General features: G+C 40.0%; 3 protein-coding genes across 5 annotated transcripts; all 3 read right to left on the reverse strand.

The window, feature by feature from the left end:
• Window positions 1-855: 855 nt before the first annotated feature.
• On the reverse strand, window positions 856-24,177 carry FEM1C (fem-1 homolog C). The gene is made up of 3 exons (XM_081233272.1): window positions 24,016-24,177; window positions 22,424-23,141; window positions 856-5,741 (listed from the first exon to the last, which is right to left on the reverse strand). The coding sequence occupies exons 2-3, from the start codon at window positions 22,965-22,967 to the stop codon at window positions 4,435-4,437; spliced, it is 1,851 nt and encodes a 616-aa protein (XP_081089398.1). The 5' UTR covers window positions 22,968-23,141; window positions 24,016-24,177; the 3' UTR covers window positions 856-4,434.
• A 40,717-nt stretch (window positions 24,178-64,894) lies between these two features.
• TICAM2 (TIR domain containing adaptor molecule 2) lies at window positions 64,895-79,590 on the reverse strand. Of its 2 annotated transcripts, XM_081231107.1 has the most exons (3): window positions 79,466-79,590; window positions 76,497-76,579; window positions 64,895-65,934 (listed from the first exon to the last, which is right to left on the reverse strand). In XM_081231107.1, the coding sequence occupies exon 3, from the start codon at window positions 65,877-65,879 to the stop codon at window positions 65,172-65,174; it is 708 nt and encodes a 235-aa protein (XP_081087233.1). In that variant the 5' UTR covers window positions 65,880-65,934; window positions 76,497-76,579; window positions 79,466-79,590; the 3' UTR covers window positions 64,895-65,171. The 2 variants fall into 2 exon arrangements, with proteins under 2 accessions (XP_081087233.1, XP_081087234.1); XM_081231108.1 differs by lacking the exon at window positions 76,497-76,579 and having other exon boundaries at window positions 79,470-79,590.
• Window positions 79,591-90,529: 10,939 nt separating this feature from the next.
• Window positions 90,530-233,934, reverse strand: TMED7 (transmembrane p24 trafficking protein 7). Of its 2 annotated transcripts, XM_081231109.1 has the most exons (4): window positions 112,464-112,683; window positions 112,157-112,381; window positions 106,865-107,110; window positions 90,530-97,251 (listed from the first exon to the last, which is right to left on the reverse strand). In XM_081231109.1, exons 2-4 carry the CDS (start codon window positions 112,349-112,351, stop codon window positions 97,015-97,017), a joined length of 678 nt encoding a protein of 225 aa, XP_081087235.1. In that variant the 5' UTR covers window positions 112,352-112,381; window positions 112,464-112,683; the 3' UTR covers window positions 90,530-97,014. The 2 variants fall into 2 exon arrangements, with proteins under 2 accessions (XP_081087235.1, XP_081087236.1); XM_081231110.1 differs by lacking the exons at window positions 112,157-112,381; window positions 112,464-112,683 and adding an exon at window positions 233,838-233,934.
• Between the last annotated feature and the right edge of the window lie 46,340 nt (window positions 233,935-280,274).

Below are 280,274 nucleotides of genomic sequence, written 5' to 3' on the forward strand. Positions count from 1 at the left end.
GAAAATCTTATTTAAAAGAGCCTTATAATAAACAAAACATAAGGTAACATGGCACACAGGAACCAATTCACAATTCCCACAACCCCATATTAGTCAAGAAAGAACATTTTAAATGTGCAGAAATGGAGGGGAAAAAAGGATATAATAACTTTTATTTTGGTTCAAATTCTTAAAAATATTCTTAGCCTTATACATTTGCTAAGATTTCCTTTTAAATATTGGCGGTGGTAGTTGGGAACAACCATAGCACCAAGGGTAAAGAAGACTAACACTTAAAAGGGTCCTGTGAAAACTATGACAAAGCCTGTATTTGTTATGGATAAGTTAATGATTCAAAAGGGGAAAGCTCATACAATTGAATATTTCAATTTATGCCTGGAGCTTAGAAATTATGCATTTTCTGGATCTATTAAAACTTCTTGTATTAGGAAACTTACATATAAGGAAAAGACAAGGACTACTTACATTTTGCAATTTAAAAGTGATGAAAATAAATTTATAAAATTTACCTTCATAGTAATATATTTATGATATACTTCTGATACTTAATATCAAACTCAGTTAAAAAACTGAGTTAAACCAGTTAGAAAACAAGAGTTAAAAGCAGTCCCTCTCCCATGCATCCCACAACAAAAATCTTCCTGTATCTTTAGTTTCTGTGCTCTTTACTGGAAAAAAAATATTAGAATAAACTACATAAATCATCTTTGTTTTTTACATACTAGTATAATAATAAATGCTAACTCGTGAGTTCTGACTATAAATTACCAGTAGGTGTTTTTGAGAAAGGAGTCCACTATCATATGCCTTAAGATAATCAAGTATTGAGTTAATAAGAATACACTAGTATTTGGCGCAAATTTAATTTTATTAAACCTTACAATGAATGTTGTGGCATATCATTTTCCATTGTGTGACAGTTTATTGGCTGGCATCTGAATACAGTACTTTTTGGAAAAATACACAATGGGAATTGACAAAAGGGAGAGAAACTAGTTGCTTAGTGATGTATGAGGGCAAAAAGAAAATGACAACCAATTAATTTTAGTTTCCTTAGTACCTAACTCTAAAATGGTTAAAGTTCCAAGCAATAATGCTGCTGTTACAGTGCACAAGAATATGGTTATTATCTCATCCAGCCCCCACAATTCTGGGGAAATTAAAAGGATTATTATACCTGTAAAATTCAACCTAAGGCTTCTGCTGGGTAATATTATTTTAAAGAGCTACTTTTTCAAATATAACCTCAACAGTTTTCCCAAGTCACAGCAGATGGGGGTCTCGAAAACATTATACATTAAGTCACTTTACAAATGAGCAATCACTTAACAGCAAAATCATAATGGGCACCAAATTACCTTTGGTTGATTTGGGCTAATGTCCCTGTCAGATTTATGGATAAGAAAATGACTATTTTTAAAATCTGTAATCCACTTGTCTTTATAATATAGACTGGCATCTAATCTGAGTAAAATGACCATTTCTTTTACAGAAATGATCAAGAGTGGAACATCGGGCTTCCCTGGTGGTGCAGTGGTTGAGAGTCCGCCTGCTGATGCAGGGGACACGGGTTCGTGCCCCGGTCCGGGAGGATCCCACATGCCACGGAGCAGCTGGGCCCGTGGGCCATGGCCGCTGAGCCTGAGCGTCCGGAGCCTGTGCTCCGCAACAGGAGAGGCCACAACAGTGAGAGGCCCGCGTATCACAAAAAAAAAAAAGAGTGGAACATCTAAAATTCAGCAGGCCTTAACAGGGGATTTTTATGGAAATGTAACCAAAACTTATACATTAGCTCCAGCCAACATTACCATACTACAGTGTACAGCTGAGAGTACAATTAGCTCATTATTAAATTACTCATCTGTTGGTTAAAAAAAATAACACAAACTTAAGTATTTTTTTAAATTCAGTCTCACAATTTTGTGAATACTTTCTGACAAAGGCCTTAAACAGTGTCTGTGGGCACATTTATGAAACAACCTCCTCTAAAATAAAATGGACAATTTTGAGCTTTTAAACTAACTGATTTTTCAAGAGCTCCTAACATCATTTGGGGAGATGGCAAACAGATAACTGTATCTTAATTAAAATAAGGCATTTCAGTTATCAAGACTGAGGAATAGTTCTAAGTTACCTATATTCAGTGGTGGGAAAATGCTATGTAAAGAAATCCTTATTTTATACTAGAGTTGCACAATTCAAATTCACCTATAAAATAGTGTGAGATGTGCCTTACTATAAGAGCATGTAAGCGCTCCTACCCCCTCCCAAAAAAAGGAATATTAAATCACTTAAAATCCAATTGCTCACTGTTCACCCCACGATTATTGAGATCAACTAATGGAGATTTACTGTACTTGCAAAGTTTTCCTTTCTTTAAAAAAAAAGGTTGTTCACGCATATAATTCTTATTCCAGAAGGTTAGAGGCAAATGATTTCAAAAATTGATGTCTGATATTTCTAGAATAATTATCTAAATTACAAACTATTCTTAATTTATGTGGCAGTTCAAATATTTCAAATTTTCCTATAGTAAACAAGATATTAAAATCTCTTCATCAAATGGTTGCAGAGCAACCATTTATATCCAAATCACCTTTTCAATGGTGAAATTAAATATACAACCTAGTAAAATGAGTAAGGATATCTTTAAAAAAATTAAACTTCAATTATTTAACCAGAAAGTAAGTCTAATGCTTTTTTGTTTATTTACTATTCTTCATTACAAGTTTTTTACTGAGTAAAGATGAATAAACCTAATGTGACTGTTTGCAATGATGACTCCTTAAATACCCCTACATCAACCCTCAGAATAAAATGTCAACACAAAAATCCAAGTGATCAGGCTCATTAAACTCACAGGTAAACTGAGTTTTTCCTCAAACCAATAAGGAGCTTTTTATTCAGAACAATTTCATTAAGACATTTGCAGGGCAAATATGCCATCATAAATTTTATTCTGAATAACAATAAAGTGCTGAATGATAATTACCTGAATCTTTTTTAGTACTTTTCACTTATTTTTTTAAGTTAAAAGAGCCCTTTCTGTGGCATTAGCAAAGCTGTGAAAAAAAAAATCCAAAAAAAAAAAAAAACAAACAAAGAAGGGAGGGAGAGAGTAAAGAAAGAAAAGAAAGGAAGAGAGAAAGAGAAAGAAAAAGAGAAAAGAAAAGCTAATTTTCAGTAAGGGAAGAGGAAGCACTGCAACCTTTTGTGTTTAATTAGGGTGACAAATAATTGAGACCAAAGTAATTCATGCAAGTTATCTTCAAAGGTATACTTAAGCTTGAAGAAAGAAGGAACACTGTTACTGACCTTTTGATACTATGGCAGTAAATTGCATACTAAAAATACCTTAATTATCCTAGATGCCTAGATCTGGCTTGGCAAGCATCATGCCACTGACATGCTTCAGCTCTTTTTTGTAAATAAAAGTGATTTGCAGTTCAATTACTGCATATTTCCGTGTGACTCATTAAGCTGTGTGATAAACTTTGAGGTTAAATTTAAGCAAATTCTCTACACCTAATCACATCATCAGCACAAGCAGGACAATGCTGGCACAGCATGAAAGGTGGGTCACTTTATAAGGATTCTTCCTTTTACTGCATGATATATTAAGACGACAGACCTAAATTTCAACTGGGTTAATGAGTTGGAATAGCTTTGTTTCCCAAATTTAGCACACAATAATTTCAGTGGATTAGAGAAAGAAACCTCAGATGTAAAGAAAAAAACAACAAAAAAGCTTGAGCTCTGGTAGCTAACCTTTAGCTCTAAAAATTGTCATGCTACAAGAGTACTTTCGTAAAATGAACTTTGTAACATACTTAACAGTGTTTCAGAGTTGAAGTTGACCAACTGCTGCATAGAAAATATGCTAACATACAACAGTCAAGTTGAAGCCAGTGCATAGAGAAGATAAAGCACTTATGGTAACTGCAAATGGTAACAAGTCCATAAAGTTTGTACAACCTAACATGGATCCATAAGGGGAAAGAAATTGATAAGTAGAAATGGTTAAGTTAAAAGTGAGGTGGAAAAAGGGGAGAGGCTCGGAGAAGAGAAGGAAGAAGCACAAAAAAGACGTTCAATTGTATAAAATTCACAAACCAGAGAAGTATAAAGACACCACTGAAAAATGGTTAACTCTGTCCCAAACACCCAACAGCAAACAAAACCAGAATGGATAAGCCTTTGGCAGACAATTTTAGAAATCTGAATATGAGATTACATTTCTCAATAATTCACAAACAATATATTATATGGTATATTTATATTAAATACTGGGAAACCAATCCTGTAAATTTGATGCTTACAATGCTTTAGCCAATGAGAGCACGATGAAATCAAGCTAAATGAATGCTGGTGTTACCACAACAGTGCTCATTTATGAAACAACTGTTACCAAGTCGTGCTTCAACAGTCAAATTATCATCTATGAAGTGAAACGAAGGTCTCTAGCTTTTCTGGGATATGCCCTTTATAGTATATTCTATGATTCACTATGACACGAGCAGCTAGACACTGCAATGTGGTATGATTTATAGGCTGGATCAAATTTTTAGCTATTTCCTTCTCGTCCAGCAAGTCACTAGCAGTTTGTTTGTGCAAGTTTGTGGCATCAAAATGTGCACCTGATTTAATAAGGAGATTCATGATGTCTGGATGGTTGTTCAGAGCAGCGATATGGAGGGGACTGTTGTCATCTGAGTCTCTGACGTTCACATCAGCACCACATTCTATCAGTATCGCAGTAACTTGCAGAGATGGAAATTTACAAACAGGGTACTGCCCTACACAGGTAGTATTCTTGTCCACAGCCAGATGAAGAGGGCTGAAGTTATTCTTTCCCCTTGGATGCAGCTTAAGAAACCTGTATATAGTTTGCTTTTTGAAATGATCCTGTTCTAGAGTACAAGGAACTTTTTCTAATATGCAAATCAAGTGCAAAATAATGGAAAGAGCCTTATTTAACTGTAATGGGTCTGCTGGACACTGAGTTTGTTTGATCGCTCGCTCTATTTCAAGGACACTTTTGCACAGTATGCCCATAAGATCATCAAATGTAACAGTGGTGCCCAGACCTTTAGCCCTATACTGTAGCATAAAAGAGAACAGTTCTGCAAAAGATAATAAGCTGCTGGCGGTCATCGGGCTTAGAGGGTCCAAATTGTTCTGCTGCATATCCAAAGCATACTTCCATAGGTTGATGCATCGTTTGAAATTTCCAGAGTCTGCATAGACAGCGCCTCTATATCTAATATAGTAAGAGGTGTCAGGATGAGAAGGACCGAGAATACGTTCTCTAATTAATAGTGCCTGCATTCTCATCTCATCAGGATCAGCGATAAGACCTTCTAGCTCTTCTGTACTGTTTACCTCCTTGGCATAATCATAAGCCATTATTAGTGTCTGCGGTACTGGTTTGCTAATTATATTAGTCCTATCACTGTACCTCATGTTCATTGCCTTTTTCCAGTATTTCAAAGCCCCAAGCAGATCTCTTTTTTTGTCTACAAATGTAGCTCCCAGAAGCTCTAGAGCATTGATCCTTTCTGTCTTGCTGGTCTGTGCATGGTGAGTCAGGAAATCCACAATATTTGTGTGACCAGTCACACTTGCTGAGAGAAGGGGAGTCATTCCATAACCATCCTTTTCCATCTTGGCACAATACATAAGAAGCATCTTCATGATGTCCAAACTTCCAGATTCTGCGCAATCATGCAATGCAGTATTACCTTGAGGAGGAGGAAAAAAGGAGATAACATATTTGAGGGACCAGGATATAATGTAATACATATGTATACTTTAGAATCTAAAGAAAAGCAGGCAGCTCCAAGCTGCCCTCAATGGGACATACTTTAATTTGATTACAAATAAGAAAAAATGATCCCCAGCACCTAAAACTAATGTCTGACACACAGCAGGGGGAAAAATATTGGTTAAATTATTTGAATAAACGAAATGACAAAATAAGGCATTAAAAGATATTCAAAGTCACTAAATGAAATTCAAAATTAATCCACGGCCTCTTGATATTTTTCAACAATGTTTTCAAGTGTATATTCTACAACTAAAAACTGACAAAATGAAATTAACCAGCTATTTATAGTTTTGCTGACAGTCACTTAACTTTCTGGGTCAGACTCCACATTTATAAATAAGAAATCTAGTCTGCAATACCTAAGAGTCTCCAATTTGATTCTAAGAGTCAGAAATTATTTTTTCAGTATTTCTGATTGCCAAGTGAACCTCAGCTGTTTTAGTCAAAAATCTTGATAACAAAGTACAATACCTTCTTCAAAAAACTCACATAAGAAAAACAAGTTCACTGAAACCTAAAAAATATGTGGGTGGTTCAACATGAACTTTAAAAGGAGACATCTGAAGTGTCCTTTCATAATGGATATTTCCCACTGTAATTTAATTTTCTTAAACATTCTTTTTAGATGTACTAAATGTTCTAACACCGTCCGATTCTTCCCACACATGGATTAAAACTGACAATAGACACTGGCACATTAGTAAAAGGCTGTATGGATGGAACATACTAAGACATAACCACTCATTTTAGCTACCTAAATTTAATATAAACATTCTACTAATGATCAAAACAGAAATTATCATGCAGACCTTTGATATTTACATACAATGTTTACAGAAAATTTCAACAGTCTTTTTAGGCAAGTGTGTGAAAAATAACTAATATAGCTTGGCTGAGACAGCTATGTTTAGAAAGACCTGCATGCAAGGATGGCCCTGGGCTGGCATCTTGAATGTTGTCTGGTAAACAGTTCCAAGATATAAAACTTTCCCTAAATGATAAGGGTGGCTTTTATGCTGACTACCTGCCTTCCTTCTGGGACTCTGGAATTTTGCATATGTGCTCAGCAGAGGGTGCCTTTGTGACCAGTGCCCAATAAAAACCTGGACATTTGAGTCTCTAACCATTCTCTAATCAACCAAAATGGGTTTCCCTGGGCAGGAATATTGCACACATGCATTTATGTTGCTAGGGGAAGACTGCTCTTTGTGACCTCACAGGAAGGAGAGAGCATAAAAAAGCCTGCACAAAGATTCCTCTAGACCCCAACTGTGCCTTTCCTCTTATGATCCAGGTACATGTCCTTATTATATCACTGTAATAAATCTTAGCCATGAGTACAACTGTATGCTAAGTTACCTGCAAACATGGGGGTGGCCTTGAGGACCCCTGACACAGGATGTGTACTAGAAAGTTATTTAAACCTGAATACTTCATGTAACAGATCTACAGATAAAATTCAAAAAAGCACAAGTTGTAATACATTAGGACTTTAAATCTCTTCACAAGTTTATCCTGTTTATTAGTCTTCCATGATATCTATAGGGATTATATTTAAAAATCTGGATATGTTAATTGTGACCCAGGATTCCAATGGTCTACAATGGAAGGGTGTCTGATAGAATGTTTTAGCAATGTGTATGGTAACCAACCACTAAGAGAGCCCAGAACTTCTGACTACTAATGTTGATTTGCTCAATTAAACATGACTACTACTAAGTATATTTTTAAAACTCTTTCGAATTATGGATCCCTAATATTCCCATTTTCTCTAAGAAATAGACAATATAATAGAAATATAAAGAGAAGGCTTAGATGGCATTCTTCTCTATTCAGAATAATAAAATCAAGAAAAAGAATGCAGCAAAAGCCAGTCTTTTAAGTAACTGAATTGACGTATTGGAAAAATGAAGAATATATATATTTTGAATACACCATATACTGAAAAAATGTTCTGTTTTATTTTTTGTTTTAAAGGAATAAGAGACTCTCACATCTAGTACTGGCAGAGGTAACATGATCACCCTCCCAATAAGAACCAGAAAAGCTGAAAACTGCATTTTTAAAAAATCTGTATGACTGCCTGTAAGAGCTCACAGGGAGACAACATCCAGGAGAATAAAGAAAATTAGTTAAGTAAAGTCCAGAATTTGGGGGAGCTTTCCCCAACGACCTTTACTGATTCTGGAATAGGCAGCTAAAAAACTGGGCAGAGCTTTTGACCTTTCAGGGCTAGAGGAGAAAACGAGTCCAAAGCCCATTAAGAAATCCCTATACACTTTAGGTTATAGCTCTGAAGGGCTGCTCTCTAGGAGTTAAGGTGAAGTGCAAAGAAACCAGCGTTCACAGGCACTGAAATGCAAGTTAAAATCATCTTGATATTGAATTAAAGTAACCCAGAACTGCTAGTATATATATAATCAAAGCCAGAAGCAAATACAAATACTATTTAGATGAAGATATTATCATACTAGAGCTCAAATTATTTTTATATATTCTTCATATATAATGTTTGGTATCCAATCAAAAATAATGGACAGAAGAGAAAGCAAGGAACCACAACACAAAAACCAAGGATAAGAGCTAAGAGAAAAGCCCAACAGAAGATCTAGATAATACAGTTATCAGACACAGACTTTAATAATTATGCTTAAGATATTTTTAAAAATTTTTGAGAATTAGACAGAAAACTGTAAACTACAAAAAGAACCAAAAGGACATTCTAGAACTGAAAAACTCAATGGGTGGCTTTAAAAGCAGACTACACACAGCTGAATAGAGAATTAGTGAACTAGAAAATTAAGTCAGATGAAAATACATAGAAAGAAGCATGAAAGTGAAAGGATGGAAAAACAGGAGACTATAAGAGACAGAGGAAACGATGTCAAAAGGGATAACATGCTTAACACCAGAATTATAGACTAAGAAAATAGGCCCAAAGCAATATTTAAAGAGATAAAGTTTGAAAATTTTCTGAAGCTGATGAAAGATTAACCATAAATTTAGTAAGTTTTATAAACAAGGATAGACAAAAAGAAAGCCACACTGAGGCACTCTACAGCAGAACCGTTAAAAACTAAGGACAAAGAGAAAAATCTTAAAACCAAAGAATAGGTGGAAATGACCTGCAAAAGAACAACAATTAGACTGACAGCAAAGTTCTAATCAGAAACAAGAGAAGCCTTAAAGCACTAAAGGAAAATAAATGCCAACTTAGAATTCTGTGAAGTAAAGGACCGTTTCAGGTGAGAAAGAAAAGATGAGCCACATGGAAGCCTGGAGAGGAGAGTATCAACATTGACAGAAAGGGTAAACTTGTGAGATATCTAAATAAATATTGACGTTAAAAATAATACCTGTAACAGGGTTTGAAACACATATAGAAGAAAAATGCTTGACAGCAATAGCATAAAAGTAAGGAGGGGGCCTCCCTGGTGGCGCAGTGGTTGAGAGTCCGCCTGCCGATGCAGGGGATACGGGTTCGTGCCCCGGTCTGGGAGGATCCCATATGCCGCGGAGCGGCTGGGCCCGTGAGCCATGGCCGCTGGGCCTGCGCGTCCGGAGCCTGTGCTCCGCAACGGGAGAGGCCACAACAGTGAGAGGCCCGCATACCGCAAAAAGAAAAAAAAAAAAAAAAAAAAAAAAAGTAAGGAGGGTAACTTGAGTTAAGTATTCTAAGATTTCTGCCTTGCTTGGAAAGAGGTAAAATTAGAAATTTATGTTAGCCTTTGATAAGTCAGAGTAGTACTATCTAGAGTAACCACTAAAATAATAGAGGGTATGCATGCAGAGAATTACTATATATCCTCTAATATAGAGAAAAAATGAAAAATAATCCAAACAAAGACAGAAACAAAGCAAAACAGGTAGACAAATAAAAATCAGTAAGTAGCTAGGAGATTAAAGCCCAAATATATAAGTAGTTACATTAAATACAAGCAAACTAAATGTTCCATTAAAAGACAAAAACTGTCAGACTGAAAATACAAACACATAGAACTCAACTACATGCTGCTTACAAGAGAAATACCTTAAATGTAAGGACAGAAAAAGGTTGAAGTGAAAAGATGAAAAAATATATATACTTTATGCAAAAATTAACCGTAAGAAAGCTGTCTGATATTAAAATATCAGATTAAGTAGACTTTAAAACAAAATGCATAATTACAGATAAACATTTTATAATGACATAAAATTCAAAACAACAGAAAGATATAATTCTAAATTTGTTTTCACCTAAAAACAGCAAAATAAATAAAGCAAAAATCAACAGAACTACAAGGAAAATCAGATAAATCCACTCATAATACATTTGAACACACCTTTTTCAGTTTAGGAGACCAAAACCAATAAGGATATTGAAAATTAAATGAACACTATAGAATTTAATTTTTTTCTAAGGACACACGGAGCATATACAAATGCTGACTACATTCTGGGCCATAAAATGAGACTCACACAAATGTCAAGGGACTGAAATCACTGAATATGTTCTAAGTCCACAATACAAGTTAGATTAAAAACAAACAAGCGGAAAAAAAAGAAAACCCTAGAAAAATCTCCACATATTTGAAATTTAAAAATATACTTTCAAATAGCCCACGGGTCAAAGAAGGAATCCCAATGGAAAGCAGAAAATATTTTTATCTGGATGATAATTAAAATGTTAAATAAAAAATCTTGTGGGATATGGCTAAAACTATGCTTAAATGTACATTAGAAAAGAATGGCTTTTTGAAAAAACAGCTAAGTTTCCATCTCAAGAACTTATAGGGGAAAAACAATATATTAAACCTAGAGAGACTAGAAGCAAATAATAAAAAACAGAAATAAATGAAGAGAAAAGGTACCAGTATGCTAGCACGGCATTTTTTCCCCTAAATTGTATTAACTAATGCGAACTTATATTAATAACTATGCAAAGTAGAGAAGATAAACTTGTTCTACAAACAGAAACCAGAGAAATTGGTAGTAAAATTAAAACCCATGTCTCCTAATTGCCATTTCAGTGTATTGCTCATTACTAAGGTCATATTTTAAATGCTAGTCATACTACACTCCAGTGAATAAGTTATTTCTAATATAAACCAAGCCTCATAATAAAACTTTCACCAATCATATTACTTTCCAGCTCAAAAGCTTTCATGCTTCCTCTAAAGAAATAGCTGAAAATCTTCAAGATTTCAAAATTCTACGGCATTGATTCTCAAAGCACTATCTGTGTGAGGATGAGAAAGCAACAAGGCAGAAATCTATAGTTTTAGAAGGCATGTCATGTGAAGTAAAGCTTAATCTTGGTAGTGGGAATACACATAAGAAGATATACTCTGGGAAATAGATTTTTAAAAAGAGAAATATTTCCCTAACCTACCTCTCTAGCCTCATTTGTTGTCATCTCCAGTATGAATGCTGCTCTGTGAATCTAGGCCAGGAGCCAGCAAACTTCTTCTGTAAAGGGTTAGACAGTATTCCAGCTTTTGCAGTCCATAAGGTCTCTGTTGTAATCACTCAACTCTACCATATAACAAAAAGTATCCATAGGCAATTGGTTAAATTAATGGACATGGCTGTTTTCCAACAAAACTTTACTTATGGACAGTGAAATGTGGCTTTTGTGTAATTTTCACGTCATGATATATTATTCTTCATCTGATTTTTTTTTTCAACCATTAACAAATATAAAAAATATATCTTAGTTCTCAGGCAGTACAAAAACAGGGGGTGGGCAGGATTTGACCTCTGGGCCAGAGTTTGCCAACACCTTCTCTAACCCAAAAGACATCAATACCAGCCACATACAAGGCAAAGAAACTGCTTAGGCTTCCCATCACTGTATTCTAAGTTACCTCTCCCAGCCTCTAGAGTAGTCTTGCTTACTTCCACCTCCATGCCTCTTCTCTTAATTTTCCTGTCAATATACTCTTTCTGGGCTTCCCTGGTGGTGCAGTGGTTGAGAGTCCGCCTGCCGATGCAGGGGACACGGGTTCATGCCCCGGTCCGGGAAGATCCCACATGCCGCGGAGCGGCTGGGCCCCTGAGCCATGGCCGCTGAGCCTGCGCGTCTGGAGCCTGTGCTCCGCAATGGGAGAAGCCACGACAGTGAGTGGCCCTCATACCGCAAAAAAAAAAAAAAAAAAGTATATATATATATTTATACTCTTTCTTCTTTGCCTTTTTAAGTTCTTTTCCTCCAAGTTGCACCAGAAATTTCAGCTGCTTAAAGAGGCCTTCTTGGTTATCCTATGTCAATTTATCATTTTGAGAATGCCTGGTGAATAAATGTTTCATTCATCCTGGTAAGTACTCATGTTATACCTACTATTATAATCTTATGTAATACCTTACATAATATGTTAGTGCTTCACAAATAGGTTTTCTTACCTAAACTGTCTATTCCTAAACTACACAGAGCCTATGTTATATTTCCTTTATATCCCAGATAGCAGTTAGCACAATATCAAAGCTAAGGTAGATTCTTAAATTTTTAATACTTGATATCACAAAAAATGATTCAAATAAGGACAAAATAACTTTAAAAAGTAAAATCTTAGGGCTTCCCCGGTGGCACAGTGGTTAAGAATCCGCCTGCCAATGCAGGGGACAAGGGTTCGAGCCCTGGTCCAGGAAGATCCCACATGCTGCAGAGCAACTAAGCCCCGTGCACCACAACTACTGAGCCTGCTCTAGAGCCCGTGAGCCACAACTACTGAAGCCCGCATGCCTAGAGCCCATGCTCCGCAACAAGAAAAGCCACCGCAATGAGAAGGCTGTGTACCACAACGAAGAGTAGCCCCCTGCTCGCCGCAACTAGAGAAAGCCCGCACACAGCAACGAAGACCCAACGCAGCCAAAAATAAATAAATAAAATAAATACATTTTTTTAAAAAAGTTAAATCTTAGCAGGAGGGGATCACCTTTATTATTCTAACAGGTTAAATATATAACCGCCACACTTTCATGCCCTGGAAGCCCTAAAAAATTTCTGAATTATAACCTAGACCATTACTTAAAAGTTAAGAAAACAGAGGTCAAAAAAAAAAAAAACCCAATACAAAAGCATAATTTTACAGCAACTATGTCATGTCTCCAAGTGTCTCTACATAGTATATTTTGATAAAGTTGTAATCAGAAAATACACAACTGTTTCCTGCTTTTCACCTACATCTTAGTCATTTTGTCATGTTCCATGTATATAGTCTACATGAACTATTTACATAGATACTACATAATCACTCTTAATGGCTTTATGGTTAAAGTTCAAGTAAGGAGGCATGTCATAATTTACATAAACACTTCTCTGTTGATGGACATCTGCATTCCTTCAGAATTTTCACTATTAAAATTAATGCCTAGGGCTTCCCTGGTGGCGCAGAGGTTGAGAGTCCGCCTGCCGATGCAGGGGACATGGGTTCGTGCCCCGGTCTGGGAAGATCCCACATGCCGCGGAGCGGCTAGGCCTGTGAGCCATGGCCACTGAGCCTGCGCGTCCAGAGCCTGTACTCCGCAACGGGAGAGGCCACAACGGTGAGAGGCCCGCGTATCGCAAAAAAAAAAAAAAAAAATTAATGCCTAAAAAACTATAAGGACAGATAACAGACCAGTGATTGCCAGAGGGTGGGTGCTGAGAGAATGGTTAACTGCAAAGGGGCATACAGGAAGTTTTCATTCCACCTCTATTGTAGTGGTGGTTAAATTACAGTTTATGTTTTTCAAAACTTAGAGAACTGGGCTTCCCTGATGGGGCAGTGGTTGAGAATCCGCCTGCCAATGCAGGGGACACGGGTTCAAGCCCTGGTCCAAGAAGATCCCACATGCCACAGAGCAGCTAAGCCCACGCGCCACAACTACTGAGCCTTCGCTCTAGAGCCTGCGAGCCACAACTACTGAACACGTGTGCCACAATTACTGAAGCCCGCACGCCTAGACCCCATGCTCTGCAACGAGAAGCCACTGCAATAAGCCTGCACACCTTAATAAAGAGTAGTTTCTACTCGCCGCAACTACAGAAAGCCCACACGTAGCAACGAAGACCCAACACAGCCAAAAAAAAAAAAAAAAAAAAAATGTGGTGATGGCTGCACAAATCTGTGACCATACTAAAAACTAATGATGGGTGGTTTTTAAATGCATGAATGGTATGTGAATTATGTCTCAAAGCTGTTTTAAAATCAAAGTATTTGTTTTTAGTAAAGTATAAGTTGTGACTGATAGAAACAGCAATTAAAAGGTTTTTTTTTATCATAACAAATCTGTCTGGAAATGCACAGAAACAGTTCTTATTGTAACAGGGAAGAGCCAATTTTGACTCCATGTTGGATCTGTTTCTTTGACTTTAGCCTTTGCTTTTCGTTGCTTTTGTTATTATAATCATACATAATTGCCTGCCTCCGGGAACCCTACCCACCTGTGAATGGCCGCAAGAAAAAAGAAATTAACACATCCCCTCCCGGAGGCTGGCCATTCCTGGAGATGTTCTCCATGACTGATGGCCCTTTCCACTTTACTTCCTCCCCACCTCTCCCTCTCTATTCTGACTTTTTACTTTACTTCCCTCTGATTCTGTAAAAAAAAAACCTGGCATCCAGACCCCATAAGGTGGGTTTTTTGGGGGACCCTAGTCTGCCACCTTCTCGGTCTGCCAGCTTTCCAAATAAAGTGGTACTCCTTGCCTCAACACCTCGTCTCCGATTTACTGGCCTGTCGTGCAGCGAGCAGAGCTAGCTTACACGACAGCTCCAGCTCGCTCATCATCTCTCCTCTTTAACCTGCTGTGCTTGGCATCCATTCTTCTGCCTTGCAGCTGGGGCTAAGCCGAGTCTTTAAGAGAGGTCCACCTATAAACATGGGGGCGGGAGGGAGGGGTGCAGTTCAACTGCATAACAAGGCTGATTCCAAGCATTTTACTCCTGGAATAGCTAATTGGTATGTGTTAAGGGAGCAGGCGGGAAGGGGTAAAGAGGAAAACTTTAGAATATCAAAGGAGCACTAGAAGGTTCCTCTGCTCAGAATATTTCCCTTCCCCATGTATGCTGTAACACCAGAGACACTCAAGGACAAGAGTTTGAAAAAAAAAAAAAAGAATCAAAACTAGGATGGGGGCTTCCCTGGTGGTGCAGGTTGAGAGTCAGCCTGCCGATATAGGGGACATGGGTTCGTGCCCCGGTCTGGGAAGATCCCACATGCCACGGAGCAGCTGGGCCCGTGAGCCATTGCCGCTGAGCATGCGCGTCCGGAGCCTGTGCTCCGCAACGGGAGAGGCCACAGCAGTGAGAGGCCCGCGAACCACAAAAAAAAAAAAAAAAAAAAAAAGATTAAAAAAAAACTACCGGTATCAAGATTACCACGTGCCTTCCCTTCATTCTTTATATAAGGCAGTGAGCTAGGAACACAGAGAAATTTAACAATACAGGTCCTTGAGCTCACTACAAAGTTAAATGCTAAAAACTGCTCAAGATGCATTCATGTGACTCGAGGAGGACAAGGACTTGCCTTTGAAATGGGTCTTGATAGCAAGCAGTAATAGCTGAGCTAAGGGATCAGGACTAAATTCAATAATAGTACAATTTGATGAAAATTATACAACTTAAGTTGATGAAAACATCAACATTACAATTCAGACTTACATTCTAGTTCAGACTCTCTATTCAACTACAGCTCTACCCAAAGGTAGGGAAAAAAGAGGAAAAGAGATATTTTAATCAAATTTGCATCCATGTGACTTCTTTACCTGGGCCTCTCCCCCACTCTTCCACCTCTATCTTCCAACACATACACTCCCCATGTCTCAGTAGCATACATCTTTAGAATGCCATGGGCTTCCTAAATTTTCTTTTAAACAAATTTAATTAATCAAGGTGATTAAAATCTCATAAAGATGAACTCAGTGAGGGAACTATATGTAGCTAAAAGATCAGTAAGTAAAACTTAACCTCTGCCTTAAGTTTGTGTTGCTGGGGATGACTCTGAAATAGCAGTAGTGTTCAGGATCTACTCATTTTCACCATCTTCAGTTCAATTTTGTGAGGAAACAGTTTACAGTCCAATCTTCAGGGATAAAGGAACACAATAGATATTTCCCTACTGCACTCAATAGACAGACACATCATCTACAGCTTAGCTTCCCCAACTAGGATGCCAAGTTTCCCTGAAGACACAGAGAAAGTGTGCCAGGAGATACAGGAGGGAAAAGGATGAACAAGAAACAACTTGCAGGAGCAACTTGATCTAGGATTAAAATGTTAACAAATTCAACTAGTTAAACATTATTATTATAACAAAATAAGTATGGAATGTTACAGAGTAGAAAGAAATTTCAAAGCCCTCTCTTTCACTCTTCTCTGCTAGTAGGTGTGTTCTGAGGTAACCAAGAGCTGAGCTAGAGTTCTCAAAGAAGAAAAACAGAATTTCAGCTTCCAACACTCTCAGTCCTGAAGTATACAAATAAACTACCTACATGACAATAGTCATTATCTTTGTCCATTCTCTTAATACCAACCATTCTTAATTTACAGTGGAGATTTTCTTACATGAAATTCCTTTGGATTTACAGTGGATAAAAGAAAAAAAGGATTTTTTTTTTTAACATTCTCTTGCTTGAAATACATCTATACCCTAAACTGCCTATACTATAGGAGAGAAAGAATGCCTGCGTTTGCTTCGAGCTACTGCAGAGAACAAAAGGAGGGACAAATATACTTTTTAACATATATTGGCAAATGTGGATAAATGTTGAAGCAAGGTGATAAATACATAGTGGTTCAAAGTATTCTTCTCTCTACTTTCTCCACTTACATATAAGTTAGAAAATTTCCATAATAAGGAGGCAAATAGGGGCTTCCCTGGTGGCACAGTAGTTAAGAATCCGCCTGGTGGGCTTCCCTGGTGGCACGGTGGTTAAGAATCCACCTGCCAATGCAGGGGACAGGGGTTCGAGCCCTGGTCTGGGAAGATCCCACATGACGCGGAGCAACTAAGCCCTGTGTGCCACAACTACTAAGACCGCGTGCCTAGAGCCCATGTTCTGCTACAAGAGAAGCCACCGAAAGGAGAAGCCCGCACACCACAACGAAGAGTAGCCCCTGCTTGCCGCAACTAGAGAAAGCCCACACACAGCAATGAAGACCCAATGCAGCCAAAAATAAATATTTAAACTAAATTAATATAAATAAATAAATAAAACCAAGGTTTAAAAAAAAAATCCGCCTGCCAATGCAGGAGACACGGGTTCGAGTCCTGGTCCAGGAAGATCCCACATACCATGGAGCAACTAAGTCCATGTGCCACAACTACTGAGCCTGCACTCTAGGGCGCGCGAGCCACAACTACTGAGCCCACGTGCCACAACTACTGAAGCCCGCACGCCTAGAGCCCGTGCTCGCAACAAGAGAAGCCACTGCACTACAACGAAGAGTAGCCCCCGTTCGCCACAACTAGAGAAGGCCTGTGTGCAGCAACGAAGACCCAGTGCAGCCATAAATAAATAAATAATTTTTTTTTTTTTTTTTTTTTTTTTTTTTTTGCGGTACGTGGGCCTCTCACTGTTGTGGCCTCTCCCGTTGCGGAGCACAGGCTCTGGACGCGCAGGCTCAGCGGCCATGGCTCACGGGCCCAGCCGCTCCGCGGCATGTGGGATCTTCCCAGACCGGGGCATGAACCAGTGTCCCCTGCATCGGCAGGCGGGACTCTCAACCACTGCGCCACCAGGGAAGCCCAATAAATTTATTTTTAAAAAAGAGGCAAAAAACTGCCTGATCTAGCTCTCTCAAACCCTTTTAAAGCTAAGCATACTTACGAGCCTACATGGTTTTCTCCCTTTTCTAAGCTCCTATAGAGTTCTACCTGTACCACTCACTTTTCACAATCACTGTCTTAATGTCTTCATGTACGTATTTCTGTACTACAAGGACCAGAAAACACAGTCCTTGCCATCAAAGAGCTTATAATCTTTCCTCTCTTAAATGCAACACATTCATTCAACAAACTCATTTACCAATTGCCCACTGTGGGCCAGATAACTCTTTCTAACACATGGATACAAACACCAGGTCTCTAGCCTCAAAGAGCTCACAATGTAACAGAATTAGAATGTACTAATATGGGTTTCTCTAAAAAAAAAAAAAAAAAAAACACCTCAGTCATTCCTCTGCTGAAAACATTCACTGACTTACCTACCACTGCATAAAGAATAAAGTCAAACTCCTTTACCTGGAAGTCAATGCCCTTTTATACTCTAGCCCTGACTGCCCTTTGGTCCAAATATGCTACTTTCCAATTTCTGTACCCTCCAAGCATATTTCTCAATGTGCCTTTCCTTATGCCATTTCCTAAGCCTTAAAAACTGGATCAAATTCCTTCTGCAGATCTCAACTCCAACAATCCTTTCAAAGCCCAGTTAACTCCATGAGGCCTTTCCAGTCAGTACACTCTTCCAAAATCCTATATAATGAATTTATACCATTCCTTTAGCAGTGAACAAATGTGATGTGCTGTATCTTTTCATAGCCTCCACAATGTCCAACACAATATCTGGCCTACAGAAAACGCACAGGAATTATCCTATTACTAATTTACTTAGTTACCTTGGGTATCTAAAATAATTGACCCATGCGTGAGGATAGCCTGTCCTCTGGGGCCAGTCTCCCCAATCCCAACTCAAAGAGCTGTTCTATATAGGTCTGTAGTACTCAACCAATCACTTTCAGGTGCTCAATTTCCAGTCGAATTTGGGTGTAAAAGCAGAATTGAGGGTTTAAGTAACTTTTCCATAGATCTGCAAAGTCCTATTATGAGTCAAAACATAAACAAACAAAAAAAACTCAACTGAAAAAGAACCAGGGCTTCCCTGGTGGCGCAGTGGTTGAGAGTCCGCCTGCCGATGCAGGGGACGCGGGTTCGTGCCCCGGTCCGGGAGGATCCCGTGTGCCGCGGAGCGGCTGGGCCCGTGCGCCGTGGCCGCTGGGCCTGCGCGTCCAGAGCCTGTGCTCCGCAACGGGAGAGGCCACAACAGTTAGAGGCCCGCATACCACACACACACAAAAAAAGAACCAAAGAAAGCCAAAGATGACTATAACCGTGAAGTACTGAGATCAGTGTTATGGCCCTAAGATGGGCTTGTCTAATCACTCCTGATTTGGGGTCTATATTTAAATAGGAACCAACTTTCCTGTCTCAAAAATGAACTGTTGTGTTAAACTGGAGAAGCATTTCTAAATATCTCAGTTTTTCTCCCCCTTTTGAATGGCATGGGAAAAAAAGGAACCCACTGTCCCCTCAGGTAATGAGTTAGTTGGGGATAAAGTATTTCCAAAAATCTAAGACAAGAAAGCACTACTGCTGCATTTACCCCAGTGTGGTTTAAGTACCTGCTTACGAACCTGTCTCTCTAAACAAGCCATGAGCTCCTGAAGAGCAGGGAATCAAGGACTGGATATCTTGTCTTACTCATCTTTGTATATCCTAAGTCAAACAGTCTGGCACACTCAAGGGACTCAATAAATGCTCTCTCAATTAATGAATGAATTCCACCTTAGGTTAAAACATGTTCAAAATGCCAACAGCCTGTTAAAAAGTAATGGAAAGAAGTTAGATAATATATTCAAATGCCAACTGCCTGTTAAAAAGTAATGGAAGGTAGAAGTCACATGCATTTTATATTTAAGTAAACCAAGCATAATCTACTGATATTTTCCTTCTTCAGAACCATTTCCAACAGTTTACATATAAAATTTCCTCAGAAATTATTCCATTTTATCCCTCATCTTATCAGTCTTTTCCATTTTTTACATGGGGATAAAAATGTGGGGAAAAAAAATCCTTTCTTGACACTCTACCAGATCCTTCTCCAGTGTTCCTGCCTCAGTTTCAAACAGTTCCTGTTTTTTTATTACCCCCCAAACCCATAAAAAAAAAAAAAAAAAAAAAAAACTGAAAAGTCAATGAGGGAGTAATTATCAAAGAATGGAAGCTTCAGGACCAGAGTGGGGGACGTGCATACGTACTTGAATCTGCCCCCAATATTCTTTAAGACTCACTGTCAAATTTAAAAGGCACTATGCAAAAGTTAAAGTACTGCACACAAAGTGATATATTATATATACATACAATACACACGTATGTATTATGTGTATATATGTATGTATATAAAACTGAAGCTATATGAAAACAATTTTTGGTATAAAATTGTTTTCTCTTATGTGTACTTCTTTAAACAGCATAAATACTAGATATTGATACTGAGGTAAAAAAAAGAAAAAGACTCTAGAATTAGCCAGAAGAGGGAGTATACACATCCTCAAGCACAAAACTATATGATGATGGTGTTAAAAGGTTTTATTACCTCTGAAATAGCAAAGGTAATCAAGTTAAATATTGTTCACAGTTTACTAAGGGAAAATGCTCACTAAAATATGGGCTATTTACAGTATAGTTCTCCCATACATTATATCTCTAGAAGTATAAAGAACTTTGAAAAAGAGAAGGGAAAATAGTACCAGTACTAATCTCTCCAATGACTTAAGTTTAAAACATGCCCCAATTTGATTTAAATACGGGAGTTTATCAACAATCTCTACATCATTAGGCTGATGAATAAAAAGCCCAAAACAAACTAAAAATTCAACAAGCCTAAACATGCAGCCATAACTTTTAACCCTTTCTCTTCTAGGTATGATTTCAAAGCATTCCCAATACTAACATGGTCAATTAAGCAGTAATTTGTTCTTTTAAAACAAACATTCTTTAAAAGAATGGTGATTGTTTAAAAAAAAAAAAGTCATGCTGTCCTTTTACCCAACACCTACATCAAAGATAATCAGAAACAATAAAACATTCATAAGAAAGAATGTTTACAGAAACATTTCTTATAGTGAGAAGGCAGAAGCAATGTAAAACTCCATTAGTAGAAGAGTATGCAGCTACTGAAATTAAAGAGCTATAATTAATGACACATTTATTAAGCTAAAAAACAAGTACAGAAGAGCATATAAAATAAAATTTCATACATATATCTAAATGCAAAATTCAGTATCTTTGGGAGGATTATCTCTAAGTGCTGGAATTTTGTGAGATTTTTATATTTCCTCAGGAAAAAAATTTACAAAAAAATCACAATGAGGCTGTATCATTTTTACGACAAACCTTTTTAAAAAAGATTATACTAACTTCAGTAAATATGTCCAGTAACTATGTGGTGCCCCATAATTGTGTGGTTTAGCCACTCTGAGAGGCAATCAGTCATTATCACAATGATAAATGCACATTCACTTTGATTTAGCAATTACACTTACAGGTATTTATAATACAGCTATTTTCACATAAGTGTGCAAAGCCACAGATTTGTTCAAGAATTGTTTATTTTGGATGTGACCTAACTGTCTGTCAACAGGGACTAGATAAATTATGCACACTCATACAATGAAATACTGTGTAGCCATGAAACAGAATGAGGTAGCCACGTGTGTTGGAGTTGAATGACATTCAAGATAAAGTGAAAAAAAGAAAGAACAGTATGTATCAATTAACAAAGAAGAAAGAGGGAGAGATATACAGACAAGTATACTTGTATTTGCATAGACTATCTTGAGGACACACAAAACACTGTAAACAATGGTAGCTGGTGGGCTGGAGGTCTAGAAATGAAGAGTGTTAAGACTTATTTTTCATACTAAACACTGTAAACCAATTTGTATTGTGTGACTTTTTTTTTTACCATGTATGTATGCTCCTTTAAGTCTTATAGTTTTTTAATATTACGCAGTGAATTACTTTGCTGTTGTATAAACAAATATGTTTAAGGAAAATAATGCTAAGTATTAATATTATTCTATCAAAACACTTGTTTTTAAGGGTTAAAAAATTCCTAAACTATCATCTGAACAGTATACACGACCATAAAGCTGAACTCTTCTTCTGGACAAAGATGTTTACATTGTTGCTAGTCAGCAAATCCACATCTGCTTAACCTAGTCCATGTTTTGCTCTGGGCATTGTAGCAGTTTAAAAAAATCTGTTCTCTCTCTTGCTATATTTAATGAAAGGATTTTCTATTGGCCACACAGTAAGTATGGAATAAGGGAACAGATTTTCTCCTTTTCATTGATATTAATCCTTCCAGGTCAGTATGGCCTAGCCGTCCCTGACAGAATAACAAATGAAATGCCTACCTAAGACAAACATGACAATGACTCACTAAATATAGTAGTTGCTACTCCAAGGGTATTCTAAGAAAATAAAACTAAGAGAAATATATTAAATCAAAGTATATTCTTAAGTAAACACAAGTCTAATTGCTCAGATCAACTGCCACTAACATGCTCTCAACTTTGGGGAACCCACGTCCCATGAATTGGAAGTTACTCCAAATAAAGAGAGAAAATGCTGCTTAACACAGTGATAGAGGTCTTTTTTTTTTTTATCACATTTGCCCCATGTACTATCAAATACCAAAGAAACAATCAACAAGGTTATACTGGAAGGGATACCTAATCAAAATAGGTCTGTCAGTGTTGGTTTACTCAACACCACTGCTTATAATTATGTATCAAACTTCCTGAAAATAAGTGGTAAACACTTAAAAAATTAAAATGAATATGAACTCACCTTTAACACTTTTTCTATTAACATCTGCCCCTTTTTCAAGTAAATACTGAGCAATCTCTTTGTGTCCTTTGTAACATGAGATCATCAAGCATGTATGCCCATGTCGGTTTGACACTTCCAAATCAGCTTTGTGTTCTACCAGGTACTTGACTATGTCCAAATGGCCATCGAAACAGGCAGCTCGAAGAGGAGTTGAATTGGTTAAAGTCGTGTTGTTGACAGACGCTCCATGATTTAACAAAGACTGAACCACCTTCAGATGTCCTGCTGCAGAAGCGGCCCACAAAGGGGGAGCCCCCTCAATGGTTTCGCCATCAAAATTGACCGAGCCCCCGACTTCTATGGAGGCACTGCACTGCTCTAGGAGAAATTCCACCATGTCAAGGTGCCCATACCTGGCGGCCATCAAGAGCGGGGTGGCCCCATTTGTTTTTTCAGAGATCAAGGAGGAAACCTCCTCTTTAGATTTGCTTGCCAACAATTTGGTGAGAAGCCGGAGTTTGCCATCTCGAGCTGCGTTAAATACTGCTGTCTTTAGATCCATTTATGTCCAGTTGAGAGGCTGTGCTTTATTTATCCTTCAAAGCAAAGCTCCAGCTTAACTCTATTGACACAGGCAAGGGTTACAGGAACCAAAGTTCAACGTTAATCACGGCGCCCCAGAACGGATGTATGTTCTGTCTACTGCCGTCCAATATATGACAACCAGAGCACCAAACTAGAGAAAGAAAAAAAAAAAAAAGTAGCGGTTTTGAAATTTCCATAGGTAAAGGTGAAAACACTAGGTTTTCTTAATTTTTACTCCTGGGGGCGGGGGGAGCCACACTTTAGGGACTACTCCGCCTCCCCAAAAAAGGTGGGAAAGAAGAATACAAAAAAGATACACACAGAGACCCAAATGTTGTGGTGGGAGGCAGTCTCTTCTCTGTATACGGTAAATTTAAACACTACAGGCAACCGGTTTTCTCGCCTCCTAACCAGCCAAGCTTTGGGCTAGTTTTGCATTGCACACGCCCAGAGAGAGTACAACCCAAAGAGGCAGGAGACGCGGGTGCAGAAATGTTTCCCTTTTCTCACATCTGCAGAGGAGAGCGGACCAAGGGCGCGAGGCTGCAAGGCCTCGCTGTGGCCAGGATGGCTTTCGAGAAGGAACAAAAAAGGTCGTACCCAACAAACCGCGGCCAGCTAACGCCAAAACCGTCGCCCGAAAGGTTCTCTCTCCTTTAAAACTACTCGAGGCTCTCAGGAAATCCGGCTGCCTTTTAGCTAACTTCGCCCGCCCCATTCTGATACCCGCCCCCCCGCCCCGCAAAGGGGTCCGTAGGTTCCCCAAACCACAGCCGCCCCTACACAACCTTCACCTCTACCTTTTCCCGATAGGGGCAGCCCCCTTCCCAAGCTCCTCCATCGACCACGACCCCCTCCCGCAGGCCGACCAGCCGGTGGCCTCCAGCCCGCTACCCTCCTTCCGCTCCTGCGAGCGCCCTCCTTCCCCTTCCCGCCCAGGCCTCCCCGCAGGAGCCTGAGGCCGCGGCCCTGGCTCGGCCGACCACCACCACCGCCGCCGCCGCCGCCGCCGCCGCCTCCACTACCTGCCAGGGGGCTAGTCCTCCCCGCCGCCACCAGCCGCTCGGGCTCGGGCTGCCCCCTCAAAATGAGACCGCTGTCCGCGCCGCCGTCCGGACTGCCCAGCTCCGCCTGCGGCCGCACAGCTTCTCCATACCTCGCGCCCCACAGGAATGAATCCGGCCGCGCCGCTCGCCCCGCCCCACCCCGCCCCGCCGAACTGCCTCCCGCCCTCCCAGTCTGCGCGGGCTGCAACGGCTGCAGCAGCCGCGGCGGATGGTGTAATGGACTGCGGGCCGGGGGCCGGACGTGCCAGAGCACTGCTTCACATCACCGACGCGGCAGCCTCGCCATTGGGTCGGGGGAGGGCGGCGGCTGCCGCGAGCAGACGCCTAGGGGCGGGGCGGGGCCACGCCGGAGGCGGCCGCCGAAGGTTGGGGGAGAGGCTGCCGAGACGTTGGGAGCTGCTCCACGCTCCACCTTTTGGGGCGCTCGTTTCGGGTACCTTTGGGTCCCAAGGCCATAACCCCCAGACGGGTGGTAGCCATTATTTCTTTCTCGCAGACATCAACTCTCTCAAACTAGTCTCTTCTAAGGCTCCTTCCTTTGGTGGGCCCTGGAATATACCGAGCTCGTTGTGAGGCCTCAAAAAAGCAGAAGACAAACGCAACAAACTTGAGAAAAAGATTAGTTTTGGAGGTTGCCAAACATGGCTTAGTTTATAAAAATATGAACTCAAAAAATATAAAGCTACAAGGAATGATAAAGCTTAACAGCAGTGTAAGTCAAGAAGGTCGAGTTCTTCACTCTGAACAGTAAAACCAGGAAATGAGAGGAAGCTAAAAAGTTAATATAAATGAAAAGAATTACTGCTTCGTACATCAGGAAATAAACTTGTGGAATTCATGACGTTAACACATGGGATGTTTTAAACTAGGTTGAGGAAGAGTTTAAATATGTTTGGAGACTTAACACCCATAGTGAATCATGATGAGAAAATAGTTTTGAAAAACGTAGTTTTCAATCTCTTGAACACTTTATTTTGGGGAACTTAAACTCACAGTTTTTTGGTACCGTTAAGAGAAAGAGAATGTTAGATTAGACATTATCTGACCCCCAGCATCATAAGTGTAATTAGCATTATTACTTAAAAAGTAATGCAACATTAAAGACATTTTATTTAAAAAATCCCTTCATTTTTGCATATTTACTTATAGTATTGTCCAGAATTTTATGTAGTTTTGTATAATTGAAATAATTATTTTCATACAACTACATATTTTGCTTTTTTACCTTAGTATAAAGATTTCTCATTTTTTATGGTCTTAATAATCATTTTTAAGTGGGGCATTATATTTGCCTCAGGCAGTTAGTATATAAATAAGCTCCACATCAGTACTCCAAAATTGAAGTTAAGGTTACTACCACTGAGAGGAAAATACAGAAGGGCAGAATAGAAAGGATGAGGGCAGCAATCTATAAAAATCAAACAACCAAGAGGAATTGGCTTTTTTATCCCTAGTGTTAAAGGTCACAGTTCTACACTCCCAAGGTGTAAACACCAGAGTAGTTTCCCAACCAAGGCCTAATGTGAGCTGACCTATCTCTCTTATCAAATTCAATAAGATGATGTAAAAATTTACATCAGTGGTCTTCAAACTGACATGAGCACCCCCCAGGGGATTTCCAAGGGGTAGGCGCACACTTAGTTTTAAGGCCACCAGTTTCTGAATCTTCAGCTTGCATCTGTATCATTTCCTAAAACTGATCTGCTGGTAAAGGAATGCAGTATGGCATCTCCCTGTTTCATTTCCCAACTCTTTTACAATAGCCATATATTTCCCAAATTGCAAAAAGAAAGGACATAACTTTCACTCACTGAGAATCTTAAAATGGTGCATTGTTCCAGGGTATAAAACCTCAGGCAACCTTTGTCAGTTCTCTATCCATTTAAAATATTGGACTGTACAGAGAAAATATACTCCTAATGACTGGATAACAAATTCTTTTGCACGCCAGGTGATTTCCAAGTAATAATAATAATACTTATTAATGTAAAAAACATTTTCTTAGAATTTGTAAAGATGAAAAAATTGAGAAAAACATTGACGCTTAACTCTGTCTCCTTCTTGTAAGATGTAGTATTTAACAACAAATGCACGCACTGATTGTAAAAAATTACATGTTTAGTAATTATAAACATTTGTAATATATTTTGCATTGTTTTGAATACCTGATCATTACTAATAAATATAATAATATCTTAATTGAGAAGAAAATGTTTTAGCACATAGTCTTTCAGTCATAGGAAATTTTAAAATTAAATATATTTATATTTTCATCACAGATAGATATAATAGGATGATCAATAAAATACATTCAGGGCTTCCCTGGTGGCGCAGTGGTTGAGAGTCCGCCTGCCGATGCAGGGGACGCGGGTTCGTGCCCCGGTCTGGGAAGATCCCACATGCCGCGGAGCGGCTGGGCCCGTGAGCCATGGCCGTTGGGCCTGCGCGTCCGGAGCCTGTGCTCCGCAACGGGAGAGGCCACAACAGTGAGAGGCCCGCATACAGCAAAAAAAAAAAAAATAATAAAATAAAATAAAATAAAATACATTCAAACATAAAAATACATTAAACTAGGATATGATCCTGAGGGATGGGGAAGTGGAATGGAGCTATAAGTGTGAAAAGAAAAAGAAATTACATAAAATATACTGAAGGTAAAGAAGAGTTGGTTCATATATTTTGTAAATAGCTGATAATAGGCATAATTGCTATGGTATTTAGATTTCATTGGATTCCTTTAAAAGAGTGACCATTCTAGTTTAAAATGTCGTTTTTACAGTATGCAGGAAATTGTATCCTTTGCAACTGCTTAAACTTATGACGAAAAAATTTGAGATGTTAACCTAGAAATATGCAAGAGGGTAAATAATATTTCATGTATGTGAACAAAAATATTTGAAGACTACTGATTTACTCATTAACCTGCTATTGGAGGTTGTCTCTATTTCTAAAGATTTTGGCAGTATTTGTTCTTCCAATCTTTGTTTTTAGTTTTTTTATTTTCTTAAATAGAAACTCAACTAAATTTTGTTTTCTGTTTTGCTGAAAGATCTTACATTGTGTTTCTAAACACCCATCTCCTAGGGCACCTTTTATGATTGGGAAGGAAAAGTTTTTTGTTTCGCTTGCTTGGTTCGATTTGGATTGGTTTGGTTGCTAAGACTTTGGACTCTGGCTTAATTGGCAATTACTGTGGTCCTGAAAGCCTCAGAATATTTTGGGGGATATAACAAGGAGAACCATGGACTCAAGGTCAAGGAGTCTGCAGGTGGTACAGGTGGGAACTAGAGAGGTAGAAAAGGGGGAAAGGACCAGAGGGAGCCTCTGAATAACCCATTCTGGTAAGTGCCCAGGGGCTGGCAGGCAAAAGACAAGCCACTTTCAGGAGCCAAGGCAAACACCCAGTCTACCTCTGAGGGGAAGCTCGTGTCACTGCATCCACAGCTCTGACTCATTGGCCTTCCCTGAGACCCAAGGCACTACAAGTCCCTAAGAAGGCACCTCTCTGCAAGGCCCCCAAGACACTGTAAGCCCAGAGGGGACACTACCCCATACCTGAAAGGGTGGTGGGAAGGAAATGGACTAGCAGAGACGGGGCACCCTTATTAGTAGAACAACAAACATTTTCAAGTTGTCTAAGTTGTTTTCTTCTTTTCATGTATTGCTTTGGGATAAATTTCCAGGAGTTGGATTATGGAACACCTTTCTGGCTTCTCATACATATTGTATCACTTTCCCAAAGAGTTAGGCCAATCTGCTATACTAGTGGCAAGAGAGTGTGTTGAATTCGCTGAAACTTGTACCCACTAGATATTATATTTTTAAAATTCTTGCTACTTTGGTATGTGTCAAATAGTACATCAAAATTTCCCAAATTTGCCTGACCACCTTGTGATTTTTTGGCGTCCATATAATCTCCTATAATTAGTAAACTATTCTTTCTTAAGTTTTCCTTCCGGGGATTTTTCAAATGTTTCCTTCTTGCTGGTCTCTGCTTAAACCAGAAACCTCAATGAAAGATTCTGCTTGCACAGTTTTGGTAAACTTTGTTAACTTCATCTAATTTCACAAAAGGATAGGATGAATGAAAAAATATTTCTTGTTTTCAGTAACTAACTGAGCACTGGTTTAATTTTAAAAAGTGTGAAAGGAACCTACTTTAATGACTATAACACAAAAATAGTATAGCAATGTGTATGCTTCCCAAGCTATTTAGAAATGCCTTTCTTATAAAAGAAATCTATTTTATTAACACTGATAATTTGTTTTACCAAAATAGTTTTTCATAAATTCATTCATCATGTCAATAGTTACTGAATCCTATTGTATACTATGTTAGATGCTAAACGGATATGATCCCTGCTTTCAAGGAATTCATGGTCTGTGGGAGAAATGTAGCAATAAACAGATCAAAGTGAAATATATATATAAACAACTGTGAGAGCTCAAACGATAGAGCCACTAACTCTCCTTGGGCAAGCCTGGAAAGGAGGTGATGTTTAAACTGGATCTTCAAGGATTACTGGAAGGACACCCAGCCAAAAGGCAGAGGGAGAGAGCAGAAGCCCCATCAAGAAACAGGGAGCTGAAAAAACACAAGAGGTGGCCCTTTCTTTCTTTCTTCCCCACTTCCCATCCAGGTACAGAGTGGAAAACTAGGCGACCTTCTGAATGTACAAAGATTTCACCCAATCCCCATAAGATGAAAAATCCATCTCCACTTGCTGCAGCAGAATGAGCCTCTACATTATTGTTTCTTATAATGTGGCCCACAAACCTCAGGAATAAGAATCACCTAGGAAACTTGTTTAAAATGAGGATTTCTGGGACACACTCTCAGAAATTCAGATTCACTAAGTTTTAATGTGAAGCACAAGAGTCTGAATTTTAAACAAATCCTAGAAATCATTCTTATGCCCATAAAGCTTGAGAACCAGTCTTATAAGTCCTTGTCATCCAACTTTCTAAAGAGAAGGTGACGGAGATTGGTTCAACATGGCAGAGTAGACGGACGTGAGCTCACTCCCTCTTGTGACAGCACTGGAATCACAACTACCTGCTGAACAATCATAGACAGGAAGACACTGGAACTCACCAAAAAAGATACCCCATATCCAAAGACAAAGGAAAAGCCACAGTGAGATGGTAGGAGGGGTGCAATCACAATAAAATCAAATCCCAAAAGCGCTGGGTGGGTGACTCACAAACTGGAGAACAATTATACTACAGAAGTCCAGCCACTGGAGTGAAGGTTATGAGCCTTGCGTCAGGCTCCTCAAACTGGGGGTCCGGCAACTGGAAGAGGAATTCCCAGAGAATTAGACTTTGAAGGCTGGTGGGATTTGATTGCAGGACTTAGACAGGACTGAGGGTAACAAACACTCCACTCTTGGAGGGCACACACAAAGTAGTGTGTGCATCAGGACCCAGGGGAAAGGTGCAGTGACCCCACAGGAGACTGAACCAGACGTACCTGGTAGTGTTGGAGGGTCTCCTGCAGAGGTGGGGGGCAGCTGTGGCTCACCTCAGGGACAAGGACACTGGCAGCAGAAGTTCTGGGAAGTACTCCTTGGCATGAGCCCTCCTGGAGTCCAACCATTAGCCCCACCAAAGAGCCTGTAGCCTCCAGTGCTGGGTCGCCTCAGGCCAAAAAAACAACAGGGAGGGAACTCAGCCCCACCCATCAGCAGAAAAGCAGATTAAAGTTTTACTGAGGTCTGCGCACCAGAGCAACACCCAGCTCTACCCACCACCACTCCCTCCTATCAGGAAGCTTGCACAGACTCTTAGATAGCCTCATCCACTAGAAGGCAAAGAGCAGAAGCAAGAAGAACTACAATCCTGCAGCCTGTGGAACGAAAACAACATTCACAGAAAAATAGACAAAATAAAAAAGGCAGAGGACTATGTACCAGATGAAGGAACAAGATAAAACCCTAGAAAATCAACTAAATGAAGTGGAGATAGGCAACCTTCCAGAAAAAGAATTCAGAATGATAGTGAAGATGATCCAGGACCTCAGGAAAAACATGGAGGCAAAGATCGAGAAGATGCAAGAAATGTTTAACAAAGACCTAGAAGAATTAAAGAACAAACAGAGATGAGCAATACAATAAATGAAATGAAAAATACATTATAAGGAATCAATAGCAGAATAACTGAGGCAGAAGAACGGATAAGTGACCTGGAAGACAGAATGGTGGAATTCACTACCATGGAACAGAATAAAGAAAAAAGAATGAAAAGAAATGAAGACAGTCTAAGAGACCTCTGGGACAACATTAAATGCAACAACATTCGCATTATAGGGGTCTCAGAAGGAGAAGAGAGAGAGAAAGGACCTGAGAAAATATTTGAAGAGATTATAGTCTAAAACTTCCCTAACATGTGAAAGGAAATAGCCACCCAAGTCCAGGAAGTGCAGAGACTCCCAGGCAGGATAAACCCAAGAAGAAACATGCCGAGGCACATAGTAATCAAATTGCCAAAAATTAAAGACAAAGAAAAACTATTAAAAGCAACAAGGAATGAATGACAAATAACATACAAGGGAACTCCCATAAGGTTAACAGCTGATTTCTCAACAGAAACTCTACAAGCCAGAAGAGAGTGGCACGATATATTTAAAGTGATGACAGGGTAGAACCTACAATCAAGATAACTCTACCAGGCCAAGTATCTCATTTAGATTCGACAGAGAAATCAAAAGCTTTACAAACAAATAATAACTAAGAGAATTCAGCACCACCAAACCAGCTCTAAGACAAATGCTAATGGAGCTTCTTTAAGTCAGAAACAGAAGACAAGAAAAGGACCTACAAAAACAAATGCAAAACAATTAAGAAAATGGTAATAGGAACATACATATCAATAATTACCTTAAATGTGAATGGATTAAATGCTCCATCCAAAAGACACAGGCTGGCCGAATGGATACAAAAACAAAACCCGTATATATGCTGTCTACAAGAGACGCACTTCAGACCTAGGGACACACAGAGACTGAAAGTGAGGGGATGGAAAAAGATATTCCATGCAAATGGAAATTAAAAGAAAGCTAGAGTAGCAATACTCATATCAGATAAAATAGACTTTAAAATAAGGAATGTTATAAGAGACAAGGAAGGACACTACATAATGATCAAGGAATCAATCCAAGAAGAAGATATAACAATTATAAATATATATGCACCCAACATAGGAGCACCTTAATACATAAGGCAAATGCTAACAGCTATAAAAGAGGAAATCGATAGTAACACAATAATAGGGAGGGACTTTAACACCTCACTTACACCAATGGACAGATCATCCAGACAGAAAATTAATAAGGAAACACAAGCTTTAAATGACACCATAGACCAGAGAGATTTAATTGATATTTATAGGACATTCCATCTGAAAACAGCAGATTACACTTTCTTCTCAAGTGCACACGAAACATTCTCCAGGATAGATCACATCCTGGGTCACAAATCAAGCCTTGGTAAATTTAAGAAAATTGAAATCATATCAAGCATCTCTTCTGACCACAACACTAGGAGATTAGAAATAAATTACAGGGAAAAAAATGAAACACAAACACATGAAGGCTAAACAATACGTTACTAAATAACTCAGATCACTGAAGAAGTTAAAGAGGAAATCAAAAAATACCTAAAGACAAATGACAAAGAAAACATGACAATTTAAAGCCCATGGGAGGCAGCAAAAGCAGTTCTAAGAGGGAAGTTTATAGCAATACAATCCTACCTCAAGAAACAAGAAAAATCTCAAATAAACAATCTAACCTTACACCTAAATGAACTAGAGAAAGAAGAAAAAACAAAGCCCAAAGTTAGTAAAAGGAAAGAAATCATAAAGATCAGAGCAGAAATAAATGAAATAGAAACAAAGAAAACAACAGCGAAGATCAATGAAACTACAAGCTGGTTCTTTGAGAAGATAAACAAAACTGATAAACCATTAGCCAGACTCATCAAGAAAAAGAGGGAGAGGACTCAAATCAATAAAATTAGAAATGAAAAGGGAGAAGTTACAACGGACACTTCAGAAATACAAAGCATCATAAAAGACTACTACAAGCAACTCTCTGCCAATAAAATGGACAACCTGGAAGAAATGGACAAATTCTTAGAAAGGTATCGCCTTCCAAGACTGAACCAGGAAGAAATAGAAATATGAACAGGCCAATCACAAGTAATGGAATTGAAACTGTGATTAAAAATCTTCCAACAAAAATCCAGGACCAGATGGCTTCACAGGTGAATTCTATCAAACATTTAGAGAAGAGATAACACCCGTCCTTCTCAAACTCTTCCAAAAAATTGCAGAGGAAGGAACACTCCCAAACTCATTCTATGAGGCCACCATCACCCTGACACCAAAACCAGACAAAGATACTACAAAAAAAGAAAATTACAGGCCAATATCACTGATGAATATAGATGCAAAAATCCTCAACAAAATACTAGCAAACAGAATCCAACAACACATTAAAAGGATCATACACCATGATCAAGTGGGATTTATCCCAGGGATGCAAGGATTCTTCAACATACACAAATCAATCAATGTGATACACCATATTAACAAATTGAAGAATAAAAACAATATGATCATCTCAATAGATGCAGAAAAAGCTTCTGACAAAATTCAACACCAATTTAGGATAAAAACTCTCCAGAAAGTGGGCAAAGAGGGAACCTACCTCAACATAATAAAGGCCATATATGACAAACCCACAGCAAACATCATTCTCAATGGTGAAAAACTGAAAGCATTTCCTCTAAGATCAGGAACAGACAAGGATGTCCACTCTCACCACTATTATTCAACATAGTTTTGGAAGTCCTAACCACAGCATCAGAGAAGAAAAAGAAGTGAAAAGAATACAAATTGGAAAAGAAGAAGTAAAACTGTCACTGTTTGCAGATGACATGATACTATATGTAGAGAATCCTAAAGATGCCACCAGAAAACTACTAGAGCCAATCAATGAATTTGGTAAAGTTGCAGGATACAAAATTAATGCACAGAAATCTCTTGCATTCCTATACACTAAGAACAAAATATCAGAAAGAGAAATTAAGGAAACAATCTCATTCACCACTGCAAAAAAAAGAATAAAATACCTAGGAATAAACCTACCTAAGGAGGTAAAAGACCTGTACTCAGAAAACTATAAGACACTGATGAAAGAAATCAAAGATGACACAAACAGATGGAGAGATATACCATGTTCTTGGATTGGAAGAATAAATGTTGTGAAAATGGCTATACTACCCAAAGCAATCCACAGATTCAATGCAATCCCTATCAAATTACCAATGGCATTTTTTACAGAACTAGAACAAAAAGTCTTAAAATTTGTAAGGAAACAGGAAAGACCTGGAACAGCCAAAGCAATCTTGAGGGAAAAAAACAGAACTGAAGGAATCAGGCTCCCTTACTTCAGATTATACTACAAAGTTACAGTAATCAAGACATTATGGTACTGGCACAAAAACAGAAATATAGATCAATGGAACAGGGTAGAAAGCCCAGAGATAAACCCACACACCTAAGGTCAACTAATCTATGACAAAGGAGGCAAGGATATACAATGGAGAAAAGACAGTCTCTTCAATAAATGGTGCTGGGAAAACTGGACAGCTACATGTAAAAGAATGAAATTAGAACACTCCCTAACACCATACACAAAAATAAACTCAAAATGGATTAAAGACCCAAATGTAAGACCAGACGCTATAAAACTCTTAGAGGAAAACATAGGAAGAACACTCTTTGATGTAAGTCACAGCACGATCTTTTTTGACCGACCTCCTAGAGTAATGGAAATAAAAACAAAAATAAACAAATGGGACCTAATGAAACTTCAAAGCTTTTGCACAACAAAGGAAACTATAAACAGGATGAAATGCCAACCCTCAGAATGGGAGAAAATATTTGCAAACGAATCAATGGAGAAAGTATTAATCTCCAAAATATATAAACAGCTCATGCAGCTCAATATTAAAAAAACAAACAACCCAATGAAAAAATGGGCAGAAGACCTAAATAGACATTTCTCCAAAGAAGACACACAGATGGCCAAGAGGCACATGAAAAGCTGCTGAACATCCCTAATTATTAGAGAAATGCAAATCAAAACTACGAGGTATCACCTCACACCAGTTAGAATGGGCATCATCAGAAAGTTTACAAATGCTGGAGAGGGTGTGGAGAAAAGGGAACCCTCTTGCACTGTTGGTGGGAATGTAAACTGATACAGCCCCTATGGAGAACAGTATGGAGGTTCCTTAAAAAACTAAAAAATAGAATTACCATATGACCCAGCAATCCCACTACTGGGCATATACCCAGATAAAACCATAATTCAAAAAGACACTTGCACCCCAATGTTCATTGCAGCACTATTTACAATAGTCAGGTCAGGGAAGCAACCTAAATGCCTATTGACAGATGAATGGATAAAATAGATGTGATATATATATACAATGGAATATTACTCAGCCATAAAAAGGAATGCAATTGGCTCATTTGTAGAGACATTGATGAACCAAGAGACTGTCATGCAGAGTGAAGTAAGTCAGAAAGAGAAAAACAAATATCGTATATTAACGCATATATGTGGAATCTAGAAAAATGGTACAGATGAATCGGTTTGCAAGGCAGAAACACAGACACGGATGTAGAGAACAAATGTATGGACACCAAGGGGGGAAAGTGTGTGTGGTGGGTGGTGGTGGTGGGATGAACTGGGAGATTGGAATTGACATGTATACACTAATATATATAAAACAGATAACTAATAAGAAAAATAAAAATAAAAAGGAATCTTTTCTTAACCAGAAAATTCAGAAAAAATAAAAAATGAATAAAAAAATAAAATAAAGAGAAGGTGACATCACAGGTGTGGGTCCCAGCCATGTTTCCTCCAATTACAGCAGTGTCTTCTCAGTAGGACCCATTGGGCAGAAAACCCAAAACTGCCATAGAATTCTTTAGCCCAGGCCTAAGGATATGGCTTTATGGCTGATGGATTACCCCAGCAGTGTTTCGAGAATGGCTTATTGAGGAATTTTCCAACCTGGTTTACAGCCCGATGAGCCCCACCCTAAGTGAAGAACCCCATTGTTGAGTTCTCTGTCACCACCCAGACTGATATGAGACAGGCCAGGTTCTTGTCAGTTTCAAGCATATGAGACCCCACCCAGGTCTTAGGACCCACACTTTATTGCAGAGGGAGGAATCAGATGGCTTCTAACCCAGTAGTCCACCTAGGTCCCCTGTTGCCACACAACTTGAGTCTAGGGCACTCCTGCCCTCTCTCCCAGCCCTGGGAACAGTGCCTCAGATACCACTCCAAAGTCCCTGTTGGCCAGGCCCTAAATACCCAAATGATCTTCTGGTGCCTTACTTCTCACAGAGCCCAGGAAATGAATTTTGCTTTCACAACCCTCACTCCTTTGGTGTTTTCACAACCTGCATCAGTTCCAGACTCTTACTTCAAAGCTGCCTTCTTTCATGCCCACCTTCCCCACTCAGGAGCTCCCAGCCACCTCCTTGGATGCTCAGCTTAAAGGACCTTTTTGCTCCATCGGTTGGGATAAATCATTACTGATGATTCTACCTCTGCCAAGGTGATGACCCCAAATTCCAGAGCTCCTTCAACACCTCCCTGGTAATTACAGTCCTAGGAACTTCATGCCATCAGCCCTCCCAGTGGAATCCACTATGTCCTAGTGTAGAATTCTGTAAGGTGATTCTGCTCTAGGTTCAGCTCCACCTCATTTACTTTCCTTCTGACTTCCTGTGCAGCTAGTGACTGTCTGCTGATTCTGTGTCTCCCACTCCACCTTTAGGTCCTTTCTACGTGGGCCCAGTGTGTTCTACTGCCAACCCTCTCTGAAGAGGCCAGTGCCACAGCAGAGTCACTTTCCCTGTCCCCAATCCTACCTGTTTCTGTCTTTTTTCCTGCCACCAACTGGCAGGCCCACCATGTTTGGGGCCTGCCCCAGCCCTGAACTCAACCCTGATGGTGAGGACCCTGTCACTTTGACTCTTTCTTGTTAAAGCCACTCAACACACCTTCAACCTTTCAATACTTCTGATTGGAAACCCCCTTGCAAGTTGCTGCCCCAGTTGTGACTGAGGCCGAGATATTTCTTGGTAATAGTGGCTCCTGTCTGGTTCCTCTACTGGCATTATTCTCCACAGCTAAATTGGTTCTTCAAAGCCAGTCCCACGCTAGTCGGTAGGTCTCATGCTAAGTCTCAGCCTCTCTTCCTGCCCCGTAAGGCCAGAGTAGCCCACCATACTTACAATCCAATCTTGAGTTATGACTCCTAGTCAGAAGGGGATAAGGCCTTTAGCATCAGTTTTGTAAGTTCAGTACTCTTGTGGAGCAGCCCTGAGAAACCGTCTGAATACCCACATTGGTGGTAGATCTGTGTAACAGACATAAGGTTCTCCCCTTGAGAAATACAGATGCAATCCTCAGGAGCAGGCTGGCAGATGTGTCCTTGAAGCTGAGTACTGCTGTGCATCCATCCTATTGAGGCTCAGTACAATCATTATTTTATTTTGGCTAAGTCAATTCACTATTTTATTTATCATTTTACTTAAGTGTTTTCCCATGCCTTGGGACAGGTTTCAATTCCTTATTCTACTGTACCCAATCCAAGAACACCAAAAGCATCCCTCGCCTTCTAGGTCCCTATTCGAAACAGCCCTCTGTTGGTCATTTGCGGAGGACAGGCATATTTTGTCCATCCATTCATTCACTGATTCACTCAGTCACTCATTCTTTTTTTTTTAATTTATTTATTTTAATTTATTTATTTTTGGCTGCGTTGGGTCTTCGTTGTTGCACGCAGGCTTTCTCTAGTTGCGGCGAGCAGGGGCTACTCTTTGTTGTGGTGTGCGGGCTTCTCATTGCAGTGGCTTCTCTTGTTGCAGAGCATGGGCTCTAGGCGTGCGGGCTTCAGTAGTTGTGGCACTCGGGCTTCAGTAGTTGTGGATCACAGGCTCTAGAGCGCAGGCTCAGTAGTTGTGGCGCATGGGCTTAATTGCTCTGCGGCATGTGGGATCTTCCCGGACCTGGGATTGTACCAGTGTCCCCCACATTGGCAGGCAGATTCTTAACCACTGTGCCACCAGGGAAGCCCCAGTCACTCATTCTTTCAACACCTATTTTTTGGTGACTCTGTGCTATGCCCAGTAATGAGCCTGGGAGCACAGTGTATGTGAGCAAGGTCATGTCTCATGTGTCCTCCTGGAGCATTGGAAGCACCTAATTTGGGCTGGGGGGACAGGCTGCAGTGGAAGGGGGCCTACCAGAGGTAGTGATGATTAAGCAGAAGTCTGCAGGGTGAGTTGGAGTTTTCACAGATGAAGTGGTAACGAAGAAAATTTCAGGCAGAGCGGAAACACTCAGAGGCAAGAGAGAGCCTGGCTGCTGAAGAGCTGAAAGAAGTTCCATATGGCTGGGAACCAACCTGCAACAGGGACTGGTGAGAGATGAAGGCAAGGAGTTATGGAGGAGTCAGGTCATGGAGCATCTTAGGAAGCCACATAAAATAATTTGAACTTGATGGTGTGGCCATATAACTTTCCTCAGGTAGAATGCGAATCTAAACAAATGGGGCAGAGCCAGGTCCAGCTTCTGCTAGCCTAAAGGGTGCCGAGTAAAAATCAACTTCTTACTGAGAGCAAGCTGGACACGATGCTGAAAACGGTCTGGTTAAGTCACTGGCTTCATAGCCAAGAAGCTATCCTGAGAACAAACCTTTTGCTTAGATTTCAAGGTCTGCCTTCTGGATCAGTGAGTAAAAAAACAGCAATTTGTCCATGTTCTACCTCCCTCTCAAAAACAACAAGCACACATCCAAACTCTAGTCCAGTGCATCTATTCAGTAGGTTTCAGTGCTAGAACCCCATATTTTTCCTGCTCAGAAGGGCCCTACCTGTTAGAGTTCTGCCTCAGCTGAACTCACAACAATAACATCCACAGTGTGTTTTTTCATAAAATCACTAGCCTCGGTCCCTTAGTTACAATAATGTAATTTATCTCTGAGTCTAAGTCTATGCCAGTAAGTTGGACCTTGGGCAGGAAGACTCTGCCCTAGTTCCCAGACCAAACCAGAAACAGAGCAGACAAATCCAAATGTTCTTAGTCTACTCATCAGAAAAGCAGGAGCCTCTGACCTGGGGGTAGGTATATGTGAGCTGAGACCTGAAGGCAATGGAAGCTGTAGCCAGTTGTAGAGGAGGCAGAAGTGGTTCCAGGCATCTGGAGCATCTTATGCAAAGCACGGCCCTTGAAAGCTAGCACTGAGGGTTCAAGTGCTGACCATGGGTTTCCAAGTTGTTCCTCAGTTTCCTCTGTTGATCATTAGTACTATAATTTGCTGCTACTGACAATACACTGAGCATTTATTTAGTGTGTCTGTGTGTAAGGGGCTGTGCAAAAAAGCTTTAGGATTGTTGCTTTATTGAATTTTTATAACAAACACAGTGAGTACTATTACACAGATGGAGAAACAGAGGGATTGAGAGGTTGAGTAACTCGAGCAAAATCACATGGTCAGTCAGCAGCAGGTGGGATTGGTATCCAGACAATCTGACTCCAGAACTCAAGTTCTGAACAATGGTGCTACATGCCTCTGCCATGTACTTCCTCAGTAATGGGTGTTTGCTTTCCAAGTTGCCGCCCTCCTGGCCCCCTGGGTCTCTGGGTCCTGGAGCTGAGCTTCTGCTTATAGTTGGCTCCCATAAGGACTCTGCCTCTCTGGGACCTGTCGCACAGCCTTTAGCTAGCAGGCCTGTCCCTCCATCACCGGGGAAACACCCATGAGAGCAGGCCTCCACCCAGGTCCTGCTCATGGTTTGCACCCCTTAATTGCTTCCCATTCACCTTCTCACCACTCCTGGCTCCTCCAGGACTCCTGCTTCTGGATTTACAGCACACTTGCAGACTGATTTGCCCTGCAGATCTGACATGTGACCATGTCCCACTGGAACACGTGTGGCTGGCTCATATGGATTATGGTTTGCACTTACCCCTTTCCTTTTGCTGTTTCTGGCTTCTTTGAGTAAATACCACACCCAGGAAATTCCACTCTCTGAAACTTGCCCCTTTTGATAGGCCTCCATGGAGTGTCCATGCTAGCGTAGGGCCTAGATGTCAGGCCTTGGTTGGTGGTCAGTGTACATCCGGAACATTTTTTGTCCAGGTCACTTCACCCACAAGGTAAAAAGGGCCTAGGGGCCAGATGGCAGACATCATGGTAGAGGTACTCGACCTTTTCGGTGCTTTGTTACCTATTCACCAAATCTGTGCAGAGCAGCAGTGACAGGAACACAGAAAACATGGAAAAAACTATTTGTCCAATTTCTGTTGTTATTCTTTGTGCTCTGGGAGGGGGCACGGGGGAGGAAATTAGTGGAAGAGAATTTCTACAACAGTTTTCTATGTGGTACCCATGGAGTTAGTTTCTTATCAAAAAGAATTTGCATGAATGAAGAATTTTGAGAATGAATTCTTCTGAAGAGGACATAGGTCCTTTCTAGAAGGTCTTCTAATGCTAAAATTCTGCACTCTCTCTGTCTCCAGGCCCTAATAATGTCCCTGCCCCATTTTTATAATGTTTCATGGCTACTAAGCTTAGGAAGTTAGCACATCATGCCAGATATAAGCACAGGTTTTAGAGGCCAGTGATTCAGTTCAACATACATGTATTGCCTGCACTAGGTTCGAAATAAGATAGAATGCCTCTCCTTGTGACTTTACAGTCTGGTGTGGGCAACAGACACTCAAACAGGTAATTTCAATTTAATGGGCATGCTGTGAGAAAAGTATGCAGAGTGCTACAGAAGCAACCATCACTGACTAATTGTGTGTCCTTGGGCAAAGAGCAACCTCTCTCAGAGCCCCAGTTTCTACAACTATAAAATGGGGTCAAAGTTCCTACTGCCTAAGGATTGCTTTGAGAACTAAATGAGACAACATTTATAAAACACATAACACGGTGTTTTACACACAGGAGGCACTCAATAAATGGCGTCCATTAGATTATCTAGTAGGCCAGAACCCAGAGTTCTTGTTCTATCTTTGCTTGCTAAGTGTGTCTGATTCTCCCACTACAAACTGAGTTTTCACACAACCCTCTCACTGTAGTAATTATAACAATAACCCACTGTAATACTTGCCCTTGTTCACAGGAGAGACTAGACAAGAAATGATGACTGTATTGGCCCGAATCTACAACTGCAACTTGAAAAACGCCTCAAAGAACATTCTGTGCTCACAGTGGGCTTGGAGCATTGTTTTAACATGTGAAGAATGAAACTGTCTACATTATCACCATAACTTCTTCCTCACCTTGCCTCTGTCTGCTACAAATCATTAGACTAAAGATCTTTTCTCTCTTTTGCCCATATCAGCCTTCTCATGACTTTGTCTAAGGGTCACACTCAGGACAGCCTTGTGTGGAAGAGGTCTCTGAGTTTGTATGATTTAAATGCCACTGCCAAAATAACCCCAAAGAGTCATCCATGTGCTGGACACTGGGCCTATATTAGGTCTTAGGGAGCGCTTATTTTATATTAACAATTTGACTACCCAAATACATGACATTTGGTTGGCTTTTTCTTATTGATGACATTTGACTATTTTAGAGAAAACTTGGCTTAAGGAAATGCTAGTACGCTTTGTTTAAAGCATTTATTGTAAACTTTTTTTTCTCAGTTCTTTGATTTCCTCATATTTCATCACTGAGATAATCGTCTATCAGATGACCATTGCTAATAGATGCTCCTTACTCCTAGAAGTCATCATCTTATGAGTATGAGCTCACTGCTTGGGAAATGACTCATAATCTAACATAGGGTGGTTAATATCATTGTCCTTAAAAATTGGGGTGCCATTTTATTCTCTTCATAAACATTTGGGGACTTACCTGGTGGCGCAGTGGTTAAGAATCCACCTGCCAATGCAGGGGACATGGGGTCGAGCCCTGGTCTGGGAAGATCCCACCTGCCGCAGAGCAACTAAGCCCATGAGGCACAACTACTGAGCCTGCGCTCTAGAGCCTGCGAGCCACAACTACTGAGCCCACGTGCCACATCTACCAAAGCCCGCACACCTAGAGCCTATGCTTCGCAATAAAAGAAGCCACCACAGTGAGAAGCCCACACGCTGCAACGAAGAGTAGCCCCTGCTTGCCACAACTAGAGGAAGCCTGCATGCAGCAACGAAGACCCAGTACAGCCAAAAATAAATAAATAAAATAAAATAAAATAAAATAAATAAACATTTGGTTTATGCTTACTAATACATCATGCATCCTCGTGTATCAGCCATGAATTCCTCAAGATACTTGAAATGAAGTCTACGCAAAAAATCAAACCATTATTACAGTAGCATTAGTCTAAGAATGATACTCAATGACCCTCAGTCAGAGGCCAGAAACAAGAGCCAAGAGAGTAAAGCAAAGAGTCAAGCAGAATTATTCTCAGGCTTTCAAACCTAATGAGTTGGTCCAGCTGGATGTCAAAACTGCTTTGAACTGATAACTCCTTTGTGCCTTCCATTTACACACTTTTTGAGTGAAATGCCTAAAACAGTTATCATGCCTGTCCCACCATTGTTTGTTGGGAGTGTGGGGACAAACAACTTGTCTCTGTAGTTCTACAGGCCCACAGATAGAGAGGAGCTGTGCTCCAAATGAATTACACCCAGGAGCCTCATCAGCACCTGATTTAGATGATGGTATTTTGGGCTTTTGAGCTGATGATATTTACATGAGATTTTGGACTCTGAACTGATGCTGAAAAGGGATAAGGAAGGCCCTTAGGAACCTTTGGAGGAGGTTCATGTATCTTGCATGTGGAACACATGTGGACCACTGAGGGTGACAAGGTAGATTGCAGTAGTCAGAATTCTACCTCAATGTCTTTCAATCTTACATATATAAAATCAAATTCTCTCCCCTTTCAGTGTGGATGTGATGAGATATCATTCCCATGATTATGTTATGTTAAATGTCAAAAGGGAGTTTACTCAGCTGGGCCTAATCGTATAATTACATGAGCTGCGCAAAAGCAGGGAGTTTCCTCTGGCTGATAGAATACAGAAGTCAGAGAGACTCAGAGCATGACAGGATTCAGTGGATGACTGGAGATTCTCCTGTTGGCCTTGAAAAATTCTGCTGCTGCAATGCTTGAAGAGAGCCGGTGAAGGGAGACGTTCAAGATGGTGGAGGAGTGAGATGTGGAGATCACCTTCCTCCCCACAAATACATCAGAAATACATCTACATGTGCAACAACTCCTACAGAACACCTACTGAATGCTGGCAGAAGACCTCAGACTTCCCAAAAGCCGTGTGGCTGACAGGGTCTTGGTGCTCCGGCTGGGTGTCAGGCCTGTGCCTCTGAGGTGGGAGAGCTGAGTTCAGGACATTGGTCCACCAGAGACCTCCCAGCTCCATGTAGTATCAAATGGTGAAAATCTCCCAGAGATCTCCATCTCAACACTAAGACTCATCTCCACTCAATGACCAGCAAGCTACAGTGCTGGAGACCCTATGCCAAACAACTAGCAAGACAGGAACACAACACCACCCACTAGCAGAGAGGCTGCCTAAAATCATAATAAGGTCACAGACACCCCAAAACACACCACCAGACACAGTCCTGCCCACCAGAAAGACAAGATCCAGCTTCATCCATCAGAACACAGGCACCAGTCCCCTCCACCAGGAAGCCTACACAACCCACTGAACCAAACTTACCCACTGGGGGCAGACAACAAAAACAACAGGAACTATGAACCTGCAGCCTGCGAAAGGGAGACCCCAAACACAGTAAGTTAAGCAAGATGAGAAGACAGAGAAACACACAGCAGATGAAGGAGCGAGGTAAAAACCCACCAGATGAAACAAATGAAGAGGAAATAGGCAGTCTACCTGGAAAAGAATTCAGAGTAATGATAATAAAGATGATCCAAAGTCTTGGAAACAGAACGGAGAAAATACAAGAAATGTTTAACAAGGACCTAGAAGAACTAAAGAGCAAACAAACAGTGATGAACAACACAATAGATGAAATCAAAAATTCTCCAGAAGGGATCAATAGCAGAATAACTGAGGCAGAAGATCGGAAGAGTGACCTGGAAGATAAAATAGTGGAAATAACTACCGCAGAGCAGAATAAAGAAAAAAGAATGAAAAGAATTGAGGACAGTCTCGGAGACCTCTGGGACAACATTAAACACACCAACATTTGAATTATAATGGTCCCAGAAGAAGAAGAGAAAAAGAAAGGGACTGAGAAAATATTTGAAGAGATTATAGTTGAAAACTTCCCTAATATGGGAAAGGAAATAGGTAATCAAGTCCAGGAAGCATAGAGAGTCCCATACAGGATAAATCTAAGGAGAAACACGCCAAGACACATATTAATCGAACTATCAAAAATTAAATACAAAGAACAAATATTAAAAGCAGCAAGGGAAAAGCAACAAATAACATACAAGGGAATCTCCATAAGGTTAACAGCTGATCTTTCAGCAGAAACTCTGCAAACCAGAAGGGAGTGGCAGGACATATTTAAAGTGATGAAAGGGAAAAACCTATAACCAAGATTACTCTACCCAAAATGGAGAAATTAAAACCTTTACAGACAAGCAAAAGCTAAGAGAATTCAGCACCACCAAACCAGCTTTACAACAAATGCTAAAGGAACTTCTACAGGCAGGAAACACAAGAGAAGGAAAAGACCTATAATAACAAACCCAAAACAATTAAGAAAATGGTAATAGGAACATACATATCAATAATTACCTTAAAAGTAAATGGATTAAATGCTCCAACCAAAAGACACAGACTGGCTAAATGGATACAAAATAAGACCCATATATATGCTGTCTACAAGAGACCCACTTCAGACCTAGGGACATTTACAGACTGAAAATGAAGGGATAGAAAAAGATATTCCATGCAAACGGAAATCAAAAGAAAGTTGGAGTAGCAATTCTCTATCAGACAAAAGAGACTTTAAAATAAAGACTATTACAAGAGACAAAGAAGGACTCTACATAATAATCAACAGATCAATCCAAGAAGATATAACAATTGTAAATATTTATGCATCTAACATAGGAGCACCTCGATACGTAAGGCAAATGCTAATAGCCATAAAAGGGGAAATCGACAGTAACACAGTCATAGTAGGGGACTTTAACACCCCACTTTCACCAATGGACAGATCATCCAAAATGAAAATAAATAAGGAAACACAAGCTTTAAATGATACATTAAACAAGATGGACTTAATCAATATTTATAGGACATTCCATCCAAAAAACAACAGAATACACTTTCTTCTTAAGTGCTCATGGAACATTCTCCAGGATAGATCATATCTTGGGTCACAAATCAAGCCTTGGTAAATTTAAGAAAGTTGAAATCATATCAAGTATCTTTTCCGACCACAACGCTATGAGACTAGACATCAATTACAGAAAAAAATCTGTAAAAAATACAAACACATGGAGGCTAAACAATACGCTACTGAATACCCAAGAGATCACTGAAGAAATCAAAGGGGAAATAAAAAAATACCTAGAAACAAATGACAATGAAAACACGATGACCCAAAACCTATGGGATGCAGCAAAAGCAGTTCTAAGATGGAAGTTTATAGCAATACAATCCTACCTCAAGAAACAAGAAAAATCTTTCTTAGGTCAGTCTCCCAAGACAATAGAAATAAAAACAAAAATAAACAAATGGGACCTAATCAAATGTACAAGCTTTTGCACAGCAAAGGAAACCATAAACAAAACGAAAAGACAACCTACAGAATGGGAGAAAATATTTGCAAATGACACAACTGACAAGGGCTTAATTTATAATATATATAAATAGCTCATACAACTCAACAACAAAAAACAAAAGAACCCAATCAAAAAATGGGCAAAAGACCTAAATAGACATTTCTCCAAAGAAGACATACAGATGGCCAAGAAGCACGTGAAAAGCTGCTCAACATCACTAATTATTAGAGAAATGCAAATCAAAACTACAATGAGGTATCACCTCACACCAGTTAGAATGGGCATCATCAGAAAATCTACAAACAACAAATGCTGGAGAGGGTGTGGAGAAAAGGGAACCAACCCTCTTGCACTGTTGGTGGGAATATAAGTTGATACAGCCACTGTGGAGAACAATATAGAGGTTCCTTCAAAAACTAAAAATAGAATTACCGTATGACCCAGCAGTCCCACTACTGGGCCTATACCCAGAGAAAACCATAATTCAAAGAGTCATGTACCACAATGTTCACTGCAGCTCTATTTACAATAGCCAGGACATGCAAGCAACCTAAGTGTCCACTGACAGATGAATGGATAAAGAAGATGTGGCACATCTATACAGTGGAATATTACTCAGCCATAAAAAGAAACAAAATTGAGTTATTTGTAGCGAGGTGGATGGAACTAGAGTCTGTCATACAGAGCGAAGTAAGTTAGAAAGAGAAAAACAAATACCGTATGCTAACACACATATATAGAATCTAAAAAAAAAACGGTTCTGAAGAACCTAGGGGCAGGACAGAAATAAAGACGCAGACGTAGAGAATGGACCTGAGGACACGGGGAGGGGGAAGGGTAAGCTGGGATGAAGTGAGAGAGTGGCATGGACATATATACACTACCAAATGTAAAATAGATAGCTAGTGGGAAGCAGCCGCATAGCACAGGGAGGTCAGCTCGGTGCTTGGTGACCACCTAGAGGGGTGGGATAGGGAGAGGGAAGAGGGAGGGGATGTGGGGATATATGTATACGTGCAGCTGATTCACTTTGTTATATAGCAACAATAGTTATACACAACAATGTAAAGCAATTATATTCCAATAAGGATGTTAAAAAAAAAGAGAGAGAGAGCCTGTGAAGAGGAATGCAAGTGGCCTCTGGGAGTGGAGAGTGGTCCCTGGCTGACAGTCAGCAGGAAAAGGAGGACCTCTGTCCTATAACCACAAGGAACTGACTTCTGTCAATAACCCATATGAACTTGGAACCAAGTTCTTCCTTGGTCAAGTCTCCAGAGGAGAATTCAGCCAGTTGACACTGTGATTTCAGCTCTGTGCAGCTCCCAGCAGTGGACTAGCTCTGCTTTCCAGACTTCTGACAGACAGAACTGTCAGCTAATAAATGGGTGTTACTTGACAACACTAAGTTTGTAGTAATTTACCACACAGCAAGAGAAAACGAACACAATTTCTAAGTATGTATTGACTATGTACAATGTTAAGTATGCCTTTCTATAACTGAAGTCAATTATTATTCATATCATCAATTTCTCATTGTCCTATTAGCTATAATGACAACAGCTAACAACCACATACTCCTGCTGTCAAACTCAATCAAATCACACAGTTCTGTGTCCTTCGAATTCCCAAAGGAACTCTAATTCATTATGGTCATCACAGCAATGGGACTGAGTGAAATCAGAGTTCTGTAGGTGGTAAGTTTCACAAGGGACTTAGGTGATAACAGAACATGGCAGGCCAAGAATGGCTGATGCAGACAGACAAAGGCTGGCAGGCACTGTAAGCCACGTGGGTGTGGGAGGCAGGCTGGAGGGAAGGCCAAGAGAAGATGCTTCAAGGGTCCAGAGTCCAGGCTAAGATACTAGAGAAACAAAGGGTCAGGGACATGAGCAAAGAACCTGCCAAACTAGTCAGGATCCAGCCTAAGAAGACGCCAAGCCTCAGGCTCTAGACAAGAGGTCCAGGAAACAAGCTAGCAACAAGAGGGGAAGTGAGATTAGGTCACCCCCAACTTATCTCAGCATGTTGAAAGGCTAGGTGTGAAGGGAGGAACCTATAACCCACACAGCAGGGGGTTCAACAGATAGAAATTTATCAACAAGAGTCAAGGTTTTTTAAAATGTGGTTCCTCCCTCCTACACTGTTGGTGGGAAAGTAAATTGGTGCAGCCGCTATGGAAAGCAGTATGGAGGTTGCTCAAAAAACTAAAAGTAGAACTGCCATATGATCCAGCAATCCCACTCCTGAGCATATATCCAGACAAAACTGTAATTCAAAAAGATACATGCACCCCGATGTTCATAGCAGCACTATTCACCATAGCCAAGACATGGAAGCCACCTAAATGTCCACCAACAGAGGAATGGATAAAGAAGATGTGATACACATAATATATAAAATGGAATATTAGCCATAAAAAAGAATGAAATAATGCCATTTGCAGCAAAATGGATGGACCTAGAGATGATCATACTAAGTGAAGGAAGTCAGAAAGAGAAAGATAAATACCATATGATACCACTTATATGTGGAATCTAAAATATGACACAAAGGAACTTATCTATGAAACAGAAACAGACTCACGGACATAGAGAACAGACTTATGGTTGCCAAGGGGTACGGAGGATAGGGGAGGGATGGATTGGGAGTTTGGGATTAGCAGATCCAAACTGCTGTTTTATATAGAATGGATAAACAACAAGGTCCTACTATATAGCACAGGGTAACTATATTCAGTATCCTGTGATAAACCATAATGGAAAAGAATATGAAAAAGAATATATATATATGTATATATATGTATATATACATATATATATAAAACTGAATCACTTCGTTGCACAGCAGAAATTAACTATAATTAATTAATATAGTGTAAATCAACTATACTTCAATAAAACAAATTTTTAAAATATAATAAAATGTGGTTCCTGTATCAGCAGTATCAGCATCACCTGGGAATTCACCGGAATTGCAGTTTCTCCAGCCCTACCTGAGACCTAAGGAAACAGAAACTTTTGGGTGTAAGGCTCAGCAGCTGATGTTTTAACACACCCTCTGGTCATTTTGATGCACAATGAAGTTTGAGAACCCCAGCAATAGTGTCTTCACTCTTACCTTCCACTGACAAGCATCTTGAGAGCCGTAGAACCAAACCACCAGCCTAGCTTTCTCTTCCCTCATTAGCCAGCTTCCTCTATTTTCACACTAGATCCTCTCTGTCAGGACCTGTGGAAGGGCAGCAACAGTCAAATGCTGTTCATTTTCCTTGTCATCTCGGGTATATCATAAAGCAGATTATTGTTGAGCTGCATGTATGCATATTAATTCAAGACAGGTTTATAATAGATTATAAATTAGTATTGTGGAAACAAATCTGAATTAAATATACTCCAGAAGAGAAGGGGAAAAAACAATCAGTAACTTACTATTGCCAGGCACAAAAGAAGGAAAACAAAGCAATGAGAAAGCTTGCAGGTAATCCTCACCCTTGAGATCTCTCACATGAACAAGATTTTAGAATATGAGTGTTTAGACAGTTTTTCTGAATGAAGAAAATTGTTTTTGCAGTGTAAATGAAATAAGAAAATCCTGTCTAAGTTAAAAATCACATATATTAGGAGTGTTGCCTGTGAGAGGGAGTTTTGTGCTTATTTTGGGGCAGTAGCTGAACATCTATTCTCTTTATCATCCACGCACTATTTACTTTTTTTTTTTTTAGAAATGACACTTACTAAAATGCTTTCAGTAAGTGTCTCCTTGACTTTTCCCTGTATTTTCCAACTTTTAATCCAGAATCTAACTGCAGCTTTTATCATTATTCCTACCCCTATGTCTTCATGGTTAATTTTCAGTTTGTGACTGGCCACATGGCATTAAAATATTTCTAGAACTGAAACACATCAACTGAAGCTCATCTTTACTTATAATACTATTTCCTGTACACTGCTTAACAAGTTATTATCATTATCATGGCCTTTTGTAACCATTTGTTAAATATATAAACAAGAATAGATAGAAAGGGAGAAACCAAGGACAAAGGTCTTTTTAAAAGTAAACACCAGGGACTTCCCTGGTGGCACAGTGGTTAAGACTCTGCACTCCCAGTGCAGGGTGCCTGGGTTCGATCCCTGGTCAGGGAACTAGATCCCACATGCATGCCACAACTAAAAGTTCGCATGCCACAGCTAAGCAGCCAGCGAGCCACAACTAAGGAGCAGGTGAGCCGCAACTAAGGAGCCCTCGAGCCGCAACTAAGAATCTGGTGAGCCTCAACTAAGGAGCCCGTGAGCTGCAACTAAGGAAGCACGCCTGCTGCAACTAAGATCCGGGGCAAATAAATAAATAAATATTTTTTAAAAGTAAGCACCACATTTAAAAGAAAAATAGGAATGATAGCTGCGATTGCCAAAAAATAAATGTGAATGAATAAAACATAAAGTAGAAATTCCTTTTCTATCTTTTGTCTTAGGATGAAGGAAGATGTGGCCAGTCTGAGACTACACCCTTTCTGAGGAAGTATTTTCCTGCTATTATTGGGGTATTCCTAGTCTAACTTCCTTACATCAGCCAAAAAGAATTACAGAATTTTCCCAACATGGACCATTAATAGAAACAACAGTATTTTGCTCCCTTTATATTAAAGTACCATCTCCATATTGTTTTTTGTTCTGGATTTCAAAATACAGCATTACATATAGAAAAGCATGTGTGCGTCTAATATTGTTGCATTTTGAATTGAGAAAAAAACAAAAATGACAGCCCCTGACATCTAAAGACTTGCCTTATACTCACAGCGAGGCCATGTTATTCTCCTGTTAGACATGAATCATCTCACAGAACATCAACTTCAGGCAAGGTTACTCTTAAGACCACAATAAAATGAGATCAAATAATGTCCCTTCATAATTTTGTCTAAGCACAGACAGCAAGAAAGGCATTTTGTTACCTGCAAAATGCCAAACATCTCCTTACTTGGCCAAGATGACTGATTGCTACTTATTAGCCAATTACAACTCTATCTTCCATCTAATCTCTCCTCTCTATAGATAAGATTTATTGATGACCAGTCATAGAATTGCTCCTGCTTTCTTACAGCCTCTGATCTGGAACAAACCCCCACCTCCTTACAGCCTCCCCTAAATTACCTAACCAAAGCCCCAATCCTACAATACATTCTTTCTAATATCCTTTTACTGAGATGCTCCATCATTCTCTATGATGTATGTTCTCCCTCTCTGCAGTGAGTAATAAAACCCACCTTGTCTAACTACAGGTGTGCTCTTATTTTTGCTCATAAACAACAGAAATGTATTTCTCACCATTCTGGAGGCTGGAAGTTTGAGATCTGGGTGCCAGCATGGTCAAATTCAGGTGAGGGCCCTCTTCCAGGTCGCAGACTGATGACTTCTAGTATCCTCACGTGGTGGAAAGTGGAGGTCCAGGTGCGTTCTTGATGGTCAATTGTACGTTATTTTAATTTAAAAAGACAAAAGCCTCTTCATGAGGATGCCTACAATCCTTTAATGCAAGTTTTAGAATGGATATGGAAAGCAATTAATGATTGACCCAGCAGCTCATCTAATAGTTCAATGTCCTGTGCCAACTCAACTAGTTCTTACTTTGCACTATGCTTAATCCCTTGAGAAGTCAAACAGCATCAATGATTTTGTTTATATATTACTTATAAGCTTAGATTTGGTCAATCTAGAAATGTTATTAAAAAAGAGAGGAAAACTCCATATCTTACTAATGATCAAAAGCTACAAACTTTTTAGATAACTTTGACCAAGAAGATTGTAAGACCCTCTATCTTGAGCACTTACTCTATGCAGGTATTATACTAAGTGCTTTATACAGCTTAGCTCTTCTAAAACTCAATAAATTTGGAGTCACAGATGTCCAATTAAAAGTGGTTTAAGGGCTTCCCTGGTGGAGCAGTGGTTGAGAGTCCGCCTGCCGATGCAGGGGACCCGGATTCGTGCCCCGGTCCGGGAAGATCCCACATGCAGCGCAGCGGCTGGGCCCGTGAGCCACGGCCGCTGAGCCTGCGCGTCCGGAGCCTGTGCTCCGCAACGGGAGAGGCCACAGCAGTGAGAGGCCCGTGAGCCATGGCCGCTGAGCTTGTGCGTCCGGAGCCTGTGCTCCGCAACGGGAGAGGCCACAGCAGTGAGAGGCCCGCGTACCGCAAAAAAAAAAAAAAAAAGTGGTTTAAATAAGGAAGAAAATGCACTGTCCACATAGCTCCATGATGTCAACACGGACTCGTCTGCTTACCGCCATCCAGAAGCTATCCTCAGTGCGTCCATGGCGGCTCTCTTGGATTGCAAGTTGGCTAGAGTAGTATTGGGCTTCACACCGCAGGAAATGAAAGTAGATTCCTAGCATTAATTTTTATTAGAGATGAAATGTTCCTCCCATTGATTTCCCCCTCAGGTCCCATAGGCCAAAACTTGGTCATGTGTCCAGGCCGTGGTTACAAGGGCAACTGAGAACACAAGCATCTGAAATTTTCAGGCTTAATAATTGGAGGTGAGCTCTATCGGCATGGAAGGAAGGAAGGAGAGGTAGCTGTCAGGTAGGAGGCAGACAGCATTGTTCACAGGTGTTATTATTACCGCCATTTTACAAAGGAGGAAAGGAAGCTTAAAGAGGTGAAGTAATTTACCAATGAGTACTCAGCTAGAAGGTTTAGTGCAGAATTCAAATCCAGTATGCAGAATTTCAAAGCCCAAACTTTTTTAAGGGCTTGGGCTCTAAATCAGATGGACCCAGGTTTGTATCTAGACTCTGCATCCTGTTTCCTCATTTGTAAAAGGAAATTATTGTATCACTTACTTCTTTGAACTATGGCAAAGCCTAAGCAGATAATGTATATATAAAGTGTTGAGCACAATGTCTGGCCCTGTTATCACTGTTGTCTTTGCTATCAATCAGCAGCAGCATTATTACCCCATTCTACTGAGAATGCCACTCACTGGGTGAAATTTCTAGGTGGTTGTTCAGAGTCCAAGTGCTCTTCGTCCGTCCTTCACAGTACCTGGTAAATGGAGTTTACTCTGTTACTATGACCATACTCTTACCTGGCTTGTGCCTTTCACTCATCTGAACCGTCCTGGGAGCAGGGATCATGTCTCATTTATCTTTATATCTTTAGCCTCTTGCACAATGTGTAATGCACAGTATGTGCTCAATAAAAGATTCTGAATGAAGGTGTAGGTGAGGGTGGAAATAATTCTATACTTCAACAATTGAGAACTATGAGTTCTATTTCTCAACCTCAGAAAAATCATCATTTCCTAGAAAAACATTTGATTACAAAAATCTCATCTGGGAAGGCCTAAATGACAAAGCTCAGCACTGAATAAAAACCACATGTATTTAAAGAAAATTTTTATTTTCTCCAACCCCCAAAGGGTTGCTGCTGTAAATCTTCTCTCATTTTAAACCTTGATGTTCTTTCATTGATTAAAATTTACACTAATGTGTCAACAAAATTTCAGCTCACAGTAGTTAATTTACTCAAGACTCCAGAAAAAAATCTGTCTTATAAGGTGAAGTTCTTAGAAAATTCAGGAATAACATTTAAAAACTCAGCAATAAGATACTTCTGGGATAAAAGGAAAATGCATTCCATAAATATTTTGAATAGAACCAACTGAAAAGAAATGTTCATTTCTTAGGATTGAGTTCAAGTAAGTTTCCATGTTTCCTTGTGTCTGAGGGTAGTAAACGAAGCACAGGATTAGCAGCAGACAGTTGACAACTCTCACCCTGAGAACATATAAACACGCTATGGGAAGCAGGTGCTGCTGTACATGAAATAGGAATTTCAGTGGCAGTAAAAACAGGGCAAACATATATTGGCATCCTCACCTGCTCATGATCCACATCACAATCATGTAATTAGCCTCTTTTTCTTCTCGATAGTTTATAAATGGTTAAAACTTTTTTTTGACAGTAAAATTGTAACAATGGTTGATTTCTCTATCATTGTTATTTTGTTTTGTTTTACAAGAAGTGTGCAGTCAAGCTACTGGCAAATAATAAAATTGTCCAATGATCCCTTTTCATTCTAATTTTGCACATTTAATTTTACTATTGCGTTTCTTAAACATTTTTTTCTATAAGCCACCATTTTAAAAAATAAATTTATCTATTTATTTATTTTTGGCTGCATTGGGTCTTCGTTGCTATGTGCAGGCTTTTTCTAGTTGCAGTGAGTGGTGGTTTCTCTTGTTGCAGAGCACAGGCTCTAGGTGCGCGGGCTTCAGTAGTCATGGCATGCAGCCTCAGTAGTTGTGGTGCACGGGCTCAAGAGCACAGGCTCAGTAGTTGTGGCGCACGGGCTTAGTTGCTCCGTGGCATGCGGGATCTTCCCGGACCTGGGCTCAAACCAGTGTCCCCCGCGTTGGCAGGCAGATTCTTAACCACTGAGCCACCAGGGAAGTCCTAAGCCACCATTTTTAAAGCTATATTTTTATATATCAGATATTCAATAGTGGAACCATGATTCCAGTAAGAGTTCTTTCAGGAAGGCGACTATGTCATAAATAAAATGGAGGATCATTCAGCATTTATAGGCTGCTCTGATTTCAGAAAATATTTTTCAACCACCGATACACTTCCTATGCCTGTTATTCAAACACAACCTTGTTATGAAAGCTAATTGTTAAGGATTTCATTAAGAATTACACTATTATAAAATAATACTGCTTCTTGTAGAAAAGGGGGAAATACAACAAAACACAAAAAATTTAAAATTATGCACAATCCAACCCTGTAGCTGGCTAATGCTAACATTTTGATTTACTGCCTTGTCTTTTTTCAAAGAATACATAATATATACATTCAACTTTTAAAAACAAATTAGAGGGCTTCCCTGGTGGCACAGCGGTTAAGAATCCACCTGCCAATGCAGGGGACACGGGTTCGAGCCCTGGTGAGGGAAGATGCCGCAGAGCAACTAAGCCCATGTGCCACAACTACTGAGCCTGCACTCTTGAGCCCGTGAGCCACAACTACTGAAGCCTGCGTAACTAGAGCCTGTGCTCTACAACAAGAGAAGCCACCACAATGAGAAGCCTGCGCACCACAACAAAGAGTACCTACCGCTCGCCACACTAGAGAAAGCCCGCTTGCAGCAATGAAGACGTAACGCAGTCAAAAATGAATAAATAAATTTATTTAAAAAAAAACAAATTAGAAACATGCTAATTATACTTTGGTTTCTTGCTTTTTCATTTAAAATTATAACTGGAATTTTTATGGTAATAAATATTTATGAAAAGAAAAATTTTGACTAATTGAATGGTATTTTAAGATAAAGGTTTCCATAATTTAATCAAGCCACCACTGGTGTACACCTACATCATTTTCAATTTTTGTTGTTATAAAAAATACTATAGTAAGCATTCTTGCACATAACATTTCTACATATCTCTATTTTCTTGCTTTGGAACACTACTAGAATATGACTTAAGGTTCTTAATATATATATATTTAAATTTAAAATGCTTACTATTAATTTTAGAGATATAACCATAACACAGAGTCAAAATGTCCTAGAGTAAAAATTACTGGTGTACTTGTACAAGGTCCACTTTAAAACCTTGGCACATAATGCATACAAAAGCTTGTCATTTTTGTTAAAAGCTCCCAGAACAGTACATCCATGTTGCTCTTTGGCATAAGATATTGCTAGACAGGAAGACACACATGATATCTTCATCATCAAGATACCAAATCTTCTTATCATACTAAGTGAAGTAAATCAGACAAAGACAAATATCATGTGATATCACTTGTATGTGGAATCTAAAAAAATGATACAAATAAACTTATTTACAAAATAGAAATAGACTCACAGACATAGAAAACAAACTTATAGTTGCTAAAGTGGGAGTAGAGGGATAAATTGAGAGTTTGGGGTTAACTGATACACACTACCATATATAAAATAGATAAATAACAAGGACCTACTGTATAGCATGGGGAATTATATTTAATATCTTATAATAACCTATAATGGAAAAGAATCTGAAAAAGAATGTATGTAATCACTTTGCTGTACACATGAAACTAACACATCATTGTAAATCAGCAATACATCAAAAAATAAAGATATCAAATCTTGTTAAACCAAACCATAATGTAAAAGTACAAAAGCATTTTTGAAGCAATATAAACGTATTTTAATAGTAATATGTTAAAATTAATATTTCATACTCAAGAAATATAGTACAGGAAAAGAAAATTCTGAAAATGAAAAGTAATAAGCATCGATTAGCTTTCTCAGATATTAAAGCATATTATAAGGTGCCAATAATTAAAACAGTATGATAAGTATGCATGAACAGATTGACGGGATGATGAACGGGAAACACTACGAAGTCCAGGAATAGACCCAAAATTCGTAAATGAGCCCTTATTATATGATAAAGGTGGAATTTAAAACTATTGGGGAAAGACAGATTATCACAAAAAGGTGTTAGAGCAACTAGAAAAAAAGTAATTACCCCAACATCTCACACTTTACACCAAAATAAATTCCATAGTGGTCAAAGACTTTTAAATGTGAACAACAAAACCATAGAGGTATTAGAAGAAACCACAGGATAATTTTTAATAATCTTCACATGGGGAAATCCTCCCTAAGCATGAAAAAAAAAGAAAAGAAAAAATAAAAAGCCCAGATAAAAGAAAAAATTGATAAATTCTATTATTTTCAAATAAAAAAGTTTCCATGGGAAAAAATAAGCAAAGTCAAAACCTACACTCAGAAAAATATTTGCAGCTTAAATCATAGACAAAGGCTAATTTATCCCACACATAAAGAACTCCTATGAAATCCATACAAAAAGACCAATAACCCAATAGAAACTTGGGCAAAGGGTGTACACAGATAGTTCACAGAAAAGGGAACACTAAAGGCTCTTAAACATATGAAAAGATGTTCAGCCTCACTTTTTTAAAAATGCCAACTTAAACTTGGACAATACTATTTTTTTGAGATGCTATTTTTTACCTATTAGATTGGCAAAGATTGACACATTTGGTGACACATTCTTGGAAGGATCTGGGGAAACAGGCCCTCTCACATAATGTTGGTGGCAGTATAAATTGATGCAACCTTTTTGAAGAGCACTTCGGCAGTACAAAATCTACAAAAAACGTTCATTAACCCAGCAAGTCAACTACTAGGCTTTTATCTTACTGATATATTCATTCATACATGTACAAAATTTCATATATACAAGGTTGTTATAAGAACATTGTAATGGAAGAGACTGAAAACAACCTAAAAGTCCATCAACAGGGGCTGGTTAAAAGAAATGATACAACAAAGCAATGAAATATTAGACAGTCAATATGAATAATGAAATGAGGAAGCTCCTCATGTATTGAAATGGGATGACTGCTGATATTGATTGGTAGGTATGACAGATAGATGTATGCACATGTGTTATTGATTGTATATGCATTGAGTATCTTTGGAAGAGAACACAAAGAGGTGATGACATTAACTGGCTTTGGGAATGGAAACTGGAGTGCTTCATTGTACCCTTTGAATTTTTAAGTATTTGAACATATCATGTGTTTTAAAAATTAAATGGAACTACATTAAATTTTTAAAGTTGAGTAGGTTATAATCACAGAAAACAGCTTGGGTCCTAATGAGTTAGTACAAAGAAAAATAAAAGAAATATCTTAGCAAAAGGATAGTAACCAGGACCTATTGCTCCTCTAAGTCCCCAATTGTTGGGTAGTCTGAATTATCTACTCCCAAGCCAACCATGTAGCAGAGTGCTAACCAATGCCAGAAGCTGCCCAGTGGCTCCAATCAGGCCTAGAGCTGCCCTCACCTTCCTCTCTTTGCTTGAAGAGAAGAATGAAGAAGTTACTACAGCACACACTTTGACCAATGAATGAATGGCTGGGAGCCTTCCCATTCTTCAGCCAATATAAAACACAGTGAAGCAAAGAAAGTATTAGAGTCACTGGGTCAGTGACTACTGATCCTTTTGTTACCTCCCCTTTAGAGCACAGCCTCTGAGTCTGACAGCCACCCAGGCAGGGCTAGAAGGAGGCATGTAGATGAGGCCCACAAAGATGGAGTTCATCTTTACAGACATTTTTTGTTTTTTAAGTTAAAAGCAATAAATCTGTTCTTGTTTAAGTGGCAGATGGATTGTTCCTTGGCTTTAGGTAAACTTATCAAAGGAAAGTGAACCAATATGGTCTGGAAGGGAAAAAAATAGAGCAACTATCAAGATCTGGATCTAATTGCTTAGCTAATAACTTAGCAGTCAGGCTTGAATAATGGGGTGAATGGGTTATTCCCCCTTTCGTAAGCACTTTACCTTTATTAACCCATTTACTTTTTACAACAAATCTAAGATGTCATCTTTACTATGATCTCCATTTTACAAATGAGGCAACTGAAGCATGCAGAGTTTAACTAATTTGCCCAGTTACCCAAGGAGTAAAATAGTAGAACCAGGACTGAGCCCAGGTAATGTGGCTCCATAGGCTGCACTCTCATCAAAACATACGGTATTCTATGTCATAGTAATTTTACCTACAGTATGACCCAAGCATTACAAAAATAATTTTTGTTGGAACTAGGCCCTTCTGAAACTCATAGACCAGAGTGCATGTGAACGTCCTGTATTTGTTTCCTTTAGTCAATGTTTCATACATTGCTGAACAACCTTTTTGCTTTAAAGACCCAAAAAACCACATAGTTACATGTATCCAGGAGCTTTGCAACACTAATTTTCCTGAAATAAAAGTGATCCCCACTTATCAGTCCCTCTAATTTTTTCTTCTTCCCTTTAAATCAAAGCAGTGTTTCATTTACCATATTTAACACCTAGCATGAGCAAAGAAAGCAAATAAAACAAAGCAAAACAAAAGTCCAAAGCAAAACTTAGGTCAAAACTTCCATCCTAAAGACTGAAGACTGGAAACATTAGCTAGACAGCAGCACAGTAGAGTTAGGACATGTATCTCCTGACTCCCAGTCATGAGCTATTCATACCAGGCAAAGAAGACTAAAAATAGGGCCACCTCACCATGTCATTTCTTGTTTTTACTTAGAAATTGCCATGGTTTTCTCTTTGTACTACAGACCTCTCCTAAGATTCTCCACTTTGAGAAAACAGATCCATTGAGAAGCCACATTATGGAGCCTAAGAACAACCAAGACTTGGAGCCAGACCAGTTGATATTCCAATGACTTCATTAACTACCAGCCCCTGATCTTGGCTTATGACTTATGTCTCCAGCTTCAGCTTCCTGTCACTCATATTGGACATAATAAGACCAACCATATAGAAACTGGGGAATATTGGAGATAACGGAAGTGCCTGACACAGTAGGTGATAAAAAATGAAACCTATTAATACCAGCATATGATTGATTGATTTCTCTGTTGAGTCTTCCTCTTTTTTTCACTCCTCAAATCATTGCACTGGTAAGGAAATTCTCTAGCACTTAATATGACCATCAGTGTGTGCGAACTTAAAAAATGCTTATTAACTATTTCAAACATACAGAAAAGCATGGAAATAATATACGACCACCTATGTGTGTCTCCATTAAAAAAATGCCATCTTGCATTTCATAACTTTATATAAATGGTATGTTTGTCCATTATTCTACAACTTGCTGTACCCTCTCCAGTATTATGCTTTTGAGATTTACCCATGTTGATATATGTAGCTGTTAGTTATTTTAAATGCTCTATAGTGTTCAACTGTATGAACCTTCCACCATGTATTTCTGATAGAGACACAGATGTAGAGAACAAATGTACGGACACCAAGGGGGGAAAGTGGCGGGGGTGGAGATGGTGGGATGAATTGGGAGATTGGGACTGACATGTATACACTAATATGTATAAAATGGATAACAAATGAGAACCTGCTGTATAAAAAATAAATAAATTAAGTTAAATTTTAAAAAATTACCATATGATCCATCATGTATTTCTGAGTTCTCCTGCTGATGGACATTTAGATTGTTTCCAGTTTTTTACTATTACAAAGAATATTGCAGTAGACATCCTCCTTACACGTGCTTCTTTGGGTACCTGTGAGAGAGTTTCTCTAGGGTGCAAATCCAGAGGAGGGACTGCTAGATTCACAAGATATTGTCACTTTTAACATCACCAGCTATTGCCAAATTGTTTTCCAAATCACTACAGCATTTTGTTGTTGCACCTTGTGGGGTTTTGTTTGTTCATTCTTTACTGAGCAATATTTTATGGACCATAAAATTTACCCATTTAAGGTGTACAGTTCAACAGTTTTTAGCATGTTTGTGAAATTGTTCAACCATCAACCCAATATAATTTTAGATTCATGTGATAGTGTTTTTATTTATAAAATATACTTAAGCAACCTGTAAAGCGGGTTACATGTCCTATCCAATGTAACCGCAGAAATCCCCTGGGAGAAGCTAGTTTGTAGAGATTTTCTTGTTTGAACCCTGTTGTTTGAGGCGGTAGCTGGAAGGCTCATTCCCAATTAGATTACAAAACTGATTAAACGCAAGTTCTTGTTATTTGCTAACAAAGGCATTCCTATTTATTCACCTCAGAGTAAAATGACTCAGAACTGACTCTATCTGGAGAGAAGGGAGGCACGCTATACCAAATAAAGGAGCTCTTTTCACCCAGAACTATTCTGGCTCCTGCCAGAAAGGGAGGGAGGTGTGAACCAGGGTAGAGGATGGAGTAAACAGTTGTGGAAGCCAGGGCACTGGCAAAGGGGAGGGGGAGCCACCACCGTCTTTTGTTTTCCTCCACAGGTTAAGTTGTTGTGCTTTTCATCAAATCATTTTTGTACTCTGTCATTAATTAATGGCACTTTCAAGTATTATTTACTCCATCTCATACTTAATGTGTTAATTGTCAACGCAGGTTGCCAAGTATGACTTGGAATACAAATTTAGGTAAGAATATTGTTCCCATCCAGCCACTAAGTGTTCAAAACCTAACACATTTCTTTCCACTTGGAATCTCCTGAGAAACATCAGTTTCATGGACAAAAACACTGGTCTCCTGTATTCATTCATTCCTTTCAGTCATTGCTTTAAGGACGTCAATTTTCAGATACTATGGTTTAATATCATCAGGTGCCTGGCAGCTTTCTGCTCTCTCCTCCTCACCTTTCAGCCCTTCCCACAAGTACAGAGTACACGGTCATGTTCTGTGACAGCCCATCAGGTGACACAGACCGGGCAATGTCAGACTGTGATGTGGAGGAGAGGCACAGACACGGGGCTGACACCCAGGGCAGACGTGTTAGATCTCACCTCACCAGCTATGCAGGCCTGTGATTTAGGAATGAGCTGCATGGGATGGGAAGACCCAAGGAAGTTGTTTCTGTAACTAGTTCCCTTGCTCCTTACATAAGAAGGCCTGAGGCTCTGACAGGTTTTTGGTCCACTCCAAGGCCCGACTAAGGCTTTAGGACCTGCAAAAGTAAACGACATGGTACTGAAGTGGAAAACAGCCCTGACTTGCACTGGAAGGGATTAAGGCCAGCAAGCAACCTGGAACCCAGGGTAGAAATCCAGTTAATCAGGACAGGAAGAAGCAAAGCAGATGAGTGCTTGTCTCACTACCCCTCCACCCACCCTGAGGGGAAACAGTCTAACCAGGCTTCATCCAGCCTGTATCCCCAGCCAAAACAAAATTATCTGGCAGCTCCTGAGCCCCAGGCAGAGGGCTGAGTTAAATGGGTTACCCTGCTCAAATGTAAATATATGCAAAATGTATCTACCTCTTCTGAGCATCAAGAGCAAACAAACACAGCTGAAGTCATCCGCACCTGGGCCATTCCCCTGAACAGGCTTCAGAGCTGGCCTACTTTCCCGCTTTTCTAGTCTATGGCCCAACTTGCCTAAGGTGTTACAGTCATGGGTCCCCGCTGCCGCGTTTTCCCTGCCCCCAGCTTCCTCCACACCAACAGCTATAGCTCACACATCTCCTGCGGATCAGGGTGCTCTCTCAATGTTCAGTGCCTGGATGGGAACTGTCCTGCACACGGAAACAAGGCCCAGCATCTCGCTTCCGCTTTGTTTAAAAATCTATTCCTTACAAGCTACAATGGTTCCAAGAACAAGGTTGCGGGTAATTATATTTTCCCTCTGCGCCATCCCATGTTGCCGGGTCAATGTGTGTAGGCCACAACAATAGTTCTAGTAGGAGAGAACTGGTATGGTAGTTATGTGTGAGGCACGATTTGAGTACCTCGCAGGTATTATTTCATCTAATCCTCAAAATAACCCTACCAGGGAGGCATTATTATCTTCATTTTTGGATGAGAACACTGAGACCCAGGAAGATTATGTGTCTTGTATAACATCACAATTTATAGACGATGCAGGTGGGATTCAAACCCCAATGTTCACTGCAGGACTATTTACAATAGCCAAGACATGGAGGCAACCTAAATGTTCATCGACAGATGAATGGATAAAGAGGATGTGGTACATACATACAATGGAATACTACTCAGCCATAAAAAAGAATGAAATAATGCCATTTGCAGCAACATGGATGGGCCTAGATATTATCATACTAAGTGAAGTAAGCCGGACAGAGAAAGATAAACATCATATAATATCACTTATATGTGGCATCTAAAACAAACAAAAAAAGATCCAAGTGAACTTATTTCCAAAACAGAAAAAAAATCATAGACATAGAAAACAAACTTATGGTTTGTTTTCAAACAGGAAAGGGGAATGGGGGGAGGGACAAATTAGGTTGGGATTAACATATACACACTACTATATATAAAATAACCAACAAGGACCTACGGTATAGCACAGGGAACTCTACTCAATATTCTGTAGTACCCAATATGGGAAAAGAATCTGAAAAAGAATGGATATATGTATATATATAACAATCACTTTGCTGTACACCTGAAACTAACACATTGTAAATCAACTATACTTCAATATAAAATTTAAAAAATAAGATATCTGTAAAGATGAAAATGTAAATACCCAAATACCATAGAACTGAGAATAAAGATACACAGTGAACACCAAAGAAAAAAACACCAGGGCGTCTGATTCAACAGTGTGAGGGAGGGGGGAGGTGATGGGAGTATTCCACCTGGATACAGGTGGAGAGAATTTAAAAATAATAATAAAACCAATTAGAAGTCAGATGGCTTTTTATTATCACCATAAGCAATTTTCAACAACGCAGTGAAGAAATACTTTTCCTCACTTGGGTGAACCACTCCCACTGTCTTATTAGGCTGGATGCTTCAATATCTGTGCCTAACACTGGTGCAGCCATAGTACAACTCTAAGGACAGCCCAGCTGGGACACTGAGGATGGCAGAGCAAAAAGATGGAAAGACCATATGGGTTCTTAAAAAATTACTGTGGTAGAATATACATAAAATTTACCATTTTAACCATACAATTTAGGGGCATTAAGTACATTCACAATGTCATACAACCACCACCACTACCCTTTTCTAGAACTTTTTCATCATCCCAAACAGAAACTTTGTACCCATGAAACATGACTCCCTATTCTTCCCTCCCCCCAGCCCCTGGTCACCTCTCTATTTTTTCTCTATGAATTTGCCTACTCTAGGTACCTCATATAAATGGAACCATACAATATGTATCATTTTGTGTCTTTTTTCACTTAGCATTGTGTTTTCAAGGTTCATCCAGGTTATAGCATGTCTGAGAATTTTATTTCCTTTTAAGGTGGCACAATATTCCACTGTATATAAGAACTGGGTTTTTAATGACACCTTTGAGGCACCATACCTTAGGGGACCTATTGTTAGGTTAGATAGTAAGTTTACCTTATAGTGTAAAAGTCACATGGCATTGGCTTTTCTGTTTCTTACAGCTGAAAGAATCCTGACACACAAGGCACAACTCAGGTTCTTCTGTGAAGCTCCAGGGTGGGCAATGAGGCCCACAGGCAACCAAAATGGATGCTCTCCAGCATGCGGCAAAATTTTACAGAATTTCCCTGTAAGTCTGAATCTATACACGTGTACACGCGTATACACACACTCACACAACTAGGGCCACACCTTTACCTCTTCTCATCCTCAGTTTAGCTATTTTGATAATCCCTTATTACAATGGTTAATTTCAGCATAGACAGTTATTCAGTACTTAACATTTTTATTCATCATAAAAATATATATATGTAACTCCAAATCGAGTGAGACATTGTGCCTGGTGCTCTGTGGAGGAGTACAGATTGATGCCTCTTTTCAAAACACTTTGCCACAATCTTCACTGGACTTGGAAATAATCAAGCTTAGTCAAAGGTAAAAAACAAAAACACTTATTTAAAAAATACCATCCAACATTAATTGCGCCAACTTTGGCAGGCAGGCAGGGTGGGTGGTTAATGTTTTATTTGTATATGAAATTGGAGATACAGGAAGCAGTGTGGCAAAAAAAAAAAAAAAAGAATGCTTATCATTAGAACTGAAAAAAAAAGTGAGTAGTATGCTAATATGATAGAAGGGAACTTTGAGTCACCACACAATGAGAAGAATCTCATCTTTGATAAGTACTAGTAGTGGGGGAGGTTTGACTTTTTGCAGGATTATGAAACGCGTTGATTCATGACTATGAAGAGGCAGACTGTAGAAAGCTGTGAGCAGACCCTAGTGTTAGTAGGGGATATGGAGAAGTGGGAATAAAGAGAAAGAAAAATAGGGCAGAATGTTTTTGCTCAAGGGTCCCTAGAAAAAAAAATTAAAAATTAAAAAAAAAATCGGAGTAAGCACGTATTGTAATATTTTTGTGACTATAAAAATGTAATGGGAAGCATTTACACTGTAGAAATCAATTACACTGTAAACATATACAATATCCTTTCATTGTGAGCATATATATGAAGCCAACTGCAACTATTATATTATAAAATCACGTTATAAAATTCTACCTTTTTTTTGCTTGTTCCCTTTTCTTGTTCCTAGTTATTCACATTCTGGGAGAGGACAAAGGCCTTTATAGATTCATCAATCCAATCCTTTCTTTTCACAGATAATGGAGGGTAAATAGCTTGCCCACGGTCCCATTCATCCTCAGTGAAAGAGACTGCACTAGAACAACCAGGTCTCCTGATCCCCATCTGGTGCTTTTCTCATTACAACATGACCTGATTCACACGCCGCCGCCTTGTCCCTGGTCTGTACCTGGTGGTTCTCCCTCAATCTCAGCTGGGGCAGAAGGGCTGTGAAAGACAGGACCCGGTCCTCTTGGGGCCTCTGGTTTGCTGTGAGTGTGGGGCACTAGAAGAGGACGCCAGAAAACGCATCTCCCACTTCTATCCCGAGTCTGAAAGTGATCTACAAAACACACACGCACACACACACACACGCACAGAGTCAGGCTCTGTGATCACCTAGCTGAGAAATATTTCCTTGATAGGGCATTGTGTGAGAGAGGAATTTTTAACAGCTGCCATAGGAGAGGTTATTGATTTTAAAGGAGAACAACCGGACAAGGATACATACACCTTTCAGAAGCTCCTGGTCACACACGATGACCAACAATGGAGAGCTTCCAGCTCCAGGGGTCATGTCAACACCAGGCACGAAGTCCCTGACCACAATACCATCAAATGGGCCACTAGTCAGTGGTGGGAACTGCCTCCAAATATGCAAATTCCAGCAGAAAGGAAACACATTTGATTGGATTCTTTTAAAGAGCCCTACCAGTCTCGCATCTATTTTGGGTTTCATATTTATCAGCACTCAACATTCTAAATGTCCTAGTCTGGCTATCCCTATTTCTGGGTGACAACACGGGGAACGCTTTATTGCAACGTTCATGAGAGGTGCCTCGAAAGTGAGGGCGGTCGGATCTCTCGAGGCCATTTTTTTCCTGCGGTTCCTTTGAGAACAAAATCAAAGTGTTATTGTACTTTTTAAATGTCTGTCATATAAGGTTTTGATCAAGTTCAATACGAGGAATATGAATTTAAAATATCCTTTGTTGTAATCATGAACTAGGAAAACTGTGAGAGGAAACAGAGTGCTTGAAACTCTGACAATTTCAAGTTTATGGAAACATCGAAGAGTCCCACAATTCCATAGACTGTCCTGCAGAAATTTATCTCTCTTGGGCTCCATAAGTTTCTGTAAGAGTAAGGTTCTCTTTCATCTAAACTCTTCCTAGAAATTTGCTTTCTCGAGTGGAGATAAATCATTTGTTTTACAAAACAAGAGCTGCTGTGTGTTGTGTGTTCCATCTCAGGCAATAAATTGCCTTCGTACCGTATTTCTGGTCTCTTTCCATATAGCTTGCTGTATCCTATATACAGAATCCTGAAAAATCCTTTCCACTTGTGTAGGAAAGCCACGACTTTCTTCCTCCAGGGCGTTGATGGTTCGCAGAGCAAAGGGAGTCCTTTCTCGGGGCAGGGGGTTGTTCAGGGGCCGCATGGGGATGACGGAGTTGTACTTGTGCTGCCTGTTAACAGAGTTCATGAGGGACGTGTAGAACTGGAACTTACACCAGGTATCTCTTAAAAAGTTTTTGGTCAATAATAAGATTGTCCAGGCAGACCCATTGACAGCATCATCCAAATTCTGTAAATGCTGCCTGCCACATGGCATCTCAGCAAAGATCATTCCAGGTTTGATGCCGAAGTCATTTTCCAGCAGATTCTGGACTCGGAGGGCTTCGTCTGTGTCTTCTTCAGCATGCAGTATCACAAATTTGAGGAACACCTCTTCTTCTGCTTCCTCTTCTGGCACCTCCTCCACTCCCTTGGCTCCCTCCTGCTCCCCTGTTGGTATCTCTGCTGTATTGCTATGAGCAGCGGCATCACTCAGGGAGATTTCTTCAGATTTCTTGGAATCTGACTTGTGATGTCTTTGACTCGTATCCACACTCTGGCTTTTACCCCAAGAGAGAGAAAGAGGGCAGGGATCCGTTTTAGACTTTCCGATACCCATTATAAAGATCCAAATCAGAATAGGAAAGCTTTATTTCTCTGCATTTCATTTCATTCTAAAAGGAGAAATAACAAAGCAGAAGAATACCATAAACTTAATCAAAACATTAAAAATGGAAAATTTCATTCACCCCGAAAACCTCAAAAAGATGATAATATAAAGAAAGAATTGTCAAACAGATCACTGGGAAATGAAATCACTGGTCTTTTTTGAGCTTCACAAGGGCTACCACAGGTAATCAAGGGTAAGTTAAACAGAGGGTCCAGTTTAATATAACAGGAGACATTCGGAAATTTTAAATCGCATTATAACCACACTATAAACCTCCAAATTAAAATAAATTACTTTGGTATTTTAGAGAAAAGGTACCATATCAACTCTACCCATACGGAGTTTAAATCCAACTTCTCCATAACCAAATTACTGTGTAAGCTAGAAACAGGAAAACCTAAAGAAATCGAATATTCCAACATTAAACACAAAATTTGTTTTTGTATCAAACACAAATACAAAACAGAATACAAATATCCTAAAGATGGCTAGCAGGCAGCTCTACTGACTCAGAACAAAGAGAAGATCTGAAATGTCAAATGACTTGTTGCCCAGAATTCATGGGTTCAGAGCTTTTTTGTTTGTCTAGGATCAGGCCATGTTGTAGTGGGGCTGGTGGAGAAACTATAATAAGGATTGTGAAAAGTAAGGAATATCTTTCCCAGCTAATCTTGGGAATACTTAAGAAAACATTTATTCACCTAGGGAGAAATTAACATCTTAGTTTGGAAGTGGAATCTGGAAACAAAGCCTTGTGATTTTCACCAGTGAAATTAACAAATAATCATTGTAGTCTATACTCGTTCATTTATTTTAAAAATCCTAAATTCAGGGTGTAAGAATTAGATCAGCTGTGAAAGAAAGGTACTCCATGTGAATCTAATTTAAACAAATTTTCAGATAATGTCAGCAGTGCTGTTAATATAACCCCCAGACAGGCAGTTTCAAGGGGGGTTCTTTTTTATCAAAAGACAGAAAATTTAGAATAGATAATTATAAATTCCATGTTTTCAAACTATGGGCCCATAGGCTGTATTCTAAAGCATTTTTATTTATTGTTCATTGGCAAAGACCAGAGTTCAAGAAGAAATCAGAATTTTATTCATTATGACCTAAGTAACATAGCTACATATACCAAAATATTTCAGGTTTAGAAGGAACCCTTCAGCAAAAATGGTGAAAAACTGTTATGGGAAGAAAAAACAAGGAAAAACACCGAGAATTTTTTTCTAATGTATATAAGGAGTGAAAGGGTTTGCTACTGCCTCTGAATAGTGAAGGAATTGCTGGCTGTTGCCTGTCATTTATTCTGTCTGTACTTTAGGTTCTGATCCACAGTACACTGTGCCAGCCACCAAGTGGTAGTCTAAGGCATGACAACCCTCCAATGCTATTGATATCCCAATTAATAAACCTAAATGAACTCAGACTCTCTTCACTGGTTAGGATTAACTGCTGACTTTTTTATTGTATCATGAAAAAAGTTTTACCATGCAGAATTGCGAAAGAAGGTTCCCCTTAATTAAAAAAAAAAAACCTATCCAGAGAAATCTATTAAAGTGTCAATTAAAATGATCTTCACTTAATTCGTTGAGATAGGTTTCTTAAACCAACTTAACTTCATCATCTTAATCACTAGCTGCTGCAGATGAGTGCATGTGAAGTAATATAAAAGATTTTCACTAAAAAGTGTTGAAAACTTCTAAGGTAAAATGGTGTGTTGAGTCAGAACACAGAATCTTTTGAGATAAATAAAAATAAACAACAAAAGAATTACATTCTGAACAAAAATTACAATTTTACGTCTCATTTTTCTTAAACACTGGTCGGCAAAAAACAGCAAAATACTCCAGAAATCTATGATGTGCTGTTCCAACTTCCAAGCACTCCTGCCCAGCCCCACCCGAAGCAGACCAGCGAGAAGAAAATTAGTGACAATGTCTGAAAACTTCACCATAACCTTCTAATTTGGAGAGGAGAGTAAGGAGTTAGCCAAGGGGAAAAGATGTGGGAAGTTCTGCACTGGAGATCTGCCTTTCCCACCACCACGTGAGTCAGAGATGGGGAAGTGGTCCAGATTCTTCACAGGGGTTCTCAAGGCTGGAAGGAAGTGGGGAGAACCTGACTGTGTTCACCCTGAGCTAATTAACTCCATCAACAAAGAGAACAGAAGGAAGGCAGGGAACGCAGAAAGAAATAGGGGAGGGGAGAAGGCTGGCACAGAGAATCCTGCGAAGCCTCTTCAGTTTCCTCCTCCTCCATCAGGGACAGTTAGCATCAGGGTTAAAACACTGAGATTTCAGCTCCTTCCCCCCAGCTAAGCGGGAGGAGAGTGAAGGTGGCTGCAGGGGAGAGGCACACAGGATCACTGTTCACAGGAATAAAAACGTGTGTGTGTGTGTGTGTGTGTGTGTGTGTGTACATTTTTTATTTACTTTTTTAGAGGGGTAAACTTTGAAAATATTTATATTGAAAGGTCCCACTCCCATCCTTGTCTTTCCCATCCATCCTGTTGCCCCCATGGCCTCTTACTGGTGACTGCTTTTATTAGCTTTTCCTATATCCTTCCAATATTTCCTCATGAATACATATATTTTTTCTTTCCTTTTTTTAAAAAAAAGTATTACTGTATATATACACATACACTGCCAAACAGCAGTAGGTAGGTAAGTAGATAGATAGATAGTAGATGGCTTTTTCCCTTAGTAATATAACTTCAGAGCCTTCCATATCAGCACACGGAGAACCTCCTCTTATTTACATCATCTCCTAACATGTGAATGTACCATAACTGTCCCGTTCTTCAATATGTGATTTGTTTCCAGTCTACTACTATCATGAACAATGCAGCAATGAATAACTTTGTAAAACGGTCATTTATGTGCAAGGTCATCTGCAGAATAATTGCCCCAAACAGGATTTCTGTATCAAAGGACAAATGCATTTATCATAGTGATAGATTTGGCCAAATAGCTCTGTGTAAGATTGAACCTTTTTTGGTTTGGTTTTGCTTTTCACTTGACAGAATGACACCTCCACCTCTATCCCTTGCCCCAGAAAAGATCTAAGACCAAAACTACCAATTACTATTGACCACAGCCCAACTGAGCTAATCACATCCCTTCAGGGCAACAGAAATGTGGAAAGATACAACCCATCAGAATGGAGCCCTTAAACCGAAGTTCTGAAGGGAAGATCAACAGGTCCAGGATAAGAAGGAAAGAGAGTCCAGAATGTATTCACTTTATATCTAGGCAAACGAAGGTGCCAAAGGAATCCCCCCACATTCAATAGGAGTAAGATGAAAAGAACAGCACGGCATATATGCACACTGGGCAAGTGCGCACAAATGTTACAGGAAATAAGAAAGAAGATAAAGAAGAACCAGAGCATGCAAGAGACAAATAAAAAATTCCATTCTCATTAAGACTACGTGCTCTGGAATCAGACTGCCTGAATGTAGATCCCAGCCCTACTATAAAAAAAAAACTGCAAGACTTTGTACAAATTACTGTACGTATATCTCTGTGCTTTGATTTCATCATGTGTAAAATGGTGATAATTATAATACCTACCTTTAAGGTTTTTACAAAGATCAAATGGCTTAGAAGAGTGCTCCACAAATGTCATCAGTTAATACTGTTATTAAATACATAACAAAGAAGCTAAAGAAAACTTTACGGTTTTACTTTAGTAGCAATTAGAGAAGGCAGAACTAAGCTGTGTGCCTACAGGGGGGTGAGTGGATGTGGCAGAGGACACCTGCAGAAGTTCCCTTTGACTGTTTCATTGTTCTCAGTAAAAGAGGAAGCAAAACCCCTTCCTTAGGACTGCCCCAAACCTCAATCTCATTTTGTCGTATAAATGATACAGGATGGAGCCTATTGGGGTGAGATTACCATGTCCACAGGTTATTACTCTTCCTCAGCCCTACCCAATGCTGATTAGTGTCTGTGTGCACTCTTGCTCCCAGCAGAAGACTTCTGTGGCTGGAGGAGAGTCAGGGCAGCACCCGTTGGGTCCTATCCCAGGACAGCCCCTCTCCATGCAGAAATTTCCCAGGAGGTTCCTCAGGGTGGTTACAGCCATCAGCCCTCTCTCCCCTGTCCCAAACTAAAAACTGACCCTTCAGTGTGAATTTCTCTTTCATACAAAGTTGACTTTCCTCACCAAGATCTTTGTGAGCGTCAACTGTATGTGTCAGCTGGGCTAGGCTATGGTGCCTAGCTGTTTGGCCAAACACCAGACCAGATGTCGCTCTGAAGGTATTTTTTAGGTGAGACTGACATTAAAGCAGTAGACTTTAACCGTAAAAATAATGAATCACTATGCTGTACACCTGAAACTAATATAATATTGTATTAATCAACTATATTTCTATTTTTAAAAATAAATAAAGCAGTAGACTTTGAGTAAAGATTACCCTCCATAGTGTGGGTGGAACTTAATAAGTGAAGGCCAGAGCAAACCTGAGGCTCCTCAAAGAAGAAGGAATTCTGCCCTGGGACAGCAACACGTAAATTCCACCTGAGTTTCCAGCGTTCAGACTCAAGACTGCAGGCATCTCCTGTCTGTTTCTAGCCCTGCAGATTTGGGACCTGCCAGCCCCGCCAGTCACATGAGCCAATTCCTTAAAATGGATCTCCCACCCTCCCTCCCTCTCCCTCTATAAAACCTATTGGTCCTGTATCTCTGAAAAACCCCAATACAGCCCTCCTTAAAAGTTTGTTGCCCTAGAATTAAGAGTTACTGTTTCCATTTTAAAAAATTTTTGACCACTTGGGAGGAGAGGCTCCCAAAAAGCAGTAAGTAAAACAATGATCAGTAATAATTTGATAATAAAATACATACGCACAAACCATTTTCAACCTATGTGTTTACTACAGAAAAAGCTTATGCGTTTAAATCACTGCCTCTGAAATTTAACACATTTAACAAACATTTAGGCATCTAGTACTTGGATCCTTTAGCCCTGGAGAACTTTTTAGTTGTATTTCCTATCTGAATAGCACCATCTTGTGGGAAATACATACAAAATTAATAGTTTCTTCCCTTAATTCAATTAATAAATAGGTTTTGTCATTATTAATAAGGGTTGTTGAAAACTTACTCTGCACCAAGACCTGCTGCGTTTTAGGGATGTGGACCCAGGATAAGCAGATGATTAGGACTCATTGCACTGGTGCTTCATTCAAATAACGGGTGCTACCAGAGCACTCGGGATGGACAGGCAGTGGGGAGCACTGCATCAGTAAGGCCGAGAGGCAGACAGTTTCCAGGCAGTGGGAGCAGCACTTGCAAAAAAAAAAAACACTGAAGCACCAGAGGGCACAGTGTATTAGGATCATTTTGCACCAGGTATTTAGATGGCTCAAGTCCAAATATGCAGGGGTATGAGGGGAGAGGATAGTGGTGAGAGATAAGGATGGAGAGATAAACAGGATTAGAGTGAGTAAGGAACCTAGTTTACTTGGTTCAGGACTTTGAACCTGATCGTGTTGGCAGACAGAGAGCCCCTGGTAGGTATTAAGCAGGGGAGCGACAGGATCTGACTTGTTTTAGAGAGTAAGGAGACTAGGCTTAAGGACTGTAAGGCCCTGGACGGGGAGAACAATCAGTTGTTACAGTAACCTAGATGAGTAACCTAGATGAGAAAGCAGAGCCCTGAACTAAGGAAGTTATGGTGGAGATGAAGATATGTAGGAGGTGCCAGGGGTTGGGAGGGTGATGGAGAAAGAAGGATCAAGTATGCTTCCCAAGTCTATGCCTTGTTACATTCGCTGAGTCGTTTGCTGAGACAAGCAGGGTGGGGGTTGGATGTAGCTGACCAGTTAATCCAGTTTGGGACACAGGGAGCTTAGGGTGCCTGTGACCTGGAAGAGGAGCTGTCCAATAGGTACTTACACATGTAGGTCCGAGGCTGAGGAGAGCATTGTTTTTTTTTTTTTTTTGCGGTACGCGGGCCTCTCACTGTTGTGGCCTCTCCCGTTGCGGAGCACAGGCTCCGGACGCGCAGGCTCAGTGGCCATGGCCCACGGGCCCAGCCGCTCCGCGGCATGTGGGATCCTCCCGGACCAGGGCACGAACCTGTGTCTCCTGCAGCAGCAGGAGGACTTCCCATCAGGGAAGCCCGTGAGGAGAGCATCTTGATGGGAGATAAAAGCTTGACACTAGCTCAAATCTGTGAGTAACTGAAAACAAGTAGAAAGAAAAGAGAAGGAAGAGAGCTGAAGACAGAATCAATGCCTGAGGGGCACCTGGAGGAGGGGGACCCATAAAGGAGAGGGAGGAGTGGCACCCGAGCAGCAGGAAAATCAGGCACAGAATCCGGAAGCCAAGGCAGGAGAGTACCTCGAGCAGTGGTCAGTGTCCAAGGCATTGAGCCCCTTGAGGTTCACCGGAGCAGTTACAGGGGATGGTGGGAGTCACCAGTATGCTCAGGAGTCTAGAGGATGAGGGGGCGGGGGCGGGGAAAGCTTAGCTAAGAAGGAAGGAAGCTAACAGCTACAAACGAACATAGGGTGGGGAGAGGATTCCATGAAGAGAGGAGAAACTCAGAATGCTTGGAAACGGAGGGAACTGGCTAGTAGAGAGAAAGGATGAAAAGTATGGATGGGAGCTTCTTAGAGCTGAGCTGTTCTCCTCTTGGTCATTGGGCAGCTCTCTCTCCTACTCCCCCTTTCCCTGGGAGAGGAGAGAGGCCACCTAACTCCTGAGGGTGCTAGGTCCCAGGGTAATGTCTGTGATGAATACTGCAGATGATGTGGTGACCTACAGGACTTTGGGTTTTAGCTTCTTGGGAGAAGGTGAGTGCACTTTGCTTTTTTTTTATCAGGGATGGCTGCATTATATTGTAAGAGAGCACATTTCTTGCTATCATCGTCTGGAGGTTTAGGTATGGAAAGAAGGGAAGGTATGGATGTTAAGTAGCCAAAGGGGCGTTCTGTAACAGATCCTGCAGATTTGCTCACGCAAAACTTATTCCAACTTCCTTTTAGTGAACCTTCCTGTACTTCCTGTGCCACAAGTACTAAAAGCTCTAGTTCCTAGACTTCCTTGAAGCTAGGGTTCTGGATGTAATTTAAGTTCTGCCCATCAGATGTACTTACTAGTGCGAGTTAACTATGAAGGGAGGCAGAGCATGAGGCAGTGACTGTGCTGGTTAAGACTCTAGCAGAGTTGGTGTGATTCAGAGCTGGCAGCTTGCTGATCTGGCAGGAGGCTTCATGGTTGTGGCAAAAGCTCCAGCTCCGGACTTCCCTGGTGGTGCAGTGGTTAAGAATCCGCCTGCCAATGCAGGGGGCACGGGTTCAAGCCCTGGTCCGGGAAGATCCCACATGCCGCAGAGCAACTGAGCCCGTGCGCGCCACAACCACTGAGCCTGCGCTCTAGAGCCCGCGCACCACAACTACTGAGCCCCCATGCCACAACTACTGAAGCCCGTGCTCCGCAACAGGAGAAGCCACCGCAATGAGAAGCCCGCGCGCTGCAACGAAGAGTAGCCCCCGCTTGCCGCAACTAGACAAAGCCCGCATGCAGCAACGAAGACCCAACGCAGCCAAAAATAAATAAATAAATAAATAAATTTTAAAGAAGCTCCAGCGCCACTAGACCAGTTCAGTAGGTGGTGGTCTGAGGCATCCTAGAAACTCAATCTGGACTCTAGCTCTTCAACTTACCCAGTGACACTGTACATTTTGTAATATCCTCTAAGGCACACTTTTCTGCTTAAACTAGCTATAGTAGACTGTTCTCTGCAACAAAACTATGATTGATACAACATCCAAATCCAGGCCAGGGAACTACAGCAGGTCAGCAGCAAAACATGGTCTGCCACCTGTTTTTATAAGTAAAGTTTTAGTGGAAGACAGCCATGCCATTCATTTCTGTATTGCCTATGGCAAATTTCATGCTACAGAGGCAGAGTTGAAGAGTTCCAACAGGAGCCGTGAGGCCTGTACCGCCCATGGTATTTACTGTCAGGACCCAACAGAATAGACATGAGCCAGCCAGACAAGGAACATGTAGACTTTTCTTCCAGACTTCTTCACACTGGAAATATTTTATTAAAATAAAATCCCCCCCCCAAAAATAAAATAAAATAAAATCCCAGCTAGGGTGATCAATATCTTCAGGAATAGGATAGGTAGAATTTGAATCCACCTATTCTTTACTGAAATAACATTATTGAGAGTCAGCTGTCATTTATTTATTTTCTTCTTTTGGGACTTGCACAGAATCCATAAGGATAGCAAAGGCCCAGTATAAAGGAAAGGATTAATTATCAAATATTACCCATTGATACTTACAGTCTAACTAAGCTAGTGCCTGTGTTTTTCATTTTAGGTACCAAAGCTTGCATCAGAAATGTTAGGGATCTGTAGGAGTCTAAAACCCTGTATCTTCCCTTCATGGCTCTAGTCACACTACAATTCATTATATGTTTGAGTATCTGCTTAGTTTCTCATCTTTCCCATTAGACTGTAAACTCTATCAGAATAACACCAAATCTGTCTTGCTTGTCACTGTATCTCCAGAGTTTTGCACATAGTCAGCATTCAACAATACCTTCTGAATGAATGAATGAATTAGACAATTCCAAATATAAGACCTGGGCTTCCCTGGTGGCACAGTGGTTGAGAGTCTGCCTGCCAATGCAGGGGACACGGGTTTGTGCCCCGGTCTGGGGGGATCCCACATACTGCCGAGTGGCTGGGCCCGTGGGCCATGACCACTGGGCCTGCGCGTCCGAAGCCTGTGCTCCGCAGCGGGAGAGGCCACAACAGTGAGAGGCCCACGTACTGGAAAAAAAAAAAAAAAAAAAAAAAAAAAATATATATATATATATATATATATACACATATATAAGACCTAACACAGTTTTTCAAGTTGAGAGACAGCTGAACAGATAGCTCTTTATCATCCCTACCATATAAATTATTGACTCAATCAGAATAGGGACCAGCCTATCCAAATGTATGGATTTTTTAATGAGCAATTATGTTACATTTTTAAAAACAGTATGAATATAAATATGGTACATTCATTTCAAGATACAGCTCAAGGGTCATATTTGGCAGAATGCTTTTCCTTTGATCTCCAGGTTGAGTTAAGTACTCCTCCGGCTGCCCATAATATCTTGCTCATATTTCTTATAATATGTATCGCACAGCACTTTTAACTTGTCTTCCCTGATGGCCTGGGAGGTAGCTTCCACCTCATTTTCCCAGACTTCTCCACCATGGAAAATGGCACCATCATTTGCCCAGTTACAACAGCCAGAAACCTCAGGCATCACTTTCCACTTTCCCCTTCCATTCCTACACTTTCACTTCCGTGTTGTCAGCAAGCCAACCTGTAAAACACATCTCAAAATGTTCCACTTCCCTCCTCACTGCATTTTCACTCTAGATCAACATCTCTCCCCTAGTCTACTACACTGCTCCTTCCTAATCGGTCTCCTACGGCCACTCTTGGTCAGTCTAATCCATTCTCCACTCAGCAGCCACAATGATCTTTTTAATTAAGTACATACAACTGATCAAATTACTACCATTTACACCCCTGCAATGGGTTCCTACTGCTCCTAGAATCAAAATTTCTTAATATGGCAAGGATGCCCTGCATGATCCGGCTCCTTCAGCTCCAAGCTTATCTCGTGCTTTTCTTCCCTCTGCTCCCCCAGTTCCCTACATGTGTGTCTTTTTTTGTTTCTCAAACTTGCTCAGCTTTCTCCTGTCACAGGATCTATGGAAACATTTTATTGCAATTCTGAAGTATGAGTTACATGACTATATTTTCTTATTAGAGAACTTGTACATAGTATCATAGGCTAGCCAACATTCTATTAGAGGTACACAATCAAAATGTTCAAAAAGTAGGGAATGGCAACATAAACTATGTCATATTATTCATATGACTGAACCCATTAAATCATCAAAATGTTTACAAATGTTACGAATTATTTTAACGACATGAGAAAATGCTTCCATAACAATAAGTGGAAAAAATAGACTATAAAATAAAATATACTGTAAAACTTTGTAAAAACAAACTATAGAGAAAATAGATTGGAATGAAGTACCCCAAAAAGTTAACATTGGTTAGCTGTGTATTATAGATGTGTGAATGTACATGTATCTGTATCTATACACCCTTTTTCTACAATGATAATGTAATCTGGAAAAAAAAAGATTTTTTAGTAAATACATTATTCTCTAGATTTTGTGTTTTTAAATAGAGGTCACATTCACTTAATGCCTCAAATAGTATATACCTTATGTGCGATATCTGCACATTTTGGATGGGTTGAGCTCACCTCCAGGTTTAAGTGTTTGATCTCCTGTTTTTGTTTTTGTTTTTTTAACCTATATGCAAATTTTCCAACAGTCTGGATTTGCTAACTCTAAACCCAACAGGGGTCCTCCAATATGTTACTTAATTACACATACTAGAAGGCAGAATATTCATCTCCACAGTACCTAAAACAGGTCCTTGAGCAAGTAAATGTTTAATTAATTTTTAAAAAATTGCTTCTATCAGGTAGGAAAACAAAAATACACAAACCGGTCTTCCCCTGAGCACCATCTTTTTCACCTGTGGAGCCTGTCTCTTTTCTCAGCTGCTAGGAAGGTCCAGGGCGATGAGTGCTGTCTAATCAACATACAGAAGCTTGGGGTAGGAGATTTGATCATGATTTCACTCATGGCTTTCCTTTAACCCTTCTACTCTTTGTTCCATATTCCAAATCCCTTTATTTTAAAATTTTATTTAATCTTCTATTGTATATGTTTATTCAAGCATCTGAAATCCCAACTCTGAAATGAGAAAAAAAAATTTTTTTTCTGTTCTTTTAAAAGAAAGGAAGGTATTGGGTTGGCCGGAAAGTTCATTCAGGTTTTTCTGTAAACATTTTGGCCAGCCTAATAGTACCTATTCTACTGGTAACATAACAGAACTAGTTCCTTGGGATTAAAATGAGAAATAAACATTATGTAAATTAAACGGTCTTTTATTCCCCAACAGCTTTTCGTGAAGATGAAAATATTGTTTTTCATTTCCATTCCCACATATTTTAAAAAGAGAACTGAATCTTGCTATGAATCTTGTTATTCTGACACTGGCTCAGTCACTACACAACTTAAAGACGTGTATAATATTCTCTGAATAAGTGCCTTCATTTTTCTTCTTCCCATTAAAACTACCTGTTACTGGTACCACTCAACAACGCTCTGAATCAGAGACTACTGCTTCCCACTGAAGCAAAGGAATTGAAAAAAAATATTGCATGTTCTTTCCAGTAAATAGAGTATTTTCCTTTCATTTTCTATATTTAAGAATGAGAACTAGCCTTAAAGGGCAAACCTTCTCCAAACCAGGAACAACGTTTTATAAAAACACAGACTGTAAGGGCAAACTTGTACATCTTACCAAAGTGAGACTCAAGAGAAAGCTGCTTGTGCACTTTCAACATTAGAGAGTCCTAGCAACCAATAAGGATTTAACGGTGCCATAAGCTTCGCGGAATATTAGAGAACAGCGTTCAGTATCTAACAGCCACCAACCCAGAGGGTCAGTGACAAGAAGATGTTACCAGGACTAAGGCAGTAACCCCTGAGACAGTATGTCAACAGGGGAGTGAGGAAAGTGAAGGTGTACAGCCTGCGATGGCCTAGCAGAGGCCTGCTGCAGGCAAGGAGTACAGCAGCAAGATCAGAGCCACTCCATCTGAGAGGGCGGGGGCGGGCGGGGGCCGGGGCCGGGGCGGGGTGGGGGGAGCAGAAGATAAGACCAGGGAAGCAGTCAGGGGTGAGATGACACAGGGCTTTGAGCCATGGTAAGAATTTGGTTTTTATGATTCTGATAAGAAGCCACCAGAAGGTTTTGAAGGGAAGTGAAAGTTCTGATTAGATATTTTTTAAAAAACCACTGCTATTTGGAGAAACACTATATAGAAGCAAGGGTAGAAGCTGGAAGACCAAATCGGAGTCTTCACAGTCGTCCAGTAAAAGAGAATTGTGGTTTGTGTTAGAGAGGGCACATAATATGTGGTCGAACTTGAGCTATCTTTTCAAGGTAGAGTCAACAGAGTTTGCTGGATGCTTGGATGTGGGGTCAGAGCTGAAAAGAGGAGTCGATGACGATCCCTAGAGTTTCAGCCTCACTGAATGGCAGTGACATTTCCTGTGATAAGGAAGGTAAGTGAGGGGCAAACAGAAGAGGACTGGGTGGGTGTGTATCAGTAATTCTGTTTGGACATACTACATTTAAATGCTGATCAGACTTCCTAGTGGAGATGTTGAGCAAATAGCTAGACACATGCATCTAGAGCTCAGGACAGAAGTAAAACTAGAAAGAAAAATTTGGAAGTCATCAGCTTATAGATGTTATTTATAGTCATGAAATATGGCTTGGGATAGAAACTGCCTTGGGAGAAAGTTATGGCTCAAAAGAGAATATGGCCAAGAACCAAGCACTGTGGCAGTCTAACAGTGGTCGAGAAAAGAAGGAAAAGCCTGGAGACACAGAAAGAGTGACCAGTGAGGTGAAAGGAAATGCAGAAGATGGTGGTGACCTGGGAGCCAAATGCAGAAAAAATATCAAGGAGGAGGGAGCGAACAACTGTGTCACAGGAGGTGGAAATGTACACAGACACTGGATTTCACAAGTGACATGGGGGTGATGGAGACAAAAAGCCTGAGATGAGAGTGTGGAGGAGGAAACAGGAGGAGGAGAAATAAAGGCTTGGAGGCAAGTCTTTCAAAGAGCTTTTTCTCATTCTCTTTCTTTTCTTTCTTTCTTTTGTCTTTTTAAGTAAAAGGGAGCAAAGAAATGGGTGGGACCTAGGAGGAGACATTTGGTCTAGCGGGATTATTTAAAGGCGAGTTATTTATCAAAAGGTATTTGTTAAACGAATAAATTTAAAAATACCACAGGGAGCCAATGATTCAACAGGTGAGGTGCAAGACATCCAACATACAGCTGGACATCTGAGTAACATTTACTTTGTTTCAGGAGAATGTAAGGCATTATTCTATATATGCCCATCTACTTTCTGATTTCAGTGAGATATAACATGGAGTTGCTTATCTCTATTTATAACCAACGCACTACTTAAGATTATTTTTAAAGACTTTTAAAACCAAAGTTTACTGCCATGAAAAACTGGAGAGGTCCTAACTAACAAAATTCTGAAAACGAGCTCACAGCTGCCAGCCCAAATTATTTTTATCCAAATTAGCTTTGGGACAAGATCCCAAATCAGCAAACCAAAACCAAAACTTTCAGCACTGGCTCAAGTGTGCCTGGCGGAGGCTCCCAAAGAACCTTTAAGCCCTGAGACGCTGGGCTCTTTGCTTAGGGTTCTGAGGTTTCTTTAAAAGATAAGTTTCCTAGTCTAAATGAAACTTAAAAGACAGGCAGAGAGTTGGCGGGTGTGCTCCCTTCAGAGCGAGGCAACTCTGCTGGAAGGACGGCCGGCTCGCCCACCCCCGCGCCCGTCCGGCCCCCAGCCCACCCGCCCGGGCGCCCGCTACTTGCCGGGGAGGCGGGCGGCGCGGTAGCTCCGCCACGGATCCGTCCTCCTCGCCCGCCGAGGGCTGCGCAACTTCCCATGGGCGTCGGGAAGGAGAGGCGGCCGATCCACTGCGCGCCGCAGACCCCGCCCCACGCCCGCGGCCCCGCGCCGCGCGAGGCTGGGCGCGCGGAAGTCAGGGGGCCGCCGAGTCCCCTCCCCTCCGGGACGCGCCACCACTTAACCCTTGCAGGCCGGCCCCGCCGGAGGGAGTCCGAGCTTTACGAGGCTGGAAGTCTCTGGGCGGCGGGAAGGAGAGGCCGGCAGGGCGGAGGAAGGGAACTCGCGCAGGGTAATTGTCCCTGCGCTGCTTTTTGTTTCTCTCTTTTTTTTAATGTCCCTTGAGGCCCGACTTGGAGGCCAGGGACTCAGCTGTCTGTTCCTTACAGACGTGGTGCGGGCATGGGAGCTGCATTCGCTGCTTCCGCGCCTACCCAGCGCGCCCAGCATTGAGCCTGCAGCGGAGCCCGGGGCTCCCAACAGAAGCCCCCAGACTCTAAAGGAAGGAAACAGCCAGTCTCACCCAAACCAACCCTCTAAGACCCTTCCCGAGGTACAGCGACTCTCCGGGCCCTCCAAGTTGGTCCCTTGGCTCTTTCTCTTTGGGGTTCTCTCACTGACTACTGCTGCAGTCAACTACATCCCTGGTTGCGGGTGGTGGCGTATCAGTACCTCCCCACTCTCAACACCAACCAAAAGGCACCTTGAGAAAGATTCCTTTCTCAGATTCTTTTTCACAGCCGAAATAGACTGGAACTCCGCTGAATATTTAGGGAGAACAGAAAAGCAACCGAGTAATTCTAAGAAGGATAAAATACCTGATAAAACCAAATATGTTATCCTACCATATCTATCTCAGGCTCCCAACCCCAGTCATTCCCAAAGAACCCAGTTCAGAAACCACATACCCCCCCAACCCCCCCTTCTTTTCAGGCAATCCCTACTCACTGCCAAAGGAGGAGAACCCCATTACTAAACATCAGAGAAGACAATGAATAGTACATTGGAACTGAAGGTCCATACCTGGATCTCAGAGGCTTACTACTGGTAGAGCTAAGTTATTTTCTCTTCCTCTCCCCCCTACCTGAGGATGGGCCATTGAAGGTGGCACTGGCCGACAGTAATTACTTGGTGAAATGCCCTGTTAAGCATCATGTCAACACAATTCATTATCCACTGACAGCTGGTTTCTCCTCCTCCCTCTATTGACTTTTCAGGTAAACAGTGGCCTCCCTGTTACTAAATCTGGTACTTTTTGTTGCCTTCATTTCCTTTTCATTTCCTAATCTCCCTTTGGCAATTGACAAGGTTGATCATTGTCTCCAGATACTCTAGTTCCTTGATATTAACCCATGGGGGCCTTCATGCTCATCCTACTTGTTAAATTCTTCTCTTTCAGTCTCTTCTGCCTGTTCCTCTTCCTCTGGCAACCCTTCATACCACTGCTTTCCAAACTTCTTCATTGAAATATCACTAATGACAAATGCGATAAACATTTACTTCCCCATTCATCACCCACATCACATGCATAAGTGAACCTAAAGTCACTGTCAAGGGCAAATTTACTTGAATTGTCTCATTTTGTTTTAAATTGCTCCAGATTTTGCACTGTTCTTCATAAATATTCACATGTTGTACTAAAAAAATTTTCAAACTGGTTACAAGTTAAATTTTTCTCCCCAAATTATCAAGTATACATGTCAAGAAAATGCACCAATCACTTATGCCACAAATATTTTGAGTCTTCTAAAGGCACTAGGGATACAGTGTGAACAAGACAGAGATGGCCCCAGTCCTCATGGAGATTTTGCAGTCTAGAGCAGGAGACAGAGGACAGACATTGTGCATAATTTCAGATCCATTCATTGAAAAGAATGAATGTATGGAAGAAAGCAGAGTAAAGTGGGGAGGAGTGCTAATTAAGTCAGGAAAGAGATGGCTTCTCTGACATGTAAAACGTTTTTCCTGTGGCTTCATACCCTTGAAACCCTTGGCATTCAATGCTCGTGTTTTCAGGGTCATGATCCACTGTCCTCTTTCACTTACTCTACCATTTCCCTGGATATCTTACGTATGTCCATCAGACTCACAGCTCAATCAGTAAGGATATAAATGATTTGAACATGATTAATGAACTTGACCTCAATGACAGACACAGATTATGGCACCCAATACAATTTCAGAACACATATTCTTTTCACATACATATGGAACATTAACAAAATAAGACCATGTTTTTGGCCATTGAGCAAGTCTCCACAAAGCAAATCAAAACAAATCAAAAGACTGAAATAATATGAATGTGTTCACTAACCACTAATATGAAAAACAAAAACAAAAATGAGAAAAGCCCCTATATGTCTGGAAATTAAATGACACATTTCAAAATAAGCCATGGGTCAAAAAATGAATCACAACAAAAATCAAAATATTTCGATTTGAATGTTACTAAAAATACTAAATATCAAAACTTGTGGGACATAGCTAAAATACAATGAGAGGGAAATTTCTGGGCTTAAATGGGCATATCAGAAAACAAAGCCAGAAAATCAACTGTCTAAACAACCACATCAAGAAATTAGGGAAGAAAAAAAACCCAGGAAATGAAATCCAAATAAAAAGATAGAAATAATAAAAATAAGACCAGAAATTCAAGATTAGAAAAAAAATAACAGAGCAAAAGATGGTTCTTTGAAAAAGACTAATAAAATTAATAAACAGCTGGTAAAACTAGTCAGCAAAAAAAGAGAAGACACAAATAACAATACTAGAAATAAAAAGGAAACATCACCACAGATCATGACATTTAAAATATGAAAGATATTAACAACTTCATTCCAATAAGCTATTTAGATGAAATGAACTGGGAGACACAGTTATCCATGTGTCTCTTATGTTCCTCTATATCTTACTGAGTACGTGCAAGATCCTGACTACTCTTTACCTGAGCCATTTCTTAGGGTAGCATTTACAGTGAGCAACCTTGAGATATGAGGTACTGTCTCCTTCCAGGGCAGAGAACAAGTTTGCTTACTGGTTGCTATAAAAGTGGTGGATTCCTTAAGCTCAGTGTTCCTCAGATGTGACACAGACCCACTGCATGTGTAGCACGGACCTGGGCCTTGTATCACCCACAGGGGGCTTGTGAGCAAGAGGAACCACTGCAAATATGCTGATAGTAGTACCGCTCACTGTGTCATGAGTAACAAAATCCTTTGTCTCTGATCCAGGAGTTTTGTGTCTTCTGCCAGAATCCATGAAACAGTAATAGGCTAACTTATTAGATTGTAAGTGGGGTAAAATCAAATCCCAGACCTGACAAAATGGATAGGAGGGACTGCTAGTGACAGTGAAGATATCATCAAATTCTCTCCCCCCAAAACAAATATAAACTGGACAAAATTGTCAAAAACAATCATTTGAGGGCTCTGGAAATTGACCAAAGGAAAACAACAAATTGAGAATCATTTATTCACTTTAAAAAACTCTGCTGAATTTTGGGTAGGAGTAGTGGGAATCTGCAGCATTCTAACCAGAAGCTGCTCTTATCTCCCAACCCCCATATACTCCTCAGCTTTGTTGGGGCAACAGTGCTACCAGCATGAGGCCAGCAATGAAAGCCAGGAGCCCCACAGCTGGAGGGAGCCAGCTTGACTTGGTAGAGGGCAAAAAGTCCATACCTAGTGGTGCTGTCAAGAAAAATTGCACACTTGGGAGGAAATAAATGGAGAAAGCCCATAGCTGTTAGCCTGAAGTCGTGATCTCACGTGAGGTGTGCAGCAGACCAGTGGACTGGCCAAAAATTTAACAGGGAGATCCTGGAAATGAGAGAGCCACTGAGGGTCAAGATCAGCTCTTCACTTATCTCTGCGTGACTGGGAGGCTACATATACACAGGGAGACACAAGCTTGCCCGTACAAGCCTGCCCCTGCAGATATCTGCATTTGAACCCTGGTTCTAGCACTAATTGTGTGACCTTTGTCAGGTCAATTTAACTGTTCTGTGCATCAGTTTCTTAATCTGTAAAATGGGAAAAAGCAGTTTTTTAAATATAATAGTTATAATTTATTTGAGAGAAGTAAATAAATTATATTGAATGCAGAACATAGTACAGCAGGCAATAGTATTACAAAAGTATTTACTATTATTACTTCTCAAAATATGGTTTAAAAACACTTGCCTCAGAATTCTGGAGGGATGTCCAAGATTCAGTCCAGGTGTACTGAATCAAAGACTCTGGTTCAGGGGAAGGAACCTGAGAAAGATCAGTTTTTTACAAGTTGACTAGGTGATTCTTATACCACCAATGTTTGAGAACTATTATTTTTAGGTAAGATTTATAGTTTTCTGTTTGGGGTCTATGTGCACATGCTTGAAGGTATAAATTATCATACTTACTTCAGTATCCTCATTGCCTAGCACACAGCAGACATTTAGTCAAACATCTATTAAATAACAGAAAGCTTTATTTAAAGCTAATCAACGTCCAGCTCTGCAATTCCCACAATGTGGAATAAATAACAAATTAGGCTTACAATTCAAACCTTTATATTAATATAAAAGAGCTAAAATTACTCTAATATCATACAGAGCAGTGATTCTTCAATAAAACTTTTTGAGTCATGGACTCCTTTGAGAATGTGATGAAAACTACAAACTCTCTTCAGAAGACTGAAGATATATATTAAACCTTGCAAATAATTTTAAAGGGTTCGCCTCAGGTTAAAAACACCTCATATGAAAACTGGCTTGTTGTCTGTCTCCTAGAACAAAACACTAAGTTCTTGTTTATCACTGAATCTCTATTTCTAGAAAAAAGGATAGAGCATACTTGGCACTAAATAAATATTTGCTGAATGAATAAATGAGTCACTGATAAAAGGATGCTATCTGGAGGTTATCTGGAACTCCTTGAGTCACCCAAGAGTGATGTACAGTAGAGAATGAAAGCACAGATGTTGTACATCTTATTCATGACCAAGATGTAACCTTGAATTTCTAGAGGTGGGTAATGAAAAACAGGTCACTTGGACCAATGTTTCCACTTAAGATGAAATATGAAGAAACACAATAAGCACCTTGAAGACGTAAGACAGAATTTACCTCATCAAATTCAGGAAGAGGTTGAGTTCAGGAAGCTACTTTTGCCCTTCGGGTGGCTGCCAATCTAGAGAAATAAGTTGAGAAGCAGAGTTGTACTGTCGTCAACAAGAGTTGGAAAGACAATGGTTGGGTTTGGTATTCACCAAAAGTGGTGAAACACCCCTTGCTCTAGACTGAAGCCCAAGGGCGCTACCCTGGAGTGAGGGTACAAACTGCAGTGCAGTGGGCCCTCTGGAAGGCCATAAAATCTAAAGCCTAAGTTCCAGATTGCTAATGACCACAGGTACACAGCAGAAAGAAACAAAAACCTCTTAGGGAAGAGAAAATCACCCTAGATCTTACATTATTTTTTTTTCACGTTTCTAATGCAAACAATCAAAGATAATGAGGTAGAAGAATAACAAAGACAACATTAACTAGAAGCAACATGAACTATAGACAGCAGAAACAGAAAGAAAGCAGGCTATAGATATTGGGATTCTCAGACACAAAGTGTAATCCATGGATACAAAATCCTCACTGAAAAATGCAGCAAGGGACTGGATACCATAAAAAGTAACAGAGCAGATAAGAAAAAGAATCTAACAGAAAAACAGAATTAAAAAATATAAAAATAGAAATTATGAACTCAATGAATGAGTTTCATGGCAAATTAAAAACACCTGAAAAGTGAATTTGTGATTTATAAGCTACATAAGAAGAAACTATCTAGGATGATCAGAGAAAATAAATATAGAACATATAGAAGAAAAATGAAGAGATATGAGAAATACACCAAGAAGGTCTAACATATGTTTACTCAGGGCCCCAGAAGACAGGAGAGAGAATATTGGGCAGAGGCAATATTTAAAGAGATTATAGTTGAGAATGTCCCAGTACTGACATGTCAGCCCATCCAAGATGCCTAATAAAACCCAAGTGGGAAAATACAATGAAATTCTCACTTAACACAGCATAATTAAACAGCAGGAAATCAAATACAAAGACAAAATCTTGAAAGCAGCCAGAGGAAAAAAGACAGATTAGTTTCAATGGAGCAAAAGACTGATAGCTGATTTCTTCATAGTAACAAAATGGAAGCCAGAAGATGATGAGAAGATATCCCCAAGTGAATTCTATGTCCAGCAAAAATCTCCTTCAAGAATGAAGCCAAAATGAAGACATTAAAAAAACCCAAAAAACATGAATTTGCAACCAGCTGACTGGCACTAAAGGAAATTCTAAATGTATTCTTCAGGTGGAAGGAAAATTATCCCAGATGGAAGCTCAAAGACACAGCAAAGAACAAAGAGCAGGACTTCACTGGTGGTGCAGTGGTTAAGAATCCACCTGCCAGTGCAGGGGACATGGGTTCGAGCCCTGGTCCGGGAAAATCCCACATGCCACAGAGCAACTAAGCCCGTGCGCCACAACTACTGAGCCGGCGCTCTAGAGCCCACGAGCCACAACTACTGAATCCTGCACACCTAGAGTCTGTGCTCTGCAACAAGAGAAGCCACCGCAATCAGAAGCCTGCACACCGCAATGACGAGTAGTCCCCTCGCCGCAACTAGAGAAAAGCCCACATGCAGCAACAATGACCCAACATAGCCAAAAATAAATAAATTAATAAATAAATTTATTAAATAAAAAATGAACAAAGAGCAAAGAAGGTGGCAAATACATGGGTAAATCTAAATTAATATTGGCTATATAAGACAATAGTAATGACTTCTAGATACAGAATATATGACAATATATAAATTGAGAGGGCAGTAAATGAACTCATAAAGCAATTGTCAAAAATTTCCAAAGAATTTAAATCATATACAGAATATATTATCTGATCACAATGCAATTATATTAGAAGTCAATAATAAAAGAGAACTTAAATACTTATTTTTGGAAAGTAAGAATTATAGTTCTAAATAATATCTATGGCTCAAATTAGAATAATGAAATCAGAAAACTCCTTGAAATTGATGAATAACTAAAACAGATATCAAGACTTGTAGAATGGAGTTCGTGGTAGGTGGAATTCTAAGATGGTCCTTGAAATCCCTATCTCCATATCAATATCTTTGTGTGGGCATAGCCTATAACTTGCTTCTTACCAAAAGAATATGGCAAAGGTGAAAAGATTTTGAAGATGTAGTTAAGGTCCTTATTCAGTTGACTCTAAATTCATCAAAAAGATTATTTAAGGGGAGGGCCTCCCATCTCATCAGGTGAATCCTGTCAGGCCTTCCCTGAAAGAAGAGATTGAAAGCAAAATATTTCCTCCTGCTGGCCTTGAAGAAACAGTCATGATGTGAAATGCTTATGGAAAGGAGAAGCCTCCAGTGGCTGAGGGCCTCAGTTCTACAGCTGCAAGGAGCTGAATTTTGTCAACAACCTGATGAGTTTGGAAGAGGACCCCCAAGCTCCAGATAAGAAGGCAGTTCAGGTGACTACTTGACTGTAGCCTTGAGACCCTGAGCATAGGACTTAGCTAAGCTGTGCCAAGTCTCTTGACCTATAAATACTGTGCGATTATAAAAGTATGCTGTTTTAAACTGGTACAATTATGGTAATTTGTTATGTAGCACAGAAAATTAACATGGGGCTTCCCTGGTGGTGCAGTGGTTGGGAGTCCACCTGCCGATGCAGGGGACACGGGTTCGTGCCCCGGTCCGAGAGGATCCCATGTGCCATGGAGCAGCTGGGCCCATGGGCCGTGGCCGCTGGGCCTGCACGTCAGAGCCTGTGCTCCGCAGCAGGAGAGGCCACAGCAGTGAGAGGCCTGCATACTGCAAAAAAACAAAAACAAACAAACAAACAAAAAAGAAAATTAACATGGAGCTAAAGTACAATAAGAGGTAAATCTATAGTTTTAAATATGCATTAGACTGGAAAGTTAAAAATCTGAACTAAATATCCACTACAAGAATATAGAAAAATGACCAACTCAACCTAGAGAAAATCATAAAAAGCTGAAATCAATGAAACAGACAACAAATATACAACAAGAAAAATAACTGAAATAGTGGCTCTTGTATATATACAATGGAATATTACTCTGCCGTAAAAAAGAATGAAATCTTGCCATTTGCAACAACTGGGTGGACCTAGAGGGCATTATGCTAAGTGAAGTCAGACAGAAAAAGACAAATACTATATGATTTCACTTATATGTGGAATCTAAAAAACAAAAAAATGAACAACCATAACAAAACAGAAACAGTCATAGATACAGAGAACAAATAGGCTGTTGCCTGAGGGGAGAGGGGTGAGTGAAATAGGTGAGGGGAATTAAGAGGTACAAACTCCCATACAAGATAAATGAGTCACAGGGATGAAATGGATAGCATGGGGAATACAGTCAATAATAACATAACATCTTTGTATGGTGACAGAGGGTAGCTAGACTTATCATAGTGACCATTTTGTAATGTATAGAAATATTGCATCACTATGTTCCAGGAATTGGCATAGTGCTGTAGGTCAATTATATTTCAAAAACAACCAAACAATCTCATAGAAAAAGAGATCAGATTTGTGGTTACCAGAGGTGGGGATGTGGGGATGAGGGGTGAAGGGCAACTGGATGAAGGTAGTCAAAGGGTACAAACTTCCGGTTATAAGATAAATAAGCACTAAGGACGTAAATTACATGATTAATATAATTAACATTGCTGTATATTATATATGAAAGTTGTTAAGACAGTTGTAAGAACTCCTAAGAGCTCTCATCACAAGGAAAAATTTTTTTATTTTTCTTTCACTAAAATTATTGTGGTAATCACTGCATGATGTATGTAAGTCAAATCATTCTGCTGTACACCTTAAACTTACAGTGTTGTATGACAATTATATTTCAGTAAAACTGGAAGGAAAAAAATATTGGCTCTTTGAAGAAGACAATAAAAGTGATAAGCCTCTAGGGGCTTCCCTGGTGGTGCAGTGGTTGAGAGTCCGCCTGCCGATGCAGGGGACACGGGTTCGTGCCCCGGTCCGGGAAGATCCCACATGCCGCGGAGCGGCTAGGCCCGTGAGCCATGGCTGCTGAGCCTGCGCGTCCGGAGCCTGTGCTCCGCAACGGGAGAGGCCACAACAGTGTGAGGCCCGCATACCACAAAAAAAAAAAAAAAAAAAAGTGATATGCCTCTGGTAAGACTGGTCAAGTAAAAAAGAAAGATGATACAAATATCTTACATAATACACAGTGGTATAAATTTGTATACTACAAATAGCAGTAATAGGAATGAAAAGGACATCAGTACAGATTTGGCATACAATAAAAAGTGGGCAGGGATAACACTGTGCTAATAAATTTGAAAATGTAGATGAAATGGACAGATTCTTGGGAATATTCCATTTACCAATATTATATAAGAAGTACTCTTATTAATAAAAAACTTGAATCAGTATCCCACAAAGACCAAACCAGACTCCAACCAAACACACTTCACCTCAGATTTGTAACAAAACATTTAAGGAAGAGTAATGTAAATTTTATAGACACTCTTCCAGAAACTAAGAAAAGAAAGCCACTCTCCAGCTCACTGTATAAGGATATATAATCTTGATATTGAGCAAAAATATTAAAACAAACCAAATCCAGTTATTAAAAACAAACAAATCACATCATGACTAGACTGGTTTTACCTCAGAAAAATGTTGATTTAATAATAGGAAAGCAATTCTTTGACCACATAAAAAGAATAAAGAGAATAAAGGCAGCAAAACAATCATTTTTCTCAATAAATACAGAAAAAAAATTGTTTTATAAAATTCAACATCATTTATGATCATAAAAAAAACTCTTAGCAAACTTAGAAGGGAAATTTCTAAATTTAGTAAAATTACTATAAACTGTCTACAGGATACCTTGAAAGCATTCCTAGAGAACAGGAACAAAACAAGAATGCCTATTATGACCACTTCTATTCAGCATTGTACTGGAGGTTCCCGCCAATGTAATTAGACAAGAAAAAGAAAGAAGAAAAGGTGTGAGGAATAGAAAGAAGAATCTGTCCTGACTTGCAGATGGTACAACTATATACACAGAAAATCCAAAAGAATATACAAACTACTGGAATTGACAAGAGAATTTAGCAAAATTGCTGAATAGAAGAATCAACTTAAAAGTTGTATTTCCACATACTAGCAACAAATAAAAAATTTAAAGATTATAATAGCATCAAAAATATAAAGAAAACAATATTAATTTAACATGGGACTTCCCTGGTGCCGCAGTGGTTAAGAATCTGCCTGCCAATGCAGGGGACACAGGTTCGAGCCCTGGTCCGGGAAGATCTCACATGCCATGGAGAAACTAAGCCCGTGTGCCACAACTACTGAGCCTGCGCTCTAGAGTTTCCAAGCCACAACTATTGAGCTCACGAGCCACAACTACTGTAGCCCGCGCACCTAGATCCTGTGCTCTGCAACAGAAGTCACTGCAATGAGAGGCCTGTGCACCACAACAAAGAGTAGCCCCCACTAGCCACAACTAGAGAAAGCCTGCACGCAGCAACGAAGACCCAACATAGCCAAAAATGAATAAATAAATTTTTAAAAAGATTAATTTAACAAAAATATACAGAATACTTCTAAGAAGAAAATGACAAAACTTTATCAAAAGATTTAAGGAAGGCCACAGCAATGGAAAGATAGGTTCATTCAATGGAAAATGCACTATTATAAAGAGGAAATTTTTCACACACTAAATACAATTCCAATCAAAAGCCTAACAGATTTTGTTTTGTTGAAACTTGTGCTAACTCTAAACTTTGTATAAAAATACAAAGGACAGATGACAGCCAAAATCTTGAAGAACAAGGTATAAACACTTGTTTTACCAATATTAAGAATTTTAAAAGCTTTAGTAATTAAGATAATATGTTACTGGTGTATGAATAAACTGATCAATGGAATAAAACAGAGAGCCCAGAAACAGACTCAGGTAAATATGGGCATTTAATAGGTGAAAGACTTGGCATGGCACATCAACAGAGAAAGATGAGGTTTTAAGGTTGGGGGGGGGACCTGGACACCTACCTTATCCCATATACAAAACTCAATTCAAGTAGAAAACAAAATCATACATATTTAGAACATAGTACAGGAGAAGATATTCATGACCTCAGGATAGAGAAGTATTTCTTTAACAATACATAAAACACCAACAGTATGGGAAAAGACATATTTCACTAGGAGCAGAAAGATAAACACAAACTGTGAGAAGATATTTGAAATAGTTATAACCAAAGGATTAATCTCCTGAATATATAAAGGAACCCTTTTAACCGAAGCATCCAGTTATTTTTTAAACGGGCAAAAAATGCGAACAAGGGCTTCACAAAAGAGGAAATCCAAGTGGTAGATAAACCTGTGAGGAAAAAAAAATTAACCTCATAGAAAAGCAAAGTAAGCAGCAATGAGGTATAATAGCATTTTCTTTAAAAATATACACATATATCTACAAAAATAACTGAAACACATCAAAATGCATAATGGAATTATGGGTGGATTTTATTCTGTGAACCATTATTTCTCAAATTCTTAAGTGTTGCTTTTACGACATTACAAACTCAGGAGATTTTCTGAAGTTTCAAAGTCTGACAACACGAATTTGGAACTTTCCATTGTTACTGGTGAAAGCACTGATTGATACAATTGCTTTAGAAAAGTCAGATGTCACCTAGTAAAGAGGAAGATATGCGTACTCTATCAGCAAACAATTCCACTCCTAGATGTACTCTCAAGGGATGATACATATGTGCAACAGGACATAATATACAAAAATGTTCATAGTGGCTTTGTTTATAACAGCAAAAAACCTGGAACAATCCAAATGCCACCATAGTAGAAAAGACACATAACTTTGGTATATTTATATGGACTACTATGCAGTAATGAAAACTACAGCCATATGCATCAACATGGATGACAGCAAAACAAAGTCACAAAAGAATACGTGTACTAACTAATTCATTAAATAGAATATTCCATTAAACTTTATTTATTCAGGTTTACTTTTGCCTGATTTTTTTAGACATTTTTCAGGAACGTAAACATCAGTACTATTCAAGTATGGTCCAATGACCATACTGAACTGTCAGTGGCTGATGAAGAGAGAAGCACATAAAGTGAGAGTAAGCATGCATAGAAAGTAAGCATTTGGAAAGGCTGATAGCAATTTGATATTACCAAAACATTCAAGCACATGATTTTGTATTTACAAAATTATGAGTTTGTGATTACCTGGAAATTTTTTTTTAAGTAGTTTGAGAAGAACTAGTACACATAACTGGTAAAAAGAAACAGAAAAATTATTTTCATTACAAGCAGAACATTGGTTATCTCTAGGGATGAAATTCAGGGATGTGATCAGGAAAGGATACATAGAGCCTTTTATGGTGCTGACAATATTGCATTTCTTAACCTGAGCATTGGTTATTATGAGTATGTGCTTTATAATTTTATATCTCTTTAAATTGTACATGTTTAATACCCTCTTCTGTATTATCACAAATTTCACAATTTTTAAAAGTTTACAAATTTGTTATAAACAATACCAATTCTTTAAAAATATATACATTTATCTATGGAAAAACTGAAGTACATCAAAGCAGATGGCGGATTATTGGCAGATTTTACTCTTCAAACCATTATTTCTCAAATTCTTGTGTTGTCTTTTCTTTGTAAGGTAGTAGCAGTCACTAGTAATTACCAGCACTTAAAACAGATTATGCCAGGCCTAATATATGTTGATTTCAGCAAGGAATGTAATCATCCTAATGATGCTATCTTATGGATAAAATGGAGGAATGCAGACTGAAAAATAGCACATTTGGTGGTTTAGGGATAACATCCCTATATTTTCCTCCAGAATTCGGAAACAACTGCGATGGAGAAGTTATTCAGGAGATCAAACATCACCCTTACTAGCAGCAAAGTTAAAGAACATGTTTTTTGATCTGTACCGAGGAGTCCACCCCCCTGAATTAGAGATTAATTCACTCAATTGCTGGCCTAGCTAGACAACTATGCACCACTCCCCGCACCTGGAGACGACAAAGTGAAATTCCTTGGGGAACAAGTCTTTTGAACTATATATTTTCTTCCTCCTCTAGCATCCTATAAAGGTCTTAGAACCTTCAAGTCCATTCTGCTTCATGACTTGCTTAACATTAGTTTCTTACATAGCTATCCTGTCTCCCCCGACAATTATGTTCCTGGTCAGATTATCTTACTCATTTTTGAAACTTCTGGCAGACTATTATGTACATGATAGACTTTCATATTTGTTACATACTATTTAAGAGCCTATATGAGTTGAGGCTACAGTAAGAACTTTCAGAACTAAAGAAAGATCAAGTGATTAAATTGGACCAATGACAAAAATATAGCTATTATTTATTAAGGGCTTGTATATGATAGACACTGACCCTAAGTGTTTTATGAACATCTCATTATATTCTCATTATAGTAGATATTACCTTAGTAATAAATGAAGAAACAGAAATGCCGAGTTAACAAAATCATTTGTGTGAGGTCACCATGATCTGAACTTGACTATGACTCCAAAGCCAAAGCACTGAACCGCTATTTTTTTAATTTAAAAAATTTATTTATTTATTTATTTTGGGCCGTGTTAGGTCTTCATTGCAGTGCGCGGGCTTCTCATTGCAGTGTCTTGTTGCGGAGCACGGGCTCTAGGCGCCTGAGCTCCGTAGTTGTGGCTCACGGGCTTAGTTGCTCTGCTGCATGTGGGAGGTGGATTCTTAACCACTGCGCCACCAGGGAAGCCCCTGAACTGCTACTGAGGTATACTGAAATCAAGATTGCTAAGCCTTTGGAGATCTATCCTTAAGTGGTGTTTGTAGGTAATCACTGCATAGTGGTTGAGAAAGGGGGGTCTGGAGCCAGACTGCCATGGTTCATAGTCCAGATTTTGCTAATTACTAACTGTGATATAGGCAGGTTTTTCTTAACCTCTCTAGGCCTCCCTTTCCTCATCTGTAAAATGGGAATAATATCCTTACTTCATAGGATTATTGCAAAGATGAAACGTGTCAATACAAGCAAAAGACTTATCACAGCATCTGGCACAAGGAAAGCATTCAATAAGTGTTAACCCATTGGGTTGGCCAAAAATTTCATTTGGTTAATGAATACGTTGTTCAGTTTAGTTCCTGGTGAAAATGAAAAATGTCTTTTTACTTAAAACCAAACGAACTTTTTGGCCAGCCCAATATATTACTGTTATTTCTCTGCTACTTTTGTACTTGTGCCTATGAACCAGAACATCCCCCATAACATTATAAAGGGGGAACAAAGTTGAGAAAACTTGGCAGTATACAACCAAAGGTTAATTTACCTAAAAACTAAGAGCTTTTTAGGGAATTGAAGGCTTAACTTCCTTTCACCAAAACTTTCAGTAAGAAAAGGAAAAGTAAGGTTTAAAGTGAGGTGTTTACAGGTTGTATTTCTCTTCTTTAACTTTCTTTCTTGGTCAGTCCCTGAGATGTTCCAATGAAATATCAAATAGATTATCACTCTCTTGCTACAAAACTATACTCCAAGCTGCAAGCTGATAAGGAGCTTCAAAAAGATTTAAATCTTGACAGAAATAAGTGAAGTCAGTTTGTTGAAAGATTTTTTTATTCTACAAGAATTGATTGGTGCAATCCTGCAGAACCAACATTTTTAATTTAGAGAAATTTTTCTTTTCAAAAGTAAATGAAAACCTCCTTTGAATAATTTATATATCAATTTGTTTAATTCTTGAAAACAATAGTCATAGGGTCTGCTTTGTCCTAGTTAACCATAAATGTTACACATTTACAAACTGAAGCAAAAATGGATAGTACAGAGATTTAAATGAAATCTTTCAAAGAATAAAATTGCTTTTCAGTCCACTGTGTTTTCAAAGTTGATTTTCATCAAGCCAGGATGAAAGCTGTGAACCCCAAACCATTTGTTTCTTTAATAAAAAATGAATATTTAGATTATTAGCAAAGTAATATCTCAAAATGTATCTTCACACAGTTGGAATTTTAGTATAAACTTATATATCAAGTCCCTTTCCATTATTTATTCTACTTTAAAAATATATACAGCTAATGATGTTTAAATATGTATTCTGAGCCATATGTCCAAACGTAAATATTTGGGAAATTCAAACTGTTGCAACAAGTTATGAAAGGATTAAAGAAAAAAGATGAGCTACAAATTATATAGGGGAAGGGAGAAAAAAGTTCTTACTTAATATTCATGTCTAGGTAGATATGTGTTTTCTAATTTTTATATACATACCTAGTTGAGTATAGGCAAGCCATCAAACTTTAACCAGTTACAAACAGACTAGACTGAGTCAGTACTATTTTCTACAACAGGTAACAGTGGTGATTTAAAAATTTTTAATATATCTCAATAGTTTCACCAAGTTATCTGTGGTAACAGTCTTTAAATATCATGAAGTTTTGATAGGCACAGATTAAATAACTGCATTATCTATGCCAAATTCGGCACACTGATGATACCCAGCTCTGCTGAATTATGGTGTAACTATCTGAATACAACAGAGCAGACAGGCAACCAGAAAAGGACATTTAACATACTCCCATGTTTATCACTTTAACATTAGTGTTTAAAATTTGCAAATCTAGAGGGACACTTAAAAAGCTACAGGACAGCTCCAATACAAGAACCCCAATAGATAAATCTGCAGAATCTTAAACTTCAGTTCTTAATCCACTGGTATATATTGTTGAAGGAGTAGTTAGTTGGTCTTCAAAAATTTTAGAATTATATGTCTGAAAATATGTCCATCCCTTGCTACACTGTAGTACTTGAAATTAGCAAGCAGGACAACCTGAATTCATTTTGCTCTTACATGCAGCAGTGTATATGCATCTTAAGACAGCTTAGAATTAAGAGTTAACTTCTAGTCAGTAGTGGTAAGTGACTAGAATTGCTATCCAATCAGTATTCTGTGGTACCACATATCAAAGTCCCAACAATATGACAGTCACGTTCAGCACTCATCACTTTTAGGTGGGGGATAGAAGCATGGCCAAAAGCAGTTGCAATTATTTTTTTTTTAACAGCAAAAAAGCTTTAAACACAATTTTGCATCATCTTGTATTCTATTCTAGAATACTTGGAATCTTATTTCAATCAGCTCAATCTATGCAAGTTATAAAACACAAACACAGTCTAAACCCTATAGTCTACAGAAAATGCACTAATACTTGTTAAATGCAGTACAATCAATGAAGATTATCAAATAAGAAACACACACACACAGCATTCTAAATTTTTAAATCATCTTAGGGCTGCTAGCCAGAGATTGTACAAATTACATGTGCAAGACAAAAAAACAAAAGAAAGAAAGAAAGAAAGAAAGAAAAAAACCAAAGTAACTAACTTCTCAGTGCATCACACCCACTAGGATAAAATGTATGGCACTTTTATAATACTATATTACAACTCTCAATTTAAGCTGGGAGTGACTCAGACATTAAAGCCACATAAGAGCAAGAACTAGCCAATTCAAATGTTTAAAATGAAACAGATCACCTTTTTTCTTTGTAAAAGCACTGAAAATGTAATATGTGCAGCTAACTCACTAAAAGTCTTCTCATTTCATTTGCCCCCCATTGTAGTGTCTTAAATTATTCTGTAATTATTCTACCTGTTACAACAGTCTGACTTTTAAGGCCTGTGTAAACTCTATTATGTTATTGAAACATACTATTTTCTGTGTGGTAAAAATGTCTTCATGAAAAAAAATAACATATCTGGTTATAGATCATAGAATAAACCCAAACAATAAAAACGACATTTTCCAAGCTACTGAGATATAAATTAAACCATGATGTATCAATTTAAAATTATATCAATATTAACTAACTAACATTTCTATGGTAGATTTTTTTCCTCATAAAATTAAACAGTGCAGAATAGGGCTTGGGCTACAGCTAATCACATCTGGTTTTCTTAAAAACAAAACTTTATTTCCTATAAACAACTGAAAGGTAATTTTCTTCCTCCACAACACATGTAGACATTAAATTGAAGGCTTTAGAAATCTCCACTACTTACAAGAAAAGTATTTTTAAATGGCTAAAAGGAACCAAAATACCAAATTAAAATACTTTAGGGTGCGAAGAGCAGATAGAAACAACCAAGAAAATAGTAGATCATTGTGTTGAATATTTATGAATAGCCCAAAATAAGTCCCAAAGTTTTTCTACCTTTACAAATAAAAAAAGGTGTCCTTTCCACAGCTCGGGGAATGCATCGTACATCCCTCCACAACAAGTATATGAGTAAGATTCTAAAAATGTTGCCAATATTAAGTTCTTCGGTACCTAAAATTAATTAGAGGACAGCAATATTACAGCGGCAATGGTGGATCAATTCTCAAAACGTAGTTACGATCCAACACGAGTTGTCGTGGTTCTTTTATCTGAGAAAAAGCTTTTCAGAAGAAATACCTGCCCTATGCTAACCACCAGAAGAATGAGGGCTTCTCCTACTGACCAATAGGCCACTCTTGTATTTAGATCCTCAGCTCGGCTTCGGCCTTGAGCCTCTCTCAAACGGAAATGAGTCTGATAGTCAATGACAGATTTCAGAGCTTCGTGAATTGAAACACAGGCAGATTCCATCTAAAGAGAAAGATTTTCAGTTAGTATGTTTTAATACTTTCTGTACAATCCATCTAGCATATTCATCTTTTCTTTTAATTTGATCTCAATTCCTCATCTGACTAATATTCTACTAAACTGGCACTCATCCATTCACTCATTCGTGTCAATGGTCCTGGCAAAGCAACGCTTCTACGCATTCTCACTAGGATGACTGGTAAGGCTAGAGATCCCATGAAGCAGCTGCTTGCCCCAAACTGGAATGTCCCAACTGTGGCATCTGTTAAGGTGGCAGATGGAACGTGAAGCTAACAGTAGGAGAAATACTAAGCAGTTAAGGTTGGTAGCTACCAAGTTTCAAGGTCAGGTTTCTTAAAGAGGAAGAAATAGGAGGAAGGGAATGGCAGGTCAGGTCAAATTATAATTTGACCAATTATAATTATATGAATCAAAGTCCAAATATATATAAAAACAAATGAAATATGGCATAAAAGTAGATTGTTAGTCAAAGTTATTTCAACTATCTTAAAAGCAGTTGAAACTGAAAAGTGACAGGTCAGAGTAGGAATTTTTTTTTTCACGTTTACCGCTTTGCTAAATAAGTCTTCTTCCTCATGCCAGTCAATAAAACTAATATATATGTTCTCAGTAGGACGTAAGTTTCATTTTCACTGGGTAATGAGTTTGTAGGCCTTCATCTGATGATACCATAGCTTTTTCTAAATTACACTATCTGCTTTGAGACAGGTTAAGAGTAATTTTTTTTGTTGTATACCAGTTTAATGTTTTTCTACTGCTGAAAACTTAATCCTGGTGATTAAATATATGCTTTATTATACTTATTTTACATCACAAACCATGTATTAGTTTTCTTTCAATTTTTGTTTGTTGTAATTTTAATAATAGACATTAGAAAATAACTTACTTAATAAAGCTCTACCAAAGTAAGTATGAAAGGAATAGTTATAAAAACATTTCATTAAAAGTTCCTTTAAAAAGTATGAGAGATGAAGAATGGCGCCCCTCACTGCCACCCGCGCTGGGCCTGCAGCAGCTCTTCTGTCCTGTGCTATGGACTCCACAGAAGAAACAGTGTTTTCTTTGCTGCTTTAACAGTGGAATTAGATGTTAAGTATGTTGACATCGGTGCCCAGTATCCTGGTGAGGTAAGGAACAAAAGATCTTGGAATGAAGAGACCTACAAGATGGCAGAGGAGTAAGACGCGGAGATCACCTTCCTCCCCACAAATACATAAAAAATACATCTACATGTAGAACAGCTCCTACAGAACACCTACTGAATGCCTGCAGAAGACCTCAGACTTCCCAAAAGACAAGAAACCCCCCACATACCTGGGTAGGGCAAAAGAAAAAAGAAAAAACAGAGACAAAAGAATAGGGATGGGACCTGCACCTCTGGGAAGGAGCTATGAAGGAGGAAAAGTTTCCACACACTAGGAAGCCCCTTCACTGGTGGGGACAGCGCAGGGGGAAGCTTCGGAGCCACGGAGAAGAGCACAGCAACAGGGGTGCAAAGGGCACCGGGGCAGGTGGGGGCTGGGAGCTGAGGCTCAGGCTTTGGAGGTCAGATCTCAGGGAGAGGACTGGGGTTGGCTGCGTGAACACAGCCTGAAGGGGGCTAGTGCACCACAGCTAGCCGGGAGGGAGTCCGGGAAAAGGTCTGGACCTGCCAGAGAGGCCAGAGACCATTGTTTCGAGGTGTGCGAGGAGAGGGGATTCAGAGTGCCGCCTAAATGAGCTTCAGAGACGGGTGTGAGCCGTGGCTATCAGCGTGGACCCCAGAGATGGGCATGAGACGCTAAGGGTGCTGCTGCAGCCACCAAGAAGCCTGTGTGCAAGCAAAGGTCACTATCCACACCTCCCCTCTTGAGAGGCTGTGCAGCCTGCCACTGGCAGAGTCCTGTGATCCAGGGACAACTTCCCTGGGAGAACACACGGCCTGCCTCAGGCAGCTGCAATGTTACACTGGCCTCTGCCGCTGCAGGATTGCCCTGCAAACCAATTATGACTACCATACCCCTCCCTCTCCCCAGCGTGAGTGGGCAAGACAGCCCTAATCAGCTGCTGCTTTAACCCCGTCCTGTCTGGGCGGGAACAGACACCGGAGGGCAACCTACACACAGGCGGGGCCAAAACCAAAGCTGAACCCCAGGAGCTGTGCGAACAAAGAAGAGAAAGGGAAATTTCTCTGTGCAGCCTCAGGAATAGCGGATTAAATCGCCACAATCAACTTGATGTATGCTGCATCTGTGGAATACCTGAATAGACAATGACTGTTCTCAAAATTGAGGCGGTGGACTTTGAGAGCAACTGTAGACTTGGGGTTTGCTTTCTGTGTCTGATTTGTTTTTGGTTTTATCTTTATCTTAGTTTTAGTGCTTGTTATCACTGCTGGATCTGTTTATTGGTTTGGTTGCTCTCTTTTATTTATTTTTATTAATTTTTTAAATTTAATTTTATTTTTATTCCTTGGTTTCTCTTTTTGTGAGGGTGTATGTGTATGCTTCTTTGTGTGACTTTGTCTATTTAGGTTTGCTTTTACCATCTGGTTTGAGGTTCTACCTGTTAGGTTTTTCTCTCTTCCTTTTCTTCCGAGCTGTGTGGCTGCCAGGGTCTTGGTGCTCTGGCCGGGTGTCAGGCCTGAGCCTCCGAGGTGGGAGAGACAAGTCCAGGACACTGGACCACTAGAGACCTCCTAGCCCAATGTAATACCAATCGGCGAGAGCTCTCCCAGAGATGTCTGTCTCAACACTAAGAGCCAGCTCCACCCAACGGCCAGCAAGCTCCAGTGCTGGACACCCCATGCCAAAAAACTAGCAAGACAGGAACACAATGCCACCCATTAGCAGAGAAGCTGCCTAAAGTCATACTAAGTTCACAGACACACCAAAACATACCACTGGACACAGCCCTGCCCACCAAAAGATCCAGCCCCACCCACCAGAGCACACGCACCACTCCCCTCCACCAGGAAGTCTACACAAGCCACTGAACGAATCTCACCCGCTGTGGGCAGACACCAAAAATAATGGGAACTACGGACCTGCAGCCTGCGAAAAGGAGACCCCAAACACAGTAAGTTAAACAAAATGAGAAGACAGAGAAATATGCAGGAGATGAAGGAGCAAGGTAAAAACCCACCAGACCAAACAAATGAAGAGGAAACAGGCAGTCAACCTGAAAAACAATTCAGAGTAATGATAGTAAAGATGATCCACTATCTTGGAAATAGAATGAAGAAAATACAAGAAATGTTTAATGAGGACCTAGAACAACTAAAAAGCAAGCAAACAATTATGAAGAACACAATAAATGCAATTAAAAATATTCTTGAAGGAATCAATAGCAGAATAACTGAGGCAGAAGGACGGATAAGTGACCTGGAAGATAAAATAGTGGAAATAACTACTGCAGAGCAGAATAAAGAAAAAAGAATGAAAAGAATTGAGGACAGTCTCAGAGACGTCTGGGATAACATTAAATGCACCAACATTCGAATTATAGGGGTCCCAGAAGGAGAAGAGAAAAAGAAAGAGTCTGAGAAAATATTTGAAGGGATTACAGTCGAAAACTTCCCTAACATTGGAAACGAAAGAGTCAAACAAGTCCAGGAAGTGCAGAGAGTCCCATACAGGATAAATCCAAGGGGAAACACGCCAAGACATATATTAATCCAACTAACGAAAATTAAATACAAAGAAAAATTATTAAAAGCAGCAAGGGAAAAGCAACAAATAACATACAGGGAATCCCCATAAGATTAACAGCTGATCTTTCAGCACAAACTCTGCAAGCCAGAAGGGAGTGGCAGGACATATTTAAAGTGATGAAAGGGAAAAACCTACAACCAAGATTACTCTACCCAGCAAGGATTTCATTCAGATTCAACAGAGAAATTAAAACCTTTAGAGACAAGCAAAAGTTAAGAGAATTCAGCACCACCAAACCAGCTTTACAACAAATGCTAAAGGAAGTTCTCTAGGCAGGAAACAAAAGAGAAGGAAAAGACCTACAAAAACAAACCCAAAACAATCAAGAAAATGACAATAGGAACATACATATCGATAATTACCTTAAATGTAAATGGATTAAATGCCCCAACCAAAAGACACAGAACTGGCTGAAAGGACACAAAAACAAAACCCGTATATATGCTGTCTACAAGAGACCCACTTCAGACCTAAGGGACACATACAGACTGAAAGTTAGGGGATGGAAAAAGATATTCCATGCAAATGGAAATCAAAAGAAAGGTGAATTAGCAATTCTCATATCAGACAAAATAGACTTTTTAAAATAAAGACTATTACAAGAGACAAAGAAGGAGACTACGTAATGATCAACGGATCAATCCAAGAAGAAGATATAACAACTGTAAACATTTATGCACCCAACATAGGAGCACCTCAATACATAAGGCAAATGCTAACAGCCATAAAAGGGGAAATTGACAGTAACTACAAATCGACAGTAACTACAAATTATTGGAACTACTACAATAATATTAGGGGACATTACACCCCACTTTCACTAATGGACAGATCATCCAAAATGAAAATAAACAAGGGCACACAGCTTTAAATGAAACATTAGACCAGATGGACATAATTGACATTTATAGGACATTCCATTCAAAAATGACAGAATATACTTTCTTCTAAGTGCTCATGGAACATTCTCCAGGATAGATCATATCTTGGGTCACAAATCAGGCTTTGGTAAATTTAAGAAAACTGAAATTGTATCAAGTATCTTTTCCGACCACAACGCTATGAGACTACATATCAGTTACAGGACAAAAACTGTAAAAAGTACAAACACATGAAGGCTAAACAATATACTACTAAATAACCAAGAGATCACTGAAGAAATCAAAGAGGAAATCAAAAAATACCTAGAAACAAATGACAATGAAAACATGATGATCCAAAACCTATGGGATGCAGCAAAAACAGTTCTAAGAGGGAAGTTTATAGCAATACAATCCTACCTCAAGAAACAAGAAACAACTCAAGGAAACAACCCAACCTTACACCTAAAGCAGTTAGAGAAAGAAGAACAAAAAACCCCCAGAGTTAGCAGAAGAAATCATAAAGATCAGAAATAAATGAAAAAGAAATGAAGGAAACAAGAGCAAAGATAAATGAAAGTAAAAGCTGGTTCTTTGAGAAGATAAACAAAATTGATAAACCATTAGCCAGACTCATCAAGAAAAAAAGGGAGAAGGCTCAAATCAACAGAATGAGAAATGAAAAAAGGAGAAGTAACAACTGACTCTGCAGAAACACAAAGGATCATGAGAGACTACTACAAGCAACTATATGCCAATAAAATGGACAACCTGGAAGAAATGGAAAAATTCTTAGAAAAATACAACCTTCGAAGACTGAACCAGGAAGAAATAGAAAATATGAGCAGACCAATCACAAGCACTAAAATTGAAACTGTGATTAAAAATCTTCCAACAAACAAAAGCCCAGGACCAGATGGCTTCACAGGTGAATTCTATCAAACATTTAGAGAAAAGCTAATACCTATCCTTCTAAAACTCTTCCAAAATACAGCAGAGGGAGGAACACTCCCAAACTCATTCTACAAGGCCACCATCACCCTGATACCAAAACCAGAAAACGATGTCACAAAGAAAGAAAACTACAGACCAATATCACTGACGAACATAGATGCAAAAATCCTCAACAAAATAGTAGCAAACAGAATCCAACAGCACATTAAAAGGATCATACAAAATGATCAAGTGGGATTTATCCCAGAAACACAAGGATTCTTCAGTATACACAAATCAATCAATGTGATACACCATATTAACAAATTGAAGAATAAAAACCATATGATAATCTCAGTAGATGCACAAAAAGTTTTTGACAAAATTCAGCACCCATTTATGATACAAAGTCTCCAGAAAGTGGGCATAGAGGGAACCTACCTCAACATAATAAAGGCCATGTATGACAAACCCATAGCCAACATCGTTCTCAATGTTAAAAAACTGAAACCATTTCCTCTAAGATCAGGAACAAGACAAGGTTGCCCAATCTCACCACCATTATTCAATAGAGTTTTGGAAGTTTTAGCCACAGCAATCAGAGAAGAAAAAGAAATAAAAGGAATCCAAATCAAAAAAGAAGAAGTGAAACTGTCACTGTTTGCAGATGACATGATACTATACACAGAGAAACCTAAAGATGCTACCAGAAAACTACTAGAGCTAATCAATGAATTTGGTAAAGTAGCAAGATACAAAATTAATGCACAAAAATCTCTTACATTCCTATACACTAATGATGAAAAATCTGAAAATGAAATCAAGGAAACACTCGCATTTACCACTGCAACAAAAAGAATAAAATACCTAGGAATAAACCTACCTAAGGAGACGACCTGTATGCAGAAAACTATAAGACACTGATGAAAGAAATTAAAGACAATACAAACAGGTGGAGAGATATACCATGTTCTTGGATTGCAAGAATCAATACTGTGAAAATGACTATATTATCTAAAGCAATCTACAGATTCAATGCAATCCCTATCAAACTACCAATGGCATTTTTCATAGAACTAGAACAAAAAAATTCACAATTTGTATGGAAACACAGAAGACCCTGGATAGCCAAAGCAATCTTGAGAAAGAAAAATGGAGCTGGAGGAATCAGGCTCCCTGACTTCAAACTATACTATAAAGCTACAGTAATCAAGACAGTATGGTACTGGCACAAAAACAGAAATATAGATCAACGGAACAGGATAGAAATCCCAGAGATAAACCCATGCACATATGGTTACTTTATCTTTGATAAAGGAGGCAAGGATATACAATGGAGAAAAGACAGCCTATTCAATAAGTGGTGCTGGGAAAACTGGACAGCTACATGTAAAAGAATGAAATTAGAACACTTCCTAACACCAAACACAAAAATAAACTCAAAGTTGATTAAAGAGCTAAACGTAAAGCCAGACACTTATATATAAAACTCTTAGAGGAAAACATAGGCAGAACACTCTATGATGTAAATCACAGCAACATCCTTTTTGACCCATCATCTAGAGAAATGGAAATAAAACCAGAAATAAACAAATGGGACCTAATGAAACTGAAAAGCTTTTGCACAGCAATGGAAACCATAAACAAGATGAAAAGACAACCCTCAGAATGGGAGAAAATATTTGCAAATGAAGCAACTGACAAAGGATTAATCTCCAAAATATACAAGCAGCTCATGCAGCTCAATATCAAAAAACAAACAACCCAAGCCAAAAATGGGCAGAAGACCTAAACAAACATTTCGCCAAAGAAGATATACAAATGGCTAACAAGCACATGAAAGGATGCTCAACATCACTAATCATTAGAGAAATGCAAATCAAAACTACAATGAGGTATCACCTCACACTGGTCAGAATGGGCATCATCAAAAAATCTACAGACAATAAATGCTGGAGAGGGTGTGGAGAAAAGGGAACCCTCTTACACTGCTGGTGGGAATGTAAACTGATACAGCCACTATGCAGAACAGTATGGAGGTTCCTTATAAAGCTAAAAATAGAACTATCATATGACCCAGCATATACCCTGGGCATATACCCTGGGAAAACCATAACTCAAAAAGACACACATGTACTCCAATGTTCACTGCAGCACTATTTACAACAGCCAGGTCATGGAAACAACCTAAATGTCCACTGACAAGATGAATGGATAAAAAGATGTGGTACATATACATAACGGAATATTACTCGACCATAAAAAGGAATGAAATTGGACCATCTGTAGATGTGGATGGCCCTGGAGTCTGTCATACAGAGTGAAGTCAGTCAGAAAGAGAAAAATAAATATCACATATTAATCGATATATTCCACGCATATATGTGGAATCTAGAAAAATGGTACAGATGAACCTATTTCTAGGGCAGGAATAGAGATGCAGACATAGAGAACAGACATGTGGACACGGCTGTGGGGGTTAGGGGGGAAGAACTGGGAGATTAGGTTCGACATAAATACACTACCATGTGTAAAACAGATAGCTAGTGGGAACCTGTGGTATAGCACAGGGAGTTCAGCTTGGTGTTCTGTGATGACCTAGAAGGGATGAGAGGTATGGGAGGGAGGTCCAAGAGGAGCAGATATATATATATATATATATATATATATATATATATATATATATATATATATATACACATACACACACACACACATACAGCTGATTCACTCCGTTGTACAGCAGAAATTAACACAACAATTAAAAAAAAGAATAGAATAAAATGTGATACAAATAAAGGAGGTTAAGTGGTCCTAAAAGCGTTTATCTATGTAGGTTTTTATCTACCTATCTATCTTGGCTACACCAGGTCTCAGTTGTGGCACGTGTGATCCTCGTTGCGACATGTGGGATCTTTTTTAGTTGCGGCATGCGGACTTCTTAGTTGTGACATGGCGTGCAGGCTTCTAAGTTGTGGCATGAGGGCTCCTCAGTTGCAGCATGCAAACTCTTAGTTGTGGCACGCATACGGGATCTAGTTCCCTGACCAGGGATTGAACCCGGGCCCTCTGCATTGGGAGCGTGGAGTCTTACCCACTGGACCACCAGGGAAGTCCCTGCTTAGGTTTTTAAAGCAAACTATCTTATTTTACAAATTAAAATTTATGAAGGTTAAGTTATAAACAATGGCCCCAAAGAAAAATCTTTTTACAAAGTGCTGTTCACACATGATGCTAAAATAAAGAGAACATTTCTAAAAATAAGAACATTTGAACACATCTTATTAATGCTTACAATAGGTTTATGAATTAAGGCTCTTACACATCCTTAAAATCTGCCTCTATCACTACATGAGTTTGGCCAAGAGACTACCTGGAACCTGGAAACAATGAAATCCAATATAAGGTTTTAACAAGAAAGTGATAAATAATTCCTTTGAATACCAAACTATCTTTTAGACATACTCTAAGCTCACAATGTATCTGAACTAGAAATAAAACAGCCCTTCTCATCACCTGAGCAGTATTTGTTCACTGACTCTAAATTTCTTTTGCTATCTTTCCCTCATTAAGCTATTCTTCAAAATAAAACCCAATTTAGTTACCTTAACTATTTTTGTTAGATGACTTACTATTAATCTTTACTACTTTACCTTCAGTTACAGCAAAAGTTACTGTAACAGCAGTTTGAGTAACACTTAATACTGGTATAAAAGTATATATATATTAATTAAGGCATCATTTTTGCTTCCAGTTATACCAACCTGCTAAGTTATGGTAGCAACATTCCTCCATGAATTATAGAAAATGCTTCATAATGCTGGAGTACTGTTTAGACTCTTAAGCTTCCTTTGCCATTGATGTTTCTACCTAAGTGACCCCCCTATTTTAATGTCTATTTTCTTTTCATAAAATCCTTTAACACTGTTCTTCACTAAAAAAGTCTGAAGTTCTCTGTGAAATGCCTAATCCACTGTAAGAGTTAAGATACTTCTTAAAGATTGTGTTAAAGTCACAAAATTCTGTGTTCCATCAATGAGTTAATGGATATTAAATTATGCTTTTTTTCCCTTTAAACATATCAATGTTGTGTTACTGACTTTTTATTACCTGGGTAAGAGCACTGACTCGGTTCTCACTAGGAAACAAAGGTGGGTCTTCTCCAACTTGAAAATCAAAATACACGGTTTTATGTGTGAAAGTAGAAAATTCATTGCTGAAGCAAAATTTGTATGTCCCATTTTTGGAGGCTGTGAAGGTAAAACTATCATACTGCTTCTTCATCTCTTTGTATAACACATTACCATCAGGATCTTCTAATCGACAATCTACATCATAGTGACCACCAGTAATCACCTACAAAAGAGAAAAAAACAAACAAAAAATGAAGAGATCACTGCAACTAACAAGTTTGAGAAGTCAACCAGGTTTCCTGTTAAAATGGCTATAAGGTTTTTTTACCATCACAGGCAATTTTACATTTCTTTCTTTTTTTTCTTTGCGGTACGCATGCCTCTCCTGTTGTGGAGCACAGGCTCCAGACGCGCAGGCTCAGTGGCCATGGCTCACAGGCCAAGCCGCTCCGCGGCATGTGGGATCTTCCCAGACCGGGGCACGTACCCATGTCCCCTGCATCGGCAGGCGGACTCTCAACCACTGCGCCACCAGGGAAGCCCCATTTCTTGATTTCTACCAGTAGATGGAACTTGGGAGGCAGATTTCAGTTCAACTAAAGCTTTACAGAAACTGAACAAATTTCCTCATGAAAAGAGAGAGGGAACTAACCAACAAGCCAGACAACTGTTCTAGTTACTAGAGGCCTCTTACATCACTTAATTCTCCCAACAACCCTACAAGACAGTATTTTCCCCTCAATTTGACAAACTGAGAAACTGAGTTAAAATAAGTAAGCTACCCAAGATTTTTCACCTAATAAGAGGTTGAATGCCAAATTCATACTCTTGACCCTTAAGCTTACTACCATGTAATATTTTCCTTCCCCAAATTTTTTCATCTAGTTTCCTATTAGCATCATCCAAGCACTCTCAGATAGTACAGTGAAGCACTTAAGTAGGTCAGTCCTTAGCCTAACACCCCACGCATACTTCTTTTATAGAACTTAAAACTCATTTTACTGCCAAATTACAAACAGACTGTGTTTCTTAAGTTCTTTTATAGGTCAGTTATATGGAATTTGATACATACTTCGTTTTGAATTACATTTTGAGCAGAATAGACTTGTGGCCTGTTCCAAGAGTGTATCATTATTTACAAACTTGTTTCCAAGAGAAACATAAATGATTAAACTACATTGTTTTAACCCCTGTGATTAAAGCAAAACCAAAACGAACAACACGAAAGCAAATAAATGTTTTGTTCCTCTGCACAGTCTGTGTTTAAGGGAAAGCATATGAAAGGAAAGCCAGGGGTAGGTGAAAAGCTCCTGAAGAGGATTTTGGAGCTATTTTCAAAAGCTTATGCTTAATCAGTTACAATTTGAGCCATTTGAGTTATACAAATGAAGAAAAGAGGGAGACATTTTCCCTGAGGTTACTTGGCAAGCATAAGAGAGGAAAAAGGAAAAGGATTAAAGAGGAGAAAAAACTCCTTATGTGAGAAAACACTGACTGGGAAAAAGAGGGAGAGGAGACAGGAGAAGAAACATAGGGTGCCTGTATCCACTTGAGGTAATGAGGAAGAGACATTGGGTTTGGGGGTTTCCAACCACCATGAGATATATTTTCAAGCTTGAACCCTCTGGGTTAGCATAATATTGACATTCTACATTTGTGGAACACAGGGATCAAACTTTGGACTTCAGAGAAGATTGATTATTTATATGACCTTTTGTCACTAAAGAGATACGATAAATAACTGAACTATGTTAAAAGATCATTTTGATAATTAAAGGAAATATAACTAGGCACTTAGGAAACCGTAAAATATGCAAATATTAACATACAGATATAACGTTTGACATAAAAACAGTGTCTTATCAATTGGGCATTTACCCCTCCCCACCAAAAGTCGACAACCTTTCTTCTAGGTGAAATAATGACTTCATTTTATATACCCAATTATTCATACTTAACCATATTACTTTGAATAATCAAAACATACAAACAAAAATATAGAACCAGAACTGATCATCATGCCACTTTCCTTCTATCAAACTTTAAAACAAATAATCTTACTTCAGATAAAAATCGCCCTTAAAACCTATCTGGTCACGTAAGAAAGAAACTGGGGATCATCTCAAATTATGTGTCTACCTGTCTGTCCAGTTAGTCACAGAAACCTCTCGATATTATTGCCTCTCTCAAATTCACCCCATCTCTTCCATTCCCAATCCACAATCCAGATGGGACTATTGGCTCAACTTCCTAAAAGGTCTTCCCATAATCCAATCTCTCCTCCCTCTAATCCAGGGTTTCTTAACCTCAGTAATTAGATTATCTGGGGCTGGGTAAGTCTTTCTTTCAGGGGGCTGTGTTGCCCTGAGCACTGTAGCATATTTAGCATCTCGTCTCTAACCACTAGATGACAGTAACACCTCCCTCCCCACAGGTCTCAAAACCTTTTGATAATTCCTGTGGCCTACAGAAAAATCCAAACCTGTTAACAACAGCAAACCACACCCCTGTACCTCCTCAAGGAAGTCTCAGCATCTTTTACACCCTTTCTCACTCTGTGTTCCAAAAATACCAGAATGCCAGAAATTCTCTGAACAAGTCTCTGCTCTACATCTGCACTAATAGTGACAAATTACATGGGGTTTGTTTGCTGAAGAAGAATCACAGGACCCAAAATGACTATGCTCATAAATCTACAGTTTATGAGAGGGAGAGAATACAATATAAAACATCACAGCCAAAAGCTGTCTCACAGCAAGAGGACAGAAGAGATCAGATATGGGCTCCTTTGTTCTCCCTCTGTGAGGGATGTGGCCAGAAATATACCCTCTCAGATCAGGAACCACCCAAGTGTGCAAGGAACACCTTGGAATCAGTGAGCCCAAAGTAGAGTCTTGACTGGGTCTTTTTATAGTTTGCTTTTCACATAAGCATACTTTTGTCGTGTAACTATTCTCAGTAGCAGACTCCCTGGGGGGTCTCACTGAGACCAGGTACAAATCATCAATCTCACTGTCATCAATGAACAATGCTGACAAACTGGCACAAACCTCCCCCCTAAAGCCCTCAGACCCACAGTTACAAAGCAACACTATGATTCAGTATTTTCAGTGCCGACTCAGGTTAATTTTCAGGCTTGCTGGAATTAAGTCTCACAAACATAACATATCTGCTGAGGAAGTCCCTCCCCCCTCTGCCACCCTGTAGAGTAACTTCTATTTATCCCTCTAGACTCAGCTCATACATCAGACCCTCAGCTAAATTTCCCCTGATGATCCTCCGTCGTCAGCCAGCACTATACCTAGTGTGTACTTTCATTATTGCATTTAACATTACATGACTATGTGTCTATGTAAGGTCCCTGAGGTCAAGTTCAGCCTTATTTGTCTTTGGGAGGTAGTAAAATTAAGTGGTTAAGAGCTTAACCTGGGAGGGAGGGAGACGCAAGAGGGAAGAGATATGAGGATATATGTATACATATAGCTGATTCACTTTGTTATAAAGCAGAAACTAACACTCCACTGTAAAGCAATTATACTCCAATAAAGATGTTAAAAAAAAAAAAAAAGAACTTAACCTGGAACTTCATACTGATTCTGCTACCTGTTACATTTTGTAACCTTGGGTCTCAACTTACCGAAGCCTCAGTTTCTTCATCAGTAAAAAAATAATAAAAACTCTCTAATAAACCCATCTCATATCGAGTTGTCCTGAGAATTAAGTAATACACCTGAAATGCTTGCTATACTGTCTGCCACATAATAAACGCTTATTTTTTAGCCCGCAAGAGTAGTATAGTAGTACTCTCACCAACAAGCACAGCACCTGCACGTAGAAGTCAAGAAATGTTTGTTAAATTCAAACAAATAAAATTTTCACTGACACTTTATATTACAATTATTGCTATCATCTTTTCTGTCTCCTGGTCCTAACCCATGAAGTTAAGCAAGCCTAAGAGTCATCCTTGGCCTCCCTCCCTCACTCACTGTAGCCAAATCATCACCAAGTTCTGTTGCTTTTACCTAAAAAGTATCTCCCATCCTTTCACTTTTCTCCTTCCCCAGTGCTACCACCCTAGTCTCAGCCTGGACCACTACAATAGCCTCCTAATCAGTTTTCTACATCTACTTGGCAACACTCCATAATACCTTCTCTACCTGCACAAGTTAATATCCGTACAGCTACCAAGAATACTTAGAACTTGTCACTGCACTGCTTACAACCCTATGATGGCTTCTCATACTCTTAGGAAAAACTAAAATCCTTTACCCGGCCAGCTGGGCACTACATGGTCTGGCCCCTGCTGACCTCCCTTCTTCTGGCTCCTTATTCCCAGCTATAGTGGACCTCTCTGTGTTCTTCAAACTCCCAGTCACTGTTACTACAGTGACCTTGCAAAGGCCATTCCCTCTTCCCCCTCACCAAAGCATTTACAACTCATCTTTTACAGTTCGGCAACAAATCACTTCCTAAAGGAAGCCTTCACAGATTCCAATGACCAGACCGTATATCACCTATTCTCTGCTCTTAAAGCACAATTCTGATGAATGAACAGGTACTAATTAAGAAAAGAACCGTAGGATGGGTAAGGACTCAAGGGTGATGGCAGCGACCCTAGCTATTTTGTTCACTTCTCTCTCACCAGCACCTAGTACTCAACAGCTGTTCAAACATGTTAAGTCTACCAACAAAAAAAGAAACAGTAAAGACTGTTCTAACCAATTTAAGAAACTACGTTCTGTTAAATAGGCACTTTTTTATATAATCCCCCAAATGAAAAGGGGCCTCTCATTTATCACAGCAATTCCTTCTACAAATCCTTTGGCAGATGGTCATCTCTTCCAACGACAGGGACCACATTAACCAATAATCCTAGTATCAATGGAAAAACTGAAAAGCAATGGAGTTAGATATCGGCAGCACTTGAAATCTGATTAAAGTGGAGGTGCGGATTAGACAGCGGCGGACTGACGTTGGGCACTATGAACAGGAATACATTTCTTTTTTAAAGGAAACTCTTAAAGAAGGAAGTTCAAAATGAAGGCCATTAGAGAAAAGACGGAACAATCACAGCCACAGGAAGCATTTCTGGCATTTATATACCTTAACATCTGGTCTTAAATGTCTGATGTGCAAGGTTTCGGACAGGAAAGCCAAATGGCCTGCATCAGCTACCTAGATGTGATTCCTGAATCGGCCAAAGAATGAGAAAACAGCCTCGACCCTGGAACCGCGAGCTGGGGCCCGCGACCGCCTGAGCCCGTAGTACCTGGAACTCGAGAGTGCACTTGGTGCCCTGCGTGATGTCCTCGTAGAAACACTGCTTGGCATTGTCGGGCAGCTCGAACGTGATCTCAGAGGCGCCGCAGGGCCCCGGCACCAGCAACAGCAGCAGCGCGAGCAGCCTACAGCCCCAACGGCCCGCGGCGGCAGCCCAGCGCTGCGCGGACCCCAGCCGGGGCATCCCGAAGCGGCGGCGGCGGCCTCAACCGAGCTGCGGGGAGACGCGGGGTCAGGTCTGCACGGACTCACGGCGCGCGGCAGGCCTCACCCAAAACGGCACCGCGAAGACGCACCGCAGAGCTGCTCCGAGCCCCGAGAGATTCGAGATGCGCTGCCAGTCGCTGGTCACGGGGTAGGGGTGCTGAGTGACCAGGGCCTAGACGCCAGAACGAGCTGGGGAGCGCAGATAAAGACGGCAGAAAACAAGCGGAAAAGACTCGAGATAGCCGGAAGCTGGGACAAGAGACTGGGGAAAGAGGCGGGGCCTGAGGCACCTGCTCCAGCGACCCGGATGTGCTCTCCCCAGGCCGCGGGGAGAGACGTTGGAGTGTGTACGTGGAAGCTCGCAAGGCGTCAGCTAGGCCTCCGACAGCGCCTGGGCCGAGAGGCGTGGCCAGCATGGTGAACGTGGCGGGGCGGGGCCAGGAGGAGGGGTGTGGCCTGTGGCAGGAGCTGCTAGCCCGTGAGTGTTTGTTTCTGCGAGAGCTAGACGCTGGGGAGGCTCAGAGGGAGTGATGAAGAGCCAATATTGCTCTAGAGGGCTAATCACGGGTGGTAGAGCGCTTTGCAATTTGCAGAGAATTTTCTTGTAAATAATGTTTGGGGGGAAGCAGCTTTGCTAGGAGCGCGAATTCTGTGACCACCAGACTGCAGGAGTTCTAATCCCTACTCTGCTGGTTACTGGCTGTGTGACCTTAGACCAGCTGCTTAACCTCACTGCTTCAATCTTTGAATCTGAAAAATGAGAAAAATAATAGTACGTAACCCAGAGGGATACTACAAGGCTTCACTATTTGAAAAAAGCCCTAGAAGAGTGGTTGTCGTACAGGAAGCATCATACAGTAAGCATGTACGTAGGAGCCAGGCAGGGAAGTCAGAGGGTGGTGGGAAGGCCGGGTGGGGAGGTGGAGGTGTTTGATGAGGGGGGTGATGAAGGACCTTTAATGGCCTCAGGTGCCCAAAGCCTCTGCAGGGGGAAAGGAGCCCCCAGGAGATGAGATTTGGGGGAGATTGCACCTTCCTGAGACCAAGGAAGCAGAGCAGGACCCTATGGGGCCTTCCCAGGACAGACAACCCCATGCCCTAACCGCCCCAACAGTGCCATGTCCTCAGCCTGCCTTTTGTCTGTAGAAAAACTTTAGTCAAAGAATAAATTTAATCAAGAAGTGAAAAACTGCAGAAGCAAAAGAAAACCGTCAAACAAGACAAAACAGCCATAGTCATTAAACAATGTCAAGGACGTTTAGTTCCTTCTCAAGGGCTATAGATAATATTGAGTCATATCCTTTGAGCAGCTGTCTTGTAGATAATGAAATCCCCACCAGGTGGAAGAAATTAACTAAATGATGACCAGACTGTAGCCATGACATAAGCTACCACAATTCCGAGAACTGGCCTCAAAGAAATGGGAACAAACTGGCCTCAAAGAAATGGGAACTGAAGACTTAAAACAACCGAGGTGACACTGGTCAGACCAATGCATGACTAATTGCAGGACAACTGTCAGAGGTGACTGTGCTGTTTCTGCATGTAGCCCCCTCCCTCCACCTATACACACCTGAAACTCCCCTTTAAAAGGTCTTGCCCACGGATTGATTGTCAGTGGAGAGTTGACCTTCAGAGGTTGCCGGCCTCTGAAATAAAGCAAACTTTCCTGTCCAACCAATCTTGCCTCTCGATTATTGGCTTTCGAGTGGCAAGCAGCTGAACCCCACTTTCGGTAACGCTAGGCCAGAAAAAGAAGTTGGGTTTTTTGTGTGTCTGTGAGTGGAAAGAAGACTGAATTTCAAAATAGAAAGCTTGGGTTCTATTTTCTAACTCTTGACTCTTGGCAAGAAACATTGCTCTTTTAAACCTCCATTTCTTCATGCATCAAGTGGCAATACAAACAAAGAATGAATGAATGAATAAGATTAAGACCATAATGCAATACAGTACACACCACCAGAGAGGCAAATAGACACATTTTTAACAACAATACCAGATGTTGGCGAGCAAACAGGACAACCAGATCCCTCATACATCGCTGGTGGAAATGTAAATTGGCCCAACGGCTTTGGAAAACAATGTGGCATTATCTAATAAAGTGGAAGATGCATATATGGCCTAGAAATTCCACTTTGCATATACTTTAAAGTATGTACTTTACAGCAGTGGTTCTCAAAGTGTGCTCCAAAGACCTTTGGGAGACTTTGAAACCCCTTCAGAGGATCTGAGATTATCTACGGGAGGTTGGATTTCCATCATACATCTCAACCAAAACAACATACAACATATCGAATGTAAAAGCAGATGAGCACCCAGCTTCTTGTATGAATCTAGATATTAAAGAAATTCACACAAATGTAAAGCAATGTGACCCTTATCACTAAATTTTCATTTGGACAATATTTCTCTTTTTCATGTTAAAATGTGTTATCTATGTTAACATAGGTAGTAGGTGAAATTGTGTACCCCAAAAAAACATATGTCCAAATCCTAACTTCCAGACCCTGTGAATTCGACCTTACTTGGAAATAGGGTTTTTGAAATATAATTAAGTTAAGCATATCAAGATGCAATCATCTTGGATTTAGAGTGGACCCTAAATCCAGTGACTGGTGTCCTTATAAGAGAAAGGAGAGGGAGAACTGAGACACACAAACACAGACACACAGGGAGAATGCCACGTGAAGACAAAAAGATTGGAGTGATGCATCTAAAAGCCAAGGAATGCCAAGGATTGCCCACAGCCACCAGCAGATAGGAGAAAGGCATGGAACAGGTTCTCCCTCAGAGCCCTCCAGAAGGAACTGCCCTGGAAATACTTTAATTTCAGACTTCTGGCCTCCTCAACTGTGAGAGAATACTTTTCTGCTGTTTTAAAACACCACATTAGTGGCAGTTTGTTATGGCAGTCTCAGGAAATGAATATAACACGTAATGGGTTTATTATTGTTATTTTATTTATTTATTTATTTATTGTTTATTTTTAATTGAAGTATACTTGATGTACAAATTATGTCAGTTTCAGGTGTGCAATATAATACTCTGACAATCAAGTACATTGCAAACTGATCACCACACATCCAGTAACCATTTGTCACCATACAAAATTGTTACAGTATTATTGACTATACTCCCTATGCTGTTTATTACATCCCAATGACTCATTTATTTTATAACTGGAAGTTTGTGTCTCTTAATCCCCTTCACCTATTTCATCCAACAGCCACCTACCTCCCCTCTGGCAACCACCAGTTTGTATTTTGTATCTATGTCTGTTTCTGTTTCATTTGTTCCTTTGTTTTGTTTTTAGATTCCACATATAAGTGAGATCATATAGTACTTGTGTTTCTCTGACTTATTTCATTTAGATGACTACCCTCTAGGTCCATCCATATTGTTGCAAATGGCACAATTTCTTTTTTATGGCTAATATTCCATTGTGTATATATTGTTGTTATTTTAAATAAATTATTCAATAAATATTTTCTCTCAAATCTCTATAAATTTTTCATTAAATAATTTTTATTAATTTATTTTATTTTATCTGATTTTTAAGATTCTGGAATCAAAAATTTGAGAACCACTTATGCACAGGTATACCATGATGCATATTCAAGAATACTTAAAGCCAAAGTCTAATAATAGTCCCAAACTGGAAACAGCACAAATATCCATAAATTTGAGTGCAGTCTGAAATGCAACATTACATAGCAATGAAAATGAACAGATTATAGCTACAAGGACAACATGGGGGAATCTTATAAACACAATGAAAAAGAAACTAGGCAAAAAAAAGAAATCATATAGAACATAAAGGCTGACATCAGGCAAAACTAAATGATACTGTTTCCCCTAATACACAGTGAAACTATCCAAAGAAGCAAGGGAATGATTATCTCAGAAGTCAGGATAGTGGGGAAGGATAGGGTGATAGGTGAGAAGCAACACTGGGTGGAGAATGGGGCAGCTTCTTTGGTGTTGGCAGTGATCATTTTCATAGCCTAGGGGGTGGTTACATATATTTTCACTTTATAATTACTTGTTAAACTTATTTATTTTTATATGCTTTTCTGCATGTGTGTTATATTTCACAATAAAAGAAGGAAAACTTAATATGCTGGATGCATCAGTTAGCCATTATTGTGGTAAAAAACACCTCAGAAAGTGTGGCTTAAACAATATGTATTTATTACTGCTCGAGAGACTGTAGGTCAGCTGATGGGTCTGCTCTCAGGTGGGCTCAAGCATCGTCTCTGGTCAGCTGGGGGTTGGGTAGGCAGCTGTGCTTATCTTGGTTGGGTTTGCTCTTATTTGGGTGGGGTAGCTGGTTATAGGTTGGTCTAGAATGGCCTTGGCTAGGACAGCTGGGCTCCCCTCTGTGTAGTAGTCTCTCATACTCCAGCAGGCTAGCCCTGGACGGTGCACGTGGCAGTTACAGAGTTCCAAGAGAATGTGCAAGGCTTCTAGGGGCCTAGGCTCAGAAATGGGTCCTGTCACTTTTGCTTCATTCTATTAACCAAAGCCAATCACAAGGCCAACCCAGATTCAAGGGACAAGGAGGAACTGCAAAGACATTGTGTCAGTCAGGGCTCCATTAAAAGAAGCAGGACCACTAGCAGAAAAAACGACAATAACAAATATATAAATGAGTGTGTGTGTGTATGTGTGTATATATATATTTATATATGTATATATATTTGATATTGAATATAAATATATTTAATATTTCTATAAGTGTAAATATATGTGTGTAGACATATAAGATAAGGAGTTGACTCTAGGAATTTGACTTTATTAATTGTGGGAGCGGGTTAAACAGTCTATGGGAGGCTGTGGCTTCTTTGTCTGGTTCTGGAGCCTGAAGTCTGTAGATAAAGCAGTCAAAAAGGAAAGATGGATATGAAGTGGAAAAAGAAACTGGGCCTGTGAGGATGGGCCACAACCTACATCACTTTCTCACTCTCTCCAAGCGTCCGATTTCAGTGATGGGGGATCTGCAGGAAAAGCTGGTGTTCTTTACGCACCTGGCTCAGAATCAGAGAAGATTCAGGTGTAAAAAGGGATATCGTGGCTGCTTCATCCCTTCTGTCTTTCAGAATGTGTCTTGTGGTTCACTAACCTCAACTATGTAGGGAATGGAATTCTAGGAAAGACTAGTTCTACTTCAGCCAATTGAATACAAATCCACCATATGCATTTTGCAAAAGTGTTGGGGGAGGTAGGTGTAAGAGGAGAATTTTGTTGATTTTTGCAATCAATCTACTCCACTGGATAAAGACAGAAAATGAAGAAATCTATATTCTTGTCCCTGGAAGTTTCATAACCCCAGTAAATTTCATCTACTATGAAATTTCATAGTAGAAATTTCATAATTTCTACTTCTAGAAAGTAGAAATTTAATTGTGTTCCAGATTTTTTGTTTATCTTTTCACTTCTCAGGATTAATCTAAGAATCAGAAAGAGTATATATGTGAAAAAGCTTCATAAAATACACAAATTAATATCATCTTTATGTCAGGTATACCTCCTTACTAGGGACTACAAAATATTATTTAAAAAAATTAACCATAGTTTGTTTAGCTTACGGTGATAACACAGCAATGCAAATTTTGACTCAAACATAGTCTTTGAGCCTACATAACGTAGGAAGTATAATGTAGTGTAAGCTTGGGGAATGACCTACTCTTTCTGATACCTAATTTCTTCATCCATAAAAAGGAGGTAATTATACCTATTTTGTAGGTGGCTGAGAGGACTGAATGAGATGAGATAATATCCATAACAGTGCATGAAATGCAGTAGAGATTCTCTATATAATTCTCCTTCAAAAGGTTACTATTAAAAAAAACCTTCATTTTTCTTATTACTCCTATAGATGGGGGGCTCCTCTTATTTCTGTATGTTAAAGTACTAGATCAGATTAAGTAATTAGATTAGAAATAACATAAATCTAAAATCACAGTTTCAAATGACAAGGTTTAGGCAGAGGGAAGGGACATTGCTGTGACCTCCTTGGCGTCAGCGTCAGATACAGATCAGGGAAGCTCTAGGATTAAGCATTTGGCCTCGTAGAGATGAAGATGACGGTTTAGGCAGCCCCTGACATAAGGGAGCAGGGACCAAAAATGTCAGTATCCTCATGATTCTCCCTACAGCCTGCATTCCTCTTTATCTGAATCTGAAATATTCCTGAAAACATCTTGGATAGAAACTTAGGCACTAGAGTTAGCCTCTAATTCTAGTATTTTTAGAGGTAGTCTATATTCTAGTATTTTATTTTATTATTATTTTAAAAAATTTATTTTATTCATTTTTGGCTGTGTGGGGTCTTCGTTGCTGTGCGCGGGCTTTCTCTAGTTGTGGGAGTGGGGGCTACTCTTTGTTGCAGTGCGCGGGCTTCTCATTGTGGTGGCTTCTCTTGTTGCGGAGCACGGGCTCTAGGCACACAGGCTTCAGTAGTTGTGACTCACGGGCTCAGTAGTTGTGGCGCGCAGGCTCAGTTATTGCGGCGCATAGGCTTAGTTGCTCCGCGGCATGTGGGATCTTCCCGGACCACGGCTCAAACCCGTGTCCCCTGCACTGGCAAGTGGATTCTTAACCACTGCACCACCAGGGAAGCCCCTATTCTAGTATTTTAAATGGGAAAAATAATCATGCATTCCACATTCATACAAAAAATCCAACTAATTTTCCTAAATATCACTAACTACACTCTTTAACTTACATAACGTTCCATTTATTATATCTACATGAGATAAGCATTTAAAATACTGATCATCCTATCACTTATATGTGGAATCTGAAATATGACAAATGCACTTATCTACAAAACAGAAACAGTCTCACAGACATAAAGAACACACTTGTGGTTGCCAAGGGGGAAAGGGGTGGGGAAAGGATGGACTGGGAGTTTGGGATTAGTAGATGCAAACTATTATATATAAAATGTATAGGGTTTCCCTGGTGGTGCAGTGGTTGGAGTCCGACTGCAGATGCAGGGGACCCGGGTTCGTGCCCCGGTCTGGGAAGATCCCACATGCCGCGGAGCGGCTGGGCCCGTGAGCCATGGCCGCTGAGCCTGCGCGTCCGGAGCCTGTGCTCCGCAACAGGAGAGGCCACAACAGTGAGAGGCCCGCGTACCACACACACAAAAAATATGTATAAACAACAAGGTCCTACTGTATAGCACAGGGAATTATATTCAATATTCTGTGATAAACCATAATGGAAAAGAATTTTTTAAAGAAAGTATACTTGTGTATAATTGAATTACTTTGCTGTACAGCAGAAATTAACACATTGTAAATCAACTGTACTTCAATAGAAAAAGATTTTAAAAATAAAATACTAATCATCCCATTATTCAACACTTGATGGGCCTATCAATGGTATGTTTGTATGCAGCTCTCAAAGATAGTATACAGTATCAGATTTAAGTTGTGTCTTCCTTCTACATTGCAATGAACATGCACTGTAATGTGAACAAACAAGGACGAACTATGTTAAAAATACGTACTAAATCTTGGAAACTAAAATCTTTATAAAATGAGGCAATTTAAAAAATAGTTCCTTTCCAATTGCCCAAGTGAGCTTCAGTGATGGGAGGGAAGGGGGACTGTGATCTTGGTAGAGGTTTGGTGATGGGTGAAAGTTGAGAGAGAGTGAGCTAGTGAAGGAGTAAACTAATGCAGTACATGCCACAGGTGTGTCCAGGTCTAAATTCAAGATATAGTTAGACAGTCTTCTCAACTTGGCAACCGAGACTCAATACCAAGGATTCTCAATTGAAAATCCTCACCTGAATCAAAAGGACAAAAACTAAAATTGACAATAAAACAGCTCCCCAAAATGGATAACATTCCCTTATCTTGCAGTTATGTGGCTCCCAATAATAAGATTGTGTGTGGGAATGCATTTCTGAATGTAATACTTCTGCTCATGCTATAATCCCAGTTATTTATAACACCAATCATTTCCTGTGCGTGAGCTAAAATATCTTTTAAACATCTGGCACAGAGTATTCAGAGTTGCTCTTCTTCCCCTTTCTCTTTTTCTGACTGACAGTGAGCCTTAAGTTGAACAAGTTTCCTTTAAGTTCTTCAACATTGTCCCTATGTAACTATAGCCATATAAATATAAGGTTAGAGTTATATAAAGGCATATACTTAGCAATAAATACATTTGATTAGCAGCATCTGTGATTTTTTTGCTTTCAGTTGATCACTTCCCCAAAATGTTGATAGTTAGCAACTAATTGGCAGGGTTGATTTCCTGGAAGACATTTTTACTTAATGTCTCAGTGCATTTGGGTACACTGCTACAAACTGGGTAGCTTATAAACAACAGAACTTTGTTTGTCATAGTTCTGGAGGCTGGGAAGTCCAAGATCAAGGTGTCAGCATGGTTGCCCTCTAGTGAAGCTCCCCCTGGCTCATAGCCAGCGTCTTCTCACTGTGTCCTCACAAGATGGAAGGACCTAGGGAGATCTGTGGAGTCTCTTTTGTAAGAGCACTAATCCCATTCATGAGGGCTCCAACCTCATGACCTAATCACTCCCCCACCTCCTAGTATCATCACTTCTGGAGGTTAGGATTTCAGCATATGAATTTTGGGGGCGTACACAAACATTCAAATCATAGCCCTTAATAATGTGAAGATGATATCTACAATGTACAACCCATGTAAACAGGGACAGCAAGGATCCATCCTATCTGGAAAAGGTCTGAGCTAGGGCTACAGTTCACTCTGCATCTGCTCCAGATGCGTACCTAACATACATATTTTGGCTGGCAGATGCATGTAGATTTATTACAGTGGGTTTTGATTTAGAGTGAATTTGGAGTAAAATTGTTTGCAATCTTCAGATGGTGAGAATTCAGAAAGTGAGGGATGCCTGTATTTTTGCCCAAGCCCCATAGATTGCTCCCTAGTAAAGACTTAGCTGGTATCTCTGATATTTAAGAGAAAGTCAAATGGGCACATTAATTCATTATTCTTCACAGTTCCTTAATCTATTTGAAGAGATAAGACACAGAGATAAACAGGAAGGGTACTTATTCAGACTCTTGTGAATACCCAAATCTGTGAGTACTATTAAGGCATACAATTTTTCCACAGGAGGCAATAAATTTGAAATTTAAAAATTGATATCACCTCTTCAGAATCTTGCTGAGATTAACTGCCTACTTGATAGTGAATAAAGAACAAAACCACAAGGAAATCAATCCTGTTGGCTAATCATGTAAATCATATTTGTGTCTCAAGGAAAGAACAGATTAAGAAGCCACTGAGTCTCTCACCAATGGCTGAATGGAAAACACGGAATCTTTGGAAGCCAGGAATCCACTCCACTATATTGTCAGCTCACCAGAAAGCTGTAGTCAGACCATGTTTTTCCCTCTCCAAAGTAATTTCTCAACATTGTAGAGTTAGGATTTCAGGTTATGCGCATGTTATGGGGCGATATTTTAAATATGATATTTAAAATATGCATATTTTAAATATGCATATTTAAATATGCATTTGATATTTTAAATATTTTAAATAACATTTGAAAAATGTTTTTGTACTCTAAAAAATTGAAGTTGAAGACAGTAACAAATACACCACCTTCCTTGGGAACATCAGTTCTGCATTCTCCAAAATGCAGGAAGCAATGGAGGAAGAAGCTCCACTTGTAAATGGGCAAGCAGCACTCTAACACACTCTGAGGTTTTCAGATTCACCTCTCACCCTCAACGCCCCACCAACACCATACTGACCACTAGGGGGTGCTGCTCCCTTTCTAATACTTCTGCTCAGGTACAAACATTCAATTGTTTCTTTTTCATCTGGAATTTACAGCTGAAATATTTAAGCAAAAACTTTGCTCAAGGGACCAGGATAACAAAAGAAAGATGAGGATGAAAAGTGGTTAGTGAATGTATTACAAAACTTCTGGAAAGTCATGTGAACAGGTTTGGACTTTTTCCCAGGGCAATGCAGAACCATTGAAAAATTTTAAGCATGAAAGAAGCTAATTAAAGTTGTATTGTCAAAAGAGCATTCTGGCTACCATATAAAGACTGGGTTAGAGAGGTGAAAATATTGAAACAAGGCGACCAATTGAAAGACAATTATAGTACCCAAGATAAAAGATGGTGGTGACCAGAAATAAAATAGTGTGTCTGGTGATGGCTGACTGGCACCTGTTGGGATGGGTGTAGGATGGAAGAGGATATGAGTCAGTACAGTAGGAGATGAAGAGATACTGGACAGGAACAACTGAGTAGAATTCAGAAGATGCTGTGGGAAAAAATGAAAGAGCAATTTGACTGACTGATCTGATGGATTTTCTCTGAGATTGAGGAAAGCATTCCCTAACTGAAGCCAAGCTACTCAGCTATTGAGAGACATCCTGGTGATGCAAAAGAAACTGGAGCAGCCTGGCAGTAGAAAGCAGGGAGCAATCATTTCTGGGAAGACAAAAATGTGGCATTCTATAAATGAGCACCTCTGTTTTCTAGGCACTGTGCTAGGTGTTTGAAATATACAGAAGTCAAGCATCCTTATTTTTATTATAATTTCCTCCTTAAAAAACTCACATTACAAGACAAAGAATTGTCTTCCCTTTGCTCTATTATTTGGCACATAATAGGTGGTAAATAAATATTGGCTGAGGGGATGGGTGGATAGAGAATACAAATGATAATTGTTTGGATACAGAGCACTATTCAGAACTGAGCTCTTTCCTCTTCTATTGTGGCAATCTTATTTTAGCCATTTGAAAATATTAGGATTATACATGTGTCATTTTCCAACAACTATATTGACTAGGTTACCCTTAATCAGATAATAATTATCATTTTCATTTGTAGGGATATCGCAGTTGGAAACAAAATTGCATTGACAAATGCAGAGGAACAGTTCCAGATAGGTGGTCAGGGCAGGAAGCAATTGGAGAGAACCTTAGTTCATTTGCATTGAGCTTAACTGGCCAGGCTTACAACACATAGTGTCTTACGTATCATATTATATAATTGGGTAGCGAGAACCAATAATAAAACAATGTCTTTTAGCTTAACATTGGCACCTGGAAAATTCAGCCGTGGTCTTGCTGAATGAGACAGACGATGCGTGTAATTAAGAAGAGCCTAGTTAGACTTTCCTTTGAAAAGGTCATCCTCTAAGACCCTATAAACTACAAATTACTCAGGATTATACTGCTACATAAGACACATTAAACAGAAAACGTCTGTTTCTGAGCAATAGCCTCATTCTATTGTTGTCACATCCATTCACCTAGAAATCTGGGAATCATCCTTGAATTCTCTGTTTTCCCCAGTATTGTGTTGATTTAATATTTTGATAGCGAGAAGGAGCTATAATAACTCCCATCTGGGGCTTCTTGCCATAATTTTCCTTTATAGATCAGAAGCCAACCTGGAAATGTTATCAATTTTTGCTCTACCAACCTTATAGTCAGGAGCTGAGAAAATAACTACAGAATGTACCTTGGGCCCGGTTGGGCTTAGGGTGAAGCAGACTTGGATCAGAATCCCATGTATTACTTGCCCCTTATAAACCCCTGCTCTAACTGATGAATCACTGTGGTGTTTAGAATTAATGTTAGCTAGTTAGCATCTAATCATCCTTAAAATTAGAATTATTTCTCCAAGTGCATGATTTCCAAGGTAAATGGCCAAAATCCCTAAAAGGAAGGCAAGCTGTATGATCATGGAAAGGGCTTTTCTCAAGGACATTCAACTTCTTATTCAAAACATTCTAGGGCTGGGTAGATTCAGGTCTGAAAGTAGATGAAGACTGTGGTTCTCTGGAGTGGAATTTCAGGTCAGATTTCTCCCAGACTTCACCCTACTTGGAGTCTGTGACTGTATAAATCAAGTAGGACCTTGGTAGGTTGCTTACCAATTTTATTCATGTGGACCCCATGAATTAACCAGAACCAGAAATCTCTGCATAGTATACCTTATTCTAGGTCTAATTCACAAACCCACTCTGGGGACTTCCCTGGTGGTCCAGTGGCTGAGACCTCACGCTCCCAATGTAGGGGGCCCGGGGTTTGATTCCTGGTCAGGGAACTAGACACAACCCCTCCCACATGCTGCAACTAAAAGATCTTGCACACCGAAACTAAGACCCGGTGCAGCCAAATCAATAAATAAGTAAATATAAAACCCCAATAAGGCTTAGGAAAAAACCCACTCTGCTGCATGTTACAATGAGTAGAACCATATTTTTTATGACATGCTGTCTTTAGAGACCCTTCTGACCTCACTGAGCTCAGGGAGCCCATTTTTTTTAGCTTTTCCTACCAGTCTTCCCAGCTTACTAAAGACAGCCAGTAAAGCACATTTTAATGGCAGTGGTGTTTTCCTCACCGATCTAATGATCATGGCAAGATGGAGAGTCTTCAGGGCTGAAGTGATGGTGAGAGGGAGGGTGGAAAGGATGCTTATAATATTGAATCCAACATGGATGTCCTCTGAAGTCTTTGAATTCATGCCTCCACCTCATGCAAAGGAATTTGTCCTCTTCGATATAATTTAACGCAATCAGTCATTCATTGCAGGCTTGTATTCGTTAATCCAGTCAACACACTTTTAGGATCACAGTTGATTTCCTGAGCCAGCTCAAAGAATGGCAACACTTGCATCGAAATATAAGCTATCTGAAAATATTCCGTCCTCAACCAAGCATCTTCAAAATCCATTTTCATTAATATTCTAAAAACTTTTATGATGTGAATTAGTAAATTCCTGCAATCCCTTATCCTGTAATCCTCATTCTCCTCGCTCTGGTACTATGTTTCACTCTGAGTTTGAATTCCAGCTATCAGTCAAGCCACAGTGAGACTCAGGGGGCTTGACTGTTAACTTTCTTCTGCAAGGGAGGTGAGCTTCCCTAGCACAGGCAAAGAGAGACGAGTATCTCAGAAGATTTGGTGGGGGGGCGGGGGAGGTTTAGACTCTCCACGTCCTAAGTGTGTCCTAATAATTGCTCTTCTAATTGTCAGGATCCTAGTTTTTCCTGATCCTTGTCTTAATTGTTTTACTTAATCCTGATCATTTTACTTGAAAGACATAGTGAGGTTGTGAATTCAACTAATATTGTAATAAAGTAGCCCTAGAATTTATCTTTAGGTTTGATTTTCAGTGACTTCAGGCTCCATCAATCACTGGAAAGATTTGAAGTTTCATACTGTGCTTTGAGGAAAACTTTTTAAGATTTGAGAGTGCCTTTGAGAACAATTCTCTTGCCTAATACCCCAGGGATTTGCCCCAGGTGAACACAAACCGGAGATTACCTGTCCCACCACTGGGTACCTTGGGCTGTTGGCCTCCCAGCCTGGAATCTGAACTTTTGTCACTGCTTCAGTTCTATTTTTTCAGTTCGAATATGCATGAAGTATACTATAATAATCATTTGGGTTGGTGAGGGGCTTGTGATTTTAAAAAGTTGAACAAAGTGCTAAGTTATTGGGCATTTTGAAATTTATGCTGACTATATGTGAGCTCTTGGACTTGTCTCCAAAGGTCCTGACAAAATGATGACAGGCCATCTCTTCAGAGAATATAGCTCATCAGATTGTGTGATAACACGTGCTCAGAATTTCATCTAATTATTGCCCATCTTCAATCCACTTTAGAATATGATACACATAAGTTAAAAAGAACTCTGATAATGACTCATATTTTTGTTACCTCTAGCTTTACACTGATGATAGCTTATTAAATTTCTGTGACTTGTGACATATGGAATCTGATCCCCATCAAGAAAAGGCACAGAGGGGTTATGTAATGCATGCCAGATAATCACCTCCAGAATATAAATATGATTAGACAACCCCACTCTGACCTTTCTAAAGAGATAAAAGAAAACGTTCGTTGGCCATGCCCAGATGGCATCACTGGCTATCTGCCCAATATATAAATTTCTTACCATACAGCTGACTAGATAAGAAGAAAAAAAATATCCACTAGTAATTTGACAAACATTATATATAATACTGAGTGTTCATATTTCATATTTTAGGTATTCACTTAATTCAGATGGCAAATAGGGTAATCTTTAATTTTGAGACTTGTGATTTTTTTTTCTTTTTGCGGTACACGGGCCTCTCACTGCTGTGGCCTCTCCCGTTGCGGAGCACAGGCTCCGGACGCGCAGGCTCAGCGGCCATGGCTCACGGGCCCAGCCGCTCCGCGGCATGTGGGATCCTCCCAGACCGGGGCACGAACCCGTATCCCCTGCATCCGCAGGCGGACTCTCAACCACTGCGCCACCAGGGAGGCCCGAGACTTGTGATTTTATCTGTGATCAAAATGAACCCATTCCTGGTTCCTCACTCACTGGTTACATGGGATGAAGTAGTTAATCTTGAGGGTGGGTGAAATTACTGAGCTTTCCTAATGCTAAACCATAATAAATTTTTATTTTATTTTGCTTTCAATTTTATTTTATTTTTTTAACATCTTTATTGGAGTATAATTGCTTTACAATGGTGTGTCATAATAAGTTTTTAAACGGCTTTTAAAACAGGGCAGGGATGCAGTTTCTGAGTTAGGCTCCACCATATGTATGTATATATTTGGCCTGAAAATTCACTTCAGAGACAGGACAAGGAAAAAAAATATGACAAGATAGTGTGTCAAAGGTGAAGGTGACAGAGAAAAGGCTAGGGTCTAGATAGTAATCTCACATGAGCTTTCTTACTACACAGGGATAAAAGATAATATATTATTTTTATATCACTGTGGTCTATGTTGTCTATATGTGCTACTATATAATACTGTGTTTTCCCTAAGCCCACACATAATGATGCTTTTTATATTTATACTTTTATAAATAAAGTATAATTTATACTTTTATAAATAAAAGTACAACTTATACTTTTATAAATAAGTATAAAGCCCAGTTTATACTTATTTATAAAAAGAAGCCATGTTTCTAAGGACTAAATGCAAGAATAAATACTACAGTAGGTAGACTAGCTCAGGGGGCAGAAATCAAAATTTCCTGAGGAATTGTGATTACAATGTGAGGTCCTGCCACAAAATGTGACAAGGAGCTGCAAAGAGCAGAGAATTGTAAATCTTTGGGGAAGGTGGTATGGAGAATTAAGTTTGGGTATGAGATGCAAACCAAAGCATATGTATGAGGGGCAACCGTGAAGTGACGTGTCAGATTAAACTCATGTGCCACACCTAAGTGTGGTCCCCTCCACCCTCAAAATTGTAGCCTAAGGAATGCTTCACAGTGCAAAAGATTCTCTAGGGCTCCTCCTTTGTGACTACCCATAGCATATTCTTTTGAACTTATTGGCATGGAAAAATTTTAAAGAGGAAGATGACTTTTAAGAAATAACCAAATATCACTGGAATGTGGACAGTTTCACTGGATAGTGCTATTTTTTAGAAGAAGAAGGGGAAAGAGAAAGGAGATAAAATGATAAAGATTATTTTCTTGCATATCTGATAAATTAATTTTAAAATAATTACATTTACAACTTATATATGCATGCTCCTATTGTACTGCACATCTACTCAAACATTTATATTTATATTGATATAACATTACCAAGTTGTTCTGAAAACAGGAAATGTAATTAATTTCAATTTGGACTATAGGTTTTATGTGATTGATTCACATAGAATATGTTCACAGTGCCCCTGTCAACTCTGGGGATGGATAAAAATTATAGAGAAACAAAATACAGGGAGAAAGCATGAAACTTCGTGTAAAAACCATAACTAATGGTAGCTTTAACTACGTCAAGACAGTAACCTTGTAAAAAGGAGCTGACACAAATCAGCTCTCAATCCACCATACATGAGATCAGTCAGTGGGTGGAGCTGCCACTTAGAGCACTTACTGTGTACAAAACACTATCAATTACTTTACATACATTATCTTGTTTCTTTCTCAGAGCAGTCTTATTACCTGGGGATTACTATGATTGACTTTAAATAGAGGTTTAGAGAGGTGAACTAAGCTCACACAGGTAATTAGTGGCAAAGCCTGTCCAATCTGTCCAACACCCGATTCTCCACTCTTAATCCTTTAAACCTTCCTTAATGTTTTTGTAAAAAGTAAACAAGAGGTATTATAAAATGGATGTGCTCTGATTACATTGAAACCATTACTCTAAAGTCTGCCCTTGGAGCAAGTGCACACGTGTGCGCATGCACACAACACTTACTGACTTGCACGTGCACGCACACACACACACACACCCCTCATCCAGATGAATGAATTCCTTCTCTCTTGCCTTTTATCATGTCTTCTCTCACTTCCCTTCCTCACTGTCGCCCTTCCATCAGACTCTGCCTCAACCTTGCCATTACTACTCATTTCACCTAAATCCCACCCTTACTTCTCTTTTTCCCCAAAGGCAGAGACCTTGGTGGTGGGGGGAGGGTAATAGAAAGAGGTCCCCCGCACCCAGCCCCAGGCCATGGATCCATTTAGCTGTGTCTGAGAAGTCTCATTTCCCAGCAGACTATGTGCCTCAATCCCAAAACACTTCTCTAATCCATAGGCAGAGATGCCCCGAGTTATCTCAGCGTCACTTTCCTCTGAATTGTACCATCTTCCTTTAGGTCCTAGGAGGCATATCTTCACCATCTGTTTTCTTTTCTTAATGAGGTTAGGAGGGAACACATGGAAAGGGGTGCAGGAGGAAACCTTTGCTACACTTAGATGGTTTCTAAAGTGTGTTACACTCCTGGATAGAAATAAGCCTGTTAAAAGACTATTCAGTGTGCAGTGCTATACGTCAATTATATCTCAATAAAACTGGGAGAAACAAAGTATTCAGTAAGTGGGGCTGCTGACCTGATATTGCCCACTCTGGGCACCAAGTCTTGACCATAATAGGCAGGAGGTCTATGACTGTGTCTATCTTCCAAAGTGCTCTGGGGAAAGAGGGGATGAGGTGGAGGGGGAATTCTTCTACTCCAGATTTCATTGAAGTACCAGCAGGATTTGTGAGAAACGACTGAATCCACACTACAGAATAAGAACTAATTTAACCATAATTATGTATGATAAACAAATGCTGCACATTGTTCCTAATATTAATTTCCAATTCCTTTATCAATAAAGAATTGCTTTAAAAATGCCACTGGTTAAGAATGGCTAAAAGAATAGTCTCTGTTCTACTCTAGTCTAAATATCTCTTCTCCAATATGTTGTCCAAATTATCTTTTTCTTTCATTTAAATTATTATTATTATTTTTTATGATACTCAGACTGTTCCTGTCCCATCCTAGGATGTCATATCTCTCTGCTTCAGGGCCCTTGTTACTAATCAGTAAACTATCACTATATGCAATTGCTTAAAGTTCAAATTTTAAACAACAGAGTCATTATCATAGAATTGCCAACATTTGTTTTCAATATGTTCGTGAAGATGCCTGAACTGAGCAGTTTTTGCTCCAAGAATAGTGTAAAGCAACTAACAAGCCAACCAAAATGAGCTTAGTGGGGAAAAGGCAAGTTAGCAGAAGGATACAGGGGTACCTTATGGTCTCTCAGGATAGGAAATGCAGCTAGGCTTCTTCAGTAGGGACTGGAACTTGGAACTGGAAAGTTATAAACCAGTTACTCTGTCCATATTCACGTGATTTCTTGTTTCTGCTTCTCTGTGTGCAAATGCTTCACTCTCTCTCTTCCAGATCAGCTTTCTGCTTCTCCCAGTGCATGGGAGAATGTGGCCACCCCATTGGCCCAGACTGTAATTCCCTTCCAATTCACATATCCTGTGAAGATTTGGAGTCTCTACAGACCAAATCCATATTTGCAGGAAAGCGAAAAGATTGACTAGTGGGAATCAGATTTCCACCCTGGGGCCAACAGAACCCAGGGTGTGGGCCATGATGGGAGTCAGGTTTCTGAGAAGGACGTGAGGGAAGGTTCTTTAAGGAGGGGCCTTGGGATGGGGAGAACAATGGCTTCTTTCTCTGGGATAAATGGCTTCTCTCATGGTATGGTGCTGATGGGGCTCCTGCTACCACTTCTTTCTGACTGCTCTTTTCTTTTTGCTTCCGTATCCTTTGGCCGGACAAAGAATTTTCCAACCAAAGTCAAAGCTGCAAACTGATCAGCCACTGGGCTTCATAATGAACTCCAGGACAAGTCCCAGGTATTACCATTAAACATGTCCCTGGCAACAGCAGCTCAAGGGTGTAGCTCATCAACCATGTCTCCTCTTGCTTCAGAGACAAGAGTAGAAGCAAAGAGGGAGGAGTAGAACCAAACCTCTTTCTTCATGAGCCAAGAATGAAGGAAAGAGCAGTTAGAAGTAGACAGTGTGTCTCCTTCCCTGTTCTAGGCTGTAATCTCCAATCAGGATTTAAATCATATCCAAGGGAAGCTCTCTCCTCCACAGAGTGAAGTCTAGAAACTGGTCATTTAATAGAGAAAAATCAGTTAAATGGGAAATTATAAAAAATAATACATGCACACCTTAAACATTTTGTTTTAACTTAAAACATGCATATCTCATTTGCACATATTTTGATGTAGGCCCAAGGCCTTTTCTTTCAATATAGAATCATTGCTTGGTGTTTTCCCTTGTACTTTTTGCCTAATCCCCATCCACATTCTATGATCTCAAGATTTGGTTTACTTAACATGGAATGAGGGACTTCCCTGGTGGCATAGTGGTTAAGAAGCCACCTGACAATGCAGGGGACACGGGTTTGAGCCCTGGTCTGGGAAGATCCCACATGCCACGGAGCAAGTAACCCCATGTGCCACAACTATTAAGCCTGCGAGCCACAACTACTGAGCCCACATGCCACAACTACTGAAGCCCGTGCACCTAGAGCCCGTGCTCCGCAACAAGAGAAGCCGCCACAACAAGAAGCCCACACGCTGCAACGAAGAGTAGCCCCTGCTCGCTCCAACTAGAGAAAGCCTGCATGCAGCAATGAAGACCCAATGCAGCCAAAAATAAATAGATGAATAAATAAAATTTAAAAATAAAATAAAATGGAATGAAGACCTTTATGAAACAGACTAAGTTCAAAACACTAGATGTTTACTACTTTTTCTCCCTCTTTCAAGAACATTTTTAGTGACTTGTGTTCATTGAGTCTTTCTGAAAGATTCAATTTAGTTTTCATCAAAATAACAATTCTCTTTCTTTTTGCCCTAATAATTCATGGTAAATATAATAATAAATTAAAATATGTAACTAGAGTGACAAATACAACTGGCATAAACATATATGGGAGCCAACCCAGCAGTTTCTTGGTAAAGTGACAACTCAGCTGGTGAGAGTGAAGTTGCATTGTGCACGGAAGCAGTGCTGTGCAAACTTGAGTGTGCATCAGAATCACCTGGAGAGCTTGTTAAAGCACAAATTGCATCTAAAATATGACACAAATGAACTTATCCAGGAAACAGAAACAGACTCACAGACATAGAGAAGAGACTTGTGGTTGCCAAGGGGGATGGAGGGTGGGGAAGGAATGGATTGGGAATATGGGGTTAGCAGATGCAAACTGTTATATATAGGGTGGATAAACAGCAAGGTCCTACTGTGTAACACAGGGATCTATAGTCAATATCCTGTAATAAACCATAATGGAAAAGAAAAAAATAATAGAAAATAATGAAAGTCTAAAAAGATGGTTAACTTTAAAATGATATAAAAATTTATGTTTCAATTGGTTAAACAATAAATGTCTATTGCTGTCTGGTAGGCCTGGACTTCTCTTAATGGGCTTAATTCATTGAACGTTCTATTTTTTTTTAAACTTGCCTTAGCTAATATTCTAAAGGATAATTTCCCAAAATAAGGTCAAAAGATTTCTTCACATTAAAAAAACACACACGGGCTTCCCTGGTGGCACAGTGGTTGGGAGTCCGCCTGCCGATGCAGGGGACGCAGGTTCGTGCCCCGGTCTGGGGGGATCCCACATGCCGCGGAGCAGCTGGGCCCGTGAGCCATGGCCGCTGGGCCTGCGCGACCGGAGCCTGTGCTCCTCAGTGGAAGAGGCCACAACAGTGAGAGGCCCGCGTACCGCAAAAAAACCCCAAAAAACATACAAACACAATACATTGTAGAACTTTATCTGGTCTGATCTTGCATTTTTAACAAGTTATCAGAGGATGCTGATGCTTCTTGTCAGAGGGGAGGGTGGCAGACTTTTAGAACAACTGTTAACTGATGTAGGCAACATTTTGGACATATTAAGAGTGATTGTTAGTGCCATACAACCCAGTAGGCTGATTAGGTGAAGTGTGACTATGAGAACTCTCCCTGTACTTCTCTATCAGTCCCTCAAATTGCTTATCCAGGTCTTCTGTGTTTAGGTGCGGAGGCTCAGTCACCCTGGACTCTGGTCCTGTCTTTGCAAGTAAATGTGTGATCTGGGATGGTCACTTAACTTCAACAATCCCCAATTTACTCATCTGTAGAAAATTGATATAATCTTTTTCCAGGGACAAAGGACTTGATTACTCATTGCACAGCAAGTGGCATGAGCATCAACATGTTCGTTCTGGTGGCTTTGGCCACCAAGTCCCACCAAGTCTGACACAATATGAGCCAGATGGATGCTATGCACACAGTGGATTTGTGTTGCAGCTGAGGAACACTGAGCTTGGAGAATACACTGCTTTCATAGCAAGCACTAAATGAGACTGCTCTTGAGCTAGAAGACATTATTTCTCAAGTTTACCATCTGTATAAAAATAATCCTGAGAAATAGCTCCAGTAAAAGAGCAGACCGCGCTTTGTAGTCCTGGAAGACACAGCAAGAGGAGTACAAGAGGTCCAGGAAGGAATGTCTCTCCCAACACTATGCAGTTGTACAAGGTGCAGAATTGTTTTATCCAAGCATATGCACATTTTACAACCTGACACCCATTGCCAAATTGCCCTTCAGAGAACTTGTACCAGATTACATTCCCACCAAGACTGCACACGAGGGCCCATTTCTCCACATTCTCACTGACACTGGGTATTACAAGGCTTTTTAAACAATTGAAGTACAGTTGATTTACAATATTGTGTTAATGTCAGATATAACACAGTGATTCAGTTTTATATATATATAAAACTATATATATATATAGTTTTTCAGATTCTTTTCTATTATAGGTTATTACAAGATATTGAATATAGTTCCCTGTGCTATACAGTAGGTCCTTGTTGGTTATATATTTTATATATAGTAGTGTGTATCTGTTAATGTCATACTCCTAATTTACCCCTCTCCCCTTCCCCTTTGGTAACCAAAAGTTTTTTTTCTACATCTATGAGTTTTTGTGTTGTAAATAAGTTCATTTATATTATTTTTTAGATTCCACATATAAGTGATATCATATAATATTTGTCTTTCTCTTTCTGACTTACTTCACTTAGTATGATAATCTCTAGGTCCATCCATGTTGCTGCAAATGGCATTATTTCATTCTTTTTCGTGGCTGAGTAATATTCCATTGTATATATGTACCACATCTTCTTTATCCATTCATCTGTTGATGGACACTTAAGTTGCTTCCATGTCTTGGTTATTGTAAATAGTGCTGCTATGAGCATTGAAGTGCATGTATCTTTTTGTATTGGAGTTTTCATCTTTTCTGGGTATATGCCCAGTAGTGGGATTGCCAGATCAATGGTAACTCTATTTTTAGTTTTTTTAAAATCAAATAATGTTTTATTTGCAATTTTCATAATTATAGTTTCTTCATTTTTATCATATTTGTGTTTTTTTAAATTAATTAATTAATTAATTAATTTTTGGCTGCATTCGGTCTTTTTTTTTTTAACATCTTTATTGGAGTATAATTGCCTTACAGTGGTGCATTAGTTTCTGCTTTATAACAAAGTGAATCAGTTATACATATTCATATGTTCCCACATCTCTTCCCTCTTACGTCTTCCTCCCTCCCACCCTCCCTATGGAACCTCCAGACTGTTTTCCATAATGGCTGCACAAATCTACATTCCCACCGGCAGTGTAAGAAGGTTCCCTTTTCTCCACACTCTCTCCAGCATTTCTTGTTTGTAGGTGTTTTGATGATGGCCATTCTGACCTGTGTGAAGTGATACCTCACTGCAGTTTTGATTTGTATTTCTCTAATAACTAGCGATGTTGAGCATCTCTTCATGTGCATGTTGTCCATCTGTATGTCTCCTTTGGAGAAAGGTCTGTTTTGGTCTTCTGCCCATTTTTTTATTGGGTTGTTTTTTTCTTGATATAGAGTTGTATGAGCTATTTGTATATTTTGGAAATTAAGCCCTTGTTTGTTGCATCATTTTACTCTTTGCTAGTTTTATACATAAAAGACAAATTGTCATTTCATTTGTGTCTCTTTGATCAACGGTGAGGTTGACCATCTTTTCCTACTTACTCGCCATCTGTATCTCTTCTTCTGCAAACAGCATGTGCTTGTTTTCTCAAGACCAATTGGCTCGGTTCTTCTTCTTGGGCCCAGGAAGAAGGCATCCTGATCATCAGTTTTAAGCACTGAGCATCTACTATGAGCAAGACTCTGGAGCTGCCTTTGGGCTTCCCCAGAGTAGTTGGGGAAATGAACCACACTCCAATAAAAAGGGAATTACAGTGCCAGCCTCTGAATGCTAAGGGTCAAAGATGTAACACACTTATTCATTCAGCTATCACAGAGCCCCTTCCAGTGACAGGTGATAAGAACCAAACAGAAATAGCCACTGTCCTCAAGGTATTCACAGTCTAGTGGAGAACAGGCAAGTAGAATAGTGTGAGGAGAGCTATGGTAATAAAGACATACATAGGGTGCCGTGACAGCAAGTTAGGAGATGATAATTTTTATCTTTTCTAACCTATGTAGCTTTTGTTGCATAATGACAATACATAAGAAAACATTATGCAAATGAACAGCTCTAAAAAATATATCCTATATATTCTTGCCCTATTAATTTTGTTTGTGTTTAGGCTTGGGCTTGAAGATCCCTGGTAGGAGATCAGGCAGAGGGAGAAGAGTAGACCTGAGGTATTTATCCACCCAGCTACCTCCTGTCAGGGCTGCCATGGGCTGGCACAGCATCTCTTGCTCAAAGTTCTTATTTTCCTATCAAGTGATTCTCTAAACTAGGTTCTGATGACTGCCCCCTCTCCTTACCTCTTCATGAAACGCTACTGTTCATAGTCCCAGAATATTGCACTATGCTTTGTGGTTTGCCTTACACTGCCTGCATTTTTATAAACTGTCCTTTTGTAAAACTCTCTTTAACTTATCCAGTTTGAATGCACTGTCTTTTTCCTGCTGGGACTCTGATTGGCTCATTAATTGGTAGTGTAACTGGCCCCAGAGAACAAATCAGAATCTTTAAAATGGCATCAGATCAGAACTGGTTTGTGCAATATTTGAAGAGTACAGAGAAAATGGGGCTATGGGTAATCCTTGACATACAGTAGTATCACAATTACTCAAAATGTCACTGATGATGACATGCAAAGGCAAAGTACTGGGAAATCAAGTGGCTGTGGAACTTGATTTCTGAAACAACAATAATGATTTGAGGGATTATGGTGCACTCTGGGTTATTCTGATATACCTAGACGGCAGAAGTAAGGAAAAGGAGAAATGAAATAATTGGATGAGGACTTGGGTTATGTCAGAAAATCTTGATAGCAGCTTTAAAAGAGTACCTTATTTCCTACAGTTGAAAAAAGATGTGTCTGAGGACCAAGCCTAGGGTCTGACTATATGGGTTGCAGCACCAGTTAAATGCTCAAACCCATAAAGTCTGTTACATTAAAATAGGGACACTGATGGGAAAATGAATGGGGTACTGACCACTGAGTCATGTACGGAGACATACTTTAGAGCAAAGAAAGTACGACAATGATTTCACACTGATGTAATTCACGATCTTGCCATGTGCCCCATCTCCAGTTAGCCACAGGATTGCTAGCAAAGCAGAATCGCCTACTGAAGACACAATTCTGGCACCAGCTCAAAGAAAGCAACTTCAAGGTTAGCATGCTCTCTTACAGGATATGGCATATGCCTTAAATAAGCAGCCAATATATGGTGGATCTTCCTCCACAGTTAGATTGCATGCGTCTGGGAACCAAGCAACATGTAACATAAGCAAAAATTCATATCATATACTAGGCCACAAAGCAGGGCTTAATAAATTCTTAAGAATTGATGTCATATAACTTGTTTTCCAGAAAGAGTGCAGCAAAATTAGAAACTAACAATAAAAAGAGAGAAGAAACCCTCATATGTTTTGGAATTTTTAGACACACATTACAAAAAAATTCATGGGTGCTGTACGGCAAGAAGAAATAAAAGGTGTAGAGTTTGGAAAGGAAGTAATAAAATTGTCATTATTTGCACCTAACCTGAATGTGTATGTAGAAAATCTAAACTACCACCCACCACACCAAAAACTTATTTAAATTCATATGTGGATTCAGTAAGGTTACTGGATGCAAGGTCAACATGCAAAAATCAATTGTATTTCTACATGATACTAATAATGAATATCAGAATACAAAATTTTTACAATACCATTTTTGACAGCTAAAAAACAGTATTTTAGCTGTCAAAAATAGTATTGATAGCTAAAAAAAAATCAAACGTCCAGAAATTAACTCTGGGAAAAAAAAATTCAATGAGTAATTTAAAGCAGGCCTAAGTAAACAGAGAGATATGCCACTTTCATGGATTGGAAGACTAAATATTGATTAAATATCACTCCTATCCACATAGAGAACAGACTTGTGGTTGCCAAGGGGTAGGGTGGGAGGGAGAGGGATGGACTGGGAGTTTGGGGTTTGTAGATGCAAACTATTACATTTATTATTTATTTTATTATTTTTTTTAATTAGTTTCTGCTTTATAACAAAGTGAATCAGTCATACATATACATCTGTTCCCACATCCCTACCCTCTTGCGTCTCCCTCCCTCCCACCCTCCCTATCCCACCCCTCCAGGCAGTCACAAAGCACCGAGCTGATCTCCCTGTGCTATGCAGCTGCTTCCCACAATCTATCTACCATACGTTTGGTACTGTATATATGTCCATGCCTCTCTTTTGCTTTGTCACAGCTTACCCTTCCCCCTCCCCATATCCTCAAGTCCATTCTCAAGCAGGAAACTATTACATTTAGAATGGATAAGCAACAAGGTCCTAATGTATAGCACAGGGAACTATATTCAATATCCTGTGATAAACAATAACGGAAAAGAATATAAAAAAATGAATGTACATATGTGTATAACTGAGTCACTTTGCTGTACAGCAGAGATTGGCACAGCATTGTAAATCAACTATATGTCAATTAAAAAAATCTTAAATATCAGTTCTATCCAAATTGATCTAGATTCAATGTAATCTTAATCAAAATCTCAACAGGTTTTGTTTGTTTGTTTGTGGAAATTGACAAGCTGGTTTAAAAATTCATATGGTAATGCAAAGAATCTAGAATGACCAAATCAATCTTGCAGGAGAAAAAAGTCTGAGGATTTAGACTACCAGATTTTAAGACTTATCATAAAGCATATTAAATAAGACAATATGATATAGGCACATGGATATTAAACAATGGAAACAAAATGAGAGTCTAGAACAGACTCACAGAAAAATACCACTGCAATTCTTTGGGGGTAGGGGAGAGTTATCTTTTCAATACTCTTTTCAATAAATGGTGTTGGATCAGTTGATAACTATATGGAAAAGAAAATGAACTTTGATTCCTATATAATACCATCTACAAAAATTAATATGAAATGGGTAATAAACTTAAATGTGAAAGGTAAAATAATGAAGCTTTTAGAAGAAAATATCTTCATGATCTTGGGGTGAGCAAAAATTTCCTAAATAGGACATAGTAAGCACTATCATTGAAAGAGAAAAATTAGATTTCATTGAGTTATAAACTTATATTCATCAAAAGATATCATTTAGAGAGTGAAAATACTGGAATAAGAAATTCACAGTACATATAACTGATAGAGGATTCATAATCAGAGTGTATGAAGAATTCTTACAACTCAAGGAGAGGAAGATAACTAATCCAATTTAGAAATAGAAGTTCTGAAAAAATAGTTCATAAAACAAGATATGCAAATGGTCAATAAGCATATAAAAAAGGTGTTCAACATTATAGTCAGCAGGGAAATGCAGACTAAAGTGACCTTGAGATATTACATACACAACCAGAATAGCTAAAATTAAAAAAGAAAAATGGACAATATCAAATATTGAAGGGATGTAAAATGATCAGAACTCTCACACATTACTGGTGGGAGTGTAAGCTGGTAAAAACCACCATGGAAAACTGTTTGGAAGTATCTAATAAAGCTAAAATATGCTTACCCTATGACCAGCAATTCTTATGTTAGTTATATATCCAAGAGAAATGAGTACATATGTCCACCAAAAGACATTTAAAAGAACGTCCATAGTAGTTTTATTCATAATGGCTCCAAATTAGAAACAACCTAAATATGCATCAAGAGTAGAATAGATGAGGGACTTCCCTGGTGGTCCAGTGGGTAAGACTCCATGCTCCCAATGCAGGGGGCCTGGGTATGATCCCTGATCAGGGGACTAGATCCCGCATGCATGCCACAACTAAAGAGTTCATATGCCACAACTAGGAGTCCGCATGCTGCAACTAAGAAGTCCACATGCTGCAACTAAGAGACCACATGCCACAGCGAAGATCCTGCATGCCACAATTAAGATCCAGAGCAGCCAAAATAAATAAATAAAATAAATAAATATTAAAAACAAAAGAGTAGAATAGACAAATGAGTATATTTGTTCCCAGTAATGAAGAGGAAAGAAAAACCAATCATTGCTACAACATGGATAAATCTCACAGTTATAGAATGGAATACATGATTCCAATTCAGATGATGTTCAAAAAGAGGTAAAACTAATCCATGAAATTAAAGTCAACAGTAGTTACCTCTAGGGATGTATTTATGGGGAAGGGGCATAAGGGACCTCTTTGGGATGCTAGAAATGTTCTATATCTTGATCTAGGCAGTGGCTACACAGGTATATACATACATAAATTTGATTGGGTTACTCGCTTAAGAATTGTGTACTTTATGTATAGTATACCTCCATAACAAATTTTTTTAGAAGTTGTGGGTTAAAGAAAACAATTATACTGAAAATTATAAAATATTTGGAACTGAATGATACAGAAAACACTACATGTCAAAAATTGTAGTTAACAGCTAATGCAGAACTTAGAGGGTAATTTATAGCCTTAATTGCATATATTAGAAAACAAGAAAGATGGAAAATTAATGAGCTATTCAAGTAAAAATTTGCTAGAAAAAGAACCATACAGAAATTCTAAAGAAAATTGCAGGAAATATATTGAAAGCAGAAATTAATGTAATAGAAAACAAAAACAGCAGCACAGAAGAGGAGAAATGCATTGAGAGAAAGCAATAAACAGAAGTCAATAGAGAAAAAAAATGAAGAGCAGAAATGAATTAGTAGCTGCAGAGCAGAAGAAACAGAAGCACCAAAATGGATGAGTCCTACTATCTACTCTGTGATTCTAGGATGTGGTAATTTCTAGAGTGGATGTTCTGTCCCAGGGTTGTAGTAAGACTACTGGAGCTACAGCAGTATAGGGAACTATACTTCATTTCTCCACGAAGACGGTTGAGATTGTTTTCTGCCCTCCCTTTTTTTCACATGAATTCTTGCAATGAAATCTTATCATTAGAGGTAACTTGAACTTGTCTCTAATTCTTGCAACCTGTTGTGTTTACCTGACCAACCTCCTTTCCCTCTTCTTTTGCTAACAGCATACCATTGAGCCTTCGGGGAACCACTCCAAACACTTTCTGATTACATACAGTTTTGTTTCCTGAGATACTGATGCAATCTTCCAGTTCTGTGTAGGGCCCATGATCCAGGCATGGTTAAGTAAAGCACAACCTTACAGGAGATTGATGCAGGGATGGGCACCTGCTCAGTCAAGCCAGTCAATATCATTCCCATGATTTTTCTGAAACCATTGAGAAGAGACAATCTCTTTCCTAGAGGTTACTAGCCTGGTTGAATGAAGCCTGGAGTTGGTGATGACCACCTTTCCAACACAATGGGAAGAATGCCTTGCTTGAGAATGAAGCCAACATAGAGGAAAGAAGAGCAGAGATGGAGAATGAGAGAAGGTGTGGGAGTCACTGATAACAATATTGTTGGAGGTCCTGGATCCAGCAGGGTTTAGACCCATAATCAATTCCTTTTTTCCTAAAACAATTTTTTTTCTAGATATCTGCACTTGCAACCCAATGTCCTAATAGCAACTGTTGACCAATACAAAAAAATCTATCTCAACTACTTTTTTTTTTGTATCATTGCTTCTTCAGCAACCCACAGGGTCTCTGTATACATTTTCCCTTAATGTTACAATTATTTTTTCCATTCAAATTAGTGCTTATAAGATGGTTTCAGTATTATGCATCAACATGTATAAAATTTTTGCCAATTGCATGAGTTTTCATTGGAACTTTTAGGAGATTCAGCAAGTTTAAGTTTAAATTTGGGAGATGAATAAAATAATTTGGCAGGGCCCATGTACCTTCAGTAGTTTTAGTACAAATATAGCTTCCCTGAAGAATCATTCTCCCTTCTTCTATGGAGCCTCCTGGGCATAGGCTGCTAAAATGAGATTTATAATTACTGGCACAATCAAAATGCTCAGAGAGATCAGGGCTCTTAGAAACTGTGTTGAGCTCTCACTATTTTTCAGATATTTAGAATTCAACCCTTCTGAGTGCTATCCTCAATTTCCCCACAAAATTCATGAGTAGAGGAAATAAAAATCTCAGCAATACCAACAGAGCCAGCAGAATAAATGCTGAGCTAATCTCCATTTCACCCTGGGATCTGCTCCCAGGCCAAGCCCTTGTCTAATACTCACTGTGTGTGCCTTCTCTCATGAATGTGCTCTCCTCCAGAAAAAAGCCTGCATTCCCACACCATAAAGACTGAAAGGATTCTATGGTGCTTTCAAAGCACACAACATGACACTAAGAAAGCTTGCAGTTTTCACTGTTATGGTTTTCAGTTCCAGTTTTAATAGCGTGAATTTTTATAGCAGATCTTTCTTCTTAGTTAACGTTAATCAGAGGTTAATCAGACAGAACTTTAGAGACTGTAGATGACTGTATTAGTCTTCCCTCTAAATTAGAGTCTTAACTAATGAAATGTACAGCCATTCAACAACAATCCTGCAGTTCCCAAGCAAACAAGTTCTATCAAAAGAGCTTTGATAGGTTTTGTGTGTGTGATTTTTCCCCCTCTGTCTCTGGACTAAGCAAGATGCATTCCCATTTTAAGAGGTGCTGAAAATGAACTACTTTTTCAGCAGACAAGCAATAGGAGTATTTCTTTTGGCTCGCTGCCTGGCTCATTTTATTTCTAAACACAGATGTTGTTGCATCAATTAAGGTGATATGCCAAATCAGATTCACAAACATTTAGTTATTGGAATAAATTCAGATAAGACTAAATCTGAAGTTCTCCGAAGGACTGAAAAACAAGAAACATACCTGTCTCCTACCTGGAGTATCTAGGCCTTAATATTTGCAAGTAACTTTTGCTAAAAATAATTTCATTTTTATGAATGAAATTCATATTCATTTTTATGAATTTTATGAATTCATTTTTATGAATCATTTTTTTCATTGATGCTCACCAATATCTCTGGTGTCTAGCATAAATATATCTTGAATAACTGAGTCAATGAATGGACTGAATTCTAGTTCATCAGGGAAATTTTCACTTTCTTTTTATATCATACTCTGGCATTTAAAACAAATTTTTCATTATTTGTATAATTTTAACAACTTTGGTTTGCAAATAGTTAACAGTGAAATCTTTGCTGATTGAGGTCATAAACAGAAACTTTTGATTTATCACATGTTCAGATGTCTTCCTTTTCAGGAATTATTCCTTCCTTACATTTTGTCCCAGAAACCTAATGGGTAATGACTGAAAAGGAAAATTCAATATTTATCTTCTTTCTTAGGATTGGCCAGTAATTTGGTAGCCTGAGAGAAGTTCCCTGTTCATTGATTGGTGGAATTCTTATGGATGGGTAAACAGTTCTTTGTAAGATGCTGATCTGCAAAATCAACTCAGACAGAGTGTCAAATAAGAGGCAAAATTCCATTTCCCCTGAGGGCCAATGTGGTCCGAAGAAACAGAGCGAAAGTTTCTCGAGCTTTTACATTGTTCTACTCATCAGGTCCAAATATGCTCTCCTCTATAATTTATCTCCTTAATTCCACTGTGAATTTTTAATCCAGAAAGAAAACTTTTTCAAGCAGTTTTAAGTTATTTGTTTGTTCAACCATCTGTTTCTTCTGCATGGTAATTGCCTTTTAGAGTGAGGATTAGGCCTATGGGGTGTGTGTGTGTGTGTGTGTGTGTGTGTGTGTGTTTGATTTTCAATGAACACATTTGTTTATCCAGCTTTTTTTTTTGGTCTGTGGAAATACTTTTTTTTAATTGAAGTCTAGTTGATTTACAATGTTGTGTTAGTTTCAGGTGTACAGCAAAGTGATTCAGTTATATTTACATATACATATGTCCATTCTTTTTCAGATTCTTTTCCCATATAGGTTATTACAGAATATTGAGTAGAGTTCCCTGTGCTATACAGTAGGTCCTTATAAGTTATCTATTTTATATATAGTAGTGTGTATATGTTCATCCCAACCTCCTAATTTATACCCTACCTTTCCCCTTTGGTAACCATAACTTTGTTTTCTATGTCTGTAGTTCTATTTCTGTTTTGTATATAAGTTCATTTGTATCATTTTGTTATTGTTTACCCAGTTTTAGAGCAGCATTTCTTGCTTTAACTGTTTCAATAACTTCCAAAATCTATCACTATAAGACTTTCTAAGAGTACAACTTGTGTAAGCAGGCACTCAACCCATACACATTTTAGGCTTTATTTAGAAAACAAAATCTGGACACACTAACCTTTCAGGCATTAGAGTTCTGTCTTGATCTTTTTTTTTCTTCTCACTGTTGTGGCCTCTCCTGTTGTGGAGCACAGGCTCCGGACGCGCAGGCTCAGCGGCCATGGCTCATGGGCCCAGCCGCTCTGCGGCATGTGGGATCTTCCCGGACTGGGGCATGAACCCGTGTCCCCTGCATCTGCAGGCGGACTCTCAACCACTGCGCCACCAGGGAAGCCCTGTCTTGATCTTTTTGAAGTATCAAAGTCAAACACTGTGGTCGTGATCACCTTTTCTCTCTGCTGTTATGCCACTAGCATCATATTTTCTCTTACCCATCCTTGCTTGAGGATCAACTCTGATTCCTACAAAATGAGTGATTTTTTAGTATTTATTCCATGTAAATTATGACTTCATTTTAAGAATTAAAACTACTTTTATGAAATATGAATGTTTTCTTCTCCTCCACCACAATTTTGTTATTGCCATATTCCAGCCTCCTGGTTTCTCTCCTGCAAGGTCTTTGCACTTGGCTCAGTCTTCATCTCTAGCCGAACACATTCTGAAATGTCTGACTGTCCATCGCCAATCAAATATCCTAGCTTCTGAGTTCCTCATCCTCCTCAATGCCAGGCATCTCCATCTATAGCCCACAAAAACAGTTCCCATGGGCCATACTCTGTCATAATTTAAAGCTGATCTTCAGTGATATACCCTAAATATTAACAGAGTAACCTCTGTCAACAATCTCTTATTCTTGTACCTCACTCTTTTCTCCCAATATATCTAATCTTATCCATGTCCAGTCCTCTGAGCCATTTAGTTTTCTTCCAATTTACCATCTTCCCCTTGATGGCATTTTTGGTCCATTGCAGTATTTGCTGACTTGCCTTCATGTCCTTCTGTTTTACTGGACTCAAAATCACAGCTCAGGATCCATGCCATCATATTTTTCATCTGTTCCTATTCATAGGTGGGTGCATATGGTGGACAAGATTGTACAACATTATAGATGAGAAACACTGGTAAATAATTGTCTCCAATCATAATCCTGAGCCCTCTTTTACCTCTGGCCTCAGTCAGTAGATGACTTTGTTCCTGACTTCATTGAGAAAATCCAAGTCATTGCATAAGTATGCCCTCAAATGACCAACCTTGCCCCCTCCAAATGCATCTTACTTGCACATTCTTATCTCCTTTCAGGCTATCTCAGTAAAAGAAGCTCCTTCCTCCTGAAAAGGGGTAATCTCTCCACATTAGCTTTTTTTTTTTTTTTTTTGACCACTCTGCACAGCATGTGGGATCTTAGTTCCCCGACCGGGGATCAAACTCCCTGCAGTGGAAGCACAGAGTATTAACCACTGGACCACCAGGGAAATCCCTCTCCACTTTAGCTTTTTATCCTGTCCCATTACTCATCTCTTTCCCATCACTTGCCTACTCCATGAGCTCCTTCTTCTTCAGCAAATATTTACTAAACATTTAGTTCTTCCTTTGCACCACACTCTCACTACCTTCTTCTGGGAAAATTACTGCCTTTCTTGAGAAATGTTTCTGACCCCTTATCTAACCAGGTAGCTCAGCATCACTGGCCATGTTCTCACATAATCTTACATGCCAGTCACAGGTGATTCTCAAGGAAAAGTTTCTATATCAGCCGTGGGAATAAGCTGAAGGTGAGACCCCAAAGACCTGAGCATTCAGTCACAGGTGCCATGCCTTTGGAAAAGTATTAAAGCTCTTCGCTCTGAGAGGCTGGGTTGAATTGGTTTGTTGTTCTAAACAAGGGAGAGAAAAAAACCAAAAGCAGGGAGAATAGGAGGATCAAGATGAACAAACAAAATGGGGGCTGGCTGGGACTAGGTGGAGAGTATTGGTGAAACTCCAAGGTTGGGGAGGGAGAGGGGCAGGCAGAAGGGGAAGGAAGGGAGTGGAGAAAGTGGTAGGTGAAGAACATTTTAAGAATGAGAAACCTAATCCTTTATTTGCAAGTGTTTGTGTGGCTGTCCTTTCACTCTTCCTCCATCTTCCTACACATCTTCCCAAAACATCTTTCTGAGGGGATTTTGTTGTTGATGGTGGGATTTAAAGAGGTATTGAATTTCTCATCTGCATTGCTGTTATGCAGCACAGAGGCCTCTCACATGGAAGAGAGAATCAAAAGAAAGTGATCATGAGATTGTGAAATGTGTCCACCTGCATCCCACCCGTGAAACTTATAGAAATCATGAGAAGAGCTTGGACTTCCATGTGATTGGGGTTCAAGTCAACTTCACCATTTTTTCTGAAAGGTCAGGGGGAAGGCCCTGCTGACACTGAGTTATATATTATATTTCCAAGTAGATAAATGGCAATCCATGTGCAGTTGCAAAGCAAAGCAATGATTCTCAAAATAAGATTTGCCAAACACTAATAATGGGATTTGGGATTCCTTTTTGTGCAAGTCCTATTTTTTTTTATTATGAGTGACTAGTGCACAATTATATAGACTTATTTTACTAAGTGAATACTAAAATTAACTGGTTAGCAGAGTTTACTGGAGACTAATACAAGACACCTGGCTACCACTGAGTGTCATAAAATTCTCTTTGTACCTGATGCACAGAAAGAACAGAATTTCCATAATTCTCAGACTGAACCATATTATCTCCATCAACAATGCTGACATGAGTGGGTCACGGTTTTTATTGCACTGTTCCTGAAATAATGAATATAAATTAATGATTTTTACTTTTGTGGATCATTTTGTTTTTATGTAATGGTATTTTTTTGTGTAATTGCTGCAATGTTACCATCATTATTTTAAGTCTTTGTTATCACCAAGTTCTTTTTTCCAGCAGGAGATGGGAACATCTTGGGTAGGTAGGTTGCGGTGCCTTTTGTCCTCCGTTGGCAGATTTCCAAGCAATTTTAAAACCACTAATCTTAGGGGCTCAGTAATGCCTTTGTAAGCAGCTTTTCATTCTGTGCTTCAAAGAGATGGATGCTAGAGGATGGGAAAGTTGTGCTCACTTTCACTTTGGAAAAGTTGGCAGCCTCATTTTGATGCATCCATTTATTTGTGTGTCTCTAGGGTCAGTAGTGATGTCTCCTCTTTTATTCCTAATTTTATTAACTTGAGTCTTCTCTATTTATTTTATTTTTGGCTGCATTGGGTCTTCTTTGCTTCTAGCAGTCTTTCTCTAATTGTGGAGAGCCGGGGCTACTCTTCGTTGCAGTGCGTGGCTTCTCATTGCGGTGGCTTCTCTTGTTGCTGAGCTTGGGCTCTAGGTACGTGCGCTTCATTAGTTGTGGCACACAGGCTCAGCAGTTGTGGCTCACGGGCTCTAGAGCAGAGGCTCAATAGTTGTAGCACATGGGCTTAGCTGCTCCGTGGCATGTGGGATCTTCCCGGATCAGGGCTTGAACCCGTGTCCCCTGCATTGGCAGGTGGATTCTTAACCACTGTGCCACCAGGGAAGCCCTCTAATTTTTTATTGGTCAGTCTAGCTAAAGATTTACCAAATTTTATTAAAGTTTTCAAAGAACCAACTTTTGGTTTTGTTGATTTTTCTCTACTTTGTTTCTATTCTCTACCTGATTAATTTCCATTCTAATCTTTATTATTTTCTTCCTTTTCCCTGCTTTAGGTTTACTTTGCTCTTAAGTGTATTAAAGTGGAAGGTTAGGCTATTGATGTGAGATCTCACTTATTTTTTTAATTAAAAAATTTTTTTCCTTCCAGTTTTATTGAGATATAATTGATATACAGCACTGGATAAGTTTAAGGTGTAGAGCAAAATGATTTGACATATACATCATGTGAGATCTTATTTTTTTAATATAAACATTTACACCTATAAATTTCTAAGTACTACTTCAGCAGCATCCCATAAGTTTTAGTACATTGTGTTTTCATTTTCACTCATCTCAAAATATTTTTAAGTTTCTCGTGACTTCTTTGACTCATTGACTATCTAGAACTATGTTGTTTAATTTCCATATATTTGAGAATTTCCCCAATTTTTTCTGTTATTGGTTTCTAATTCCATTCCACTGTGATTAGAGAACATACTTTGTCATTTCAATGCTTTTAAATTTATTGAAGCTTCTTTTATGGCCTAGCATATAGTTTATAATAAAGAATGTTCCATGAGCTCTTGTTAAGAATATATATTCTAATACTGTTGAGTGGAGTAGTCAATAGATATCTATTAGGTGTAGTTGGTTTTTAGCATTGTTCAAGTCTTTTATTTTCTGTTTATCCTGTGCTGAGTTGTTCTATGCATTATTTAGTTTTTCAGAGACAAGTGACTATTATTCACAGCATAGCAAGCAGCATACGCATCAGCATAAGCATCAGGGAACTATAGTTCCCTGAGCCCCAGTTCCCAAAGGACATTGTGAAGGGGGTCAGGTGATACCTGCAGAAGTAATAGGGTACATAACAGGGGGAAAATCCCAAAACTAAGGTACCTGAGCCTTTTATGATGGGCAGTAAGTCTGTCTGATCTTTGCTCCAGAGAGAGACATTATCCTGTTTACTGGAGAGTAAATAAATCTACCTTTTGCTCCAAGGAAAACATTATTTCTATCTTCCAAGACTATTCACAAACATCCTTGAAGAGATAGCTCTGAAAAAAGGCAGTTAGTACCTCTACAAGACATGTAGAAATGTGAGGCCCGTGAAGAACTGTTTCTCAACACTTACCTAAGTCTTTCTCATCACTAAAAAACACTCCCTGGCTCCCTTTCCCCTCCGATTACTACCGATCATTATTGTTTCGTCCACAACAAAATATCTCAGAGTGCTTCCATTTTGTCATCACCCAGTCACTTCTCAAGCCATTGCATTTTGAATTTCACTTCGACTCTTGAATACAAGACCCTTTGCCATTCTGATCTAACTTGTACTTTCAGAAACTTTCACACTTATAACAACACTCTCCTTGAGACTCTTTCTTCCCCTTGCTTTCTTAAGATGAAATGCCTGCACCTTTCTTCTTCTTCCTTCTCGTTACTCCCCTCTCCTCCTTTTATTGAGATATAAATTTACATATCAAAAAATTCACCAAAGTGTACAATTCAGTGGTTTTTAGTATACTCACTATATTGTGCAATTATCACCACTATCTAATTCCAGAACATTTTCCTCATCCACAAAAGAAACCCCCTACCTATTAGCAGTCAGTCTCAATTCCCTTCTTCCCCTATTCCTGGAAACCATTAATCTGCTTCCTGTCTCTATAGATTTGCCTATTCTGAACATTTCATATAAATGGAATCATGCAATATGTAGATATGGTCTTTTGTGACTGGCTTCTTTCACTTAGCAAGGTGCTTTCAAAGTTCATTCATCTTATAGCATGTACTGATATTCTTTTTTTATGGTTGAATAATATTGCATTATATAGATACACCACATTTTGTTATCCATTCATAAGTTGATGGATACTTCGGTTGTTTCCATCTTTTGGCCATTATGAATAATGCTGCTATAAACGTTTGTGTACAAATTTTTATGTGAGCATATATTTCAATTCTCTTGGGTTATACCCATTATTGAAAATAGAATATTGAAATCTACTATCATTGAATAGTCAGTGTTTGCTCCATGTATTTTGGTTCATGTTATTAGGTGCATATATTTATAATTATTATATCTTCCTGATGTATTGACCTGTTTATTATTATAAAATGTCTATCTTTATTTTTGGTAACATTTTTTGTTTCACTGTCTATTTTATCTGATATTATTATAGCCACTGCAGGTTTCTTTAATTGCTATTTGCATGGTATAAGTATATTTTTTACCCTTTTATTTTCAACCTATTTGTATTTTGAATCTAAAGTATGTTTACTGTAGACAGCACATAGTTGGATCTTGCTTTTTTCTTAATCCAGTTTGACAATCTCTGCATCTGATATTCTACTTTTTTTTCCCTACATGCATCATGTCTTCTTTGTTCCACTGTTCCTTCTTACTGCTTTCTTTTGCATCAAGTAAATATTTTTAGCTTTTTTTTGGCTGCATTGGGTCTTAGTTGTGGCACATGGGATCTTCGCTGAGGCATGTGGGATCTTTGATTGCGGCACATGGGCTCTTTGTTGTGGTGTGCCTGCTTCTCTCTAGTCATGGCGTGTGGGTTTTCTCTTCTCTAGTTGTGGTGCACAAGCTCCAGTGCGCATGGGCTCTGTAGTTGTGGCACGTGGGCTCCAGGGCACGTGGGCTCTGTAGTTTGCAGCACATGGGCTTTCTTGTCGAGGCGCATGAGCTCAGTAGTTGTGGCACGTGGGCTTAGTTGCCCCGTGGCATGTGGGATCTTAGTTCCCTGACCAGGGATTGAACCCACATCCCCTGCATTGTAAGGTGGATTCTTTATCATTGGACCACCAGGGAAGTGCCTAGCATAAATTTTAATTCCTTTAATGATTAACAAAATTTTTTTGGATATATTTTCATAATGGTAGACTTACCATATGCATTTTAACTTATCAGCATCTACTTCAGATTTATACTAACTTAATTTCACTAAGATATATAAATGTCACACTATATAGTTCTATTCTTCTTTCCCCTTTTTGTGCTATTATTGTTATATATATATATATATTACATATATATGTTATAAACCCCAAAATACATTGTTGTAATTATTACTTTATATACTTTTATACATTTTAAAGAAGTTGAGAGAAGACAGGAGAGAAAGTATGTATTTATAGAGTTTGTTATATTAACTTTCTTATCCACCATATGTAGTTCTCTTCATTTATTCCTGTGGGAATAATTCCTGTGAGTTACCATCTGGTGTTATTTTCTTACTCCAATATGGCTTTACTCCCACCTATGTTCTTTGTGCAGTTATTGTCAAATATATTGCATTTCCATAAGTTATACTCTCCAGAATACAACTATATGCATATTGTTTTACACAAGAGCTTTTTTTTTTTTTTTGCGGTACGCGGGCCTCTCACTGTTGTGGCCTCTCCCGTTGCGGAGCACAGGCTCCGGATGCGCAAGCCCAGCGGCCATGGCTCACGGGCCCAGCCGCTCCGCGGCATGTGGGATCTTCCCAGACTGGGGCACGAACCCGTGTCCCCTGCATTGTCAGGAGGACTCTCAACCACTGCGCCACCAGGGAAGCCCCACAAGAGCTTTTTTTTTTTTTTTTTTTTTTTTTTTTTGCGGTACGCGGGCCTCTCACTGTTGTGGCCTCTCCCATTGCGGAGCACAGGCTCCGGACGCGCAGGCTCAGCGGCCATGGCTCACAGGCCCAGCCGCTCCGCGGCATGTGGGATCTTCCCAGGCCGGGGCACGAACCCGTGTCCCCTGCATCGGCAGGCGGACTCTCAACCACTGCGCCACCAGGGAAGCCCAACACAAGAGCCTTTTAAAAAGCCTTTTCTTTTAGAGAAGTTGTAGGTTCACAGCAAAATTAAGAGGAAGGTACAGAGATTTCCCGTATACCCCCTACCCTCACACGTGCATAGCCTCCCCCATTATCAACATCCTCCCATCCTCTGCCCCAAGTGGTACATTTGTTACAATTGATGAACCTACATTGACACATCATTATCACCCAGAGTGCATAGTTTACATTAGAGTTTATTCTTGGTGGTGTACATTCTATGGATTTGGACAAATATGTAATGACATGTATGCAGCATTATGGTATCATACAGAGTGTTTTCACTGCCCTAAAAATTCTCTGTGCTTCACTTAATAATCCTTTCCTGCCCCCCTCAGTGATTGATCTTTTTACTGTCTCCATAGTTTTGCCTTTTTCAAAATGTCATATAGTTGGAATCAGTATATAGACTCTTCAGATTAGGTTCTTTCACTCAGTATTATGAACTTAAAGTTCTTCCATGCCTTTTCATGGCATGAGCTTTTCAATCTCCTATCTTTTTCTTTCTTTCTTTCTCTCTTTCTTTCTTTCTTTCTTTCTCTTCCTTCCTTCCTTCCTACCTTCTTTTTCTCTCTTTCTTTCTTTCTTTTACAGCAAAGCACTTTTTAAAAAAATACAAAATGGGCTGAATAAAAGTGATTTACTGGGACTTCCCAGGTAGTGCAGTGGTTAAGAATCTGCCTGCCAATGTAGGGGACATCGTTGGATTCCCGGTCTAGGAAGATCCCACGTGCCGCGGAGCAACTAAGCCCATGCGCCACAACTACTGAGGCTGCACTCCAGAGCCCGCGAGCCACAATTACTGAGCCCACATGCCACAACTACTGAAGCCTGTGCACCTATAGCCTGTGCTCTGCAACAAGGGAAGCCAGCACAATGAGAAGCCCGCGCACTGCAACAGCAGGTAGCCCCTGCTCGTTAAAACTAGAGAAAGCGGGACTTCCCTGGTGGCGCAGTGGTTAAGAATCCACCTGCCAAGGCAGGGGCAGGGGACACGGGTTCGAGCCCTGGTCCAGGAAGATCCCACATGCTGTGGAGCAACTAAGCCCGTGCACCACAGCTACTGAGTCCGCGCACCTAGAGCCCGTGCTCCGCAACAAAGAGTAGCCTCTGCTCGCCGCAACTAGAGAAAGCCTGCATGCAGCAACGAAGACCCAACGCAGCCAAAAATAAATAAATAAATAAAATTAAAAAAAAAAAAAAAAAAAAAACTAGAGAAAGCCCGCGCGCACAGCGAAGACCCAACGCTGCCAAAAAATTTTTTTTAATTAAAAAAAAGTGATTTACTCTTCTCAGCAAATAAAAGTAGTAAATTTCATTTAATCCTAAAAGTATTTCTCATATGTCTGACTCAAGGAAGGAAATAGCCTGTAGCAATTTCTAGCTTGGCACAGAGTGACAGTTTGCTTTTGATCCTTATTCTACATAATCCAACTTTTTTTCAAGGCACATGCGAGCTCTTTCCTTTGGTTTTTTTTTTACTCGAATTTTCCTTACTTATTCCATAAAAGACAGATAATTTAGTTACATAAGTATGGGTCTCTGTCACTCAGCTTCTCCTGAGAGGAGAGGCGTGACTACAGTAATACAAATACCAGGAAATATGTTTTGCCTTCCTCAAACATTAGAAAGTCATCTGTCTCTGCAGACACATCTGCAGCAATGCCTGTGCCATGAATTTAAATTTTCGATGGCACACTTTAAAGGGGAAAAATGACACTGTGGCAGTCAATAGGTTAAATAATAAATAGCCCTAGCCACTTCTCATATGATAGAAAGCCTCTGTATTTTAAAAAATTCTAATATAAAAAAGATTGATTTATGTAGTTCATATACATAAATCGAACATTCAAACATCTTAAAATTAAATTTTAGGAACAAAACTTTAACATTCAAACAATAGTATAGTCTACAGGGAACACCCAGAAAGCTAATTTGCCTTATCCAAAATACTGATAAAGATGATGAATAAAATGTGTCTCACCAGCGTTGCTGTTCTGGCCAACATCTTAGTTAATGACCATGGTTCCAAACGTGAGTAGAAATTGCTAAATAAATCTCTTGGGCTAAATAAACAACAGACTTAACCTATAATTCAGAGAAGATAATCAGAGACATATGTGAATAAAATTAAACTGTTTTATAGAGATGAAGGTAAAAGCTTGTCCATGAGAATAAAATTAGCCTCTGGAAGATGAAAATTCGATTTTTCATGTTTTATCCAGGGTGTCTCCTGAGGTCAGTACACCTCCAGCCCTACATCTCACATTGTTTTTTAAAACAGCTTTATTGACTCACACAATGTTATATGTCAACTATATCTCCAAAAAAGGGAGGGGGGAATTCACATACCATACATGTAAGATGTATAATTCAATAGATTTTTCATATATTCAGTGTTGTGCATTCATATAAATGGAATCATACAATATGTGATCTTTTGTGACTGGCCTCTTAATAATGTTTCCAAGGTTCATCCAGGTGTAGCATGTATCAGTGCTTCATTCCTTTTTGTTTGCTAAATAATATTTTATTATATGGGTATACCATGTTTTACTTATCCATTAATCAGTTGATGGGCATTTGGATTGTCCACTCTTTGGCTATTATGAACAATGCTGTTTAACCTGTTGGGCAACTGACAGTCTGTTTTCCAAAGTGGCTGCACAACTCTATAGTCTCACCACCAATGTATCAGAGTTCCAACCTCTCCACATCTTCACCACTATTTGCAATTCTCTCCTTTTTTAATTATAGCCATTCTAGTGGGTGTGAATAGTATCTCTTGCTGGTTTTGATTTGCACTTCCCTGATGATTGTTTAATGGTGTTGAACATCTTTTTATATGCTGACAATCTGTTGTAGTAATTTTTGCTTCTTACAAAAACTGCTGACACATCTAGAAATATTTTCAAAATACAAGGCATGTTTTTCAGTGCAATAGCAATTGCTCTGATGCACTTTTCTTGGATCACTCTGATATGTCACGCTCCATGTTCTGCTGTTTTGCTCAAGGGCTCTACATACAAACAGTTTCACTTGGCTTTGGCTTGCCCATTGTTGAGCCTAAGCTCAACTAAACACATGGAGACTTTGAAAACCTTTCAGAATAATGCTGTAGTTAAGATCTGGCTAAATCAAGTATTTTTTTCTAACTCCTTGAGCTGCGTATTGCCTTGAGTAATCATCATCTGGATTGTATCCTCTTCAGTGGCACTTTAGTTTCTTTTGAATTCTTCCCTTGTCCAGTCCTTCGAAGGTATTTGTGATCACAATCATTTGGAACTTGCTGAATTGCCTGCAAAATCCTTCTGTGGAGGAGGAGAACTTGTTGCTTTCTCATGAACTGCTTTAGTGTTACTTTTGCTGTGGGTAAGCGGGAAGTGGTGATGTCCTCCAGACAGCGAGGTTTGCCCAAGCTCATTTTTTTCTTTTCTTTTTTAAATTTATTTTTGGCTGCGTTGGGTCTTCAGTCCTGCACACAGCATTTCTCTAGTTGAGGCGAGTGGGGGCTACTGTTTGTTGCGGTGTGCGGGATTCTCATTGTAGTGGCTTCTCTTGTTGCAGAGCATGGGCTCTAGGCACACGGGCTTTGGTAGTTGCAGCATGTGGGCTCAGTAGTTGTGGCACATGGGCTTAGTTGCTCTGCGACATGTGGGATCTTCCCAGACCAGGGCTCGAACCCGTGTCACCTGAATTGACAGGCGGATTCTTAACCACTGCACCACCAGGGAAGTCCCAAGCTCATTTCATTTTTTTTTTTTTTTTTTGGCAGTACGCGGGCCTCTCACTGCTGTGGCCTCTCCCGTTGCGGAGCACAGGCTCCAGACCCACAGGCTCAGCGGCCATGGCCCACGGGCCCAGCCGCTCTGCAGCACGTAGGATCTTCCCAGACCGGGGCACGAACCTGTGTCCCCTGCATTGGCAGGCGGACCCTCAAGCACTGCGCCACCAGGGAAGCCCAAGCTCATTTCTTTTTAATGCTGCATAATATTCCATTGTCTGGATGTACCAAGTTTATTTGTCCATTCATCTACTGAAGGACAACTTGATTCCTTCCAAGTTTTGGCAGTTGTGAATAAAGCTGCTATAAACATCCATGTTCAGGCTTCTGTGTGGACATAATATTTCAGCTCCTTTGGGTAAACACCAAGGAGCATGATTTCAGGATAATATGGTAAGAGTATATTTAGTTTTGTAAGAAATTGCCAAACTGTTTCCTGAAGTAGCTGTACCATTTTCATTTCCCTCAGCAATGGACGAGAATTCCTGTTACTCCACATCCTTGCCAGCCAGTGTTTTGGATTTTGGCCATTCTAATAGGTGTGCAGTATTAAAACAATTCACTGTTTTAATTTGTGTTTCCCTGATGATATATGATGTGGAGTATATTTTCATAGATTTATTTGCCATCTGTGTATCTTTTCTGTTGAGGTGTCTTTTGAGGACTTAGGTCCCTTTTTTAATCAAGTTGTTTGTTTTCTTATTATTGAGTTTTAAGAATTCTTTGTATATTTTGGATAACAGTCCTTTATCACATGTGTCTTTTGCAAATATTTTCTCCCAGTCCATAGCTTGTCTTCTCATTCTCTTGACATTATCTTTCACAGAGCATAAGTTTTTAATTTTAATGAAATTCAACTTATTATTTCTTTCAAGGATTATGCTTTTGGTGTTATATCTAAAAAGTCATTACCATACCCAAAGTCATCCGAGTTTTCTCCTATATTTCCTTCTAGGAGTTTAAAAGTTTTGTGTTTTAACATTTAGGTCTATGACCCATTTTGAGTTAATTTTTGTGAAGGGTATAAGTTCTGTGTCTAGTTTTTTTTTTTTTTTTTGCATATGGATGTCCAGTTGTTCCAGAACAATTTGCTGAAAATACTATTATTGCTCCATTTTATTAATATCCCCAGCGTACGATATAAGACATAGTTAATTAATTCTGATAGTATACTCAGAAATCCGTTTCTATTTGACTTTATAAATAATTTAAGGAAAAGTTGTTTTTGTCTTAATTGGGTTCCTAATGGGGATATCCCTTCACACGTAGTTAAGAGTGTATGTTTTAGAGTCAAACTTGATTATACCATTTTCCAGTTGTGTGGTCTTAGGCAAGTTGATTAACTTTTTTGAAGCTCAGTTTCCTCATCTTTAAATGGGTCAGTATTTTTCTTATGGGGTTGCTGTGAGGGTTAAATAAGGTGCTTTTTGTGAAGGGCTTTTCACATTAGTAAATAATTAGCAAATAAAAACTATCACTATTATTTATACTAGGAGAATGCTTCTTTAGCAAAGGAACATCACAAAGGATGTTTAAATGTTTCCTTCCCCTAGAAACTATAATAATTAAGAATTCCAGGGCTTCCCTGGTGGCGCAGGGAAGACTCTCTTCCCTGGTTGAGAGTCCGCCTGCCGATGCAGGGGACACGGGTTCATGCCCCGGTCCGGGAAGATCCCACATGCCGCGGAGCGGCTGGGCCCGTGAGCCATGGTCGCTGAGCCTGCGCGTCCAGAGCCTGTGCTCCGCAACGGGAGAGGCCACAACAGTGAGAGGCTCACATACCGCAAAAAAAAAAAAAAAAAAGAATTCCAGAGTAATCTAATATTTCCTTTGAGCCTTAATCCATGGGAACCACAAATGTTCCAGGGAATTATGGCTGGGGAGCAGCATCCTTTTGGAAGACATGAGATATTGTGGGAAATTAAAGGTAGTATATGTGCACAAAATATTTTGGTGATATTCTCTGTACAAAATGAAGGCAGAAGATGAATATGATAAAAGACAAGAGCCCAGTGCTTCTGAAGTTTATTTCTTGTGTACATATTATTCTCTGTTATTTTGTCCCCAACCTCTCCACCTCAGTCCTCCCTTTTCTTACTGTTTTGTCGTTCTGGCACTGCTACACTAGGATTTCCTATAGAGAAGAAGTAACTATAAATGCAGTAGAAATATTTTACTTTACACTCTCAATTAGGTTAAGAATATGGCTCAGTCCTGAAGTTTACCCATACACTGAGAAGTTGTAATTTATTTAAAAGACTTTCTATATTTAAGCAAATTAATATATATCAATTAATTCATTAATTAAATGAGAACTTAATGTGTCATGACTGTTGTAGGCAATGGAGATAAATTGGTGAACAAGATGGGCAAAGACTTCATGATGCTTCTATGAGTTAATGTTATAAAATCATTAAAGTTGTTACAAAGAGTTTTTTTTTAATTTTTATTATTATGAAATTGTCAAACATACAAAAGCAGGGAGAAATTGCAATGTTCCTATCATTTGGTTCACCAATTATTAACACATGGCCAAACTTGTTTAATGTGTAACTCCCATACTTGAAGACTTTTTGAAAGGCACAGTAAAGATGCTTTGATTTTAGCTTATATGACCACCTTCTCTGCTTTGGGATTTAAAAAATAAGGACACAGCTCTTAATTTTTCCAACCTTAGCATCATGAGAAAAGCTTTTCATTCTTCTCGGTAGGCCAGCCTCGCATGAGAGGCCCAGGAGTATCCAATCCTGCACTGAGAGCCACTAGAAAATTGGATTGGCCTCACTTTCTGCTGCCTTGCCCCTTGCCACATGATGAATCTGGGGAATGAAATTAAGTTTAGTCACCCAACAACTTGGTATGATCCTGGCCCTAGGGCATGACTGTCTCCATGCAGTTCACTCTGGACACAGAACTAGTTTTAAAACAACCATCATAAATTTTATCTATATGTGTGTGTGTGTATATATATATATATATATATATATATATATATATATATATAATTTACATATATAATATATAATTTATTTATATATGTGTATATATGTATATGTGTGTGTGTATATATATGCACTCCACCCACCACAGTGAGTATGACCATGGTACAAATGTGAAAGGTTTTACTCCCTATGGGCCCTGATTTTGCTTTCTTCATTAGTAATTCAGCGTTTTACCATTTCACTCGCTGCCAGTCACTGCCCCGAACAGAAGCCTGCCATCTCAGTGGCTGCACTGGTGTAGGTCCTGACATGTCCTGCTTCATGCTGGACAGCCACCCTTCCACCACCATGTCCTTCTGCACCTCTGAAGTGGAGGTAATCCCCTCCCTATAACTCCCAGGCCTATATCCATTTTCTTTTCGGTACGTGAGTAACACTTTTTTAAGGGTAAAACTATACTGTGTCCCCTCTTGAAGAGGAAAAAATTATGCAAAAAATGGCATATTTTGATGACAGCTTTTTAAAGGGGGGAAAAAATAAGAGAAAAGCCTAATAAAAAATATGCTAGAACACTAGCACAATTTGTCCAAAGATGTTAAGATTTGGGATATTATTTCTAATCACTTTTTTACTAAGTTATGTAATTTTCAACTTTTTCTAAAATTAATATATTTCAACAGTCAGGAAAAAAAATAAGGCAAAACACTAAAAACCTCTCCAAAGTCACAGCATTAAAAACAGTAAACAAGATTAAAATGGTATTAAATCATTTTATGATCTACTGGCCAGAGGCTTGTTCAAAAATATGTTATAATAGACATCTTACTGTGAAATAGTATGGCTCTGAAAAACCAGACATATGATTGTGCATATGTTTTGTTTTGTCTTTCTTCTGATTTTAGAGTTCATACATGTCCACTTTAGGAAATTTAGAAAATGCAGGAAAACACTGGAAAAGAATAAACATTACCCTTTGCAAACATACTATGGCAACCATGGAGTTGTGACTCTCCGACGGTGCAAGGAGTGGAGTGAGAGGACAGCCTCCAGTGGCCACACCTTCAGGGTACTCAGCCTCATCCACCTGAGGCCACGCCCCCAGCCCCCTCTCAGCCAATGGCTGAGCTGAGCAGGGGAGGTGGAGGTACTAGAACCGGGCCATTTCTGCCTGACATAAAACTCCCCAACTGACAAGAGTATTCCTTTACAGTTTTTCCCCACGGCTCTGTTAAAACTCCTCTGCCTTCAGTCATAACATAGTCTAAAGTGATCTGGGCTTTCTAGCCATCTCACAGAACATTACACTGATCCATTACATCAGTGACATCATGCTGAATGAACAGGTTGAGCAAGAAGAGGTGACGAATATGCTAGAGGCCTTGGTAAGACAGCTGTGCTCCACAGGGTGGAAGATAAGCTTTAGGAGACTCAGAAGCCTACTACCTGAGTAAATTTGTTATAAGTCCAGTAGTCAGGGGTTTGCCAAGACATCCTCTCAGAAGTAAAAGACAAATTTCTGAATCTTGCATTTCCTACTTCAAAGATGGAAGCAAAGTGCTTGGTGAGCCATTTTGGATTCTGAAGGCAACACATTACCCATCTGGAAATACTTCTCTAGCCCATATACAGAGTGATATGGAAGGCTGCCAACTTTGAGTGGTGCCCTGAGTAGGAATGAGCTTTGCAGCAAATCTAGGCTGCAGTGAAAACAGATCTGCTGCTTGGGCCATGTGATTCAGGAGACCCTATGGTGTTGATGGTGTCAGGGATGGAAAATGTTGCAGTGTGGCAAGCCCTGGTAAGAGAATCACAACGCAAGGCCTTGGGGTTCTGGAGCAAGGCCATGCCACTTGCAGTGGAGAATTATATGCCTTTTGAGAAATAGCTCCTAGCATGTTACTGGGCCCTGTTAGAGCTGAAATACTTGACCACAGGGCACCAAGTGACTGTTCATTCAGAATTGCCCATTATGGGGTGGGTTTTGTTAGACTCACCAAGTCATAGAGTGGAACAGGCCCAGCAGCAGTCCACAGTAAAATGGAAATGGAATGTCTGAGATTGAGGCCAAGTAGGACTAGAAGGCATGAGTAAGCAGCATGGGCAGGTAACCCAGACACCATGTGCCCACCATCTTTACACCAGTGCCCCTCCTTCAGCCCACTCATATGGCCACCTATGCAGGAATCTCATACAACCAGATGAAGAAGGAAGAAAAGCCAAGTTTGGGGGTAAGCTGGCTTGATACGTGAATGCAAGCTGAAAGTGGACAGCAGTTGCCTTATAGCCAAATTCAGGGTTGGCCTTGAAAGACAGTGGAGATAAAAATCTTCCCAATAAGCAGAGCTGGGAGCAGTGCGTCTGGTCATTGACTTTGTGTGGAAGAAAAAGTAGCCCAAGGTGAGAAAATATATAGATTCCTCAGCAGGTGCCAATGGCCCAGTCAACTGAATAGGGGCCTGGAGGAAAATTAAAAAACTGTACTAGAGGCAAGGAGGTCTGGGATAACAGCAATTTGATGGAGTGGGCATGAATTGTGAAGATTTTTGGATCACATGTTAATGTCCATTAGAAACCACTCATGAAAGAAATACTCAACAACCAACTAGACACAAGGACTTAGCTGGTTGACATTAGTTAGCCTTTATCACAGTATGCACATGAATGGAATGGCCAAAATGGTAAAGATAAAGGTTACGTATGAACTCAACAGCATATATGCCCATCACCAAGGCTGATTTGGCTATTGACACCTTGGAAGGTCCAACCTGCCAGCAACAGAGACCAACCTGAGTTTCCCAAGTGGCATTATTCTTTGAGGAGACCAACCCATTATTTTGTGGCAAGTAAACTATGCTGGGCCCCTTCTATGCTGCAAGAGCCAGTGGTTCATCTTCACAGGGAAAGAGAACTATTTGGAGAATGGGTTTGTTTTTCTTGCCCACATAGCCTCAGCCAACACCACTGTGTAAGAACTTACAGAATGCCTGATTCACAGACATAAAATCCCACACAATACAGCATCCAACCAGGGCATCCATTTCACAACAAAGGAGGTATGGGGGTGGCCCCATGACCATGGGGTCCACTCATTATATCATTTATAGCACCACACAAAAGCAGTGGCCTTCCACTGGTGGCCTTCTGAAGGTACAACTGAGGTGCCATCTTGGAGACAATAATCTGCAAAAATGGGGTGCCTTCCTTTGGGATGCAGTATAGACACTAAATCAGAGAACTTTATACAGTGACGTGTCGCTTAAAGGAAACATAAGCAACTGAGACCTAAGGGGTGGAAACAGGAGGGGTCTCACTTAACCATCAAACCCAGTGACCCACTGAGGGACTTTGTGCTTTCTGGGCGACTCTGGGCTCACACAGTTGCAGTCCCAGTATCCAAAGGGGCACACTCTTGCCAGGGGACACAGCAAGGGTCCTACTGAACTATAATACATGCTAAGGCTACTGCCAGGGCACTTTGTAAATTTATTTATTTATTTATTTTTGGCTGCATTGGGTCTTCGTTGCTGCATGCCGTCTTTCTCTAGTTGTGGCAAGCAGGGGCTACTCTTTGTTGCAGTATGTGGGCTTCTCATTGCAGTGGCTTCTCTTGTTGTGGAGCATGGGCTCTAAGCACACGGGCTTCAGTAGTTGTGGCTCGTAGGCTCAGTAGTTGTGGCTCACGGGCTCTAGCGTGCAGGCTCAGTAGTTGCGCATGGGCTTAGTTGCTCCACGGCAACTAAGATGTGGTGTCTTCCCGGACCAGGGCTCGAACCCATGTCTCCTGCATTGGCAGGTGGATTCTTAACAACTACGCCACCAGGGAAGTCCCTTCCAGGACACTTTGGATTCCTTGGACCCATACATCAGCAGGTGAAAAGAGTTACCATCATGGCAGGGATAATTGACCCTGACCTGCAGGACCATGAGACAGGATTGCTCATCTTAACCTTGTACATGAGAGCAGGGCAGAGTAACGTACAAATCAGATAATCCACTTAGATTCTTCTTGATAGCCCTTGCCCAGCTGAAACAGTGAACAGACATGTGCAGCAACCCCAGACTGAAATGGGTACAATTACCAAGGGCTCAGTCCCTGCAGGAATGAGAATTTGGGTCACAACACCAGATAAGTCATCAAGATTTTCCCTCAGGAAGAGAGGCCCACAGTTCCTTAAATATTTGGAGCAAAGGATCTGTGTAGCACAAGGGGTGGATTGGGGAAGCCATGGGGGTGCACTGCTCAGATCTCCCTTCAAGAGAACCTGCAGCAATGAGTGTAGTTAACTGTCCATGCTGGAGCCTCTCCCCAGGCTGCACCCAGCCAGTGACTGAGCATGGTGAGGGTCCTAGACACAGTCCATTTCTGGCTGATGCAGGACTCATCCTATGGGCAACCTTTACTCCAGGGTTGACTGACTTTCTCAGAGCTGTGCTGCAGTTTCTGAGGCTCTCCCACCCAATCTTCCTTCCCCCTCTCCTTTCACAGGTGTTGGACCAGCATCACAGTTGGAAGATTCTCCCTGCACACTCCAACCCCCTCTCCCTTTAATCTGTCAAAGGCATTTTCCTCAATAAATCTCTTGAATTTCTAATTCCATCTGGCATCTGTTTCCCAGAGGACCTGAACTGACATACTGGTGTACAAGAATAAACATTATCAAGTACTGTAAAGTATTTGCTTTGAGTCATAAAGTATTTATTGATTTGAGACCACACTATACTGAATTAATGCCCATGTATGAGAGATTCCCAAGGCTACAAGCTGTTCAGTCTAGGGCATATAAAAGCACCCTAATTCCCTTGACACCATGTGGCTGAGTTATCAGTTTCCCCCTTTGCCTTAGCTCTCTTGCCAGTGCCACATGTTTAATATTTCAGGGTAAATCTTTTCAACTTCTAACGTGGGTTCTCTATTACCACAATATCTGAATTATTTGGCCCAAAGTTTACTGTTGATCTTACATTAAGTAATGCAGAACTGGGGGCTGTAGTCACAAGTGTGTGATATTTTACATTTATTTCTGGTTCATGATGCAAAAAGACTCTACTTTCACTTTTTAAAAGTTATCAAGTTATTAACTTGGAGCTCAAGACTAGGCTGCAGCTCAGGAATAGAAGTGGAATCTAGAAACAGGTGGGCAAGAGTCAGAGACTCAGATGGGGGTCAGGGGTGGAAGGAGGAATTAAGTGTAGGACGAGGGTGTCTATTGCCCACATTATTTGGTAATATAAAATAAAGCTGAATGTTTAACAGATTTTTTTTTAACTGCAAAGCTTTGCACACATACAAAGTTGGAATTGCCACAATTTTTACATGAGACACATTTAACTGTACGTGGGCCAGAGATTTCAATTAATTTGTAAGGTTTATATTAATAATATATTTGTAGGGACTTCCCTGGTGGCGCAGTGGTTGTAAGAATCTGCCTGCCAATGCAGGGGACGCAGGTTCGAGCCCTGGTCCAGGCAGATCCCACATGCTGTGGAGCAGCTAAGCCCGTGCGCCATAACTACTGAGCCTGCGCTCTAGAGCCTGCGAGCCTGTAGCCTGTGCTCCGCAACAAGAGAAGCCACAGCAATGAGAAGCCTGCACACCGCAATGAAGAGTAGCCCCCGCTCGCCGCAACTAGACAAAGCCCGTGCGCAGCAACGAAGACCCAAGGCAGCCAAAAAACCCACAAATTAATTAATTAATTAATATATTTGTAGAATTACTGACAGGTTTTATTTCTGTTGATCATTTTATTTTTCTTCTCCAATTACTGCAGTAAGACCATATAAATTATAATTTTGGCCCTCTCTTGTTTTTTTAATTGGAGTATAATTGCTGTACAATGTTGTATTAGTTTCTGCTGTACAATGAAATGAATCAGCTATATGTGTACATATATCCCCTCTCTCGGACCTCCCTCCCACCACCCCCTATCCCACACATCTAGGTCATCACAGAGCACTGAGCTGAGCTCCCTGTGCTATACAGCAAGTTCCCACTAGCAAGCTATTTTATGCATGGTAGTGTATATATATCAGTTCTAATCTCCCAATTCCCACCTCCCCTTCCCTCCCTGTGTCCACCCTTCCATTCTCTATGTCTACAGCCTTCTCCTAATTCTTTGTAATCCCCAAATTCTTTTCCCAGGGGGAGATTGTTCTAAGTAGACAATGGGCTCTTTTATCTGAACAGAGTTGACTGAGGTCAAAAAAGATTGAGAATATCCATCCAAGGGATTTTCAGTTCTGTCTTTCTAAGTATTTTATCACTATCCTTTAAACAGACTTGTACTGGGGATTTCCCTGGTGGTGCACTGGTTGAGAATCTGCCTTCCAGTGCAGGGGACGCAGGTTCGATCCCTGGTTGGGGAACTAGATCTCATGTACATGCCGCAACTAAGTGTTTGCATGCCACAACTAAGGAGCCTGCAAACCACAACTAAGGAGTCCGCCTGCCACAACTGAGACCCGGCACAACCAAAATAAATAAATTAAAAAACAAAAACAGAACAGACTTGTACTGGAAGAGCATTAAGTTGTACTCACTGGTATTATGGAAGGCCCCAGTATGATGCATTCTTTCCATCAAAGCCCTGCCCTGTTTGTGACTGGTCTTCTCTGTGGTAGCCCCCAGATACCTGCTGCTGGAGGGACATGTGAATCACAACCATATCTACTGCATGGCCATGCTCCCTCCATTTTTGAATATGAGAATACCTTTCTCGTACTATGGCCTGCCCATAATCTACCCTTGTTGGAATCATCAGGAAACTGGGAGGTCTCATCAGCCCTGCTGCTGCCAGGGCTGAGACCTCTAACTGCCCCAATGCCGTGTTCCCATCAGAAAAGGAAACTGGGGGTGAACTGATACCTGGTGACCTGACCATGTGATGATGTCCGTGTCCACTCTTAGGCTCAGTCTTCCTCGTACAGACACCTGGGGTTCATGAACAAGTCCCCTGAACACTGTTCATGTGCAGAACTCATAGGCCATCATTCTTTCTATCTTAGCCTACATGCTTTTGGCTCAAGGTCCTCTGGTGTTCACTTCCCAAGGGCCTGGCCAGTCACTTCCCCAGGGCACAGCCCCTACCAGCTTGTCTGGATTGCAATGAGAACACGTGGCTGCTATCTTGAGCTTCCTGACCAAAGTTCTTTAACCTCCATTTCCCTTCTCTGGACTCTGAGGACAGAGTCACTGTCTCCCTCTCTCAGTTACTAGGGACACTTCTTTTAGGTGAAAACCCTACCCGGTTAGATGCTACAATTACTAATAGATAAAAAAACAAGAGAAATACAAAATTGCACTTACAATTTAACCTGAGCTAGGTAAAGAAAAGGAATGTACAAAGAAAGTCCTGGAAGGAAACATGCCAAAATATGAATAAATGTTCCTCCTGGGTGACAGGATTGTGGTTCATATTTTTACTGCCTCTTAGCAGCATTATGTACTGTCCCAATTTTTGGCAGTGGCCACGTATCTTTGATGAGCAGGAAAAAAATGGTGTAAGATCCTAGGGAACAACACAAAATATAGTGTTGAAAATCACTGTAAACCAGATAAATTTGTAGTGGCAGAGAATGTGCACAGATATTAGAATTTAGACCCTTGCAGCTAACTGTGGTCATGTAACTATAGTGTGGCCAGTGGAATGTGAAAAGAGGTGTGTGCGTTTTCCAGTGGTTGTCTCTAAAGGGACATGGCATGCCTTTCCCCCTCCTTCTCTCCTGATGGTTGGAAGGTGGAAGTAAGAGAGAAGAAGGCTCAGAGATGGGAGTGGGAGTCAAGGGTAGTTGACTCTCAGAACAGAGGGTAGAGCTCAGGGATGGGAGAAAGAATAGGGTACAACCCATGAAGAGGTGAGCCCCAGAGATGGGGTGAGGCTCAGGGCTAGAGAGAGGCTGAGATGTAGGCCAGAAGTAGTGAAGAGATGTGTGGAAACAGATCTCTTCACACACTGTTTCACACACTGAGATCAGTTTCATATACTACTCAGTAATTAGAAAAAAAACAAAATAGAAAGTCTGTTTTAGGCCCACATTTGATAAGACTGTCCTGGCAGTGATATCAAAATGTCATGCTCCATTCCAATTTCAACTCATTAAAACAGAAGTGGACTGTTTTGTCAGTGGACTATTTGCTGTTCAAGAGCAGCTCAAGTATCCTTCAGAGGAAGATGAGAACCTTGCTTGGCATGACACAATGCTCAATTCTCAGCAAGGAGTCAAGGTTGGGAAAAAGCAGAAAAATGCAGGGAAGGGCTGGCAGAAATCATTCTAGGGAAAAGGAAACACTTTTCTTCTTTGGAAGAAGGCAGGGGTAGGGGAAAGAAATCATGTTTTCAAGAGAAGAGAGGAAAAATTGGTCAAGTCCTCTAACAGATTTAAAGGTATTCTTTTTTTCTTTTTAATTTTTATTGGAGTATGGTTGTATTACAATGTTGTGTTAGCTTCCACTGAAGATATTCTTATACATATTGGCTTCACACTATTTCCCCAACCCTGTTCTAATTTCTCTGTCTATTCCTATTATGTGATTCTATGAGTTCTTGTTAGAATCTGCTTCCAATAATTAGCAGCATGAAGAGGAATCTGGTGTCTTAACCAACCAACCAACAACCAACCAATATATGTGCTTAAATAAAACCAAAGAGACATATAAAATGCAGTCTTGATTATATTTTAGTGGTAAATTAGAGTTTTGAAGTTATATTAACTCTGTTAATATGGGCAGCTACTTAATATTCTAAAAAAATAACTTACTACCGAGTATCAGGGTAATACTGTAAGGCAAAGAGCAATGACATGTTGAGTTTTACACAAAAATATGGTAAATTATCCCCACCCTCCAGCCCCCGCCTCCACAGCTGGTTAGCCACTGGAGTGGTGGTCATCAAAAATAATAATAGTAACAATAGGGCTTCCCTGGTGGCGCAGTGGTTGAGAGTCCACCTGCCGATGCAGGGGACACGGGTTCGTGCCCCGGTCCAGGAAGATCCCACATGCCGCGAAGCAGCTGGGCCCGTGAGCCATGGCCGCTGGGCCTGCGCGTCCGGAGCCTGTGCTCCGCAACGGGAGAGGCCACAGCAGTGAGACGCCCGCGTACCGAAAAAAAAAAAAATAGTAACAATAATAACTACATGTGTTGGATACTTAAGAGTCACTTAATTCTTACAACAACTGTATGAACTAAATATTATTAGTTTTATTTTGTAAATGAGGAACGTGAAACTTAGAGATTAAGTAGCCTCAATAATTGGTAGACATGGGAAAAACCAAGGCCAGATAAGGCTGACGCCAAAGCCTGGACCATTAACCTCTACAGCTCTGCTATCTAAAACTTAACCCTCTCACCTGGAACGCCTTGAAACAGAAAGCAAGCCACAATGAGTAATCTTTATATTTACAAAGTGTTTTATGGTTCGCAAAGTACTTTCAAATATGTTGTTTCAGTATATATGTTTATTCATTCTAGGAGGGTAAGCAGCTCAGATATGATCGTGTCCCCACTTTCCAGATGAGTTAACTGAAGGCCAGAAAGGTCATCTGACTGTTCCAAGGCTAATGATGAGAACTGCAAAGTTAGGGAAGTCCCCAAGACTACCTCTGAGAACAACTGCAAGTTCAAGGATCTGGAAAACCGCTCTCAGGTTCCATAATTTCCCAGAAGGACTCAGAGAATTTGCTGAAAGCTGTTGCACTGGGGTTTATGGTTTATCACAATGAAATGAGACAGATTAGGATCAGCTACAAGAAGAGGTGACTAGGGCGGCATCCAGGAGGGTCCCACACCTGGAGCTTCCAGCTGCCTTTCCCAGCAGAGCTGTGAGTAGTGCGAATTTGGAAACCATGTGTGACATACACACAGAGCATTGCCATGAAGGTAGAGCCTTGATGGCCACAGTTTTTACTGGGACTTGGTCACATAAATATGGTTAACTGCCCAAGTGGCTGATCCTTTAAGTTTTATCTTTTTTTTTTTTTTGTGGTACGGAGGCCTCTCACTGCCGTGGCCTCTCCTGTTGCGGAGCACAGGCTCCGGACGCGCAGGCTCAGCGGCCATGGCTCACGGGCCCAGCCGCTCCACGGCATGTGGGATCTTGCCGGAGCGGGGCACGAACCCGTGTCCCCTGCATTGGCAGGCGGACTCTCAACCACTGCGCCACCAGGGAAGCCCTTAAGTTTTATCTTAAAACCTGAGAAACTTTGACCTAAAGAGGAAGAAAAGCAGGAATCTGCCACAGCTTCTGATTTTTCACATAGTTTTGAAGCTGCTTTAGGAGAAAAACAACCTGTGTCATCACTTTTAGTCAAAACCAGAGGAGAGAAGTAAGATCAAGAAGTTAAGAATGAAATAGAGTGACAGATGTAGAGAACAAACTTATGGTTACCAAGGGGGGAAGAGGGAGTGGGACGAACTGGGGGATTGGGATTGACATTAAACACTACTATGCATAAAATAGATAACTAAGGAGGACCCACTGTACAGCACAGGGAACTCTACTCAATGCTCTGTGGTGACCTAATGGGAAGGAAATCTAAAAAAGAGGGGATATATGTATATGAATGACTGATTCATTTTGCTGTACAGTAGAAACTAACACAGCATTGTAAAGCAACTATACTCCAATAAAAATTAAGAAAAAATTAAATTAAATTAAATTAATATTCCCCTGGGGGGAAAAAAAAAAGAATAGATAGAGTCAGGAAAGGTCCAAGCCAACACCAGCACCCTCGGAATCCCACAGCACACACTCAGCCTGGATGGTGGCAAGCACCTGGGTGCTAGTTGCTTTGCCTTTTCAATCTTTTGTTTCCCTTGACAATGACTTCTTAGATCTTTTGGGAGGAGTGACTGCAACTGAAAATAAAGAATATGGACGAGAGAAAATCATTTAATTATTTTCCTCCCTTCTTCAAATGAGGCACATAGGTTAAACATACAAGAGGACAAAATGAAACAATCTCAGCATGTAGATGACCAGTGTCTGTTTATATAACTGCACTTGGGAATGCATAAACACACTGAATACGGGTCAAGTAGCATGTGGCTTTTGAGAAACTGTTTAATGGATCCTTAGCAGCCTAGGAACAGAATCTGAACGGTGACAACTGTGGATAAAGGGACACAGCTGGATTGTGGGAGAAACTAACATTGCTAATCTCTAGACCAGGAGATTAGACTTAGATGGAGAAAATGTCTGGAATTCATAAATAACAGTGGAAGGAAGGCATGAATGGCCAGAAAGCTGTTATTCCTCTGCTTGGCTTTTAGCAGAGTCTGAGGAATTTGCTTGCGTTATTTGAGAAATTCTTGTGGTACTTATGATATAATTAGGCAGAGTTTTTCATAGCTCTGCCTGCCATCCAGTCGCTAATGATTGTTAGATAGGAGTTGCTAAATGAGTTTTCCTTCATACTGTCTCTGAGGGTGTTTGGGAGTGTGAGTACCTTGTCAAGCAGTTGCTGCAGGGGGGCAGCAAATCCTCAACCTCTTTTCTACAATGGAGGCAGAGATTAATCCCCAGGCCACATTTACCTCCATGACACTGCCCAGAACCTCAGAGAGATTCCAGAATCTTCAGTGGTACGACCATGGTCTCTCGGATGGAGGCTGAGCTTGGCCCAAGAAGGCTCTGTCACCCCAAGGACGTTTGTCTTCCCCACCCTCCCATTCCTCAAAGGCTCTGCCCACAATTTGCTCGGCCTCTCAGCAACCTCAGAAGCAGCCAGCAAGAGCTTCAGCCAGGTGTGGAGAAACTCTGCCAAGTGCACAAGCGGGAGAACGCTAAGTGCGCCTGTGTGCATTCTAGAACTCACCACCTGGTCTGCTCCAGAGCATACCCTCTTCTTGAGGTGTTATGCCCGGCATCAGCTTTGACTGCAGATGGGAAGTGAGCCCCTGAAAGTACACCCTGCTGATCCTACAAGTGTAGGCTGTGATAGTGAGAAAGGGGGACCCAGGCTTCGTGCTTTAAACGCCACCACTGTGATCACCGCTCTGACCAGTGAGTCTCAATCCTGGCTGGACATCACAATCACCCAGAGAGCTTAAACACCAAACAAAAGCACCATGCCTAGATTTCATTTCTGAGACTCAGACTTAATCATTCTGGGATGGGGTGCCACCACTGGTAGGCTAATAAGGTACCACAGATAGGTCTCAGCTTTGGCCAGGGCTGAGAGCCTCTGACCTAGACCTAGATGACAATTGGATTTTATGGTTATAGAAATTAATTCACTGAGGTAGTATCAGTCCCTGTTCTCCCTTTTGTGCCTGGGGGAAAGAACAAGGGAAACATGTTTGGGAGGATGGTGTCTGCTGGGAGGCGGATAGAAAGGATGCTTCATCCCCTAACTGAAGGCAGTAAGGAAGCCTGCAGCTGCCCCTAACCTGCAGTTCTACAGGCAGGAGCTGACAGATGTATTCAAATGCTTCAACATGTTCTTTTTCTTAATTGAAAGTTTTTTGAGATAATTGTGGGTTCACATGCGATGGTAAGAAATGATACAGGTTCCACGTACCCTTTACCCACTTCCCTCCATAATAACGTCTTGCAAAACTATAGTTCAGTCCCACAACCATGACACAGACATGTCAATCTGCCGGTCTTATTCAGATTTCCCCAGTTTCACTTGTACTGTGAATTTAGTTACACACGGTTTTAACCCATGTAAATTCATGCGTCCACAACCACAGTCAAGACACAAAACAGTTCCATCACGAGGATCCCCTGTGTTGCCCCTTTAGAACCACACTTACCTCCTCCACCCCTCCCCATTCCTCTAACCCCTGACAACCACTAATCTGTCCTCCATTTCTAAAACTTTGTCATTTCGAAAGGTTATATAAATGGAATCATACAGAATGTAACCTTTTGGGACTGGCTTTTCTTACTCAGCATAATTCCATGGAGATTCATCCAAGTCATTGCATGTATCAGTGGTATTGCATGAAGCATGCACACCACAGTTCATTAAGCTATTCACCCATCAGAGGATCTCTGGGCTGTTTCCAGTTTTTAGCTATTATGAATAAAGCTGCTATGAACAATCATTTCGGTGTGAAGTTTTCATTTCTTTGGAATAAACACTCACGAGTACAACTGCTGGATCACAAGGTTTAGTTTTATAAGAAAATTTCCAGTGTGGCTGTACCATTTTATATTCCTGGACCCCAGCAATGGGGTCCAGTTTTTTCACATCCTTGTCAGAATTTGGTGTTTTCACTACCCTTTATTTTAGCCATTCTGATAGGTGTGAAATGACACATAATTGTGGTTTAAATTTTTTATTTTTCTTATGTCTAATAACATTGAATATCTTTTCATATGCTATTTGCCATCTGGATATCCTCCCCAGTGAAGTGTCTATCAGGTTTTTTGCCCATTTTCTAAATGGATTGGTTGTTCGTGCTGTTGAGTTTTGAGAGTTCTTCATGTATTCTAGATACTAGTTCTTTGTTGAATTCATGTAACTTTTAACATGTGACTCATGAATACATGATTACATTCTGACTATAAAAATAATACAATAGAATAATATTTAGCATAATAATATAAAAGTCCCCCTCATGCCCTGCTATCTAATCCCCCTCACGCCCCAAGGGGTAAGCTTTTTTGACAATTTAGTTCAGACCTTTTATTAAATGGCACAGACACAAAATGGGAAATAAATGGAATAATGGAAATAAAAACAAAAATAAACAAATGGGACCTAATGAAACTTAAAAGCTTTTGCACAGCAAAGGAAACCATAAACAAGCTGAAAAGACAACCCTCATTATGGGAGAAAATATTTGCAAATGAATTATTGGACAAAGGATTAATCTCCAAAATATATAAACAGCTCATGCAGCTCAGTATTAAAAAAACAAACAACCCAGTCAAACAATGGGCAGAAGACCTAAATAGACATTCCTCCAAAGACATACAGATGGCCAAGAAGCACATGAAAAGCTGCTCAACCTCACTAATTATTAGAGAAATGCAAATCAAAATGACAATGACGTATGACCTCACACCAGTTAGAATGGGCATCATCAGAAAATCTACAAGCAACAAATGCTGGAGAGGGTGTGGAGAAAAGGGAACCCTCTTGCACTGTTGGTGGGAATGTAGATTGATACAGCCACTATGGAGAACAGTATGGAGGTTCCTTAAAGAACTAAAAATAGAATTACCATATGATCCAGCAATCCCACTACTGGGCATATACCCAGAGAAAACCATAATTCAAAAAGACACATGCACCCCAATGTTCATTGCAGCACTATTTACAATAGCCAGGTCATGGAAGCAACCTAAATGCCCATTAACAGACGAATGGATAAAGAAGATGTGGTACATATATACAATGGAATATTACTCAGCCACGAAAAGGAAGGAAATTGGGGCATTTGTAGTGATGTGGATGGATCTAGAGACTATCATACAGAGTGAAGTAATTCAGAAAGAGAAAAACAAATATCGTATATTAATGCATATATGTGGAACCTAGAAAATAGTACAGATGAACCGGTTTGCAGAGCAGAAATTGAGACACAGATGTAGAGAACAAACGTATGGACACCAAGGGGGGAAAGTGGCAGGGGGTGGGGGTTGTGGTGTGATGAATTGGGAGATTGGGATTGACGTGTATACACTGATGTGTATAAAATGGATGACTAATAAGAAAAAAAAAGAATATGTGTTATACTCTATGTTTTTAATTAGCTCTACACAACTGTGAGAGCTATTCTGGTATCAGTCTCATAGTATGGGAGAAAAAAACCCTCTCAAATCAAAGACTGTTCTCTCTAGGTTAGTTACCTATTGGTAAAATGTTATGGATGTAAATATATTCTTATTTTCAGAATACTTATGAATCACATATATTAATAGAGGATTTCACTTTTGTTCATTCTAATAATTCTAGTTGATGTAATAAATGAACCAGAGCCATTCAGCTTTGTCGTCAATAGATGGTGTATGCTTTTCCCTTATACTTGTGTAAAGTCTCTTACAATAAACCACAGATCAGAAAGTTCTGGATGAAACTTCAAAAGATCTTCAGTGAAGACTGTTGACCATTTGAGTCCACAAGAAAACAGACTCTTGGAAGCAGACTTGTCAAAACAAAGCTGGCGTTATTTTTATAAAGGAACACCTGTCAGGCTTCACAAAGAATGACTTAGAACCCCCATAACTCTTTCATCCAGAAGTGGTCAACCTCACAGAAGTAGACTCTTAAAAGCTAAGATTAATAAAACAAAAATAATTACCTAGGGCTAAAGTAACTAACTTGGTTATGATTAATGTTTTATTTATAATGGGCATATTAAAATTTAGTTTTTCTTCTTAACATTTATTAGTATTCTTTTTTTTTTTTTTTTTTTTTTTTGCCATACGCGGGCCTCTCACTGCTGTGGCCTCTCCCGTTGCGGAGCACAGGCTCCGGACGCGCAGGCTCAGCGGCCATGGCTCACGGGCCCAGCTGCTCCGCGGCATGTGGGATCTTCCTGGACCGGGGCACGAACCCGTGTCCCCTGCATCGGCAGGTGGACTCTCAACCACTGCGCCACCAGGGAAGCCCTATTAGTATTCTAAGGAACAATTTCCTACAGATCCCATGGACTAACAATTAATGAGTTCATTCTTTGAGCTAATATGAATAGTGACTCAACCAGTGAAATTTACTAAGTGCCTCTCTGCACATATTTTGCTAACCAGGATGTAATTACATCAACAGAAATGTGATTTGTGCCTCTGATTGTTTACTTCTACTACATTAATGATGTGTTGATATTAGTGATATTTTTAACATTAACAATATATGAATTTCATTTGCCTTCTAAAATGCATCTAAAAAAATTAGGAAATGGGACTTCCCTGGTCGTGCAGTGGTTAAGAATCTGCCTGCCAATGCAGGGGACACGGGTTCAAGCCCTAGTCCAGGAAGATCCCACATGCCACGGAGCAACTAAGCCAGTGCACCACAACTACTGGGCCTGTGCACCACAACTACTGAAGCCTGCGCACCCTAGAGCCCACGAGCCACAACTACTGAGCCCGTGTGCTGCAATTATTGAAGTCTGTGAGCCTAGAGCCCATGCTCCGCAACAAGAGAAGCCACTGCAATGAGACCACAGATCACAAAGAAGAGTAGCCCCCACTTGCTGCAACTAAAGAAATCCCATGCACAGCGATGAAGACCCAATGCAGCCAAAAAAGAAAAATAAATTTAAAAATAAATAAATAAATAAATAAAAATGGTCCACATCAAAACAAATCTTTTAAAAAATATATAAATAGAGATTCTCATGTGTTTGGAAAATAAATTTATTTCTTAATAACCTTTGCATCAAAGCAGAAACCATAATGCAATTTAGAAAATTTTTTTAAAATATTAGGAAATGTGCTGTTATTAGGAATGTGTGGTGCTTTTTCCAACAGGGGTGTCTATTTTAACATTTATAAGTATATCTTCTTCAACAAGGGAACAGTGATCATTAATTTTGTGTGTCACTGGCTAGGCTATAGTACCCATTTAATCAAACAATAATCTAGATGTTTCTGTGAAGGTATTTTGTACATATGGTTAATACCTTCAATCAGTGACTTTAAGTATAGTTGATTACCTTTGATAATATGGGTGGACCTCATTTAATCAGTTGAATGTCTTAAGAGCAAACTCTGAGCTTTCCCCAGAAAAGAAATTCTGCCTCAAAATGGAGGCATCAGCTTCTAAGTTTCAGGCAGGGCCTGCCCAACAAAGTTTGGACTTTCCAGTGGCCTCAGTCATGTGAGTCAGTTTATTAAAATAAATTTCTTTAGGACTTCCCTGGTGGTGGTTAGGAACCTGTGCTTCCACTGGTTCGATCCCTGAGCAGGGAACTAAGATCCTGCAAGCTGCATAGCGTGGCCAATAAATAAATAAAATAAAAATAAATTTCTTTATACCTATATCTATATCTATGCCTGTCTATACATACCTATCCTATAGGTTTCATTTCTCTGGATAATCCTGACTGATGCAGGAATGAATTTGCATAGAGATTGGCTAAGGTTAGGAATATTGTCTATACTTGTAGAAAAGAGGTTTTCTCTATGGAACGCTGACTAAAGTCATTTAAGAATCAAATCCATTAACTTGATCTCATAGGACCACCATGGTGTAACATAAGGATCCAAAGTGATCGGCCCTTGTGAGTTCCCTGGTGGCCTGGTGGTTAGGATTCTGGGCTTTCACTATCATGGCCCGGGTTCAGTCCCTAGTCTGGGAACTGAGATCCCGTAAGCCGAATGGTGTGGCCAAAACAAGCAAACAAATTAAAAAAACCCAAGTGATGGGCCCAGACTAAGACCTGCTTTTTTAATAAAGCATTTTATTATTTAATTGAATTTTATCTATTTGTTTCAAGGTCAGAATGTGAGAACTCAGAATGCCATGAGTTATCACAGCAGAGCTCTTTGCTTCAATTTTTCATTTTAATGGCTGGCACTTTTCCAGTGACAGATCAGGCTGTTTAATGTGTCATCTGCAGAAGTGGACCTTATTTTCTATATCAGACCTCTCTTCAAATATTGACTCCTCAAGAGAAACAAGCATTCCAAAGTCAAAAAGCCAGAGGTGGAAAAATGCATTTCTTTTAAAATCATAACTACGCATGACCACAAAACAGTTTTGTCTTCTTTTGGAGACCACATCTATTTCTGCTCCAACTGTCAACACCAGTTAAAATGCTGTTTTCTCTGTTCCCAGAGGAAGAAGCATTTTCAAATTCATATTCATGTGTACTCAAAGTCTTCATTAAAAATTTTATTAGAAGCTTTTTCTCACAACACTGATGTAAAATTAATTAATTCCACTAAATGCATGGAGAAAGGGGCAACAGGAGTTTGAGTGACTTTTCCAGGAAGAGGTTCAAAGACTAACAAAGGATTTCTAGACTGTGATTTTGTTTCTGTATTTATTTGCATTTAAAATAAATTTCAAATAATAATGAAAAGTTTATGAGACAATGAATATATCCATGCACTATGTACCTTTCATCTATTCATTTCCCAGGCCTGTGTGAGCTTTTTGAAACAAAATCAGAAAAATGTGTTTACTACATTACCATCCCCTACGATTTTGGTTCTGCTGCTTTGAACATCAGCTACTACAGAAGGTTCTCTATATAGAACACACTTTATCTTTTCTAGGGTACAAATGCTAAATTAAACATTCTACATACTATCACAAAAGATCACCAAATCAAACTGTTACATGAATAAAAGCAAGTTGTCCAACAGTATTTACATTGTTATATAAAGTATGTATTAGTATATATATTTATTTAAACAGGAGAAAATATGGAAGAAGAGTTTTCAGTGGATAACTCAAAGGAGATGTGGGGCTGAGGGTAAAAGGAAACCCTTTTAAAATTCCATATCAGAGAGTTCCCAAGATGGTGGAGTAGGAATACCCTGAGGTCACCTCCTCTCATGGGCACACCAAAATTATAACTATTTACAGAGCGACTATTTATGACAAAGACCAAAACCTACCAGCAAAGATCTTCTACAGCTAAAGATATAAAGAAGGAACCACAACGAGATGGGTAGAAAGGGCAGAGTCGTGGTATAGTCAAGACCCATACCCACAGGGGGGCAACCCATAAATAAGAGGATAATTAAAATTGCAGAGGTTCTCCCCAAGGAGTGGGGGTCTGAGCTCTACATCAGGCTCCCCAGCCTGGGGGTTCTACAAGGGAAGACAAGCCCCCAGAATGTTTGGCTTTGAAGCCCAGCAGGTCTTACTTTCAGGAGACCCAGAGGTCTGTGGGAAAGAGAGATTCCACTCTTAAAAGGCACACACAAAATCTAACACACTCTGAGACCCAGGACAGAGCAGTTATTTGAAAGGAGCCTGGATCAGACCCAACTGCTGACCTTAGAGAGCCTCCCAGAGAGGCAGGAGGCAACTTGAGCTCACCCTGGGGACACAGACACTGGCAACAGCCATTTTGGGGGAACTTATTCTACCACATGGACACTGGTAATGACAAGCACCATTTTGGAATCCTCCCTCTAGAATATTAGCCTCTGGACCCCACCCCAACCCACCCACCAGCCTGTAGGAAACAGTACTGGGACACCTAATGCCAAACAACTAGCTGGGTGGGGACACAGCCCCACCCACCAGCAGATGGGCTGCCTTAAGACTCCCTGAGCCCACAGCCACCCCTGAAAATCACCCTGGCCACCACAGAACCCAGGACCTTGTCCCATACAACAGTGCACAGGCATGAAACCCAGTACCCCTAGAGCCCTGCAGCCAGAGACCCCAGGACACAGCATCACCCTCCAGTGGGTAGGCATGAGCCCCAGAATACCCTGGGCCATATATATATATTATATATATATATATATATATATATATAGAATACTCCATCCAAAAGCAGCAGATTTTTTTCAAATGCACATGGAACATTCTACAGGATATATCACATACTAGGCTATAAAACAAGTCTCTATCAATTTAAGAAAATTGCAATCATACCAAGCATCTTTTCCAACTACAATGCTATGAGATTAGAAACCATCTACAAGAAAAACAAAAACTGCAAAATATACAAACACATGGAGGCTAAACAATATGCTACTTACCAACCAATGGATCACTGAAGAAATCAAAGAGGATATAAAAAAATACCTAGAGACAAATGAAAATGAACACACGATGATCCAAAAACTCTGGGACGCAGCAAAAGCAGTTCTAAAAAGTTTATAGTGATACAAGCTTACCTCAGGAAACAAGAAAAATCTCAAATAAACAACCTAACCTTATACTTAAAGGAAGTAGAAAAAGAAGAACAAACAAAACCCAAAGTTAGTACGAGGAAAAAAATCATAAAGATCAGAGCAAAAATAAATAAAACAGAGACTAAAAAACAATAGAAAATATCAATGAAACTAACAGATTGTCCTTTGAAAAGATAAACAAAATTAATAAACGTTTAGCCAGACTCATTAATAAAACAAGAGAGAGGGTGAAAATCAATAAAATCAGAAAGGAAAAAGGAGAAGTTACAACTGACACCACAGAAATACAAAGGATCATAAGAGATTACTATGAACAACTATATGCCAATAAAATGGACAACCTAGAAGAAATGGACAAATTCCTAGAAATATACAATCTCCCAAACTGAACCAGAAAAAAAATACAAATATGAACAGACCAATTACCAGTAATATAATTTAATCAGTAATAAAATAACTCCCAACAAACAAAAGTCCAGAATCAGACCTTCACAGGTGATTTCTACCAAACATTTAAAGAATACTAAACACCTATCCTTCTCAAACTACTCTAGAATATTTCAGAGGAAGGAATGCTTCCAAACTCATTTTATGAGGCCAGCATCACCCTGACACCAAAACCAATGATATCACAAAAAAGCAAATTACACGTCAATATCACTGATGAACATAGATGCAAAAATCCTCAATAAAAAATTAGCAAACCGAATCCAATGATACAGTAAAAGGATCATATACCATGATCAAGTGGGATTTATCCCAGGGATGAAAGGATAGTTCAATATCTGTAAATCAATCATTGTGATACACCACATTAACAATTGGAAAAATAAAAATCAAATGGTCATCTCAACATTTGCAGAAAAAGCTTTTGACAAAATTCAACATGCTTTTATGATAGAAACTCTCCACAAAGTGGGTATAGAGGGAACATACCTCAACATAATAAAAGCCATATATGATAAGCCCACAGCTAACATCATAATCAATGGTGAAATGCTGAAAGCATTTCTTCTAAGATAAGGAAGAAGACAAGGATGCCCACTCAGCACTTTTATTCAACATAGTATCGTAGGGCTCCTCTGGTGGTGCAGTGGTTAAGAATTTGCTTGACAATGCAGGGGACACAGGTTTGAGCCCTAGTCTGGGAAGATCCCACATGCCGTGGAGCAACTAAGCCCATGCACCCAACAACTGAGCCTGCGCTCTAGAGCCCATGAGCCACAAGTACTTAAGCCCACGTGCCTAGAGCCCGTGCTCCACAACAAGAGAAGCCACTGCAATGAGAAGCCTGTGCATTGCAATGAAGAGTAGCTCCCATTTGCCACAACTAGAGAAAGCCCATGTACAGCAACGAAGACCCAAAACAGCCAAAAATAAATAAATAAAATAAAATTTTTAAAAAACAACAAAAACAAAAACATAGTATTGTAAGTCCTAGCCACAGTAATTAAGCAAGAGAAAGAAATAAAAGGAATTCAAACTGGAAGGGAAGCACTAAAAAATGTCTTTGCAGATGACATGATACTATACGTAGAAAATCCTAAAGATGCCACCAAAAGACTACTAGAGCTCACCAATGAATTCAGTAAAGTTGTAGGATACAAATTTAATATATAGAAATCTGTTGCATTTCTACACACTAACAATGAACTATCAGAAAGAGAAATTAAGGAAACAATCCCATTTACAATCACATCAAAAAGAATAAAATACCGGGCTTCCCAGGTGGCGCAGTGGTTGAGAATCTGCCTGCTAATGCAGGGGACATGGGTTCGAGCCCTGGTCTGGGAAGATCCCATATGCTGCAGAGCAGCTAGGCCCATAAGCCACAACTGCTGAGCCTGTATGTCTGGAGCCTGTGCTCCGCAACAAGAGAGGCCGCGATGGTGAGAGGCCCACGCACCGCAATGAAGAGTGGGCCCTGCTTGCCACAACTAGAGAAAACCCTCACACAGAAATGAAGACCCAATACAGCAAAAATAAATAAATTAATTAATAAAAACTCCTACCCCCAACATCTTCTTTAAAAACAAAAACAAACAAACAAAACAACAAAACAACAACAACAACAACAAAAAGAATAAAATACCTAGGGATAAACTGACCTAAAGAGGTAAAATACTTGTACTTGGAAAACCATAAGACACTGATGGAAGAAAATGAAGATAGCACAAACAAGTGGGAAAATATACTATGTTCGTGGATTGGAATAATTAATATTATTAAAATGACCATACCACACAAGGAAATCTACAGATTCAATGCAGTCCCTATAAAAATACCAATGGCATTCCCCACAGAACTAGAATAAATAGTTTAAAAACTTGTATGGAAACACAAAAGACCCTGAATAGCCAAAGCAATCTTGAGAAAGAAAAATGGAGCTGCAGGAATCAGGCTCCCTGACTTTAGACTATACTACAAAGCTACAGTCATCAAGACAGTATGGTACTGGCACAAAAACAGAAATATAGATCAATGGAACGGGATAGAAAGCCCAGAGATAAACCCACGCACCTATGGTCACCTTATCTTTGATAAAGGAGGCAAGAATATACAGTGGAGAAAAGACAGCCTCTTCAGTAAGTGGTGCTGGGAAAACTGGACAGCTACATGCAAAAGAATGAAATTAGAACACTCCCTAACACCATACACAAAGATAAACTCAAAATGGATTAAAGACCTAAATGTAAGGCCAGACATTATCAAGCTCTTAGAAGAAAACATAGGGAGAACACTCTATGACATAAATCACAGCAAACTCCTTTTTGACCCACCTCCTAGAGAAATGGAAATAAAAACAAAAATAAACAAATGGGACCTAATGAAACTTAAAAGCTTTTGCACAGCAAAGGAAACCATAAACAAGACAAAAAGACAACCCTCATTATGGGAGAAAATATTTGCAAACGAATCAACGGACAAAGGATTAATCTCCAAAATATAGAAACAGCTCATGCAGCTCCATATTAAAAAAACAAACAACCCAGTCAAACAATGGGCAGAAGACCTAAATAGACATTTCTCCAGAGAAGACATACAGATGGCCAAGAAGCACATGAAAAACTGCTCAACATCACTAATTATTAGAGAAATGCAAATCAAAACTACAATGAGGTATCACCTCACACCAGTTAGAGTGGGCTTCATCAGAAAATCTACAAACAATAAATGCTGGAGAGGGTGTGGAGAAAAGGGAACCCTCTTGCACTGTTGGTGGGAATGTAAATTGATACAGCCACTATGGAGAACAGTATGGAGGTTCCTTCAAAAACTAAAAATAGAATTACCATATGATCCAGCAATCCCACTACTGGGCATATACCCAGAGAAAACCACGATTGAAAAAGACACATGCACCCCAATGTTCATTGCAGCACTATTTACAATAGCCAGGTCATGGAAGCAACCTAAATGCCCATCAACAGTTGAATGGATAAAGAAGATGTGGTACATATATACAATGGAATATTACTCAGCCATAAAAAGGAACGAAATTGGGTCATTTGTTGAGATGCGGATGGATCTAGAGACTGTCATACAGAGTGACTTACAGAGTAAAGTAAGTCAGAAAGAGAAAAACAAATATCGTATATTAACGCATATATGTGGAACCTAGAAAAATGGTACAGATGAATCAGTTTTCAGGGCAGAAATTGAGACACAGATGTAGAGAACAAATGTACGGACACCAAGGGAGGAAAGCCACGGGGAGTGTGTGATGAATTGGGTGATTGGGATTGACATGTATACATTGATGTGTATAAAATTGATGACTAATAAGAACCTGCTGTATATAAAAAAAATGTGATCAAATGTATTCTATTGGAGGGCTTCCCTGGTGGCGCAGTGGTTGAGAGTCCACCTGCCGATGCAGGGGACACGGGTTCGTGCCCCGGTCCGGGAAGATCCCACATGCCGTGGAGCGGCTAGGCCCGTGAGCCACAGCCACTGAGCCTGCGCGTCCGGAGCCTGTGCTCCACAACGGGAGAGGCCACGGCAGTGAGAGGCCTCCGTATACCAAAAAAAAAAAAAAAAAAGTATTCTTTTGGAAAGAAGCAATAATAGCCCATATTTACTGTCTAAATTATGTAATAAGTTAATGATATTTAACCTGTATTGAAATGTATTTATTATTGCAGATTGTATTTGCTTTATCAATGTCTTTGTTTTGGTAAAAAAAAATAAAATAAAAGACTTTGTCAAATAAAAGGATAAATAAATAAATTTAAAAAAGAAAAAAACAAAAGATATAAACTTAAAATTAAAAATAATAGAGATAAAAACATTAATTTCCAGAAAAATAAAAATAAAAAAATAAAAGTCCACATGTCAAACAAGTCTTTTTCATTTTGTAAAGACCGAGCATAAAAAATATAACAATACCACCATCATCTAGAGATAAACCATCTTCCTATAACTCTAGAAAGATCTTTTGTTTAGAAAGAGGACTTAAGTGAAAACCAATTTGTACAACGAACATATTTCCCCTTTTAATCAAGCAAGCAGTATTTGACAAAGTCCTGGATTATGGCATTTCTCCTCTTTTAAATGATGGGGAGGATGGAATTTCAACTGGATTTTTCTAAGCTGTAGACCCAAATCCCATTTTATCTTTTTGAATCTTAAACAGAGGAACCAGGACTCCTACAGTCAATCAAAATGATGTGATATGTACAAATACTCAATTGAGGAGTCCAAGATTATTGCCTGGAATGTATTAAGGCTTGTGGCCATTTCATAGCTCAGACCAAAGATCTTCAGAAGGGCAATGGCAGAGAACTGAGCAGTAAGTCATTAGCAGTTGTCTGTGTCAATATATTCTAGAGTGTCCTTGGACTTTAAAAAGTTTATAGAAGGATGGCAGTGAGGGAAATAAGAACAACAGAACTAGGTGAGGGGATATTAACAGAGGCTGGGGATGAGGAGAGGCTGCAATATCATGTGATGCCTCAGTGTCCACAGAGCACATTTTGTAATCACCTTGCTTGTCCCTCAGTGGGACACAGTCTTTGCCCTCATGCTGAGTTGCATAAGTTGAGATTTCAGTGTTTTGTTTTGTTTTGTCTTATCATTGATGATGCTGTTTATGATGCAAGGGCATCAGAACTTATGGGCTAGAGAAACACCACTCACACTCCCCTCCTCTCCCTCACTTCTCAGTGGCCTGAGTTTGCAGCAAGTTGCAGGGCATGCCAGGTTACCACAGGAGAGCTGGGAAGTCCCATCTGAGAACAAAAATGAGAGGGACCAGTGTGGAGGATTATCAGGGCTCAGGTATCCAAAAGTATGGCACCAACTGGCAGATATGCTACATGCTTTTGAGGTTTGTCTGCTTCTGACCATCCCAGCTCCATCAAACATATTTATTAATAAATAAGGAGTGATCCACCAAAGACACTCCAAGTGTGGCCTGTTGACAGGAAGCTTGTTAGAAATTCAGATTCTCAGGCCCCACCCAGACCTACTGAGTTGGAATCTCTGGGGTAGGGCATAAGAATCTGTGTTTTAAGAAGACTTCCAGGGCTTCCCTGGTGGCGCAGTGGTTGAGAGTCCGCCTGCCGATACAGGGGACGCGGGTTCGTGCCCCAGTCCGGGAGGATCCCACATGCCGCGGAGTGGCTGGGCCCATGAGCCATGGCCGCTGGGCCTGCGTGTTGGGAGCCTGTGCTCCGCAACGGGAGAGGCCACAACAGTGAGAGGCCCGCGTACCGCAAAAAAAAAAAAAAAAAAAAAAAAGAAGACTTCCAGATGATTTTTAGGCACACTGAGGTTTGGGGAGCCCTGACCTAGTCAACCATCTATAGACTACTCTTCTGAGGAAGAAGGATGTCACTGCGTTGCTGGGCAGCAGCAGCATGATGGTGTGTTTATTAAGTAGCCAAAGCCTACACATAAGGGCACCAAAGCCAAGATCTCACTGGAAATAGACCAAAGGGCAAAAATCCATTAGTTTTTGTTTAACTTGCCCGTTCTACATCTATGCCAAAGAGTTTGCAAAACACGCCACACCTCTCCAATGACTAATTGTTTTGAAATTGCAGGCAAGAGGAGAGGTGGAGTAGTTCAGAGAATTAAGGCAGACCAAGTTGTTTAGGTAGTTTGAAACTTTTTCTGATCCTTCCACTGACTTTCTGTAAGTACGTTGAAAGCCAGGACTGGATCTTACTCATGCTTTTATTGCCAACAACTGGCTCAGTGCCTGGTTCACTATAGCTGCTCAATGAATGTTGAAAACTGAATAAATGAGTGAATAAATGAATGAATGAAATTAAATGAAGCTTTTGCCTTTATTTCTGTGTATTAGTTTTATATGGCTACCAAAACAAGTTACCACTAATTTAGTGTCTTAAACAAACAAAAAAAAATGATTATCTTAACAGTTTTCCATGTCAGAAGTCCAGCATGGGTCTCACTGGACTAAAATCAAGGTGTCAGCAAGGCTGTATTTCTTTCTGAAGGCTCTAGGGGACAATTCATATCCTTGATCATATGGGTTGTTGGGAGAATTCAGTTCCTTATGGTTGCAGTACTGAAGTGCCCACTTCTTTGTTAGCTGTCAGCTGGAGAGGCTTACCTAGGTTCTAGAAGTTGCCTGCATTCCTTGGCTCATGACCTCCTTCCTCCATCCTCAAAGCCAGCAACAGGGGGTTGAGTACCTCTCAGGCACTGAATCTCTCCTGTTTCTGATTCTGCCACATCTCTCTGACTGACCCTTTTGCCTTCTCCCACTTTCAAGAGTTTATATGGTTAGATGCATCCTAATCAAATAAGACCCATATTAAGACTCATAATCTGCACTATATCTGCAAAGTCTGTTTTACCACATAAGGTAACATACTTACAAATTCTAGAAATTAGTACATGTACAACTTTGGTGGGCCATACAACACTCTATTGGACAAAGTATATTAAGAGCATCTGAACCCGAGGAATTTGGCGGGGAACAGGTATGATGTTCTTGTAGAATGCATTGGCACAAGGTATCAATACCCAGAATTGGCCATTTGTGATATGGTGAATTTAGAGAAATCTGTAGCTTTCCACTATCACCACTTTTAAAACTTTCCCTCCTGGGCTTCCCTGGTGGCACAGTGGTTGCGAGTCCGCCTGCCGATGCAGGGGACGCGGGTTCGTGCCCCGGTCTGGGAAGGTCCCACATGCCGCGGAGCGGCTGGGCCCGTGAGCCATAGCCGCTGAGCCTGCACGTCCGGAGCCTGTGCTCCGCAACGGGAGAGGCCACAGCAGTGAGAAGCCCGCGTACGGCAAAAAAAAAAAAAAAAAAAAAAAAAAAACTTTCCCTCCTAAACTCCCTCCTTCTTCCATACAGAGCTAGATAGCAAGCAAGCTCTTAACCCTTCCTCCTCTTTCCTTTTCCTGCTTCTCAGTCAAAACATAATAGGAATAGTTAATAATTATTGATTGTTTTACTATATACTGAATATTTTTACACAAACCATCTCATTAAGTCAGCATATGATCTAAATTCAGTAATTGTATTCTCATTTCAGAGGAAGAGGAGGCTTAGAAAGTTTAAACAACCCATTCAAGATAGTAAATGGTAGAGCTCAGATTCTATCACAAGCTCCTCTTTTTAATCATTATAAATCCTACCTCCTTGTGATGGCTCATTTTCACATTCTTCCACCCAAGAAATAAACAGCAAACTTAATTCAGGTTTATATGTTCACTAGCTGATATGCAAAGAAATCTGTATTAGTCAGGGTTCTCCAGAGAAACAGAACCAATAGGATATATGGATATATATAAGAGGAATTAGCTCATGCAATTATGAATGTACAACCTGCAAACTGGAGAACCCAAAAGCTGGTGGTGTAATTTGAATCCAAAGGCCTGAGATTCAGGGGGTCAATGACATAAATCCCAGAGTCTGAAGGCCCATGCTCTAGGAGAATCAGAAGCACTGATGTCTATGCATAGGAGAAGATGGATGTCCCAGAGCACATTTACCCTTCCTCCACCATTTTGTTCTATTCAGGCCTTCAATGACTGGATGGCCCACCCACATTGGTGAGGGCACTCTTCTTTACTCAGTTTACTAATTCAAATGCTAACCTCTTCTGGAAACACCCTCACAGACACACCCAAAAATAATATTTTACCAGCTATCTGGGAATGCCTCAGTCCAATCAACTTGACACATAAAAATATCTATCACAGGGCCTCTCATAATAAGATTTCAAGCTGTAACAAACAACCCCAACTTGTGATGTGCTGGGATAGGAAGTAAAAACATCTGGTTTCACTTGTTATGCAAACATTTACAAAGCCTAGCAGAGTAGGAGTTTAGGAGAAGAGCATTTGAGAATTCTTTTTCATCCTTTCTATGCCAGAAAAACAAAGCACTTGTTGTTTCGAGTAGTTAGAAGGTCTAGGGGTGGTCTCAAGAAACTAGTTATTACTATAGACACAATATTTGAACAAAGTCCTTCACTTCTCAATTGAAATTCCATTCCTACTAGAATAGTATCCAAATTGGTCAAAATACTCCCTCAATGTGGGAGCCTGCAAACAGAAATAAGAACTATTGAGTAATGAATTGTTTTGCCCTTCTTTTGAATAGTTAACTATTCTTTGTCTAGTTTTATTAATCAGCATTCAATGACTTATTATTTGTAAATACAGACAGAATACTTTGCTCTTTGCAGACACCATGATAGCTACAGAGGTAAAAAGCAGGAATGAAAAGTTCAGCCACAGATTGAGATGCAGTCAGCAGCAAGTAATTATAATATGACATGATCTCATCAGGGTACGATCTCATTTTTATCCTTATCCTGGATGATACCTTAATCAAGAAACCCCAAGGAAACACAGATTTAATTTTAAATGGCTTGTTTGTTTGGAGGCCTAAAACTGTCCCATGCAGGGCAGGGCAGTCCATTTCCCCTTTGCTCCATCATGTATCATTCACAAAAAGAACTGTATTCATGGAGAACAGGGACCAGACTGTATTTTCTGCCCACTACCAAAGATTGTTTCACCCTTAGATTTCCCACTAGCTTTCCTGAAAGAAGAGCAATAAAATCTAATGTTTCCAAGACTTACCCTTTTATTGAAGCCATAAATGAGTATTTAGTGTACCCCGTGTTTGCCATATATATAATTTGCCATGAATAATAATCCTATAGCTATGGTGAGTGTTTGTAGTTTAATATATATATTTTTTGCATTAGCAGGACAGACTCAGTGAAAATGATAATTTGGGTGAGTTTGTCTTCATCCATCTCTTCTCTTTCAGTACTAATTGACTCCTATGATACCAGGGGGACATAAGATGCTACTGGATCCATCTTTTATAACTACCACCTCCAGACTTCCCCCACCTAGAGTGTGCTTTTCCAGCATGCATTATGTGGTTCTGGAATTTGTATTGCTGACTTCAAGCCCCTATTCCATAAAACTTCCTGTCCAGTTCGCCTCTCTTTTCAGAACTTAGCTCTCTAGCAGATTGATAAGGAACTAGCTGCAAGATAGGGTCTATGTCTTATATATATCTGTATTCCCAAAGTCTAGGTCACTGCCCAGCTATAATAAAAAATAAGCACACCACGAAGATGTCAATAATGATAGCATACATTTGTATAGTATCTAATATGTACTAAGCAATTATTTATACAATTTATATGTATTAACTCATTTCCTCTCATGACAACTGTATGAGATAGATTCTAATATTATACTCATTTTACAGATGAGGAAATTAAACCTGTTTGTTGAGCTAATGAATGAAAGAATGGAAAGTTACCATATGTAATTAAATGGACCCCCTTGAGATGATTCCTTTGGAGTCTGAAAAGGTACTTGGCAGTGAAGGGGTCCAGAGTGGGAGAGGACAAGTCTTTTAAATCCCTTCAGTGACACAGTGCCCAATGTACAGTTTTTCAGGAATCTCTCTTTGTCTATGGTCTTGTTTCAGACAATTCTGCTCCATAATTTTTCTGATTTTAAGGAGTTCCAGGAGTCGGGAGGTCATAAACACGTTTTCCCAGGTCAGGGAAGTTCTGTGGAGAAGTTACAGCTTTGCAATCCAATAATCCCAAGGAATGTAACAGAGATGAACAGAGAAAGCCAGCCTAACCAGCTACAGAAGCCTGTGGGACAGTGCTGGGCCAGGTTCTTCCTCTTGTCTGCAGGGTCTCCGCATTAGTTTTCCATGCTATTTAAAAAATTACCGCAATCTCAGCAGCTTAAAATAACACTCATGTGTTATCTTGGGACTTCCCTGGTGGCGCAGTGGTTAAGAATCCACCTGCCAATGCAGGGGACACGGGTTCGATCCCTGTTCCAGGAAGATCCCACAGGCAACTAAGCCCCTGTGCCACACTACTGAGCCTGCACTCCAGAGCCTGTGAGCCACAACTACTGAGCCTGCGTGCCGCAACTACTGAAGCCCACATGCCTAGAGCCTGTGCTCTGAAATAAGAGAAGCCACTGCAATGAGAAGCCCACACACCACAATGAGGAGTAGCCCCAGCTGGCTGCAACTAGAGAAAGCCTGTGCATAGCAATGAAGACCCAACGCAGCCAAAAAAATAAATTAAATAAATAAATTAAAAAAAAATAACACTCATGTGTTATCTCACAGTTTCTTTGGATCAGGAGCCTAGGAATGGCTTATCTGGATCTTACAAGGCTGCAGTCATAGTGTCACCAGCCTGTGTTCTCATCTAGATGCTTAACTGGGGAAGACTCCACCTCTAAGCTCACAAAGGCTGCTGGCAAAATTCAGCTCCTCACAGTCATAGGCTTGAGGGCCCTGCCTACTTGCTGCTTGTTGACTGGCAGCTGCCCTCAGCTCTTCATCACACAGACTTCCCAATATAGCCCCTTATTTCTTCAAAGTCAGCTACAAAGTTTCTAGAGTGAATATGTGTTACCAAATTGAACTTGGGCCTGCTCACTTGCTGTGCAACAAAGCCAATTTACTAATACCAGCTTGTGAGGAAGGGAAGTACAGTAAGTCTCCTACATACGAACCTCCAAGTTGAGAACATTCAAAGATGCGAAGGTGTGTTCCATCAATGTCAGGCATGAGTGAAATTGCAGCTTGCCCTCTGTTTCCTTTTGCTGACCATCGTTCAGCTCTACCATCTCCCACTTCCTCTCCCTCCTCCAGTCAGTAACTCTTCTTGCCTGTTCACTCGATGCCAGCCCCTGTATGCCAGCTGTTGTACTGTACTACTATACTTTTCAAGGTACTGTACTGTAAGATTAAAAATGTTTTATTTTTTGTTTTTTAATGTATTATTTTTGTGAAAAGTATTATAAACCTATTACAGTACAGTACTATATAGCCAACTGTGTTAGTTGGGTACCCAGGCTAACTTTGATGGACTTACGAACAAATTGGACTTACGAATGCGCTCTCGGAACGGAACTCATTCCTATGTAGGGGACTTACTGTTCCGTGTTTATTGCAGGCACCAAGCAAGGAGTATGGGTGGCTCATGCTCAAAAGACCCAAACTCCTTAATGGTTTTCAGGGAAGTGTTTTTAAAGGCAACATTTGGGAGTGAGGGCTTCAGGATGTATGACTTTCTTCTGATTGGTTGGTAGTGAGGTAACAGGGTGGTGTTTCAAGAATCTCAATCATCAGCCTTCTGGTTCCAATTAGTCTAGGGTCTATGTACTTATGTCCAGCATGTAGTCACCATCCTCCACCTAGGGGTGGGGGTGGGGGTCTTAGTTCCTGTGTGACAACTCAAAGATATAAATCGGATTGTTACATATATCCCTTGAGAAGGAACTAGGACTCTGTTTTACTGCTGAACTTCTCTTGTTTAACTGCTTTTTCTTTGTTTCTGCATTCCTTCACTTCCCTAATTAGTAACTGCCTGTGCTGCTTTTTGGAACTCAGGGAAGGACTAAGAGACTAAAGCCTTTTTCTACAAATAATAAATGGGGGACAGAGAGGGGCTTTTGTACCTGGGAGGGCCCTGCAAGCAAGAATCTTATACATCCTATTGTAATCACTGAGGTTGTTACCTGAAAACTGGGTTCGTCTCTTGGTGGCTGTTGAGCCAAAAGACACAACCAAGCCAAAGATGGGGAGAAGGAAGGATTTATTACTTGCAGCAAGTAAGGAGAACACGGGGGATCTTTCCCAAAGCACTGTCTCCCTGAACGGCAAAATTGGGGAAGTTTTAAGCTAAGGGTACATGCATATTCATGAAGGGGCTTCAGCAGTTGACAAAGTTCAAGCTTTATTTAATTGAAGTTACAAGGGTTAGAAAAGGTCAATCATCATCTCTTAGGTTCCAGTTGATCTGAGCACTTCAGGCTAATCTTTACCATTGAAAGTGAACTGGGAGTCTTTACAACTGATCTATTAGCTTTGTTATTGTTCCATCTCTTGCCTGATAACAGTTGTTTCTGCATTCTTTTGTTCCCTTAAAATCATTAATTACTGAGACCTGTTCAAGGATAAGCATTGTGGCTAGGCTTAGATCACATAATGGCTTAGGACAAAAACGGCTTCTCTTATGTCAAGAAAGCCATGCCTGGTTCTCCTTCTCTGGGGACCCCACTACCCTATTTGCTTAGAAAGAGACATTCTATCACCTTTGTCACATTCTATTGTCGGAAGACCCAGGTCCAGCTCATACTCAAGCAGAGGACATGAGTACCGGAAGGTGGGATTGTGGGGGGCCACCTTAGAGCCTCTGTGCCACAGTCTCTCAGGACCTTCTTGAAGGAAGCACCACAAGGCTACACAGAACTGTTAGGTGCACTGCATTCAACTAGTACGTGAATGGGTGAGATCAGAAGCCCTGTCTGACCTGTTCATGAAGGTGTCTTGAATCTAAAACAGTGCCCCTCCTCAATGTCTGTCCATGAATGAATGAGTGAATGACTTCTGGTATCATGCGTGTAGTAAAGAAAGGGAATAAACATGATGGGCAGGAATGATGCTAGAAAACATGCTTACCATTAACCTGATGTGTAAAGATGGCTCTTTACTCTTAGTTAACTAGTTTGTTTTATGTAACAGAAGGTCATAGGCAAAGAAGTTCTTTAGAAAAATGAGCCAGGAGATAAGGGAGGAGGAAAAAGGCACCTTTTCTGGTGGACAGAAACCCTATCTGCTCTCAGGAGGGCTTGGAGCCCAGGTTCCTGGGTCGTTCAGGTTGGCTTTGCTCTTCATAACCTTTGAAAGCACTATAAAAACGTTAACAAGGGTGCCATGCCTTTCATTCTTTTTTATACTACTTAAAACTTACAAACCCTTAGGTAGAGTTTTCTTTGAGTCTCAGTCTCCCAGTAGTAACACTGGACACAAAGAGAAAACAGATGGAAAGACAGGGAGATTGAAATGAGAAGGGAAAATTTTAGCCTGAAAGTGGCTCCAAGATCCAGCCAAAGATCAAAGCCAGATATTGCTTGGAGCCATTGAGGACTTGACTATTCTTGTTAGAGCATTTCCTGTGGGGCCCATCACATTGTACTAAATTTGATCCAGGTGTTGAGGCTGTAGGCATGTAAACATGTAGGAGCAGGGACATGAGGACAAGAGCACAGCAGACACTCAAGATGTCACCTTTGCCATTAATTTAAAATGTGTAGAAACAGCAGAATTTGACAAATGGCCACGTGCTAGACAAGTTCAACGCTGAGAACATTAGTTGTTGGCATGTCCACGTGCTAGTGTGTATGCACAGGGGTAGATACAGGCATTTGGGAGGGCACACCCAGCCTCACTTTCTATAAATCATGTAGTTATGAAGGGGAGAAATAAGGATTTAAGAGGGAAGAGAAAACATTAGACTTTCCCGCACAGCAAGGAAAAGTGAGAAGTACAGGGATCAGAACTCAGAGACTGCCTTTGGTCTCCCCTCTAGCAGATTTTCTAAATTCCAACTGCACAGAAACTTTCAAACAGGATAAAGGATCTATTCACAGGCCAAGCCTTCACAGAAACTTATAAATCAGAACATATCCTATAACTAAGAGGTAGGCCCCAAAAGCAGGCCAGGTAAAACTCTAAGAGGGAGGGATTTATTCCCAAGAAGAAAGTGACCACATAAAACAAAACACAAAAAGGCAGTGAATAATCAATGTCACTTTTCCCAGCTGCTATTTGTACTAAGGGTTTCTAACATGCAGGTCTCATCTTCTGTGTCACTGGTAGACCACACTAACTCACCAGAGGCTCTGAGGACTTGAGTGACTCACTATTTATCTTAAGGTCTTAGGACTTTCTTTGTCTTGTTCCTTTCCTCCAGTCCCTGCCATGTGGCTAATGATGAGACATGTTACTTATCTCCAACACTCACCCATTACTTCTAGATAAACTGGTTGGATGAGGGCCTCAAAACACTAGGTATTCTTCTATAAAATGCTCAAACATCTTCCTAACCAATTAACCAAGTAGGGAGCTGGAAGCACTTAAAACCTTTTCAAGCACTGGTCTTTCTGGCCAATGTTTGTGATTATAGATGATATTCAAAGAAGTCATAATTGAACTTTGTTTGAACCCACGAGGCCAGGAGAGCTTTTCTCAAGAGACAGAATGTACAATGGCAAACATCTTACAAACTAATTAGGGACAGTCAGAATTCTTGGAGCTAGTTACAAAGATATGCAGGCACAAAGAGAATTTCCCCTTAGCTCTAGGTAGGAGTCTTTGAGATTCTGGCTGTGCTGCATTCTTTGGGTACACCATGAACAAAAAGAATATGTAATAAACTTAACGAACATAAATGTGAACTGGCACTTTAGTTGAATTCCATACACGCCAAGGATGCTCAGAAATGTACAGGAGTGGCAGGAAGATGGTATCAGAACTTGAAATTAAAGCCTTTACTTGACACAATGATGATAAAAAGGAGAGAAGAGAGAGACATAGTGAGAGAGGAGAAAGGACACACACATGGTAAGTGGGTGTCACCTGAGAACTTATGCACAAGACATAGTTGCAACAAAGTTGAAATGCTATTTTTGTGCATAAGGAATAAAAGAAATGACAAGGTCAAAACAGGGAAAATCAGTTCATCTGGGCCTTGAGCAGGCTGAGAAGCAGAATTCTATTTTGACATTTAAGACAATCCAAATCTTATCGAGATTATATAAAACTGCACTAAAATTTGTCCTCTAAGCTGACAAAATAACCAAGGCTTTTCTAAAACACTCCCCTTTTTTTCCAATGAGGAATTTCAATGGCTGGATTGAGAGCATAGTAAAAGAGAAAATATATGTAAAAAGTCAGATGATCCTGGCTCTCTTTATCACACCAGCCAGTGCATGACATTGGGTGTCACTGTCAATGAGTGATGAACTAACTATTCAGCCCTTATCCCCTTCATTCAGATGGGAAGCACTGACTCTGTATTAGTCTGCTAGTGCTGCTATCATACAGTACAACAGACTGGGTGGTTTGAACAATGGAAATTTATTGTCTCACAATTCTGGAAGCCAGAAGTCCAAAATCAAGATGACAGCAGGGTTGGTTTCTTCTGAGGCCTCTTTCCTTGGCTTGGAGATGACCCTCTTCTCCCTGTGTCTTCACATGGTCTTCCCTCTGTGTGTATCTCTGTCCTAATCTCTTATAAGACGCAAGTCATATTAGGACCTACCCTAATGACCTCACTTTGCCTTAATTATCTCTTTAAAAACCCTATCTCCAAGTACAGTCACATTCTGAGGCACTGGGTATTATTCAGCCCACAGCAGACTCTAAGGAAGTAGAGACCAAGGTGGGATTTTTCAAAAGGTGCTTCTCCCTCTCCAGTTTCTCCCATCATCTGCATACCACCGCTCCTAGCTGTGAGCTCTGTGGATGAGTGAAGGTTCCCAGTCTCCCCTGAGGCCAGGAGTGAGACCCCACTGTGGGGTCTAGTATTTGACCTCAGAGTCCTTCGTGGAAACACACAAAGGTCAGGGGGAACCCACTGCAGACTTTCCTTCCCTCTCTTCTATGTCAAAACTGTACTTTCTTAGTGGATATTGTGCCTGCATGTGATCCAGTAGAGCTGCATCTTCAAGGTGTATCTGTCATTTCACTCAGAAACACAAAATCTTCACAAATTTTATCTCAGCTTTCTAAAATGTGATGCACATTCCACTGGCAATACCTGAGACAATATGAATAATATAAGCAGGGTAAGAGGTTACATTGAATCAAATAGAGAAAAAATTATTCCCTTTTGATCACTTTTTAGTTCTTTTGATTAAATAAAAAATAAAGTGTCAGTTTGGGGTTAATATGTCTTTAACACATGACAGTAATCTTTCTAACAAATAGAGCAGACCTTAGGTCAGAGACTTTAGCAGGTAAAAATAAGCAGCTAAAACTTAATATTGTTTAGTCTCCATGACATTTATTTTTATACTTAAACTCTATCACCAGGGAGGTGATAAGTATCCATTTATCTTTTTAAATTAATCTGTATTAAAATTGAGTTACAGAAAACATTAAGGGAATCATAGCACAGGTGGTGTTTATTTATTTACTTATATTTTTAAAATTTATAATTAATTTATTTTAAAATTTTATTTATTTATTTTTAGCTGTATTGGGTCTTTGTTGCTGCATGCAGGCTTTCTCTAGTTGTGGCGAGTGGGGGCTACTCTTTGTTGCAGTGTGCGGGCATCTCGTGGTGGCTTCTCTTTATTGCGGAGCACGGGCTCTAGGTGTGCAGGCTTTGGTAGTTGCAACACGTGGGCTCAGTAGTTGTGGCTCATGGGCTCTAGAGAGCATGCTCAGTAGTTGTGGCGCATGGGCTTAGTTGCTCCGTGGCATGTAGGATCTTCCTGGACCAGGGCTTGAACCCTTGTCCCCTGCATCAGCAGGTGGATTCTTAACCGCACAGGTGGTATTTAAATATGGCAAAAACTGTGCAAGCAATTTTTGTACGGACAAGTTGCAAATGACTGAAATTTGGGAAAACCTGTCTTATTTCATTTAATTCTATCAACAACTTTATGAGGTAGGTTTTATTCAGCACATTTTAATGAAGAAGAAACTGAGGCTCAAAGAGTTCGTTGTTTGAGATCACCCGTCTAGTTATTTGCAGAGCCAAAATTCACAGGGAGGTGTTGTTTGAGTGCAAAGCTGATGCTCTTTACTACTAAACAACCCCACTTGCTTATCAGGCCCACAACAACTTTTTGAGTAAAGAAGGTAAAAGAAAATGCCTAAAAGAAACACCTAAAAGAAAACACCTCAGGGATGGGAATGTGACTAAGGAGAGCTAACACAGCTTAGGGTTTAACTGGTATATGAATAAGCATTTCTTCAGTCAGTCAGTAAATTTGTACTGAGTGTCTGCTACTGCCAGCCAATAAACTTGGTACTGAATTATGATTTTTCTGGGAGTAACGAAAGACATGAGTTCCCAGACAAGAAAAACAAAAATCAAACAAAGCAAAACAACACAAAACAGTGAGGTCTCTTTTTCCATGGCGATCACCCAGTGGCTTGAGTATGATATAACTACCAAAAGATCATCCAGAGTTGTCTGCAGCAAAGTGCACTGACCTTCTGTTCTGGACCAGAAAGCAAGTATTAATGATCTCCTCTATAAAGGAACATTGCACCATAACTACTTTAAGGCATGAGACTCTAAAGAACAAGGTAGGAGGTTCTCATCCAATCTCTGCTGGTATGAGTTTCTTAGTGTTGGCAATAGTTCCCAGTAATTTTGCCAGAAAAGTCACTGCAGTCTGTTAAAGACTTTACCTAGGTGGACTGCCAAGACAGAAAATTCAAACTGCGACACAGATCAGAATCCAACACACTCATGCTCTCCCACCCCTTCATACGATCTGTCATAAAAAGAGGAGATCTAAAAACTTAAACCTGCTGGTTAGCAACTGACGCTATGAGGATGAACAATTCTGTAATTTCTATAGTACCAGAACAGCAGCAGGGAGAAGGGAATCAAATGCTTCTCTGCAACCTCTGCCTGTTTGTGGGACCCTCCACACATTCTGCATTCTGTGAATGCCACACCCAAGAGGCATTCACAGAAATCCAGCATCAGCAACCACTGGTTGCCCCCTCTGATCTTGGGAATCTTGGAGACCTTCTCCTGCTTCAGCTGGATCAGAGAAACAGAAACTCCTAAACAGAAGCCCTTCTTGTGGAGTCAATTTGGGAGTGTCCTTCTACTTCTTTCTTCTTTGTGAAGGGCTCCCAGTTTGTGGGGGGAGCACCTGGAAACTTCTGATTAAATATTTCCCGAGAATCAGTCTCCCCCATGCAGTATCTTGGCACTAACTGCCACTCTTCAGGGGCAGAATTCCCTTTATGCCTAAGCAGACATGATGATTTGGGTTTCTATCAGAATGTACCATCCACTCAGTGAATCCAGCCACCTTGACCACAAGAAGCTATTTTTAATATCCTCCGAAAAATGCTGGGGAACCATCACACGATCACATTTGTTCCCTTCATATTGGTTGAGATGATATGTAATGACAAAAAGTATGAAATAAGAAGTCCTTCTAAATGATTTTAACATTTACTAATCCCAAAGTAACTACATGTTTTAAAAATAAAGCATATTATGTCTGAGGCAGATTATTTGTTCAGTTTGATGAACAAACAGATTCTCAGAAAAAGGTTTCCTGAGGAACCTCCAGTCTATAGGTTGAAAAACATTATATTATACTATGAGCTCCTTGAAGATAAAGTGATGTCTTATTTAGATTTAAATCCCTAATGCCAAACCCAGTGCCTACCCAGTAGCAAGTGTTTAATAAAAAATAGATGCATGGGAATGTTTTGTTTTCACAAACACTTGTGACATTGATGGGGCACTTCTCATGTGCCCGGCACTGGTCTAAATGTTGTGCATGTATTAACTCATTTAACCAGTGAATAACCCTAGGGGGTAGATGTTTTTACCATCCATATTTACAGATGACAAAACTGAGGCTCAGATATCTTCAGAAATTTGTTCAAGGTCACACTGCAGAGAATTTTAAAAGCCAGGAGATAAATTAAGATTTTATTGTTTTTCATGTTTTTAAATGTAACTTCAGAGAGACCACAGCTATGGGTATTCAGTGGGGTCTTGGGCACTGCTCACTGACCATATTAATAGGATGCTACTTGTGGTACATATATACAGTGGAATATTACTCAGCTATAAATAAAATGAAATAGTGCCATTTGCAGCAAAGTGGATGGACCTAGAGATTAACATATTAAACGAAGTCAGAGAAAGACAAATATAGTATGATATTACTTATTTGTGGAATCTAAAATAATGATACAAATGAACTTATTTACAAAATAGAAATAGATTCACAGAGATAGAAAACCATCTTATGGTTACCAAATGGAATAGCAGGGTTGGGGGAGAGATAAACTAGGAGTTTGGGACTAACATATATACACTACTATATATAAAACAGGTAAACAGAAGTACCTACTGTATAGCACAGGGAACTATATTCAATATCTTGTAATAACCTATAATGGAAAAGAATCTGAAAAAGGATATATATATATATATATATATGTATAACTGAATCACTTTGCTGTACACTTGAAACTAACACAACATTGTAAATTAACTATACTTAAATTAAAAAATAAAATATAAATAATAGGATGCTACTTGGGCAACACCACCCCATTTGAGGAGGAATGCATGCCTTTCATGAAGAGGCATTAATCTCCTTGTCTCTAGGCTACTAAGAAACAGTTTCACAAACACACATCACAGTGTGTATATCCCACCAGTCCCCACCTGATGTATTTCAGACAGTAAGCTCTCACCTGGCCTCTAAGTAGAATAAGAAATGACAGGAATGAATACTTGAATGAAGGAATGTCCATTCCTGGAGGAAGGCTTTAAATGACATCAATTACTTTTCTGGCTGGGAGTTTTGTGGCTATATTGTAAGCTCTCCCATGAAAGAAAAGTATGTCAGGGCTTTGTTTCTAGTGGTTGAAGCATTAGAATCTATCAGTAAAAGACACAAAGACATGAGGCAGAGAAGAGGGGAGGCAGAGGCCAGCCCAACATGGTCAATCTGACTCCACTGCATGCCCTTGGCTTTGTGTGCACCAGAGCACAGGCACTATGAGAGATGCAAAGAGAAACGTCAGGTGTGCTGCCCTCAAGGAGCTCAGGATGGATGACAGAAGGTGAAAGAAACATGGACATCAAAAACCACAATAAAAGGCAAAATGGGACCTGTGTTTAAAAAAAATAGAACAGATTTGAACTAAGTGTTCTGAGTGGAGAGAGAGGGATCAGATGACTGCCAGCTAGGGGAAGCAGGAAATGCCAGCCTCTGAACTAGCTGTATTTTGATTAATAGAGATTAGAGGGGAAGGACTTTCTACACAAGCGAAGCTCCCTGGAGATGCTGAGGGAGGGTGGGAGGAGGAGAACAGGCAGTTCATTCCGCTTGATTAAGCAGTGGTTGCACACTGGCCAACTCTGTGCTAACCTTCCCCTGGCTGGTACATTATTGTATTTTTAAAAAAACAAATGTATTTGAATGCCCTGAGGGAAAACATGGGCTCTGTATCAGTCATCATTTTCCATTGCCTAACTTAGCTGTCCATTCACATACTCATGTTACCTGCTGTCCCTGCAGGTTTTAGGATGGGTGAGCCCTGCGCTAAAGCAGAGGCAGAGGGTGTCTGGGGGATTGTTGGGGAACAAGGGACTAAGCAGGAGCTTTTAGCCTGGAATTAAGGCAGAGAGGGAGTTGGGGAGAGTGTGTGTGGATGAGGTTGAATTTGACTGGGAAAAAAATGCACCTTTATTTTCACTAACCTCTAACTGAAATTTAGCATTTCCTTCCATTTTGAATGTGAGCAAAAAAAATCACAATAGTATTAGCAATATGTGTGACTTTGTCACCAATAAAATTCACAGATGATTTCACATTAGAGTTGTTGCAGAGATCTTAAGCTACTGTTTAAGTTCATCAATACTTTGACATTATTGTAGTTATGAGACTTATGCCAGCCTTTGTCATTTAATGAGTTAATAAGGAAGTACATATACTACTATATCAAAAATATGATACATATTTTGATATAAATTCCATTTAATTGGTTTCCTTTATACTCTTCATGTTTTATTTTATGTGTTTTAAAACAGATGGAGAGATATACCATGTTCTTGGATTGGAAAAATCAACATGTGAAAATGACTATACTACCCAAACCAATCTACAGATTCAGTGCAATTCCCATCAAACTACCAATAGCATTTTTCACAGAACTAGAACAAAAAATTTCACAATTTGTATAGAAACACAAAAGACCCAGAAGCCAAAGCAATCTTGAGAAAAAAAAACGGAGCTGGAGGAATCAGACTCCCTGACTTCAGACTATACTACAAAGCTACAGTCATCAAGACAGTATGGTACTGGCACAAAAACAGAAGTATAGATCAACGGAACAGTATAAAAAGCCCAAAGATAAACCCATGAACATATGGTTACATTATCTTTGATAAAGGAGGCAAGAATATACAGTGGATAAAAGACAGCCTCTTCAATAAGTGGTGCTGGGAAAACTGGACAGCTACATGTAAAAGAATGAAATTAGAACACTTCCTAACACCATACACAAAAATAAACTCAAAATGGATTAAAGAGCTAAAAGTGGGCTTCCCTGGTGGCACAGTGGTTGAGAATCTGCCCGCTAATGCAGGGGACACGGGTTCGAGCCCTGGTCTGGGAGGATCCCACATGCCGCGGAGCAACTAGGCCCGTGAGCCACGACTACTGAGCCTGCGCGTCTGGAGCCTGTGCTCCGCAACAAGAGGCCGCGATAGTGAGAGGCCCGCGCACCGCGATGAAGAGTGGCCCCCGCTTGCCACAACTAGAGAAAGCCCTCACACAGAAATGAAGACGCAACACAGCAAAAATTAATTAATTAATTAATAAAAACTCCTACCCCCAATATCTAAAAAAAAAAAAAAAAAAAAAAAAAAAAAGAGCTAAAAGTAAGGCCAGACACTATAAAACTCTTAGAGGAAAACATAGACAAACACTCTATGACATAAATCACAGCAACATCCTTTTTGACCCACCATCTGGAGAAACAGAAATAAAAACAAAAATTAAAAAATGGGACCTAATGAAACTTAAAAGCTTTTGCACAGCAAAGGAAACCATAAACAAAACCAAAAGACAACCCTCAGAATGGGAGAAAACATTTGCAAATGAAGCAACTGACAAAGGATTAATCTCCAAAATATACAAGCAGCTCATGCAGCTCAATATCAAAAAAACAAACAACCCAATCCAAAAATGGGGAGAAGACATAAATAGACATTTCTCCAAAGAAGATATACAGATTGACAACAAACACATGAAAGGATGCTCAACATCACTAATCATTAGAGAAATGCAAATCAAAATTACAATGAGGTATCACCTCACACCAGTCAGAATGGCCATCATCAAAAAAGCTACAAACAGGGCTTCCCTGGTGGTGCAGTGGTTGCGAGTCCGCCTGCCGGTGCAGGGGACGTGGGTTCGTGCCCCGGTCTGGGGGGATCCCGCATGCCGCGGAGCGGCTGGGCCCGTGGGCCATGGCCTCTAGGCCTGCGCGTCTGGAGCCTGTGCTCCGCAGCGGGAGAGGCCACAACGGTGAGAGGCCCGCGTACTGCAAAAAAAAAAAAGAAAAAAAAAAGCTACAAACAATAAATGCTGGAGAGGGTGTGGAGAAAAGGGAACCCCCTTGCACTGTTGGTGGGAATGCAGACTGATACAGCCACTATGGAGAACAGTATGGAGGTTCCTTAAAAAACTACAAATAGAACTACCATATGACCCAGCAATCCCACTACTGGGCATATACCCTGAGAAAACCATAATTCAAAAAGAATCATGTACCACAATGTTCATTGCAGCACTATTTACAATAGCCAGGACATGGAAGCAACCTAAGTGTCCATTGACAGTTGAATGGATAAAGATGTGGCACATATATGCAATGGAATATTACTCAGCCATAAAAAGAAACGAAATTGAGTTATTTGTAGTGAGGTGGATAGACCTAGAGTCTGTCATACAGAGTGAAGTAAGTCAGAAAGAGAAAAACAAATACCATATGCTAACACATATATACGGAATCTAAAAAAAAAAAACAGTTCTGAAGAACCTAGGGGCAGGACAGGAATAAAGACGCAGATGTAGAGAATGGATTTGAGGACATAGGGAGGGGGAAGGGTAAGCTGGGATGAAGTGAGAGAGTGGCATGGACATATATACACTACCAAATGTAAAACAGATAGCTAGTGGGAAGCAGCCACATAGCACAGGGAGATCAGCTTGGTGCTTTGTGACCACCTAGAGGGGTGGTATAGGGAGGGTGGGAGGGAGTTGCAAAAGGGAGGGGATATGGGGATATATGTATACGTATAGCTGATTCACTTTGTTAAACAGCAGAAACCAGCACACCATTGTAAAGCAATTATGCTCCAATAAAGATGTTAAAAAAAATAAAAAATAAGGGGCTTCTCTGGTGGCGCAGTGGTTGAGAGTCCGCCTGCTGATGCAGGGGACACGGGTTCGTGCCCTGGTCCGGGAAGATCCCACATGCCACGGAGCGGCTAGGCCTGTGAGCCATGGTCGCTGAGCCTGTGTGTCCAGAGCCTGTGCTCCGCTACGGGAGAGGCCACAACAGTGAGAGCCCCGCATACCGCAAAAATAAATAAATAAATAAATAAAAACAAACAAACAAAAAACCCCCCAAAAACATTATCCTGAGAAGGAGTCCACAGTTTTCACCAGACCATCAAAAGGGGCCATGACACCAAATAGGTTAAAAACCTTTGCTGAAGGTAGCCTGCAACCATGTAACAGAGAGCTTTAAATATCTTTAGCAGTGTGAATTTAATCTCATAGGCCAATGGGAGCCACTGAAGTTTTTTTTTTCATGTCAATTATTACTTTTTAATAATCTGATTGGCACATAATTACTTTTAACTAATTTTATTGAGGTACAATTATAATGAAGCATACCCTTTTTGAAGTTCAGTGAGTTTTGACAAATGTGTAGATACACATGTAACTACCACTAAAATCAAAATACAATTTGGGTAGTAGAAAGTAAACTTTCAAACACTGTACATCTTGCTCTCACATCCTCAAAGGATCCCCACTCTGGGCTTATAAGGACACCAGCTCTTCACTGAGAGACCCAGAACCTGAGCTGTACAGAAGGAGGACAGTCCCCAAAGCAGTGCAGGTTTACTAAGGGATGGCATATTGATAATAAAGGGCTTATGTATAGATGGGACACATACATGAACAGTCTAATGTCAATCTTCAAATATCTACCTATGAAATAACTTATGTAACCTCTATCAAGATCGCAACTTTTCACTTGTTAAGAAAGGGCCAGAATCTGATCATCCATTCTTACTGGCTGATAGCATGCAATGCTGCTAACCATATTAGCACATGGATTGATGATACCTGTTTTATGTTACCCACAACTTAAGTTATATTTTGTTGAAACTCCTAAAAAGTATAGACATTCATTAAAAAAAAAAGTCTCCCATCATCTCCTGGGACTCTGGGAAATCAGCCCAATTTGGTTTGTCAGGTCCTACAAATGTTTACTGAGATGGCATAAGACAAAACAAAGTCATAGACTGTTTGTATTAGGAGTTGTTACATTAGCTACTTTAGGGTAGGTTTCCACCATCCTAAAATAAACTAGGCTTTTCCCCTTTATTTTTTTAAATAAATTTATTTATTTATTTTTGCCTGTGTTGGGTCTTTGTTGCTGCATGTGGGCTCTTCTCTAGTTGCAGTGAGCAGGGGCTACTCTTCGTAGTGGTGCGCGGGCTTCTCATTGCGATGGCTTCTCTTGTTGTAGAGCACAGGCTCTAGGCACGTGGGCTTCAGTAGTTGTAGCATGTGGGCTCAGTAGTTGTGGTGCACAGGCTTAGTTGCTCCACGGCATGTGGGATCTTCCCAGACCAGGGCTCGAACCTGTGTTCCCTGCATTGGCAGGCAGATTCTTAACCAATGCGCCACCAGGGAAGTCCCTTTTCCCTTTTAAAGATGAAAATAATCACTCACTTTAGAATGGCTCTCCTAATCTTCTTAAGGAATGCTGACGTTATTATTGAAACCCTCTAAACATATATTTTTTAGTGTGTGAAGTAGAATTGAAAAGAGATAATTTTCTAGGAGGATATATTTGGAGGTCTTTCCTTGACTATTATACAAGTCTTCTGATATGTGCTTCCTCGTATTCATGTTAGGCAAGCAAATTACACTAAATAAATATATTTGTTCCAATGTAAATTTTCTGCAAGAATGTTAATAAGCCTGTCATTGCATACTAATGATAACAACAGAGGTAAGTAATATACAAGTGATACAAATAATTTTTTTTTCCCATCGTAGATGGTGAGTCTTCTAGTATTTACTTTAATGATAATAGTCCTTGGGACTTCCCTGGTGATGCAGTGGTTAAGAATCCACCTGCTAATGCAGGGGACACGGGTTCGAGCCCTGGTCTGGGATGATCCCACATGCCACCAAGCAGCTAAGCCCGTGCACCACAACTACGGAGCCTGCTCTCTAGAGCCTGTGAGCCACAACTAATGAGCCCACGTGCAACAACTACTGAAGCCTGTGCACCTAGAGCCCGTGCTCCGCAACAAGAGAAGCCACTGCAATGAGAAGCCCACGCACTACAACGAAGAGTAGCCCCTGCTCGCCTCAACTAGAGAAAGCCCGCGTTCAGCAACGAAGACCCAACGCAGCCAAAAATAAATTAATTAATTTTAAAAAACAAGACAAAACAAAACTTAGTGGCTTAAAGGAACCATTTCTTAAAAAAAAATAATAATAGTTCTCATTTATTGGATGCTGGCTGTGGACCAACATAGTATAAGAATTTATTTACGTATATGTTCTCATTTAATCCACCCAATAACCCTAAAAAAAGTATTAATATCCATATTTTTTACAGATGAGGAAACTGAGAGGCACAGAGCCCTAAGAGGCAGATCTGACTCTGTCTTCCAAAATTACATTCCTTTCACTTCCTTATCCTATTCAAAATATATTACTTGTTATATCACTTTCTAGAGTTTGTTTGTGCTTCAAAATCTCATTTTACAACACTTGAATTGAAAGGTATGAACTAAGAGCGATGGATTCTATTTTACAAGGGAGACTCTCATATTTTGTAACTGGTGAGGGGTAAATTCTTAAGGAGGGGACCCCACTACCAAGCTCCCAGGACTAGTTGGCTTCATTCTTCCCTCCAAGACCTTTACTCTGAGCTCCTTCACTATTTACTATAGACTGAATGTTTGTGTCCCCCCAAAACTCATGTGTTAAAACCCTAATCCCCACTGTGATGGTGTTTGGAAATGGGGCCTTTGGGAGGTAATTAGGTCACGAGGGTGGAACCCTAGATGGGATTAGTGCCTTTTTAAGAAGATATATGAGAGAGTTTTCTTCCTTTCTGCTCTCTCTGCTGTATGAGGATATGACTAGTAGACGGCATTCTGCAAACCAGAAGGAAGGCCCCCACCAGACACCAGAGTTGCAGGTGCCTCGATCTTGGACTTCCCAGCATGCAGAACTGTGAGAAATAAATGTCTGTTGTTTAAAACACTTCATGGATGGTATTCCGTTACAGTAGCCTGAACTAAGAAACTTCTTTAACTCCCGGTTACTACACAGTCATACAAATGCACCTAAGACTATACCAGATCATATTTTTTTTCTTTTTTCACTCTTTTAAAGCTATTCTTAGTTATTCTTCCCAAGAGCACATTCTCTAGATAATTTAACAATAATGGCAGAGACTGGCCATAGAACTACTGCAGGGCCTGCTTTAGCTCTCGGTATCAGTACAGTGAACAAGCACATTCATGACCGGTAATCAGAAGGAAACTTGAGCTTCGATTCCAACTGTCCCTTTAAAATTTGTTCAGTTTCCCCTTCCCCTGAATGAAATCCAGCATGTTCCAGGACTTTTCTGCTCACTCTTAGGAAATAGGACATCTTAGGTCACTTGATGTCACAAAACAGTCTCCACCCAATAATGATAATGCCCAGTCCCATGCAATACCAAAGAACTCTTTCTTTGATTTAGTGTTAAATCTTTTCCCTCTCCTAGCAAGATCAGGCTTCCAGGAAGGGTGGTGGTGGGCCTTTTCTCTCACTCTCAACCTGCTAAGCAAAGCTGATAGGTCCTTGGGGTTAGAGGGAAGAGGGAAAGGAGTAGAAAGTTCTTCCTTGACTGGTGTCATACCAAAGGGCTTTGCACTATCTGGCATGGGAGATGCTTAAAGCTGATTCTCCCATAAGGACTACTGTGGGTTCTTCAGAAGTCCCCTTGGTAGGTCCCTACCACTGCAACTCTGCTTGAGAAACCAACAGTTTCTCAACAAATTCCAGCAACCTTTCACAACTTCCATTTTGATCTGTCTCATTATCCTCTTTGGTACCTGATAGCTATTCTATCTCAGAGCCTCAGTCCACATTTCCCATTTAACAACCTATAATATTCACCATTACATTAGTTCTATATTCTATGGCTCATTGTCACTTGGACATACACTTTGGGTATAAGTGCAGAATAACATTCCTCTCAACCAGTAAAGCTATATATTAAAAATGTTGTCTGGCCCTTTTTACAGTACCTGGAAATTTTCTCATAATTATTTCCTTTTATTCAAATTTTTTTCCTTTTTTTTTTTTTTTTTTGGCCGTGCCACCTTGCAGGACCTTAGTTTCCTGACTAGAAACATAACCTCGGCCCCGGCAGTGAAAGCACCGAGTCCTAACCACTGGACCACCAGGGAATTCCCTCAAAGTTTTGTTTTGACTACAATTTGAAAATGGATTATAATACCTCTTCCACAGATGTTAATTCTTTTTTTCAATTTGTTCCACATTTTGGTGGTTTTCAATAAATGGGCACTCAATGCTGGTCATCCTATGCCTAGACCTGGAATCAAGTCTGTCTCTCCTTACTGATGGAAAATTTAACTATGAGCTCACAATGTTTTACATTTTTTCTATGTAAGAATGCAGAAGAGGGCATACAGTGAAATTCCTAATCCCCAGAAGATTTGTATCCTAACTGTAGATCACTGCACCATTCATGGTCAATATCACCTGTGCTGCTGATGGGCTTATTAGAGATTCACTGGAATTATGCCATTTAAAATAACAGTAGCATGTTAATTTTTAAACACTTTCCCTGTATCTTACCCTGCCCTCAGAATTATATGAGACCACTCTGGGAATTGCATCACTATGACAGTGACTAGGGTGAGGAGAGTGTGGCATCTAGAATACAAAATTTAAGGAGGTGCTCACTCTGCGGTCATGGAAGCTCAGCGCCTCCTTAAAGTTGGCACCCTCAGTGCTTCACTCACCTCACCCTAGTCCTGTCTCTGTGTATTGGACCTGCGTTTATTCAATAATATTCTTGAGAACTTTCTGTGGGCCAAACACTGTTCTTGATGGTGGACATCCAGAAGGGGTGTAGTCAGATGAAAGTTTCTGCCCTTATTGGATAGTAACAAGTGCCATGGAGGAAGATAAAGCAGAGAAAAGGAATAAGGAAGTTCGAGGGTGGGGTAGGGGGTGTCATTTAAAACAGGGTGGTCAGGGAAATTCTTACTGAGAAGGTGACATTTGAGCAAAGAATTGAAGGAGGTGAAATGTTTTTGAACACTTAATAAAGTGTTCAAAATATTTTCTGAATTTGTTGCCAATAGTTTATAATGAGTAGATTTCATAAAAATATCTGGCTTCTCTTGACAAATCCAAAGATCTGGCAACATGGAGCCCCATTCCTGTACAACAACGAGATGGAGCTGAGAAGGGCTGGCCACTCTGAACCATGCCAGGGCCTTGTATTGGGCAAGAGTTTTCTGGTTCTCCAAGTCTCCATCTGCCTGCCTTGCTCTGTTAAATCACCTGTCTGTCCCTTGTAAGCATCTGAGTTTGCAAACTTCGGCAAGAATCCTAAAGGGAGAACTCAAATGCTGCCAGCTTCCCTCCAAGTAGTAACTCAGAGGCTTGGTGGCTACTGCGATGAGATGGTCTGCTCACCAGACCACAGTAAAGTCACTCTACTAGTGAGGCCAAGAGACCTTGCCTCTAGACTCCAGAGATGAGGGGTGTTTACTAAGTTGCCTGAAGCTGAGGGGAGAAGGTACCACTGGGCTGTCTTCTTGCACAGCGACTGGCATTACCAGAACTTTGTTAAAACCCTGCTATCCTAGTTCACACATGTTCTAGCTTTCAACTAGTCCTTTCCTTGGAGCAAAAGAAAAAATAAATAAATTCCGAGGTGTGCAAGGCATGATTTTCTGACTCAGCAGAATTTTAATACAACAAGCAGTTGCAGTTCTTTGAAACCCCACCTACCTGCTGGCACATGTCAGTGACAGGAATTTTCCACTTGGGTGAGACGCCCATACCGTTCACTGAAACTACCCTGAGGAAGAGATCTGTGGTGGCAGATAGCACTGACAGACATTTCTGAGAAGTGATAACAGGGGTCCCTTCCTGATAGCTAGGAGAGATGAGGGCATATTGCCATAACAACTATTACTTAGTCTTTACATGTTTTAGCTGGATTTTTGTTTCTGCAACTATCTGCCTAAATTACAAGATTTTAAACTCAGGCCAAGTAGGTGAGAACAAGTTAAGACTTCTTAACTTCAACTTACGTAAAAATCTCCACTGTGGAAAGAAAGAAAGAAAGAAAGAAAGGAAGGAAGGAAGGAAGGAAGGAAGGAAGAAAAAGAAAAAAGCAAAGTCAGGATAAACAACGAGGCCCTACTGTATAGGACAGGGAACTATATTCAATATCCTGTGATAAACCATAATGGAAAAGAATATGTATACGTATAACTGAATCACTTTGCTGTACAGCAGAAATTAACACAAGGTTGTAAATCAACTATACTTGAATAAAAATTTTAAAAATTTTTAAAAGAGTAAAAAAAATCTCCACTGTGAAATTGCATGAAACCAGTTTTGTTATAAAATGAAAATAGCTGGGACCACTGTGACTTTGAGGCAGACATAGCGTGTTTGCTTGACAAATGATCTAAGATTCTGGATGTATTTCAATCAACTCACTATATTTTCACTGGATTAAAAAAATCTCAAACTCTGCCTAGTGTACAGAGTACATTAGGTCTCTGCTTTATTTCACAATCAGTTAAAAAGAAAGAAAGAAAAAATAGGGAGCGGGGAGCATATTTCTAATCTTAACTCCAAGTAGGGTATTGGAAAATTGAACTTTCATGTTAGTAAAAATGAAAATCATGGATAAAAAATTAGAACGCTTTTTAAGACAAGTTTGTAAATAACTACTGGGCCATTCACATAACATGAATATTAAGCACACATGAATTGAAGGAAGACATTTTACGGCAACCCAAAGGAAATTTGTGAAGCAGGAGAAATTTCTCTTTGGTGTGCAAAATTTCTCTGTACTGTTCCTCCACCTTTATCAGCCTCTCCTACCCACCGCTCACCATGAAGTTCTCATAATCATACTCTCTTCCACACTTCAGCCTCCCTCTATCAAAATATGGGTCAATGGGAAGACACAAGAGACTTGTACAAATCTTTTTTTTTTTTAATTTATTTTTGGCTGCATTGGGTCTTTGTTGCTGTGTGCGGGCTTTCTCTAGTTGTGGCGAGGGGGGCTACTCTTTGTTGTGGTGCGCGGGCTTCTCATTATGGTGGCTTCTCTTGTTGTGGAGCATGGGCTCTAGGTGCACGGGCTTCAGTAGTTGTGGTACACAGGCTCAGTAGTTGTGGCTCATGGGCTCAGTAGCTGTGGCTCGTGGGCTCAGTAGTTGTGGCTCAAGGGCTCTAGAGCACAGGCTCAGTAGTTGTGGCACACAGGCTCAGTTGCTCGTGGCATGTGGGATCTTCCCAGACCAGGGCTTGAACTCGTGTCCCCTGCATTGGCAGGTGGATTCTTCACCACTGCACCACCAGGGAAGCCCCACATCTTTTTTAAAAAGCTCTGGTTCAAAAATCGCTTCTGATTTTAAGAACATGAGGGAAAGAAGGCCAAGGGAAGAAAGACTGTGTCTCCTTACAAATTCTTATGACATGTTTCTCCTCTGGAGCAAATTTTTCAAATGATGTTAACCATTTTTACAATGAAAGGTTTTTGTGGTTTTCTTTTGGAAATCAAACATTAAGCAGCAGCATCTGGCCTGCAGATCGTTCTATTAACTCTCATACCTTCTTGTTACATCCATTCCATCAGTAAAGGTGCTTTGCAAATATTTTCTTATGACATCCTGAATAAACATACACTCTAATTACGTAGTAGGCCCAGACTTAGCAAAAGGAAAACCAAAAGAAACTGAATTTTAATTTCTCCATTAAAAAAAAACTGGGCTTCCCTGGTGGCGCAGTGGTTGAGAGTCCGCCTGCCGATGCAGGGGACGCGGGTTCATGCCCCGGTATGGGAAGATCCCGCGTGCTGTGGAGCAGCTGGGCCCGTGGGCCGTGGCCGCTGAGCCTGCGCGTCCGGAGCCTGTGCTCCGGCGGCGGGAGAGACCGCAGAAGTGAGAGGCCCATGTACCGCAAAAAAAAAAAAAAAAAAAAAAAAACCAAAAAACTTCAGAGTTCTTTTTTTAGCTACCCTGTATCCCTTTTCATTCTTTTTTTTTGTTTTACCTGTTAAACCAGTTTGCAGATAACTACTGGTCCCAGCACAAAGCTTGAATACTAAACTCCTATTAACTGCAGGAAAATTTAATTTTAGCGTGACCTTCCACTTTCAAGAAACCACATGTGAGAGAGAGATTATTTTAAAAATATCCCTTAAGATGTATAAACCATTTAACAAGAAACACATTTTTTAAAAAATAGAGGAATGAATTCTGGGTACCAAAAGTCTCTTTGCAGTGCCCCAGAAATCACAACGGCAACGAATAACTCTGTTTTTGCCGAGATTCACTCTGCCTACCTGTTTTCCTTCCATGTATCATTACTAAGGTGCAGCAATGTCTTAGCATGGTCCACAAATAGATGACGGAGGTCAGCCCCTGTCCTCAAGGCCACGTGTTATATGAGAAAACCACCACTTTTCCTCCACTTTCCGTGACTGCCCCTCCCTCTCCCCTCCTGGCACCTCCTTCCTTCTTGCAGAGGAAGAAGTTTCTCTCTTTCGACTCCTGGTTCCAGCCACGTCCTTTCTTCATCAGCTCTCTCCTCTCCTTCTGAACTTCTTCCCCTCCTCCTACCCCTTCCTTTCTGGCTAAACACCTGCACCTCCCTCCCCTGTTCGAAGAGATGCTTCTTGAGGCCGCGCTGTCACCTCAAGATACTCCTGTCGACGTTCTTTCCCTACCAGTCGCCCTGAACAAGGACTCTACAGCTGCTCCAACACAGCTTGCATGTGAATCACCTGGGGAACAGCGTTTGAAGGCAGATTCTGAGTAGGTAAGGACCTGAGAATCTGCATTTCTAATAAGCACCCAGGTGATATCCACACTGGAGGGCTCTCTGGTCAATGCGTTCACTCTTGACTGTTCACTTGTCCCTTACCAGCAAATGTCCCTTTCTTTCACCTCAATGAAGTAGTTCCTAAAAGTCACCACTGATCTTCTTACCCTCAAATCCAACAGCTCTTTCCTTTGTCCTTAGTGTCTTTCATCTGTACACAGTATCACTTATCACCAGTGGTCACCTGCCATCCTTCTCTCGAAATTTCTCCTCTTGGGCTCACTGCCATGATACTCCTTTGGCTCTTCTTCCACAGGCAACTCCAGTTTCCTCTGATTGTAGTTCTTCCTCCTCTTGCCACCTGAAGGAATCTAGTTACCACCCAGGTGATGATCTTCAAATTCAGTATTTGCTCTTTGGCTTATCTTTGTCTCTGTTCGTTCCCTCAGGAATTGTCCAATTTCATGACTTCAATGTGCATTTTTCAGACATGTATTGCTAATGGGACCTTTTCCCCAAATCACATTCCAACCTCCAACTAGCCATCAGTTATCTCCACCTGGACAAGCTGCTCACACCTGAAACTTAGGTTTTAAACCAAACTCAAGACCTAACTAATTTCTATGCCTCACTTTTCTATTCCTATGAATGGTGTCATTATTACTCCGGTCACACAAGCTCTCGACCTCTGAGTTATCCTTGGTTTTCCTGTCCCTTTATATTCCATCATTAACTCTGAGCCAGAAGGACAGGGAAGGCAGCTCACAGGATCCAGCAATGAGGGAGTTGAGGGCACTGGACTGGGAGATTTGCTAACCATATTTCCAGCTACAATTTAGCGACTCTTTTATGTCCTGATGATAAGTCTAGATACAGCTCAGCTAATCCACCAGCTTAAACTCCTGCCTGTTCTTCACCTCCCCCTTTCTACCTTCTCTTTTAATTTTCATTTGCATCCACATCTCCTATTTCCTTTTCATTCCTCTCTTATCTCCTTCTTTCTTTGTTCTTCTCTTTCTCTTCCATTGGTAATCAATCATACCTTTTAAAAGGAACCACATTCCCTTTACCTCTCCCAATTAGCACTCATTTAGTGAATAACATCTCTCCAATCCTACCCACTTCTCATCTACCTATCTCACATTTTGTTTCCTCACCATGCTCATTCTTGTCAGCCCTCTTAATCCTCAAACAGTTCCAGGAGAACAAAGACCATTCCTATGTTATTCATTATTTTATCTTGTGTCCCCCGGTGCCTGGCACTGAGTAGGTGCTCAGTAAGTGTTTGTTAAAGAAAGAAAGAAGGAGAGGAAAGAGGGAAGAGAGAGAAGATGATCCCCATTTTGTAGATAAGTAACTAAGGCTCCAAGAGATTAAGCCACTTGCCTACAGTCATACACTTAACTGTATGGAGACAGGTTGCTATGTTTGTTCTGTCTAAAGCTAAAGCCTGTATTAAGGACACTGCATTTCTGGGTCCCCAGCTCTGCATTAGGTGCCCCAGGAAGAGACAAATATGTATAAGACAAAGGCTCTGCCCCCAAGAAGTACACAATTTAGTAAGGGAGCTAAATATACAAATAACTGTAATATAAAGTAGGGTATAATCATGAGTTCACATTTTCTAAAAAGATTTGTTTCGTACCTGGTTTCTTGGTAAATACTTTTAGAGTGTGACAGAATTAAAAAGTTAGTAAACAGTGTTCAGATGGAAGGCTCTCCTCTTCCCTGGAGCCTTGTGTTTGACATTACTAAGAATAAGAGTCTTGAAATCCAAGCAAAAAAAAATGACTTTCCCTCACATGTCAGACCCAGAGGCCCAAGTTAATGGAGATTCCACTGTAGTTCCCAGCCTAAAACCAGATTCAAGGCACTTAGGAGCAAGTTTTAACTGCTGGTGCTGGCTGCCAAGAGCAGAAACAGTGTCATTTAAAGGTGCTGCCAGCTTACTGTCTTCTACAAGTTGGTACAAAAGAGGAAACTTCTCTTAGGCTTGGAAGAGAAAGAAAGCTAATTCTTTTTTTTTTTAAGCCTAGAGTAGATACACAATGTAGGTATCTCTTGTAATTTTTCATTTTCAGATGGTTTATCACAAAACTGTTTGGTCTTCAGAAGAAAAATTGGGCATGCCCTTCTGGATGCTTAGTGAACAGACTGGGTAGTATGCTCAAAATCATGCAAGCCTACAAGGGTAGAATGCCAATAGCAAACAAGTATGTATTATAGTGGGGTTAGTGTGGAATGCAGCTCTGGAATGCAGCAGTTTAATATCATAAGGGTAGCATTAGTCATGGACAAGTAGGTTCCATATGTGTTCCTTACATTTCTCAGTTTCCACCAGTTTGGGGTCAAAGATTTTCATAAACCAGACATTTCAAATCAGAGGGAATAAGGGTGTTGGTACACTTGGCTATCTATTTGAAAAAAAAAAAGTTAAATCATTGCCTTAACCTTCCATGAAAAAAAATATCAGGTGTGTTTAACAATTTAAGTAGGAACTTTCCTAGTGGCGCAGTGGTTAAGAATCGCCTGCCAGTGCAGGGGACATGGGTTTGATCCCTGGTCCAAGAAGATACCACATGCTGTGGAGTAACGAAGCCCGTGAGCCACAACTACTGAGCCCATGTGCTGTAACTACTGAAGCCTGCATGCCTAGAGCCTGTACTCCACAAGAGAAGCCACCGCAATGAGAAGCCTGTGCACTGCAACGAAAAGGAGCCCCCACTCGCCGCAACTAGAAAAAGCCCACGCACAACAATGAAGAGCCAATGTGGCCAAAAATAAATAAATTAATTATTTTTTTTAAAAAAGTTAAATACGTTTAAGTAAAATTTCAAACTATAAAAGTACTAGAAAAAGTGTGGAATAGGTGAATCATTTTCCACCTGTAGGGTAAATAAAGGTCTTTTAGCATGACACCAAAGGCAGAACCATGAAGCACAAGATTACATTTAAGTATACTTAAAAATGAAAAAAGAAGACTTTTATATTGCCAGAAAATGCAATGAAACAATGGCAAAATTAAAAACTAGAACATATTTAAAATATATGTGATAAGGAATTTACATTTCTATAGTCATTCAATTCAAAAAGGAGGAAATATATCCTTGCTATAAAGAGATAAGTAAAACAATTTTTTAAAAAGCTCCATAATTCCTCAGCTAACAGATTGCCAAAAATACACAAGAATCATCATATCTAGTTACAGCAAGCATATAGGAAAATGACCTCTCATACAGGATTAGTGAGAGAATAATTGCTACCATTTTTGTGAAGGATACTTTGGTAATTTGTACCACAAAACCTTCAAAATGGACCCAGAAATCCTACTCCTAGGAATTTATCCTAGAAAATTATTAGAAAAACACAAATCAATATATGTCCAAGACATTTATTGTGGCATTGTTTGTAACTGTGAAAAACTGAAATAATCTAGATGTTCAATCATGGAAGAGTTAAATATATTTTGATACAATCACACAGTAGAATATCCTGCTGCTATTAAAAAATCACAATCTGGATATGTTTTTCCTGACACAAAGTTATTTAAGATATGCTGTTAAGTGAAAAAAAAATCACATTACACAACTTGTATAATAATTTCTTTTTTAAAAAATGGATATCAAGTTTATATGTGGAATCTAAAAAAATGATACAAATGTACTTATTTACAAGACAGAAATAGACTCACAGACATAGAAAACAAACCTATGGTTACCAAAGGGGAAAGGGCCAGGAAGAATAAATTAGGAGTTTGGGATTAAAATATACACACTACTATATACAAAATAGATAACAAGGACCTACTATATAGCACAGGGAACTATACTCAATATCTTGTAATAACTTATAATGGAAGAGAATGTAAAAAAAGAGTATATATATATATAACTGAATCACTTTGCTATATACCTGAAACTAACAAACACAGCATTGTAAATCAACTATATTTCAATAAAAATTTAAAAAGAAAAATTAAATAAAAATTAAAAAGGATATCAGAAACACAACTTGTATGATAATTTGTTTTAAAATTATATAGATATATATGTATATATACACATATATGTGTGTGCTAATATATGAATATATATGTGTGTATGTATTAATATATACATACACATGCAGAGAGAGAGAGAGAGAGAGAGAGAGAGAGAGAAAATGAGCCAGATAGTAGCTAAGGGCCCCATTGGGGTTGAACTGGCTTTGAAGATCCCGTGAAAATTGTATTAGATTAACACCAACTTCAAGGCCTTTGAGAGTTCAACACCCTCCCCTGAAGTTTACTTCTTCATGTTTCCAACTGCCTCTGCACTTCTGTACCCCTGTGCACTGAAGCCTGATGTTTTAGATACCCTTATGAGTCAACCTCCCCAAGGTCCACAACCGGGATATCCTACCTCCCCCAGTTCTGAGGGGGCACAGTTTTCCACACCACTTACCCCTAATGCCTCATCTGGGGAGCTGGAGACCCCAGACCCTCCCCATAAACCAGCTCATGGATTTGGCCTTTGGAGTATTTAACAATAGAGATAGGGTTGAAGAGGCAAAAAGGATTCAGGTACAACAGCTAACAGCACAATTACTGGAGGCAGCCCTACCCCTGCACCACCTCAGGGTTACCCTCCCTTGCAAAGACCCGTGGTGAGGACAGGATCCAGGAAGCCTGCATCAGAGCCGCTGTCTCACTAAGAAAACAACTGTTTTAAGTGTGGCCAAGAGGGCCACTGGAAGAACAAATGCTCCCTGTATGGGAAAAGTCCACTGGGACCCTGCCCAACGTGCAGACAAGAGGGCCACTGGAAGTGGGACTGCCTCCAGTCCCAAAGGGGACTTGGGGACCCCAAACCAATGATGGCCTAGAGGACTGAAGATTGATGGGACCTGGGACCCTCCCCAGCTCCCAAAGGACACCTGGTCATTTCTCTGGTGGAGCCTCAGGTAACCCTTGATGTGGCAGATAGGAAAGTTATTTTCTTATTAGATATGGGAGCTGCCTACTCTGTGCTGACTGATTTCCCTGGACCCCTGTCCTCCCAAACCTGTATGATAATGGGGATGGATGGAAAACCCAAAACCAAGCAGTTCACCCCTCCCCTCAACTGCTTGCTAGGAAATTTTACCTTTGCACATCACTTTCTGCTCATGCCTGAGTGCACCCTCCCCTTTTTGGGAAGGGACTTGCTCACTAAATTCCAGACAATAGTCCAAGCTGGAGACCCTCACAGGGAAGAGAACCACCAAGAAAAACAATTGCTTTGGGCCGGAGGAGTCTACTCCAGTCCCAAGCCAGAAGAGGTCTCCATTCCACCCCATCTATGTTTTTATTTTTTTTTTCACATTTTTATTGGAGTATAAATGCTTTACAGTGTTGTGTTAGTTTCTGCTGTATAACAAAGTGAATCAGATCTATGTATACATATATCCCCATATCTCCTCCCTCTTGAGCCTCCCTCCCTCCCTCCCTATCCCACCCCTCTAGGATGCTACAAAACGTCCAGCTGATCTCCCTGTGCTATGCGGCTGCTTCCCACTAGCCATCCATCTTACATTTGGTAGTGTATATATGTCAGTGCCACTCTCTCACTTCATCCCAGCTTCCCCTTCACCCCCGTGCCCTCAAGTCCGTTCTCTACGTCTGAGTCTTTATTCCTGCCCTGCCACTAGGTTCATTGGTACCACCATATATATGTGTTAGCATACAGTATTTGTTTTTCTCTTTCTGACTTACTTCACTCTGTATGACAGACTCTAGGTCCATCCACCTCACTACAAATAACTCAATTTCGTTTCTTTTTATGGCTGAGTAATATTCCATTGTATATATGTTCCACATCTTCTTTATCCATTCATCAGTCGATGGACACTTAGGTTGTTTCCATGTCCTAGTATTGTAAATAGTGCTGCAATGAACATTGTGGTACATGATTCTTTTTGAATTATCATTTTCTCAGGGTATATGCCCAGTAGTGGGATGGCTGGGTCATACAGTTCTATTTGTAGTTTTTTAAGGAACCTCCATACTGTTCTCCATAGTGGCTGTATCAATTTACATTCCCACCAACAGTGCAAGATGGTTCCCTTTTCTCCACACCCTCTACAGCATTAACTGTCTGTAGACTTTTTGATGATGGCCATTCTGACTGGTGTGATGTGATACCTCATTGTAGTTTTGATTTGCATTTCTCTAATAATTAGTGATGTTGAGCAGTTTTTCATGTGCCTCTTAGCCATCTGTATGTCTTCTTTGGAGAAATATCTACTTAGGTCTTCTTCCCATTTTTGGCTTGGGTTGTTTGTTTTTTTGATATTGAGCTGTATGAGCAGTTTGTATATTTTGGAGATTAATCCTTTGTCCGTTGTTTCATTTGAAAATATTTTCTCCCATTCTGAGGGTTGTCTTTTCATCTTGTTTATGATTTCCTTTGCTGTGCAAAAGCTTTTAAGTTTCATTAGGTCCCATTTGTTTATTTTTGTTTTTATTTCCCTTACTCTAGGACGTGGGTCAAAAAGGATCTTGCTGTGATTTATGTCAGAGTGTTCTGCCTATGTTTTCCTCCAAGAGTTTTATAGTGTCTGGCCTTACATTTGGTTTTTAATCCATTTTGAGTTTATTTTTTTGTATGGTGTTAGGGTGTGTTCTAATTTCATTCTCTTATATGTATCTGTCCATTTTTCCCAGCACCACTGATTTAAGAGGCTGTCTTTTCTCCGTTGTATATTCTTGCCTCCTTTGTCAAAGATAAAGTGACCATGTGTGTGGGTTTATCTCTGGGCTTTCTATCCTGTTCCATTGATCTATATTTCTGTTTTTGTGCCAGTACCATACTGTCTTGATGACTGTAGCTTTGTAGTATAGTCTGAAGTCGGGGAGCCTGATTCCTCCAGCTCCGTTTTTCTTTCTTAAGATTGCTTTGGATATTCAGGGTCATTTTTGTTTCCATACAAATTGTAAAATTTCTTATTCTAGTTCTGTGAAAAATGCCATTGGTAATTTGATAGGGATTGCAAAGATTGCTTTGGGTAGTATAGTCATTTTCACAATATTGATTCTTCCAATCCAGGAGCATGGTATATCTCTCCATTTGTTTGTGTCATCTTTGATTTCTTTCATCAGTGTCTTATAGTTTTCTGAGTACAGGTCTTTTGCCTCCTTAGCTAGGTTTATTCCTAGGTATTTTATTCTTTTTGTTGTGATGGTAAATGGGATTGTTTCCTTAATTTCTCTTTCTGATCTTTCATTGTTTGTGTATAGGAATGCAAGAGATTTCTGTGCATTAATTCTGTACCCTGCAACTTTACCAAATTCATTGACTAGTTCTAGTAGACTTCTGGTGGCATCTTTAGGATTTTCTATGTATAGTATCATGTCATCAGCAAACAGTGACAGTTTTACTTCTTCTTTTCCAATTGTATTCCTTTTATTTCTTTTTCTTCTCTGATTGCTGTGGCTAGGACTTCCAAAACTATGTTGAATAACAGTGGCAAGAGTAGACATCCTTGTTTTGTTCCTGATGTTAGAGGAAATGCTTTCAGTTTTTCACCATTGAGAATGATGTTTGCTGTGGGTTTGTCGTATATGACTTTTATTATGTTGAGGTAGATTCCCTTTATGCCCACTTTCTGCAGCATTTTTATCATAAATGGATGTTGAATTTTTTCAAAAGCTTTTTCTGCATCTATTGAGATAATATGGTTTTTATTCTTTAATTTGTTAATATGGTGTATCACATTGATTATTTTGCATATATTGTTTTTATAAGGTTATTTATTCATTTATTTACTTTTTTTTGATGGTGTTGGGTCTTCATTGCTGCACGCGAGCTTTCTCTAGTTGCGGTGAGCAGGAGCTACTCTTTGTTGAGTTGCGCAGGCTTCTCATTGTGGTGGCTTCTCTTGTTGTGGAGCCTGGTCTCTAGGCACGAGGGCTTTAGTAGTTGTGGCACGCAGGCTCAGTAGTTGTGACACACGGGCTTAGTTGCTCCGTGGCATGTGGGATCTTCCCAGACTAGGGCTTGAACCCATGTCCCCTGCATTGGTAAGCAGATTCTTAACCACTCGCCACCAGGGAAGTCCCTCTTTTGCAAATATTGAAGAATACTTGCGTCCCTGGGATAAATCCCACTTGATCATGGTGTATGATCTTTTTAATGTGTTCTTGGATTCTGTTTGCTAGTATTTTGTTGAGGATTTTTGCATCTATTTTCATCAGTGATATTGGTCTGTAATTTTCTTTTTTTGTGATATCTTTGTCTAGTTTTGGTATCAGGGTGATGGTGGCCCCATAGAACGAGTTTGGGAGTGTTCCTCCCTCTGCAAATTTTTGGAACAGTTTGAGAAGAATAGGTGTTAACTCTTCTCTAAATGTTTGATAGAATTCACTTGTGAAGCCATCTGGCCTTGGACTTTAGTTTGTTGGAAGATTTTTAATTACAGTTTCAGTTTCATTACCTGTGATTGGTCTGTTTATATTTTCTAATTCTTCCTGGTTCAATCTTGGAAGGTTGTACCTTTCCAAGAAGTTGTTCATCTTCTTCCAGGTTGTCCATTTTATTGGCACATAGTTGCTTGTAATAGTCTCTTATGATCTTTTTTATTTCTGCAGTGTCAGTTGTAATCTCTCCTTTTTCATGTCTAATTTTATTGATTTGAGTCCTCTCCCTTTTTTTCTTGATGAGTCTGGCTAAAGGTTTATCAATTTTGTTTATCTACTCAAAGAACCAACTTTTAGTTTTATTGATCTTTGCTATTGTTTTCTTCATTTCTATTTCATTTATTTCTGCTCTGATCTTTATGATTTCTTTCCTTCTACTAACTTTGGATTTTCTTTGTTCTGCTTTTTCTAGTTGCTTTAGGTGTGAGGTTAGATTGAGATTTTTCTTGTTTCTCGAGGTGAGCTTGAATTGCTATGAACTTCCCTCTTAGAACTGCTTTTACTGCATTCCATAGGTTTTGGATCTCCGTGTTTTCATTGTCATTTGTTTCTAGGTATTTTTTTATTTCTTTTAAAATTTCTTCAGTGATTTCTTGGTTATTTAGCAGGGCACTGTTTAGCCTCCATGTATTTGTGTTTTTTACAGTTTTTTTTCCTGTAATTGATTTCTAATCTCATAGTATTGTGGTCAGAAAAGAAGCTTGATATGATTTCAATTTTCTTAAATTTTCCAAGACTTGATTTGTGACCCAAGATGTGATCTATTCTGGAGAATGTTCCATGTGCACTTGAGAATAAACTGTATTATTCTGTTTTTGAGTGGAATGTCCTAAAAAATATCAATTACATCTATCTGGTGTATTGTGTCATTTAAAGCTTGTGTTTCCTTATTTATTTTCTGTCTAGATGATCTATTAGTGTAAGTGGGTTGTTAAAGTCCTCCACTATTATTGTGTTACTGTCGATTTCTCCTTTTATGGCTGTTAGCATTTGCCTTATGTTTTGAGGTGTTCCTATGTAGGGTGCATAAATATTTATAATTGTTATGTTTTCTTCTTGGATGTATCTCTTGATCATTATGTAGTGTCCTTCCTTATTTCTTGTAACCGTCTTTATTTTAAAGTCTATTTTATCTGATATGAGTATTGCTCCAGATTTCTTGTGATTTGCATTTGCATGGAATATCTTTCTCTATCCCCTCACTTTCAGTTGTATGTCCCTATATCTGAAGTGAGTTTCTTGTAGACAGCATATATATGGGTTTTGTTTTTGTATCCATTAAGCCAGTCTGTCTCTTTTGGTTAGAGCACTTAATCCACTTACATTCAAGGTGATTATTGATAGGTATGTTCCTACTACCATTTTCTTAATTGATTTGGGTTTGTTTTTGTGGGTCTTTTTCTTCTCTTGTGTTTCCCACCTAGAGAGGCTCCTTTAGCATTTGTTGTAAAGCTGGTTGGGTAGTGCTGCATTCTCATAGCTTTGGCTTGTCTGTAAAGCTTTTGATTTCTCCAGCAAATCTGAATGAGATCCTTGCCAGGTAGAGTAATCTTGGATGTAGGTTTTTCCCTTTCATCACTTTAAATATGTCCTGCCACTCCCTTCTGGCTTGCAGAGTTTCTGCTGAAAGATCAGCTGTTAACCTTATGGGGATTCCCTTGTATGTTACTTGTTACTTTTCCCTTGCTGCTTTTAATATTTATTCTTTGTATATAATTTTTGATAGTTTAATTAATATGTGTCTCAGCATGTCTCTCTTTGGGTTTATCCTCTATGGGACTCTGCACTTCCTGGACTTGATTGACTATTTCCTTTCCCATGTTAGGGAAGTTTTTGACTATAATCTCTTCAAATATTTTTCAGACCCTTTCTTTTTCTCTTCTTCTGGGACCCCTGTAATTCAAATATTGGTGTGCTTAATGTTGTTCCAGAGGTCTCTGAGACTGTCCTCAATTCTTTTCATTCTTTTTTCTTTATTCCACTCCCCAGCACTTATTTCCACCGTTTTATCTTACAGCTCCCTTATCCATTCTGCCTCAGTTATTCTGCAGTTAATTCCTTCTAGAGTATTTTTAATTTCAGTTATTGTGTTGCTCATCAGTTTGTTTGCTTTTTAGTTCTTTAAGATCCTTGTTTCTTGTGTTTTCTCCATTCTGTTTCTGAGATTTTGGATCATCTTTACTATCATTACTCTGAATTCTTTTTCAGGTAGCTTGCCTATTTCATCTTCATTTATTTGGTCTTGTAGGTTTTCACCTTGCTCCTTCATCTGCAACATATTTTTTTTGTCTTTTCCTTTTTGTTTTTGTTTTTTTTGGATGGGTGGGGCTGTATTCCCGTCTTACTGCTTTTTTGGCCTGAGGCGTCCAGCACTGGAGTTTGCAGGCAGTTGGATAGAGCCGGGTCTTCGTGCTGAGATGAGGACCTCTGGGAGGCCTCACTTCAATTAATATTCCCTGGGGTCTGCGGTCCTTTGTTAGTCCAGTGGTTTGGACTCAGCGCTCCCACCACAGGAGCTCAGGCCCGACCTCTGGCCTGGGAACCACAATCTCACAAGCCTCGTGATGTGGCAAAAAAAAGAAAAAGGAAGGAAGAAAAGAAGCAGTACAGTAACAAAGAATAAAAGATAAAATAAAATTAGAGAGATTAAAAAATATATTAGGAAAAATAAAAATATAATTGAAACAATTGCAACAAGGTAAAACAAAACCACAACAGAAAAAAGAAAAAAAAGGGGGGGGGGAACAAGCCTAAAGGAGCAGAACAATAACAAAGTATAAAGAATAAAATAAAATTAGAAACATAAAAGATTTATTAGAAAAAATAAAAATATAAATGAGTCAACAACAACAAGGTAAAACAGAACCCCAACGTAAAAAATGAAGAAAAAAAAAAAAGGCCTTGCTTATGGGGGAGTGGAGTTTAGGCAGGGGGTGGATCTTAGGCAGGGACGGGGTCTCTGCTTAGGACCTGCATGGAAGGAGAGCCCGCAGGTCGCAACTACTGAGCCCATGAGCCACAACTAGACAGAAACTAATGCGCTGCAAGGAAGAGCCCACACGCTGCAATGAAAGACCCTGCAATGCCGCAATAAAGATTCCGCGTGCCACAGCTAAGACCTGACACAGCCAAATAAATAAATAAATAAATATTTTCTTTTAAAGAGAGAACAAAGTTTTCTTGGAATGCTGCTTTTGATAACAGATTGTATGAGTTTCTTTACCTTTAAGTGACCATATTTACTTTTGAGATCTCTTGTAACCTTGGTTAAAAACAATAAGTATTGTCTCATAGTGACCTATGATCTTTTTTTTTTAAGTAGGTAACTTATTTATCTATTTATTTATTTTACTTATTTTTGGCTGCACTGGGTCTTCTTTGCTGTGCACGGGCTTTCTGTAGTTGCGGCGAGCGGGGGCTACTCTTCGTTGCAGTGTGCGGGATTCTCATTGTGGTGGCTTCTCTTGTTGTGGAGCATGGGCTCTAGGCATGCAGGCTTCAGTAGTTGCAGTGTGTGGGCTCTAGAGCACAGGCTCAATAGTTGTGGCACATGGGCTTAGTTGCATGTGGGGTCTTCCTGGACCAGGGATCGAACCCATGTCCCCTGCATTGGCAGGCGGATTCTTAACCACTGCACTAACAGGGAAGTCTGTGACCTATGATCTTATTTGATCAAATGTTTTGAAACTTTTTGACAAACTTCCCAAATATCAAATTTTAATTAAAATTCTTTTGATCTCCAGCTAACTTTGGGATACTTTAGAGGGCCCCTAAAGTATCTCAAAGAGAAATATTTAACTAGAATTATATAATATGTTAAGTTAAATGCAGTCATTTGTAATTCTGGTTATTGTAACCAAGTTTCTTTACTGATTACACTATAATCAGATGTTTAATCATGCCTTTTAAGTCTTTTGTCATTTATAGTTATTCTTGTACTCTGATGCTGTTATGCTTCATCATCAAGGAGATTCATAGAAAGGCTATGGAAGCAGTTACAACCAGTTCCACATCAAGACGATGACTATGCAAGGATTCCAGCCCATAATGATTCAAAACAAGAGCTGTCCTGCCCCTGGGCCCCCTAGATCAGGCATCCAGAGATTTTACTCCCTGACAGGCAGGGTCGATGCCCCTACTCAGCCCTGAAGCAGCTACAGAAGACAGACCTTCGCCCCTCAGCTTCCCATAATATTATGGGAGTAAAATCTCTGAGGGGGCAATGAGACAGGAAGGGGGCAGGGCACAACACTTAAAAGAATGACATAGCCAGAGGACAAGACATAAACTGATTAGAAACAAATAGGTCCAAGACAGCGGATGAGTCAACTTCCACTAGACCTTGAGCCTCAGTATACGCTCATTGTAACACATCAGAAAGCTAAATGACACACCCATAGGCGCCATTACAGTTCCAAGGCAAACCACAAAAGGTCAAAAAAGTGGGCAATGGCCCAACACCTGGAAATCCCCACCTCTTCCCCAAAATAGCTGGAACACACCTCCCACTCATTAGCCTATGAAATTACCCACTCCTATAAAAACTGAAAACTCCATACCCTGGTGCCACTCTCACCTTCCAAGATGGCCCACACTCTGTCTATGGGATGTATTTCTCCCTGAATAAACCTTTCTCTTTAAAAAAAAAAAAAGCTAATGTGGTTTGGAGCAAAGTATTGAATAAGTACATAAGATAAGAGGTCAGAGAGATTATAGGATAGAGATGGTGTGGGTTCCCGTAGACTACTGTCATTTACTGGGTGAGATGGGAAGCCATTGGAAGGTTTTGCTAATTATAATCATCCTAGAGTTATTGATTTTATTATAGAGCTAAGAAGAAAGGAAATATTTTTCATAACCATGTCACCACCCTGGTCCCTGTAGACGTCTGAGTTTGCAATTCCTGTGACAGTTCATTGGAATATCATAATACAGGACAAAATATCTGGCTTTCTCCACCCTGATAGTCAGCCATATTGACTAACTTTCAGGGATATGCCACATTTGGTGGTCTCCTGTCTCTAGCCTTTGGAGCTTCAACCACACCACTGTGCTCTCTCACCCCTTGTAGCATGCATTTCTCTTCCTTTGCTTGTCATCTCCTAGCCCAGGGGTCCCCAACCCCCGGGCCGTGGACCAGTACCAGTCCACAGCCTGTTAGGAACCCAGCGGCAGAGCAGGAGGTGAGCAGCCGGCAAGTGAGTGAAGCTTCAACTGCCGCTCCCCATTGTTCGCATTACGGCCTGAACCATCCCTCCCCCCCGCCCCGCCCACCAGTCCGTGGAAAAACTGTCTTCCATGAAACCAGTCCCTGCTGCCAAAAAGGTTGGGGACCACTGCCCTAGCCCCCTCATCACCTGGGGTCTTCCCTAATCCCCTTTGCCAAAGCCACCACTCTGGAGGCTCCATCCAGGCACATATTCTAGGTCCTCAACCTGGAGCTGCCCAAATTCAGGACTCATATCACTGAGAGCAAAACTTACCATCACTTGAAAAGCAACTTGTAACACCCTGAAATTTACTCAGCAAACACAGGGCACAGGTAAACTCTACAAATGGAGCCTATATTTGAAATGCACTTTGAGATTAGAGGAAGCAGTTTCACTTCTAAATCCAAAGCAAACTTTTCTGAAATTAATTCTCCAATTAGGAAAAACTTTTATATTCACTCAGGAGATAGAGACTAGGGACTTAGCCTAAAGAATTACATATGATTTCAGAAAAGAAAGAAATGTGGCCCAAAGTAGCTTGCAGAATGCAATGTGAAAAAGGTAAGTCAGTCAATGTAAATTTGCTCCTCAATTAATATCCCCAGTTACAAATGACAACTCAAACTTATGTGACTAGTTGATGGAACCAGCTGACACAGGAATCCACATATCTACCTTGGTTATAGAACTTTCTGGAGCTCAGTTATTTCAAAATATTTGGAAACTGAGGGTGCATCAAAAGGGTTAAAAGATTATGACTGGAAGCTAGACTGGGTGCATTTCTCCCTATTCCTTCCTCCAGGTATAGCCAATCCCTGTATGTATATTGTATATAAAACAAACATAAGAACACTCTGAAAGATTGAGAGAAGACAGACCAGCCAGGGACCTTGGAACCTTAGAAACAACATGGCAGTGAATTCTCTGGGTTTTCTTTTGCCTTATATATTCTGGACTGGGTGCGGAAGTAGCCTGGAACCCAGAAACACCAACAGACACAGACAAAAATGGAACAAGAAAAGCCTATTCTCTTTAGCCAAAGTCCTGTTCTCTCTACCTAAAGCCTGTTCTCTCTACTAGGTCAGCCCAGCAAGACAGAAAATTTTTGACAAAAACCACCCAACTCCAGCCCAACACTATGGGGAAAACTAACCCCACCCTGTCAGCAAAGGTCCAGTGGGGAGCTTAGATTTCCACACTCACCCAGCTATAATGAAGTGCCTTTTCCTCCTCCTAGGGGTATCAAAAGAGACTGAACTGGGAACCTAGCAGCATCTTCCCCTGCCAGTGTGATGTTGGAGGAGGCCTGCCAAAATAGAAGATTTAAATAAGATCCAGAGTCTTACAACATAATACCCAAAATGTCCAGATGCAATTAAAAAAAATCACTGTATAACAAAAACCAGGAAAATCTCAACTTGAATAAGAAATGTCAATTAAAAAAAATACCAATACTGAGATGACACAGATGTTGTTAGAATTATCTGACAAGGATTTTAAAACAGCTGTCATAAAATTACTTCAACAAGATTTACAAACATACTTGAAACAAATGGGGAAAAAAGTCTTATCAAAAAACAAACAAACAAAAAGAGGAAGAAGACATAAAGAAAAACCAAAAGGAAATTTTAGAGGTGAAGAATACAATAATCAAAATAAAAACCTCAATTGATGGGTTCAACAGCACGATGAAGAGGAAAGAGGAAGGAAACTGAACTGGAAGATAGAACAATGAAATTACCTAATGTGTACAGAGAGAGAATAAACTAGAAAACAGAGCCTCAGGCATCTATGGGACCATAACAAAAGTTCTAACATTTGTGTCACTGAAGTCCTAGAAAGAGAGGAGAAAAAAGATGGGAAAAAAAAATTCAAAGAAATAATGGCTGAAATTTTTCTGAAATTTGGCAAGAGACATAAATGTACACATTCAAGAAGCTAAAGGAATTTCAAATAGGATAAACCTAAAGAAATCCCCACCAAGATATCATAACCAAACTTCTAAAAACTAAAGATAAGTAAAAACCTTGAAAAAACCATAGAGAAACAACACCTCACCAATAAGAGAAAAACTATTTGATATTAGATTTCTTATCAGAAACCATGGAAGCTGGAAGGACATGGTTCACATTTGTCAAGTGCTAAAAGGACTGTCAACCCAAAATCCTATATTCAGTAAAAATATCCTTCAGAAATGAAGGGGAAATCAAGATTATTCTCAGATGAAAGAAAACTAAGAGACTCTGTCACCAGCAAAACCACCCTTTAAAATGGCTACAGGAAGTTCTTGAAACAGAAAAGAAATAATAGAAGAAGGAATCTTGGAACATCAGAAGGGAAGGAAGAACAACAGAAATAGTAAAAATATGGGTAAAATACAATAGACTCTCCTCTTGAGTTCCTAAATTATGTTTGACCATTGAAGCAAATGGTTTTCAATGTTTATAGAGGAAATATTTCAACTATTATATTATGAATAGGAGATAGTAAAGGGACTTAAAAGGAAATAAGTTTTTTACACTCCATTTGAACTGGTAAAATGTTGACACCAATAGACTATGATAATGATATCACTTATATGTGGAATCTAAAAAATAAAACAAACTAGTGAATATAACAAAAAAGAAGCAGACTCACAGATATGGAGAACAAACTAGTAGTTACCAGTGGGGAGAGGGAAGGGGAGAGTGGCCAGATAGGACTAGGGGATTAACTACTATGTGTAAAGTAAATAAGCTACAAGGATATATTGTACAGCACAGGGAATATAGCCAATATTTTATAATAACTTTAAGTGAAGTATAACCTTTAGAAATTGTGAATCACTATGTTGCATACCTGAAACATATATAATATTGTACACCAACTATACTTCAAAAAAGAATAATATAAAAAATAGACTGATAATTTATGTGTGTATAATGTGATAACCAGAACAACCACAAAAAAACCTATACAGAAAGCTACATTAAAAAATGCTAGATATATCAAAATGGAATTTCAAAAAATGTCCAGGTAACTTACAGAAAGGCAGGAAAAAGAAAACAGAAATTTAAAAAAAACAGGGAAAAAACTATATAAAAAATGAAATGGCTTATTTAAGCCCTAATGTATTAATACATTTTTTAAAATGATTATGGATGGACTGGGTACCATCCCATATTCCTCAGAATCCTATTATTTTGCACTCTAAACCTGAAGGCTTGCATTTTCAAATACACCCAGAATGGTTAAAGTCATATTTTCCCCCACGATTTTCCATTCCTTTGACTCATTACAAGCTTTAAAATGTTATTCAAATCACAGACCTTAGAAACTAAAGCAGTAATCAGTTGGGTAGGGTTTACAATTACCTAAAGCTATGATATAATATTCAGCACTTCTTCCAAACCAAGGCTTTCCAAATATTTCAGAATTAAATTAAGCCTTTCTTTTTCTACCCGACCTCTGCCCCTTAACTAAAAGTGAGGACAATGCTATAAAGTTACCAGGAAGAGGTACTCCAGCTGGCTGTATGACACTGACATATGTTGTGATTGGAAACAGAAGGAAAGAATCTGACACAAGTCCATCAATGGTACAAGGCTTATCTTTTCTTTCTTTCTGTCATCCCCAAGGTTTGTGAGCTAATTCTCCTTTTATGTAAAAAGGAATTACATCTACCCTAAGGATTAAACAAGTTTGGTAAATGTGAATGTATCTAATAAAGAACAAAGTAAACAGGAGGCACTTAATATGAGTTTTCCTTCTTCCATCTCAGTTTTCTGTTGGGCGGACAAATCTAGAAATCTTTAGAATGGAGCTCTACCATATATTTTCATGTTTTCTTTTTAAATTTTTTTGTGACTCAGAGTACAATCCTGATATACAGATCACTCGGAGAAGAAATTAGTACAGTATTTATTCATGCTGATGACATCACTCATCTGTAGGGTGACCACTGAATCTATGATCCTATCTGGAACACTTTTGAGAATGAAACAGGACACTATTAACATATTACTCCAGGATGCCAGGATTTTCATGGAAAAATCAGGATGTATAGTCACAGATCAGAGATTCAGCTGTGACCCAAGTGCTAAATCACAAAGGCAGCAGAGCAGCCAAAATGAAGACCCCAAAATGAAGATTCCCCATGTTCGCTCGAGGTCATGCATGGCCTTTATGGGAAAACTCCAATAGCTCTCAGCAGAGCCCATTTATTCTTATTTTACACCTAGTTTATTAAGATTTCTTTTCCAGTTTCTAATTCACAAGGATGTTCACTACAAGACATGACAGCTGATAGAAAGGCAGCAAGGGAGGCACTATAACCATGAATAAAACACATAGGATACTCAACAGCATAGCAGTTTAGGAATGGAGACAGACAGTTACACCCCTCAACAGACAGGAAATAGCTATATTACAGAACGGTGCCAGCAGTCATGTTCACAATGTTGACCCTGAGTCAATAAGGAAAGTTTGACTCACGTTCAAATTACATTGTTTAAGACATTAGTGAAGACTGAGCTGCATTCCATCTAAAACATTTTTGAAATTTTGTTTTCCAGTGAATACATGTTTAACTCTTTGCAACTCAACCAACTAGAAAATGTAATAGGAGCCTTCGCTTAAACCCCAGCTGGGCCTGACCTAGGGCTTAGAGCTAGGTGAGCATGACAAGAAAGGCCCATGGAGAGGACTCCAGGGTTCCTGGAGAAGAAACTCACCTAAAGAAAAGCGAGGGACTTCCCTGGTGGTGCAATGGTTAAGAGTCTGCCTGCCAGTGCAGGGGACATGGGTTCGAGCCCTGGTCCGGGAAGATCCCATGGAGCAACTAAGCCCGTGCAGCACAACTACTGAGCCTGCACTCTAGAGCCCACGAGCCACAACTACTGAGCCCACGCACCACAACTACAGAAGCCTGCGCACCTAGAGCCCGCACCCTGCAACTAAGAGTAGCACCTGTTCGCTGCAACTAGAGAAAGCCTACACGCACCAATGAAGACCCAGTGCAGCCAAAAAACCCCAAAAAACAAAAAAAAGAAAGGAAAAGGAGCACCTACAAAAGAAGGTGCAGGAGAGTGGTGACTGAACGAGAGAGGGGGCATTCTGAGAAACTGTGGCTCTTACTGCCCTCTGGCCCACGTCCTCTCTTCCTCTGTGTTTCTTCACTGCCGCCTACCTGCAGGCCTGTGAAGTGTGCCCCAGGCAGTGGAGTACTACCAGCCATTCCCTGGTAGCTGAAAGCAGAGTGTGTGGGCAACACATGAGACCCTCCAGGGGTTTGGAAAAGGCCAGAAACCCCACAGTAGTGGGTAGAAGGCACAGCCAGTGAAATCATGAGCTACTCCAATGTACTCCAGACGGATAGGGCCTGAGACACATGGATCTCGACCCCTTTGGGGATCTGGATAGCTGAGAGTTTTACTGCGCATTGTCAAATGGATCCTACTTCCTCTATGCTAGCGTTTTTCTTGTTTTTATTTTTATTTTTTGGCCACACCTTGTGGTAGCTTAGTTCCCCAACCAGGGATTAAACCTGCACTGCCGACAGTGAAAGCACGGAGTTCCGACCACTGGACAGCCAGGGAATTCCCGCTATTGTTTTTCACATGGGTAACACTTGAAGATTTTGCACATAAACTTTTTTTCTGATGATAAAAGGAACATATCTACAACTACCTGATATAAAACTAATATCACAGCATCAACTGTGAAGTAAAAAGAAAATATAAATATATTATATATGAATGTGTATGTATACACATATATGTATATATGTATGTGTATATATTGATATGTATATGTATGTACATATATGTATATGTGTATGTATGTATGTAATGTTACTCTCTTAAGTAATGTGGGGAAATGCAGAAAGATAAAAGTGGAGCAAATAACTGAAAGAAATAAAAATAGAGATAACGGGGTCTGAAAAGCTGGTTACAGTGTTCTGAATCTATAAGTGAATTTTCTAGTACATGCACTTGTGTGATTGTATGTGCATGTTCAGTTTTTTGTATCTCACTAAAAGGGAAGTTATTTGGTGAATAATGTCTTTGGAGACTGAGATGCTAACAAAACTGTTATAATGTGGATAAATTTTGCTTAAATCCTCATCCTGGAACCTTAGATAAGGTTTATTTTTCTACAAAGCTGTTCTTTCTTGAATAAATTATTAAAATATCTCCTCAGGTAAATTGGTTCTCATTCAAATATTGAAAATGAATGTATAGTGTGTGTGTGTGTATGTGTATGAACACACACTAGTTCTGGGGTTAATTTTAAATATAAGAGACTGATTTGGAATATGATTAATTTATTTTGAATGATTAAGAGATAATTTTAAACAAAATACACGTGCCATTTAATACAGTAGTGCACAATACTGGGATTCAAAGATAGTCCAAAAATGACACCCTTCTTCTCCTTGAGTTTTGAAATAAAATTTAAAAGAAACAGATGTCAATATTTTCAGTGTTTACAACAAAGGGTATAGATCTTTACTATAAAATAGATTTACCAAATACCACATCAAACAAAAAGGGAAAAGAGAAGAGGCAATGCACAAAGGAAGAAGTAGAAATGGACAACAATCCCTGGTGGCGCAGTGGTTAAGAATCCTCCTGCCGGGACTTCCCTGGTGGTCCAGTGGTTAAGACTCCAAGCTTCCACTACAGGGAGCATGGGTTTGATCCCTGGTCAGGGAGCTAAGATCCCATATGCCATATGATGTGGCCAAAAAAATAAATAAATAAAAGGAACCCTTCTCTAGAGCGAGCACTCACCCATCCCACTGATTTATCACTTTAGCAAGCCTGGATTAAAAAAAAAAGAAAAGAAAAGAATCCTCCTGCCAATGCAGGGGACACAAGTTCGAGCCCTGGTCTGGAAATGTCCCACATGCCGTGGAGCAACTAAACCCGTGCGCCACAACTACTGAGCCTGCACTCTAGAGCCCGCGAGCCACAGCTACTAAGCCCACGTGCCACAACTACTGAAGCCCATGCGCCTAGAGCCTGTGCTGCGCAACAAGAGAACCCACCGCAATGAGAAAACCGCACACCACAACAAAGAGTAACCCTTGTTCGCCACAACTAGAGAAAGCCCGTGGTGCAGTGAAGACCCAACACAGCCAAAAGTAAATTAATTAATTAAAAAAAAGAAGTTGACAACAGCCTATAAAGCCTTTTCTGTACTATAAATTTTAAAGTAAATAAGTAAAATAAGGTTTTCCCCCCTCCTTTTTATTGGAAGGGAAGGAGGGGCTTCCAAGTCGAAAAGATGTTTAAAAAAATGTCTAAAGCCACAAAAGTTGGTAAAACTGTTTAGACACAGACTATATCACATGAGTGCACAGGAACATGCAAGGGCTCAACAATGTGTGATCTCTACCAGCCAGACCCGAGACGAGCTCAACATTCATTCACAGGAAGTAGTTAATAAACCATATCACCACTGATAAAGTAGATTTACAATGAGGCCAATCTGTGCTCACTCATAAGCACTGAGATTAATGACATGTTGTTAGGGAACAAAAAAACAAACCCAAAGAAAACCCAACCAGATATGTGATCCAATTACCACCTCTGTTACTGATAAAACCGATGCTGGAGAAGGGGGCTTGTATCTGTGGATAGAAAAGCTTCCTGGTATAGGAAATGGAATTAGCCCCTCTCCCAATAGCACTGGCAGGGCTGTCCTCTGCACGTGGAGGAGGAAGGCACATACATGTTCTCTCTGGGCAGCTCACTCTTGGAAGGGACAGAAAATGAAGAGTCTATGCTATCCTTGCCCATTGTCTCCTTCCAAACTCATGGCTTTCTCATGGTGGAGAAAGTGTTACCTAATGAACATGCTTCACATGGAAGTATTTCGCAAACATATACTCTAGTTTTGTGTTCTATTAACCATTAATCCTGGGGCACAGCCTCCCCCTTGCGGGAAAATATCAGCAGTCTGCCAGTAACATCCCGTGTGCTCTCACCATGAGCGCTTCCCAATACCAATGCCTTCCCCTTTGAATAGCATCCTGGAACGACTGGTGGGAGTTTTGATTTTGCCTCCAGAGGCTCAAAAATGTATCAGAGCAATACACTAGGTGGATTAGGGTCAAAGCCACTTTCTACCCAATTATGAAAGTTGGCTACCTCTTTTGTATCCCATCACAAATCCTGAGCAGCCTCACTGTCCAACATAGTTTGTTACAGGTTCACCATGACAGTAAATGATAACATTAAGATAGTTCAACAAAAAATTGTCAACATAGAAATATGAACAGAAACTCCTTTTCATTCTCAAAGAGCAATGGGGGTCCGTAAACTAAGCCCTGGTTACAAAGTGAATCTAAAGTCACTATGGTCAAAAGAAATGAAAAGTCCAGAAACAATTTCCCTTGCTTTTCAGAGTTAAAATACAAAGACATTAATGTTCAAAATGCACCCTTCTCAATATCTTATCTTGCTCAGTTTTGATAGAGGGATTCTCCATCTTGGGTAAAGTTGTGATTCTTGCAGCAGCTATAGCTTAAGCTGCCTCATACCATAATTAATGTTGTTCATAAAAAGTGGATTACTTAATGCCAAATCTTTACTAACCACCCTGGAAAAAAGTCCAGAGTTAAATGTTAGTAGGACATACAAGATTATCATAGCATGGCCCACAGCTACCAAATTTAGAAAATGACCCAATCCCCAGTACCTTGGGCAGTTAGCCCAGAACAAAATTATATTCCGAGAACTCAGTACTTAGTCCAAACCAAAAGGAGTTGGCAAGACCACAGCAGAGATTCAGTGGCATTGCGAGAAGGGGCACCACCTTGTTTTGAGCTGTGCCAGTGTGTCAGCGTTTATGTCAGTTGTCCAGAGACCATGACCTGGGAACTTTAAATCAATTGGGAAACATCTCTTGGTAAGAGATTATTTTTAGAACTATGAATTTTCTAGATTGGAAGAGAAATCCACCTATGCATACTGTCTTTTCTCGGAGAAGGGCATTTAAGATATTGCTGCTTTGAGCAAAGTCTAGAAATTTGACCTAGTGGCATCCCCAGTCTTATTTGAGGGGACTTTCCTTCTCACCCAGTGTATTTAACATTTCCTAAGTTTCCATTTAGCCTTTGAACCCCATGTTTCTAGTGTTAAAAGATATTTTCAAAAGAAGCAAAATCATAACTCACATACAGATATAAAATGAACTTACGATAAAGATTTTATTTAACTCACTGATTAAATGGAAGAGCCAGGCAACTGGTTCAAAGGAGAAATCAAAGAAGCACAAATTCTTATGGAGTAAGGAATATTGAAATGAATGTGCAAATAGATACAAAATTGGCTTTCGCACAGGATGGCGGTAAGTGTTGTCCCTCCATAGAAGGAATCATTTCTGTGTCTGTAGACAATTATTTTGCATTGCCATCAGTTATTTTCAACTTACAAAGCTGTAAAATATCTCCACAGAATCAGAATTGGATAACCACAAAAGGTGTGTGTTAGTCTAGATGGGACATGGTTACATAGTTTTCAATCAGAGTACAGGTTGTACCTCACTAGCACGCCAATACTGATTTGAATGTAGGCCCCAGTTCGTTACATAGCATTTACGTTCTTGTGTGAGCAGGCCTTTCCCCTCTTTGGCTATAGAGGCTGTTTCTACTATCTCTTGCTGTGGGTTCACTAGTCCTAAAAACCCTGCTTTCGAATCTGAGCCTTATTAAGATCACATGGTGGAGAGTGATTTCTGAATCTGTGCACAAGTCCTGTGACCCCCAAATTAGCTCCTTGACAGCTCACTTCTTTGGTCTGGAGGCAGAATGGAGTTGAGACAGCTCAGCTAATGCTCCCCACCAAGGTCTGGCACTCATACTTGAAACGCTCTGCAACACACACACACACACACACACACACACACACACACACACACAGCAGCTGCACTGCATTTTAAAGCAGCAAAAGAACGCTGCTTTAAAAGTATATCCAAAAAAATCTCTTTTCCCTGTAAGTGGATGATTGCCTCAGCTCCTCTGCTATTAATCCCTCTGAAGCCCACTGGTATTGCAGGAAGCCCAGAAGGCTGAAGCACGTGTGCCTGTGTAATCCAAGAAATGAGTTGCAGCCTACACATCAAAGCCACCACTTGGGGACAGTACCTCTGTGGAGGACAGCAAGGCCAGGGTAGGCTTGCTCGCCAGCCCCTCATGGCTATCTGCTGAGGCCAGCCATGGATCCCCTACATTTACTGGGTCCTCCTCTATAAAAGACAGCCACTGGCCTGTGAATAAAGCCTCATAAGCAGCCGTAACCAGCAAGTTCAAAATACTGAGTGGCCCAAGGGAAAGAGACTCTGGTGCAGGCTACAGCAGTTAAAAGTACAGCTGTGCAGACTGCACTAAACCACCATGGTCAAAAATCTGTGCGACGTGGCCACACCTAAACCTTCCATTTTAGACTGCCATTTTGCCACCCAAATTTATTCTACTCCTTATCTACTTCTCCAGGTGTGTTGCAAGTGCCCCCAAAGCCCAGCACTCCCCTGGATTCAACTCACCCCTCCATACTGCAGTTCCAAGAGGACCAGGCAAGGAAGGGGTGAGTCCCTGCAGCCCAGCATCCACCGTACTCTTCAGCTGGGGAGGCAGGAAGGGAGGGGGTGGAGAGTGGCCAAAAGCACCAGGGCTAAATGCTACCCTGTCATATCCCTCACAGGAAATACAGAGTCAGAAATAACTACTCAGCTAACACAAATCATTGCTTAAGATGCATGTCTGTTTCATGTATCATCAAGACAGAACAAAGAACTGTCCTTTAAGCCATTTCACACCATCTAATGTAAGATACATCCCAATTAGAAAGAAATTAAAATTGGAGAGAGAAAAACAGTGAGTCTTAGAATCAATGAAGTACAGCAATAATAGTAACAAGGGCTAAAATTTGGGTGCAGTTCCTATGTGCCAGGCACTGTCTTAACTCTTTATTTGTATTGTCTCATTCAACCCTCACAAGAGCTTCATGAAAGCAGATGTTATTAGTATTATTATCCCCATTTTACAGAAGGAAATGGAAGTAGTGAGTTAATAACTTGCCCAAGGCCACATAGGTATTAGATAGTGGAGCCAAACATTTGAGTCTAAATCCCTACTCCTGCATTATTGTAGCTCATTTGGAAATTACAGAAAATATACAGAAGCAAGAAAAAAGTCACTTGTCACCCTACTGATGAAAGACAACATCACAGATTTGACACTGTTCCTTCCAGTAATAAAAATAACAATATATCTTCTATGAGGTTTTTAATGATCAGTATTTTTGAAGCAATTGTTTGTATAGTAACAAAATGGAACCATTAATAAATATCACCCTGAAATTTCTGTCCAAAATTTTAGAATAAATCTACTATGAGTCCTTTTTTTTTTTTTTCTGTGGTACGTGGACCTCTCACTGTTGTGGCCTCTCCCGTTGCAGAGCACAGGCTCCGGACGCGCAGGCTCAGCAGCCACGGCTCACGGGCCCAGCCGCTCTGCAGCATCAGATCTTCCCGGACTAAGGCACGAACCTGTGTCCCCTGCAACGGCAGGTGGACTCTCAACCACTGCGCCACCAGGGAAGCCCTACTATGAGTCCTTTGAACTACAAAATCTTTGGTGGGCATCCCAGCCAATCCTTTCCTTGCTTTGTCCCTTACTGGGTTAATCCAAGCTTTCCCAGGGTTTGCCCCCTTTCTATATGGTGCCAACAGAGTCACCAGTAATGTGTTTCTTGTGCCAGTGCCAAATGCCTCTTTTAGACCCTGGACACTGTAACATGATTCTGCTGAATTCTTGCAGAAAATGATCACAGACCCCTTGAAACGCCATATGGCCAGCAACCAGATGTCATCATAAAAGCATGACTTAGATTTCTGGGCAGCCAGCAGCCTCAGAGGACAAAGCTCCTCCAAGGCCCTGGAGCTCTTGCAACACCACTAACTGGTTGGAATGGGTATCTCCAGGTCAGAGAACCCATCTCAGGGGGGTGTCTGAAACTTGAGCATGCAAGTTGGGCTTAAAAGCTTGTGCAAAACAAAGTTGAAGATTTCACCTGTGCCTAAGACATCAACCATTCACACAGCCAGCAAACCCAGACCAATGGAACGAGATTAACAATATTCTACAGAAACAATTTGAAAGCATCATGCCGCGATATAGTTCCCCTTAAACCACACAGAAGGAAATAGCACAGTGCCTTATACTGTTAGGGCCTCCAAAGACCCCATACGTGATTGGGAATGGTTTTGTATAGAAATAGACTCTGGGCTGGTATAGGTTTTCTCCAACTATGCAGCAGGTGAGAGGGATTTGCTGTTTCTTAGAGGCGGGAGTTTTGTGAGCAGTTTTAAAAGTTGAGTTTTCATCTTAAAGATAGCATAAAAATCATCTTGTTATAAAGAGATCATTCATCTGCAGTGATAATTCATATCTGGAAAACTCTTTTTGAAGAATAAGACTTTTGTTTCGTTTCTTTTAATTTTTTTAAAAAATTATTTATTTATTTTTGGCTGTGTTGGGTCTTCGTTGCTGCACATGGGCTTTTCTCTAGTTGTGGTGAGCGGGCGCTACTCTTCCTTGTGGTGCGCAGGCTTCTCACTGTGGTGGCTTCTCTTGCTGTGGAGCACAGGATCTAGGCACGCAGGCTTCAGTAGTTGCAGCACTTGGGCTCAGTAGTTGTGGCTCACAGGCTCTAGAGCATAGGCTCAGTATGTGGCACACGGGCCTAGTTGCTCCATGGCATGTCGAATCTTCCTGGACCAGGGATCGAACCCGTGTCCCCTGCATTGGCAGGAGGATTCTTAACCACTGCGCCACCAGGAAAGCCCAAGACTTCTGTTTCTTTAAGGGAGGGTTTCTCCCACTGAAGTAAGTGAACATATTCTTGGGACTTTATGAGAAGGTTTTGTCCTTGAAAAGGTTAATATAGCTCTCAAATTTGAGACACATTGGTCTGGTACATCAAAAAAAAAATTTTTAACTACAACACCTAACTATAATTTGGGATCAAACTACAATTTGGGATCCCTCTTTATCATCGTTTCTCTGTTACATGACTTCCGCTAGTTCCGTTGACTGAGATATAGTCAGGTGAAGTTAATAGGCGATAGATGTCTCAGTGGAAAGATATTGACTTAAGGAAGGGCATTGTTTGTTTTAGGCATAAGTATAGCTCTAGAATAGGAATGACATGCATTATTCAGATTAGAAAAAAATTCATTCTTACCCAGAAGCCTTGCGGGGGTGAGAGCGAGACAATGGAACAGGTGCTCAGAGCCAGCTGGTCGGCTCCTGGCTGTTCAGGCTCCTCCTCCTCAGGGGTGGAGCATCCTGGGCGTGATCAGCACACGAGGGCTCAGCAGGAGCAGCAGGGGTTTCTATTTTGGTCAGATGAGCAAAGTAAACCTCTGTGGAGAGGGAAGTTGCACACGGGTGAAAGTGCATGTAAAAGTACCTTCACGATGCTTGACACAAAGCAGATGCTCCTCAAGTGTTTGTTCATTCTGAATCTTTTTTTTCTCCATATCAGACTACCTATGTATTCGTTTTTTGTGTTTTTTAAATAAATTTATTTATTTATTTTTGGCTGCATTGGGTCTTCGAGGCTGCGCGTGGGCTTTCTCCAGCTGCAGCCAGTGGGGTCTACTCTTCGCTGCAGCGCACGGGCTTCTCATTGCGGTGGCCTCTCCCGTTGCGGAGCATGGGCTCCAGGCGCGTGGGCCCCAGCAGCTGTGGCACGTGGGCTCAGCAGTTGTGGCTCGCGGGCCCCAGAGCGCAGGCTCAGCAGTTGTGGCACACGTGCTCAGTTGCTCTGCCACATATGGGACCTTCCCGGACCAGGGCTCGAACCCGTGTCCCCTGCATGGGCAGGCAGACACCCAACCACTGCGCCACCAGGGAAGCCCATTCTGAATCTTTAATTCCAATTCTGGAGTTTTGTATGGAACATTTTGGCTTGATAAAACTGTTGTTTTGATTAATATTCTGGATAAGCTTTTGTATTATACTGATGATTACCTTGGATATAGACCAAATGAACATACATTCGACAAACCTACAGTGGATCTCAAACATATGCCAGACACATCTGCCAGGTGATTTTACAGATGCAACTCCAGTCCTTCCCAAGTGCTACAGTGTCCTGGGGTCAACCTGTCCATTAATAACCAAATAAATAACTACAACCCCATCCCATATTACTCTGGAAACCCAAAGCCCAAAGTTTCTGGGAGGAAACTCCCATTCTCCTAGTAGTTTTCTATCCAGTTCCCTTTATGCTACAATGTGGATACAACCTCCTCTCCGTCGTTCCCCAAAGTGCACTATCTAGGGCCTGAGCCCCTAAAATGAATTCAGCTGCTTCTCTAGAAAACTACTTCTGCATCAGGATTTTTATTCCAAACTCTAAACATGTGTTTCCGTTCCTTATTCTACCTTTAATTCCTAATCCCAAAGAAATCACCCTGCATAGGAGAGACCCCTCTCCAGTCAGCCCCCTTACTATTGGCTCTATCTAGATTCAGAATGCTGGATACACAGATTTATTCTGATGCCTATAAATGCCTAAATAGAAGTTAAGGATGATCAGAAAAGAGGAAATTGCCTTACATTTGCAATTTTACAAAGTCTTCCTATTATAAGGCCCTATCTCAATTATATAATTTTGGAAAACAAAGTACTAAATGGGTAAGCACTCTATCAATATTAATTATGGCTGCTGATAGAGGTCACCCGATGGACATAGATTAAAAACAAAGGAGGAATATAAATGAACATACATTTAGTCATTATTCATGCATATATGACCCCATGGTTGTGATTAAATGTTCTTGTAAATAAGCCTTTTTAAAACTACTTTTAAAAGCAGTATAGTAAGTGGTTAAATTTGGGCAACCAGGGAAATACATACCTACAGAAGAAATGAAAAACAACACAGCAATGCCATCCTGCTGTTACATGAATGCGTGCCTGCAGCTTGCTTCACGGTTGTGTTCAGCTGCATGTAATAGAAGCCTAACTACAATGGCTTAATCACAAAAAGTTTGAATTCTTCTCACATGGCAAGAAGTTTGGATTTGAGCAGTCCAAGTCTGATATAGCCATACCACAGTCCTAGGAACACAAGCTCCTTTTCAGTTTCCCTCTACCATCCTCATTGTGTGATTTTAATCCTTGTGATTATAACATGACAGCTCCACCTTCTAGCTTCATGTCCACATTTCAGGCAGAAATAAAAGAAAGGATTAGGATCAGGAGGCAAGTCCAAAAACGCATGCAAGCCGAGTACCCCCCCCCCCTTTTTTTTTTTTGCGGTACGCGGGCCTCTCACTGTTGCGGCCTCTCCCGTTGCGGAGCGCAGGCTCCGGACGCGCAGGCTCAGCGGCCATGACTCACGGGCCCAGCCGCTCCGCGGCATGTGGGATCTTGCGGGACCGGGGTATGAACCCGTTCCGGGTTCGGAAGGCGGACTCTCAACCGCTGTGCCACCAGGGAAGCCCCGAGTACCCCTTTTATGAAGAATTTTTCCTGAAGCCCCATCCAGCAATTTTTGCTTACCTCTCGTTAGTCAGAAGTTGAACTCTGTTGTATGGTCGAGCCTAGCTGCAAAGAAGTCTGGGAAATTGAGTTTTTCTAACTGGGCAGAGTGTTACACCCAAACAAAATTGGAGTTCCATAGTTAAGGTAAAGAATAATGGCTATTGGGAGAGCAATGAGCAGCATCTGCGGTAGCATCATACAGAAGTTCATAGCATGCTATACTGCAAGCAGCTTACATGGAAGTGAAGATTGTGTATTCTAGAAAACAGAGGACACTAGTGATTACAACTCTTGTGTAGACCAGTACATCTCAAAGTTTAATGTGCACACCAATCACCCGGGCATCTTGTTAAAATGCACATTTTGATTCAATAGGTCTAGGGGAGAGCTAGAGATTCTGCGTTTCTAACAAGTTCCCAGATGCCAATGCTGTTGATCCATGGATATCTATAGCAAGGATGTAAAATATGCATATGAAGAATATGAGTAAAATAGTTTACTGATGTTAGAGTGGGGGAAAATAACATTTCTAAATTAGAACATTATTTTATATAATATGTAATTTAAAATATGTATAACAAGTTTAATAAGTGAAATGTTTAGTAAGCATTTCAAAATTTCATCTACTTCAGTAAAAGTTTTCATATTTAAAATGGCCCCTTGAAACTTAAAAACTGAGAAATTAGGAAAACAGATTTTATTTGGAGTTGCTTTTTATCTGAGCATATTGAGTACTTTTGGAATCTTGTATTATGTCCTATAACTCAAATACTCTGCTGGATTCCGTAACTCCTGGGACACTATTTAGGTCACACTCAATAAGACAAGCCTTTTTTTTTTTTTTTTGCGGTACACGGGCCTCTCACTGTTGTGGCCTCTCCCGTTGCGGAGCACAGGCTCCAGACGCGCAGGCTCAGCGGCAATGGCTCAGGGGCCTAGCCTCTCCACGGCATGTGGGATCTTCCCGGACCGGGGCACGAACCTGTGCCCCTGCTTTGGCAGGCGGACTGTCAACCACTGTGCCACCAGGGAAGCCCCCTTTTTTTAAAATCAGAGGTAGCAAGAGAAAAAAAGATGAAGAAACCTGGTTCTCAACTCAGACAAATCTGACTTTGAAGCCCAACTGTATTAATGATCTATTCCTGTATAATAAATTACCCCCAAATTTAGTGGCTTAATACAACCATATCATTTTTTATCTCTTATAGTTCCTATGGGTCAGGAATTCAGGCGAGGCTTGGCTGGGCAGTTCTGGCTTGGGTTTTCTCGTGAAGTTGCTGTCAGATGTCGGCTGGGGCTGAAGTCATCTGAAGGCTTGATTAGGACTGGAGAATACACTTTCAAGGTGGCTGACACAGACGGTGAAACTGTGCACCTCGGATTGGGACTTGAACCCATGTGGCTGGGACTTGGACCTGGCCAAAACCCACGTTCTTTTAACTGAGATCACACACCTGGTTTCAGGACTTAAAGAAGCTCAGGTTCTTGATGTCTCATAGCAGAAAGAATTCAGTGACAGACAAAGTGATAGGTAAGAAGAGGATTTATTTAGAGAGAAACACAGTCCACAGAGTGTGGGCCATCTCAGAAGGTGAGAAAGGCACCAAGGTATGGGGTTGGCAGTTTTTATAGGGGTGGGTAATTTCATAGGCTAATGAGTGGGAGGAGTATTCCAGCTATTTTGGGGAAGGGGCGGAGATTTCCAGGAATTTGCCCACCACCCACTTTTTTTTTTTTTTTTTTTTTTGCTGTACGCAGGCCTCTCACTGTTGTGGCCTCTCCCGTTGCAGAGCCCAGTCTCCGGACGTGTGGGCTCAGCGGCCATGGCTCACGGGCCCAGCCGCTCCAGGCATGTGGGATCTTCCCGGACCGGGGCACGAACCCATGTCCCCTGCATCGGCAGGCGGACTCTCAACTACTGCGCCACCAGGGAAGCCCTACCACCCACTTTTTGATCTTTGATGTTGGGCCTCAGAACTGTCATGGTGCTGGTGGGTGTGTCATTTAGCTTTCTGATGTGTTACAATGAGTGTATATACTGAGGCTCAAGGTCTAGTGGAAGTCAGCTTGTCCACCATCTTGGATCCATTTGGTTCTAATCAGTTTACGTCATGACCTTGGGCTATGTCATTCTTTTACAGTTTGTGCCCTGCCCCCTTCCCTCTGGTTTCAATGGTGCTGTCCCTTCATGGGAGGCCTCAGTTTCTCTTTGCATGGGCCTCTCCACAGGACTGCTTGAGTGTCTTCACAATTCACAATTCAAAAGGTAAGGTTGAAGATGCAATATCTTTTATAACCTAGTTTCTGAATCATACACCATTGTAACAGGGAAGAGCCAATTTTGACTCCATGTTGGATCTGTTTCTTTGACTTTAACCTTTGCTTTTCATTGCTTTCGTTATTGTAATCATACATAACGGCCTGCCTTAGGGACCCCTGCCCCTTTGTCTGAATGTTAAACTAAAGTGCCTCTGTTCAGCTCACAGGGAGACCATCTGACCCTGCCCACCTGTGAATGTCTGCAAGAAAGAAGAAATTAACACATCCTCTCACGGAGGCTGGTCATTCCAGGAGATCTTTTGCAAGACTGATGGCCCTTTTTACTTTACTTCCTCACCTCCTCTCCCTCTCTGATTCTATAAAAGAAACTGGCATCCAGACCCCAATAAGATGGTTTTTGGGACCCTAGTCCACCATCTTCTCAGTCTCTCCGAATAAAGACATATTCATTGCCTCAACACCTCGTCTCCGATTTATTGGCCTGTCATGTGGTGAGCAGAGCGAGCTTGGACTCAGTAACACCATCACTTGTGCTATATTTTATTGGGCACACAGATCAGCTCTGACTTCAATATGGGAGTAGACGACACATGGGTGGAATACCAAGAGGTAAAGATCATTGAGGGCCTTCTTAGAGACTGGCTACCATAGTTCATCTCTGTCACTTATTTTGGGAAGATTCGATAACCCCTCTGAGCAATGTTCTTATCTATAATGTGGGATTTAATAATAGTCTCTAACTCATAAAGTTGTTTAAAGATGATATGATATATAAGTGCTCTTCACTTAGTAGGAATTCAGTATATATTAAACATAATCATAATAATACTATAATCAAGATTGTTAGATGATGGCTGTGATATCGTGATTTATAATAAGAAATATAAATTTGGTCTTCCTCCCCTACACACTGCTCCTAAAACCCTGGTAATTTCCTAAGCAATAAGAGAAATGGAAGCATCTTTTGTTTTTTGTCCTGGTTCCTGAAATAGCTCTAGAGCAATAAAGGTGAAAGGGGTGTCTTTTGTTATTCACAAAGAGTTCCTTTCAACCACACTTGAATTTATGTTAATGAGGTGAATTTTGGAAAGCCCCTAGATAACTACTGATAAGGGCTATTTGCCAAGGTAACTGACCCAGTGATTAGAGGGTTTGAACTTTCAGCCCTACCCTCCACCCTTCAGGGAGGGGAGAAGGGCTGGAGGTTGAGTTAATCACCAACACCAATAATTTAATCAACCATGCCTAATGAAGCTTCCATAAAACTCCCTAAAGTATGGAGCTTGGAGAACAGAGAGCTTCTGGTTTGGTGAACACGTGGAGGTGCTGGGAGGGTGGTAGGCCTGGAGAGGGCATGGAAGCTGTGTGTCCTTTGCCATATGCATCTCTTCTATTTGGCTGTTCCTGAGTTGTATCCTTTCATAATAAGCCAATAACCTAGTATGTAAACTGTTTTCTGAGTCCTGTGAGCCATTCTAACAAATTATCAAACTGGAGGAGGGGTTGTGGGAACTTCTGATTTGTAGCCAGTCAGTAAGAAGCATAGGTGACAACCCAGACTTGTGACTGGTGTCTGAAGTGAGGGGCTAGTCTTGTGGGACTGATCCTTTTAACCTGTGGGGTCTGACGCTAACACTAAGTAGATAGTGTCAGAACTGAGCTAAAGTGTAGGATACCAGCTGTTGCTAGAGAATTGGTCAGTGTGAGGAAAAAAATCCACACATTTGGTGACCAGAAGTGAAGTCTTAACAGTGGTGTGTGTGCAGAGAAGGAAAACAGTATTTTTTTCCTTTCAATGGCTAAAAACCTTCCCACACTAAAACTATGTATCTATCAGTCCAGTTCACGGAGAAATCCACATTGCCCAGGTAGGGAAGTGGAAACCTGGCACAAAGTTGCCAGTTACTTCATAGATTCAGAGGACGTGAGAACTGTCCATCTGTTGCAGCACTTCCCCTGCCGTGCAGATCACACATTTCAGCTCTGTGGATTAAGTGACTTACAATTTCATGTTACTCCACATTTTAAGTCTTCATGCATGCTCTTCCCCCTGTCTGGAATTCTTTCTGTCTCTCCAATACTTCACCTAACTTTAACTCATCCTTCTTTTCTCAATAAGTATATTGATTTGTTTTCCTAGGCATTCTCTTGCTCTTTTTTCTTTTTCTTTCTTTCCCCCATATTTATCTTCTTTTTTATTCCTTTTTTCTTTCATTCATTCAACAAAGAGTTACTGAATGTCAACCATGTGCTTGGAAAGCCTTGGTCAACATGACTAAGTTGCTCTCCTCCTGGGACTTATAGTTTGGTGACAGCACAGAAATAAGTACCCCCCCAAAATATATATATATGTATATATAATACATTATGTGATAATAAGTGCTATGAAGAAATACCTAGCAGGGTAAAGAGATAAAAAGTTGTGAACATGGGGAGCTATTTTAGTCAGAGTAACTTAAATAATTTAAATAATTTATCTTCCTCATAGACTGCTAGAGTCAGACATTAGATCATCGGCTTATATATCTCCAGTACTTAATGTATCTGGAGCCAAGAAGATGTTTAATACATACTTGTTGAATAAAAGACAGAAAGAATGAATAAATGTATGAATGAATGAATGACTGTTAGATTCCAGTATAAACCCCAGATGTGAAAACTGAGGCCCAGAGAGGTTTGATCTGCCTAAGAGCAGAGAGCAAGAAATAGAAATCTTAACTCCCGAGAGTGTTTGCTTCAAGGACAATGCTGTTTTTGCTGTGTCATATTATGCATGCCTAAAACATCTTTGTTTTAATAATGCCTCATCTGTTCCTCTTTCAGCGTTTGACCAGACTTGGCTACTTGAATGGAATTCTGAGAGCTTGTTTTTCTAGCTTTTTACTTAGTCTTCATGGAAACCATCACTGTTTACCCTTGAATAGACAAAGGGCTTCACCAAAGTCCCCACAGTATATTTGTTCACCTGGTCAAGCAGTTGGTTGGTCATAAGTCACAAGGATTCAAAATGCACAGAGGATCAAGGACCGGGAAAGAGTTTCCATTGAGATCCCCTAGGATGATTTTATAGAAGAAACATAAATTTGGGATAACAGCTCTCAAACTTTTTGGCTCAGGACAACTTTACTGTCTTAAAAACTATTGAACACCCCAAACAGCTTGTGTTTATGTTAATTATATCTACTGATATTTACTGTATCTGAAATTAAAACTAAGTAATTTTTTAAATGTTTATTAAGTTATTTTAAAATAATAAAATATGCATCATATGTTAACATAAATAACATGTTTTTATAAAAATACCTATTTTTTCAAAACAAAAAATATATAATGAGAAGTGTGGCATTGTTTTATATTTTTTGAGACTCTCTTTAATGTTTAGTTAGCTTAATAAAGGAAGGCTACATCCTCCTCTCTGCTTCTGCATTCAGTTTGTGGTGATACCACTCACCACTTAGCCTCTGGAAAACTCCATTGCACATCCATGAGAGAATTAGTATGAAAATGTCAAATGACATCTTGGTATTATTACAAAAGTCATTTTAATCTGTGGACTCCATGAAAAGGTCTTGGTGACCCCAGGGGTCCCTTGGACTACACCTTGAAAACTACTAGCTTCAAGAGCCATACATTTATACTGAAAAACAAACAAGGAAATGCAATTAAACTATCTTTTGAGTTTTTATTCTAAAAACCTATGCATTTTCATATTCCTACAACAGTGGTCCTCAACTTTTGGTGCATGTGCTTAAGAATCATTTAGGAGGGGGCTTCTCTGGTGGCTCAGTGGTTAAGAATCCACCTGCCGGGCTTCCCTGGTGGTGCAGTGGTTGAGAGTCCGCCTGCCGATGCAGGGGACGTGGGTTCGTGCCCCGGTCCTGGAAGATCCCACATGCTGTGGAGCGGCTGGGCCCGTGAGCCATGGCTGCTGAACCTGCGCGCCTGGAGCCTGTGCCCCACAACAGGAGAGGCCACAACAGTGAGAGGCCCGCGTACCGCAAAAAAAAAAAAAAAAAAGAATCCACCTGCCAACACAGGGGACATGGGTTTGATCCCTGGTCTGGGAAGAATCCACATGCCACAGAGCAACTAAGCCCGTGCACCACAACTACTGAGCCTGTGAGCCACAACTACTGACCCCGCCTGCCACAACTACTGAAGCCTGCGTGCCTAGAGCCCGTGTTCCACAACAAGAGAAGCCACTGCAATGAGGAGCCTGGGCACCACAACAAAGAGTAGCCCCCACTCACTGCAACTAGAGAAAGCCCGCGCGTAGCAATGAAGACCAAACTCAGCCAAGAAAAAATAAAAGAATCATTTAGGAGGCATATTTAAAATACTGATTCTGGGCCCCCATTCCCAAAGCTGGCTGATACCCTAAGTTTCAACCGGGATCTAGGAATGTGTACTTGTTTTTAACAAGTTCCCACTCCGGTTCCTCTGCCCCCAGGTAGTACTAATCCATGGTGGATTGTTTGAGAAAATCGTTTTGGAGAAAAAAAAAAATAGCTTAGGTACTTTGCAAAATTGAGACACATTTTTGTGAAATGAAATTTTTAAATTTGAAATGAAAGAAAATACCTAAAACAGAGAGAGGTACCAAGAAGGGGAGACCCATTTCTTGGGATATACGTGGGCCTGTTCTGTGGTTATTGCACCAAGAATGTGTATTCTTGGGAGCATGTAGCATGTAGAATTTCCCTGTCTGCTGGATTTCACCATAGCTAAAAGTCCCTTAAAGTCATCTAGACAGAGTCCTTCAGCCTACTAATAGGGTATTTACTTTATATCATGAAAGTAAAAAAACAAAGTGTTTTCTTCTAGAAGGTGTTAAAGATATTAAAGCTTATAAAAAATTTTTAAGAAAAAATAAACAATTTAAAAGGAGGACTTGGAAGATCTGTGAACATTAGCCTTTTGCTAAACACAGTGATGGCAATTAAACTCACCATTTCATTCATTCATTTATCAAACAGTTATAAACATTGCAAGCTAGGTCCTGGAAATACCAATTTATTTACCAATAGGCTCTCCCATTTCTGCCACTGGCACCACCATCTACCTATTTGTTCAGGCCGGAAAACTGTGAGCCACTTGACCTCTTTTCCTTTACACCCCACTTCTCACCTATCAACCAGTGCTATTTACTGTAACACCAGAAGATACCTCAGACTTGTTGGCCCTTCTCTATTCCCATCACCTCCACTTTAACCAAGCCAACATCCTCTTTTGCCTGGACTCCTGCAATTGTTACTAACTGTTCATTCATTCATTCAATATTCATGAGTACCTGCTAAGTACCAGGAACTTTTCATTCCTGATGATACAGCAGGGAAACAAAACAGACAAAATCCCTGCCTTTATGGAAATTTCATTTTAGTAATGGCAAGACAGGCAGAAAACAAATTATTCAAAGAAATGTGGGTAAGGCAAATAGATAATTGGTATAGTCACAGGATTTCAAAGGAGAGGTCAGGACACATTATATTTCAGTCTTCTGGCAATTCCAGGAACAGGTCAAGCACTCATTTGATCCCAGGGCCTTTGCACATACTGGTCCTTCTGCCAGGGACTCTCTTCTCTTTACATTTTTCAAGATTGATGCTTCCTCACACTTCACACTACATGTCACCTTCCTCAAGAGCCTGTCCCTGATCGCCCGAGTTTAATTAGGTTCCTCCTCTAATTTCCTCTTAGTAGTACCTATTTATTTTCCTTCTTAGTACATACCACAACTTGCAAATATATATATTACTTGTCAATTTATTGTTTCTGCCAATACTAGATGGTAAATTCCATCTCTGTTTTGTTTATCATTGAACATTTAGTGCCCATCACATAGTGGACATGTGATTCAGTCAGGGTTCTATCGAAGAACAGAATTAGTAGGAGATTATATGTCATATACATGTATGAGATTTATTGCAAGGAATTGGCTTATGCATTGTGAGGGCTGCTGAGGCAACTCTGAAATTCATAGGGCAGGAAGGCAGACTGGAAATTCTCAGTCAGGCGCTAAAGCTGCAGCCCACAAGTAGAATTTTTTTTTTTTCCTCAGGGAAACCTTGGTTTTTCTCTTGAGGACTTTCAACTGACTGGATGATATCTACCCAGATTATTCAGGATAATCCCCTTGATTTAAGGTCAACGGATTGTATATGTTAATCACATTCACAAAATACATTCATAGCAACACCTAGATTCATATTTGATTGAATAGCTAAGTATTATAGCCTAGCCAAGCTGACACACAAAACTAACCATCACAACATGCAATAAATATTTATGGAATGAATGAATAAATAAATGAACGTGTTAGTGAAGGGCTCCCTGCTTTCAGGGAGCAAACAGTCTAGCAAAAGAGATGAACATGTAAATACACTATTACAAAACAGCAAGGCAACTATGATGTCTCAAGGGATGCACTCAGTGCCTTGGGCATCCTGAACAAACACCAGAAAAGTCACACATCTTGAAGCTGCAATGCTAATTCTTATTTAATTAGCTATGAGATTAACAAAAACTCCCACTAGCGTTAGGGAAAGATGGAATTCATTTATTCCTAGAATTAGCTAGAGACTTTCCATTTGCTCTGAAACATTTTCCAGGATAACTTTGGTTGATGGTGTTTTCTGGGTTTATTCACACAATCGAAAGAATCCATAGGAAGCCACATCTTCCTTAGCCTATGATATTATATATTAGGGTCAAAGCCAATGAAAAGACAGAGTTTATAGTTAGAGGCTAGTGTTTATAGAAAGTATAGAATCTTTCTTGGAGACAAGCATTAGTGATTGTCAACTATGTTGAACACCTTTGAGGTGTTCTCTGTCAGCACTTATTAAAATAAAGGAAAAAATAAATATTGCTTTTTATAGACCTATGAGGCCTTATGTATAAGCTATGAAAGAAGGGTCAGTCATGAAGCTTTGTGTAGTACAATGAACTGTGCATTTTTTAAACACAAGATTAATGTATGGCTTCATTGACATCGTAAAATATCCAAGACATATATAATTATGAAAAATAAACATAAAACTGGGCTCTTTCACTTCCAACCCCACACTCCCACCTTATTCCCCAGTGCTGTGTATCCTTCTAGTTCTATTTTTATGCAGTTGACTGCAAATGTTTACATATATAATTTTTAAAACATCAAAGGGATTATGTACTATATGTATTGTTTCACTATTTGCTTTATTCATGTATCAAGGTCTTGAAGAATTTTGCAAATCCATGCATACAGACCTACCTTATTTATTTTAGTGACTGCCTAATATTCCACAGTATGGACATGCTATATTTATTTAACCATTCCCCTGCTTATAAGCATTTAGGTTGTTTGGCTATTTTTCTCTATTACCAATGGTGCTGCAGTATACATTACATCAGTTAGGATGCATTTGGCTGAAAGTAATAGAAACTCTGACTCAAACTGCTTTAACAATAAAGACATTTTTAGCTCACATAACTAGGATTTCAGAGATAAAGCAGGCTTTATTGCTGGTTGACTTATTGGCTCAATAATGCCATCATGTATCCCATGCTCTTGGTTTGGAAGAATTAATATTATTAAAATGGCCATACTACCCAAAGCAATCTACAGATTGAATGCAATCTTTATCAAATTTCTCATGACATGATATTATTCACAGAACTAGAACAAATAATCCTAAAATGTACACAGAACAAAAAAGATCCAGAATTAACAAAGCAATCCTGAGGAAAAAGAACAAAGCAGGAGGCATAATCCTCTCAAACTTCAGACAATACTGTACTACAAAGCTAGTAATCAAAACAGCATGGTATTGGCACAAAAACAGACATATAGATCAATGGAACAGAACAGAGAGCCCAGAAATAAACCCGCACAACTTTGGTCAATTAATCTTCGACAAAGGAGGCAAGAATATACAATGGAGAAAAGACACTCTCTTCAGCAAGTGGTGCTGGGAAAGTTGGACAGCCGCGTGTAAATGAATAAACACTCCCTCACATCATACACAAGAATAAACTCAAAATGGCTTAAAGACTTAAACAAAAGACATGACACCATAAAACTCCTAGTAGAGAACATAGGCAAAACATTCTCTGACATAAATCATACCTATGTTTTCTTGGGTCAGTTTCCCAAGGCAATGGAAACAAAAGTAAAAATAAACTAATGTGACTTAATCAAACTTACAAGGTTTTGCACGGCAAAGGAAACCATAAGCAAAACGGAAAGACAACCTATGGACTAGGAGAAAATAATTGCAAATGATACGACTGACAAGGGCTTAATCTCCAAAATATACAAACAGAACGTACAACTCAACAACAGAAAACCAAACAACCCAATGGAAAAATGGGCTGAAGACCTAAGTAGATATTTCTCCAAAGAAAACATATACATGGCCAACAGGCACATGAAAAGATGCTCAACTTCTTTAATTATTAGAGAAATGCAAATCAAAACTACAATGAGGTACCACATCACACCAGTCAGAATGACCATCATTAAAAAGTCTACAAACAACAACTGCTGGAGGACTTCCCTGGTGGCGCAATGGTTAAGACTCTGCACTCCCAATGCAGGGGGCCTGGGTTCGATCCTTGGTCAGGGAACTAGATCCCACATGCATGCAGCAACTAAGAAGTTTGCAGGTCACAACCAAGGAGCCCACCTGCTGTAACTAAGACCCAGTGCAACTGAATAAATAAACAAAATTAAAAAAAAAAAACAGGTTTGTGAAAATGTTGGTTATTTAAAAAAAAAATCATGGAGAGGGTGTGGAGAAAAGGGAACTTTCCTACACTGTTGAGTGGGAATGTAAATTGGTGCAGCCACTATGGAAAACAGTATGGAGGTTCCTCAAGAAACTAAAAATAGAGTTGCCATATGATCCAGCAATCCCACTCCTGGGCATATACCCAGACAAAGCTATAATTCGAAAAGATATATGCACCCCTATGTTCATAGCAGCATTATTCACAATAGTTAAGACATGGAAACAACCTAAATGTCCATCGACAGATGAATATATAAAGAAGATGTGGTACATATATACAATGGAATACTACTCAGCTCTAAAAAAGAATGAAATAAGGCCATTTGCAGCAACATGGATGGACCTAGAGATTATCATACTAAGTAAGTAAGTCAGAAACAGAAAGACAAATACCATATGATATCACTTATATATGAAATCTAAAATATGACACAGATGAACTTATTTACAAAACATAGACACACTCACAGACATAGAGAACAGACTTGTGGTTGTCAAGGGGGAGGGGGATAGGGGAGGGATGGAGTGGGAGTTTGGGATTAGCAGATGCAAAGTATTATATATAGAATGGATAAACAACAAGGTCCTACACAGGGAACTATATTCACTATCCTGTGATAGAACATAGTGGAAAAGAATATGAGAAAGAATGTATACATATATAACTGAGTTTTTACTTTGCTGCACAGCAGAAATTAATACATTATAAATCAGCTATACTTCAATAAAATAAATTTTAAAAAACAAACAAACAGGGGCTTCCCTGGTGGCGCAGTGGTTGAGAGTCCGCCTGCCGATGCAGGGGACGCGGGTTCGTGCCCCGGTCTGGGAAGATCCCACATGCTGCGGAGCAGCTGGGCCCGTGAGCCATGGCCGCTGAGCCTGCGCATCCGGAGCCTGTGCTCCACAACGGGAGAGGCCACAACAGTGAGAGGCCCGCGTACCGCAAAAAAAAAAAAAAAAAAAAAAAAAAACAAACAATGCCATCATGGAGCCAGGTCCTTTCCATCATGCTACCCTGCCAGTCTCAGCATCCATTTCATCCCAAGGCTGGCTCACCTCTGGACATAAAATGACTGACAACAGTGACCAGAGCTATATGCTTTCTAATTTGCATAGCCAATGGAAAAAGATTTGTTTCCCACAGTTCTCTTTCAAGAGTGAGAAAGAACTTTTTCAGAAACGTTTACTCAAGGTTCCTCACATTTCACTGGCTGAATTTGCTCATTTCTGAAGCAATCAATGGCAATGAGTTTGGGATTACTCAGACTATTCAGGCCCACCATCTGTGCTGACGTCCGTTCCCCAAGTTGCCCTGCAACTTTCAATAGTAGAGAAATGGAAGGGATTTTGGAAAGTAAATTAAAATGTCCAAGTTCTCAAACTGTCACCTCACTGAACTACACCTTTGAGAACCTGTGCAATTAGAATTTCTTTAGGAGACATTCTTGTAAGTGCAGTTTATGGCTTAAAATGTATACACATTTAATATGTGAATAGATTCAGCTAATTACCCTAAAAGCAACAACAACAATAACCACCACCACTACAGCAAAACACAACCTGAATCGATTTGAACCCTCACCAAAAGGATAACAGAATACCTTTTAACCATGTACTTGCCAAAATGGCCCTTTCTCCACCTTTCTATTAGTCTTGGGAGTGAAGAATATAAGTTCTAATATTCAGTTTGTGGATTATTGATGAAGAGGAGCATCTTTTAATTTGCTCTTAGTCATCTGAATTTCTTCTGTGACTTGCTAATTTACTTCCATTTTTTCACAGGACCTTTGTCTTTTTCTTATATATTTTAGGAACTCTATATATTTGATATATTAATCCTATGTTTCAGATATTTTCTGAGAGATCTGTTGGTTGTTGTCTTCTACATGTTTATGGTAAATTTTGTACTATAGAGTTTTAAAATGTTTGCAGTTTAAATATAATTTATTATTTTTTTAACCTTCATGGTTTCTAAGCTTTGACTGAATCTTGCTTAAGTGATGTCTTTCTTACCTTAAGATCATAACATTTTTTCTTTATGGTATCTTACTATTGTAATTAACATTAATATATGTTGTAACATGGAATCATCCTTGCTTTCCTGAGATAAACTCTACTTGCTAATACACCAATGACCTTCATTTGTTAATATTTTATTTGTGCTTTTTACAACTGGGTACACAAGTGGTGTTGGCCTATAGTTTTATTTGTTTGTTTGTTGTTTGTGGTGGTGGTGGTGGTATTTGAGCCTAATAGAATGAGGTAGGAAACTTTTCATCTTTATGTATGCCTGGAACACTTTCTATAGTCTGAATTAGCCCGTATAACTCTAGTCATTTGACTTTCTTGGCTATTTAGCCGAGAAGAAAAACATGTTGTGTTACAATGAAGTTTATGCATAAATACATTAAATGTGTCAATATTTACTAATATCTGTTAAAGGTCTGTTATTTCATTACTCTATTTTTATTAATTCTTTACTTAAATCTTTTAAAAAATACTTTATATTTTAGAGCCCCCTCTGTTTTCTCCCCTTTCCCTCTCTTCCTCCCTCCTCGAAGGTGGACATCAGAACTTCAAGACGGTGCTAGGTTATAAGCAAATTCCTCACCCAGATCTTCTAACCAATATTTAATCTTCAATTTTGTCCATTCTCTTATTAAGCTTATTTACTGAGCTTTAAAATTTTCTGTGATCATATTTTTAATTTCTAAGAATTTTGGAGTTTTTCATAATTGTCTATCTTGTATGGAATATATATCTGTAGTCCTCTTTTATCACACAATAATTATTAATTATAACTATTTTGGAGTCTTTTCTATTTGTTCTCTTATATCTGTTTCTTTGAGTGTTGGGTTTTTGGTTGAGGTTGGTGCCTCTCTTTCATTCACAGTATTCCTCAAGTGGTGATTCTCAGTTGTGTGCTTATCTTTGTATCTATGGCTCTGTGTATACATGTCTGTGGATTTGGCTTCTGTTTACTACAACTTGCTTCCAGGGATCATGGGTGGGACAGAACATGTGGCCTGGAGGAGATGTCCCAATAGATATCTTCTGTGTGAGTGGTCTTTCTGTCTCTCACTAAGTCAACAGCTCTGTGGAGCACTGCTGTGCTGTTTTATCCCCACGGTCCATTGTGAGTGTCAAATTGCTGCCGCCACTATTAGTGTGAGTGAGAGAAAGGGGAGAGGCTGACCTGTCTAGCTTCTCTGCACAGGATTCCCTAGTTAATATCTGTGGCCTCCCTCTGCTTCATTGCATCTGTTGAATGGGTTTACAGGTTCCTGGAACTACAGTTAGATTTCACAGTTACTTAAAACAGATTTCCTTTAAACAACAACTATTATTCTAGAGAATTTACACAGAGCATAAAATGAAGCACATTTATATCAGTATTATTATTAAGATTTAATCACCATTGAGAGATTTGTGAGATTTCTTGAAGCCTCTTTAAAAATGCTTTTGCTAGGGAATTCCCTGGCAGTCCAGTGGTTAGGACTCCCTGGTCGGGGAACTAAGATCCCACAAGCCGCATGACCAAAAAAAAAAAAAGAAAAAAATATCTTTGTTTTATGACCTGCATAAATTGTTTTTAAAAACTTCTAAAGAAATATGAAACTCTCAGCTTGCTGTTTTAAAAAGGCAACATTAGCCATTAATCACTTTCCTGGTGGTATTTATTGATCTCTTATTTATTGGTGCATCTTTTTCTCTAGAAAGTAGAATTATAGCTTTGAATAAAAACTAAGAGGTAAGCAAAAGCAAAATAGTTACATGCAAACTCAGATCTTATTTTAAGAACATTTTGGTAGGAAATTATTACCATCATCAACATCAACAAAATTAAGCACCTCCTGCAGTGGTTAAGAATTTGCCTGCCAATGCAGGCGACACGGGTTCGATCCCTGGTCCAGGAAGATCCCATGTGCCACGGAGCAACTAAGCCCATGCGCCACAACTACTGAGCCTGTGCTCCAGAGCCCATGAACCACAAATACTGAGCCCGCGTGCCACAACTGCTGAAGCCCACATGTCTAGAGCCCGTGATCTGCAACAAAAGAAGCCACCGCAATGAGAAGCCCGCACACACAACAAAGAGCAGCTCCCGCTCACCACTACTAAAGAAAGCCCACGCGCAGCAACAAAGACCCAACGCAGCCAAAAATAAATAAAATTAAAAAAAAAATTTAGCACCTCCTTTAACAGAATAGATCTTAAATACCTCTGTATAGTTTGGGGAGATAAAATGAGAGAGAAAAAGGCATAAGCTCAATTTAATTTGATGTTTTTAAAGATACCCAGGTCAATAAAATGATCTTAAACTTTTTTTTTAATTTTAGAAAGCAAACCTTTTTACTGTTACGTAAAATGTTTAATGTTTGTTTTAACTAGAATATATTTAAATAGGGTTGTCAGGCATCCTGTATATGTGGGACAAGCTCTGTATTTAATCATGTCCTATGTCCTGTATAGACTTTGTCAGGACACATCAAATGCCCTGTATTCAGCTTCTTTTGGAGAAATTACAAAAATTCATCAGTTAGAGTTATTTTTCCACCACAGTGGTTGGTGCTTAAATCACTTAAATGGCAATACCAGCTGAAAACCATACTTCTACAAACAAACATCTGGACAATCTCTTATTGTCTCTCCTGCAGGTTTGGCTGAAGGGAGATCAAAAGGGTAAACTGAAAATTAAAAATATTTACTTTTCATATTCAAGAAAAGGAAACACTTTTCTCTGGCCAAATTGCCAAGTTGCGAACAAGTAACCACTGTTAATTCAAGATAACTTGGTACCAGTTTATATGCTCCGAATATTAGCCAAATAGCTATAGGCTCACTCCCACAGCCCTGCTTCTGGAAACTGGCCAGTCAAAAGCCTCACTCTAAGCATCTAAAAGCAAGCATATTAACAACAGCCCGAGTTTCTGAATGCCAGCCAATCAGTGACAAATCCTCAGTCCTGAAAGTCAGCGCTCTGGGACAGCCCATGTTTCTATATACAACACCAAACAGCAAGTGCCTCTCTCCAGTAGCCGTACTCCTGGAGGTTGGTCAGCTGACCAACAGCCGCCTTCCTCCAGTGACCATCCCAACACAGCAAAAAGTCCTACAAGCTGTGTGTACTCTTGCTTCTGAAAGTCCACTAGTCCCTGAACGTCAAGCTTCTCAAAACCTTATGTAAGATTAACTGTGGTTTTGCTCACGAAAACTGTCTTACACGTGTAGCTCTCCCTTGCAGGCAAGCAGGAAGATTACCTTCTTTGCATCAGATATCGAGTTCAGTTTATTGTTGTTTGGCAACCTTGCAAGCCTGTGTGTAGTTCCTGAGTTCAGATTTGTGAGTGACCAATGGCATTGATGTAGACATAGATTATCAAATTCAATTGTCTCAAATTTTCCAGTAATTGATAATAGCAAATCGATAATTTTTTGTGTATATTTGAAACGTCAAATGCCAAAACACAAAAGTAATTTTGTGGTGAATTTCCAAACAGAGGACACTTATTAAATGAGAAAAAAGTTCTTTTGAAGCCTTTCTGTAATACACAATTATTCATTCAATATAAAAACCATTAGGTATAAACCAGCATATACTAACAGCTGAGCATAAGATATGTATGATTTCTTCAACTAGTACCAAAGAAGATGATAAAATAATAAATTTTTTTGATTGCGAGAAATTCAGATGAAGATAAAATAATCACAGCAGAAGTTATAGTGGCCTTCACAGTCTATGTCACCATCTGTCTTTTAGCTCGAAGGTTTAAATGTACTGCTACCAGAAGGATTTTCTGATTCCAAAACTGCAAGCAAACACTCAAGTGCTGGGACAAAATCTACAGCCATAATAAGGAGTGTCATGGCTGCATTTACTACTACAAGCTATCAAAGATCTAAATGCTTCCTCACCTTTTTGCAGCACAGCCACAAATAATCACAACCAGAAAAAAATTTTCCTTTTGCTCCTGCAATATTTTTCTTGTGAAAAAGGCTTGCTCACAAAGTCATCGTGAGTGAAATATCTTCCAGATGAGACTTCAGAAACACTAGCAAATTTCAGGAAGGACTCTCTTACTGAGCTAGGAGTTGATGAGATCAATTTTCCTGCTTTCAATGTAGATGATGCAGATGTTTGCGTAAAGGTGCAAAAAAAGGTTTCTTCAAAGTTCAAGCAAAGCATGAGATTCCACTGACTGTGCTGGCTGTCCTGGCTATATTCTGCTCAGAGGGCATATGATGTTCTTTCTATAGACATTGCCATGACATTGTTATGAAATTATTCTTTTACTTTAGCATTTATGCTTTCTAATGACATTATGATATTTGTATTAAGCAATTTAAAAAGTTTGCGATTTTGTTGGCATTATTCAGTTATCTCAAAAAATCTACTGCCTCTATTTAACAAATACATTTGAAGGAATCCTCAGTTTGTCACAAAGTATGAAATCATACTTTAATTATGAAGAAAATGGACCTAAAATTCTTGTTGAGTTTTTAATAATCTGTTAAGTGAAGGCTACCTATTTCTTGTTCGTAGTTTTTAATCAATTTAGCAAGAAGATGATGCAAATTGAAAGAAGAGCAAACAACATTTTTCAAGTACTCCACTGTTCAAAGGAAACTGAAGAAAGAAGTGATGAAAAATTTATCTCTTTCATTATCAAGGTTGTTTTATTTTATTTTTTAAAATTTATTTTTGGCTGTGTTGGGTCTTTGTTGCCACGCGCATGCTTTCTCTAGTTGTGGTGAGCGGGGGCTACTCTTCATTGCAGTGCACAGGCTTCAGGTGCACAGGCTTCAGTAGTTGTGGCACGCAGGCTCAGTAGTTGTGGCTCATGGGCTCTAGAGCACAGGTTCAGAAGTTGTGGCTCACAGGCTTGGGTGCTCTGTGGCATGTGGGATCTTCCTGGAGCAGGGCTCGAACCCGTGTGCCCTGCATTGGCAGGTGGATTCTTAACCACTGCACCACCAGGGAAGCCTTTGAGGCTGTTCTTAAAAGGGGTAGTAGTACTTCTGAACAGAAAAGAAATTCCAACTTGATGTAGACAATTATTATGGCACTAGTCATAAGTGGGCTTTAAAATTGATATCCTCCTTTGAAGAATTTTATTCTTTTACTGGATATTACTAACAATTCTACCAGCACGAGAACAAGTGGAATCAGGTGGCTTGCTGAAGAAGAAGGAAATAAAAATGGACAACAATGCTCTTTCATATCAGTGGACAACATTTTATAAAGTTATTGATCAAGAGATGCAATGTAGTCTTCAAGAATAGAGGAGCAAGTTATGTCATTAAAGATGGCATATGCTTCAACAAATAAAATTTGAAGAGCAATGATTAGAATTTAACTTTATGCCAGTATATGTTTAGTATACTGGCTTATAATGTTAATATTACCCATGTTCTTACTGGTAAATGTTAAAATGACAAAAGAAATGGACAATGTAAATGGAAAATAGACTGTAACCACAAGGAATTCTACAATCAAAAGGCTACAAAACAAGGAACTGTTAAGGAGAAATAAAATCAGAGAAATAAAATCAAAGGAAGTGGTATATAATTTAGATGCTTATAATTTATTTCAGATAAATAACAAATACTTTTATTGAAAAGTATATCCCATGTGGTATTTTTCATTTATCTAAATGTATATATGCCAAGGCAATTAAAAGTAAATCAAATTTAACTGGGAATCCTGTTTTTATTTGCTAAATCTGTTACCTTATATTTAGTTCAAATTTAAGTTTTAATAGTTTTATTTGTATGTGTTATGTTCATAGTTTTTAATAAATTATGGCACTTTGTGTACCAATGTGCATATTATAATTTTGCCAATTTTCTAAGACCTGGGAATATTGCTTACCTTTTTACTGGATACACAGGCTTGAGGTTATTTCAATCTTTGTTCTTACATGGTATTTTTAGCAATATTATTCTTTTTTTTCATTATAGCATGTTTTTATACAGCCTAATTGAGAGATTATTAATATACCATGTAATCTACCCACTTAAAGTATATAATTCAATGGTTTTTTACTACATTCACAGTTATGTGCAACCATGACCACAGTCAATTTTAGAACGTTTTCAACACCTCAGAAAGAAACCCGTACCGTGTAGCTATTTGCTTTTGTGCCCCATCCTCCCTTTTCACCTTACCCCTACCTTCTGCCACCCAGCCCTAAGCACCACTAATCTACTTTCTGTCTCTATAGATTTGATGATTCTGGACACTTCATATAAATGGAATCATAGAATATATGGTCTTTTGTAACTGGATTCTTTCACTTAGCACAATAAATTCAAGGTTATCCATGCTATACCAAGAATTAGCATTTCACTCCTTTTTACAGGCAAATAATATTCCACTGTATGGATATATCATATTTTGTTTATTCCTCAGTTGATGAACATTTCATTTTTTTCCACTTAGGTTACTTAGAACTGAAATTGCTGGATCAAATGGAAACTCTAAGTTTAATCATTTGGGGAATTACCAGACTGTTTTCCAAAGTGGTGGCTTCATTTTCCATTCCCACTGGCAGTGTATGAGGGTTCCATTTTCTCCACATCCTCACCAGCACTTGTTTTAGCTGACTTTTTGATCCTAGCCATCCTAGTGAGTGTGAAGTTGTATCTCATTGTGGTTTTGAGTTGCATTTCCCTGGTGACTAATGATGTCTAAGATCTTTTCATAGTTCTTGGTCACTTGTAGATTTTCTTTGGAGAAATTTCTATTCAGATCATTTACTCATTTAAAAAATTGTTTTATTTATCTTTTTATTATTGATTTGTAAGCACTCCCTACTTATTCCAGATACAAGTCTCTTATCAGATACATGATTTGCAAATACACAGTCAAAAATCCAGGTATAATTTAGAGTTGGCTCTCCATATCTGTGCTTTTGCATCGGAGAGTACATCCAGCTGTGGATCATGTAGTACTGTATAGAATTTACTATTAAGAAAAACTGCATATAAGTGGAACCACACAGTTCAAACCTGTGCTGTTCAAGGGTCAAGTGTACTTTTTCTCATTCTGTGTAGTCTTTTTACTTTCTTGACAGTGTCCCTAGGAGCATGGATGTTTTTTATTTTAAGTTCCATTTATGTATTTTTTTCATTTGTTGCTTATGCTTTTGTTGTCATATCTAAAAATTCATTGCCAAATCCAAGGTACTACAGATTTACCCCTATGCTTTCTTCTAAGAATTTTAGAGTTTCAGCTCTGAAATTTAGGTATTTGACCCATTTTCAGTTAATTTTTGTATATTGTGTGAGGTAAGCATTCAATTTCTTTTTTCTTTCTTTTTTGCATGTGGCTATCCAGTTGCCCAGCACCATTTATTGAAAAGACTTCTTTTCCCATTGAATAGTCTTGGCAACCTTGTTGCAAATCAGATCTGAGTCTGAGAAATATGGGGGAAGAATCCTGGGATGAGGCCTGGATCTTGGTGAGAGAATGCCTTGAGGAGATCTGTAGACCTCCATTCTAGAGGACGGATTGTACCAATCTGCCTCCAAGTAGCCTGTGGAAAACTGCTGGACACCCTGAGGCAGCTGAACAGGAGCACGTTCTCCTCTTCCCCTGAGGAACACCAGTGTTTACCTGTGAGAAGAATGAGAGCAGGAAGCTACTCTCTGGTCCTTGACCAAGGAAGGAGTCACAACTGGCCTGCTTGTCCATCACAGGCCCACTGCAGCCAAGACCACTGCAACTGCAGTTATCATTCTGCTTAACATACCCCCAGAGCTGGACTAAACCTCAGGGGAAGATAGAGCCAAGACAAATTTCCTAAGCCAAAGAAATTGTCTTAAGCGACCCAGCAGCGGAAAAAGAATGAAGAGCAGCCAGAACACCCAGAATTAGGTTAGCTTCTACTGTAGTCATTGCTAGAGCATACAGAAGACAACTTTAATAATAAACAAACACTCACTCAAGGAGATTCTATTACAGCATAAACAGGACTTTCTGGGCCTAAAAAGCATTATTTTGAAACTAAATAATTCAGTGAAAAAAAAATGGAAAGAGAGAAGAGACGCAATTGAGAATCCACTTAATGTTGTGATAATCAAGATGAAGACTTATCTCAAAACAAAGAACAAAAATTCTGGTTTAAATAAAGACTGAAGTCATCACCTTGAAAAGGTTTACTGAGTTCCAGGCAGGTTGAGAAAAAGAAATAATATATAATATATAAAACACACATAAATAATATATCTATTTCTAAAACTGGTGAGTTTTCTGAATTGCAAGGACAAAGAGAAAATCTTACATGCTTCCGGACAAAAGACAAAGTATCAACTGCAACTGTGGAAGCCTGGAGATGGTAGGATAATATCTACAGGGCATGGAAAGAAAGGAAGGAAATCTCAAAAGCTTACACTCAGCCAAGATGCCATCCACCTCCCAGAGTAAAAAGAAACCTGTTGATGAATATGGGATGATTTAGATTATATATATCCCACATGTATCTCACCTGAGGAAAATACTAAGAAAGAACATTTCAAGCTAGGGGAATCTCAAGAGAAGATGCAAGAGTGATGAGCAATGAACCTTGACACACATATTGTTATATTGTATTTAATTAATTAATTAATTTATTTTTGGCCACTCCATACAGCATATGGGATCTTAGTTTCTCCCGTGCTCCCTGCATTGGAATTGCGGAGTCTTAACCACTGGACCACCAGGGAAGTCCCATATTGTTATATTTTAAAGAAATAGTGGCAGAGAGGTTGCAAATGTGTAATGTAAGTGGCAAATACAGAGTCTCAAAACTGAAGACGTTGACGACACATATGGCAAGTGAAAAATCTAAAAATAGTTTAGAATTAAAAATACCAAAGGATCTCAGCCAATAGGAATTGGGCACGAGTGCGAAGTAAGGGAATTATTTGCATCCTAAAGCTCTCCTTTAGTGAACGAGGAAGCAAAAACATGAGGATGAGGAAAAGGGCAATAGAACACTTTAGTATCTTGTTTTTATATAATAGTAGAAAAATATCTGTTTTATCAGTAGGAGAAATTAGAAAACAACCTCCAGTGCAATGGCAACGTAAGTAAGAACTAAAATGAGGGCCAATTGCCAGGAGAGTTTGGACAGAATCTCAGTTTTATCCCGAGGGATCAGTTTCTTGGCTCACAGCATCTGAACAGCTCAGCCTGAAGCCAGGATGCATATCTAGCCTCCAGCTCAAGAGTGTGAGTAAAACCTGCTGGAGAGCCAGAGAGGCAGGTTGCATGGAGCATGAACTTTGGAGTCAGTCAGAACTTGATCCCAGACAGAAGTCTGCAAGTTGTAGCTTGTCCTTATCTGTAACCCTTCACAAGGTTGTGAAATGGGGTGAAATAATATGTGAATATGCATGCAGTGCCTAGTGTAAGTAGCTATGCTACAGTAGTGATTTTTATCTTTATTATTGTTCTTATTATTTGAGGGGATTAGCTCAGCCCTTGCAGATGGTCTGGAGCCCAGGGGCCAACTGGACTCAGCTGGTTAGCCAGGGACTTCGGTTTCAACACCTTGACCCCTGTTTTAGCTCTTCTCTATGTGACTTTGCTCTGTAATTCCAAAACCACCCTCTCATGCTGAGACCCAGGACATTTCCGGGATAAAACCTCCTGCCTGGAGGTAGACTGGACTGGCTTTTTGGAGCTCTGTTCACTTGATCAGTTTCTTTACATTTTGTGAAGTGATGATATGGTAAAGGGAGTCAAAAGAGATCATTGTATGACTATTCTGAAAAAAAATCTGAAAATTATAAAGTAAAACAGTTCTATATTTCCAACCATTTTGAAGTTAAAAAAACAATTGAAGTTGGGTTTGACCTGCCCAGACTAAAAGTGAAACCTGTAAATTAAATATAAAATTTTTCCCAACTGGGGTCACTGCAAATTCCTGCCGATGTCTGGTCTGGGTAAAGAAAGAACGTGTCAGACTCAAAACTGTACTTAAAATATCGTAGATGGGGAAAAAAAAACTTGATGGTCTTTCAAACAAGGAATGGATTAACACAGGCAGACAAGTTTATATCTTGGAGAAAGATAAAGCATAGCAAAAAAAGGAGAACTAGCTTCTCAGGCAGCCTTAAAACCACCCTTAATGATTTGCATGGGGATTTTTTTTTCCAAAAGAAACTAATTTGAAAATTCTTTCCATCATGTGCCTAAGAATTAGACTCTGTTATATCTACTTCGCAACAATCTAGTGACCCAAATAGATTAAGTGAATCTTCTTATACGTGGAATTTTTTTTTTTAAGTGCAACTCATAGAGAGTAGAATAGTGGTTGCCAGGGCCTGGGGGTGGGAGAAATAGGAAGAGGCTGGTAAAAGGATACAAACTTTCACTTGCAAGATGAATAAGGTCTGAGGATCTAATGTATAACATGGTGTAGTTGATAACACTGGATTATACAACTGCAATTGGCTAAGAGAGTAGAACTTAATTGTTCTCACCTCCATGCGGCCCCCACCACAAGAAAAGGTAAATAAATGAGGTGATGGAGGTGTTATTAACTCAATGGTGCGAATTCTTTCACAGTGTATAGATACATCAAATCATCATGTTCTACATATTAAATACATTATAATATTACTTGTCAATTATACCTCAATAAAGTTGAATAAAATTGTTATTAATAGAATGAATTAAATAAATTAAGCAAATCTACATGTTGCTATCTTGGCAATTCACACAGAATTGGCTGTGCCTGTGAAGCAACTTCACTGACTGCATTCACTTTCCTAACCCCACCTTACTCATGTTTCCCTTCAGGCTGTGCAATAGCAGTGCAATTCCGTTTAATAAGAGAATTAATATGAAGCAGATCGGCTCATAAACTTTATGTCCCTATGAAACTACCCCAAATCAAACAATTTTATCTTTACGAGATACATTTCTTTCTGACTTGTCTGCGGTAAATACATATTATCGCTCCTCCCTGGAGCCTGGTGGGGATGTCAGAGTCATCTTTGATTACTTGCTCCCTCCAGCCAATCCACGGAGGATTTGGCCTGGCCAATGGCTCCTCTCTTCCTTGGCTTCTGTCCTTTCAACTGCCAACTCCTAGTCCAGATCTCCCTGTCAAGACTGCTGCAGAGGCCTCTAAAATGACTTTCCTGTCTTTACTTCTCTCCTTCCCCCAACCCAACTCACACCAAAAACCGGGTAAAACTTCCTAAAACCCAGCTCTGATCACATGACTCTTCTATTTGGGTCACTCTCCACTGCTTTCAGAATTAAGCCCAAAGTCCTCAGCATTTGCCCTCTGCTTTTTTCCTCACACTTCCACTTCCACCCTGCCCTCTAGTCAAATTGGATTCACAATTCTCCTAAATAGTAAAGCCTCCTTAAATGTATGTGTCACAGAAGGTTGTGAGCCTTGGCTATTGTGAGACTTTTCCCTTCTACAATATATTATCTTTCATGTCTACCTGTGAAAATCCTACCTGTCCTTTAGGCAGAGCAGCTTCTCATTCTCCATTTCCACAGTTCTTGGTTTATTTATTTCATGACATTTATCATTATTTTCATTAGTTTGACATTTATCGCGTGTATGTGTGTGATATACTCCTGTTCAGGATGGAGGCTGTGTTCTATTTGGATTTGCTACAACTGGCCACACAGGTCTGGATGTCTGTTGAATGAATGAATAAATGAATTCATTTATTGAATTGGGTTTTGCCAAGGAAGACTTTCTTTCTGCAACTTATTTAACCCCAAAGTTTAGTTTCCTAATAGGGTTTCCTGAAATTTGGGCAAAGTTTACTGCATTATAGATAAAGAAAGTATTAATTATATATAAGCAGGTTTTATACATATGGGTCCTTTTTTTTTTTTTTCTACTGGTGACAATCAGAATAGCCAACTTAGGGTCTGCCAGTGATGCTATATGTCCTACTGGCCAGGAGATGATTTGACTGGTGTGGGGACAAGTTAGTCCACGGTCATGTAAGTACTTGTGGCTGCCAGGCTGTATTCTGTAGACAAGGTGCTTGTTGCAGAGGACAGAGTACTCCCCAGCAGGTAATGATGCTGGCAGACTAGGGCAGGGACCACTGGTGTCTTCCAACATGTCCAGAGAGGGCAAGGATTTCTTTATAGTGTACTTTCTTTATGTATACCCATGCATAGAAAAGACACCTCTTGATTCTTCAGTTAATGGAAGTCATTAATGCCTTCAGTACCTCAAGCTCTCTGGCCAAAGGAAGACCTTTGTCTGCTCCTGCCAAATTGCTGGTGCTCACTCTTCCTAGATAGCACATTTCCATGGCTGAACATGGCACTCCTGCCCAAACTGGGGTGATATCTCCCTTGTTTGCTGCCAGTCCAAGGGCCTTCTTGCTGGTGTGATAGCGTACTGTCCTTGAACAGAAAGCAAGAACTCAGAGGAGTCATCTCGTTTTGAGATGATATGATGTCTCTCAGAGTGGAACTGTACCTTTTAAGTGTCCAGGTGTCCTCTGAACAGTCTGTTTATCAGGGACATCACTGTGAGGTGGGTAACACGGAGGGGAAGCAGTAACTCTGGTGGAGACTGAGCAGGAGCGGATGGGGCATTGTCCTTCTCTGATGATTAGGCTTAAATGACTCTTGAGTTGATCCCTGGGTAAGCACTGGTTGTCACAATGCCCATGTCACCCACTCACACCTCTGGCTCTTAATACAACATGCTTTCCAGAAGTAAATCCTTTCTCCCCAGCCTAATAAAGCTAGCCACCATCGATTGGGCATGAGATGGGGCGGAATTTTCCCACAAAGAAGGATTTGTGCCAGGGATTCCACCCAGGGTTTCTGGTGTCATAGACACTAGAGATCAAGGGACTCTTTAAAGACCTCTAAATCCTGCAGATTAAAAAAAAAAAGTCAGCAGTGAGGTCTCTCCCCTGATGAAACAAAACCATTATTGGAATTCCAAGGTATAAAGTAAAAATTCAAAGCCAAGCTGGTTTGGTTGCTGAAGGAGTTGGGGGTTGAGGGGTAGCTTAATCCCAGATTATTAGCCTATCCTTTCCCCCTCATTAAATCTTTGGGTCTGGGGAAAATCCAGGTATCCCAGGGTTTAAATGGAGCACAGTATTTAAAAATTCCTTTAATTGAAAGATGAAGAAACGAAGGCCCAAAGAAGTTAGAAGCCCAGTACCAGCTGGGAACAGAGCAAGGTCAGAAGTACAAGTCTCTTGGCTGAGTATTCTTTCTATTCCTCCTAGAACAGGGCTGTGATAGGAAAACAAAGTCAAAAGAGAAACAGACTAAAATTCAGAAGAGTTATTAAGAAATAGTTTAGGCATATGTGTCATAGCAGAAGAAAGTCCCAACAATGGTAATGAGAGGGGTGTTTCTTCAAGTGTGTTCTGTAGACCTTCTGCATCAGAATGTCCTGGATATCTGGGGAAAGTTGTTAAAAGTGTAGATTTCTGTGTAAATTGGTACAGCTTCTATAGAGAAGAGTATGTAAGTTCCTTAAAAAACTAAAACTAGAGCTACCATATGATCCAGCGATCCCACTCCTGGGCGTATATCCGGAAAAGAGGAAAACTCTAATTCGAAAAGATACATGCACCCCAATGATCATTGCAGTACTATTTATAATAACCAAGACATAGAAGCAACCTAAGTGTCCACTGACAGATGAATGGATAAAGAAAAAAGAATGAAATTTTGCCACAAAAAAGAATGAAAATTTGCCATTTGCAACAACATAGATGGACTTGGAGGGTATTATGCTAAGTGAAATGAGTCAGACAGAGAAAGACAAATACTGTATGATATCACTTACATGTGGAATCTAAAATATATAACGAACTAGTGAGTATAACAAGACAGGAATAGACTCACAGATATAGAGAATAAAGTAGTGATTGCCAGTGGGGAGAGGGAAAGAGGAGGAAAGATAGGGGTAGGGGATTAAGAGGTACAAACTACTATGTATAAAGTAAATAAGCTACAAGGATATATTGTACAGCACACGGACTATAGCCAATAATTTATAATAACTATTAATGGAGTATAACCTTTAAAATTTGTGAATCACTGTTGTACACCTGAAACTCATATAATATTGTACATCACTTATACCTCAATTTTTAAAATTTACATTGATATCACATATGGAAACAGCTCTAAGAGATCCTATTAGCCACCAAGAACACTCTAAGCCCCATCCAGCTATGGTTCCATGACAGCACTCTAGGCTGGCATCCCCCTCTGACTTCTCTGCAGTGGGCTTCAGGAGCAAGGAAAGGAAGAAGGGGGAGAGAGAAATGGGACAACAGCTGTTGTCACCAAGGTTGAGGAGAGCACATGCAAGGCAACAAAAATTTGCTTCAAAGGCTCATAGAATGGCAGTTGGGAAATGCACAAAGGTTCAGAATCCACAACAATATAGAATCATTCTGAATCATGCCCACAATGCTGGAATTATTGGAAGAATCAGGAGACTCCATTATAATGTCATATGATTTCTAGTTCCTGCTTCGTGAATCTTGTACCTTTCTACCTAAGGATTATACTGTTGAAAAAAATAGTAAAATGTAAGCTCTAACTTTTTAAAAAATTCATTATCAATTTTCATGTCTTATATTTGCCTTTGACCAAACCTTGAACTGTATATCTGCCTGAGTTGGACCTTACTCCTTTCGTGGGATGACATCACATCAATATCACATAGCATGATTTCCCCAAGTGTAATATACATCCACTGATACATTTGAAATTATTTTAAATGGTACATGGACAAACAATTTTTAATAGTTGGTTAAAAGAGTACTTATTTTTAATGTATATTGGAAAAATGTATAATTAGCAAATCAAATCCCTGATTTCATCGGAATTTTTGCTTAGGACAAGGTTAAAGTGGAAAAAAGTTTAAGAAACATAATAAACCCTTAATATTAATATGGTGGGAGGTATGACATTCCTGTTTCCCAGTGGAAGTTGCTCAGCAGCACTAACTGCTCCTGGGAAAGGTGTGTGAAGGGAAAGTGGTTAGGGAGGAGGCCTGAAGTTTTCCAGCTGGACCAGCGCCTAGATGAGTGACTAAGTGTAATCAAGGAGTGAGATATTAGCAAACACACCGGGCTACTGTCCTGAAGCCATATGCACCAACTAACATGATCAGAAACAAAGCTGATATTTTCAACTCTGTATGTCTGACTCCTAAGAATGTCTCTCAACTTGTTCCAAACTCAGGCCTGCTGAAACTCCCACAGTGTGTGCAGCTATGAAAGGAATCTCAGAAATATGGGAGTGTAAATTCCATGAAGACAGTGAACATGGATTTAGTAGATATCTGTATCTCTAATCTCCCAGCACATCCCAGTTATGACGACTGAGTAACAAATTACCCCCAAATATAATGGTGTAAAGCGACCATTTGTTATGCTCATAATTTTGAAGGTCATGAATTCAAACAGCGCACACAGTGGATGGTTCTTCTTTGCTCTATGATATCTGGGATTCTCTGAAAGCTCATTTACTCACATGGCTGGCAGTTTAGGCTGGCTGTTGGCTGAAGACCTCAATCCCTGTTCTCATGGGACTCTCTATGTGATCTTTCTGCATGAGCTGGCTTGGGCTTCCTTGAAGCATGGTGGCTGGGTTCCAAGAGTGAGCGTGCTGAGAGAGAGAGAGAGTTGAGAGAGAGAGAGATTAAGAACAGGTAGAAAGGGACTTCTCAACAAGAGAAGCCACAGCAATGAGAAGCCGGGGCACCGCAACCAAGAGTAGCCCCCGCTTGTGGCAGGAACGGGGAGAAAGCCTGTGTGCAGCAACGAAGCCCGTGCACAGCAACGAAGACCCAGCGCAGCCAAAAAAAACCCCAACCAAACAAACAAAAAAACCAGGTAGAAAGTGATAGCTTAGCCTTGGAAACCATGCAGCATTACTTCTGCCATGTTCTATTCACTGAACCAGGTTTGAGGAGAGGAAATAGGATAGGTTCTGGAAGAGCATGTGGGCCCAGAAGTACTGCTGGAGCCATTCAGGAAAATATAATCTGCCACACAGAGTAGCAGGTTATAAGTGAAATTGTCTTCCTCTTACTACGTTTGTATAACTGCCATTGTGAGAATATGTTACAATTAGGTCATTGCTTATGATATTGTGAGTTTATGTAGCCATTCCTCTGGATTGTTTCTCAACTCTGAAGAAGGTCTGTCCTTTAGCATGAAAGTAAGGAAGGGGCTGGGGTGGGCACCGAGATAGATGACTAGGATGAGAAAGAGAGCAAAGCATTCAGGACACCATTGCCCTGTGGTAGAGAATATGATGGTACTTGGCCCGTGGGGACAGGCTGGAATGTAGGAAAAAAGAATTCAGAGAAGATATTGGTGAAATTGTCCTAGCACGATAGTGACGTTACTGTAGGATCTGAATCTTCATATTAAAAAACTTTGTATTAGAGGGAAGGGTTATGGGAACAGATGTATATGTATAACTGATTCACTTTGTTATAAAACAGAAACTAATTAAAAAAATAGATAATCAACAATGACCTACTGTATAGCACAGGGAACTCTACTCAATACTCTGTAATAACCTATATGGGAAAAGAATTTGAAAAAAAAATAGATATATGTATATGTATAACTAAATCACTTTGCTGTACACCTGAAACTAACACAGCATTGTAAATCAGCTCCAATATAAAAGAAAAACTTTCTGAAAATGCCAAAAAAACCCACTTTGTATTGTGTGCAATGTTTTTTCTAATAAAGTATTTTTTGCCAATATTTTATTATGCACAATTACAAACATATAGCCTAAAACAATTTAGCCTATTTGTAATTAATTAGAATTCAATATTTGTTTACAGATCTTTTTTGAGATAAAAATTTAAATTTATTTATTTTAGTGTGAGTTAACTTCTCTTAGTATTGAGATAGCACCATGTTCAAGAGATTTGAGCTTTATCCTTGCTCAGGCCAAAGCGTTGACGAGGGAGCATCATTCCCTGGGACTAAGCTGGCTCGTGGCAACAGGAACTGGAGTGGAAGCATCTCATGGAAAGGCAAAACTTGAGGGCACAGAATAAGACCTGCTTGGCCTGGTGGCCTGCCTCACCTGGGATGCTGCCCAGGCACTGGGTCCAAAAAACAACCTCTCACCAGCCTGCAACTCTAACCTTAGATCACCACATTCTATTATATATATTCGTGATGAAGCTTCCAGACCCCACCAGCATGATTTTGGATTCTAGTCATTGTAAAGTGATGCCTAGGTATTTTTGAGAACATGCAGGATGATATCTTGTGTGTGTGCAATAAATTCCCTTTGTTCCTCCTTGCTGCCTTACCTACTGATGCTGCCAATGACTCTTGAAGATTACTGGGCCTTGGGTCCATCCCTGTATCCCCAGCTCTGGCCTCAAGGAGAGGACACCACGGGCCCTTTGCAGATCCAACCCAAATCTTCCTTTGATCCTCATGCCACCACAAAAACTAAGTTGAAATGAACAGGACATCACTGAAGGGTTGGGCACAATGAAATGGACTGTATATAGAACAGAGCCTCATAGTACTGCTAGATATGGGTTCCTGAGACCTCAGGCTCAGACCTGCTCTGAGGTCCCTTAAAGGGCCGTCTCCTGCCTCCACCTGGAAAAAGCAGCCCTGTCTCCCTACAGAAGTCCCCAGACTTGTGCCACATTTTATACTCTTCTGCTGGGGAAGAAGAAGGAACTTCTCACCCTTTTTAGTCTGTGGCCCACCTTCTCTTTCCCTCAACCAGAATCTGCCTTTTCCCAGAATGGCTAAGAGAAAACAGACACCCCCTTCAGGAAAAGCCTGCCCTACCCTGTCCCCCACTCCTGTCCCCAGATATGACCTGGCTCTCTGGCTCCAGCAGGACACCCACAACAGAAAACAGTCCAACAGAAATACCTTGCCAAAGTCTGGCATATTCTGTCTGGTGAGAAATACCTGCAGAATGACTTCCAGCCAGTCCAGTTCCTTTCCACCATCTTCCACAGAGTGAGGTGACCGTGACTGTGAGGCTGTCCTGTTCCTCCTATAGGTCTCTGCAGCTAGTCTCCTGTAGTCCCCAGCTTGACCATACACGCTATACAGACAAAAGATCCATTTGCTCCAAAGTAACAACAAAGTCTGCAAAGACAGAAACCAAATTTATATGACACCCAGAGCATTTAGCATATTTATGTCAACACCTGTAGAGAGAGAAACGATAACACCACAGTTTTCCTAAAAGCAAAGATGTAGGGGTTCCTTGATTTGTTTGTATTTATGTTATTAAAAGACTGTCTGAAAATACGTTCCAAGAACAAAAAGTTAGTCTTTCGCAAACATAAATTTAGAAAGTTCTAACAATTTTTCAATCATATTTTTCCCCAAATTTCTATTGTCCTCAAAGTTTCTAAAAATACCAGGGTATCCCATAACACTTATTTATCTTCTACCTGACAAAGATTTGAAGGCTTCCCCTGATTCACACATGTTATAGGTGGTAGTTAACTACCATATTTGTTGATGATGATGCACATTTTGAACCTCTGATAAGTGCCTGTTGTCTGCCAGGGACCAAAAATGACCACTGTATAAGCTGCCATAATGAGGAGGTGCACATTTTCAGAAGGAGGCAAAACTAAGTGCATCTCTCAGCTCCATAGTCGGCAGACACCCACCTGATCCCTGTGAAACAGGAGGGAGGGGGGCAGGGCACAACCCTTTATGAATTACAGAGCTGTTGTGGATATGACAGTAACTGGTTAGAACCTACAAGACCCAAGGTGGTGGAAGATTCAACTCCCAGCAGACCTTGAGCCTCATTATACGCTCACTGTAATACATTAGCATATGCTAAAGGACATGCCCACCAGCGCCATGAGAGTTCCATGGCCAACCATAAAAGGCCAAAAAGTAGGTGGTGACCGAATTCCTGGAAATCCCAGCCACTTCCCTGAAATAATTGGAATAATCCTCCTATGAAATCACCCAACCCATAAAAACTAACCGCCCTATATTTTGGGGTCTCTCGCCTTCTGAGATGGCTCACACTCTGTCTGTGGAGCGTGTTTCTTCCTTGGCCACTCTCACTTTCGGGGACAACCCCTTGCCCTGGGGCTGCTCTCACCTTTTGAAATGAACTGCATTTTGTCTATGGACTGTGTATCTCTCTAAATAAATCCACTTCTTACCTATCACTTTTTTTTTTTTTTTTGCGGTACGCGGGCCTCTTACTGTTGTGGCCTCTCCCGTTGCGGAGCACAGGCTCCGGATGTGCAGGCTCAGCGGCCATGGCTCACGGGCCCAGCCGCTCCACGGCATGTGGGATCTTCCCGGACCAGGGCACGAACCCGTGTCCCCTGCATCGGCAGGCGGACTCTCAACCACTGCGCCACCAGGGAAGCCCCTTACCTATCACTTTTTCTCTCACCGAATTCTTTCTGTGATGAGACATTAAAGAACCTGATCTTCATTAAGTCCTGAGACCAGCTGTGTGATTTCAATTAAAAGACAGTGGGTTCAAGTCCAAATCTGGGTTTTGGCTGAGTTTGAGTCCCATCCCATGGGTTCAAGTCCCAACCTGAGTTGCGTGGTTTCACCTGGATGACATTGTCCTCTGTTCTTACACTATTTGTGCTCTTTTGCTCACGATTTGGGTCTTTTCTGAGTTAGAAGCCTAGGTGTTCATAGCAGTTTCTTGCCCCAGGGTCCTGGACTGCAAGTCTATGAATCTGAACCTAGCTTGAAAGAAAATCCTTTTGACTCAGCATTCAGGTCACAGCAGCCAGGCTCTTATCCAACACCAGAAGCTGTATTACTTTATTTTTCTGTGAATCAAATTAATTCCAACTCTTGGCCAATATTCTACCGTACTGGTGGGAAACTCACTTTTAGGTTTTTATTGGAGGTAGTTCCTTCCCCTACTCAGGATTACACAAGAATTCAGGAAGCTTATGTGCTGCTGAGAAAGTAAATACTTCTAGGCTTCAGTTTATCTTTGTAGTCACTGATAGGCTTATTGCTTAAAGCTGTATTGTCCCTGGAAAGATCCTGTTCTGTGCTTGTGATCAGAGTCTAGCCTTCCTAAGGGCACCATAAATCCACTCTTTTCAAAATACTTCCAAGGAATGGGGCACAAGCCCTTCTAAAAGAAACCATGTCCTTCTCCATTCAGCTACCATCCACCATCCCCACCATACCCAACTCCTGAACACTCTCCATAGTCTCTTCAATCAGCTTAGGCTTTAGGCTGTTGGGGAAAAAATAAAATGAAAAAGGCCAGGACAGGTTGTTCTGAAGTCACTTCTTTTTTTTTTTTTTTTTTTTTTTTTCATTTTCACCAAGAACTTTATTGAATAACGTATTCACCATTTTGTTCCACTACCTTCTGCCATTTTTCAGGCAACTTCATAATTCCATCTTCCCAAAACGTTTTATCTTTTTGAACAAAGAACTCTTCCAGGTGTCTTTTACAGTCTTCCAGGGAATTGAAAATTTTTCCATTAAGAGAATTTTGTAAAGACCGAAATAAATGGAAATCTGAAGGTGCAATGTCTGGTGAATATGGCGGATGAATCAGAACTTCCCAGCCAAGCTGTAACAGTTTTTGCCTGGTCATCAAAGAAACATTCAGTCTTGCAGTATCGTGATGGAAGATTACGTGTTCTCTGTTGACTAATTCCGGACGCTTTTCATCAAGTGCTGTTTTCAGTTGGTCTAACTGGGAGCAGTACTTGTTGGAATTAATCGTTTGGTTTTCTGGAAGGAGCTCCTAATAGAGGACTCCTTTCCAATCCCACCATATACACAACATCACCATTTTTGGATGAAGATCGGCCTTTGGTGTGGTTGTTGGTGGATCATTTCACTTGCCCGGCGATCTCTTCCATTCCACATTACCGTACAGTATCCACTTTTTTTTTTTTTTTTTTTTTTTTTTTTTTGCGGTATGCGGGCCTCTCACTGTTGTGGCCTCTCCCGTTGCCGAGCACAGGCTCCGGACGCGCAGGCTCAGCTGCCATAGCTCACGGGCCCAGCCGCCCCACAGCATGTGGGATCTTCCTGAACCGGGGCACGAACCCGTGTCCCCTGCATCGGCAGGCAGACTCTCAACCACTGCGCCACCAGAGAAGCCCCCAGTATTCACTTTTCATTGCCCGTCAAAATTTGTTTTAAAAACGGAACATTTTTGTTACGTTTAAGTAGAGAATCCCATGTGGAAATACGGTCAAGAAGGTTTTCTTCGCTTAACTTAGGTGGAACCCAAACACCAAAGCGATTAACGTAACCAAGTTGGTGCAAATGATTTTCAACGCTTGATTTGGATACTTTGAGTATGTCGGCTATCTCCCGCATAGTATAACGTTGATTGTTCTCAATTAATGTCTCGATTTGATCGCTATCAACTTCAACTGGTCTACCCAACTGTGGAGCATGGTCCAGCAAGAAATCTCCAGCACGAAACTTCAAAAACCACTTCTGACACGTTCGATGAGTCACAGCACCTTCTCCATACACTGCACAAATCTTTTTTTGTGTTTCAGTTGCGTTTCTACCTTTCTTGAAATAATAAAGCATAATATGCCGAAAATGTTGTTTCTCTTCCATCTTCAATATTAAAATGGCTCGAGGTTCCGGCCCGCACCGCTCCTGTCTCCGTCCTCCAACCGCGCTCGGCCACTCCTTCCGCCCTTCTCCCGCTCTGCCCTGCTCGCTCCCTTCCTTCCCTCCACCTTCTGACTCCACATTGCTCCCTTCTCCAAATTCCCGGCCCTCCTACCAGGGGCCCCTCTCTGAAGTCACTTCTTTATCCCCTGAGGCAAGAGAACTCAAGGGCAGACACAATCAGAAAAAAAAAAAAAAAAAAACTCAATGGCCCATATTCTTTCCGATTTCTGTAAAGTAGCAAAAATAAGACAAATTATATTCTGCAAAAAAAAAAAATTGTCTTCCTACAACCCGATACAATACGAATTAGCTGGGCCCATTGAAGGGGACTCTGTCTTAGGGGCTGTCCAGTGCCTCAAGAGTCTGTTATCTGGTAGTAGAACAAACACAAATTCCTATAACCTAGAGCAGAATGTGGTAAATGCTATGTCGAAGAAAAACTAATCAGTTGATCTAAGGAAGAAATGGAAAATTTTATTCGCGCCAAATATGAGGATTATAACATGGAAACAGCATCTCAGAAAGCTCAGAGAACTGTTCCACCCTTTAGAAGTGAAGGCACAGGGACTTCCCTGGTGGCACAGTGGTTAAGAATCCGCCTGCCAAGACAGGGCACACGGGTTCGAGCCCTGGTCCGGGAAGATCCCACATGCTGTGGAGCAACTAAGCCCGTGAGTCACAACTACTGAGCCTGCTCTCTAGAGGCCGTGAGCCACAACTACTGAGCCTGCATGCCACACCTATTGAAGCCCACACACTCTAGGGCCTCTGCTTCGCAACAAAAGAAGCCACAGCAATGAGAAGCACGCGCACCGTAACGAAGAGTAGCCCCCACTCACTACTAGAGAAAGCCCACATGCAGCAACGAAGACCCAACACAGCCAAAAGTAAATAAATAAAATAAATAAATTTATTAAAAAAGAAAAGTGAAGGCACAGTTAGATAAGTTTTTTGAGACAGAGGGCTGTACTTTAAATGTTGCATTATCGAGTTTACACAATCCAGATCTAAGCCTCATCGTGGCCGCTTATAAGATCAAGAAGAAATGTTATCTTTTCAGTTGTCTTGTTGATGTTAAGAGAATGTTGCTCTTTATAGTTGAGCAGGCATTTCTGCTGATGGGGGAGGTTTGGCTGATGCATAATGCAGATACACAATGCACAGTAGCGGGGAAAGAGGAGGCCAAAGGGCAGAGAAATTTTTTTCTGTTAAAATTTTTCTCGTCTTGCCATAAAATGTGAATTTTATTTCACAGCTACAAGAAAGTGAAAATGAAATTCTATGGAAGCTCAAAGATGGAGAGATTCCCTCTCACTGGGGGTACTTCTGAAAGAATTGGTATTTGAGCTGGGCCTGAGAGAAGGAAGAGTTGCTGTTACCCTCAGAAGGGAGGGTACTGGGACAGACCTCATTTTAGGCAGGAGACAGGAAAACAAAGTCAGTGGGGTAGGAAAGTGTTATTTGGCCAGAGCGCAGGGAAGCCTAAGATCTGAATGGAAAATATGGCTCATCTGGGGAGGAGAAGGGGGCAGTTAGAGCAGGAGACGGGCAGGAGATATATGAGGTGTGGTTCCAGCAGGAGCTGGAATGCAGTTCTAACAGACTTATGCAGTCATATAGATTTAGGAATGAACATTAAGAGAAGGATTTGAGTAACTCACAACGGCAATGCCAAGACCCCAACGCCTCAGTCTGATTTTATACAGGCCGGGTAGGAGTGACGGGGTAGTGTTGCTGCTGGGAGAGCATGGTCTACCAACTCCTAATAAGCCCTGAAGAGAAATGCCTGATCCTACCTTTAAGTGACTTTCTGGTCACTTTAGAATATGACAGTTTTGACACCTTTTGTTTTCAACTTTAGGATTTAGCTAGATTCTAGGACAATGAAAAAAGCCCACTTGCCTCCTATAACATAAAGCTGCACTTCTGGTGGAAAAATGTTATTCATGGGTTAGAACTGATGAAGGATATTTCCTTATTGGAGGTTTCCTTGGAGAACACTCATAAGTCTATCTGTAAATTCCTGTCTTTGGAGTGATGGATACAAGTTTCATTAGAAAGTGAAAGAAAAACAGCTAGCGCTGAATTGTTTAAATTAGTGTTATCAGGGGTAAAAAGGTGACGGTGATGTAGTTGCTATGATCTTTCATTCATTCCTTCATTCATTAACTCAACAACTATCTGTTGACCTCCCAAGTAGTAAACACCTGTTGATTTTATCTGCCTAGCCTCCTCTCCCCTTTCCCCTTTCTTCTCATAACAGAATTCTGATTTCCCTTGGTGACCTTGCCCCCCACTCTAGTCCATTTCATTTGGTGGAACTGGTTCCACCCCTGACTCCAGAGACAAACAGATGACTCAGGCCAGGGCTGAGCTCATATCCTGCTGTCCATAGAGACTTGGTCAGGGATGGGCATGTGAGGCAGATCAGAGCCCACATAGCTAAATCCATAAACTTCTATGGAAAGATTGTAGAGAAATAACCCCTTATTCTGCCAAAATTGAAATGGACATTATAAGCCTGGAGATACTGGGAATCATCTTACACCACAAGGGTAGACTTCAGAGTCAGGAGATGCGGAGAGCAAGGTTAAGAGTCCTGAAAAGCTGTTTGAAGCTTTTGACACCCCCTTGCCTGAGGACTCCCTGGACTTGACAGTTACATGAGCTCACTTTGTTCAAGTCAGTTGGGTCACATGTTGTCACTTGCAGTTGAGTGAGTCCTAATCAAAACAACCTCGAATACTGGCCTGGTGCCATGGGGTATAACTATGAACATAGTCCCAAAGATTATAACCTGTGCTCTTTCAAATAAGTAGGAATAAAGCACAGCTCGCTCCCAACCTTTGATGACAGAATAATTAATTGGATCCACCTGGGGAAAATACAACTCTTTACTGTCCCGTTCAGCCTGAGTACCTCCTGAGTATTTATTTATTTATTCTTTAACTATGAAGTCAGGAACCAGTTGCCAGATTTCAGACAGGAAAGCCACAGAACCACCATTGCGTTGTTAACTTTCTGTCCCTGCTTAATTGTTTTTCTCTTCTGCCAAAGGTCCAACGTGTCCCAGGCAGAACCAACATCTATTTTGGTTTTCCCGTTGCCTAGCAGTGTGTCCTTGGGTAAACTATTTTATCTACATCTGCCTACATGTCCCCATCTCTGAAATGGGGAGGGGAGAAATAATATCCCTGTCTCACTTTAAATGATTTCTCTGAAGTGACAATAACATTTTTTATATATGCCAAAATCCAATAACAGTGAAAGGATAAAAATGTATATTTAAACAGTCCAGGAAAACCTTGTATTTATTTGGAATTCGCTGAATAGCCTTAGATATAGTGGTATATGCTGTCAAATATTTAGCAGACTCCCTTGAGGTAGAGAATTACATACTTTGATTTGTAGTATTGACAGATTGCCACAATGTAAATATTTCCATTATGGCCAATTTTAATCTACCAATCAGCTTGTGAGATTCCTCAATATCAGCTCCCACGGGGCTGTGTGAACCTGGCCCAGCACAATGCTGCTCTGGGACAGCGGTTAACCCTAACCTCACCTGCCTCATTTTCCTCACGTATCAAAAGATGTGTTTGACAATATGCTCACTCAAGTACATTTCATCTTCGTGATTCCATGCTAGCATTATATTTATCAGTTAGATGAATCCTGCTTAAACTCATTATAATCATACTTTCATTCACTGTAAGGTGCATCATAGTGATCTATTGCTTTAATGACACTTTTTTTCTTATGACATGTCCAGGAGGGCTCTTGGCATGGAAGGCTAATCAATGTTCAATTGCATTAGATTACTTTCTAGTTCTATATTTCTCCCCTTCATGTGCAAGGAATTTTTCTGGTTGCACTTTTAGGTAAATATACATCCCACTGCAGCATATGATATACAGATTTAAATATGTCAAGCAGATGACCATCTCCTTGTATAAGGATATCCCTCAGACTACTGACTTAGGCTTAAGTCAGTGCTCAAAACCACATTCAGCAGATCTCAGTCTCTGAGATTCTTTACATCTCTTTGTGAATTACTTAAGAAATAAACAAAATGCCCCTCATTAAGCAACCTGAGGCATGTTTTCAAACAGCACATAAAGCCATCACATCTTCAATCATTCAAAAAGGTCAGTGACAAAAGCAAACAAAAACCAAATGTCAGGAACACATCAGCTTTCCTATGGAGCATGGGCAGAATCCTAAATTGATCATTAGTTTTCTCATGAACACAGGGCTTTCCTATTTGTGATAAGTAATCTCTGTGGGTATCAAGCTTCTGACAGTTGGAGGCTTCAAGAGTACACACTTGACCAATGAATAGGTGGAAGTGGATGAATTGAAGTGATGACATCAGGTGACAGCTTCTGCACTCAAGTGGTCCTCTCCAGCCAGGGCAGCTTGCCATGACCTTCCACTATTACCTCATTTTTTGGGGCTGAGTTATCTTGGTTGTTTTGTAATAAAGACATGTCAACTGATATTTGTGAAATGACGTCACATACATGGTTATTCATTGCAGAATTGTTTGTAACTGTTAAAGTTTGGAAATCATGTCAAAGTCCATCAATAGAGGACTGGTGGACTAAACTATGATACATTCATACAGTGTAATACCACGCAGCCAGTCATCAGTACAAAAGAATGATTGAACTGTTTGTATTCGGATATGGAAAGATCTTCTTATAAGTGCACCATATGGACTTTAGAATGCTACCCTGTGTAAACAATGGAGAAAAGTAAATGAGGAAACACAAGAGAGTGGTATTATAGGTTAGGTTACATGGAGAGAGGAAAACCGAGAGCCTGGGGATGGGATGAAAAAGATACTTTTCACCACAATGCCTTCCATATCGTTTGTATTCTCTATGATAGGAAGTCTTATCTATTCCAACACACACACACACACACACACACACACACACTTTTCTCCCACATACACTTTCTTTAAAGAAATAACTTATTGTGGGAAAATACACGTTTACTATTTTAATTATTCATAAATGCCCAATTCAGTCATATCAGATACATTCACGATGCTGTGTACCCACCATCACTATCTATACCCAAATCATTTTCATCAACCCCAACAGAAACTCTGGACCTGTTAAACCATAACTCCCATTTCCTCCTACCCCTTAGCCTCTAGTAACCTCTAGGCTACTTTTTCCTCTACGAATTGGCCTTTTCTAGGTATCTTGTATAAATGGAATCATATATTATTTGTCCTTCCATGTCTGGCTTATTTCAGTATCCCACATACACTTTTCAAGGAAACATCTATCAACTAGGTAAAGTTGTGAAAGTCTGCAATGTCTTTAGAAAGAGAGAATTGACCTTGTGAAATGTGTAGATATGTCTCAGACAAGGTTGCACCAGCCTCTGGTGATTCCTAGAAACCTCACTGTAACTTTTAAAAGGTTAGCTAGTAGCCCAGCTTGCTAACACCTTCCTCGCTCAGAAAATGAAGTGAAATAGCCACCATTTGCCACGAGCCTTGGGAAAGCCTCACACATGGCAGAGCTCTTTAATTGGGGCCTAAAGGCCTTCACAGGGTCCAGGAATCTTTTCTGAAATTGCATGCAAACTTGTTGTGTGTGGGCCTTTCTGAAGAGTTCTTTCGCATTTGAGATTTCTAAGTGGTTGCAGTCAGAAAAAAAAAAAAAAGACTAAGAACCATTACTAAATGTAATGCTGTCCCTTCCCATGAAACACAGGTAAGAGGCCTTCATTCATCAACCAGTTTGTCCAAGTATATGGTTAATGAACCCACACCAAAAGATAAGCCTCTGACATGGGCCTTGCACATGGCACCATGAAGCTTCTGACTTCTGACCAACAGAGCTGTAGGAAAATAAGTTTGTGGTAGTGTTACAGCAGCAGTAGGAAACGAATACAGTACCTAATTCACAAGGAAGTTTTCTGGAATTCAGTTTGTTAGTACATCTAAACAACTTGTAACAATGCCTAGTATGTTGTAAGTACTCAGTAAATGTTCACATCCTTCTCAAAGGTGAGAGGAAGCACAGGTATAATGATATAAATAATTCTATGACGTGGTATAAACACCACAATCAATGGCCTAACCAGAACCATCTTCAAAGGACTTTACTTTCTAATTAAGTTCCCAGAGATAATAAATTCCAAGATTATGACAGATATTCCTAAGAAAATTGCCGGAAGTGGGGGCAGCAAATGCACGTGTGGGCTTTGTAGGTAACATGAATAAGGGAAACAGGCAAGCTGGGGATTGCCGCAGATCAGGGAGGCGGCCCCATCCAAGGGGCAGATCCCAGCCCCATTAAGTGATAGCAGTGAAAATGCAATGCAGGTTCAGTCTTGCCAGATACTTCAAAGTCCATTCCTTCTTCTGTGAAATCTCTGGTTTTTAACTGTTGGAATCCAATTCATATTTAAACACATACAGACCCCACACACAGTTTTCAGGCTAAACTGATTGTCTATGAGCTGCCCTAGGGCCAGAGACCCTCGGGTTGGTATCTCTGGCCAGTTGGTGAACACATATAAAAGCCCCAAAAGGTAAGCTCCTTTTGAATGCAGTTTTTGGCCTTCTTGTATTTTTTTTTTTTTTTTTGCGGTACGCAGCCTCTCACTGTTGTGGCCTCTCCCGTTGCGGAGCACAGGCTCCGGACGTGCAGGCTCAGTGGCCATGACTCACGGGCCTAGCCGCTCCGCGGCATGTGGGAT

The sequence above is a fragment of the Mesoplodon bidens genome (genome assembly GCF_964165515.1).
Source record: "Mesoplodon bidens genome assembly, chromosome: 4".
Lineage (NCBI taxonomy): Eukaryota > Metazoa > Chordata > Mammalia > Artiodactyla > Ziphiidae > Mesoplodon > Mesoplodon bidens.

What these genes read in the sequence shown, in the direction of transcription:
- FEM1C (XM_081233272.1), bottom strand. Translation starts at nt 22,967, where the DNA reads ATGGATCTAAAGACAGCAGTATTTAACGCAGCTCGAGATGGCAAACTC. An exon ending in TAATAGAAAAAGTGTTAAAG is followed by an intron (nt 5,742 to 22,423) that starts GTGAGTTCATAT and finishes CTCCTCCTCAAG; the next exon opens with GTAATACTGCATTGCATGAT.
- TICAM2 (XM_081231108.1), bottom strand. Translation starts at nt 65,879, where the DNA reads ATGGGTATCGGAAAGTCTAAAACGGATCCCTGCCCTCTTTCTCTCTCT.
- TMED7 (XM_081231109.1), bottom strand. Translation starts at nt 112,351, where the DNA reads ATGCCCCGGCTGGGGTCCGCGCAGCGCTGGGCTGCCGCCGCGGGCCGT. An exon ending in AGTGCACTCTCGAGTTCCAG is followed by an intron (nt 107,111 to 112,156) that starts GTACTACGGGCT and finishes TCTCTTTTGTAG; the next exon opens with GTGATTACTGGTGGTCACTA. An exon ending in GAGTCAGTGCTCTTACCCAG is followed by an intron (nt 97,252 to 106,864) that starts GTAATAAAAAGT and finishes CTTTCTCTTTAG; the next exon opens with ATGGAATCTGCCTGTGTTTC.